The sequence below is a fragment of the Cupressus sempervirens genome, chromosome 5 (genome assembly GCF_028749045.1).
Source record: "Cupressus sempervirens isolate cs-2001-9-10 chromosome 5, ASM2874904v1, whole genome shotgun sequence".
NCBI classification, from domain to species: domain Eukaryota; kingdom Viridiplantae; phylum Streptophyta; class Pinopsida; order Cupressales; family Cupressaceae; genus Cupressus; species Cupressus sempervirens.
Window position 1 is genome coordinate 294,308,691 of NC_143122.1, and position 288,358 is coordinate 294,597,048.

A 288,358-nucleotide genomic window follows, 5' to 3' on the forward strand; every position below is an offset into this window, starting at 1 on the left:
GGTATCACAGTAGTGAGTGGTTTTTTCTCAAAAGACTGGAACCCTTCAAATGACAGAAAGAAAGAAAGACATAGACAAAGGTGAATTCCCAAATTGAATCTGCAACCGACATCTGTCCACTGGGAATTCAATCTTTTGCAACTGAAAGCCTCTTTCATTTCTTTACCCATCTTGATCTGATCTTGTTTCATCATTTTCTGTAAAAAAAACTTGCAAAATATCCCTTTCTAAATGATGAAAACTATGTGAGTTACCAAAATATCTGATTTGCCTCATGAAATGCCAGTTAAATTGGGTTTTTACTGAGTGAACCTTACTAGAATTTTACCCAAATTGTATTTTTACTACCCTTTAACCATCACCATGTTTAAAAATCAGTTCTGAACTTTGATTACCCAAATATAGTTACAATTTGAGCACCTAGTAGAAAACCTTCTATTGCTCGAACAGATAGATTCCTGTGCAGAAACTAACCCTAGAATCAGAAAATTCAGATTTTGTCGATTCCAGCAATATCTAATATCGCTATCTTTGCTTATCAAAAACCCATTAAACCTCAATTTGAAAAACAGTCCCCCGGTAGAAAGTTCAGGTCTGCAACTCTCATTTGATTTTAAATTTTGAAAAGTTTAAAATGCTTTAAAGTTAAAACTTTATAATATGCCCCCTTTTGATTTAAAACTAAATGAGAACGTGAGTCCATTTTTGAATTAAAAAACTCCTGTAGGTTGTTTGAGAAGAAATAAATAAAAAATAATTTTTTTATTATTTGTAATCTCTCTTCACCCCTCAGAATTTGGGGTCAAACTAGGTTTGATCGAGTGACACGTGTCACTCATTGATTGGCCAACTCAGCACACCTACCACATCACCATTTTCTCTGAGCTCGGTGCCACGTGTTGCTTTTTCGTAATCCCGAATTTCATAACTAGAGTGCATCTTCTTTTTGCAGGTGTGCGCCACCACCTGATCTTGGCACGTGGCAAGACCTTGTGCCTTTGCCTGAACCTACACGTCCCCACCACGTAATCCCACATTATTTATCCTCCTCGCAACTTATTTTTGCAGGAATGCAGGCGTCGTTCGATTCGCCATATTTTGTGATCGTGTTCATCTCTCGTTTTGGGCGCCACATCATCATCCTTGCGCATCCGTCCAAAATTTAACTTGTATCTCACTGACATCATCATACAACTGGCTGAGACCCGTACGCATCATGGCTTCCAAAAGCCTCTAATTCTTAAGACATCTTATTTTGTTAGTGATGTTGTATTTAAAATGTTTAAACTATCAAAGCCTGGCAAATGTGGGATAATTCATGCTTCATGGCCCTCTTGCTACGACTTTTCTTTTGACTCGTGTGAGACATTTTCTTGCCTTCTATAGATGTGAGCTTCCTTTTTTATGTGAGCTCTCTATTGATCTGCTAGAAGAGTGTCCTTTTCCTTCTACAAACCCTCTAAATCAGATTTCAAAGTATTATAGCTGAGTTTGAGGACTCAAACTGGCGATCCTTTGGTTTGAAAATATGCTCTGACTGTTTATGCCTTTTAAACTGTGACCTGCTACCCAACGAATGTAAGTTCCCTTTTAAAAGGGTGGCCTCCTTCTCCTTTAGCAAGTGTGATTGCCTTTTATGCGTTGAATCCCCCCTTTAGAGGCTGCGACTTCAACTTCATCTTAAAACACTGTCACTCTCCTCTAAGTCTGCTGTCTGTGTGGAGATTCTTGTTTTGCATGGGCGAGCTATTTGCTTTGACTCCGATGCATTATACTTGACGAAACTAGAACTTTGTACATTAATGCGTGGAGCTCCATTGCGCTGCTTATGCGATATTCTCTATCACTGCCAGCTTTGGATTTAGCATAGGGTCCTTATGCTCAGCGTGAGTTCCCTTGCTACATTGAGAGTTCCTCTTTGATAATGCATAAACTCTTCATTTTATGTGCTTGTGATTGTCTTTCCTTTGTGCGTTGATTGTTCTTGTTTAATACGTAGGCCTGGTCTTTTCTGACCACACTACCGCCTGGTGTCAGCTCATTTCCAACAGCCTTTTCACTTTAAAACTATGGCTTTTAATGGCATGAAGCTGGAGCTGGGTGTTTGCACCTTTGTCTTTAACTAGCTCCTTATCTTAGGCGTGTGGGCTTCTTTTGTTCTGCCATTGGTGTGGAGTGCTTGGTCTCTTCTTCATTCGCGTGGGACATCTTACCTGGAGTCATCTCCACATTATTTGATTGCATGGGCATCTTATCCTCTGCTTGACCACGATCCCTGATTTGTATTGTTGCTTTAAGTCAAAGATTTGATAGTTTTTCTTTTTGGAAAGGTGCTAAGGCAAGGATGAACAATTGAAAGCATACTTTTCCATTGCCATAGCTTCTTGAGCACTGAGACAATAAGCTCTTCTACCCATTCAATATCATCTTTGTTGAATTTTAGAGATACCTCGTAATATGGATTCCTCAGAGATGAAGCCTCTTCGGTTGCATATAAGTCTAGTTCATCATCCTTATCCTTAATCTTTGAAGATATAAACTCCTCTTGGGGACTCATACATAGATTTCCTATCCATATATTTCTGTTATCTGACCTAATTTCAAAGATTAAACAACTGATAGAATAGCAGGGTCATTCAATGAGCCATCAAGCTTATGTAAAACATAGTTCCATTTTTCCAACATGAAAGTCGCATGAACACATCACATTTACTACTCATTTGCAGCAACTATGGGCTTCATTACTCCACCTTTGAAGACACCTTTATTAACTTACTTCCTAGCTGAATGTAGATCTGATCATTAGCTGATGGTGGGCTTCTTTGTGTTGGTGACTATTCCTTATTTCCATGTAGTAACTTTGAATTATCCCTTGAGTATATGATCATACTAATTCCACACTTCCAAAGTTTAAATACAGAAGCCATCTTAAAAACTTACTAGCTGTCACAAACCTAATGAATTTAGCTGGGCCCCAAAGTGGGTCCGGCTAAATTTTTTTTGTTTCTGAACAACTGATATTCTAAACTGATCCATTGAAACTTTGATATTGTTCAGAATCAGAGTCGAGAACTGAAACAATCATTTAGAACTTATTTCATCACTGTTATGCAATTATCAAATTGGTACTAGAAGGTCTGTTGACTGGCCTTAAAAACTGACCACAACACCTGATCGAGCTCTGAACACTGGCACACTAACTCTTTGTTCCACATACTTTCACCCTGTCAGATCTTGTCTTATGAAAAATTTGGGGTCAAAAGATATTGACCGTCAAAGTTGACCTTTCAGAATCACCTACACTTAAACATGTTAGAAAACACTGAATTGGGTTTGGAATCGGCTTTAAAAACTGGGCAAATGGGAAAACAAAAATAGGGACATTGGTTCTCTGTCATGAGGATATTATAGATCTGTGATTTGGGCTCATGATGAATAACAAGACGTATTTGGCGAGCGGTCAAAGTAGGCTACTTGGATTTTGCAAACTGGAAACATTGACAAAAAACATTTTTTGCGAATGGAATTGGCCTAGAAAGGTGTGCAAGTGGATTCATCATGACTTGCAAACTGGCAGACTTGAAGAATTTTTAGAGGAAAATACAAGGATACAATCCATTCAACTTGACCTATCAGAGATCGAGAGATATAACATCACGAACAAGGGTCCTAATCAATCTGCACTTTAAGATGCCAGTAAAAAGATATAAATTCCATTTGGAATCTCATTTGAAAACTGATCAAACAGATTTGTCATAAGGTGAAACCTAAAACATAACAATTCTTTGACGTCTAAAATGCAACGCAAAAGGAATTTTCACATTTTGATCAACTGGGTCAAAGTTATAACACGCCAAACAGGGCTTCCCAGAATTGTGTGCAAAGTGCATCAATATGAAAACAGTAACTAACCAACTTTGAGGGATTCAAAACCTAGTCAAATGAACTCGAAACGACTCGAAATATGAAACATAGGTTCTCGGGTATGGACACTAGACACTCTCAAAGAAAAAAGTCACAACACCTTTCTGGGTGCAAGATATTCAAATGCAAACACAGCCTCCTATCGTTGTTTGACACTAAGGTGAAAATGCAAATTTGACATTAGCTCAGAACGAGACTTCACGAAATGGCTCGGAATGACATTTTAACTTCATAGAACACTTAAACAAGCTGAATGCAGGGTGTTAGAAACATAAAACACCTTAGGGGCCTCAAAGGTACAGTCGGGTACATATGCATTTATGGGGCTTTCATAGGCTTGACTTGATTCAAAATCATAAATGGATGCTCAAAATGAGAAAGCAATTTTGAGCTCCAACACACCCAATGTTAGAGTAATAAGATATTGCCTTATTAATTAAATCATTTTTATTTAATTATTAAGTCACTTATTATCTCTAGTTTACTTAAGCTAAACTTTAGACATATAATAATTAATTCTTTTATTAATTATTATCATGCAACATAGGTTTTACCTATTAGGGTTTTGATCTCCTTTTATAAGGATTGATCTCTTGGTAATTTATTCATTCACTTTTGATTATAGAAATTTCTCTTTTTTCTCATCAAGAATGTCTCATCTATGGATTTGACAATTCCAGCCTCTATAGCTTTTTGCTTCTCTTTCCATGGCAAGTGTTTGCATGTAGGTGATTCTTGGGATCTATGGGGTTGATCTTTCATCAACGTCAACATGGTGTCAAAGCTCCAGATCTTCATGCCCCTATTCTATTTATGAGAAGTTTGGCTCGGCTTTTAGATCTTTTTCTTTTTCATTCGAAGAGTTTCATTTTTCAGAGTTATTTTGTATTGAATCTAGGGGTTATTGATTTTCGGTGCACTTTGAGCCCAAACGGACATCACATTGAGCTCAAAACGCCCAAAAACCCCTATTTTCATATAAAATTTGTCAAATTTGGACACAATTGGAATTTGAGGCAAAAAAAGAATTGCTCTTAGATTGGGCATGTTTCCCGAGGTGATGATTTCTTGATTTTGTCACACAAATTGAGATTTTTTGGTTGAAAAATCAAGGATTTTGGCATGTTTCCCAACATGATTATTTTTCTATCTTTTGGCACACAAATTGATATTTTTTAAAATTGAGTTTTTTGGCATGTTTCCTGAGGTGGTGATTTTGTGATTTTTGTACAAAAATTGAGATTTTTGCATAGAAATTGAGACAGTTTTAATACATAATTGACATGCTTCCTGAGGTAATTACTATTTTCAAGGCATTTTGGCACAAATCCTAAGGTGGAAAAAATTATTTTTCCCTTCCAGTGCTTTTTTGACCTACATGTGGTTTTTCGACCATAACTTGCTCATCTGGACTCTGTTTTTCAATCCGAAAGAAGCACCAAAAAGCTGATTTTGAGCCTATCATGATGGTGTCATTTATTTATGCTTTTGATGCTATTTGGTTGCTGGTTTATGTAGTTAAAGTTGAGAGGTTATATTTTTCACTTCAGGAAACATATCTTTAGACATTCTATTTTCCAGATTATGCTCCAGGCAAATCCCATTCAATTTTTTTCTTTTTTGAATTCTGATGGATATCTTGGTTATTTCAAGTTTGGAGATTGATTTTGTTGTTTTAGATGATTTTTCATGGGTTGTACTATCTATTGTATTAGTCTTTTTTGTCTTTTTTGATCTTTGTTAACATCCTTTTTTAGTATTTTTGCAAATGCACTAAGATAAAGTGCCACTCTATTGCATTTTGGGATCTTGCACATCTTTGTGTTTTGTTGTACTCACACTACATTATAAAGTGCCTTGGGGGGTTTCATGTTGGCCATATATTTCATCTTCCTTTATCAATTGAGTGTTCCTTCCACGATATTAGCCTCATGATGTGTCGATGACATGTGCCATTATAGGGGCTTGTACTTCTTTTACACTCTCAATATTCCTAGTTCTTTCTGTAGGAGATATTGTATTCAGTTTAAGTGTTCACATCTTACTTCTCAACATTATGGGGGGGGGAGGTGTTATGTTGGTTCTATTGATTTCTTGGTTTGATGGAGTGAGCTATGTATTCAGTATTTGATCCTATGTACTAGGTGATTGCAGTAGCTTGATACTTGTGCATTTCGGTGAGATGGATCATTTACCATATAGGCATTCATTCATCACTATATTTGGAGGCCATGAAGATGCCTTCCATCTTTGATTGATCAAATCTTCATACTTAGTCTTCTCTACCTAGTCATGTTCTATACAGTGGAGGTTATTTAGATCAATAGTTTGGTAATGTTTGTAGTGCCATGCTTCAGTGGTGTTCTTCATGATCATCTTTTGTTCCTATCTTCTAGAACATTTTTTCCATCACTTTTTTGAGTAGGTTTTTTCCCATGTGGTTTTCTCTATTTCTCCTCTTTACAAAGATTTGGTCGTGCTTGGGTACCTCATCAGGTTTTGTTGTAGGGACACAATTTACTTTTTGTAGTAGTTTCTAGGTTTTTAGCTACTCCCTAAGTTTATCTTAAGGGGGAGTGTTCGAGTAATAAGATATTGCCTTATCAATTAAATCATTTTGATTTAATTATTAAGTCACTTATTATCTCTAGTTTACTTAAGCTAAACTTTAAACATATAATAATTAATTTTTTTATTAATTATTATCATGCAACCTAGATTTTACTTGTTAGGGTTTTGATCTCCTTTTATAAGGATTGACCTCTTTGTAATTTATTCATTCACTTTTGATTATAGTAATTTCTCTTTTTTCTCATCAAGAATGTCTCATCTATGGATCTGATAATTATAGCCTCCATAGCATTTTACTTCTCTTTCTGTGGCAAGTGTTTGCATGTAGGTGATTCTTAGGAGTTGTGGGGTTGATCTTTCATCAACTTCAACACCCAATACCTTGAACCTCTCCATGGTTCAAAAAGGATGTTACATGTAATTTTTTCAAAGGATAGGAGGGAGGTTTTGTTACTTTGTATGGGGTTAAAATAGAACAGAATGTGGAATTTATTTTTGAGATTTTTGGCCTGCTGAGTATTGGTATGCCTTTTTTAAAGAAAGAAACTTATTTGATGTTGTAGTGTGCAAGTTTCCTAAAACCAAGGAGGAAGATGATTATCTAGTCAAGGCACAAAATTTTTATAATATTAAGTAGATTAAACCCATCTGGAGGAAAGTTTTCTCCTGTGTTACATATTATTTCACTCTTGATAGGAAATAATCTAGGGTGCACAACTACCATTTTTCTCTACTCAATCATTTTTTATACCAAAAAAAGGTGTATTTTTATTATTTCTTATTAGTCCCTCATAAATATTATGGTTCAACATATTAGAAAACTTAAGAATCTAGTGCTTCATGAGGGCCTTATTCTTCTAATTTTAGAGTATTGTAAGCTGATGACTCGTTTGAAATACCCTAAAAGGAAGAAAATTATAGAAGGGGAGGATCTTGATAAGATAAATATGTGGGGCTAAAAAGTAGGAAAGAAATCCCCTTCTAGCTTCTAGAAGAAAATTTAAATGAATGAGGGGACGAAAACGCAAAGTGGTAGCAAATCTAATTCAAAGGATGAAGAGGGAAGCCCTGTTAGCATTCCTTTTGATGAGAAGAAAGGTATAGAATCAGGGGATGATAATGACTATTCCATAAATTCTCCTGAGAATAAGGAAAAAGAGACATATACCAATACTGAGAAGGATCCGCCTCCCACGGTTAAGTCTAGCAAAAAGGTGAGGGCTAAGGATATGGAGATGGAAGAAATTGTTAAGAAGCCCAAGGAAATGAAAGATGTGATCACCTGGGAGAAGTATCATAACAAGAAGGAGGGTCAAATCATAACAATATTTTTGACTATCCTAATTCTAGCTTGACCAAGGGTTATTTGGACCCTAATAACACTGCAGTTTCTAACGTTGAAACTCAAAATGTTTATGATGAGCTTACTAGTCAGAAGGAGATTACCACTCACTCTAGCCATGGTGTTCCTAATAGAAAGGTGGAAACTACATTAAATTTTTTAAACAAGGCCAATTGAGGGATGATAATTCTTTGGTTATGGACAATTGGTGATACAATGAATTTCACAACCTTAAGGCCAAGGTTGGTAATCTCCAAGCCTAGTTAAATTGGGAATCTCAAGCCATGATGGAGCTAGAAAAGAAAATTGGGCAAGTTCAAGAGAGTTTGACACTGCATAACAAGAACTTGAAGGACATTCTTAGATGCAATGATGAGAAGATGAAGGTGATTACTTAGTATCTCATGGATTTGTCTTCCCTAATGGACAACAATGATGGAGACCAAGGTATTGACTACATGGGTTTGGAGTAGGGCATTGATGATACTGGTCCTAGCAAACAAACTAGTGTGAACATGAGGAAGAAAGCTCAAAGTGTTGTTGCTCAAGATATCCAGGATACTACTGGTGATGTCATCATTATAGAGAATTAGGTGGCTTGTGTCCTTAGAGAGCTTGTCTAGCTTCCTTTTTGTCTCAGTGACTACTAGTTTGGTGTTGTAGGGTGTTGCTGATTTTGATTTCGTTTGCTAGCTTTTGTGTTTCCAATAGTGTTTTAATTTATTTTTTGGTTTTTGTGGGCTTTATTGAATATTTGATGTAATATCTCCTTAAAACCCATTTTTACCTTAGTCCAAAACATTTGGTTTACATTACATACCTTAATTCTTACAATTTTATTAATAAATAAATAACATGGAATATATTTATAATGTACCATTATTTACAACCTCATATGCTTTCATCCTATAACTACCAACCAACATGGTGGCTATAAACAATTTGTGATGATGAATTAATATGTAATGTGGAGTAACTATACATGAACTAGATGGATATTAGAGCTTTTTTTCATTAAACCTCTATAAATATCCAATGCATTGGTGTACTTATTGCTTCCACATTTCATTAAGAAACAATTATCACATAATACAATCACAAGGAAAGGTCAAGTGAGAGAGAACATCTTCGAGAAAATGGGTTTTTTTTTGCAACATTTGGCTAATAAGGGTCAAGTTGTGCAAGATGATTGGATATTTGTGGATAATTCCTCATATATAGATCATTGAGGGGTGACCATAAGAGTTTCACATGATAATTTGTTTTTTTCTAAACTTCTAAAATGAGTTGATCAAGTAAATGCACAATTGAGTATATATTATAATTTTATTTTTTCTATAAAGTATTTGTTATTAATCTTGCCATCATCGTGGTCAATATGTATTTAAATTTATTTTATAAATAGACATAAATGAAATAAACTTCTCAAATTCTCATGAAATTGTTGTATTATAAAATAGCTCTTAGAATATAGGTGAATAAGCACGTCAAGTGTTTTGATTATTATTCAATGATTCAATGGAACATTCTACACTAGAAAATGATAGTAAAATTCATTTATTTTTACTATCTAACATTATTTTGAAGCATAGGTAAATCCTGAAGCACATGCTTGATATCTACCTTTTAAAATTTAAAATTTAAAGTTTATATAGTACTTACTTATTCTACTAGTGACTAGGCTAATACTTATCCATTTTATTAGTCAAATTGATTAACTAGACAAACATCTAGGGGCAAAATAATGAAATGTGCTTGCATGTAAATATATTCATTTGCATCCATTAAACATATATTTCCTCTTCTCAAAATTTCTCTCATTATGATTGTTTGCTTATTTCGTGTCATTTTTGTAGTTGTGTGGTTAAGCTTACAAACATAGATTCGACCCCACCTTTTTCAAATTAAATTCAAAATTTAACTAACTCTCACCCATTTTACTAGTTGTTTTGATAGAATTAAACATAAATTCAAGAAAGTTAATGATATGTCCTTGCCTTTAAAGGTGCCCCTTTTACATATTTCATCTTCTCACATCTTCTCTTGTATGGTACTTTTTGTAGTTATGTATATACACTACAAAACATAGACTTGGCCACTACCTTTTTAAAATTCAACATAAGATTTTAGTTAAATTGTTTCCATACAAATAGTAACCATGCCCCAAATATATACACATTTGTGTTGGATGATGATGTGTGTTTATAATTATGTATAACGCCCCACCAGGGAACCCAATAGAACTAACCTAAAGTTTTCACTAAGTTTGTCAAACATTTTTTTTGAAAGATAATAACAACAAGAGATAATATAACAGAAGCAATAACTCACATGCATACAACCATCATAAATAGATTACATCTCTTAAGGGTCCCATGACATTGAATCACATATATAAATAAGTTTATTAATATTAAATGTAACACATAACCAAAATCCACATCATGGAATAATCAAAAGTAGGATTCCAATTAAATAATATACAATTACATAAGATGCCACTTGGCATAACCAGAATGCATAATCATCCATTATACAAGTCACAGGGTATGAAAAGCTCAAAGAATATACATCATCAATAAGATCTCTGATAAATCAAGTACAATACAATAGAATATAACCACCATCAGAAACACAAGATAAGAAAGAAAGGATCAACTAAACAAGCACATCCAACAACAACATCTAGCCGTTAGATCTCAATGGTATAAGAAAATGCACTACCACTTGACCTCGTGGAACCTAAATGGTCCACTACCACCATGTTGAGGAGATAGTATCAAGTCCCATAAAGATATCAATCCACAAGACATAACCAACATCTAGGTCAAGGAAACACCTAAAAGAAAACTATCTCAAAGGTACCAAGACACAAGTATCATCCAATCCCAAAGGCAATAAGACACATAGGAAATCCACCATGTAAGTGGGCGAGTGTCATTGCATGAGCCAACTCTAAGGTTACCTTGGCAACCTCTCTAGACTCCAACCCCCTAGTGTCTCTATGCGGCACCACTATCCTTTTGTATAGACAAGGCATACTTACGAAACAAGGTCACAACCAAGCATCCTCTCTACTCCCATCCTAGCATGTACTAGCACTCAAGGCACGAGTGAGGAAAAACACTAACTTTTATTAGTTTAGTTTAACCCCATTTAATGAAATGTTATCACTTATTAAAACAACTTGCAATAGGTTACCCAGGCATCCACTTAGGGCTCCACCCTCCATTGCAAGCCACTTCCCAACATACACACATATTACCTACCCTAGGCTCATAAAAAGTACAACTCATAAAATAACAATTTTCACCTTAGTCCTTTACAAGTGATTGGAAAGCACCTAAGGACAAATCATAACAATCACCTCAATCCTATGCAAGTAATTGGAAATCACCATAAGACAAATCAGAATAATCACCTCAGTCCTATACAAGCTACTAGAAAGCACCAAAAGATAACTGATCAAAAGCTCAAAGGTTACAACAAGAAAGTCATAATCACCACCTCAATTCTATACAAGCAACTAGAAAGCACTAACAAATACTGATCAAAACTCATCATAGAAAACAGGTGACACATCACCAGATCGAGTATAAAAGATCGTGACCAAAATATAGCCATAACATCATCACAGAACAAAACCCCCAAGCCTCTAGTAAACATCCTGATTGGTCAAGGAACTAAGTCAAACCCGAACCCCAACACAAAAGAAAACATACATTATAGCAGTGTAGTTTGTAATTTGTTTGGTTTTGAAAACATAAGAATTTGGTTTAACACTGAGTTCTAGTTTTCATTTATCCAAGTTCATGTTTGCTAAGGTTTTCCAATCCGCAATTATTCCAAGAGTAACATTTTCAAAATTTTAAATGAAAAGTTCTTTTAAATAACAATCTCAAAGAAAAAACTATTTAATCAAATTTATACTGATATTCCATTTAACAACTTCTTGTTATTAAATATACTGAAAATAAACTATTAACTCAAATTAAAATTTATAAAATAAATTTACAACAACCTCATAATTAATTAATATTATGAAAATTTTATTAACTAAATTATTAATACTAATAGTTATTTAATTAATAATAAAATAATATATATAATATTTTATTTAATAATTATTATTATTATCAAATTAATTAATATAATAATATAAATAAATTAATAAAAATCTTAATAATAACAACATTAACAATTAGTAATTTTATTAATATTAAAAATGTTATTAATATAAAATAATATATAATTAATAAATAAAAGCGAATGCCAAATGTGATTGCATCTCATATCCCAAATATGAGAAGCCACTTAGTGGCTTGGTTGCCAAAGGCAACCGCTACCTTGGCAACATCCTCTACTACAACAATTGTTGCTATGACAATCAAGCGGGGGGGAGTCATTGCCCCTCTCCTTTTTTAATTTTATACTTTTTTTAATATAAACATTTAAAATAGTGCCCCCTTTCCTATTAAATTCACATAGTCTGAATTTGCAATGTTAAATACAATAGCACAAAATTTAATAAATGTATATAAAATATATAATATAATTACTGTGGTAATCTTATATAATACATATATTTTATATCAATTTTCATAATAGATTTGATAGGGGAACAAAATAGAAACAACCAAATTTAATAATTCCATTTCTGGTATTCTTTCTCAAACCCCATCCTGAATCCCAACAATCAAATAACGAATCCCCAAATTCATCAAACAAGGTTTCAAATCTCAAATTTGTTTATAATCGTTTTCAAAATAAAAAATAAAAGATTCACAAGCGTTTCAGATTAAATCATAAATAATTCAATAACAGAAATCATTTTTTTTTTAAATTTAAACAAGAGTTTCAACCCAAATGAATTTTGTAATAGATCCATCAATCACGAAGAAGATAAAATAATTTCATTGAGGTGATGATTGTGACTTTCTTGTTGTAACCTTTAAGCTTTTGATCGATTATCTTCTGGTAATTTCCAGTTGCTTGTATAGGACTGAGGTGATTATTGTGATTTATCTTATGGTATTTTCTAGTTGCTTGAATAGGACTGAGGTGATTGTTATGATTTCTCCTTGGGTGCTTTACAAGTGCTTGTAAAGGACTATGGTGATTACTGTGTTTTATCTATAGGTGCTTTCCAGTTGCTTGTAAAGGACTGATGTGAAAATTGTGATTTTATGAGTTGTACTTTTTATGATCCTAGGGTGGGTAATATGTGTGTACATTGGAAAGTGGCTTGCAATGGAGGCCAAAGCCCTAAGTGGCTGCCTAGGTAACCCATTGTAAGTTTTTTTAATAAGTGATAACATTTCATTAAATGGGTTTAAAATGAACTAAGAAGAGTTAGTGTTTTTCCTCGTCCATGCCTTGAGTACTAGTACATGCTAGGATGGGAGTAGAGAGGATGCTTGGTTGTGATACTGGTGCCAAATAGGGACACTAGGGGGCCATAGTCTAGAGAGGTTGTGAGGGTAACCTTAGAGTTGGCTCATGCAATGACACTTGCCCACTTACATAGTAGTTTTGCCATGTGTCTTGTTGCCTCTGGGATTAGATGATACTCGTGTCTTGGTACCTTTGAGATAGTTTGCTTTCTGGTGTTTCTTTGACCTAGATGTTGGTTATGTCTTATGGATTGATATTCATATGGGACATGAGACTATTCCTCAGCATGGTGGGAGTGAGCTATTTAGGTTCCACGAGGTCGAGTGGTAGTGCATTTTTCTTATAGCATTGAGATCTGATAGTTGAATGTTGTTACTGGATGTGCTTATGTAGTTGATCCTTTCTTTCTTATCTTGTGTTTCTTATGGTGGTTATATTCTGTTGTACTGTACTTGATTTATTAGAGATCTTATTGATGATGTATATTCGTGAGCTTTTCATATCCTGTGACTTGTATAATAGATGATTACGCATTATGGTTATGCCAAGCGACATCTTATGTAATTGTATATTATTTAATTGGAATCGTACCTGTGATTATTCCATGATGTGGATTTCGGTTATGTGTTACATTTAATATTAATAAACTTATTTATATATGTGATTCAACATCATGGGACCATTAAGAGATGTAATCTATTTATGATGGTTGTATGTATGTGAGTTATTGCTTCTGCTATATTATCACTTGTTATTATCTTTCAAAAAAAATGTTTGACAAACTTAGTGCAAACTTTAGGTTAATTTCTTTTGGGTTCCCTGGTGGGGCGTTGCATCTGGTTTTAGAACTCGAGTTTCTACATTGGGGGCTCTAGGTATATTAGAATACCACTAGTTGTCAACTAGTTAAACTAAAATGAAATTTAAAAAGTTATACGTATCTATTACAAATTGAACACTTGAAACTTTAAACTTGATTTTTTGAAACATTGAAAAAGGTAGAAACTTGAATGACTATTGAGTTGAATTTCAGACATATCTTTGTATGTTTGTGTTTTGAGGTGGCATGCCTTTGTTGAATTTGCGGGCATTATGTTGTTCTTGCTTGGGTGTTTTTAGTGGAGTCTTATCCTCCTACAAGGGAAAATGGTCCTATGGGACCCGCATAGTGAGTGCTAGAGTTTTAATCTTTCTTTTAGGCTTCCAAGAGTAAGCCTAAGTTTGGGAGGTTGTGGGTGGGGCGGGGTGTGGATGTAATGCTCAACCCTAGTTGACTTTTCATGTTGGATTGACAAACTTTCTTAGGCCTATTTTATGATTAGCAGTACTTGATTACCAAATTGGATTAAATGTATTTCATATTCAATTTATATATTTGATGAGCTACTTGATACTTAGTTATTTCAATGTGTTCAGGATTATTTCGATGATGAGACATGTATGTTCATATAATGATTTCAGTTATTTTCATGATGATAGTTAGATGTGTAATTTATATGTAGTTCTATGGTTACTTACCCCATACTTGCATGTGTATGGTGTACTTATATGTTTTACTTTATGTACATAGTCACTTGCTTGTTGGGATCTACATGAGGCACCACTCCCAGCCATTCCTTGTTTAGTTTAGATTACATGTGTATGTAAATTCTTGAATTTTATGCAGATTGTAGATACCAGGCATCAACTTCCCTGAATTGCCAGGATGAGCGCACCTTATCGCAATATCTCAATGGTAAAAGATGGGAGATAATTCTTGAGTCCAAATCCTAACCTTAAGCCAATTGTCCTATGAAGTAGGACACGTATCTGAGTTTTATCCTTCTGAATTTGTGTAGTGATGTGAATTTATGATTTTGACCCTTGAGTTTGATCTAATAACTATTCTTTAAATTGAGTTTTCGTATTTAGTCTTCTGGGTCTATGGTGATTTTTAGTTAAAATTAAATCAAATTAAAAGATAATTTAATAATAGGCAAGAGCCTACAACACAATGGTAAATTGTGAACCTCTTAATTGGGAGGTCTTGGGTTCAAATATACTCGAGATTAATTAATAATTAAAATAATTAATCACAATAGATAATAAAAATAAACCTTGGCATTAGCCTCTTACCAAGCAAAAAAAGAAGATAATTTAATGATTTAATTTAATGAAAATTTTATAAAGAAAAAACAATATTTAATTATATTTAATTAATCAAATAAAAGAATTTAATTTAAAAGATTTAATTAAAGTTTTAATTTTGGCATGTTTATATTTATCTAGTTTCATAATATTTTATTTAGGAGTTTCATTTTAAAAAATTAACTCTAAATAATATTATTAGTTGAATTAATAAATATATTATAAAAAACGTCTCATGATTTAATAAGAGAGAGAAATGAATTGATTTAATAAAGATTATTTTTATTAAAATGCAAAAGGTTGCACATGAAAATTAAAATATAATAGAATAATAAAAGAAAAGGTTTTGTATGATTGCAAAATCGAAGCCCTAATTGGAGAAGGCTCTTTATTAGGAAATTAGAGCTCGTTTCTCCACACACAAATTTGGATGAGCCAATTTTCGAGAAGAGCGTTTTTGAAAGAAGGGGAAATTGCTTGCAAGCTCTATGTGTTCATTGTTTAGCATTAGATATAGGTAGGATCTCATGAGTTTTGCGTAGTAGTTTCCTCTATGAAATCATTATATATTCTTCGTGATTGATGGAGCTGTTTCATAATTCATTTGGGTTGAAACTCTTGTTTAAAAAAATATTAAAAATTAATTTATGTTAATGAATTGTCTGTGATTTAATCTCAAACCCTTGTTGTGAATCTATTGTTTTTCATTTTGAAAATGACTGTAAACAAATTTGAGATTGGAAACCTTGTTTGATGAATTTGGGGATTCGTAATTTGATTGTTGGAATTCGGGATGGGGAATTATTAAATTTGATTGTTTCTATTTCCTTTCCCTATCAAATCTATTATGAAAATTGATTCACACACACACACACACACACACACACACATATATAAAATATAAAATTACCACGGTTAATAAATTTACTGTGATAATTTTACATATACATATATTAAATTTCGTGCTGCTGTATTTAACATTGCGAATTCAGACTGTGTGAATTTTATAGGAAGGGGGCATTGTTTTTAATGTTTATATTAAAAATATATATAAAATAAAAAAAGAAGAGGGGTAATAGCTTCCCTCCTCCCATCGACTGCTATAATAGCAATTGTCGTAGCAGCAATTGTCGTAGCAGCAACTATCGTAGTAACACATGCTGCCAAGGCAATGAATGTTGCTAGGGCAACTGTTGCCTTTGGTAGCCAAGTCGCTAAGCGGCTTCCCATATTTGGGATATGCGATGCAATCGTATTTGGAATTTACTTTTTATTATTATTATAAACTATTTTATATTAATAGTATTAATATAATTATTAATTGTTAGTGTTGTTATTAATAAGATTATTATTATTATTTTATTGATATTATTATATTAAGTAATATGATCATTATTATTATTTATTATTAATAAAAATATTAATAATAATAAGATTAACAATTAATAATTATATTAATATTAATAATGTTATTAATATAAAATAATTTATAATAATAATAAAAAAGTGAATGTCAAATGCAATTGCATCTCATATCCCAAATATGGGAAGTTGCTTAGTAGCTTGGTTGTTGAAGGCAGCCAGGGGGGAGTGGGAAGTCATTGCACCTCACCTCATATATATATATATATATATATATATATATATATATATATATATATATATATATATATATATATATATATGAACATTAAAAACAACGCCCCCCTTTTCTATTAAATTCACATAGTCTAAATTTGCAGTTAAATACAACACCACAAAATTTAATATATGTATATATAAAATTATCACAGTAAATTTATTTAATGTGGTAATTTTATATAATATATAGATTTTTAAATCAATTTTCATAATAGATCTGATATGGCAATGAAATAGAAACAATCAAATTTAATAATTCCATTTTTGGTATTCTTTCTCAAACCTCATCCCAAATCCGAGCAATCAAATTATGAATCCCCAAATACATCGAACAAGGTTTCTAATCTCAAATTTGTTTACAATCATTTTCGAAATGAAAAACAATAGATTCACAACAAGAGCTTCAGATTAAATCATAGACAATTCAATAACGAAAATCTTTTTTTTTTTTTAAACAAGAGTTTCAACCCAAATGAACTATGAAAGAAATCCATCAATCACGAAGAAGACATAATGATTTTCACAAAGGAAACTATTGTGCAAAACTCATGAGATCCTATTAGAATATGATGCTAAACAATAAACGCATGGAGTTCGCAAGCAATTTACCCTTCTTTCGAACACCCTCTTCTTAGAAATTGGCTCCTCCAAATCTGTGTGTGGAGAAATGAGCTCTAATTTCCTAATAAAGTGCTTTCTCCAATTAGGGCTTCGATTTTACAATCACGTGAAACCTTTTCCTTTATTATTTTATTATATTTTAATTTTCACGTGCAACCTTTTGCATTTTAATAAAAATAATCTTTATTAAATCAATTCCTTTCTCTCTCTTATTAAATCACAACACGTTTTTAATAATGTATTCATTAATTCAACTAATAATATTATTTAGAGTTTTTAAAAAAATGAAACACCTAAATAAATTATTATTAAATTAAATAAATATAAATATGCCAAAATTAGAACTTTAATTAAATCTTTTAAATTTAATTATTTTATTTCTTAATTAATTAAATATAATTAAATATTAATTTTTCTTTATAAAATTTTCATTAAGTTAAATCATTAAATTATCTTTTTTTTTTCTCGATAAGAGGCTGAAGCCAAGGTTAATTATTATTATATATCGTGATTAATTATTTCAATTATTAATTAATCTCGAGTAGATTTGGACCTAAGACCTCCCAATTAAGAGGCTCACAATTTACCACTGTGTTGTAGGCTCTTGCATATCATTAAATTATATTTTAATTTGATTTAATTAAACTAGAAAATCACCACAGACCCACAAGACTACATATGAAAACTCAATTTAAAGAAAAAAGTACTAGATTGAACTCAAGGGTCAAAATCACAAATTCACATCAGTAGACAAATTCAGAAGGATAAAACTTAGATACTTGTCCTACTTTCTAAGACAATTGGATTAAGGTTAGGATTTGGACTCAAGAATTATCTCCCCTCTTTTACCATTGAGATACTGTGATAGGGTATGCTCATCCTAGCAATTCATGGAAGTTGATGCTCGGTACCTGCAATCTGCATAAAATTTGAGCATGTATATACACATAATCTAAACTAAATAGGCAATAGTGGGGAGTGGTGCACCATGTAGATCTCAACTAGCAGGTGGCTACGACTCCCTCCCTCAACCACATTAGGAATGTCAAACATAAAGTAAAACATACAAGTACACCATACACATGCAAGTATGGTGTAAGTAACCATAGAATCGCATATAAATCACACATCTAACTATCATCATGAAAATAACTAAAAACAATATATTAACATACATGTATCATCATTGAAATAATCTTGAACATATGAAATAACTAAGTATCAAGTAGCTCATCAAATATATAAACTGAATATGAAATAACATCTAATCTCATCTGGTAACCAAGTATCACTAATCATAAAACATAATCATAAAATTGGCCTAAAAGAGTTTGGCAATCCAACATGAAAAGTCAACTAGGGGTAGGCATTACATTATGCCTCATCCTATATAATAATTAAAGGTGCAATTAATAGTAAAACACCTTGACTAGGTGGATTAAACATATCAACACATTTTCTATATCTTTCAAGGATGCTTATGTATTGTCTTTGATATTTTGCATGCATCTTTGGGAGTTTTTAGGTGAATACATCCATTTTCCATATAATGTAAATTCTTCTAAACTAATTTTAAATATCACCAATATCATATATTATGAAAAAAAAGTAGATTCAACAAAGGTTGATCTAACAAGCAATATAAAAAAGATACACACAAACTAGGTACAAGGCTTCACTTAGTGAGAACCTAAGTCATATCATGTGCATTCTTGGCATATTAGAGAATACCCTTATTTTCAAAAATATTGCCTCAAACTCCTTTTTTGTCACCCCTCTCCAATGCCCACCCAATACTACACACCCATTCACTATTCTTTTTCCATTTTAAACCCTCCAATATGAATGCATGTGATATGGTATTTATCCCATTAGTGAAGCCCACATGAACTAGAATCAATTCCACATATACAGGGTAGATATGAAAACATGGACAAGACATTGACCCATACATTCAATCTAATACATAATTGAAAACACTATTAACAACTTATATATATATATATATATATATATATATATATATATATAATCATGTCACAAAATTAGATGACAATAATACTACATCTAGTAGTGAGATCTCACTAGTTGTGCCCCACACAAAACTCTAAATGAAGGTTCAATCATAAATAACAAGCAAGAATCTTGAAAGAAAGAAACAAGTGTGACATACAAATTTGATAATCTCACTTCATAAAGTATAATCATCGCCATAATTAGCTAGTGTAATACGAATAAGTAGGAATATGCATAATATCATAATATAGCTTGCTTTCTAAACACACATCACTCAATAATAATACCAAACTTTCTCACATTCACTATGTTTGAAACTTAGAGCCATGTAGTATGCAGATAACTAGATGGATATCTTGGTAGAATGATGCTATTACTTACATTTTCACATTTATGCACATCACATGGGCATTACTTAGGAATTTTTTTATGGTAGTCATGTGAGGCTACCATTTAGATATTTGTAAGTGATCACCACTTTGGAAGCACAACCTTTTAATCTATCTAAGTTTAGCTTAGGATGACTCATTTCTATCAGCAAAAGTAGGTTTTTGATGCTCATATTATATGTGGAGTTTAAATTATAGCTCTAATCCTCTGACTTAATATTGGAGAAAACATATCCAAACAATTCTTCTAGGCTTTGTGGGATCATTATACATCTCAAAACACTAATAAAATTAGAGAAAGGGGATAGCTCCTTAGAAAGTTTTCTTACATTTTCAAGCATTTGTTAAACATTATGAACACATGTCCTTCTCAAGAACACACTCCAACTAGGGTTGGTGCTTTGTAGTATTACTTAAATGTGGTTCCTTATCAAGTCACTCAATGCATTCTTTGTGAGAAACTACTCACCAAATACACTTTATGCTCAAGTTTTTTTATAATGTCTAATGATGAAGCTCTTGATTTGGATGGAATTACCTATAGATTCTACAATTTTTCTTTGGATTTAGTGGGTAGAGATCTTCACAAGGTCTATCTTGAGGTCTTTTATTTGGAATCCTTATGAACTTCAATAAATAATGAAATATGAAATTCATGTAGAAATTTGGATACCCTAAAAAAATATGCAATTGATGGCCTATCAATTTGTTATTTATCTCTTTTAAGATGATTGCCAAGGCTCATGCACTTAAGCTTAGGCTTATTCTTCAACTTTTTTGTCTTGAACAAGATAATCTCATTAATTTTAGATTTATATTGGATAATATAATTAGTGTTTGTGTAGTAATCAAATGGGATTGGTGATCTTATGACCACATTAAGTGGTATTTTATTCTAAAAATTCTTCAAGTGGTTGGGTTCAGTCCTTTCCTAAGTTAGTTTATGTAGATAATGTTTTTCATAGCCTTAGCTTGCATAACCACAATTGATAAATAGTATAAGCCATTTGAATTGTTTTTGCTTGCATGTCAAGATTTCCCTCTTAGCTCTTTATGTGTTTTTAGCATAAAGCTTTGGCTATTTATTAACTCAAGCAATCTCTCAAATGTTCGTCAAGATTATTTTTTAGGCTAAATATGTTAACCAAATAGTAAACGATCATATTTAGAATGACTCAAATATCCTCACTCTAATTGAATATGAAGATAATGTTAAAAAAAAAAATTGAATTCCTTTTTAATTTTGGCTAAGCCTTTGGCTTGAGCACCCCACATCAAAGCACCTAAAACTACACACATTATTTTCTTCATAAGCTAGCCAGTTAGATAGCTATGGATGAAAATGGATTTGATCATAGGGAAGTTATTTTTTGATTTCGTAGCTTGTTACCTTTTCTTTTCAAGCTTCTATTTTTCTTTGGCTAGTTTTTATCAAGTTTGCGTAGAAGTAAAACTACTGAATAAAAAGCCTCTATCCATGGCTGCAAAATACCAAATTGGTTGGACAAATTGTTGGGTTTCACTCATATCTAGTATTTTTTTTTTTTTTTGAGTTCTTCTATAGCCTAGATTAAAAAAAATGACAAAAAACGTTTAGACATTTTTTTGGCCTCTAATGATGATTACACTAGATTTTATTGTATTGCTTGGGCATATTGTTATCATCTCCATTGAGATAGTGGTTTGAGATTATTTTTAATTCATCAAAAAAAATCTAACCCTTTGTACCAAATAGATTCTTAGAGATATTAATGAAAATTAAGAATGAAAAAATCCTATAAGACATTATCAAACAAACTCATTTAGTAGGACTAAGGAACACTTGATAGGTTGTCATTTGGAAAGGTATAGACATGAATATCCTTCACATCATGAGGTATACCAATTCAAATTCAAGGAATTTTTTTCTTTGAAAACATTATAAAAGATTGAGGAACTATCAAGCCTTGAATTCTTTAGGAGTGAAATCATTTATGTAATGACATTTCAATGAACTAATTTTTTTTGTGGTCTCCTATTCTCTCTTATTAAGATAGTCCTTTGTGTCATGGATTCATGTATGGAATTTTTCATATGGGCATTATGATTCTTTCATCTATAATTTGTAGGGCTATCAACATATACCTCTCTTTGCCAAATATTAATAAGTTTTTATTTTATTTTAGTCAAAACCAAGATAGATCTCAAAATCTATTGATGTCATTCTTTCTCAAATTGTCTACAAAATTGGAGTCAAGAATTTAAAGACTTGGTGGAAGGACTACAAATGGTATTCTAATGCACAAATTTCCTAAATGTGAACCCATAAAGAGTACTTGTATGTCACTCCTAAGCTTCCCCATGGTTGGTAAGCCAAATCATCAATGTTATAACTCTAACCCTAGAAGATGTATTGGTTTATGGGTAGTTGACTTGTGGCTACCGAAACTCTTAATTAAGTTGTATTATCATGATTATATTCTTATTTAGCTATTTAGGCTAGCTTAGTAATTATATGTTATTTGTCTAATTTAGCTTGGCTAATATGTATGGTCTATAGAAGGTATAGGTTAGTTATTCTCATCATGTGGAGTATTGTAAATTTTATCACTCAAGAATATTGGAGATATCCCCATCAAATTGGATTGAAAGGTTCCCCCTTGAAGTGCCTTTAACATATTCCCTATCATATTCTTCTATTGTGTTAGTTGTTTCATTACAATCATGGTTGCTTTAATCATTTATCTAAACTTGACATTACAGATTCTAGGCCATCTTATTAGCTATTCTTGAGCCTAAACTAGCTCATTGTGTGACAACATTCTTTACCAAGGTCTCTCACTTGGTTCTTGTCTTATGAATTTGGGAGATCTCCAAGTATGATGTCCATTTGATGGACAATTAGAGAGTGTGAAGTATCTTTTTAGTTTTGTACCAAAGCTTAAGAAGCTTGAAATTATATTCATGACTTTTTCTTTGGCCTTTTTTACTTGCTCCTTTTTGTGTTAGACAATTTTGAAGGCAATGATTCTCTTCAATGTTTGGGAAGATAAAAAATTCAGCATTTTTTGAGAATGGGATAATTGATTCTTGTTTCTCTATCTACATTAAACCTATGATTTTCTCTAATGTGCTTATGTAGATTCAAGTGCAAGCTACCAAAGTTGCACTTGAGGTGCCTCATTTGCAGGAGGTCTTGGACCATTGGGAAAAACTATAGGATGTCCACGAAGTCATGCCCAATTTTCCAAATGAGATCATATTCCCACCACCGTAATTCTCAATCCTTGACAAAAAGAGATATTATGCTTGTACTTGGTCCCATCCCTTATGGACACCTTTTGCTTGCTCTCATGGGTATGGTGCTCATGATTGGTGTGGCTTTTCATGTGGCTTTGACAAGTTCTCTTGATTAAAGTTGGCTATTTCTTTAATCTACGCTCAACAAACTTCAAAGAACACTCTTCAAGAGGAGTGTGCACTCACTAGTTATTGATCGTATGGAGAATCCTAATGAAACTAGGATTGTTTTAACTACTTAATTTTTTATGCTATACTTGGATTGAAACAAAATGAAATGAAAGGCTTTTAATAATGTCGATGAGACTACTAGTCTAAGGGACCAAATAAGTGTTAGTTAAGCAACTTGCTATAATTTAGATTGTTCCTTTTGTTGTGAATTGCATTAGGAAGGTAGCCATTTGTGTAATCTTGTCTCCTCAAAAACATTTGGAGGCTGTCCTTGTATGGAACACAATCTTTGACAAAGTACCATTCCATTTCCACTTTTATTTATTGTAAAAGTACAAATTCTTTCCTCCTACCCTTCTTTAAGAACCTTCCATATCCCAATTTTACATCGTAATTGATGAGAATTGGTCCTCAATTGAATAATTAATATTTTAACCTTTCTCTTAATCACGAATTTGAGGGCACGACTTCCTCCCATTAAGACTTAGTCTCATTTAGACTTAGTCCCATCTTAAAGAGTTGCTTTTTACCACTTTTTATGCTACGTCTTTTTAAGCTATGGTTTTTTTCTCGACCACAAAAGAGACGTGATTTAGCATCTGGAAAAAAGGGAAACATGCGCGCGTAGTAAATATTGAAATTATATTCTTAAAAGGCCTGTCACTGCAAGTTGATGAAACACAGGCAATTCATGAAAGCGGCGGACTCTACAATCTTACCCCACATTACTACTGTCAAGGTCTTGCAAGGTTTTCGCAAGAGGTTGGTTCTACAATTTTTTAACAAGCTTATCGAGTCAAAAAGACGATGCGTGAAAAGAAATGCCCTGCATTACATAATTAAGAAATTGAATATCCAATTAATATTTAAGATTTTTAGCAAACACTGGATAATGGAGAGGAAAGATTATCTATTATAGTTCGGATGCAGTTTGTGTTAATTTATTTCCTGGGTATTTTGTATCTCAGTCCGGTCAAGATGCAGAAAGTTGTCCGCGTAATATATCTGCCAACATCATAATAGATAAGATGTTTTATGACATATGAACAGATTTCTAGAATCCCCACCTCGAATTATGATGAAAATTTGACCAGATTTACAATTATCAGAAGGAAACTAGCCTCTTTTTCATAAAGCCGGCTTTGTCGTTATGTCATAATAAATCCCGCCCAAGAAGAAAAAGATAAGAGGATAGATGGTATCTAGGATTTGTTTGTGTTTGACCTACTATTATATATAAGTGATTGTGTTGTATTTGATATGGAACTGAAAATGGCCTCTGTTTTGGTTTTGTTCTTCATAGCATTGTCTGCTGCTGCAGACTATGGCAGCGATGGCGCCTACATTCAATACAACACGACAGCAGGGCCAGTGGAAGGCAAAATCAATGTGCATTTGGTTCCTCATAGCCATGACGACGTGGGATGGCTCAAAACTATTGATCAGTACTATATTGGATCCAATAACAGTATTCAGGTCTTTAGTTCACTCCAATTTAATTTCATTATAACACTTATGCATTCACATCGAGAATCTTGTCCATGGAATTTTAAATTAACATATTATTGGAGAGTTTATTTCTTAATAACACAATGTTGAACTTACATCAAAATGAGACATCCGCAAGTTTGATTTTAGATGGAAAAACAATTGCATAACTTTTTGTTCTGATTTACTTGGGAAACTAAAAGTTGTACTGATATGTTTCTGGATTTGATTGTGTTAAGATTTTTACCATCAATGTTTCGAATCACACTACATGATCCATCTTCAGGATGAAGAGCAAGAGATGATTAAATTTTTCTTATCCCACGACCATCTCTTGCTCTTCATCCTGAAGATGGATCATGTAGTGTGATTTGAAACGTTGATGGTAAAAATCTTAACACAATCGAATTCAGAAACATATCAGTACAATACAATGAATTGTGGAAAAATCTTAACACAATCGAATTCAGAAACATATCAGTACAATACAATGAATTGTGGAAATTTGATCTCTTTAAAACTAAAAGTTTTTTTTCAATTAATTGGGATATAATGCAGAAAAAAATTGAAAATTAAAAAAGCCTGAAAATTTGATACTGCAAAGATAAAATATACTAGCTATGTTAGGAGTAATTTTCATTTATAATGTTTGCAGTGGTGTACTAATAAAAACTTTAGCACATCAATAATAGTATGTAGTGGGACAATATACAGAGGCTGTCATTGACGCGTTGAACATTTCTTTTTTAATTAGTACTCTCTCTTTATGTTAATTATCATTCCTATATCTCTGTTCTGGTTTTATGCAGGGAGCATGTGTGAAGAATGTGTTAGATAGTCTGGTTTTGGCATTGCAAGAGGATCCTAACAGAAAATTTGTTTTTGCAGAACAGGCAAGTTGGACTGGGATTCTATATATTGCCTCACTTTTGTATTCTGAAATGATTTATGTTAGTGTATTTTAATTTTTAACTCAAGATTCGACTCTGCCTTGTTGATACAGGAAAGTTTCACTTAAACTATATTGGTGCTCTTTAAAATGCATTGCATTGTCGAGTTCTATTGGTTTCCTACAAAGATATTAATTCATGTAAATATAAGTGAATCCAGTGTTGTCAGAAAAGTTGTTATATGACAAGGATATACGTTCTTGTCATCAGAATATCTAAAAGCGTTGTTAAATTGATGTTGCAGACAAGACTCTTCAAAATAATTTAGATTATGTCTACAAAGAAATTGATTATACATCCCGATGCATTTTTCATCACATCAGATACTTTTTCATTCAAAATTAGATAAAATCTAATTGCAATTGTTGTTTTCTGAGCGCCCTACTCTTGCAAGAATACTAGGAGACAGTTGCAACTTTCTTTGGGAGTTTAGACTTGAATTAATGATATATAGAACAGCTGGTCAATATTTCCATATTCTAAATGATATATTACTATTTGAAAAAAATCATACCATCTGTAAATTTTGGTTAGTATCCTACATTAAAGTAATTTGTAAAAAATTACTATTATTTGGGTAAGTATTGTCTATACACGAATCTATGTCTTTTCATCAATTGGCAAAAAGTAGCCCATAAGACTTTCTCTGGAAACTTTTGTTCTGTAATGAGCCAAGGAGATGAAATCCCAAAATTCAATTGATGAACCAAGTAGACCAAGATTCTCTTCACATTTAATGTATGGAGGTCACTGGAAAAGAAAAACTACCGTCTAATCTAGGTTTCAGTTATCTTCACATGGTTAATTATGATGGGAAATTTCATCTCTCAGCAGTGACCATGTTATGGTTAATCTTTTGAGGTAAAAGCAGTGACACTCTCAAATACTGGAAGATTTGATAAAAATTGAGCCTTCCTAACAAACCTTTGTTTACCCTATGAATAATTGCCCTTCGGATATGTATAGCTTCTTTTCCATGGGTCGATTCAATACTGTTAGTTGATTAATGCCATCCACCATCTCTTAGATGATAGTGCTTCTATTATATTTGTTACCCTACTATTGTTGATAATTTTTTTGTTTAGTTGTCATAGGCCTTTTTCCAAAGGTGGTGGAGGGAGCAAAGTGAGGAGAAGCAGACACTAGTGAAAAAGCTAGTCGATGCAGGCCAGCTTGAATTCATGTAATTTTCTTTTCTTCACAAACTATCAGAGTCTTGTACAGGGTAAAATTGACTTTATTTGTATCTGTAATAATTTACTAATATAATCTAGTATTTGTACTTCTAGAAATGGTGGTTGGTGTATGCATGATGAAGCAACAGTACATTATATAGACATGATTGATCAGACAACCCTTGGACATCGTTTTATCAAGCAACAATTTAACAAAACTCCACGAGTTGGGTGGCAGATTGATCCCTTTGGCCATTCTGCAGTCCAAGCATATTTGCTGGGTGCTGAGGTAAGAGCCTTGAGCTGTTTCCCTTTGATGTTCAAATATAGAAAAGATTCTGTGCATCAATTAGGTGCCTATTTAGTATAATGTTACATATGTTTTCTTTTTGAGCTACTATTTATATGTGGTAATGTCTGCAAATTGCTTGAGATATGGTACAGTTAGCAAACAATTTTGTACAAATTAACAAGAAATGACAAAATTAATATTTGTTTCCAGGTCTGCAAAGCATATTAAGGGAAGGACTTGTATATCTGCCTTACTGGATCACTTGCATGCATTTTCTTAGTGAAATTCTCACATTATATTGACCTTGGCCATGCTATACACTTGCTGGGGAACTAATCCATTTTGTTCTGATTTGATAGATAACGCAATATTGACCTCTTTTTCCCCTTGCAGCTCATTGTAAATTTGGGAAATGGATCTAGTGTATTATATGCTTTCCTTATTGATGGATTTGTTGTCATATTGTTCACCCCAGTCATATCTATGCATAGAAATGAGACTCGGACTCAACATGGACCTGGCAAGGCCGATCTGGTTCGCAACTTGACAAGACTTGGCAGCACTTGGCAAAATACCAGTTTCTAGTGAGTCTTGCCTCAAGCAAGCTCTTGGGGAGTCCTGGATCCCTAGGTCTCAGCTAGGGAGTTGGCTCGAGACTTGGCAGGACTTGGGGAGTCCTAGAGCTTTATATTCCCATAATAATTTTTTTCCCCGTATCTGTAAGGAATGGTAGGTCATTTGTTTCCCTATTTGCACAGGGAAAGGAAGATGACCAAATTTGTTCTAAAGACCTAATTTTACCCATCGACATTTGTGTGGGAGAATAGAGATATAAAAATGTTTAGTGACCATCATTTTCTCATGTTAATAAGCTGCTGTCCTTGTCTTATGTCATTTCCTTCCAACAATAATCTAATTATATAAGTTCAATGGGGGTTTGATTTTGTAGAGACTCAATGCCCAGTTGAGCTTGAGCTAGAGGAGAGTTGGGATGGGTGATTCCCTGAGAAGTCATCATGCTTCATCTTTGTGAGCATCATGTAGATGCAATAAGTGCTAACTATACTGTTCATGGTCATGAGAGATGGGTTCTTGTGAACCACCGGTCATGAAATAATGGTCAACGAAGATTGACTTTGAAGCTATGCAATTGAATTGAAATAAACCATTATGTAATCCAATGTGTTAGTTTAACTTTGCTATCATAAAGTAAGTGTTTGCACTTTGCAGCCTAACAAATGATACACATAAGTAATAAATGTATTTTCTGAGATCCAAGAAGGATTATTTACATTTTGAAATATTTTTAATTTTATCTTATCATGTCTTATCATGCTGAGTTGAATGTTATACTTCAATTTTACATCTTCTGCATGCTTTAAATGTGCTTCATGCTTTTCTGTTGTTTGTAGCTTGGGTTCGATTCTGTGTTTTTTGCACGCATAGATTATCAGGATAGAGCAAAGCGAAAAGACCAGAAGTCCTTAGAGGTTGTGTGGCAGGGGTCTAAGACTTTTGGTTCTTCTTCTCAGGTCAGGAGGATTTCTACTTTCACACTGTGAAGAATATTGTCTCTACTTTTTAGATTTCATTCTTCTAAGTTCTAAGTTTAACTATTCATTTTTGCTCCAGATATTTGCTGGTGCATTTCCTGTTCACTATAGTCCTCCACCTGGTTTTCATTTTGAAGTTAATGATGACAGTACTCCAATTCAGGTGCATCTTTTGATGATAGTTCAATCTCATAGGCATCATTAAAAATCATTCATTTGTTACTAAAGTAAATTCAAATGGACAAAAAAGTTCACTAAATCATCTACCTCGTACTCATGTTCACATATGATATATTGCAGGATGATGTTCTTCTATTTGATTACAATGTTGGTCAACGTGTAGATGATTTTGTGAATGCATCAATTACCCAGGTAATAAATAGGACTCTTGAGATTTAGCATTTACATACCTCTACAACCATATAGTGTAAGAACCTGGATTTATTAATAGACAATGTTTTATAGAAAACATAAACTTTCTGTTTTCTGTAGAAAATTATCTATGATTGATCCTTTAAAAAAAAGCATAAATGCATAAATGACACAAAGTAACATTCCTTCATTTGAATAGGCCAATGTTACTCGTACAAACCACATTATGTGGACAATGGGAGATGACTTTCAGTATCAATATGCAAATTCTTGGTTCACACAAATGGACAAGTTTATTCATTATGTAAATAAGGTATTATTTTCTTTGATCTTTCTTCTTATTAGTCATGGATAATTTACTAGCATTCAATATGGATTATGTAAATTCAACATTGGCTTCTTGCGGTGTGATTTATACTGGGCATATTAAGTTTCAACATTATTATAATAAAGTGTATTTTCCTCCCTGGCTACCTATGATAGTTGTGAATAACAATACTAATATTGTGGAGAAATCCATAAGCCATAAAGATAACATAACAATTTAACACATGTCAAGGTTCATATATATAAGGGATGAAATGATAATTGATTAATCTTCAGTTAGTGGAGATGAAGGCTACTTAAATAAAAAAATACAAAAATGATGTTTCAAAAAGAAGCAATCGTAAACTGAGAATTGAATAGAAATGTTCTTAGCTATCTAACTGACTAGGTACGATATGTGACCAGATACAATATGTGACTTAAATGACTATTTGAAGGTAAGTAATATACTATTATTCTAATAAGGGATGGCTAGTCAAGTGTGTATAAACCAACGATGTTAAATTATTGTCTCATTTTAAGATCTGTTTACTGCTTCCCATGGGTCTTCTTTTTTCTTGAAAATCACTATTAAGATTTAACTACATTACCCCAAGTTACATGGATATCGGAAAACTTGAAGAGTAAACTTGACAACATAGAAATGAAATGAATCAAATTGAACTCTAAAACTTTAAGAAACCTAAATTGTGTTCAGACATCTTAACATGTAATCCCCTTCCTAAGCACTATTAGCCTGGTGACTGCTAGCATATTCAGCTGGTTCCCATAGGCTAACAAGTTAGGGTTAGAGAACTCAAGGTGACCATTGAGTTCAGTTCATTAGGTGATGACAGGTGTTGCAGTGAACTCCGTTGGTTGAGTTTTGCATTATGACCTTTTCTGAGATTCGGACAATTTGTTTGTTTTTACTGTATTTGATAAGTGGTAGTTTTGGACATTGACTTGGTCAGTTGACAATGTTACTATTTTTGGTATGTTTTTGAATGCACTTGATGATGTTGTTTTGGTGATCAATGTGGTTTAGAGGATTCATATTAAATGGTGTTAAAGTATTAGTGTTATATTAAGTATTTGACAAAGTGAACATTTGAGATGGGCAATAACTTGGGGAGACATAATGTAAATTAAATATTAAATAAAAAATGTATAACCCTGAACAGGGTTTTGAGTTTTGGAGGTTTATAAAAGGCCCCTTTGAGCTCATTTTCCATTCATTTATGGATTTGATATTGAACAGAAAACTTAATTTGTTTGTCCTGTGACTTTGTGAGGACAAAAACCCGTGCACAAAAAATCTTCTTTGTTAGTGAAAGATCTAACTTTGAGGATTGACTGATGGTTTCACAAAGAGACTACATTTGAGCTTGATTGGTGTTTGATTTTTAGTTTGCTCAATTTTGAACACAAGAGGGATTAACAGATTCATTGCAGATTTTAAGCTTCCTATTGCAGAGAGAAGGGTTCTTGTGAACCACTATCCATGAAACATGGGTCAATAAGTTTGACTCAAAATCTACATTGTTGATTCCTGATAGCAATATCACAATTTTGACTTGTGGAAAATCTCCTACTATTAATTTCCTATTGCCAGTTGAACCTTTTTTGGATAGGGCGCACAACTAACTCTTGGTGTGAGGGCTTGAGAGAGCTGGATGTCCTTTTTGGAGTTTGGTTGCCCTAGACCTTATAGTAATTAGCCATTCATTTTGTAAGCAAAAAATACCATTTTGAGGTGCGGTGCCAACTTTAAAATGATTTAGATTGTTTATCTGTGAGATAAAAAGACTTGTAATCATTCAAATCAAATGGGTAAGTTTGATATATCATTCTAATATGATTTTACCAGCTGGGTATTAAAGACTTTGATGTTACAGATTGTCATCCCATTCTGACAAGAAATCTGAAAATATTGTTGGTTGTGGTTTTTCCTAAATTTTGTGATTTAAGGGCTATTTTGTTGCTGTAAATAAGATAATTGCAATATCTATTTATGCATCTCTTTTTCTATTTTTAAAAAAAACCAAAAAAAAAAACAACGGTGTATATTATAGTGGCATTAGAGTAGTGTATCTGATCTTCATAAAGGGCTCAAATTGATCAAACAATGATATGTTAGGGTTTGAGCATCAACCTTTCACACATCATTATAACACCCAATGAAATAGATCCAACTTGAGCCTAGCAACATATGGTGAATAGAAAGCAAAAAATATGGTTGATAGAGATGCAAAAGGGAATGTGCAGTAAACCCCTTGGACACTTTGGCTGAGGGACAACAGGCTGCAGAACAACGTGCACTGGTTGAAGCTCAATGTGCATAGGAAAATAATCAACATCTTACTCAGTTGTTTGAGGGGATGGCTCTTTTTTAGGTGTCAATAGCAAAAACAATAATAATGTTAACAATGGTCCAAATAATGGAGTCAATAATGGTCACAATGATCAAGGGGACAATTCAATGATCAACAGAATGCAAATCAGTGAATGAGAAGAGCAACGAACCCCTAGTGGATGATATGCAAAATTACTTTATGCATTATTGGACAAATGGGGGCAAATGTTCATTGTATATTATAGTGGCATTAGAGTAGTGTATCTTGTCATCATGAAGGGTTCAAATTGATTAAACAATGAAATGTTGGGGTTTGAGCATCAACCTTTCACACATCATTATAACATCCAACAAAATGGATCCAACTTGAGCCTAGCAACATAAGGTGAATAGAAAGCCAAAAATATGGTTGATAGAGATGCAAAAGGGAATGTGCAATAAACCCTTTGGACACTTTGGCTAAGGGACAACAGGCTGTAGAACAACATGCACTGGTTGAAGTTCAATGTGCATAGGAAAATAATCAACTTCATGCTCAGTTGTTTGAGGGGATGGCTCTTTTTTAGGTATCAATAGCAAAAACAATAATAATGTTAACAATGGTCCGAATAATGGATTCAATAATGGTCACAATGGAGGTCACAATGATCAAGGGGACAATTTAATGCTCAATAGAATGCAAATCAGTGTATGAAAAGACCAACAAACCCCTAGTGGATGATTTGCAAAATCACTTTATGCATTGTTGGACAGATGGGGGCAAATGTTCATTGTAGTATCTCTTAGACATTACATGGACCTCAGATTAAAGCATAGAACTTGTGTTGGTGGAAGAAAAAACAACATTTTTTTGTAGAAAAAGGTAGGGGAACTAAACCTTCCTTATTACGATGGATCCAGGAAGATTTCAGCAAGAGCTTGTGTTGTGGACACACATTTCTAGCTTAATCCCATGCTAGAAGATGAAGCTATCAAGTATTCCGCTATACACCATTATGTTATTTCACACGAGTGGTGGCATCATTGGTTGATCACTAACGATCATGATGAGGTTACTTCTTATGCTGAAATAATGAAGAGACTTATTGGCAAAGGATCAAGAGCTCCATGTCAAGGATTTTTCTTAGTTGAAACAATGGGGTCCAGTGGATGCTTACGTTGCTCATTTTCAAAGTTTGCTAGTGCTGGTGATAGATGTTTTATAGATGATACTTATTGTTTTATTTTTGGATAGTCTATCTGATCCTTTAAGGATCTGGATTAAGACATTCAATCCATCTATTTACTTCCTCCCCTTTGCTATGTGGGAGGAAGCTGATTCTCTCTTTTTCCTTCCTTATTTTTAATACCAAATAACTTTTCTCTCCCCTTTCTTATGTGGGGGGAAGCTAATATAAACTTCAATTATTGTTCTTTAAAATCTCACTTTGAATTTTAGACCAACAAAATTCCTTATGACATTTGTAGAATTTTCCCATTATTAATGTCAATTTTTTTTTTTTTCCTTTCGCCTTTTCTCTTGTAAGATAAAATTAAGGCATCAGTACACCTATATTAGTGTTTTCTATTAAAACGAGTAATATTAGTTTCTATTTATTTAGGATTTTGTTATTATTATCTCTTCTTTACTTTATCCTTTCTGAACTCTCATTTTTAAGAATTGAATTAAGAGTATTTAAAAAGTTTTCATTAGAATAATATTATGAATTTTATTTCTTTATTGTAATAATTTTAGTGTTATACTTAGTTACCTTAAATTTTACTTTTAATTTTAATAATTTTTAACAAATAAAATATTATTATTGACATTCACCTTTACAGTGTAGAATGTAAATCTTGGGTAATCACACTACTTACTCGCGTGCAGAATTCTAATCCATATCACCCTCAAATGGCTACATTCCTTGTTAGTGTTACTCTCCATGAGGAGAGTGGCTGGATCTATCATGCCACACTCTAAAAAATAATAATTTTAGTCTACTTTTTCCAAGCTAGATTAATCACTCAGAATCTAAATTTGAGTATATAATAAGTTATAACAACAATTTATGTATTCAAATATATAATAAAACTCATAACCACCATAACTAACTGCATTCTTCAAAATCTTTTTGGCATTTAGTTTTAAACAACCAGATAAAGCAAGTATGCAAAAATGTTAACATAGAGATTTAGGGCCAATAGTTATTCTAGTTAAATTTTCACAATTAGATGTAACTTACATAGAAGAATGACAGTAAAAATTCCAGGGCTGGGTGACAATCTCCTCCTTTTAATCTGCAACATTGAGTACATCTCCTATCAACATGAGCATAAGACTGGATAATAGGAAGCATCACATAATAGGATAAAACAACTGCAATTTTCTATCAGCAAGATTAAGGTAGTAGAATTCGTTACTGGAGTAAGTGGTTGTGTCTTCAGTCAGGGAGAAGTTTTTTAAGTTCTAGCTGATTAGTTTCTGCTATTGAGGGAGTTAGTTGTCAACAACTTGAGGGGATAATTCAGTTATATACCCATGATCAAGGGAATTATGGTCAGTTAGTGCTACCATTCACGTGATCGATTTCCTATGGGTGGGGATTACTGGAATCTAGGCTTGTAAAACAATTATTAATTCAAAGGAAAATCTTATTGTGAGATTATCCACCTGAAAAGTGCTACCTTGGTTACAGTAAGATAACATTACTACAACAGATAACTTGGTGCTTGAGGAGGAACCCCTTTGGGTGTAGACTTCATTCTCTTGGTGAAGCTCCTCAGGAATATGTGCTATAGTATATTTCAAATTTGGTCAGAGATTCAAGTATTGGCAGTAGGATCGATTGCATGACTGCATGTATGCCAAGAATGCTCTAGAGTCTAAAACTGTACGGAAGGCATTTTTCTAGTGATTAGCCTTCCTTTTGAATGCATCCCTTTCATGAAAGTAGTATACAAAATATCTGTAGCTAGTGGGTTTCTGAACGTGATTAAATTGTATGCATTGAGTTTAGGAAATTATATTGGTTAGAGATATAGCATCTTGCCAGCATGTGATGTATGGAAAGAAATTTGAGAATGGCATCAAAGAACAAAGGGTAAATTTTATTCAACATATTGAGATGGGGAATCAAAAGAACCAAGATTATTGCAGCTCTTGGACAGCATGCCTACCACGATTTCTTTGCATAATCCAGTTCAGGCTTGAACATCACAACGATAAAAGCTCAAATAAAAATAATCGAGCAATGGTTAGTTCTGTTCGAAAACCTATTGGGGTAGTCTTTTCATGGAAAGCATTAAAGGAACCTGAGATTGCTTTCACAGATGATCATAATAAACTTTTTGAAAAATATTATGGGAAGTTTCAAGAATTCAAAGCTAAAGTAACTTTTATCGACTACTTGAAGATATCTGGGAAGAAATACTCAGAGCCCATGATAGCAATCAAAAGGATGATATGAGAGATTCACATCATAAAATAAAGAATCTTCATGCTCCTACTTCCAATGGCTGTAGCAATATGAATGAGATTTCACACCAAGGAGGTTTTTTTTTATGAGAAAGACATCAATTTGGAAACTAAGACATAATCTGTTGAGGTAAACCCAAACATGAACATTACACTCTCGCAAAATCAAATTGTTTTGCTTTGTTTACATAAAAAGAGAATTGTTCCGTAGGGAGTATAAACTTCATTAAATTCTGCTCTTCTATATTCATTTTTATTGGGAGTCATAATGAAATAACTATTTGGTCTAAATTTTACATAAATATTCTAAAAAAATTTCCATGATCTTTTTCATAGGCCATGAAACAATCAAATGCTGCCATCCCCCCTTTAAGTCAACCCATTTAGAAGGATTTAGATTCAATGATTTGGCCGTAAAGTAAAATTCAGTTTGAGGGAGGAATGGATGCATTGGACCTCTTATTTACTCCATTGACCATTCTCAGAATGAAATTTAGAATAGATGATGAGCGGAAGACCTCTAGTAGGATCATTAATGCAGGACATCAAAGAGGGGATTGAAACAGAAAGGGGAAAAGAGGACAAAAATGTACGTACCAAAATTGGAAGCTTGAGGTGGAGACAGGAAATTTCTGTTACATTACAGATGTCAATTCTTAGTTTTAATATGTTGTGGTGCTACTTGCTCTACTCATAATTTCCATGCTATATTTTGTCAATGTTGTGGTTATATAATCTGCACCCTACTTTTATTTGTCTTTTGTTTGTTTTCTGATTGCTAACTGTGGGATTTGAGATAATATAATGATGCAATAATGGCTATTCATTGAAATAACGCTTACTGTAAATAAAGATTAAATAATCAATAAATTTGAAATATGCACAAGCTGGAACCTACTTTCAAATTTAATGCATAGTAAAGACAACAAAATAACAATGAAACTAATAATACTTAGTAGCCTAAATAGCTTCAAAATAATATTACGTACTAGTTGCCAATCCTAATTTTGATTCTGTTGATGTTTGGTAGCTTCAGTTGTATAAACTATGAGACTAAAGTGCAGATATGTGAGTGTGTGTGTGTAATCTTAGATACATACATATATATAAATAAAATAATGAATTATTTTCTGAGATACTATATCTATATGTGTGTGTGTGTGTGTGTGAGATATTATATAGTTAAACAATAATTGTTATTATGTTAATTACATTATAACGAACATACATGTCCCATGGAGGGACATGTCTCTTCTTGGCTCATATTTTATTTTTAATATAAATACAAGAGATTGCTGCCTTTGAAAAACACAGTGCTTAGTGCATTTGCAATGATCAGAGCCAAGCTGCAAATGTAAGAAGCATTGGGATTTATTACTATCTGCATTGAAGCTAGTATATGCTGTGCAAATAAGTCAAAGATTATTTTAATAAAACCCATACAATGACGAGAAACTACAGCATTGAGCATTTGAAGGTGTTAATGAAGTTTAATGGGTCATCATCTATAAAGGGATAGTACTCACAAAGGGACTGTTTCCCATTTGCCACCGAAACATCATAAATGAATGAAACATAAAAGTATTATAAAGGAGTCGGGCATATAAACCTGCAAGATTATCTCATATTTCAGAACGTAAAATGGAACATTTGACATACGATAGCAGAACATCTGACGTGGACAAGGTGAATTGACTTCCGAATTTTCCTGTAGGTGAGCGATTACGATAACTTAGCTAATAAACATAAGTATATTTATTATACTCTACACCATTAAAAATGAAATTGCAGCCTCAAGAACATGATTAATTGAGTATAATGATGTTTTCGTTATACAGTTTTGAAGGCTTTTAGATTAACGAAATATTTTTCCTAATAGCATGCTATTTCTAGGTAGTTTGAGCATGTCTTTGAGGCTCCATTACAAGCTAGACTCTGATTTTTATAGTCGTTAGGAGACAGTTTTAACTTATACTATGGCAATGTTATAAGAATCATAGTTCTAAGTACAGTCATAAACAATTACTTGGAATTTCCAAATTTCAAATTATCTTGAATGATGTTACCACTGTCAAGTCTATATCCTATCAAATTCTTCATTCAATTATACCATTCATGAATAGTTTTTTATATGTTGGCAAGGAATAAGTTTAAGATATCTCACCATATGGAAAATTTTATGAGTTGTGTTTTACTGTACTTTATTTTGTAAAATTCTAATTGACACTACAAAATTTGAAAAAATTCATAGGATGGACGAGTGAATGCATTTTACTCAACTCCATCAATTTACACTGATGCAAAGCATGCTTCAAATGAAGCGTGGCCTCTCAAAGTTGATGATTACTTCCCGTGAGTGGAATCATTTGTTTTCAAGAAAGCATTTGATTTACTTCTAGTGATTGCTGAGCTCTTTCAACCTCATTGGTTATACCATACGTTAATGAAAATATACAGGTATGCAGATAGCGAAAATGCTTATTGGACAGGATATTTCACAAGCAGGCCAGGTCTCAAGGGTTATGTTCGCTACTTAAGTGGTTATTATCTAGTATGTGACTCAAGAGCATTATCTGTTAGTTTATCTGAATGAATTTTTATACTACACAATGCCGGAATGTGCAAATAATTATAATCAGGGCATGGTATGTATGAACAGGCAGCACGACAGCTCGAATTCTTAGTTGGCAGGAAAATTGGGAGCTTAAATACAGATCTTTTAGGTGATGCTTTGGCAATTGCACAGCATCATGATGCAGTTTCTGGTACTGAAAAGCAACACACCGCAAATGATTATGCTCAACGTCTTGCAATTGGAGCCTCTCAGGTTTGGCCATTGGAAAGCCACTAATCATTGTATTTCATTCTACCCGATAATTTTTGTCAGGTTCCTTTAAGCATTTCAAACATTGAATCTTATATTTAAGTAAGATTCATGACAAATCGTAACATTCCAGGCAGAAGAGGTGGTGGGTCTAGCTCTTTCCTGCTTGACAAGCTCAGAAACTTCTGGTTGTCCAAATATTTCAAGGTTTGAACAGGTACAATGATCATCTACTACTATTTTTTAATTTGAATTAGCTGGTGCTGTCTAGTAGTCTACTTCTTTTGATACTATTTCTATATCATTTGTATCTTTTCTTATCAAGGGAAGCAATTGTCTACTAACATAATTTTATAGTACCTTTGTATAATTAACATTCAAGTCTATACACTTCCATGTTTTTGCAGAGCTCTTCTATTGAAAGAAAGCACCAGATTATTAGCACAATTGATAATTTTTGAGTTTCTTTGTTTTGTTGACATTCATTTTTGACATTTCAATCAGTCATGTTTCCTGTTAAATGTTTTAACGTGAAATGGCTTCTAGAATGTCGGAAATAGGTTCATATTTTTCCTATTATATAGATCCGTGTCTTTTATTTTGGAAGCTATCAGATATAGCTGGAGATGAAGATGATCATTTTCAAATTCCAAATTGGATGTCATGGTAAAAATGATTAAATCTGACAAAATGTTGGTGATCACTTAGTCCAGAATGTCTGATTTTGGAAATTACCATGTTATTAGTTTCTTACAGTATCTGAATATAAAGTAGAGCATAATTAGATAATTTTTTAACTGTATACTGGAATTTGGACAATAAAAGATACAAATACTGCATCAGTTGTTTCTCCATATTCTTGATTTCCGAATAAAGAAAAGATGATGTGTACCTGGGAACAATTCAGTTTTTAGGAACTACAAGCTACAAACTATATAACAGTCATTCAACAATTCTTATAAATATATTTATAATTTAGCATGCAAAAGAAAAGGGAATTCACTTAAGTCTCAAATCTAGTCCACAGACTACTTGTGAAGTATAATATAATGTATAAACTATTATATGTATTTTAATTACAGCCATAAAGAAGAGACTCACAGACAATGATCAACAAGTCAAACTAGTATCTTCCATTTGCCAAACTGAAAGAACAGGGAAGTGAACTAGCAATGTCAACTGATAAGGAGGAAACATTATAACCTTGATCAAATCAATTATTCATGAAGAAGAGGATATATTATCAGATATGATCTATGAGTAGCAATGCTGATTGATTGGCTGACAAGGCATATGCAATGAAAGAAATGTAACAACATTGAGGCCTTTTGATAAGTATCTGTTTGGAGATATAAAATCGCAATATGAATTATGCTAATTGACTATACGGGAAGTTACGACCTTAGGCCATAACCTGACATATAATCAATACACCATAATGACTGTGGATAGAATATTGATCACTTAGTAAGCACTGACCGTTGAGTATTAAGAGTATTGTTACTAAGCATCAATTATTAATTATTAGGAGATGTAGTATCGATTAAAGTTAAACATATCCAAGACGGTGATTACACTTTGTATCTGATATGCCCACAAGTAAGCGATGTTATCAACATTCAACAATATTAATATTATCATGGTGAAGAGATACAATATCAATGGTCAGTGATTGCAAATGAAGAGGCATGTATAAAGCAGCAAGCTACAAAGAGACTAAATTGATTATGCATCATAGGATTATGCAAACCAATTTGGATCATAATAATTAGTTATTGAAGGGATGCGATGACATGAGGTATGTCCTTTACTACATGCCTTATCACTCCAAAGCACACGATAGACATAAGAAGACAGTCTCCAATCACTCAGGGATTGTTGAATGAGGAGTTACAGATGATATGCAGTAGATCAACAAGTCCATAATTGATCAGCTGAAAAGGTGAAACAGAAAATTAATAAGCTACAATACATCAATGGATAAATATTATTGATAGAATATTATATCTAAATGCCTATTTGTATGTGCTTTATCCATTAGTTTGTTAGTTGATTTGATATGATTACTTATTTTCTGAATTTTGAAATAGCTTGTGTTGTTGCATACTGCATCATTTTGAATTTAACCTCTAAATTACAGTGTGGGAGCCTAAACATCAGTATTTGCCCATCAACACAGACAGACCTTCCACTGGGCAAGATCCTAGTAAGTTAACCCTTTATTTTTCTTTTTGCAGAAGGAAACTAATTTCCTGATTCAAGGTTACTCTTTGGGATCAAACTTGATTATTCTTGGAATATATGTTGTAGACAATAAAAGTAATATTTCTTATTGTGTGTAACATTATAAATGATTCACAATGATCTTTGTTTCAGGTCGTGGTGATATACAACCCTCTTGGTTGGAAGCGTGAACAAATCATCAAAGTGCCAGTATGTTTTTTAAACTGAAGAACTCATTTTTTTCGTATTTATGTACAATTTTCTGTTTTAGGATTTTATGAGTTAATCCTTCTTCTAACTATAACATTAATATAGGTGGTTCATTATTCTTAGTATGGAAGCTCTTTTTCACAATATTACTAGTTTTTCTACTTGTTTCATTGTGGATTGTACACATTACAGAGTCCTATATATTCAGGTGTAACTTGATTATTGATTTTATTTTCCAGATACTTTTGAGCCAAACCAATCCCAGTTACCAATATCAAGAATGATTAATGTAATTAACAAAACAAATACCCATTGCTTCTGTCGACTATTGATTGGTTGACAAATTCTCACTGTTTTTTTTCAAAGATGACATATTAACGCCAGTTGTCTAGCAGTTCTGTCAAAGAATGCAGAGGCAACTGCATTTTTATTACTGAGAAGTATATAAAGGGAACCTATTTTGTAGAATTATTAATACCCAAAAACGAGAATCATATATGTCTTGGAGATAACCTACACATCATGTTCCTTGTATTTTAATGATGCATGATTGTTAAACTCTTTCAAAGAAATATACATACAATGTGGCACGTCTTCCATTTATCTATGCTGCAAAATTACAGATAAGCACATTCAAGTTTTGTCATTAGACCATAGGCCTCAGTATTTGCAAAAAATCAATATTGGCCATATCAGGGATTCACAACACGTAATTTTAAATTTTTTACAATTACGTTACTATTAATCTAATCATTATGTATGATTACTGACGTAATTTTCTGTAATGTCAAGATTTAAACAACTAACACAAACACCAATGAACTATCTCCCTTGGGTATTTTTACAATAGTTTAATCACAATAACGATGAAAGTATGCCATAAAATTCTTGTGCAACGTAATGTCCCTTTTTCTAGGCCATTATTTCCTGATGCGCTGTTAGCCTTTTCACCATGGTCCAATGGACTAACCAGGACTTTGCAGGGATCAATGTGAGATTTGACACAGGCATCTTCAGTTCTAGACAGATTGGAGTCGAGATAGCAGGGTTTCCAGATACTCACTATTTATAGTAAGTCAACAGGGATCCATGTTTCTGGTTTTTCAGTGTTGGAATTGGAGTGCCTCGCCGAGTGCTTTCCGACGAGCTTTAACACATGTTTCTTAGAGTCCGACCGGTTATTTATTTTAATGCTTGAAGATTACATAGTTTTAATAAAGTGACTTTTAAATTAAAATGCATCTTAATAAGTCACTTTTTTATTATAAGGCTATATTATTCTCTTAAGTGAGAAAAAGGACAAATCAAAAAAAAAAAAAAGAGAATTAATAAAATGAAGAGACATGTAGGGGAATAGGAAGAGTCACCAAGTTGTGCTTAAAAGAAGGAAGGGGTGCTGATTTCAGCATGCTTGAATTTTGGTTTTGAATATCAGATTTCTTCTCTTGAAGAATTGAAAGCTCAACTTCGGCCAGCTTTGAGGACGGAAACCCTCTAGCCAGAAGACGGTGGACAAAGACACATTGTCCATGGAGATTACATATTAGTTGTCCCACTTGTGCTTAAACTTATTTCCATTCTCCAATCTGTCATTTTTGTGTTTATGATTGGAGTTGAATGTTATTTATTGAAAGGTTTTGATTGTGATATTCATCTTGGAACACATATTGTAGTTGGTATTTTTACACAGACCGCTGAAAGTGAATGGAATAGAAATTTTGAGATTGTTATTTGTTGATATGTCACTGGTTAAATCTGAAAATTTTGCTTGAATTATCTGTTTGCAATTCTGAAAACTATTTGGGAAGGAATTTGGTTAAATATCCTGTGTGGGATATTGTTTTTGCTTACTAAAAGGCCTCAGCGATATTTGTTTTATTAATTATAAAATGATCTTAACAATCTCCATTCTGTGTAGGCACCAGTAGTTAAGAATGTAGTGAAGAAAACCTCTGTCTTGCCCAAGACTAATTCAGTCTTGATACCATAAAACAGAAATGAATCGCTTTGGACTAGCGGCACAAGGATGTCATAGACCTTATTACATGTCCAGGCAGAAATGAGTTCAAAAAATAAGAAAGTTTTATAGCCTGCCCTGGACCCATGGGTGCAATAGGAGACAAATTCCCATTTACTTGTCCAGGATTAAAGAATAATCCTCAACTAAAGGGTCTAGCTGACCTTATTCTATAAAGAAAATAACTCCACCACATTAAAGAGCCAACTTTCGTACTGTCTGCTATAATGTCATTGAGCTAAGCCTGAAAACATTAAACCTATCACTTCTGCCATGACACTGGTTAGTCGACACATGATAAAAAAATCCAATCATTGTTTTAATCAATTATCAAAGTAATAATTGCATTAGACCTAATAAAACATAATCCCCTATCTCTTCCCAAACTGTCCTTTAATGTTGGATTAGAATAGGCCCATTAGTATTAATACAAACTTTAAGTTACTCGTTATGCTCCTAACTTCTGCTTCTATCCAAAACCTTCCACTCCTAATTTTGAGGACAGATATTGTCCTTGGGTTCCAAAGAATACCTAATCTTGTAGAGGTGCCCATTATTGGCTCTGCAATCAGTTGCCATATACCTAACCTTTTACTAAATTCTTTTAGATACTCTCAATCTAACTTAGTTTCCTACAACATAATAATATTTTCCTCAAATGTCTTAAAGCAATGCTTAATTAAGCGTTGTTTATTAGGGTCATTCGGACCCCTAATATTCCAGGCTATGAGCTTCATGATTCATTGGGAAGGCACTTCCCCTTCCTAGCATACATTGTGGTTATCTTGGTTTGGCTTAATGCCTACATGTCTTCCTCCCTAAGGTCAGTTAATGATTTCCATCCTCTTCTCCTACTAATCTTGGCACAATTGACCTCCTCTTTTGCCAATCCTGTCTGAGCTAGACCGAGCTTGCTACCTCCTTCTATCTCCTTTTTTGTATTCTTACCTATATCAGGGTTTAACTCATCCTCATCATTGAGTACATAGACCATTCTATAAAGCACTCCATGACTTCTATCTTGATTGCATTTTGAGATCAAATCCAATCCCAAAAACTCACCTAATTCTTCCCATCCTTCCTCTTCACAACCTAAAATATCATTTTCCTTTCATCTCCCAAGGTCCTGTCTTGGTCTGCTTGTTGCATCCTCTTCCTCTTGAGTATTCATCATGGTCTCCTTGGATCCATAGCACATTCTGTCTTAAAGTTTTTCAGTTTACTGTTTTTGTTTTCAAGTTCTTTTTTTTTTAAAACAAAGAAATATTTTATATATAGTATTCATGAATCATAATATATCTTATAAAGTTATAAATGATATTATTAATAATTTAAACAAAAAAAACTTTAAATATTCATAATACATCATATAATTGTCAATTTTTTCAGATTTCTTATATAATGTAGTCTGTCATTTTTTGAGAGAAGCCAAATTATGTTGCTATGATGAATGTGGCAATGTTATGTAGTTCTGAAATTCATGAATATATTTGATAAGTCATACATATATAATGTCGTCCCCTGCCATCTCCTGCTCTAGCCAAAAACAAATGTCCCGAAAACCCGTTCCTCCTACCTGTCCCGCAAACTTGGGGTAACATAGAATATATTGCCCCAATCTTTTTATCCTTCTTTAAAAGAAACATCTTGGCTCTCATTTGTTCATCTTGGTATTGGCAATATAGCAAAGTGCTGCTGGAGTGATTCCAGGGAGAAAACTGCTGGTTTGAGGATGCTAACCCTCATTTGGGACAGTAGTTTCTGCAGTGAAAGATCTACTCTTAGGCTAGTTATTCCAAGGAGTTCTGAGATTTGAAGCTTTTGGAGCGAGTTTGCGTTTGAGGATGAAGATTTCAGTGTTTTCTGAGATGGGTTTTCTGTAGCAATGTGGTGTGCATGGGTTTTGTTGTGTGTTGGTTTTCAATGTTGGAATGAGTCTTGTTGTTTAGGGTTTTAGATTTTAGAGTGCTGGCAATGCAACAGAGTCTTGTTGTTTAGGGTTTTAGATTTTAGAGTGCTGGCAATGCAACAGACCGTTCTGGGTTTTTGATACATGGAGTCTCAAAAATATCTCTAATCAGAATTCTCAATATGATTAGAGATTGTATTGGGGTGCTTTACCATTGATTTTCCCTTAGCTAAGTGACTCCTTCCAAGCTATTCTTTGTGGGTGTAAAATTTCCCTCTAAGTGGGCTGCATACTTCCCTCCTGGCACAAGAGATTTGGGTGAAGGTTTAGACTGCGTTTTGGGCAGATGGGTTGCTCTGAACTAGGCAGTTGTTGCTGCTGCTACAGTATTATTGCAGCTGGCACTTACTGAGCATTTCCTCAGCCAATCGACAGCCATTACCAGGTCGGAAAACATTGGAGAGAGGCCAGATTTCCATCATTTTAGGTCTGAAATATATAGACAGAACTCTTTTTTCAGTCACTAAGTCGATTGTAATGAATTGCACTGTTAAGTTTATAACCTGATAATCACCAGGTCTGTAAGTGCAGATTGCACTATCTCTTAATAAGTTCTAAGATATCTAAGAATTGCTTTGTATTTATGTTCATAAGTTTCTCCTCTAGGTGGTGACTTTCCAGATTTGTTAATGTTAACAAAGAAACTAACACAATGTGTTAGTTATTATTATTTAATGTTGATTTATCTAGCAAATCACTGGTTTCTTATGAGGAGTTACAAAGCCGACCAAGTGAAGGGATATGCCCTTTGAGGGTGACGTCCTTTGGTCTGGATATTTAGAGGATTGTGATGCAGTTTGAGGGACACACAAAAATATTATCAAGTCTGCTCCTTCAAGCATTTACATTCAGCGAATTCTAAATCAGAGCTATTCTTATTAAATCAAGATTGAATATAGAGTATTGGATCTGCATTTAAGATAAGAGTTAACATCCTCAACAATCTGAATATTCATAATATTTAGAAGACCATTCTGAGCAATTTAAGACTGAACTAAAGTCTGATCCAAAGAACAAAGAATTAGCAGAAACTTTACATGGTATTAGAGCCAAGTTATCAAATCTAGGGCTCTGCAAAATTTAGTTATCAGACTTCATATATATTTAGTAGCTTTCTCCTATCTTCAATGGCATACACAATCAGACCCGAGGACAGGTTTGATTGGAAAGAACACTTTGAAGCCTGGAAATTTAGAATCTTGATGATTCTTGAAGAGAACAATGTTAAACAATTCGTTGATGGCACATTGAAACAACCCCCAGTTGAATCTCACAAATCTATATGGAGCAAAGGAAATAGAAAAGCTATTCAAATCATCTTAGATGGAGTTAAAAATGATATTGTACCTATGTTTACAAAACATCAAACTGCCTTTGATATGATGAATGCATTACGAAATGCATATGAAGTAAACAATGCAACCAGGGTTCTTGCACTAAAAAGGCAACTAAATCACATATAGATAAAGAAAGGAGAATCGATAAATTCTTATTTCCTAAGAGTTTCCAGCATTAGAGATGAACTATCAAGCATAGGAACCATCATTAATGACACAAAATTAATGCTTATGGCTATAGATGGATTGCCAGATTCATGGGAGACATTCGCATAAGGAATAAGTGCCAGAGATCAGCTTTCGGACTTTAACAGACTCAAGAATGATTGTCTTCAAGAGGAATCCAAAAAACTAAAGAAAGGAGGGAAACCAAAAGTAGAAGATGAAGAACTTCACGTTCTTAATGCAAACTCCTATAAGGGAAAGAGGAAGCATTTCAAGAAGAAAAAGGGAAATCAAAAGAACGGAAAGCTCAAGAAAGATCTATCTAAAATAAAGTGTTTCAAATGTGAAAAATTTGGACACTATAGATCTAATTGTCTTGAAGATTCCAAACAACAGGCAAATTGTACAAATGTCATTAGAGAAGAAGATACTTATGATCTTGAGAATTGTGTTTTGTATTCCTCTCTATCAAATGAAATTTCAAATAAAGCATGGGTAATCGATAGTGGATCTTTTAGACATATAACGGGATACAAAGAAACTCTAGATTCTTTATCAGAGAAGGTTAGCGGTGAAGTTACCATTGGTGATAACTCAGCACACTATGTTGAAGGAATTGGAAATTGCACTTTGAAACTAAAATGAGAAAATACTCGTATTCTTAAAGGTGTACTCTATGTACCAGGGATTAAAAGAAACCTAATCTCAATTACAGTGCTTGAAAATGATGGACACAATGTTGCATTCGTGGATGACAAAGTATTAACTTGGGCTAAGAACTCTTCCATCAAGAAAGCAAAGTTAATTGGTCAAAGAAGGGGATATTTGTATGAACTAAATATAGAATCTAGTCGATCCATTCAAGCCCTAGTTCACGAAACTGAAGATTCAAATGAAATATGGCATAGAAGATTAGGGCATCTAAATTTTAAAACTTTATCAACTATGGAAAAGATGGTTACTGGATTACCCAAATTAAATAAAGACCACCCTAGTATTTGCAAAGGGTGTGCTTTGTGTAAAAGTAGTCCCTTTCATGATAGTACTAGGAAAACAAATAATGTACTAGATTAATTCATTCAGATTTATGTGGACCTATGTCTGTTCCTTCTCTTGGAGGATTCTAGTATTATATCTTGTTTATAGATGACTTCTCTAGGAAAATATGGATTTACTTTTTAAAATGCAAGGAATTAGAAGAAATCCTACAAAGATTTAAAGAATTCAAAGCATTAACTGAAAATTTTTCAGGACATAAAATCAAAACCCTTAGAATAGATAGCAGAGGAGAATATACCTCAGACTTGTTTAAAAGGTTTTGTCAAGAATCAGGGATTAAGACGGAGTACACCGTTCCTTATAACCTAGAACAAAACGAGGTACCAGAAAGAAAGAATAGGACAATTATAGAAGCTGCTAGGGCTATGATTTTTGACCAAAGTTTAGAATACTATCTTTGGGCAGAAGCCTCCTGTACTACTGTATATATTCAAAATAGAAGCCCTCACTCCTATCTTAAACATAAAACCCCTGAAGAAGTATTTATTAAAGTAAAACCCAATATAAGTCATCTTAGAATTTTTAGATGTCCTGTATATATCCATGTTCCAAAAGAAAAGAGAACCAAGTTAGAACCCTTTGAGAGGAAATGTAGTTTTGTAGGGTATAGTGAAACTTCTAAAGCATATAGGATTTTCATACCTGGACAGAAAACTATTGAACATAGCAGAGATGTAATCTTTGAAGAAGATCTTGCATTCAGAAGAGCCATAAGTTCTAACGAACCTTCTCCTTCTCTAGTTCTGAAAGAAATAGTGAATTTGGATCCTAGAGGGAGAACTTAGAAGAGATCGAAGATGAAATCCAAAATATGAACGTTGAAGAAAATTCAAAGAAAAGACCACTTTGGGCCATAAAAACAGTTGAAGCAGCTCAAGACTTTGCTACACCTTCAGGAACAGTTAGAGAAAGCAAAAGACCTAAAAAATTCTCTGGCTATATAACAAACATGAGTGATTTATCCAAAACAGAGCCAACCAATCCTTCTGATGCTATTAAACATTCAGCCTGGAAAGAAGCTATGACAGAAGAATACCAATCTATTATGAAAAATGATGTTTGGGAAATTGTTCCAAGACCTAAAGGAAAATTTGTTGTTTCTTCCAAGTGGATATTTAAAATAAAGCATGTGCTGACGGTAGTATTGAGAAGTATAAAGCCAGATTTGTAGCTAGAGGATTTTTTCAGAAAGAAGGGATTGATTATGAAGAAACCTTTGCTCTTGTTGCCATATATACCTCCGTAAGAGCAATCTTAGCAATTGCTGTATCAAAGGGATGGAAGGTACATCAGATGGATGTAAAACCAACATTCCTAAATAGAAAGGTTTCAAAAGAAGTATATCTGGAGCAACCTGAAGGATTTGAAACTCATGATCCGAACACTTTTGTTTGCAGGCTTAAGAAAGCTCTCTATGGGCTTAAATAGGCTCCCAAGGCTTGGTATAAAAGAGTTGATAAGTATCTCACTAGCTTAGGATTCTCTAAGAATGAAGCTGATCCAAATTTATATTATAAAAGAGATAAAGATGATATTGTAATTTTGATTCTATATGTTGATGATCTACTAATTACAGGTGATGTTCATCTCATAGATCAATGCAAGAAAGATCTAACTAGAGAATTTGAGATGAAAGACTTGGGACTCCTTCATTACTTCCTAGGACTGGAAGTACGACAGAATTCTGATAGTATCATATTAAATCAAGGGAAGTAGACATCAGATATTTTAAAGAGATTTAGAATGTGGAATTGCAAATCTGTGTCTTCTCCTATGGAGACTAATCTACATAAGCTTAAGGAAGCAGCTGTAGAATCACCATCCATAGATTCTACTCTCAACAAATAGATGATTGGGTCTCTTATGTACTTAGCAAATACAAGACCAGATATTTACTATGCAGTTAATGTCTAAGTCAATTTATGTGTGAACAGAAGGAGATTCACCTAGTCGCAGTTAAACACATTATGAGATACTTACAAGGCACTCTTAATTTTGGACTCAAATATGAGAAAGTTGCTTTAGATTTGCATGGATTCACCGATTCAGATTGGTGTGGAAGTGTTGAGGATAGGAAAAGCACTTCAGGATGCTGTTTTAGTTTAGGATCAACTATGATATCTTGGATATGCAGAAAACAGTCTTCAGTAGCTGAGAGCTCCATAAAAGCTGAATACATTGCAGCAGCAATGGCCTCTTGTGAAGCAGTTTGGTTGAGGAAGTTACTTGGAGGATTATTTGGGCAAGCCATGAATCCTACGATTATTCATTGTGATAATCAAAGTTCCATCAAGCTCTTAGTGAATCCAATTTTCCATGACAGGTCCAAGCATATTGAAATTCCTTACCATTATGTAAGAGATATGGTAGACAAAAATTTTGTAAAATTGGAATACATTTGCACTGTAGATCAGACAGCAGACATACTCACGAAACCTTTATTTGGAGTGAAGATAGAAAATTTCAAGAGGAGACTTGGTATGGTTGAGTTGTAATCCATTTGTACTCTTTTGATTATTAATAAAATAATTTTATTTTGTCAAGCTATTGACTATTATGGGCTCCACCATGTGTATTCATTATATAAGAGGTGACGATCTCTGAAATAATGAACACTTGTATAAAAGACATTATGAGAGATGACGATCTCTTAGAGAATGTACTAAACAGTAGATTTTACTGTAAGATCTAGATGAGTTTTAGATCATATTGTGATGTTGACATTGCTATGTTCATGTGTCACAAATTGGATAAAGGAAGAATCTTAGTATTCTCCAGGTTTATCTTGTATTGTGGTAGATCTTAAAACTCAGGATCTTGTTGTGATATAGAAATACCAATTTCTATGAAATCACAACTTGGATAAATGAAGAGAGTACTCTTCAGATTTATCCTGTATAATATCAATAGTAGCAGTGATTTGTCATATCACATATTGAGTAATATGACATTGTGTTATGTGTTCTATGATATCACACACTAAGAAGATTCAGACAGATATAGAGTATTAATTCTCGCTTATTCATCTGTATTGATGTTGCTAGATATGATATCTCTCTGTGTGATTATCAAGTTAAGAGGGAGTGTTAAATTTATAACCTGATAATCACCAGGTCTGTAAGTGCAGATCACACTATCTCTTAATAAGTTCTAAGATATCTAAGAATGGCTTTGTATTTATACTCATAACTTTCTCCTCTAGGGGGCAACTTTCCAGATTTGTTAATGTTAACAAAGAAACTAACACAATGTGTTAGTTATTATTATTTAATGTTGATTTATCTAGCAAATTGCCGGTTTCTTATGAGGAGTTACAAAGCCGACCAAGTGAAGGGATATGTCCTTTGAGGGTGACGTCCTTTGGTCTAGATATTTAGAGGATTGTGATGCAGTTTGAGGGACACACAAAAATATTATCAAGTCTGCTCCTTCAAGCATTTACATTCAGCAAATTCTAAATCAGAGATATTCTTATTAAATCAAGATCGAATATAGAGTATTGGACCTGCATTTAAAATAAGAGTTAATGTCCTCAACAATCTGAATATTCATAATATTTAGAAGACCATTCTGAGCAATTTAAGACTGAACTAAAGTCTGATCCAAAGAACAAAGAATTAGCAGAAACTTTACAAACACTATGAATTGATGCAATGTGTTCTTATTTTCTACATTTTAATGTTACTTTATGTATGAATATCTAATGAGTAGAATTCTAAAGTTTGGGAGATTCACTCTGTGGTTTGGCAGATACACCGAAACAGATTTATACTGTTTTTAAATGGATCTGACATTGGATTTGCTTATTCCATTGATTTTAAGAAATGCTATAATTATGTTTTTGGTCAAGCAACCCACTAAATTTGTGTGTTTTTGATTTACCTATGTCAAAGAGTTGTTTTCACATGTCAAAGGCCCCCAATACAGTAATTGATCTGTCAATCTTTATTTGAAAGCCTCCTTTGGATGATTGGATCAATGAATCTCTGAATCCCAAGGATGGAAGCTCTTATCATTTTCCATGTGACTTGTGGTGGAACAATTGTCTTTGAAAGGCTTTGGGATTCATGAAAGTTTCTTTATGTTGTCAAAGGGTCCCACTTGTTTTGAATTTACCTTCCTTCAATTGTTTATGTTTTAGGACTGTGGATACTGTGATTATCTTGATCTGTGGTTTTCTTATGTCTTTATTCTTGAGAAACGGAGATGAAATGTAACTTAAATTTTATAAGACAATAAATTAGCAGTAGGCCTTTTTTCTTGGCGATAGCTGAGAATGTATCATTGGATTTTGCATTAAGACCATTGAGATCATTGCTATATGAAACTTAAGTATTTTCTATCATTTTATTGAGAGAAACAATTCTGTCTTTCAATTCTTAATAGAGCCTGTAGATGAGTTGGTTTGGATAACTGATTTTTTATGAAATAGGGTGAGATTCATTCAGATGTGTTGGCTTAGATAAATGGCCATTTATGAAACAGTGTGAGATTCATTCTATATTATGGATTGAGATGTCTTATTTAATAAAAGGAATTCTTTTTTTGTGTGCTTTTTTTCTCTAAGGGTGTTAGTAGTGGCTGAGTAATATCCTGTATTTATTGATTTGGTGTATCATTTGTATATAATCAGCGAGGCATAAAAATTCTTCCTCACTTTTTTTGATGCAAAATGTGTCTTTTTCAGGTAAACAACGAATCACTTACTGTGAAAGATAATGATGGCAACACAGTTCAGTCACAGCTTGTACCTCTAGAAAATTCAACAGTCAATTTGAAAAGTCATTATAAGAAAGAAAACATGCGCACATCATCGGACATAAGCCCTCTTTTTTCTCTTTTTTTTGGAGTGTCTGTGCCACCTTTTGGATTTAGCATGTATATTATTTCAAAGGACAATGGTAATTCAGTTCTCTTTACTTAAAAGATTTCTCCATCACACCGAGCATCATAAATTTTAGTTTTTGAAATGACCAAGGAAGGTCTAAGAATGTATATTGTACAATGAACTATGACAGGTAGGATTACTAATTCGAATGTTCAAAATAATTTTTTAATCTCTCAGCTGCCTTTATGCACAGGGAGTAGACCTTTCTTATCAACCAAACAAGCTGTGGCAGTAAATGAAACTACATATGATGCTGGACCGGGCAACTTTACAATGACATTTTCCTCTATATCTGGTCAATTACAACAGATATCAAATTTCAGGACTGGGGTAAATAACTGGTTCTTAATTTCAACTCTTTCATCCAAAAATGCCTTTACATGCACTCGTTTAATAAATGCTTGAAAGTACAGACTTCAAGAAAATGTCAATTTGCATGTACGAGTATTCTTGAAGTCATGCTTTTACTTTCATCATTATGGTTCATTTATATTATATACAGAAATAAGCTATGTATAGACAAATGCACAAACTATTGAAAAATAAACTTGATAGTCTTGGAACGAATGTCAAATACATAATGTTTGTTCACACAAATGAACATCTGGATGGATCTCTATTTAAATTTTGGTCTAGGATTTGACTGGATATCAGCAATTGATGTGATGGAATGTGATGCTCTCCTTAGTTGTGAATAGGAGAGTGGGGTCATACTGTAAGATGTTTGAATTCCTTCCTTTACATGCTCGGTAGTCTAGGAAATAGTTATCTACTTTATGTTTATTGGCCAGCTCTCCTCTTCCCAGCTTTTCATGCTTACATTATTAAGGTTACCAGAAGATGAAATAATTTTAGATATATAGATAGAAATCAGAATAAATTCATGTAACGCATCCCAGTCAATCAAATTTGGGCTAGGCTTGTCTTAATGGTTCGATGCTGAACCTGTAAAGAAAGAATATGTCATAAAGAGGATATCATCTTTCGAGCATTTCCCTAAAACAGCCCTCCACCATATTGGATTAAACATCATGAGAGAAATGTATGCATTATAATTGTAGGATTTGCAGTTAGTTATGTTGCAGTGCACCAACTGTTTTTATAAGTAACAAGCAACAATTCTTCAATTCAAATTGCTCACAATTGCTTTACTTCTTGCAATATTGTGGCACCAAACTCGGCAGAATGTTCATAAATAAATTTCTATTTCCTTAGCGATAACCTCAACTAAAAATGTTTCAATTCAAATAAATCTGCAAATGAAAAACTAATTTGAAGTAGAAACTTGCTCATCCATTTGTCTCTTCCTTCTTTAACAATCCGAGTCCATACATCTTTGAAGGACAGTGATTCCAAAGTTTCAGTAACTGAAGAGATGAAAGATCTCAGTAAATTGACTATTGATGAGCTTTATGATAGCCTAACAGCCTATAAGATGAGAACAAACTCTACTTTTTCAGAGAAAAAGGAGGTAGCCTTCTAAGCTTCAAAGAAAGGAAAAGAAAAGGAGTGTATCAAGTGAAAGTTTGATGAAGAATCTGATTTTGAGGATGCATATTTCATGATAAAGTTGAAGAAAGGTAACAAAAAATACAAAGGAACGTTGTCTTTCATATTAAATGAAAAAAAATTATTTATGGGCATAGAAGAAGTACAGAAAGAAGATCACAGTATTTGCAGTAAGAGCACATGCATAGACATATTCACACATAGGCACAGGATTTACGTCATGCTCTGATACCAAAATGTGAGAGTGCATCAGATGTGAAATGCAATGATGACTCTTAGTCCAATAAATAGAAGTGAATAAAGACAAGGCAGAGAGCAGTTATGTAGGTGCAGAGAGTGGCTACGTATCAGTTACAAATAGACTGAACTAATCATGATTCTGCTAAAATATTTTTTATACAAAATCTTGCCCTTCTAGTTAAATGTCATTTGCATTTAGATTTTCAATAGCAATCTTATACCTTCCTTGTTGCTGAAAATAGTGTTCAATCTTATTATGTTTTTGTGTTTTGTTTACATAAATCATAGTTTTCCCTAAAGATTACAGTTTTTGTAGTGCTAATTTCAGTGAAGTACTGTTGTTAGCTGTAATAGCTTTGTGTGCAATTTATTTTATATGATATACAATTTGAAGAGAGTTTTATCCTTAGATTCTAATTTTAAGGTAGGTAATATGTAAGTGCAAAGTATCTTAGCTCTCATTTCCTTGTTTGTTGAAGTATGAATCATAAAATAATAATTGAGCCTTATTTTTTAGTCAGTGGCCAATGTTAATGTTTCAGCACAAAATTATTTTGGTTATGTTTAAAAAAATCCTTATTTTGTTCCATCATAATTTGCATTTTGAAACATGACATTCAGTACTTTATTTGTTTTTGGTAGGTAAAAGTCCCGGTGCAACAGTCTTATCTTTGGTATGGTTCTTCTGATGGTGATGAGAGTGATTCCCAGGTCTGTGACTATATTATTTTTATATCCCAGTTTTAACAAATAAAATTTGAATGTCACGCATTTTGTTATTTTGTGCATGTATTAGAAATATTTTGTCTATTTCTCTCTGTACAAAAATTGTTGGAGTATTGAATTTATACTATTGGTGAAGGCTTCTGGAGCATATATATTTCGTCCAAATGGTGCACCACCAACAGCTATTTTAGGATCGGTAACGTCATAGCCTTCTTTTTATGATACAATAAGAATGATATTGTTTATAAAAATTGCTAGGTTTCTTGCATATATTGTTAAAGGAAAAATTCTTTGCTAAAGAGAATAATGCCACAGGTCCCATTGACTATCATGAAAGGACCTTTGGTTCATGAGGTTCATCAGAAATTCAATTCGTGGATATATCAGGTTTGCATTCTTTCAAAGAAAACTACTGAAAATTGTTACATTTCGTTATGTTTACATCAATTACACATCTTTCCTTGTATGTCGTGTGCACAAGGAAGTTGAGAATAAATACAAGAGTAAAATATCAGTGGGTTTCAGCCCTCTCAGCAGAGTGGGTATGTGATGCTTATACAGTATATGTCTAAAAGGATGCTATGTAAACTTGTATCTATAGGTTGCAACTTTCCCGTGCTTTCTCATGGGCACTGTTTGTCAGCAGATATTGCCACTTTTGAATTGTTTTATTTCCAACAAGTTCTTTTTAAAAGTCAATAAAGTCTTTGTTAGCTTGCTGCTATCATAACTAGGTCTTTGCTTGCTTTTAGTGAGATCCTTATGACAATAATAGGTGATGATTTGTGACGTGATAAGAAAGCATAAACAAATTGACATGTGATAAGAAATCATAGTTTTGAAGATTGAGATTAGTTTGTTCAAGGGTTGCTCAGGGCTGACAGAATATATTGACACAATGCACAGTAAGACTTTTTTCGAACGCTTTGGATATATCTTTTGAATTATTTATATCCTTCTACCATTTACTTTTGATGAATTTTTCATTCATTTACTTTTTATACCAAGTTTGCTTACAGTGTAGTACAAAACTTTATATGTCAAATGATGTCAAATCTACACTGTTTCTTTTTCTAGAAAATATAAATTTTCACTGTTTCTATCAATCCTTAACACAAGATGCTAGTGAACATACAAAATGATTAACATTAAAGGGAGTAAAAATTGACCTGATCATACCATATTGCAAATCACACCATATTCCGTGTGCTTTGCCTATATTAGTGGTATAACACACCATAACTCAAAAAGTCAGACTAAACAAAATGGAGAGCAAGTTATTTGATCAACTTAGACTCAAAAATCTAAAATATATGTAAATTTGTAAAATAAACTTGACTAACATGCAATATAGTAAGAATGATAAAGACTGATAATGTAGATTTTTGTAATATCCCTTACTAATTTTGATACCAATTTTCTGAATTTTGATCTTGTCAAACACTTTACACAACAGGATATCTTACAGATTGCTTCTAATATGTGTAACTCAAATGGGTTAACAATAGAAGTGCTTGCAAATGTCTTCAAAATTATCTAAGCATTGTATTAGAATGAAAATGCAATTGACTGATTACAATCATTGAGTGATGGCCAAGAGTGTTGGCTTACAAGGGAATTTTCTTTAGAAGCTCTATCATACCAAGTTGACCTCCATGAAATCTGAACATAATCATACCTATGTCTCTCACCCAAACAAATGCAACCCTTCGGAGGATCTTTCACCACCTTAGTTATGCTTATCAATGGGAATAGTCATTCCCAATGACTAATGGGATAATCTTGTAGAAATGCTTGGCTCCACAAATGAACATATCAAAGAAATTGTCAGGAACTAGATGATTAGAAGTTTAACTGAGCCCCAATTTTTACTTTTCTCCAAGACAAGGTGGATCCTTAAGAAGCTTTTAGGAACATGAAGAGATGATTCTTTCAAGAAGCTTCTAAAAACATGGGGAGGTGGTGTTAGAGTAATAAAATATTTTCTTATTAATTAAATCATATTGATTTAATTATTAAGTCACTTATTACCTCTAGTTTACTTAAGCTGAACTTTGGGCATATATAATTAATTCTTTTATTAATTATTATCATGTAACCTAGGTTTACCTGTTAGGGCTTTGATCTCCTTTTATAAGGATTCATCTCTTTGTAATTCATTCATTCACTTTTGATAATAACAATCTCTCTTTTTGCTTATAAAAAATGTCTCATATATGGATCTGAGAATTCTAGCCTCATAGCTTTTGCTTCTCTCTTTCTGTGATAGGTGTTTGCATGCAGATGATTCTTGGGAGCCGTGGGGTTGATCTTTCATCAACTTCAACATGGTATCAGAGCTCTAGATCTTCATGCCCCTATTCTATTTATGAGAGGTTGGCATGGCTTTTAGATTTGTGTTTTTTCTTTCAGAGGGTTTCATTTTTTAGAGGATTTTGTTTTTCAAAGGATTTTTGTATTGGCTTTGGAGGGTCATTGATTTTTGGTGCACTTTGAGAAAAAATGGACATCATTGTCGAGCTCAAAGTGCCCAAAACCCCCTAGTTTCATATAAAATTTGTCTAATTTAGACACAGTTGAAATCTAAGGTAAAAAAAAAATTACTCCCAGATTGGGCACATTTCCCAAGGTAGTGATTTGATATTTTTAGCATCGAAATTGATAAATTTGGTGTGAAACTCAAGATTTTTCGGCACAAAAATCAAGATTTTTGGCATGCGAATCAAAATTTTTTGCATGCAAATCGAAACAGTTTTGATTTGAAATTGGCATGCTTCTGTAATGTCCCTGTTTTTGCATGTCTATGTAGTTGATGGAGTTAGCTTATCATAGTGACCCTTGTGAGCTGATAGGGTGTTTTCAGGTCCCAACTGTAGATTTTCTATTTTTAGTAGGTCTATTTTTGGCAGTTGCTAATTTTGGCAGTGCACTGTGTGGCTTCGGCAATTGGTCGTCACGTATGGTAAACTAAGTGAATAATTGCATGAGCTCTTATTTATTATTAAGTTGCATTAGTATAATAATGTTTATATTATTATAATAATGACATTGAGTAATATTTTTAAAAAGTGTGTTGGAAAGTTTCTAGTGTTGTTTTCTTTTGGGATACTTCTACAAATTTTGAAGTGGAGTTTTTTAGGAAACTTTGGGCCAATGAAAGATTATAAATAGGAGCTCATTTCATGGGGAAAAGTACGCTTGAAAATATATTTGCTTTTTGTGTCTTTGTATCTTCTTCCTGATTTCTGACTTGAGAGCCTTTGCTGAAGTATAAGTGTCTTATCTGAGAAGTTCTTGGCAATTGTGCTGAAGTATACTATTGGCCAACATTCTCCTACTGTATTCTTGTAGCTAAGGAGAATAATCTTGAATACATATTTCCTCTCTTAATTGTCTGGTGAGGGTTTCTTAAAGTTTTGAGAATTGTTCTTAAGGTTGGCATTTCGAATTGCTGCTGTTGTATAGCAATTCAGTGATTTCTCCTACTATTGTCGGCTGTGGCTAAGGAGAGGACTCAATTTAGTTGGTCATTTGCATTGATTTGGGATTCAACGAATTCTCCTAACGGCACAGACTGTGATTTCATTAGCTATCATCTCCAATCTATTAGTAAATAATCCCAGAATTGGAAACGCATCTGCATATTGGATGCTATGTGTGTAGAAAGGGGAAGGCAATCAATGTGGGAGACTTCGGTTGAACAAGGCCAGTAAAATTATTGCCGTCATTATTTTGTTTAGTGCTTATTTTGAAATTTTTTAGATTGATTTTGTGATTTGGTTATTGACATTATGGACGGTGATAGAAGATTCATTCCAGGTAGATATTATACTTGTAGAAGGCGCACTTCTTCGCCTAGGGATGCAAAATCTGAGGTAATGGGGGTAAGTGTGTGTGATGATATATCTATAACTATTGTGATAAATGAGCCATCTAGTGAGGCACTTAGCAGTAGTACCTTAGATGTTCAGGTGTGTGCTATTGATAGTACGCATCTTATTGATTTTGAGGTTGATGATCACTCACCTAAGTGGAGCTGGGTTCAATTTACACCATTTGCAGATACAATTCAATTTCCTATAGTGGCAGTTGGTGGTGTTTCTGTATTTGCTGATTTTGATGAGGATGTGGGTACAATGGAGGTGAGTGCATTTGTTGAGAACAATAGAGAACCACATACCACACCTAATTCTCCTATGGCTTCATCTTTTACAGGGGTTACTGGAGAAGATCAGGATTCTAGTGAGGTTTGTAGTGAGATATATTTTATGGGGAGTCCGTACTACTTCAAATTTGTATAGAATTCGTATGTTGTGCAGAGATTGTTTGTTCCTAAGTCCAATGAGTGGCAAAATGATTGGGTTAATGCAGAGGACATACTAGGACCTTCTATGGATCTGACTACAAGTGAAACTTTGGCACAAGTGTTCGATGTTATATTGCAAGTCATGTTATTGGTTCAGTTGATGGTATTGGCATTCTGTTGGTTTAGTGAGGACAAGGACATCACTCGCTTCTTATGGGATCCCGGTGGAGGTTTTTGTATGATGCCGAATTGCTTGAGGACAAGCAATCTTGGGGAGGGAGGACTCTAATGTCCCCATTTTTGGCAGGTCTCCACAGTTGATGGAGTTAGCTTATCATAGTGACCATTGTGAGATGATAGGATGTTTTGGGGGCCCCAACTATAGATTTACTATTTTTAGATCTATTTTTGGCAGTGCGATGGGTGGGTTCGGCAGTTGGTCGTCACTTGCAGTAAATTAAGTTAATAATTGCATGAGCTATTACTTATTATTAAGTTGCATTATTATAATAATGTTTATATATAGCCTTCTTGGAGTTTAGACACTCATTTGTTGGTGGTTTTCACATCTTGTGGGAGCCATTAATCATCTTGGAAGCTGCAACAACCATTCAGGGATATCATGGATGCAAGTAGACATCACTCATACTGCCAGGCAAGTTGCCACCTATCTCTGGCCTTGTTGGGTGGATATTTTGCAATCGACAGTTTTGAGTAAAAATCCAGTCGCAAAATAGGATGACCAGCCATAGCGTGTGAGACAAAGTCTCTCCTACCTTAAAGGGAAGGCTCCTCTTCTCACTGTTCCTTGGATCAACTCAAGGTAAGCAAGAAGTCGAGAGATTTTTATAAACTTGGTGTTACCAATATCCTTTCTTCTTATCTTTCAAGAAAGAATCCACTTACTCGTGGAGCGAGTAATGGGTAGGGTGAATCTCTAACTACACTTCTATCAGGAGTTGGAAACAGTGATACCGATAAACCTTTACTAACTCAAAGGCTAGTTAAAAATGTACCGGTTTGGCTTTAAGTCCGGTCCTATTTCTATATGAAAAGCTTTACAATTAGGGCACAAAGACTCCTAAAAGTAAGAATACTTAACTATTTTGCAAATTAAGAAGAAAATATAAATTACAGACAAAGCTTCTAGCTATACACTTTCACAATTGCTCCTGGTCAAAGTTCTGGCTTCAATTGTTTCTTAACTCTTTTCAATTCAGTTCACTAGAACAATTACCAATAACACAAGACAATATGAATCAAAGACAACTTGGATGAATCATAGACAAAGCTTAAAATTCACACAAATAACAATCTTACTTAATCAAAGTTAAGTCTTGAATGCTCCCTTGTATTCACTTTCTCTCAAAATGGTGCTTACACAAACAAAGTTCTACTGACACAATTTCTCCAAAGCTCTCTTGCACAAAGATAATGATGATTTTACAATGAGGGGGCACTCCTTTATATAGGCACAGGAGTTGAGAAAAAGATGGAGGAAAAAGTGGGATCAACCCAACCAACTTTGACCTAGTCTAACTAAGGAGAAAATATAGGATTACATGCAATTGCACGTGCAAGTAGCATTACATCCTTTTACATACATGTAATTATGCTTTTTCATGTAATGCGTTCTTCTACAACTACTAATATGAAACTAAACAACAATCGTAGAGATTGTTTCTCGGTGCCTTGAATTTGACAATGATGTCACGCACTATTGGAAGATCATCAATTTCCATAGTCTTCAAATTGACTTCAACCCTTATGGCATTTGCATATGCTGATTGCACGATTTTGGAATTTGCTGCTGTAGTATCTAACAAATGTTTTGTCAAGGATTTGTATACAACAAACTTGTTCATCGTATGTGAACCAAAATCTTCAGAATCTACATCAGAATTAATCCTATTGGTATATTCTAAATTTACTATCTTTGTTGCATTAAGATTACCAGAGCCATTAGTAACATGACATCCCATTTGTTCCAACTCACAAGTAACACTCGTTTCAACTGCTTGACAATCTCCAAAGGCCGCCTGCAACTTTGTGATCAGCTTCCTTAATGTCTCCTCCTTGTAGGCAATGAGTCCTTGAAATCTGAAGAATTCGCATGATGGAAGAATGTCACATGAGACCATAGCATTCAAATCAAATTTTACCATTTCATCCCAATCATCAAGGATTTCTTTCAGGTTATCTGCTTCTAGAGTCAAAGAAAAAATTAAGTTTTGTTCCATTTCATTCATCTCTTTGAGACACCTAAGAACTGCAAATGTCTCTGTGATGGCTCGAACTCCTTCAGAAATGATTTCTTGTATCCAAGACTTGGCAGCTTTAGTTAACTTTTTCTCTTTAGATGTTTGAGATATAACAACACTGAGAAGATTGTTTCTGGATAACCTCATTTAAACGAGAGATCTCCTGTTTTAACTGATTCTTCTTTTCCCAAAGTTCATGATTGCTTTTTGATACATTTGTCAATGTATCTTGAGCATCTTGCAAATAGCCCAAACGAGATTGCTTTCCAACTTCAACTTGAGTAAACTTGTAGTTATAATGAGTAAGTTCCTCAACAGGTTTATCTACCAAAGGCTCAGCTATCTCAACAAATTTGTTTATATCAGAATTAACTAAAATTCTAGAAGCAATCTTATCTTTCAAAGATTTGGATTTAGTCTTCTTCATAGGAAGATTGTCAACAGGAACAACTACTTTCTTTCTCTTTGTTGTTATTCTAGTCAACCATGCAGGCAGGTTGAAACTTTCATCTACAGAAGCAGGCATAGTGGAGACCATTGGCATTGGTCCAGATTGTATATTTGTAGTGATTGAGCAAGATTCAGTCTGTACTGCTCAAGGCATAGAAACATGTTGAGAAGACTCTGTCATGAAGAGTTCAAATCCTGTCAAAGATGTATCAAGTTGGGAAACTTGATCACTGGTAAGAGTCGGAAAATCTTCAAACACATTTGCTAAGTGATCATATTGTTCATGTGCAGGAACACGAGGAGCAACAGATGAAATAGGAAGAGCCATGGTGTTAACCTTCGAGACTGGAATGGAATGAGTGAAAATAGTAGAAAATGAATCTACATCATCATCAACCTCCTGCAAAAAGGGTTCTTCATGTATAGAAGACATATAGGCTTGTGCAAGTTTTGGGAGAGATGTGATCATGATTTTCCCTTCTTCATTTGAAACTTCTTTATCAGATTCTGTTTCCAAATCCTCTTCTGATTCTGCCGCTGATTCTTGAATTGACCCAGGAACTTGAGATGTTTTACTTCCTTTTTTGCCCTTCAACTTAAATTTGAGGGAACTCTTGGCATTTGAAGATGAGGCACCATCTTTCCTTGTAATCTCCAATTGTGATTTTCTACCAGGAGGATCAAAACTTCCACAATCCAGGCCCATCTTAGGATTTACTCTTTTAAAGCCTTTACTTTTCAACCATTTGTTAGTGTTTTCTAGGATGGATTAAAACCTGTCTATGATTTTGTACCTTCCTTTTGTCGCCATTGAATAGGAAAAGGGCACTTCTTATCAAAGCCGGCTTAATGAAATTACGGATCAAGGATGTTGCCATCATCTTCAACTTGAAAATCTGAAGGGATTTCCAACATATTAAGATCAATTATTTGCTACAAAGTTAATCTGCAGTAATCCATCTTCATGATGTCAAGTTCTATTCTCATATTAATCCAAATGTCCTCAATGTGATGAACATGAGTGTAGGTTCTTTTTATCTGAGAATTCATTTCTCGATAGTCAAAATCAAACCTAGCCTTGAACTTTTTCAATTTAATCAACTGCAATTCTGCTTCCATATTCTTTGCTTTAGGCACAGAAACAATTGAATAATTGCCAATAGCCAAAGGCTTAGTTGAGGTAATGCCGAATCCGGGCCTATGTGAAGCATGCTGATCACTCTGCACATCCATGAGCTGTCTAGCTAGCTCCATCAGGATGATTCGATCTGTAGCATACCTAGGTAAGGTATACGTCTCTCCCTTGAAATATCCAACTCTTAAGTATGTGAAAGTAGGAAATTGAAGAAAAATACAGCCATACTAGTTCACCTTCTCCCATGCTACATTAGATACTCTCTTGATGGACAACTGCTTATCAAACAAGCACCTAAAATGTCCAAAGAAGGTATCTCAGACTCTTCTGTAGTGGAATTTACTATTTGCCAAATTGATTTGGTCATAGTAATCCCAGATAGGAACTTGAAGACGACCTCCTTTGGTAGAAAGGCCAGAAAAAGACTCCATGGCAGCAGCAATGTGAACTAGATAAGAATTCATATAGAAAGGCACTGATGTTCTCACATTATATATCTGCTGGCAGAGTGCAATACTGATAAGTTCTCTTCAAAAGATGTGTTCTTTGTTTTCCATAATTTGAAACATAAACTTGTACATCCACGGCTCAAAATTGGAAGAATCTTTAAGGCCACAAATCCTGCTGAGAAGGATGATGAGATCCTTGTACTCTTGTTTGAAATTTGACCAATGAACAATCTTTGGCCATCGGGAAAAATTGCTTCTTTTATTATCTAACCAGTAAAGGTTGACATACTTTTGATAATTACTCTTTTGCTCATTCCAACAAGCCAATGATGATTCTTTAGTCAAATCAGCACATTCTGATTTATGCAGAACTTTGAAGATTTGCTCTATAACCTCAGGATCAAAGTTAATGACAACCTTGCCATCAGCATCTTTGATAGTCTTCGTCTTGGGAGTAGAACACTGTGCACATCCATAAATGAAGTCAGGTTCTATAGCCGCCATAAGAAATGTGGATACCAAATGAATGTTGCTTCTCCTAATGCGCTTCATTTCATGACTAGCCGAGGCTTCAATTCTTTGTAGAAAATTAGCCACATCTACATGACCAATCTTCGTGTCCAACATTTTATCCAAAACAAATGTGACTGAAGGAGCTGCATGACCCAATTCTTTATCATATTGATATTTCATTTTGCCTTTGGACTTAGATGGCAAGGACATATCTTGTGCTTGTGCTGCAACACAAAAATCCCAAAACATAAATACATCATCAGAAGGAACCTCCATACAAGTGAATTCTTGATCAGCAGTGAAGATTTGAAAATGGATTGGAGATTTCACAAACACAACAAAGTAACCTCAAAGAGAAAGCATATGCATATGCAATGGCATGGAAAGCGGAATGAAATGATATGAAGTGTGAAAATGGAAGATGAAATGAAATGGAATGGAATGAAAATGTGTGAAGGTGAAACGCATGGGAATACGTGCAAAAATGAAAATTGCTGATTTCAAAAGTGACATAGCATTTTCAAGGCTTTATTGTATGAAAAATGAGTACATGTAAATGCAACATATAACTGGAGGTGAAAGGTGAAATGAGATGGAAACGTGAGTGAAGGATAAAATTTACATGTATGTGCGAATGAAGGTCAAGATGTAAAGCATGGAATGAGGCGGAAACATGTATTTACTCATGTAAGCGCAAATGCATATGAAGAGATGGAAATGAAAAATGGGGGTGAGATAGTGAGTTTTATAGCCACTTTTTGTGAAAAGGAGAATTCAAAGTACATGGGAAGTGAAAATGACATCTTTTGACTTTCCAAAATGTGTCTTTTAATCAAAATCGGACCTTTTGGATGCAATTACATGTAAAACATTTCGTGTAATCATGTCATGTGAATGGAAGCGAAAAGTGAGATGGGTGAAAATAGAAGTGGAAAATGAGATTACATGCACGTGTGGATGGTGAACAAGATGGAAAACATGTAATCGCATTTTGTTGAGTGAGAGATGAAGTGTCGTGACATGGAAATGGAATTTGAAAGATGACGATGCTTTTGCATGAAATGTAACAAAAACAAGTTTTTGGAAAAAAACTTATCACTTCTCCAAGTGGAGAAAAAATTGCAAACAAATGCAAAACACAAAACACATTATAAACAACTTACCTTTGAAAATAAGTCAAACATGCCAAGATGCAATGCACTTCAAAGCTCAAATTCGAAATTTGGACTTGGGAAAGAATCGAAAACATGAAAATGAATAGAAACTTCATATTTAAAGGGACAATGCACTTTCCATGGCAAAATCATCACAAATGGCAACCATCTAATAATTTCATGCATAAAATCAGCAATATAAGCATGAATTAAATTGTAAGAAGGAAAAAGTCCACTTACATGAAGATTAAGTGCCAAATAAGAAGGAAAAAGATGCTCCAATGTTTGAAAAATTCGTCAAAAATGGTGAGACCTTTTCCAACCTTGCAAATTCGAATGGGAGAGGGCAGCAAACAAGGAGAAATTGTTGCAAGATGCCAAAACGTGCCCTAAAAAGTCTCCATACTCCAACGTTTTTGAAGATATGCATTCATGGGATGTTTTTGGTAAAAATGTGTTTCAGCAAGAATCTCAAACAATTTTTTTTATTGTTTAAACACCAAAATGTTGATCAATATGCAATGTAATCACCCAAAAAGAGCAAATTGATTCATCTTCATGCAAAAACGTTGATAAAAAATGAAGATTTTTGGAGTTTTCTTCAAAAACGCGCCCTAGGATTGGGCTTTCAAAAATGATTTTCAGCTTGTTAAATCCATCTTTGATGCAAGCAAACTCATCACCAAGCAAAAATGCCTTTAACGGAAAAGATTTTGTTCAAATCCATGAATTTTTTTTTGAGTTATAGCCAAAATCAGATTCTTGGGGAGCAAGTGCATATTTTCTCTCAAAATCGAACTTTTCAATGGACACAACACATTTTAAAATATGTCTTCCTCCAAAATCGGACCTTTTGAGGTCACATACATGTTTTAAAACATGCCTTAAAGTGAAATCACACTTTTTGGAGTGCATAGCATGTTTTAAAATGTGCTTATAGTTAAAATCGGACCTTTTGAGGTCACTCACACATTTTAAAATGTATCTCACCTTTTAGATGCTTAGGCATAAAAACTTGACTTTTCATGTCATAATAAAAAAGGTCCATTTATTGTAAACTTTTGATGTAATGACATGAAAAGTTTCCTCCAAAGTGAATTTTATGTGCAATGGCATGAAAAAAGTCCACTTTTCATAGTTTTTTACATGCAATTGCATATAAAAAGTCCTCTTTTGAAGCCTTTTAGTCATGTAATTTACTTAAAATTATAAAAATGTCACCAAATGGGTCAAAAACAATATTCATTTATCATATTATTAAATATAATACATGAACATCATTTTAAAGTGACATTTAAATAAGTATTTGATTTTTAAAACAAAAAATTTAAAATGAAACTATATGGTTATATAGTTACTTTAAATGAAAAATTAAGAAGTAACTCAACTTAAAATTATAACATAAAGTGCACTATAGTCACTTTAAGTAATAAATTTAAAGTAAAAGTAACTTTAAAATGTAACAAAAAGTGAGTATAATGTTATATTTTTCAAAAAGTGTATCAAATTAAATATAACATCATATTTTTAATTTGTGCTATTGCACCTAAAATGTCCACTTTTCAGGCACTAAAATGGGCATAACTCTTGACTGGCAACTCCGATTGACTTCTAGGTTAGATCGAATCAAAAGGCATGACATGAGCAAAAACAAAGGACTAAAAACAAGCAAATGCAAACTCAAAAGAAAGGAACAGATTGTGAAGGCTTCAAAAATCAAGCAAAGGCTTGACTAAAAGCAAAACGAAAAGGACTTGATGAAGGCCTTCAGTAAAACAATTTTATATATGAATTGAAATGGATCAATCGATCAACATTAAGCAATTGAATATCAAATTCAAGCTTAGAGAAGCGTAAAACTAACTTGAAAAAGTTTCGTGCTGTTACCAACATTTTTGGTGACAAAATGCAGGACAATAGGTCTACGATTTCATCAACTCATGACAACAATCATTTAGAAATCATCTTGAATTGGGTGGCGGGTAGTAGGCCAGTCTTGTGGGACAATTTTATATGGAGGCATCTTAATAAATTTGAATGGTGATGTTACTATAATTCCAACTATAATTCCAATTATATGTACGCAAGAATTCGCTACTAGGGTCTATAATATATGCTTATAATAAAATTGTTTGTGAATTCTAATTTGATTAATCTTCTATCGTTGAGTGTGCTGTTATTTCACATTGGAGTGTGGGCATTGTATCCCTTAAATTCGAAAAAATACCAAAAGACAAAAATATTCCAAAATATATTTCTCATTTTCAATCAACATTTTAGTATCCGGAAAGAAGGGGTTCTTACAGCTTCTCGAGGTAATCTTTGGTACTTGTGGGGGCACTTCCTGAGGTGGTTGTATTTTTATTTTGCTCTTCCAACTCTTTTTTGACCTACATGTGGTTTTTTGGCTGTAACTTGCTCTTCCGATCTCTGTTTTTCACAAATGAGATATCGTCGGAAAGCTAGTTCCGTGCCTATTCTAGTGGTGCAAGTTATTTTCAGTTTTGGTGCTTTTTTTATGGCTTTCAAAGTCAGGAGTTTTATTTCACACTCCGGGAGACATCTCTTGAGACATTCTATTTTCTAGATTCTGCTCTAGGCACATCCCATTCAATTTTTTGCTTTTTTGCATTATGGTGGATATCTTGGTTGTTTTAAGTCCAAAGATCGATTTTGTTGCTTCAGATAATTTTTCATGGGTTGTTCTATCTCTTGTATCAGCCCAATGTCTCTTTTGATCTTTGTTGACATCCTTTTGTAGTATTTTCGCAAACACATTGAGATAAAGTGCCGCTCTATTGCATTTTAGGATCTTTCACATCTTTGTGTTTTGTTGTATTTGCACTACATCCATCTTCTTTTGTAAAGTGAGTGTTCCTTCCATGACATTAGCCTCATGATGTGTCGATGACACATGCCATTATAGGTGTTTGTACTTCTGTTGTACTCTCGATGTTCTTGGTTTTTCTTTCTACAAAAGATATTGCATTCAACTTCAGTGTTCATGTCTTACCTCTCAACATTATAGGGGGGTTATGTTGGTTCTATTGTTTTTTTGGTTCGATGGAGTGAGCTATGTATTTAGTATTTGATCCTATCTACTAGGCATTGCCATGGCTGGATACCTATGCATTTTGGTGAGATGGATCATTTAGCATATAGACATTCTTTCATTCCTATTTTTGGAGGCCATGAAGATCAACAAACTAAGTCTTCTCTACTTGGTCATGTTCTATATAGTGGAGGTTCTTCAGATCAACAATTTGGCAGTGTTTGCAGCTTCATGCTTCAGTGATGTTCTTAATGATTATCTTTTGTTCCTATATTTTGGGACATTCCCTAGTTTGGAGGCTTTTTCAGTCCTTCATTAGATCTTTTTAGCATTATTTCCATCTTTTTTTGGAGTAGGGTTTTTCCCATGTGGTTTTCTCTATTTCTCCTTTTTTTATAAATTTGGTTGTGCTTGGGTATCATTAGACCTTGTTGTCGAGACCCATATTTACAGTTTATCTTGGGGGTGTTAGAGTAATAAATTATGTTCTTATTAATTAAATCATATTGATTTAATTATTAAGTCACTTATTATCTCTAGTTTACTTAAGTTGAACTTTGGGCATAGAATAATTACTTCTTTTATTAATTATTATCATGCAACTTAGGTTTTACCTATTAGGGTTTTGATCTCCTTTTATAACTATTGATCTTTTTGTAATTCATTCATTCACTTTTGATAATAGTAATCTCTCTTTTTGCTCATCAAGAATGTCTCATCTATGGATATGGGAATCTAGCCTCCATAGCTTTTGCTTTTCTCTTTTTGTGACAGATGTTTGCATGCAGGTGATTCTTGGGAGCTGTGGGGTTGATCTTTCATCAATTTTAATAGGTGGTTCCTTCAAGAAGCTTCTAGAAACACAAGAATTTGGTACCTCCAAGAAGCTTCTAGAAACATATATTAATTTATTTCTTTATTACATTAATTAAATATAAGGTCACCTTATAATATTCATTTAATTGAAATTCTTCAAATAATTTATTGATTTCTCCCTTGTTACTCATCTTAGCCTTTGGGAGCATAAAGGCTAAGATGATACCAAAGAGGCTCAAGGAAAGAGACATTGCAGTCCGGTCTCCTAAAATTGCTTGTCCCCAAGAAATCTCAAATTTGAATGTTGCGGAATATCCTCATTCTCCCATGTAGCATCTTCAACTACCAAGTCCTTCCATTTAATCAAATACTCTTGGATAACTAGCCTCCATAACTGTCTCTCTCTTATATCTAGGATGGCTTGGGGCACCAAATCAACCTCCACTCATTATCCAAGGGTGGTAGAGCTGCGGAAGGAACGTCACAATGTCTTAATGCCTTCTTGAGGCATGACACATAAAAAACATTATGAACCTTGTTGTTAGCCAATAACTCCAACTCATAAGCACTTTACCCACTTGCCTAATGATCTTGTAAGGTCCATAATATCGTGGCTTAAGCTTTTGTGTACCATTCTTCATAAGAGTGGATTGATGATAGGGCCGAAACATTAAATACACCATATCCCCTACCTCAGATGAACACTCGCCTCTCTTCTAATTTGCATACTACTTCTGTAATTTTGTGCCTTTTGAATATTCTCTCGAAGAACCCTTTAAATATCTTGATTCTCCCACAACACTTTTCCAGCACCAGCTCTCTCCTATCACTCATCAACATGTCAAGGAAGCTAGGTGCCTCATAACTATATAAAGCCATAAATGGAGTCATCTAAATTGTAAGATGGTAAGTTGTGTTATAGCAATATTCACAAAGATGAATCCACTTTACCCATCCCTTTTGCTTCCTGCAATGTAATTCTTGAAATATCCCTCCACCGATTTGTCAACAATTTGTGTTTGTCTATTCCTCTGCAGGTGTTAGCTGGTGCTTGAAGTGAGTTCGGTCCCACAATCTAAATAGCTCCTGCCAAAAATTGCTCAAGAACTGACTATCTTTGTGGCTCACAATGCTTCGAGGTAACTTATGCAACTTGAATATCTCATGGAAATACAATTTCTCTGTGTAGCTGAAGATATAGTTGCAATCAGAAAGAAATGAGTATACTTGGTGAGGTAATCGACAATTACATTGATATAATCTCTTATCTGGGCTTTTGGTGTGCTTGTGATGAAATTCGCTGATATGCATTCCCACTTACTATTAGCAATTCGAAGTGGCCGAAGTAAGTATGCAGGGTATGTGTGGTCATGTTTATTTTCCTAGCAAACAGCACTTTGACATATCAAAGAGCATTTGATTTCAGCCCTCTCCAATTGAGCCTCCCTCAAACTTGTTTGTATGTTTTGAAGTGCTGGAGATGTCCTTCCATAGGTGAATCACGAAAGGACCTCAACACCATGTTGTTCACCTTCGATCCAGGGGTTAAAAATAGTCTCCCTTTGTAAATGATAAGATCATTGATGCATCAATAATCCTTGAAAGCCCAAGGGTCCTTGGTATATTTTGCTACAATCACCTGCCTCCAATGCTATGAAACCTCAATTATGGAGCTCAAATGTGGATGATGAGATAAAGCATCAACAACATGTCCCTTTGACAAAGAAATGTCATCATAGGATTGCAGCTTTCTCACCCATTTCTCCCGACGACCATTAAAATCCTGCTATCCTAGGAAATGTCTCAAACTGTTATTGTGTGTTTTATTAACAAACTTGCTTCTGACTAAGTATTGCCTAAACTTGGCCAATGCATGCATTTCCTTATCATAAATGCTATAGCTCCTCTCTGGTCCTCTCAGCTTTCGACTCTCAAATGCAATGGGATGCTTTCCCTGCATAAGCAAAGCTTCAATCCCCTCTCTAGAAGCATCACATTGTAGCTCAAAAGGTTTAGTGAAATCTAGCAATGTAGGTAGTAGGCAATTAGTCATAATTTGCTTGAATATCTCAAAACATTCTTGTGCCTTAGGAGTCTAAATGAAAGCTCCCTTGTTGGTCAAATTTGTGAGTGGAGCTACATGCTGTGAATACCCATTAACAAATATGTAGTAGAAACCATGGAGTTCCAAAGACCCTCTAAGTTGTGCAAGACCCTTAGGAGTAGGTCACTCAACGATTACCCTAACCTTATTAGGATCCATACGTACTCCCTTGACATTGATGATGTGGCCTAAGTACTATGCCCAAGTCACACTTGGATTCCTTGGCATACAAACACTCCTTGCCAATAATATCTAAAATTGTATCAAGATGCGCAATATGCTCCTACCATATTTTGTTGTACACCAATATGTCATTGAAGACTAGGACAAATTGCCTCAATTGCAAATGGAACACCCTTTTCATAGTAGAATGGAATGTAGCAGCTGCATTGGTTAACCCAAATGGCATAACCACAAACTTAAAAGTGCCCATAATCACAACAAAATGTTGTCTTCTCAATATCCTACTCCCTAGCACGAATCTGATGATAACCCAACCTCAAATCAATTTTGGAGAAGGATCGGGCTCAATATATTTCATCTAACAACTCCTTGATCCTAGGGATAGGATACCTATTTTTGATAGTCCTCTTGTTCAGTAACCTGTACTCAATGCACATTCACAAGGTACCGTCCTTAATGACCAAGACTACAAATGAAGCAAACGGGGACTTACTTGGTCTGATGTATCCCATAGCAAGCAATTCCTTAATCATTTTTTCTATCTTGTCTGTAATGCCCCCCTTTTTAGAGGGGAATTAAATAATAATAAGAATGAAGTATAAGATTAAATAATTAAAGAATGTGAACATATATAATTATAATTATATTAAATAAATAATAATACAATAATTATTATTATAACAAAGGAATCTATAATAATAACATTAAAATATTATTAATAAAATAGTAGAATATATATCTTAATATTAAAAGAATATAATACATAGTTACACCACCCTAGAGGAAGACAAAATGGGGGGATAGAGGGGCCTTAATTTGGGGATGGTGGGAGGACGATGGGGGGATGGTGGCAAGGGATTGGGGGGGAGGTTGGGGGGGTTGTATGTACTACACATATGGTACTTAAAATGCTAGTTATGAAACGACATATTGCAATATAAGATATAAAGGTGTAAAAGAGTAACTACTTGAACTTTGCATTGAATTGGAACATCGAACGCTGAACATAAAAAGTTGAGTCAACAAATAGTTAACACTAGGATGTCCCCCCATCCTCAGCGAAGGTGGCAGAATTTGGTGGTGCCGTTGGGGATGGTGGAATGGAGTCCCCAAGTCCTCGGTGCGTCCTTGTCTTCGGGATGTGGGGCAAAAAGGGGGAGATGCATCCCCGTGTTACTATGATATAATATTAATATTATTTTATATAATATATTAATAAATGAATATATATGAAAATTAGTTATAACCAAAAGGTCGGAATTAATTATGACTCATCAAATGCAAATATTGGTCCTCTTTTATTTGAGAGATATAAATTGGGATCAAAACTCATTCATTGGGGAGCATTAATAAAATCAAAAGACCAAGAATACAGTTTAATCCATAGCATTTGACCCATATGCAGAAAAGGCATATACATCAAAATAAGTAACAGAGAACAGTTCATACTCAGAGGACATCAGGAGGAAAAATAATTGGAAAGATGATGAAATGCAAGAAAACTAGACTTAATCAGCAGAAGGAGGAACATGGATGTATAATCACCGAACAGACAGAATGATCTATCAATGGAAGACACATGTTTATCCATATATGACAACCACTCAGCATGATGAGACGCATAAACATCTAGTTCTTAATTCAATTCCTCCATAAGCTCCGCCATCAAATACATGGGAGAAAAATATTAGAATACATCAGATTCTAATCAGAAAATCTATTATATTTCCAATGAGCGAACATAGACTATTAGACATACAAACGCCTCGTCTTCCCATGATCAATAATGTACAGGCTTGGGAGCATAGAAACAAAGATTCCCACAAGTTTTCAGGAAAAATGACAGAAAAGAAAGGTATTTACAACTATGATGTAAGATATGTTTTAGACTCAACACCCTGTCTACATTGAAGCACACTGCCGACTACTTGACTTTCCAGTGTTGAAGTCAGAGATGTATGAACCAGGATAGAGGTTGAACAAGGGAAGAGAAGTAAGTCAGCGCAGCATAGAGAAAAGCGTCAAGCCTAGTTATATTAACAACAAATAAGGAGGATACGATCAGCATAGTAAACCAATAATTGGTTGATTTTATAGCAATTAGAATAATACATGTCTGAACCAAGGTTCACTCTAGTGCAGACTTCAAGGAAAAGATAGAAAGTGCAAAATTTAGGAAAATATAATAACTTTTTCAGCAAAGAAAATTAAAAGGTTGAAATTGTTCCTTGGAAAAATAGTAATCTTCCATGACCAAGATCTTAAAATATAGCAGTCCAGCTTGATCACAAGAGTGCAGTAGATTCATACCTATTCACTATTATCAAATGAAAAGACTTTATTTCCATAGCATCCCCAATACAAAGACATCTCATTAATCAAACTCATAAAAATCATGCGTTATATAACAAGGAATTCCATTTGTCCCATTTGAAGTTCATAAACATAATCATTAGATAGTGGAGAATTGAGATAGAAGAAATCTTGCATGGGACATTATATTGTCCTTGAGCTGCTTGGGATGTCTAAAAGGAGTAACTTTCACGGGCTTAGCACCCTCCTCCAACTTGATGATATGCTCAGTCCCTTTGTCTAGACTCTAGAGGATAACCTAGTGGCATATCATCGAACACCTTAGTGTGCTTAATCTGCAACTCCTCCATGTCTGGATGGACAACTGATTTATGTTGTGCTGGCATTGTCCCACATTCAGCTGCCCACTCAATAGCATCATGTCTAATAAGCTGCTCCATCCTTCTGAAAGATATAGTCCTCTAACTAGTGTCTTGGAGGGATTTTAGCATATGTGTCTTCCCATCCATGGAAAATCTTTTCTCCATATCTCAATGGTTGAGGGTGAACTCACCAATATCATGAAGCCATGTCATACCCAAAACCATATCCATGTCTCCCATGTTCACCACATAAAAATCTGCTTTGAAGTCAAAGTTGTTCAAGCACATAGGAAGATTTGAGATCATCTTGTCGCACTTGAGATTGTGACCATCTGCAACCTTCACTCTCATTCCTTTGAAGCCCTGAGTTCGTATACCACGTTTCTAAACAAGCCTAGCTTCAATGAAATTATGTGTGGCACCGGTATCAAACAAGGTGATGACCCTTTGCCTAACAAGGACTTAACATGTCTTGAGAGAAACCTCACATTATATGCTGAGATGTGCTTCCTTAAGATCGACTTCTGTTTCCACTTCTACGACATGCTTAGACTTCTCTACTTCAGATTCCTCACTATCTGTATGCTGCTTGGACTCTAAGTCCTCATAAAAAGCCCACATAACTCGGTTTGCCTTCCCCTTAGGCCTCAATGGACAATCGTGATTTGCATCATATGACCCTTTGTACTAGAAGCATAGTTTCTTCTTCTTCAAGCCAGTAAGTATCTCTCAGCCAAATGGAAATACTGATTTTCCCTTTGGGTATGGCTTGTCCTCTTTTTGGGAAATGTTTTATTGTCTCTGTAGGGCCGTAAGTTCCACTTTTCTAGCCTTTATAGTGTTGGGGAATCAAAAGCTTTTACCCAACCTTTTAATGCTTTGACTAGGCCTTTAATGAACAACATCACTAACTGTCTCTCTCATATGTTGGGAATCGTGACTGATAATTTCTGAAAGTAACCGATATAAATCTCCAAGCTCCCAATTTGTTTCAGTTGGGCCAAATCCCTAGAGTATGTTTCAGGATCCTTCCTATCAAAGCACTCAATTAATTGATTAACAAACTCTTGGTAACAAGTGATGAGATTATGCTGAAGTGTGACCATGATACCATTCTTTGTGTGCTACACCCTCCAAGAATAAAGTTGGTAGCTGTAACCTTTCTGCTACCATCAAACATGGGTAGCATGAACTTATTGGTGGTTTGCTTGAGGTCTTTGTTTTGGCTTCTTGGTCTTTGATCTCTTGTTGTTTTGTGATGCTCTTTCTATGACTTACAAATCTTTCAAAACTTGTGCATTCTCGAGCTTGTGGTGTCAACAATCCCCACTCATCATTTTCTAGCATAAGATCATTTGCTAATGTTGGCACACCTTCTTCACCATTTTCTTCCTTAGGTTCATTGCTTAGAAAGGTAGGGTTTGTAGGCCTATCAATTGTACAAGTGGGAGCTCCTTACATTATACTCTTGCCGTCATTTAGTACTTAGGTTATTCTTTCCCATGGGTTCTTTTGTTGTATCATCGTCGTAAGTGCTTGTAAAGAAACATCTACTGCTTCCCTATTTGCCATGTGTCTATAATACTCTTGTGCTTTAATGTCTTCATTGTTTCTTCCTCCATTTTGTGGTGGTTCTCCTCCCCTGTCACCCAAATACATGCAATCATTAGGAGAATCTTTAACCACCTCAGTTATGCTTATCAATGGGAGTGATCGTTCCCAATGACTAGTGGAATAACTTTGTTGAAACCCTTGGCTCCACAAATGAACATATCAAAGCAATTGTCAAGGAATCGATGATTAAAAGCTTAATGAGCCCCTATTTATAGTATTCTCCAAGAGGAGGTGGAGCCTTCAAGAAGCTTCTACAAACATGAGGAGGTGGATCCTTCAAGAAGCTTCTAGAAACATGAGAAGGTAGATTCTTCAAGAAGCTTCTAGAGACATGAGCGTGTGGTTCCTTCAAGAAGCTTCTAGAAACATTTTATTTTGTTGCTTTATTACATTAATTAAATATAAGATCACCTTTTAATATTCATTTAATTGACAATCTTATAAATTAATTAATTGATATCTCCCTTATTTCTCCTCTTAGCCTTTGGGAGTAGAAGGCTAAGATGATAACTGAGATGGCTACAAGGAAGGGGACATTGCAATTTTCTATTGGTTTTAGATCAGTAAAGGAGAATGAAACACATTATAATGTTGTGTAGGGTACAATGATTGATCAAATATCATCATCCTATTAAATAACAAATCTATATAGATAACTTCAAAATTTCTCTCTATCGTAAACTTCTCCAATGACAGTGTAGTTGATATAAGGGGTTTTTATTCCTTCTCATGACCAATATCATCCTCAAGCATGTCATGATTATCATCTAATAAATCCCTTCAATACGTGTTTTCTTGTGCTAGTGTATATGCTTTTTCTTTTGTTTCCATTTAGCTATTTCTCTCTAAAAATGAATGATCTCTATAGTAAATATAGCCTTTGCATCCTTAGTAATCTAATTTGATATGAAATTAAGTAATCCAAGTTAATTGCATCGTCAATATCTTCCAAATTTTTGAGGTGAAGATGTAGACTGTACAACATTGAACGTTGTCATTGAGGTGCTTTTTGGTTAGCCAGTTGCACCATTTTCAATGAATGGACTCAAATGTGGTCTAATTGTACTTACATTTAAAAGTGATACAGGTTGATAGGAAATGCTACTAGCAAAGTCTTGCAAGGGCATCTCAAGGGTCAAGCTATATTGCATCACACAAAATTCTTTTTTACTTGGTTATTTTTCTTTTGTAGGTTTGATTTGTTGTTGTAAGTGCTTTATTCCTGCCACAAATGCTTTTTTAATTGTAGTTTTTTGACTATGCATTTCGACATACAAATAGTTTCTTCCTAGGTGGTAGCAAACATTAATTAAAGATCCACCAAATTATAAGCAAAGCATTGTATGGTGACATTAAACAAGTCCATACGTCGATTGTTGACTTTAGTTTCCTTCTTGTAAGTGTGATGTGTTTTTGTGCCAATTGTTTATACCTGTTTGAGACTATGCTTGAATGCATTTGAATTGCTTGCTAATTTTAAGGTAATATAATTGAATGTTGGTCCCTAGGAATATCGAGTCATATTCATAGCGGAAGTCACAACAAGGTTAAACTTCTATATGTTTTTGCACCTATGTTTGAAGGGGTCATTTTAGTATTTTACAGACATCAAAGTATGTGCCTAATCTTTGGGAAAGGTAATTGTTAGATACTCTTTATTCATTATATTGCATTTTTCTCAGCATTGCCTCAAAAAATCAAATATTTGCTATAGGAAGGTGACATTTTTTGTATTTAATGATGTGAATTTATAGATGTAAATACTAAACCTGGCTCACAAGTCTCATAAATATAAACAAATAACAAACAATATCCTCAACAAACATAAACATATTCTAATGACGAAATATCAAACATTGCTCATGTATTGCATCATTGGTTTAAAGTTTTAATAAGAGAATTCTGAAAAGTTTTAAACTTTATGCATCCCCAAGGGCCTTGGTGATGATCTCAACACCTTATTTCAAGATTTGGATTTGCCTTGGACTCGACAAGCTGATTTTTGTCTTGGACTCAGACTTGGCATTTGAAGTCAGTAAATATATGCAAAATGCTTTAAAAAGCTTGTCATTATTTTTGGCGAGCTTTTAAAATAAGCTTGCATATATTGAGCATATGTAAAACCAAAACATGTGCACGTCTCAAGCTATTGAGGGCAATTGTGAATATGTTTGCATCAAAGTAACAAGAATCGGAATCGGATTGGAATCGGCAAGGCTGAACCAAATCGTGAATTGGCCATGAATCGGAATTGAATCGCTCACGAATCGGCAAATTAAAAAAACCCTTGAAATTTAGTGAACAACTTATTTCATAAACCCTTTATCGCTGATTCGATTCATTGATTCACAAAAAATCGTTTGGCTTGAATCGAATCGCCGAATCGCGTGAATCGCATGAATCACCGTGATTCTTGGAACTATGGTTTGCATGCGTAAATGACTTCAAAAAGTACATCTATACTAGAAGTGGCAATTCTGAGTCAAAATACATGTGTAAAGCTATTCCTAAAGCACATCTATTGTGTCCCTGGTAGGCTAATTATTGTAGATAGCGGGTCTTTTGATTCAGAGGCTTGGCCAATGGAGATTCTTGTCTTCTGCAAAATTTAATATATTTCGATTTGGTCTTCGTTTGGGTTTGATTGGACTTCGTTTGGGCTTGCTTTCATATAATTACTATTTATAATAAGCTTGAGATTGATAGAGGTGGACCCTTTTTATTTTTAGAAAGATGCCCTAGTTAGCAGAGAATGTAGTACATTACCTTCTGGCTCTAACATAATTGAGAAATGATGAATATGTTTGGAGTTATGACATTTTAATTATTAATAAAGTAATAATTTATAGATAATTATTTGAAACTACACATTATTAAATGTTATTTGACTTTATTATTAAAAGGGCTTATTTAATGATCATAAAGTCAAATTATAAGTGCATATATGGAATATTATAAAGTACCGATTTCAAAGGAGATATAAGTGATTATTAAAATACACTTAATAATATTTCATTGTGCACCAAATGGATTATTAAAACACATTAAATAATGCTTCTTATATATTCAATATTTGCTCCAATGTTAGAACTTGATAAGTGGTTGTACTTATATTGATTCCATCCCGCGATAGCTTCTCTTAAGTAGGAGATAATTAACTTGTTTAAAGTTATTTTGAAAACCTCAAGTAATAATTTTGTCATTCCTGTTTGGCTTGTTTAGGGAGTGAGAACTGGTCCTCATATGTCCATGATTATCTTCCCTAGCTGTTTATCACACCAAAAAGATTAACTTCAGCTCAATTAATAGAAATGACTCTGCTAATATCTCTTACGACAACCATAGTATTTGTATGAAATGCTTGGTCTTATATTAAGTTGCCATTACAAAGTTATATCTATTTCATTAAGCACATATGGAAATCTTAGAATGTTTGCTTGCACATCATATTACTTATCTCAGCATTAATGTTAAGATAAAACCTTCTTAAACCCATGGGTATAGACTAGAAATGGGACCCATAAGTAAATATGTCAAATAATATTATATGTGATATCAAATTGCCACTAAATCTTGAGGCTTAAATTCACGACAATAAATAAACTCATAATTTGTAATGTCCCCATTTTTGGCTAGTCTGTGCAGTTGATTGAGTTAGCTCATCATAGCAACCCTCGTGGGCTAACAGGGTGTTTTGGGGGTCTCAGTTGATTACTTACTATTTTTAGTAAGTCTATTATGGGCAATTGCTATTTTCGGTACCGCAGTGGATGGCTTGGCAGTTGGTTGTCACTTGTAGTTAATCAGGTTAATAATTGCTCGAGCTCTTATTTATTTATTATTCATTGAGTTACATTATTATAATAATGTTTATATTATTATAATAATGACATTAAGTGATATTTCTAAAAAGTGTGTTGGAAAGTTTCTAGTGTTGTGTTCATTTGGGAAACTTTCACAATTTCTGAAGTGGAGTCTTTTAGAACACTTTGGCCAACGAAAGATTATAAATGAGAGCTCATTTCATTGGAAAAAGCACGCCTGATTATATATTTGATTTTGTGCCTTTGTGGCTTTTTCCTGGGTTCTTAACTATATGCCCTTGTTGATGTATAAGGGATTGGAAATTCTTTTGCAATTTAGCTGCTAAGGTATAACTAAGTTTGCCCAACTTCTCTACTGTTTATCATTGTATCTGAGAAGTATTTTTATGCCATTGCGCTGAAGTATAGTGGATTTGTTATTTGCTTGATTCTCCTACTGTGCCCACTGTGTCTAGGGAGACGGATATTCTAAAGGTCAATTAATTGCCACTATTGGGCAATTGAAGAAGGATCGATTTGGTTATAGTGACAGCTGCGATTGAAATTCTTTAAGTACATTTGGACTGAGTCTTAGACTTGGGTGCCATTTGGGTACTGCTAGCAGCCTGGGTCAATAACCATGGCTAGTTAAAGGGCTGAGATTATATTTTGTGATATCATGGGTAACCTGCGAAATAAATCTGATTACAAACATCATTAACTCCGACTGCTGTTTGTTTGTGATCGAATCCATCTATCTGGGCATTGGGATTTGTAGGTCTGTGGTGACGTTGGATTTAGAGGTGGCAGCAGCTGAATGTGTAAGCCCCATTGGATAAATTCTGGACGTCCTTTCTCCTTGGCGGCAGCTGTGGGTGTATTCAGAAATCAGGTTCTTAAGCATTGTGATTTGGATGATAAATTTGATCAAACAATTTGTTTTTCCTTTCCAATAAATATGAAATCAAACTGGAGTTGTTTCTTGTGGTCATAGTGTTCTTTTTGGTGTTGTTATATATTCTGAAAGAATTCCAAAAGGGACATAATTTGAAAACTAAATAAGGAAACAAAGAGAGATTTTGTTTATTGTCTAACTAAGACTTGCAGAAGTAAACAAAGGATTTTTGTATCATCTTTATAAACTCCTGCGATAAAATATGGCACCTTGTGATTGATGAGCGGCTACCACAAGTAATACTAAAATTAAACAAACAAACTTTGATCATTGGCATTAATAGAGTGACCTGAATAAGTTTAATGTTTGTTTCTTATCTTTGTGGTTATTAATCTACATTCCCCGGGGACGCACCCAAAAAGGTCAAGTTTCAGAAACAGGGACGTCCCTAGGATGAAGGGACGGGAAGGGGACGTCCCTACCCCGTCCCCCTTTTCTGAAAAATTCCCTAAAATGTTTTGGAAACTTGGGGACTTTGGGAGATTGTTTTAGGGATGTCCGTACGTCCTGGAGGCGGGGGACGCCTTGGACGTCTTTGGGATGGATGGGATTCCTTGATTTTATAGACAACATAAGCACTTGTAAAATATTTTTTTTTTATAAAACGTTTCCTTTTTTAGTTTTAAAGTGGACCCCTCCTTCCAAGTTCACCCTAACATGCTTATTACTATTATGTACTTAATTCCTGCTATTTGGGACCCTCTGGTTAGTATTTGACAACATTACGTTAAGAATCATGGAATTAATATTGCTGTTATAGTCATGCTACACGCTCAGAATTATATACCAGACTGTTAGCAAGGTGCTAAGAAAGTCTGAAAAGTGCATTATAGACCTAGAACATGCATCCTTATGTCATTTTCTAGCAATACATCAATGCTTGGTTGGTCTTGGGTTGATTTGGGTCCTTTGTGGAAGATATGGTGAATATTGGATGTTACTTCAAGATAACATCTTACTGTAACAAACCTATACCATGATTAGAACTGTATAGAGGACTTTTTGGTTCTAATATCAGTCCACTTACAATGAATTGGAAGTGTTGTTTTAGAATTAAATGATAGTAGCGTGTTTCAATTTGGAAGGTGGGCTATTGGTCTTGCTGCTATTGAAAATGAATTCTAAATTATGTTCTTGGGTATATTTCACTTTTTTTTTTGTTATTATTTTAATATGACGTGCATAGTGACATTAATTCCAAATTATGATTGCATTATAGCATATTGAGCATTAAGTATTATTGAAATGTTGTATGTTAAGGTTCAGTGATGTTTAAATGGCATGGTTTATCATGTCTTCATATGAATGCAATGTATATATGCAAATTTCCCTATATATTTTATATTTTCCCTATACTGTCCTTGTTCCTCCCTGCCTCCCCCCCTGCGTCTCCAAAATCCATAAATTGTTTTGTCATCCCAAAAACTCAGGGGAGCATGGTTGTATATTTATTTATTGATTAAGTTTTGCACGGTCGGCTCCAAATTTTGTTCTCTTTTAAACATTTTCCTCATTTTACTGAATTATCTTCTCTCTTTCATGACGTCTGGAGTCTACAGAATTTTTTCCACAAAAATACTTAATGGAAAATTTTTAAATTTATTGCTGTCACTACTTCTGAGATATCAAGTAATTTCACTTGACACTTTGTAAAAGTTTTTGAAACCTTTCACAATAGGGCGAAAACAAAACCAGACTTAATACATAATTTTTTTTCAATGACTAGACACAAAAAAATGTTACCCAAATACCACTGTTCAATGTAATAGGACAAATAAAAAACTGAGACCCTGTATTTTTTCAGTGATAGTCAAATAGCATTTCTGAATAAACTTGTGCCATCAAATACATATATTAGCCTGCAAAAATAATACTCAGAAATAAAATGATTTCATTTCTGTCAACAGGACCAGTGAATTAAATATAATAGTAAGGGAGAATTGAAAAAGATAATATAGTTGCAGCCTATGGAAACATATTCTCTTTTACAGAGTAATCCAAACCATGACAATGTCTCTTTGATGTTCCTAAACAGTTATCAGACATAAAAGTTAATAATCTTAACATCAATGACAACAATCTCCCTGTCATTGATGTCAAAAATATCTGCAAATGAAGTGACTATCTGAAACAAATGCATCTTCAAGCACTTTGCAAACACAATGTCGCCAAATATGAACCAACTACGCATCTGCAACAAAAAGACATCTGATGCAAAACATCACAACTGTTAGTTATTAGAATTAAAGACTATTAGTTATTTATTATTAAGTTATTAGTATTACTGTTATTTCAATTTGAACTATCAATGGTGAAGTATCATGCTATGGAATGGTTTTTTTTTGTATATTTCTTTCATTTCTTTGCATACATAAATTATAGTGTGCGTGTATATATATATGGACGCACCCAAACGCATTAGCATCAGAACCAACATTGGTAACTTAGGGTATAAGTAATCTAAATATCACTGATTATTTTTGACAAAATGAAATTGAAGAAAACTAAATCAATTTTATTTGTAAAATTATTACTAATTGCGGAAATAAGATTGCTTTAATGATGCTATTTAAATGAAAATGTTGTTTTGATTTATTACGCGTTTAAATAGATGGTGTTGATAAAAGATTTAGAATATTTGAAATCCCCAGATTGAAATTAATTTAATTGGTGCTCCTAAGATAAACATATGAATTGTAATTTATTTTTTCGTACATGCAAATCTTCTTGTGTCTTAGCATAGAAATAATTTAATTTGTAAGAATTTCAACGATGATCCTATGGTGAGTGTTGTGACATTAGAGTTCCTTAAGATGTATGTAATGTCCCCATTTTTAGCAGGTTCTTGCAGTTGGCCAAGTCAGTTCATCATAGTGACCCTTGTGAGCTGACAGGTTGTTTTGGGGGTTTTAGTTATGGATTTACTATTTTTAGTAAGTCTGTTTTTAGTAGTTGCTATTTTTGGTAGTACAGTGGGTGGCTTGGCAGTTGGTCGTCACCTGCAGTTAATCTAGTTAAGAATTGCATGAACTCTTATTTGTTTATTATTCATTGAGTTGCATTATTATAATAATGTTTATATTATTATAATAATGACTTTAAGAGTTATTTCTAAAACGCAAGTTGGAAAGAATCTAGTGTTGAGTTCTTTTGGGAAACTTTCACAATTTCTAAAGTGGAGTTTTATGGAAAATTTTGCCAACGAAAGCTTATAAATGAGAGCTCATTTCATTGGGAAAGGCACGCTTGATTATATATTTGATTTTGTGCCTTCGTGGCTTTTTCCTGGGTTTTTAACTGTACGCCCTTGCTGATATATAAGGGTTGGAAATTCTGAGAGTTGCATTTGCAATTTAGCTACTGAGGTATAGCTAAGATTGCCTAATTTGTCGACTGTTCATTATTGTTCTGAGAAGTGTATTTATTCCACTGCTGAAGTATAGTGGATTTGTCGTATTTCTCCAACTGTGATCATTGTGGCTAAGGAGATTACTACTGAAAAGATTATTGGTTTGGAGATTCTTAAGAGGATTATTTACTGAATTGTGGAGGCTACATTTCCTTGCTGAGAATTTATATTGCCCCTTGCTGATTAATTTAATATTGGAAGGTCTGCATTTTCCTTTGAAAAAATACAGCAGCTGTGGTTGGAAACAAGTCATATTCTATCAAGGGTCTGGACGGCAGCATTTTTTAGTCCTTTTGATGACTCCCAATTCTGCCTTGAAGATGAACTTCCACTAAGGAGTCATGTATGCCAAGCTGGGAGTGTGTTCATTCTGCCTGCTCGTGTTTGGGTGTTTAGGAGCATTGTCCTCGCATCATTTGCCTAGCACGTGACTTCCATATGGCATACATCAGATTTTATAGTTGAATAAGGGGCAGTAAATTACTGGCAGCTGGGTGTGGCTATTAGGGAGCTGCTGTGAGCAGCAAGAGACTGAATTGGTGGCACGTCTTGGTGATTTAATGCATTTAAGGTGCCAAATTAACAAAGTGTATTTCTGATTTCCAAATAAATGCAAGGAACATCTATTCAGTTTTAATCCGGTTTAATTTCATGTAATGGTTGATTCATTTTTACTTGAGCAAAATACAAACAAATTAGAAAACTTTTAGAAATTGCAAAAAGAATTCTTTGTACTTCAATATTTGAATTGGGAACCGGCTAGGGGTTTTTACAAAGTACTATGATACTTTTTCTTCAGTTTCATCTTGTTTTTATAACTGAAAAATCTCAGCAGGCTTGGAACGTATTTTGCTGCAAGATTCAACATTGTTAAAACTTCAAATTTCAAACTAAAAGTAATGTTCTCAATGCTTACTGTGAGAATGTTTCAGATCATGAACTTTAATGTGCTGGGTTGAAACTGTAAGTCAACTATACAAGCAGAAAATAGCAACTTCAAAAGGGGCCTATTCTCTACACAGCCTATTCTGTTTCTTGTTTCTATCCAGTTGAGTGATATATAATGTTCTTGATTTCACTTGATCACTTTAGCAAGCCTTTGACCATGTTATATTAAATACATATTTCAGTAATTAACCTTATTATAAGAAGATGTCATTAAGTATTCACATTTGACTGATGTGCCTCAATCCTAGTTGTACACAATATATATATTATAAACTGAGGATTATATAATAATCAAATGGTTATAGTCATCTGGAAAAGTAGCTGTGAATAATCCCAGACATTGTATTCACAAAACACAGAAAGAATACTCAATAATCTTGAATACACATCCACCAACTCAAGAATAAGTTACATGCAACTGGTTTCAATCTTGTCAAACTCATATCGATCTCAATGAATTGCTTTCTAACCACTTGTTTATTCTTGTTTTTCATTGTTTTAAAAAAATTCTGTGAAGTGATGAAATTGACTATAACATTTTTTTATATTCATATGCCTTTTATAATCCATGGAAGGACTGTAGTTTTAAATTTTAGGCCATTTGCTGATTATTCTACTTTACAAGGCTGATTATTTTCTTCTAAATCATTATAGCTTTTTATGCAAAGATTTAATTTAATATGTAATGTTGACATCTAAGCTTATACACATATTGACTTGAACTTGATGTGTTGTAGGTTACTAGACTTTACAAGGACAAGGAACATGCCGAAGTGGAATTCACTGTAAGCTATAGCTTACCAATAAAGAAAGACTATATGTTGCATGGATGTTTTACGGAAGTTTATTGTTTATTAACATTCTATAGTGTTTCAATAAATTGTGCCTGCCATAACAATGATGGTTGTGGAATTTTGTCTTGGACCTATATCCCCATTTCCAAGAAACCATTGAATAACCCTATTAACATGAAGTCACCTAAAGAGAAATACAGTTATTTTCTTTTCTATGTTTCCAGAAATTTTATTGTTATATGATTGAGCAAAAGATATTTCACAATCAGATGATGAAACAATCAGATGATGAATGCATATGACATTGTTATCTATAATAATTTCTGTTTTCTAACAATTTGATATTTAATGTACTTGAAGATTGGTCCGATTCCAGTGGACGATGGTGTTGGAAAAGAAGTGATCACTCGAATGACAGCAAACATGGCTACCAACAAAGTCTTCTACACAGACTCCAATGGAAGAGATTTTATCAAGCGGGTAATTTTCTTTTTCTATAGCAATCTCTAATATACCTAGATTTTCTGGAATACTTAAAATTTATTGGAAGAGGTTTAATAAAGTAGAGAAATTTTTGTTTCTTTCACTATAATATACCTTTATTTTCTGGCAATCATTTAAATTATTTTGAGATATGTGATCTTCGTCACACATAAAAGTTTTAAAGCTATTTTAACCTTATACCATAGAGTCTATGGTATTAGAAACAGAATGCAAATATGAAAAATAAAACACTGGAGGAGTACCTCTTTTTATTCAAGGTTCAAACAACTACAAGAAATCTGGACTATATGAACTGTCTTTAATGTTAGATCAGAGAAGGCAAGATATTCATGAAAATCATGAAGGAATATGCAGTCAAAGTTACCAAAAGATTAAATCTCAAACTACTTGTAGAAAAATATCGGGGGGTTATTTTAAAATGGAATATAAATTATCAATAATAGATCTTGATTGGGCAAATTAAGCCTTGTTGAAGTTGGTAGAGCAAACAAAATATTATTTTAACTTTTACCATTATTGCAGATATAAAATGCTATATAATATATTATTTCATTGGGATACTATACCATTGATTGTATTTAGCTTTCTAAAAATCTCTTTCTATTAATAATAGAATTACCTTAAGAAACAAGAAAATAACTTCTGGATATCAAATCTAATATAATATTAGTAACAACACTTAACCCCTTCTCACACCTTTATTTTAATAATCTTATTTTTTGAATATGCTCTCAAATCCTAATTTCTTGATTTAGTTAATTCCTAATTAAATAAGTCCTAAGCCTAGCCTCAATTCCTAACCTACATCTTTCACCATCATCTCTAAACCTATATGTGTGAGAAACCCTTCCCAAGATGGCCAATCACCTCATTTAGATAACCAACTACATTCTTATAAGAATGTCTCATCTTTTTCCTTCTGGATTTGGTCACATAAGTGTAAGCAATCTTGAGTCACCTCCTCTATGCATTTTGTTTCCTCTCTTAAATGAGCCATCACTTTCAAAGGTTGCCCACACGTCTGAGAAATTCATCCCCTTTCAGCACCAATTACATTGCTTGTGCAGCATCTACGTGTCTTCCACTTAGGAGCCACCTCATTGATCCTCTTGCATCCTAGCCCTTCATCTGATTATGAATCCCAACTGTCTATTTCCCTCCAAGTCCTATAAATAGGAACCTCTCCTTGAGCATTTCATCTGTCTTTCACATGCAATTGTTATTATGCTCATTTATCTCTAGAATTCTCATATCATAGTGTTCTTATGCTATAGTTTAATCTTATATTCCTATCTCATTTGCATACTAATCTTTGTTGAATCCATCTGAGAGTACTATCTTGTATCTTTAACATCATTTAATGTGTTTTTCATACCATCCTGATTGCATATCATCATATTATATTCATTTTGATCTTGCATATCATCATCCATATTAGTTTTAGCATATACTTAGTTGCATTCTCGTAGCTTCATTTCATCCTTCGAAAACTTTGCAAGCATTTGCATAAATCATTAGTTGTTTTGGAGAGCATATCCACATTCTGTCATCAAAGAGAAAATCAATGGAACAAGGGTGCTTGCATTCAACCTTAATAAAGGTATACAACCTTAATAAAGGTATATGTTGATCTTTGTTTGCTAGATTTTTTTAATAACTTGTTTACCTAGCTTGCAATTTTCATGTTTACATTTTGGCACCCCTGGTGAGACCAACAAGATTCAACACCAACTTTAGACATATCTGATATAGATGAAGCAATGTGTGCTCTTTTTGACCTTAGAGATCTTTGAGACTATGAGCATGAAATCAAGTCAAATGATTAGGGGTATTTGGACGACCAATCAACTCTCTTAGTCACAAAAGTTAACTGTTAAACACAAGATAGCAATTAAAAAGAACACAAAACATGTCTTGGTGAAAACCTAAGGCACCTTCGGATCAAGAAAAAATCAAAATAAAGGATGCATCTTTTGGTAAAAACCTTTTTGAAACACCAAAAGAGGGAGAAGTTGACTTGCCTTTCATGTCTCTTTCATGGGGGAAATCCTCTTTGCTTATAAAAGATACAGTCGAAGTAAATCTTGGTACGCCAAAAGAACCTAAGATCACATTTATAGCAGTGTCCGTAAATGACAGAAAAAACAGACATGATTGAGTTCCTTTGCAAAGCACAAAATAATTTTTAACTATGCAAGTTGCATCCACAAATAGCCCTATTAGTGAAGGTAGAATTACAAAAAATGCGTGATGCCGAATTCTTAGGACCCATTGATTATCTTGAATGGATCTCCAACATTGTGTTAGTAGGTAAAGTTGCTGGAGGCATTCACATTTGTACAGATTTTACAGAACATGAGATGCTATTTCTTTTGGATTAATTTATTGGTTACAATCAAATCAAAATTGCAGCAGCAGTTCAACACAATACCACGTTCACTAAACCTTGAAGTACTTTCTGTTACCAAGCCATGACCGTTGGATTGAAATATGTCAGAACCATATATCAGCATGCTATGATGACTATATTCCATGACCTACTATATGATAGTATGAAAGGCTACTTTGTTGATCTTTCACGTAAATAAAAAACTAGAAAATCACACATTGCCATAGTCACAAGGATATTTGACAGGTTAGAGAAGTATAAAGTATGGCTGAATCCCAAGAAATACGTCATTGGTGTACGATCAAGAAAGTTGTTAGGTTGTCATGTCCCCTCTTTTAGCTCAGTCTAGCAGAGACGTGTGAGTCAGCTTATTATGGGGTCTTGTAGGTTGACAGGGTTGGATAGAGACCCAGTATGGTTATTTAGTGTTGGGGACTTGATGTTTTGGCAATTATTGATCAGTTGGGAGACGTTCCTTGTTTTTAGGAGGCAGTTCCTACTTTTTAGGAGGTATGATCTTGCCCAGGGTTGCGTCTCCATGAGATTACTCTTTGGGTTCAATTTCAGAGGGATAGGGCTTGTTTCCTAAATTTTAGGAGCATGCCTAGATTTTAGGGATGAGACTGCCAGTGGATCCTTGATTTCCGACTTAAGTCATAGACAGGTGACAAGATGATTTTATGGTTTGTGATGTCAGTTGGGCATTTTGTGGCTATTTGGGTTATATTTTTAATATTTCCTAAGTTAGCATTTATTAATTAAATAAGGCTAAGTTATTAGCCATTTTGGAGTAATAAGGGGTTTTTGGCACCATTTTGGAGTAATAAGGGGTTTTTGGCCTCATCTGGATGCGCATCCTATGGTGTGATAGCTCGTTGGAAAGGTCTCGAAATTTTCTAAATCTTTCTCTTTGGTCTTAGGGTAATTCAGTGAATAGATTTCTGTCTATGAGGAAAAAGGTCATTTTCTAGTAACATGACCACTTTAAAATAAGAAATTATAACACTTTCACTACCCAACGCCACTTGGAGACACTTAGGGTTCGATTTGCAATTGAGAGGGGTTATAAGGAGATAAAAGCTTCATTCTAAGATCATTTTTTGCATATTTGACAACTTGTTTATGAATTTTCTCTGAATGGGCAATTTCTAGTCTGGGACACAAACCCCAGGTTAGTGATTGGCTGGGATGTAGCCCTTAGCAATCTTTGGCACCGAATCTCTTAGGGATTGTGCGTGGTGATTAAGGAAAAAGGCATCAAGTCTCATTGGGGTTTTAGCATGCCATATCATCTTTCTAGTTGGGACGTGGTTCATTGCAGCTTGTGGGACGCCATTTGCAGCAGATACACCACGTGGTGTATAGAGTATTGCTTGTATTCACCTCCAAATGTATGTTGGATTCGAGAACAATCTTCACCTTCTAGTTTGACATCAAATTTGTATGTGAGCTTTGGGAAATGCATTGAATTTATTGCTTGGCTCTATAATTCAGACAAATCTGCCTCGTACGGTTTGCAATAATTTTGATTTTTACTGAATACCTTATTTATTTCAGTCTTGTTTCATGGTTTCTGTTCCCTATTCCTTTCTATGTTATAAAACCATAAAAAACAAACTAACCTTTTTGCAATTCTGTCTAGTTCTGCAAGAAAACATAAATAAACAGGAAAACAAATTTAAAAATATAAAATTATAGCAAATCAGCAGAAGAGATCCATCAGGGATCTTTCATAGGTTAAATCATGCGTGTAGAGGAATTGAGGTGGATCTAAAGAAAGTAAAAGATAATTTATTGCCTCCCAAAAGACTAAAACAGCTTTGCAGCTTACAAGGAAGACTTCTGTCCATCCATATATTTTTCTCTCAATTTGCAGATAATGTTCACCCTTTTTTGTCACCTCCTTCGGAAGGATATCAAGTTCCTATGCGATTGTCTATGCCAGAAGTTTTTTGAACAACTTAATTAGTATTTAGCTACACCACGAGCATTGGTCCTGCTTGTCCCAAGCTGACCTTTGATCCTAAACATCTTTGTTGCTACTGTTGTACTAGAAGACCTCTTAGCACACCTAGATGATAGTGTAAAAGAACAAACAGTCCGTTACTTGAGCAGAACACTTGTTGGACATGAGTTGAGCTACATAGCTATAAGACAAGCATGTTTGATCCATGTCTTTTGTACCCAAAAAATTCGTCATTACATGCTTAATTACAAAACCCAACTCATTGCGAAGATTGATCCACTCAAGTACCTAATGTCTACAGTAGCACTTGTTGGCTGTACAACAAAATGGGTTAAGGGTTGTGTTTGTGAGTGAGTTTGATATTTTTATACATGGATCAGAAGGCTATAAAAGGATAATGGATCGCGGACCAATTAGTAGAAGCTCCTATTCCAAGAGACCCCCCTCATTGTAGATTTCCTCGGTGCATCTACCATGACTGTTACCTTGAGTATACAATGGAAGCTCTATTTTGACTGATCATTCATGCAGAAAGGATTACAGGCAGGATTATTGTTTGTGACAACATTGGGAGACTATATCCCAAAATCCTATAAGTCGACATATGTGTGTACAAACAACATTGCAAAATACTAGGCCTTGGTCAAAGGGCTTTGTCTAGATGTCCAATGGAAAATCACTAGCCTACTTGCCTTTGATGACTCTTGCCTATCAAACAAGTTAATGATGAATGTCAAACCAAGGATGATAAGTTGCTTCTCTACCATAGGATGGTCATAGATCTGAAACAATACTTCACAGAATTCCAATTATAACTTCCCACAAATTCCTATAACCCAAAACAAGTCTTCTGACGCAATGGCTACCATCGGATCCCTAATCTCTATGCCTAAAAATACTCATAAGTGTAAGTTTCTTGTCGAGAAACTTAAGGTTCATGTTTATGACACACTGAAATCTGAAATGGTGTATGATTTTGTTGGTCCTGACTCTTCCTAGTACCAATCCTCACCCCTAACCAATGAAAGACATCCATTTGCCGAACTTGCCAATAGACGATCCTAGGTGATACCCTCTTTTGCAAACACTTTGATGAAACTCACCTTAGATATGTTGGATCAGGAAAAGCTAAAACAATGGTTAACGAGGTTCATTAAGGAATTTGTGGGGCACACTTCAATGGTATGACTCTTGCATACATGATTCTAATGACTGACAATGGAACAAGACACTTATGATTGTGTGAAGAGATGTGTGCCTTGTTAATAGCATGACGATTTGATACACACACCTTCCCAATGCCTACAACTCACTATCATACCTTGGCCCTTTTCCTGTTGGGGACTTGATCTTGTTGGACATATATGCCCTAATACCTCTAATGACCATAAGTACATTATTGTTGCCACTAAGTATTTCACTAAATGTATTGAAGCCCTTCCTCTTACACCACGAGAAAGTAGATCTCAAAGTTCATTCTGCATTACCTTATATGCTTTTATATTATTCTAGAGGACATTATAATTGATAATGGGCCCCCTTCAAGAATAAGGATGTCACAGAGTTGTGTAAGAAGTTTGGCACTAAGAAACTCTTTTTCTCCAATGACTACTCAAAAGAAAATAGTCAAGTTGAGGCTACAAATAAAACCATCATTTAAATCCTCAAAAGTTAATGAAGTTGGGTGTGGTTGACATCTGCATTTATTTATCACCTTCTAGGCTTGCTGCACTTCCATCTGCACAGCCATGTGAGCCAGTCCATATTTCATCATTTACGGTACTGAAGTCATCTTCCCATTGAGATTGGGATCCCTTCTCTCAGAATCTCCTTGAAGAATTTGTTACCATTTGCAAGAGCTTCAACTTCATGACGAGAGGCATTTTGATGCCCTAAACCACCTCTGCATGTATCAAAAGTACTTATGGTAACAGTATAACAAGAAGATCAAATCTCATGAGCTAGAAGTTGCAAACCATTTCCTAAGGTAGAATCAGAAGAAACTCTAGAGCCATGAAAAGAAAGGAAAATTTGAGCCTAATTGGTTTGGCCAATATATCGTCAAAACTAAGTATATATCTGGAGCTTATCAACTAGAAACATCAGAAGGAGATCCTTTCCCTAATTCTGTCAACATCATGCATTTGAAACACTTCTATGCATAGTTTTTCAAGGAGTCCCATCTTGTAAAAGAAATACAAGAAGTAAAGAGAAACAGTCGTGGCATGGTTCCTTTGTGTGGAGTAGACTGTCAAACAAACAAGGTAGATTTAGGAACATGTATGGTTCCTTGTGTTTGAGAGCCTACTCCACATGACTAAATCCCCAATCCCCCTTGCATTTAATTGTTGCATTTTGCATTTTGAATTTGAATTTTGAGGCTCCTATTTATTTCCATAAACCAGCTGAGTCCCCCTCCCAAACATTTTGATACACACAAAGACATTGGATTTAGTGGTCTGAGTTACATTAATTGCATTTCATATTAGGGTCATCGTAATTGCATCTTATCATGAATGCTTCTTTGCATATTATCTACATATCATTAAGGATCATTAAGTTGCATTTAAATCACATCTTGCATTAGGTACATTTAGTCTTAATTAGAGTCATTGCATATCATTTTAAAGATCACTCGAGTTGATAATCATTAGGGTCTTTAAATTCATTGTGCATTTAGTTGATTTCATTAACATCATTGCATTAATTCTGCAATATATTCATGTAGTTACATTCCTATCATATTATTGGCATTACATAAGTCATCTCATTTATTTCATTATATTGCATACATATAGTTATTTTAAGTTTCATTATGTTCATTTACATCATTTGATCATTTACATATTAAGTCCATTTGCATTCCATCAACAACCTATCATATAATGCACTGCATGAGCCGCATATATCTGCATCATCATACACCCGTGCATAACATCCATAATCTATCGCATGTGCATAATCATAAAGGTCCATGTATTCTTGCATCACACATGTTTGTACCACAATCATACATGCATCATCATATCATATAGCTGCATCCTATACGTACACACCTTGCATCACGACATGTCAATTTCATATAAGCATTACATATTCATCATAGATATAATGTCATATAGATATCCATACATATTATGTAGACAACAAATAGGAATCAATTGCATCATACTATAAGCATCATCATCATTATAAATATCCATCAACATAGTTCATAAATGTGATAAAAATGTCCATCAAAGTGTCTCATAAAACATCATATAGAAATCATTGTAAGTCCATCAAATAGATACATGCATAACTAATCACTATTGTATAGGTGTCATCTCGAAAATCAAAACTGTTTCTAGAGTGATTGGTAGGAGATGTTGTCACTACTTAGGTTGAGAAGGTTCCTCTTCCTCATCCCTTCTTGTTGGTTTTGATGCCCTCAGTCCAACTGACCCCCTATGGACAAGCTACCTATGTTTGCAAGCTATCCCTTGCACCGCTGACAATACGTTTCTCCAGATCTAGGCTAGTAGCAACATGTCTTGCTCAACTCTCTCTCTCTCTCTCTCTCTCTCTTTCTTGACTAATTAATGCCAGTGTATCTTGAAGGTTATCATAATCTTTCCAAAGCTTTATGTTTCTTGAAACCTATGGACCCTTTGGTATCTATTTTATCCTTAATCATGTACCTGAGGAGCCTATGCTCTCCCAATTGGTCCTTGTCCTTCCTAGCCTGTGTTTGTCATGCTCTTTTCCTTTGTACTTGAACCTCTTCTCTCGCTCTTCACCCCCTCTCCCTTCGTCATCTCCATCTCCATCTCCATCTCCATCTCCATCTCCATCATCTCATCCCCCTCCTTGCTCATCGATATCCATATCTCCTGGCTGTTTTTATGTGGCTACGTGACCTGGATTTGTTAGGTCCACTGGTAAGTGTGTCACCCACCATGCTGCATATGCCATTTTAAACGTCGCATCCTGACCCTCCAATTTCCTCACCCATTGCACTAGAGTCTAATCTCACCAGCTAGATCATACAGACATTGCATATGCATACCTCCACACTTGCCTCCCCGGTAACATGTGGATGAACTAAAAGATCCTTGATGGATGCCCTTGCTGATTTGCTGTAGTTTTTAAATTAATAAACTATATTTTCCTGTGATTTCTTTGATGGTCTTTGAGAATAGACAGAAGTTGCAGAAGGTTTTGTTTTTGTTTTGTGTTTTTTGATAGTTTTCACATAGTAATGAATAATGAACAATAAACATGAAAGGAGACTGAAAATAAATAAGAGCATAGAGCCAAATCAGAATTGCTATAAATCGTACCAGGCAGATTTCTGATTTATAAAGCCAAATAATAAATCCAATGCGATTCCAAGGGGCTTACATCCAACAATGATGCCAAAATGGATGGTCAATAATGAACATGAATCAAGGATACATCTGAGGCTGAATACAAGCATTCCTTATATTCCACATGGGGTGTACTTGCTGCAAATGGCGGCCCTAAGACTGCAAGAATCACGTCCCAGCTGAAATAATCAATCTGCAATGCTGAAACCATAAATTTGCAACCTGAATCCACAATAAAGAATGGCGTACTCTATCCTTGATAGCAACGCACACTGTCTGAAGAATCCAATGCCAATAACTGTTGAGGGCTACGTCCCAGCCAATCCAAAACTTGGGGTTTGCGTCCTAGATGAAGAATTGCTCTCTCAGAGCCAATTCACAAAAACAAGTTTTTCAATATGCAAAAGATAATAAGAAATTAGGTTTCCATCTCCTTATATCCCCATCCAATTGTAAATCGAATCCTAAAGGGAAATTACACTTTGCCCTTTAAATAAAATATAATAAAATAACATTTTCCCAATTAAAGTCGTCCATGCTATAGGAAAAACATTACCTTACTAAAATTCCATAGCTGAAGGCACTAAAAAGTCTATAGATAGTAAAAATCATGTATAATAATTCGAGACCTTTCCAACAAGCTATAACACATAGGTGTACTTGATCAACTGAAGTCAGAATCCCCTTATTACTTCAAAATGGTTATATTATTAACCTTATTTTAATTTATTTAATCACAAACTTAGGAAATATTTAAATATATTAAAATATTTTCCAAATGGTCCCAAAAGGCCCAAAATGACCAATCAAACATGAATCTGACCTTGTCACCTGTCTGTGACTGATGTTGGACAAGATGGGTCAACTGGCAGTCCATCCCTAAAATCTAGGGATGCTCCTAAAAAGTAGGAGACAGCCCCAATCAACCTAAATTGAGTCCCAATGACTCTCCTCTACTGTGTGCACCTCTGAGAGAATTGTCACTGAACTGGGAGTTCCTCCTAAAAAATAGGAATGCCTCCTAAAAAATAGGAGATGCGCTCTAAGTCTCCAAAACGTTCGCCGAGGTCTCCAAATGCCTCCTAGACCGCTCCTATTCAATCCCTACAAATTAGGAATCCCTCCTAAATTGTAGGAAACTGTTGTCTACTACTCCAAACTACTTGGGAAGCTCATGCAGGACTCTCAAAGCCCCTGGGTTGGTTCCCTCTACGCTCTGCTGGCCTATGGGAACCAGAGAATAGACCAACCCTGCTAGAAATGTTGTCACTAAGGAAGGGCAGAAATTGGGGACATGACACGAACTAGCCCCCTATTGTTGATATTCTAGATAATCCCAAATAGTTGTATAACTCATGTTGGCTGTTATCCCTTGATCTGATGTATCCTGCAACCCATTAGCTAGTAGTCTAGTTTTACAAAGGTGAGGTAGTACTCATCCTTGCTTTCGTCCTCCTACCTAGTAGCCTCATCCAACACTCCCCAAGCCTCACAATCCCTATAAGGTGTCCACGAGAACACGTGAAGGTCATCTAGACCTCCTTTAGTAATTTGTAGCTCTCATGGATGAATATCAATTTGATGTTTTGTATGTACAGATGTATGACTTTGTTATGTCAATGGTATAGTTTGAGTGTTCCCATTACAACGATGTGCACCCAGGCACATACCAACACCAATGTAACTATTTTGTCTAGGTTATTGTACCCAAAAGATGCGCACGTGTAGATTGAGGTACAATTAACCTATTATGGTATAACCCCAACAATATATGGTGCTAGATTCTAGCATTTGAACGAAAATTGGATCCAACTGCAAACCCCTGTCCTAATATGTGAGGTAGCATATGACCCTCGATCAGTCTAATGAAATACAATGCTAGCTGCAATAGTCTCCTACCGACTATTGCTCTACGTGGCATCTATGTGTGATCCTTGGGAACCCTTTGTGTTAGACGCTTGAAGAACAATTCCATTTAGTAGTTGACATTGTCTAACTTGTACTCCAGATTGACCCCTCTGATGAGGACTTGTTATATCCTCCACAAGTCTAGTAGAGGGATGGTCAACTCTCACGTGTGTGAAAAGTGGACCTATCAGTATGTCACTTCTCTATGCGTGTCATGATCATCCCATTGTGTGCTTGCATCTTAGACTAGTGATGATAATCCCACCACTATCACTAATCCTCGCTCTCTAGCTGTCATCTTCTCCCGCAACTGCATAGTTGTTGGCCAATGCTTGTGTGACCCAAGTGGTGGAAACAAAGCCTATAATCCATCCAACTCTATTTTAGTTAACCTTTTTGCCTTGAACCTTTTTACCTCCATTTCAATTCTGATTGGGGCATCATGTCACTCACTTTCTTGAACCATCCTAAATCCCCTGGAGTGTTTTTCAACACTCCTTCCTTTTCACTCAACGCCCTTTCCATCTTTGGCATAGGGATCGGTTCTTAGGCGTATGAATCAGTTCATGCAATCACCCATCCATGATTGCTCCCTTGACTAGCTTGTAAATTCCAATTTATGGATCGACATTTATGCACCATCCTCTTCCTTGCTTTGTTGTTTGTAGAGGCATTGATCGTACAATTGACATTTGTGTGAATGTCAATCATGCGATTGGCATTTTTTCCCTAACAACTTCCTTCATCATTAAATATTTGTATGACATCTACCTACTAAGAAATAAATGCACTGAAAGGAAAGTACAAGGAAGTGCCTAGGCACTCACCGAATGTTCATAGTCCATCAGTTATTGGTGGACCTGTATACGCCTACCAAGATGGTCCTTCTCCCTCTGTTTAGCCATCTCTTTTACCATAAGCTCTGGTATTTGACTAGTCAATGTTGAAAATGATCTCTCCTAGGGCCTTCTAGATCTACTTACAGCCCCCTAGTTTCTTCGTGGACCCTATTATTCCTACCATTCTTGCCCACACCTTGCCAGCCATGCAAAATCCTTTTTTCTTTTGTTTCTCCCCCCGTTTCCTCTTTTTTTTATGTTTTTGAGGAAATTCCTTGAAATTAATTTTTTGAGTTATTTTCTCAAGAAGCCACATACTTTTAACATCATCACTTTGGCATGATTTCCCGGCCTTCATTTCCCTCTGGGGCATCTTATTTTCTTTTCTTTAATGTGACGCCAGTCTGGATATCGCATCAAAGGGGAAAATATAGACATCTAAAAATGTCCCTTCCAATTCTATGTTATTCCCCTTTTAGTTTGTTGAATCTTGTTTAGTTAATTGAATTCAACTATTAATTAATTTTAATTAATTAGTTATATTTTCCCCCTTCCATATAGTTAATTAAAGTTATTTAATTAATCGTGTTCATATTGCTTCCATAGTCCCCCATGGATTTAATTTTAATTAAATACATGAACCCCATCTCACACCTTTATTTGAATAATCTTATATTTTAAATATCCCCTTAAATTCTATAGGATTTGTTCAGATATGTGTGAACAAACTTGAGCTACCTCTTCTATGCATTTTGTCTGCACTGCTAAATGGGCCATCATTTTCAAAAGTTGCTCACACGTGTGAGCAACTCATCTCCTTTGTATGGCCAGTTACCTTTCTTGTTGTTAATGTTATAGCTTCCATTGGATGATAATTCAATATGATTGATTTAATCAAATAAATATATAGCTTATTATGCTGTATATATTATTTGTATCATATATATTATTTATTTATATTTATAATATTTATTATATACATTATACCTATAATAAATATTTGTTAATACATATTAAACTATATATAGTTCTAACATTATTCTCTATGACATAAGACACAGAAAATAATGCTCTTTATACCTATATTCCAAATATTTCAATAAATATTAGTACTGCCACTAGGTGGCGTGACATAGGTACATACTTACCTTGCTTGGCTTGGCGTGGGCCTTGATATTGTTATCTTGCTCATTGTGTAAGGAGTCTTTTCCGCTTATGTGGCGGATGCCTATTTTCCTCCTTGCTTGTGCCTTAGTTAATAACTTAATACACAGCTCAAGGTGGAGTATAATGCGTTCTTTGCTGTTGACCACCAATCATTCCCTTCTTCTTTTTGAGTGCCAAGGGTGGTGTAAACTCTGTAACAACAACAATATGGCGGGTCCCTCCCTTATTGCTAGGATACCTCACGTCAGCTTTGACTGATGTATAGCTCTCATCTATGAGTATCATGTTAGAGGCAATGTAAGGTCTGCATCGGGATTATTAATATTGGCATCTGCATTTTAAACATGTGTTGACCACATGCATGCTATCATATCCACCTCTCAAGTGATGTTATACACGTCAACTCCAATCACATGTTCGGGCTCGATTATTAAAGGAAGTTTCATTAAACAGTCTCGAACTTATGTTTATCTTCTAAGTGGGTTGTGCGAATAGTCAAGCAGTGTCTATTGAGTCACGTCCCTATATTTAATAGGATATACAATAAGAGGTTCTATTCTTCTTTGGAGAAAAAAACAATAACACATCAAGTGCCATTACAAGGAGTTATAAACTTAGATAATATATATCATAGAAAATTTCGAACATCAAAATAATTCATAAATCTGATCAAATTTTAGCACTTGTGTGGCATCTATGTGGCTTCCACTTAGGATCCACCTTATTGATCCTTTTGCATCCTAGCCCTTCATCCCATGTTGACTCCGAACCATCCATTTCTCTCTATCTATCTCTTTACAACTTAGATAGATAGATTTGGACAACAACTTCTCATGGACTTATTATTATTGAATGGACATGGACCCTCTTTTCAACTAATAAGGCTAACATCTTAATAGTTCCATTTCCTCAAGAATAGCGCAACTTTGCAGTCATGCACTTACAGTGCTTGGATAAACTTGGATTCATAAATTGAAAAGCATTGCTCTTTCCTAATATTTCTTAATTTGCAGAATTATATATGATTTACACTTTGGAACTAGATAAGAATTGAACTAATCTTTTTTGTGTGAGACAGGTGAGGGATTACAGAACTGATTGGGATCTACAAGTACACCAACCTGTGGCAGGAAATTATTATCCAGTAAGTTTTGAAAATTCAATTGTAATATATGATCTGTAAACTGCTATGTGATTTGGTGTTTCAGAAGTTGTTGACATGAATCCTAGGATCAACATTAAATGAAATATGAGCAACTTTATTTAAATTATCTCAGTAATTCATAAAGTAATCATGTGGAAGGATTTTCAAACTTTTTTTAGTGTTCGATTTCTTGTGGCAAAGATTTTGATAAGTTTCAATCTTTTAGTAATAAAATCTTAGTTCTGAGATACCAACTATTGATAAAAATTAAATATGCGTTCAGACTTTCATAAATATGTATGCTACATTTTCAAGATTAATCAAACTCTTATGGGATTCATGGGTTTATATGGACATAAAGTTATGTTAATTCTCTAAAGAAAAATAAATCCTTCAAGGTAGCTTCAGGAAAATGTTATGCGTCTGAGAAAGGTACAATATAAAGAATTTATGAGAACTTTAAATGTAGCCTAAAAGTTAGAATGAAATGATAGTTGAGAAACAATTCAAACTAGTATGCATTTGATTGCAATTGCAACTACTTTTTATTGTTATACTGCCTCATGTTCATGAGACATAAAATCCCTTGGAATTGTTTAAATTCCAAGAAAAAGGAAGTTTTGTAGTCATACGATTTCAAAAGAGGGCATAGACTAACAATCCTAAATATGAGCTGCAAAATCTTTCCCAAGTTTTCGTCCCCAATAAATATCATAATAGGTTGAGTGTTAAGAGGATTGATGACCTATGAAGTGTTCTTTCTCCTTTGAATATATGGCTACAAACCATATATGATCATCTTATGCTTCTCAAAAGTTCGTTGGATATGGACTTAAGGTATATACGCATTATTATTGCATGCTATCCATGTGCCATCCCCCATTTATACCTCATCTACAAGTCAGCTATGCATATACTATTATATATTCATTATTTAGAGACACTAAGCAGAATAGAGAGTGAGAAAGATAATATCAATAACATATGTAGGCTATTTATTATGTTAGTGTCAAAAAATACAACCTCTTTCTATCTCAAAAGTTGTGTGAAGTGTCCAATGGGCAATGACAATTTCCATTATGTGTGGGAAGATTTTCATCAACGATGTGATTTCTTGTTCTATTGAAATGGGCAGCTCACCTGTGTTAAAAAGATATAAAAAACTAAGATTGACATTGTTTTCCTCCATTTTGTGATGACAAAATGGAGGTATTGACATTGCTGTCCTCCATTCATCACAAAATGGAGTTATTGACATTGTTGTCCTCCATTTTGTGATGACAAAATGGAGGTAACCGTACAAAACTTTTCCAACTAAGTTTCACATCTCTCTGAGATAATTCACTATTTAATTGGCCAACATTGATCAACCAATTGTTCCCAATTTGCATAGTGAATCCTCTTACCGAAGACTTTTGTCAAGTCCTTTTTGTTTTTTCATTTTATTAGCCTATGTTTGATTTTTGAGGCCTTCAACGTCCCTTTTGTGTTTCTGAGTACTTGTTTAATTGATTTTAGTTTTTTGTTTCCTTCAATCTCTTGCTTTTGGTTTTCCTTCAATCTATTATACCTTAGGGGTGAATTGGATTTGTTAGTCAAAGATATAACCATTTAAGTGCCTGAAAAGTGGACTCTCCAAGCTCAACAACATAATTAAAAACATTAATGTTATATTTTAATGTTGAGTTGCACTTTTTGAAAAATATAACTTAAATTCACTTTATCTTATGTTTTCAAGTTACTTTATGACTTAAGTTTATCACAAGTCATTTTGTGCATTTTATGTTATATTTTGATGTTGAGATTTGCTTTAATGTTTTATTTTAAAATATTTAAGTGAAATGTTACTTTTTGAATATATTTGCACTTTATATGTAAAATATAGTGTAAATATGATGTTTGACCCCTTTAAGTGATATTTTCTTAATAGTCAACTAGACATGTGCTAAATAGGAAACTTAAGTGATTCAACTCAACATGTCTTTTCTTATAACATGTTGCATGCAAATGCAAATAACCAAAATATGAAAATGCTCGCCAAGATTGTGATTTACCTTGGATGCCCAAATGCAAAGATATTTAAAATCATGTTTCTAAAAACACACAATCACACTCCAAGAGTGCGATTTGCATGTAAAGGCAAAAATAAAACATGCAATCACCTTTGGTTTGTGCAATTTACTGATGGGGTGGAAATGTTTGACTTGTGCAAACCAAAAGCACATTTCCAAAACATGTGATGGCCCTTGGAGAGTGTGATTTGCCTTGAGGACATGTTTCCAAATGAAGCGCAAATATGCAAATGCCCTCCAAGAGTGCAATTTGCACTAAGAGACTATTTCCTTGCTTTTTATAACATGTAATGAGGCTCCAAGAGTGTGATTTTCTTCTTTCTTGCCAATACTTGCATGTAAAAGCATTTGTAGGGCATATTTTCCCAAATACATGCTAGGTGTTACATGAAATGGCAGTCCAAGAGTGTGATTTGCACTAAAAACCAAAAATACATGCATATTTAAAACTTGCATTTGCATCTCAAGTGTGCGATTTTGGCTTTGTGCACATGCAAATGCCTTTGGAGACCCTGATTTTACTTGCAATATGACTTGCACCCATGTTGCATATTGAAAACATGCGTTTGGATGTGGAGACCCCAATTTTGGCCATAAACTCAAAATCAGCCAAATGCATATGTTTTCCTTGCATATTCTAAACATGCAAATGCACTTGGAGAGTGCGATTTGCTTCTTGCACCCAAAAACACAACAAGCTATTGCATCTCAAAACCCTGATATTGTCCTTCGGGTGAAAACATTTGGGTTTATTGCATTTTTAAAACATGCATTTGCCCTATAAGAACCCAATTTTGGCTTAAACGCACTTGTTTTCCCCATTAAAAACATGTGTTTGGGCATTATAAACCCAATTTTGGGCATTCTAAGGTAAAACACACACACAATAGGGCATTCTAACCTCGATTTTGCATAAAACATTGGAAGGAAAGGGATTTTTAAAAGCTTTTGTAGTCAATACATGCACATGTAATGCGAGTTGGAGAACCCAATTTTGCCTTGAAGATATGTTTTGAAACATGAAAATATTTGGAGAAATGCAAGCTGCACTTTGTGTTAGGCGGATATTTTGCAACCAACAGTTCTAGGTAAAATCCAGTCGCAAAATAGGATGATCAGCCACAACGTGTGAGATAGAGTCTTTCCTACCTTAAAGTGAGGGCTCCTCCTCCTCACCATTTCTTGGATCAACTCAAGGTAAACAAGAAGTTGAGAGATTTTTGTAAAAGGATGTTATCAATATTCTTTCTTCTTAACTTTCAAGAAAGAATCCACTTACCCGTGGAGCGAGTAATGGGTAGGATGGAATCTCTAACTACACTTCTATCTAATAGTTGAAAACAGTGATACCGATAAATCAACACTAACTCAAAGGCTAGCTGAAAGTGTACCAATTTGGCTCTAAGTCCGGTCATATTTTTATATGAATGAACTTTACTAAGCTACTGACAAAGCTTCTATTTTATATATCTCTACAATTGTTCCTAGTCAAAGCTTCGACTCCAATTGCTTTTTTATTTGTTTTATACTTAATTATCAAGAACACAAGCTTACATGAACCAAAGATAACATATGAAAATCATAGACAAAACTTTCAATTCGCACAAGTAACAATTGCACTCAATCAAAATTCAATTTCAATTGCTCCTTTGTATTCACTTTTCTATCAAAATAGTGCTACACAATCAAAGTTATGCTGGCACAGTTTCTCCAGAGCTCTCTTGCATACAATAAAAGAAGATTTTACAATAAGAAGGCACTACTTTATATAGGCAAAGGAGTTGAGAAAAAGATGGAGGAAAAAGTGGGAGCAACTCAACCAACTTTGATTGAATCTAACTAAAAGAGAAATTATTGGGTTACATGCAACTGCACATGCAACTCGCATTACATGTAATTACATCTTTTCATGCATTGCATCCTCTTTGATCATCAAACAGAAATAAAAACAAAATAACAATCTTAAAGATTGTTATTTAGTGCCTTGAATTTGATGATAACATCATGCACTATAGGAAGATCAGAAATCTTTGTTGTCTTTGATATTGCCTCTATCCTTACTGCATCTGCATATGCTGATTGCAGAACCTTGAAATTTGCCACCAGAGAATCTTGCAAGTGTTTTGCCAAAGATTTATGTTGTTCATTGTGTAAGAACCAAAATCTTCAGAATCTAAATCAGCATTGACCCTGATTGTAAATTATGAAGTCATTCTTTCAACTGCAATCAGATTACCATGTTCATCAAGAATCTGACATCCCATTTGCTCTACATCACATGTGATCCCTGTTTCTATTGCTTGGCAATCTCCAAGGGTTGCCTACAACTTTCTTATCTATTTTCTCAATGTTTCTTCTTTGTAGCCCATAAGTCCTTGATATCTAAAGAATGTTTCACACGACGAAAGAATGTCACATGAAACCATAGCGTTTAGATCAAACTTAGCAATCTCGTCCTAGTCATTAAGAATCCCTTTCAAATCATCAACTTCTTGAGTCAAGGAGGAAATCAAATCTTGTCCCATTTCATCCACGTCTTTGATACGTCTAAGGACTTCAAGCGTATCTGTAATAGCTTGGACTCCTTCAGAAATGACTTCTCCTACCCAAGACTTGGTAGCTTCAACTATCCTTTTCTCCCTAGATGTTACAGACACAACAACAACATTTTGAGAAGATTGGTGCCAAATAACTTCATTTAAGCAAGCAACCTCATGCTTGAACTGATTTTTCTTCTTCCATAATTTATGGTTGCTCTTTGATAAATTGGCAAGCGCATCTTGAGCATCCTGTAAGCAACTAAGTCATGACTGCTTTCCAATCTCTACCTTGGTGAACTTTAAATTAGAACGGGTAACCTCTTCAACAGGTCTGTCCACCAGTGACTCAACAACCTCTACAAACTTAGTTTTCTTTGAATCAACTAAGATCCTTGAAACAATCTCATCTTTCAAAGATTTGGACTTAGTTTTCTCTATAGGAAGGTTATCTGGGGGTACGACCACTTTCCTTCTCTTCATTGTGATCCTACTTAACCATGCAGGCAAGCTGAAACTTTCATCTGTGGAAGCAGGTATAGTGGAGACTATTGGCATTGATCCTGATTGTATCTCCATTGTAACTCAGTAAGATTCAGTTTGCACATCTGAATTCATAGGTGCATGATGAGAGGATTCTCTCATGAATAACTCAAAACCTATCAGAGATGTATCAAGTTGAGAAACTTGACCTTCTGTGAGAGTTGGAAAATCTTCGAACACACTTCCCAAATGTTCATATTGTTCATTTGTTAAAATGGGAGGAGTTGCTGAAGATATAGGTAGAGCCAATATATTGACTTCTGAAGTCGGGATGGAAGGTGTGACATCCCAAAATTTTGACCTAATTGAAATTATTATAGCCGTTGAGTTGATTGGATTTTTCTTTCCTGTTCATGTGAAAAGGGTAATTATATGTAACCGTTGTTTCATATGAAATTGTTTGTTATCAATAATTATGTATAACCTTTTAATGATGATAGTCGTTAACCATTACTTGTCATGTGTTGATGATGGTAGTTAGCAGTTGCTTGGTTTCGGAATTATGGTTATTAACTAATTTCTTTACTATTATCTATGTTATATATTGATATGGATTTACCATGGGAACTTGTTATTATTGTGGAAAATATTGCACGGGTGGTTGTAGGAGTAGACTAAGTGGAGAGCATTGCTTAACGGGATCTACGGAATGGGGTACTACCTTAGTCCATTTGTTTGATCGATAGATATGACCTCTAACTATCTTGGTAATGACCTAGCAACTTGCATAACAGGGTACATTCATTGGACATGCATGAGCTATTGGACAATCATTAAAACATTGAACATTTTAACTTAATCAAAGTACAAACCTTTAATGGTTTATGTCGACATTGTCATCATCTTGAATAATACATATATATGTATGTGCACATAAGTATAAAAATATGGTGCCACCATAATATTAAATTATACAAGCTCATATCTATTAATATATGTATACATAAATATGTGTATACCCAGAGAAGATGAAGATAAAATAATCTTCCAAGTATACATGTATTTAAATATACGTATCTAAATAAATATAACCTTGGACAAAATAATAATAATATGATGTCACCATTCAAAGTAACATATATATGTGTGTGTGTGTGTGTGTGCATGCACGCGTGCATATATATATATATATATATATATATATATATATATATATATATATATATATATATATATATATATATATATATATATATATATATATATATATATATATATATATATATATATATATATATATATATATATATATATATGTATGTATGTATGTATAATTTTATAAGTTATCCTTTTTGATTAGGTAACCTTCAATTTCTTCTTCATATTTATTAGTCTCTGTAAGAGACGAAAATGTACACTTGGCACTTCTTTTAATTGGTGAATCGAGAAACCAGTTTTCTTTCTAATAACTGCTCCAAGAGCCGTGGCTCCTTCCAAGCGTTTATATTTTTCCATATGTCTTCTTGTGGGATGCAAGTCTGAGAATCAAAACCGAGTTACGCACTTTAGCTCTGTTCTCTTTCTTTCTTCTTTTCATTATTTCTGCGATTGGATTTGAAGACAAATCTAAGTCATTGTTTTCATTGAAAGATCTCCGATTTAACCTTTGCATTTTGGAACATGCACTTCAAGAGCCGGTTGTACGGAGTCAAGCCCAAAGCTCCATATCTTTCTTGATTAGGTTAAGTGATCAGCTTTCCCATATCGTATCTGATATATGCTATGCATTCAATAGTACAGATGCAAGGATTGTGTCAATGATTTCTATGTATCAATGTTTGATTGTAATATCAAATAGTACATTCAATGAGTCCACCTCACCATATTAAGTCTAAACCAACTATATGTGTCATGCTAAGACACCTCTTTGTTTCAGTTGGATTCCAAATTCAAGTTATTTCTTTGTAGTTCCGTAAGAGAAATTTTTGGGTCTTAAGAACTATATTATGACAACATTGAATCTATATTATTCTTTCCACCCGCTAAGTTAAGCAAAAGAGATGAATTAATCTAAGATTTGACACCTAGGACTCATCCGGCTGAATGACCAAGAAAGAGGGTGAAGAGGTGAGAGAAAGATCTGCAACAACAAAAAAACAGAATCAAAAGTGATACAATGAATTTATTACTTTTAAAGAATCATTAAATAGCTGATGCATGTCCACTTAATTCACCTATTGTCAAGTGGTGATCGAGTATTAGAAACCCATCCAAAAACTTTGGCCAAGGTCGTTAAAGACATGCTTGCTTTCTAAAGATCACATGATGTCGGTAGCGCGAACTATTTAGACATGTCCGTCTATAATTGAGCGGACATTCTAAACACTGGTATTACTTGGATGGCTGGACTAGTAGTGCCCCAAGCCTAGCCCCCGGGTAGGGAGGGTCTTTCTTTTCAAAAGATCGTGTGGGGATTGATATGGTTTGCGGTTGGGAGGTTAAGCCTAAGCTAATGCTTCTCCTCTTATTTGAAAGTTGGGGCTTGCACAACCAGTTCAAGACTCTCCAATTAGCTTTTGTATGTTCTTTCTCTATCCTTAGCTATGCATTTACTTTGTTTTGTGAATATCAAATATCATAGTATGAATGGTAATATTCTAATTTGCTTCTGTAGAGATGATATAAAACAGTTATTTTAGTTGAATGTTAATTTAGTTATTATCCCATGAAAAGGAATTAGAGATGTTATATTTCGATTGTTTAGTTGAAGTATTACTTTCATATTTATTTGAAATCAGATTTGAGCCCTAATCTTTTAGTTAAGCAAATTCGTTTGTTATAGAAGGTGTGAAAATAGTGGAAAACAAATCCACATCATCATCTATCTCATCCGGAAAAGGTGCTTCCTGCATGGATGGTTCATGAGTTTGTGCAGGTTGTGGGGGAGTTATGATCATAACTTCCCCTTCTTCCTCATCTTTTTCATCTAATTCTTCTTCTGATTGTTCCTCTGATTTCTCCTCTGACTCATGAATTGGTTCAGAGATTTGAGATGATTTAAGTCCCTATCCATGCTTGAGATTCAATTTAAGAGACTTCTTCACATCAGAAGAAGAAGCTCTATCTTTACTTGTAATTTCCAGTTGTGATTTCCTTCTAGGAGGACCAAAACTTCTACAATCCAAACCCAATTCGGATTAACCCTTTTTAGGCCTTTAATTTTTGCCACTTGTTGGTGTTTGGTAAAATGGATTGAAATCTATCAAGGATCGATGTACCTTCCTTTTGTTGCCATTGAATGGGAAAATGACATCTTTCATCAAAACCGGCCTGATAATATTCTGGATCAAGAATACTGCCATCATCTTCGATTTGAAAATCTGACGGGATCTCAAGCATGTTAAGATCAATGATTTCCTGCAAAGTTAATCTACAACGATCCATCTTTAATGATCCATCTTCATTATATCCAATTCTATTCGTATGCCAATCCAAACATCCTCGATACGATGAACATGTGTAAAGCTCCTCGTGATTTGAGAATTCATTTCTCTGTAATCAAAGTGAAACTTGGTTTCGAATCTCTTCAAAGTGATCAGCTGCAGTTCTGCTTCCATATTTTTTTCTTTATGTACAGAATTGATCATATAATTACCTTTTACCAAGGGTTTGGTAGAAGAAATACCAAAACTTGGCCTATGCAAAGCATGTTGATTAGATTGACTTCCATGAGTTGCCTGGCTAATTCCATCAAAATGATCATGTCAATAACATACCTAGGTAAGGTATATGGCTCACCTTTAAAGTATCCAACCCTCAAGTAAGTAAAGGTTAGAAATTGGATAAAGATACAACTATAATGATTTACCTTCTCCCAAGCTTCATGAGATACCCTTTTGATTGATAATTGTCTATCAAATAGACACCAGAAATGCCCAAAGAAAGCATCTTGAACTCTTCTATAATAGAACTTACTATTAGCTAGAGTAATCTGATCATAGTAATCCCAAACTGGAATTTGAAGACGATCTCCTTTGGTTGAGAGTTTAGAGAAAAATTCCATGGCAGCAACAATATAAACAAGGTAGGAATTTGTGTAGAAAGGCACTAAAGTCCCTACATTGAGAAACAGTTGATAGAGTACAGTGCTGATCAATTCTTCCCAAATGATATACTCCTTATTTTCCATGATCTAGAAAATAAACTTATATATCCATGGTTCAAAATCACTGGAATCTTTGAGACCACAGGTCCTACTGAAAAGATTAATAAGATCTTTGTACTCTTGCTTGAAATTAGATCTATGAATGATCTTTGGCCATCTCGAGAAATTGTTTCTCTTGGTATCCAACTAATATAGATTCACATACTTCTGATAATCTCCCTTTTTCTCATTCCATATTTCTAAAGATGAATCTTTGGTCAGATCTACACACTCTGCATTATGCGGTACTTTGAAAATTTGGTCAGTAACCTCCAGATCAAGGCTTATAATAATGTTGCCATCAGCATCCTTGATCGTCTTTGACTTTGGGCTGAACCGCTTTGCACATCCAAGAAAAAACTCTGGTTCCATGGCAGCCATGGAAAAGGTAGACAGCAAGTGAATATGACACCTCTTGATACGTTTTATTTCATGACCAATAGGAGTTTCTACTCTTCATAGGAAATTAGTCATGTCTAGATGTCCGATCTTTGTATCTAATACATTGTTAAGAATGGTAATGACATGAGGTTGAGTTGCATGAGCAACACTTTATCAAACTAGTATTTCATTTTGCCCTTAGATTTTGATGGTTTTTGTCTTGCATTTTGTCACCACAAAATGTTGGTAACAAAATGAAACTTTTTCAAGTTAGTTTCGCGTATCTCTGAGTTGAATTTGGTATTCAATTGCTCAATGTTGATCAATCAATTGACTTCAATTAGTATATCAAATCATTTTACTGAAGGCTTTCGTCAAGTCCTTTTCATTTTGCTTTCTCTTGAGCCTTTGCTTGATTTTTGAGGCCTTCATCGTCTTTTCCTTTGCTTTTGAGTATGCGTTTGTTGGTTTTTAGTCCTTTGGTTTTGCTCATGTCCTAGCTTTCGGTTTCCCCTTCAATTTGGTCTAACCTAGAGCATAATCAGAGTTATAGTCATTTTAGTGCCTCAAAAGTGGGCCTTTTTGATGCAACAACACGAAAAAATAAATATCATGTTATATTTTTAATTTGACATTCACTTTTTGAAAAATATAACTTAAATTCACTTTATGTTATGTTTTTAAGTTATTTTATCATTTAAATTTTCACTTAAAGTAACTATAGTGCACTTTATGTTATAATTTTAAGTTGAGTTACTTTTTTGATTTTTCACTTAAAGTGACTATATAAACTATATAGTTTTAGTTTAATTTTTGATATTTTAAATCAAATGCTCATTTAAATGTTAGTTTTTAAATGATATTTATGTGTTATATATTTAATATGATATATAAATATTGTTTATCTCATTAAAGTAACATTTTAATGAAATTAAATTGATATATGTTTATTAAATGACTTTAAATTATCAAAAGTGGACATTTTACATGTCATTGCATATAAAGTTCAACTTAAAAACATAAGACTATCAAAAGTGGACCTTTTTGGTTTCATTATACCAAAAATGTGAGCTTTCGTTTGAAATGTGTCATTGCATCAAAAACATGAGCTTTAACTTAAAATATGCAATCCTCCCCAAAAGGTCTGATTTTAACCAAGTGCATATTTTAAAATGTGTCATGCCTCCCAAAAGGTGTGATTCGCATTATGGGGAGTTTTTAAAATATGCATTCCATCTTAAAAGGTCTGATTTGCATCTTGTGCATATTTTAAAACATATCATACCTCTTAAAAAGTCTAATTTTGGAAGAACACATGTAATGGGCCTCCAAGAACTTGATTTTGGAGATTGTAAGAGATTTACTTGATGGTTTTGCATGAGATCTTCTCCAATAGGGTCATTTTCGCTTGGCAATGGGTTTTGTAATTTTTGTAGGCTCTATCCTAGGGCACGTTTTTGGTGAAAACTCCAAATAAATCCATTTTTGGCCCATGTTTTTTCTCAAGAAGGAATTGATTTGGCATATTTTGGAGATTGAATTGCATTTTGGTACATGTTTTGGTGTTTAATGATCAAAACATTTTGATCATGTGCCTTGGAGAAAAACGTTTTTTTATCAAAAATGTCCTATATGCATGGAACCCAAAAATGTTGGTTATTGGAGCAATGATAGGGCATGTTTTGGCATCTTCCACCTAAAACGCCTTGTTTTCTGTCTTCTCCCATTCAAATTTGCCATGTTTGAAAGATTCAAAGCATTTTGAAGAATTTTTCAACTTTGGAGCATCTTTTTCCACCATTTTTGGCACTTAATCTTCATGTAAGTGGACTTATTCTTTCTTGCGATTTAATTTGTGCTTATCTTGCTGATTTTATGCACATTATTGTTTGATGATTGCCACTTGTTGAAATCAATACCATGGAAAGTGCATTTTTTCTTTAAAATTAAAGAAATTGTTCATTTTCATGTTTTTGGTTTTTCCCCAAACTCCAAATTCAAATTTGTGTTGAAGTGCTTTGCATATCGACATGTTTGAGTCACTTTCCAAAGGTACATTTTTCTTTTGACTTTTTGTGTTGTGTGCTTGCTTTCTAGTTTTCTCCACTTTGGAGAAGTTACAAGTTCTTGGAATTTTTGTTTCATTTCATGTGAAAGCATCATCACGTTCCACTTCCATCTTCCATGTCACAACACTTTCCATCTCATCTGACAAATGTGATTACATGTTTTCCATCTCATTCACCATCCACAAATACATGTAATCTCAATTTTCGCTTCCGTTTTCAATCATCTCACTTTCCACATTCACTTACAGGACATGATTAAAAAAACCTTGTGTGTAATTGCATCTCAAAACCCCGATTTTGACTTAAAGTCACTTTTTGAAAAGTCAAAAGGATGTCATTTTCATCTTCCATGTACTTTGACTTCCTCTTTTCACCAAAGATGACTATAAAGTTCATTTTCCATTTCCATCTCTCCATATGCATTCGTGCCTTCATGAGAAAATACATGTTTCCGCATTTTCTCATGCTTTGCACCTCATCCGTCATTCACACTTACATGTAAAAGCTCATCTTCCATCCGCCTTTGCAACACATCTCAACCTTCATCCCTTGTTACATGTTACATTTACGTGTACTCATTTTTCATGCAATAATGCCTTGGAAACCTTAAGTCATGTTTGAAATCAACAATCTTCATTCGCAAACATTCCCATGCATTCCATCTTCACACATTTTCATTTTGTTTCATTCCATCTTCCATTTTCCACCTTCATAACACTTCATTTTGCATTTCGTTCACTTTTCATCTTCATTCACTGTATATGCATATGATTTCTTTTTAAGGTCATTTCATTAGATTTACAAAGTCTCCAATCCGTTTTCGAACCTTTGTTGCTGATCGCAAATCAACTTGTATGATGATTCCTCCTAATGATGTGTTTATGTTTTGGGATTATTGTGTTGCAGCGCAAACGCAATAGATGCCCTTATCATCAAAATCCAAAGAAAAGATGAAATATCAATACGATAAAGAGTTGGCTCATGCAACTCCATCATCAGTTGCATCTGTTCTTGATAATGTGATGGATACAATGATTGGTCATATGGACATGGCTGATTTTCTGCGGAGAGTTGAAAATCCTATTGGCCAAGTGATGAAGCGCATCAAAAGAGGTCACATTCACTTGGTGTATGCATTTCCTATGGCAGCCATGGAACCTAATTTTGTTCTTGGATGTGCAAGACGCTTTAGTCCAAAATCAAAGGCTACCAATGATGCTGACGGCAACTTTGGCATTAGCCTTGATCTATAGGTCATTGAACAGATTTTCAAAGAAACACATAAAGTAGAATGTAAATATCTAGCCAGGGAATCATCTTTGGCATGTTGGAATGAGAAGAAAGTTGATTATCAGAAATATGTTAACCAATACTGGTTAGACAATAAAAGAAACAAATTCTTAAGATGGCCAAAGGCCGTTCATCGGTCTAGCTTCAAACAAGAATACAAAGATCTCATCCTCCTCCTCAACAGAGTTTGTGGCCTCAAAGATTCTACTTATTTCAAGCCATGGATGTACAAATTCATCTTCTAAATCATAGAAAACAAAGAACACATCTTTTGGGGAGAGTTGATTAGTACTGCACTTTGCCAACAATTGCTCAATGTGGTAACTTCAATGCCCTTCTATATGAACTCCTACCTTGTCTACGTTGCTACTGCCATGGGATCTTTCTTTGGTGTCTCAACCAAAAGAGATCGTCTTCAGATTCCAGTTTGGGATTACTATAACCAGATCACTCTAGCTAATAGTAAATTCCATTATAGAAGGGTCCAAGATGCCTTTGTTAGGCATTTCTAGTGCTTTTTCGATAGATAGTTATTTGTCAAGAGGGTATCTGATGTAGCATGGGAAAAGGTGAATCAATATGGCTATATTTTCATTCAATTTCCAACTTTTACATACTTGAGAGTTGGGTATTTCTTTAGCCAAACCCTTTGTGATTGGTAACTATTCAATCAATTCTGCTCCCAAAGCAAGGAACATGGAAGCAGAGTTGCAATTGATCACCATGAAGAAATTCAAAGCTAGATTTGACTTTGATTATCGAGAAATGAATTCTCAAATGAAAAGAGCTTACACACATGTTGATCGCAGCGAGGACATCTGGATTGATATGAGAACATAGCTTGACATAATAAAAATGGACTATTGCAGATTAACCCTGCAGCAAATAATCGATCTTAACATGTCGAGGATTTCTTCAGAATTCCAAGTTGAAGATGATCACAACATCCTTGATTCAAAGTTTCATCAAGCTTGCTTTGATAAAAAGTGCCCTTCTCCTATTCATTGGCAACATAAAGAAGGTACATCTATCATGGATAGATTTCAATCCATCTTGGTAAACACCAACAAATGGCTGAAAAATAAAGGATTTAAAAGAGTCAATCCTAAGATGGACTTGGATTGTGGAAGCTTTGGCCCTCCTGGCAAGAAGTCACAGCTAGAGATTATAGGAAAAGATGTTGCCTCATTTTCTGATGCTAAAGGTTCCGTCAATTCAAATTGAAGGGTGGAAAAGGATCTAAGTCATCTCAGATTTATGAACTAGTTCAAGAATCAGAGGAAGAATTAAAAGAGGAACTGGAGAAAATCAGATAAAGAAGATACAGATGAAGAAATTTCAAAACATTTCATGCAGAAATCTAATAAGAGAAATCACCAAAAAACGGGTTCTTGGAGGCCAATGCCATGCAATTCTTCAAAAATGGGTTTTGGAAGGGCAAATGCATGAAGTTGAATGCGAAACAGACCTTTTGGAAGTGATTGCATTCTTAAATATGCACAATAGACCCAAATGCACCTTTTAGAGGCCATTATATGTTTTAAAAACATGCAATAGGCTTTCCCAAGGCCAAAACACACCTTTTGGGTGCATTTGCATGTTTTAAAAATATGTTTTTTGCCCAAAAACGGGTTTAGCAGATGCACTTGCATGTCTTTGGCCAAACACACCTTTTGGGTGCAATTACATGTATTTAAAACTTGCATATGCAACCCAAAGGCCAAAATGCATCTTTTGGATGCATATGCATGTTATAAAATATACCTTCAAGCCTTAAATGCACCTTTTGGTTGCAAATGCATAAGACATAAACATTTCAACTTTTTGATGTCTTTGCATATTTAAGTTGGGATTACATGCATTCTCATAAAATACACACCTTTTAGGTGCAATTGCATATTTTTGCATGTAAACATGTTGCACAAAACTTAAGTGGTTAAAAACAACACATGCCAATTTAATTTTAATGAAATATCACTTAAGTGGGACATAAATAATATTTACATTATCATATTAAGAATATAATGTGCGACTATCATTTAATAAGCAATATTTACTAGAGTATTTGATTTAAATATCAAAAAACAAATTGAACTATATAGTGAATATAGTCACTTAAGTGAAAAATTTAAAAGCAAACTCAACTTAAAAATATAACATAAAGTGCACTATAGTTACTTTAAATGAAAATTAAAAGATAAAGTAACTTAAAAACATAACCAAAAGTGAATTGAAGTTATGTTTTTCAAAAAATGAATGTCAAATTAAAAATATAACATGATATTGTTAATTCGTGCAGTCGCATAAAGAAGGTCCATTTTTTGGGCACTAATTGGTCATATTTTTTGATTGCCAACTCCTTTTAACTTCCTCATATAAAGTCTTAATGAAATTTGCAAATTCTCCAGCTTCAACACTTCTCTTTGTCTAAAGGTTCAGATTTCTCAATTCAGTAGTTCCTTTAGGTTTCATTCTAATGACAATCTCAAAAGGTGTCTTGGTAGTGCTCCTATTCACAAAATTATTGTATGCAAACTCTGTTTGTGCCAAAATCAAGTCCCAATTAGTAGGCTTATCTCTAATGAAACATTTCAACAGGTTACCCAAACTTCTGTTCACAACTTTAGTTTGTCTATCTGTTTGTGGATGAAATGTAGAACTAAATTTCAATTCTGTTTTTAGCTTCTTCCAAAGTGTCCTTCAGAAATAACTAGTGAATTTGGTATCTTTGTTTGAAACAATAGTTTTAGGCAATCCATTCAATCTCATCACTTCCTTAAAGAATAATTCAGCTTCATGTACAACATCAAATGTCTTCTTACAAGGTATGAAATGAGTCATCTTTGAAAATTTGTCAACTACCATCAAACTAGAATCATTTCCTCTCTGGATTCTATGCAAACAAAGAACAAAATCCATATTGATATTTTCCCAAGGCTAATTAGGTATAGGTAATGGTGAATATAGTACCAAATTTTGGCTAGTTCCTTTTGTTTGACAAATTCTGCAACTTCTTACCATTTTCTGCACATCCTTATATATTTGCAGGCAAAAGTACTTGTCTGAAATCAACTTCATTGATTTATCAATCCTAAAGTGTCCAACAAGTCCACTACTGTGTTTTCTTTTATGATGTTCTCTCATAGATCTTTTAGGTATGCACAACTGAATTCCCCTAAACAACATGTCTTCCTGAATAAAATAATCAGTTCACCTGCCCCTTCCAATCTATTCCATACAAGCTTTCCAAGGTTCTGCACAATCAGGATCAGTTTCATACAAATACTTCAAATCATTAAAATCAAGTACCTCAATTTTCATTTCTATCAGGAAATTCCTTCTTCGACTGAAAGCATTCAACAACCTTGTTTGATTGTCCACTCTTTTGTTTCAAAGAAAAGGAGAAGTTCTACAAAAACTCAACCCAGTTCATATGCCTTTTACTCAACTTGTTTTGACTTCCCAAATACTGCAAAGCATTATGGTCAGTATAAAACATAAAATCTTTAGACATTAAATATTGTCTCGATTGCTTTAGAGCTTGAACAATAGCATAGAATTCTTGATCATAAACTGAATATTTTCTTAGTATCATTCAATTTCTCACTAAAGAAAGCTACAGGCTTTCCTTCTTGACTCAAAACAGCTCCAATAGCACTTCCACTAGCATCACATTGAACTTGAAAAACTTCATTGAAATCAGGCAAAGCAAGTGTAGGCAATTTTGCAATCTTTTGTTTCAATGTTTCAAAACTCTTTTGTGCTCCACGTGTCCACTTGAAATCTTTTTTATCTCCTCTCATAGTCTCAATCATAGCATTACAAATAGAACTGAAAATTATGATGATTTTTCTATTAAAACTTGCCAATCTATGAAATAATTTGATTCTTACCTCTCCAACATTTTCAAGTGTAAGCCAATCAAGAATAACTTTCACCTTTTTAGGACCCATCTTCAAACCATCATTTGAAATGACAAACCCAAGATACACAATCTCTTCCTTCACAAATGAACATTTCTTTAGGTAAATCAGCAATTTCTTCTCTTTTAGTCTCTGCAATACTTGTCTAACATGCTCAAGATGCTCTTCCTTAGTCTTATTGAATATCAACATGTCATCCAAATATACAATCACAAATTTACGTAAGAATCTTTTCAAAACCTCATTTTTCAACCTCATAAAAGTACTAGGTGCATTAGTTAAACCAAAGGGCATAACCAACCACTCCTACAAACCTTCATTAGTCTTAAAAGCATTTTCCACTCATCCCATTCTATAATTCTGATCCGATGATAGCCACTTTTAAAATCAATCTTGGTAAAATATTTCACTACACTCAAACTATCCATTATGTCATCCATCCTACGTAAAGGAAATCTATATTTCACTGTTATCTTGTTTATGGCTCTAGAATCAATCCACATTCACCATTCCTCATTCTTCTTAAGTGCTAACACAACAAGTACTACACAAGGACTCAACCTTTCTCTAATTAGACACTTCTCAAGTAATTCTTGCACTTGTCTATTCAATTTAGCCTTTTCATCAAGTGTCAATTTGTGTGGTGCTTTGTTTGGCAAACTAGCTCCAGGCATTAATCCATACAATGACTTATACTTCTCACATGTGGTAAACCATTAGGTAAATTATCAGAAATTATGTCTTGGAACTTTGCTAACAAAGACTCAATCTCAGATTCATGCTCTGACTCATCTTGTTTCTCAGTCTTTCTAGGAATCAGAACAAAACAAACATTATGTTCTTTCACATCTCTACCAAATTGATTACCTTCAACCAAACTACTTTGATTGTGGTACAATGATTCTCATCAGGTTTCTCTACCAAGGGTAACAATATTTGTTTCTTTCCATCTATCCAAATAGTATACTGATTCAATCTTTCATCATGCAAAGCTTATCTATCATACTGCCAAGGTCTACCCAAAAGAATATGACAACAATCCATAGACATAATATCACATAAGACGTCATCATGATAATTCCCAATTTTGAATTTAGCAAGGTATTGTTCACTTATAAGAAATTTATGCTCCTTATGGATCCAAGCAACATAATAAGGTTTAGGATGTTTGAGTCTTTGAAACTGTAATTTGTTAACCAGCTCCTTAGATGCCAAATTATCACAACTTCCACAATTATCCACACAAGATTATATATCACAGAGAATATTTTTACCAGAATCATAGAAAGAGCTGAATCATAATTAAAAAAGGAAAAAAGGAAAGGAGCAAATAGCCTACCATATATAATCAATTGAGTACAAAGCCTTACTTTATCCATTAATTTATGTAAACAATAAAATCTCACAAAAGATTGCAACACAAGGTTAAATAATGAATATTAAGTCGAACAAGATAAAACTTATATCATTTTTAGATATAGTTATAGGGGTTCTAGAGGAGCCCTATACTTCAAAATAATGCTATAATTCAAGATTCCACTAAATACTGCTATAGAAATTCCTTAAAACTGCCATATAGGCTGCAATTAATGAAGTGCTATGTCACATTAGCTATCAAGAACCCAAATCCAAACTAGAATAAACTTCCACCCATTAATCTTCTATTTGGCTTGGTCTTCCCTAGTGATGGCTTGCCAGGGCTAGGAATCCATGCCAAAAATTCTCTACAATGGCAAGATGTGTAGAAAGTCAAAACACATAAAACAAAAATATTAAAATCACATCTCATCTTAAGGCATTCATGGTCATGGACATCTAGACTTACAAGTATTTCTAGTACATTGTTGCAAAATGCCCAAGGACAAGAGTTGAGGTGTAGCCTTCACTCTCAATCCCTAACACTACTAGTTTTTAAGCAGGTTCAATTGCCATCCTAATGTTTTCTAGAGCCATATGAACAAAGAACGAATTGTAATGGGTTCACATCTTATTACTACCCTGGAGAATCTCCTTGCCACCAAAACAACTTCTATTAATATGCTCTTGAAAAACCCTAAAGTTGTAGGTTGTTGCAAGCGAAATACTTACCAATTGTCAATGAAAAGTAATTATACCATATCTTATCTAGTTAGAACCTAACTAAAAATATCCATTACCCCCTAACATGTAGGAAACAATGCATAAAGTCTATAACTATTTTATCAAGGGGACTTGTAGGATAGCATCAAGCTCAACATTTTAAGGTTTTTTCAATATCACTGTTGTTGCACCCATTCTGGTCCCTCCGTATTTTGCACATTGTAGCATGTTTAATCTGAGTCCAACGTGCCCAAGTTCGAGTCATGGAATGTAAAGTCTAAGTCTAAATTAGAAAATGGGCAAGTCGCTTCTCATTGGAATTTCGCGTTTCCCTTCTGCCCTTGCACTTGCAGTCCCAATCATGTTGTGTGGGTCTAGTTGAAAATCAGTGCACACAAGTCACTCCGAGTAGTTCATGAGTCTAGGTGGGTGGTATAAGTTCTTAGAATCACCCCCAATGAGAAGCAAAGTTAAGTTAAAGCATATCATTACATATTCAAGATTTCAGATTTTTCTAGTCCGGGATGCTATTTTGATCAGGGAAGTAGTGAAGCAGCTTCACCCCTATGGGCAAGAATACTTACACTGGGCGCAAAAAAGTAAACTAGTGCGCAAGAATATTTCTTTGGTGCACCCCGTAGTTCGGAGAAATAGCTAGTGAAGTGTGACTTCGCATATTAAAGCTTAAGTGGAGCCCTCAGGTAGTTAAAAGGAAAATAGACCCTAGAGGCTCAAGAGTGGGTTTTCAAGATTTTAGTGCTCCCACTTCTTCCTCGCTTGCTGTGCATGTAAAATGCTTGAGTCAAGCAGTGTTTAGAATTCCCCCCCTCTTGCTTCTTTTTTTGTCGAAAGAGAAGCAATTTCAATGCAACTCCGCAAAACTACAAAGTGACCCCATGGTGAGAAATATACTCGAAGCTCAAGGAATATCCTTTCGGAAATTCTGTCAAGACATGTCTTTGAGGAGAACCTCTTTTCAATGATTCACGCAATGGAGGAAAATGTGTAAAGGTCGTGGTTTTGTGAGAAAGGTCCCTTCTTCAATACTCTTGACAGAATAGCCATGTGCGGAGTCGGATTTTTGAACCTAGCAGAGGCCACCACTTGCACTAACAATAAATTGTAGCTGGAAAATAAAAGGGGCCATGAGCTTCACTTAAAATGGTAAAGCTCGGAAAGGAAGCACTCCCCATACCTATCCGTGGAAAGGAGAGAACTATAAAACAAAAGGGTCTTAGAGAAGCACTAAGATGTCTACTTCAGGCTTAAGGGTGGCTCAAGGAGCATTTCAAGGCATGTACATGAGCTTTACCTTACTTATGGGGTTACAACTCAGCATTCTAAAGATTAAAGTCGGGAATCAGTGAAAGCTTAGAAGGCAAATTTGGAAAGTGCCAAAAAGACTAATGCTGGCCAAAACATTTCTGTTTCTTGATTTCTCTCTCTCTTTGCTGAATGTAGTGTGGCACGTCATGTGGCAAGTGCCACTTTTGTGTCCCCCCATCTTCTCAAATGTTTAGTTTCTGTAACGGCCAAGAGATGGGGCCTATATGTAACATTTTGAAATCTAATAGAAGGATTAGCAAATATTGGTAGGAATTCTCCCCCTATTGCTGAGACAACTGAGTGAGTTTCAAGGTTTTTTATCAGATTTTGTTGTTCATTAGGTTTAGCTGTTATTTGTTTTGCATGTGATGATTGTAATGTTAATTGAATTGAACAGTTGTTGGACTTTGGTAAATTAGAGGCTTTTCTGAAATTTGATAATCAATAAGTAATTTGAGAGTTACTACAATTCTGTTAACTTTGCTTTCATTGCTCTGTTGCATTCTTTAAAGTGGAGTAGTCATGTTGTGTGAATCATTCATGTCGAAGTGTTGTTAGTTGCATGTAGAGGTAGGATGAAAGAGAAGCTGAAGTTCAGCTTATTGATGGTTGTGGGCGGGTTAAAATTCAGTTGTAGACCAATTTTATGCCTGAGTCTTTTATGGATATGGAAGGCTCGATCATTACCTCCCCCGCTCTCGGGTTAAGAGCATACCCCTGTTAGATAGGAAACCAAACAAATTCATTGCAGATTATCCATTGTAAGGGAGTTGTACCTAACAATTCAGACAGAAGTTACAAACGGTGTAAGCCGACTTCCCAACTGTTGGGAACATTTGTTTTCTGTGATTTGGGCACAAAGAGAAAAAATAAAGGAAGTATTTGAGGAAGACAATTGGTTCACCAACAACTGTAAATGACCGTTATCAGCTCTTTCTTACCTTTAGTAGCTAAACAACTTGTCACCTTGCTAATATTCCTTTCATAATGTTAAAAGGAGATCTCTTCAAATTTTCCTTTAGGCTGAGAACTCCAATATATCTAGTAAGTTTCCAGGTTATAGTCTTACGCTCTTGCCTTTATTTATTGCATTTATCACACCCATTGAATCATATTTTACTATGAGTTTTGTTGGCTAAATATATTGCACGTAACTTGGATATGATTGGTCAGGTACAATATGACCATAGTTGTTCCTTTGAAAGACACTTCTTGGAAAGGCCTATGGCCTAGAGATCTGTTGAATGGTACCTTTCTAATGAAAGTCTCAAGCTCTAATGTATTTAAGGCTATTTGGAAGGGGTGGAGAGTATCAAACACCCAACATCTAGTACTAGAGTTTTTAACAATATTAGACAGCCCTTTTCTTATTTTCATTGCAGTGTTTTGATGATTATCCATACTCCATTCTAGATAATTTAAAAAGGTGTAAATGATGATGTTTTTTATGTGTTTTATGCTATGCACAAAAATCATATATCTTATGTGTTTATGTGGGTCTTAATAATAAAAGACCCTCTTAGTAAGAAAATAATGATTTCCTCTATCTTGTTTTCTGCATCCATAGTCCAATGTAAGTAATTTTAACTAAAACATCAAAATTAACCAATTCTTTTTTATCTCCATTTGACTCTTCATTCATCAAGCCCTTTCATTTCATGGAGTATCTTTTATCTGGACGTGCTTCACTTTTTAAACTAAAAATATTTATTTAATTTCATAAACTGTTTTGCAGATTAATCTTGGGATGTATATGGTAGATAACAAAAATGAATTTTCAGTTTTGATTGACCGTGCTGTTGGAGGTTCAAGCATCCAAGATGGGCAACTTGAAATAATGTTTCACAGGTATAGCTATACACAAGTCAATCAATTGAATTCTAAGATATATTTATAATGCAATAATATAACATTTGAGACAATATTATGAGTGATTTTAATTAGCATTGAGATACACTGGAAGTATTTTGAAAGCTAAAACATTGTTATGGACTTTATTAGGCGGCTGCTCAAAGATGATGACCGAGGAGTTGGTGAAGCTCTTGATGAAACTGTTTGTGAAGTAGAGTGTGAAGGATTAATGGTATGCAATTTAATATTTGCATTTTCATGCAATACTTTTGATAGTATTCTAATTGAAATCTCTTTTTAATCGTTCCAACTGCCAGATACTGGTTTATGGAGCAGAAGTCGTCCTACCACTAGAAGTTGAAATTCCCTCATTAAGATTATCTTTGTAAGGAATAGTAACTGATGGAAATTATAGGTTTGCAAGAATGGAACAACTTAAAATCCTACATGAACCCCAAAGTCAAGCCTACGAACATCTCAAGGTTTATCAAAATAGAATGTCAAGAAACTCCAACAAAATAATAAAACCAAGAGATTTCCAAGTTAATGACTTAGTCCTTAGGGCCAATTGTGATGGGTATGAACTAGATGAACCCCTTAATAGAATCTTTAAAGAGGTTTTACAACTAATCTAAGAAAAGAATAGATGAAAGAGTGTCAGACAAAGCGTATCATATGAAGGAGCATCAATCTTTGTACAACATATATTGATTTTGAAAAAATCCAAAAATACCAAAAAGGAAAAAAAATCCAAAACATTGATATATTGATCATGAGAAAATCCAAAAAAATGAGAAACTTGAGTGTGAAGAAATCCAAAAATAACTGAAAAGAATTTCTGAAGAAAGTATCAAAAATGATGGAAAAAATGATTGTAAAGAAAGAAATCAAATGTCTATACCTCTGCAAAATGTAAGCACATTCAAAGTGTCAATTCTATTATCATTGTAGATAGGAAGATCCTAGAAGATCCTAGACAATAGCATCATGTTGGTGGTTTAAGCTACAGAGTAGGAATAACTTTGGAGTACAACTATTTTAAACTTTCCATGTAATCACATCTGAAATTAGGAAATGCTTGTTGGTTTTGTCAATAAATGTCTTGCAACTAAATTGTCTCTCCAAAGATAGCTTGTGATGGTTGGGAGAACCTGCCAATTAAAAACTTAGAAAACAAATATTCTTTACTAGTAAAGAAAACTTGTAAACAAACCAAGTACCTTGTCAATAACTAAATTAAAATTGTACAGATAACAGGAATTGAAATTCTATCATCAATCCACATTTCAAGATAGATAATATCTCACAATTTTTGCCATAATGTCTCACTAATTTGGTTTTCACTACGTTCATCTTTTTGTCTAGCTTAAAACAGATTTAAGATAATACAGATAAATCCAGTTCATTACTAAATTTCAATATACATCTTAGATTATCGTGGACACAGATATCTATTGTGGAAAGCTAAGTCAATCCAAAAATTCAATACTTATATACACCAAAGATCCATCTAGAGGAAATGGTATACACAAAAGTTAAGGCCATATTTGAGATGAGGAATACACCCAAGTATATCTATTCCCAGTCAGAAAATGGCACAAGGAAGAACTAGAATTGTTAGATATGCTACATTTTGAACAGGAAGTATATCTATTCCCAGTCAGAAAATGGCACAAGGAAGAACTAGAATTGTGTCTCCTTTCAAGTCTAACAATATATTAAAGTTGAAAAGTATTATGATATTAAGTTACATATTTATCATATACATTATCTTTATTGTTATGAGGAGAATATAAGACTTGAAGGGTGCAACAATCTTCTAATTGATCTGTAGCATTTGCTCTTACCTTACACATTATTCATTATTATATTTACAAATTTTAAGAGCTCTTTTGAAATTATAATATTTAGTATAATTATATCAAAATTACTTATGTTGACTAATTGAGATCTCTAGATTTTAAGGAAGTTATGGAATCTATTCTTTTTGGGGAAGCTGTTTCCACCTTAGTTCACTAGTTAGTTTCTTCAAATGGAAAAATCTTAGGAGGTCAAGAAATTTGTCTACTCTTTAGCTACTTTTCTTTGAGTTTTCGAACTTCAAAGATGATTGTAACTATTTAATAATATCCTAAAAGAAAGTTTCTCTTTATGCCAAACTCTCCTATGAATGGTTATGGAACTGGATAGAGTAATAGGTTAACACCTTAAGTTATTTTGAGGTTTTGTTTGTGCATATTATTTTCATTATTAACCTTTATATTTATCAACCTTTCAATCCAAACACATAATATCCTATTGAGATATTCAAAGCCATTCACAACCTGATGAATGACATGGGTATGATCTCTATTAGTATACAATTTTTCATAATGTTCCTAGCACAGTTTTGTTGGTGTAGATTAATACTATAATACTCTCATATTTGAAAGACAACCTTTCTACAAAAAAGATGATATTAAGATAGACTTTTGAGCTGTCAATTCATTTACATGCATATAAGAATAGTATGAACTTGAAGTGATTATATTCTTATACACATTTTTCTTATCTTCTAGATAAGAGGTACTTATTATGTGAGCATTAATGCTATTGGAAATGGTGCACAATGGCGTCGCACTACTGGACAAGAAATATATTCTCCATTATTATTAGCTTTCTCACAGGAGGTAACAGATTCATAGACATTGAGACAATTCTTTAATTAAAGAGTGAATCAGTAGCAAAGTATTTCTATAATATAACTAGTGCTTTTTGTCTAACAGGAGGCCCAAAATTGGGATGCTTCTCATTCAAGATTTACGGCAATGGATCAAAATTATTCTTTACCAAACAATGTTGCAATGACGACCCTTCAGGTTACTGTTTTTGGCATTGTTTGATCATGTTTATTATATGCAATATGTTTTTATTTTTTCGAAACAAATATAAGAAAATAGGTTAGTAGTTTTGAATAGTTAATGTAAAATATAGATATAGTGATTACTCATGTCACTACAATGTAGAGAAAAGTATAAGATTGCATTAGTTTCTAGTAATTGGAATGTTTTTGTTAATGATCTCTTTTAACAGGAGCTTGAAGATGGAAGTGTGCTTTTACGACTAGCTCATTTGTATGAGGTATTGCTCAAGCTAAATGTTATGTTATTCCATTTTCTACTTAGAATAATTTACACTTGATGAAAGTAGAACTTGATATTATTGAACTTTCAAGGTAGAAGTAACTATAAGGAAAAAATACCAAACTACTTGGAAGAAAACAAATTTTGTCACAGCCAAGTCCTTAACCACATGAAATAAGTAAACATAAGAACATAATAATAAATTTGCAAGACAGATGGAATAAGTATTTTGGTACAAGTAGTGATACACTAAGTGTAGAATAGGCCTATGTAGCCAAGGACAAGGGCGAAAGTCAGTGGATTTAGAAGAATGGCCAAGGGTCTATTGAAGATACATTGAAGAATCTAAAAAATATCCCATCACTATTGTGGAAAACAAAGTTATATAGAGAAGCACTGCAGAAAGAGGTTGGTTATTAGAAATCAAATAAAGGAGGACATACACAAAAGGATCATCTCACAAAGCATTCTGAGTAGGATTCAACCTTCTATGCCTTATGGCAAAATGATGAGAAGATCAATCATAGTCTTCTTCATTGTAAAATTTTGGAGCATCTCAACTCACTTTGAAAGATTAGCAATAAGAAAAAATGAATTTGCTCAAATTCAATGATCTTTAGTGTTGGTGAGTACACAATTGCTAGGTAAGTAAATGTGCAGATATCTTGAGGAAAAAATCTCCTATTTCCTAATGTGTACCATGTTCCAGGAATGGAACTCAATCTACTCTTAATGAGTTAGGCTATGCACCATTTTCCCAATTTGGATATCATATTTAGCAAATATAAATGCTATATTGTTGACAAGGAATCCAAGAACACCATTTTCTTGGTATAAAAGATCACAATTTATATCGGCTTCTTGGTAATGGAAAGCTACAAGAGTACGCATCAGCAATTAGGAGCACAAATTGGTATAGGCATGTAATATCCCTAATGGATATTATACCCATATTTTAATGCAGAAATTCAACAATAATAAAAATCGAATTGTAGTTGCAAAAGTTTACAAGAAGACTGGAAACCAGAAATATGAACTTGAAGTACTAAGTGATGTCAGCCGACTAGATGGTCCTGGCGGTGTTTCTGTAGCCGACGGAATGATTGTTGTCGGTGTTTTGTATTTTGTAGCCGAAGGGTAATAGTTTGTAGCAGACATAATGTTTGTGGCTGACGGACTCCTTCGGGGAGGTTCGGCGGATAGTATTTATATCCCGTCTGGGATCATTGTAAAGCATTTGCTATCTTCTATCATTGATCTTATCAAGCATAATGTAATGTTCTGGCATATGCGAATATAATTTTGCTATTTTGTTCCATTGTCTGTATGCATTGATTTCTTTACCAGTATGGTAAACATTTGGTGCTGTTGCCTGATGGACCTGGTACGCAGGCAGGCGGATGGAAATTAAATGCTGAATCTGTTGAATAAAAATAAGAACACGGTGAAGGATAAAGATGAGATTCGTGTAGCTCAAGCTAATTTAATTTTGGCACAGCAGGCAGAGTGCTGGAGGAGATTCTAGAAGATTGCCGATGGAAACCGAAGCGCGGAGGAATTGCTGGAGGAGACTTGACAGCGGGTGGAGTTGGTGGAAGAAGCATAGGAGGCGTTCTTGAATTTGTGTTCGCCGAGGGAAGAGAATTCAGACGGAAGAGCATCGACTTGCATGGCTCGGAGTGCCAAGGGAGTACGAGTGTGGAGTGACCTCTTCGTCCGGGATACACTTCCGCGAGAGACAACTTCAGAAGATCCTTCTTCTTCACCAAGGTTCGCAGCTGTTGAGACCTCCGGTGTGGGAGTTCAGACTGCCGGTATGAGAGTGCAGACCTCCAGTGGGGGAGTTTAGACCGCTGGTGTGGGAGTGCAGATCGTCGGTGTGGGAGTATAGACCGCCGGTGCTAGAGTGAACAGTGCCAGTGTTGCAAGATCAAACAACGCTCGTGCACAGAATCTAGGAGTGATGGCAGGACCCAAAGAAAAGTTGCCGAAGTTTGATGGCGATGGTACAGCCGACCCCATTCGACATTGTAAGATATGTGAGACGATCTGGCGAGCAAATGGAATTATAGATGCCAACAAATGGGTGAGGCAATTTTTGGCAACCCTACGAGGGGTAGCGATTGATTGGTTTTGCGGATACGGATCCACAAAAGCTAAATAGCTGGGATAACATTAAAAAGGAATTCCTAGCGGAATTTAAACTGTTGCGGGATGATAATGAAATCGTAGCAGAGATTTTCAATACCAAGCAGGGGAGGAATGAGACTGTCCGCATCTACGCTAGGAGATTAAAAGACTTAATAAACAAAATGGAAAGAAAGCCGGCGAACGGACTTCAGAAAAGATGGTTCGTGGAAGGCCTCTGCTCCAAGTTGCGGAGGAAAATGAAAATTGTGCCACCGTCGTCATATGCAGATGCTTATAACAGAGCACTGGACCTTGAAAGTGAGCAGAAGACAAAAAAGAAAAAGACTAGCTCATCTGATTTTGATGATGACGAGCCTGCCAGAGATGATAGTAGCGATGATGAAGGTAGCAGCAAGAAGGTTCGTGCCCTACAGAAGGATATGATTTGCATGATGGAGTTAAAAAATATACAGAAGGACCCAAAAGCCAATGAGCTGTGGTGCATGGATTGTAAGACTGACGGTCATACTAAAGGATTGTGTCCGAAGAACCAATTTTGTGACATTTGTCAGATCATAGGCCATTCCACAAAAGAGTGCCCCTTTAACATGAAGACAAGAGGATCTCCGCAGGTGTTTCTTACACAGGAGGCTTCCCCGTCGGGTAGTAGCGGAAATACGAATAGTACAGGTGCCACATCCGGCGGATACAGGAATAATAGCAGAGGGCAAAATACCAACAATGTGAACAATAATAATGGGAGCCGAAGTCGAACCCAGTATGATGCAAACGGACGGCCGATTGTTCAATGCCGAGCATGTAATTTGTGGGGTCATTTTGCGCGGGATTGTACAGCGGCAAACACACCGAAATTATTATGCAGATGGTGTGGACCCGGTGACCATGAGGATGCCAAGTGCTCAAAGTCTGGAGTAAACTTGATCACTGTCGGCACGGATGTAGAGGAGGTTTTGGCAATTACACGGAGGCAAGCAGAGGAAAAGAGAAAATTGGGGGAAGCGCAGGCGGAAATTGTAAAGGCATCGTCGGCAGAGACATCTCAGTTGAAGGACATCACTGGCACCTTGGCAAGGAACTTCGTAGAACAAAACATTGTACGACAAATCTTACAAACGGAGGTACGAATCAAGATAAGTGACCTCCTCACAATGCCCCAGTTACGGACGGCCATTCTGAATCATACACCATTTTTGAAAGCAACGGAGGACACAGGAAGGGACAACAGTCCAATGACGACAACAGACCCAATGCTTCTAGCGCTCACGACGGGAAGGCATCCGGTGGTCGTCGAGATGGGGATTTTGGGACATGTTCTAACAGACACAATTGTCGACGGAGGATCCGGTGTGAATGTGTTACCGGAGGAGACCTGGAAGAAGTTGGGAAAATCGACATTGTGGCCACCAACATTCCAATTGGTCACGGCAGACCAACACGGAATCAAACCGTTGGGAATCTTGAAGGCGCAACCGGTAACTATTGGAACACAACCATTTTTATTGGATTTTGTCGTTATTCCATTGAAAAGAAAAGGATATGATGCTATTCTGGGATGGGATTGGTTGGTGCAAGCAAAAGTAAAACATGATTGGAAACAAAATACCCTATCAATAGAGGGCGGAGGCAAAAGATTCACAATTGACCTGCACACGCAAATGGTCGGTGAGGAGGCAGCATCGTCAGATTCTGAAAGTGAAGGCGAAAGTGATGACGAAGGAAAGAGGAGAATGGAACCAGATGAAGGAGGAGTATTGAGACTTGACCGAGGATCGAATGATGACGACCTAGACTCGGTGAATGGCCTTTACCACTAGCAGATAGAAGACTACGAATTGTTTCCGAGTTGTAATATGCTAAGAGTTGACAAAGGTGAGAAAAAAAAGGAAAATGAGTGTCTGAAGGAATACAGAGCAGCGGAAGAAGGAAAGGTGGTTACGCCTGAAGCTGAGGGGAAGAACATACAGTCCAAACCTAGAAAAAAGAAAGATCCCACCGTCCGGTACACGGTGAAGGGACCGCACAGGAAGAAAAGAATGCATCGTACCATAAAATTACTTGAAGGGTACCGACGGCAAGGAAATAAGCTAGATGCGCGATGACCACAGGCACAGTGGCCGACGGAGGTGACATAGAACAGGCATAAGGCGTGGCATGACAAACTCAACAGGTTTCAACCGGGGCAGTTGGTACTCAAGTATGACGATCGGAATGAAAGCAAACAGGAAAGGTTTAAGGCAAGATGGGTTGGATCATATCAGATCTGGGAGGTCAGCGACAATCGAGTGGTAAAGTTGGGGACGTTGGACGGGCAAGAGGTACCTCACACAGTCAACGGATCCTACCGTGCCAGGAAGATGCTGTTGTCGTCACCATCACAGAATGATCAGATGATTCCCTTGCCGTCGTTGCAGAATGGCGACGCGTGGAGGCAAAATTGAGGTGTTGTTTTTTTAATTTTATTTTTGTCACAAAAAAAAAAAAAAAATTGATAAAAAAATAAAGTGAAAAAAAAAAAAAAATTTGAAAAAAATTTGAAAAAAAAGGGAGCCCCGCAGGCAAAGTTTGTCCGCGGGTGGAAAAAGTCCCACGGACAGAGTTTGTCCGCGGGTGAAAGAAGCCCCGCGAGCAGTCTGTTCGCGGGTAAAAAGAAGCCCTGCGGGCAGTCTATCTGCAGGTGAAAAAGAGAGTTCCACAGGCAGAAAACAAAATAAATCCCGCGCACTTCAACCTCCAATTCATCAGCTACGGAGTTCAGTTTTATTCCCTTCCTTTTGCAAGCGGTCGCGGATTTCAATCTTGCTAAAAGCAGTAGATTGTCGTAAGAACAGTGGGTTGCCGTGGGAGGATGGAGGATCAAGCAGAAAGGTCGCCGCTGGAGACAGAGTATTCGGAACAGAGTGCATCCTGGGGAAGAAATCACTGCTAGAGTTCTTTTAACAAAGAAATTTGGGTAGAAGGTGGGAAATCGGGTTCTGTGGTTTTGAGCATGGTCGTCGAAAATACTCTTGGTGGCGAACAGACCCTCAAAAGCATCGATCTTGTACAGAAGGGATCATAATGAAGAGATCAGCCTATGTATGCCTCGGCGGCTTTGTCCGCTTGTGAGGAGGAAAGCCATCAATTTAATTGCATAAGAGGTCTCAAACAGATCGAGGGTTCAAGGAGAAGGAATCTGCTCATAAGGTAGTTATAGCCGCCAGAAAAAAGATGAGTTGCCCAAACCACCACTATGGGGGTTGGATGAGTTAGTGTTGTCCTCCCTTTGCCTGCGCTCGAGTTTCTTTCAATTATCGCAGCCTATCCGGAGGTCCTCTTCCCGCTGGGTATTCACGCGCCTTGCGAGGATCTCTTTCCAGTCTGCGGATGGGTGAATGTTCACAGTTTCAGTTTTTGTAAGTTTCCATGGGAGAAAAAGAAATATTAAGCCAGAGGTATTGTCGGGGTTCCACACAGAACATGGCCGTAGAAAACAAAAGCGTTGGAAGGAGGAACTTGTAGAGAGTCGAAACAACAATAGACAAACAGAAGCAGGAGGGTTTGCAAAAAAAAAAAAAAAGGACGATAGATTGAAGCAATTCAGAATGAGTAACAGAGAATGCCAACGGGAAGGGGAAGTATCAGGGGTTGCTAGAAAGAGTGTAGAATTGGCAAAAAATGGCAGAAACAGTGTGTTCCATGCAGTTTTGTGTGGGTTCCGGAGCGCACTTGGGGTGTTGCCCCTCGACCCCGCTGCCTGGACCCGCAGTCGTTGTAGATATTAGTCGTGGGAGTCTGACCAGTTGAGAAGAGTTGAAGTTGCTGCAGGCATAGACTGTTTGTGTACCAGAGGCACTGGGAGTAGGTGTTGGCCGGGAGGCTGTCTTGGTGGATGTGTAGAGAGCTCGGGAGGAGCTGATCATCCAATTGGAGGCAGTGCAGCGACACTTGGGTCAGGGTACCGAGGAGTTGAAAACAGAGTAAGCAGCACAGGTGGCTATCAAGGTCAGCTTCATTAAGGAGGCAATGTTGTGTTAGCAGAGGCTACAAGCACGAGACGAAGGTGACAGTGATGTGTCAGAAGCAGATTTTTATTGTTGTAGTCACTCTGTTAATGTATTTTGTTTGTTAATTTGTCTCAGATATTTTGTTAGTCGTCAAGAGACGACTTTTCTTTTTGGGGGGGATGGTGTCAGCCGACTAGATGGTCCCGGCGGTGTTTCTGTAGCCGACGGAATGATTGTCATCGGTGTTTTGTATTTTGTAGCTGATGGGTAATAGTTTGTAGCGGACATAATGTTTGTGGCCGACGGACTCCTTCGGGAAGGTTCGACAGATAGTATTTATATCCCGTCTGGGATCATTGTAAAGCATCTGCTATCTTCTATCATTGATCTTATCAAGCATAATGTAATGTTTTGGCATATGCGAATATAATTATGCTATTTTGTTCCATTGTCTGTATGTGTTGATTTTTTTACCAGTACGGTAAACAAGTGAGACACCTATGTGATATCTCTAATTGACATTCGGTTTCCATCCACTGCCTCCAACCTCAAGGGTTTCTATCTTTAAACCATCTGAAAGATGAAGCTTCTGAAGTCTTCAAGAAAATCAATAGTCAAATCATAAACCAAGCATATGCAAATGAGCTTCTCTTTTTCTTTTAAGGAACAATGGTGTGACCCTTCATTTTCCAACTCCTGTCTTTTCATCTTCATTCTCTTTTGTCCCTTTTCAAACCTTTTTTTAATATTACAATGACTTCTATCAATTTACATTAAACTGCCATAAAGCTATTTTTAATATTTTCTCAAGTTGGCGTATAATTTCTTAATTTCCCCCAAAGGGGACATTACAAGGCACCTCAACCTAACCTACCTGTCTTAGCTGGCATGGGAGAATTTGGAATAGAGTTTACTTGATTACAAAAAAATATAAGATGTTTGCGGAGTTTTCCATGCAAAGAAGCAACACATAACTTCTTTTTCAGGTGCAAAGGCTTGAGGAGCCTCAAGAATCCTACAAGTTCATAAAAATGTTTGTAGGCCAATAAATATGGCACCAATGGCTAGTGTTAGGTATTTTCTTCTGTTTATTAACTCTAGTAGGAAAATATGGTTGTTTTCTTGAATTCAAAATCAGTTGTCTTTAAGGAAGTTTAGTATTTCAAATTATTAATAGAAAAAAGAAAAACTGTGAGAATATCTGAATATTTCCTCTGAATGTCCACAAAAGCTGAGCAATTCATGTTGTAATTTTAATTTGTTTGTACTGAGTGAGACATAAGAAGACAAACCTTGACGACCCATTCGTCTTTGGATGTTTTCTATCTTCATGTTTCACACCTAAGATGGTGTGCGCTAGTTCTTAATTGAGCTATTAGAATTTTTTCTTTCTATTTTATATATATCTCCCTATTGTGCTTTTGTCGAGGTTCACATGTGGGATTGAAATGCTTGTCATAGTATTTCCTTATTCTCACAAGTTTTTTTAACCATAATGCCACCTTGACTTTCTCTCACATGCTTCTTGATTTTAGCATTCATGTTTCGACATTTGTGCAAACTGATTCGCCATCTTCTCAACCACTTGATGTTTTGTTTCATCCAAGTGTTTTTATTCTTATCTTTTCCTCTGCCACAATTTGTTTACTGTACAGGATAAATGGTTTATTGCATACAGACAATAGACAAGAACATGTAATACAACAACACTCCTTTTATTATTTGCATATGCTAAAGAGATTACATAATGCTTCCGATCGTCATTACAATGATCCCGGAGGGTGTATAAATATTTTCCTAAGAACCTTCCCGAAGGGCCGTTGGCTACATAACAAGAACCTTCCTGGAGGCCGCGTCGGCTACATAGTATTTATTGACGACATACATCTTGTCGGCTACACAATATTTACCGACGACATCATCCCCGCCAAAAGAAAAAGTCGTCTCCGGACGACAATTACAAAATATCTGAGAGAGATTAACAAAACGAAATACATTAACTGACGAACTACAAGATAAATCTATTTCTGTCACACCACTTTCACATCCGTCCCATGCCTGCACCAAATTGGTCTTCAAACCACGTTGCATCTGTAGCCTCTGCTAACACAATACTATCTCCTTAACTGACCTTGATAGCCACCTGTGCCGCTTTCTCTGCTTCCAACTTCTGGGTACACTGAGCCAAGTGTTGTTGTACTGCTTTCAATTGGATGATTAGCTCCTCTCAAGCTCTCTATGCATCCACCATGACAGCTTTACATCCAACACCTACTCCAAGTGCTTCAAAGCATATCGCCCTTGTGAAAGGCATGCTCTGTTGATCTTTCCACCTCTGGCACACTATGCTTGCGGCAGCTCCAAGTCTCATTAATTGGTCACACTTCCCCTGACTGATATTTGCATCGACTGGGGGTCTAGGGGGCATCACCCCCAACGGGGTCGAGAGGCAGTGCCCCCGCGGGGTCCTGGGGTAGTGCCCCAAGCGTGCTCCCTGTTGCGATACAGGGTGGGGTTGAGGGGCAGTGCCCCTGCCACCAAGATCAAATCAGCACCCTCAAACTCACACAAAACTCCATGAAACACACTGTTTTTGTGATTTTCTTCTGATTCCACACTCTTTCAGCCAACCACTTGCGTTTTCTACCTGTTTATGTCTTTCCCTTCCCTTCGGCATCATATGTTACCCATTCTTAATTGTTCCGATCTGTTTTTTTTTTTAAATTATTTTTAATTTTTAAAATTTTTTTTGCTCTTCCACTTTCGCTTTCCTGTAGACTTTATTTATTCCTTTGTTGGGTTAGACCAGTTGTTCCTCGACTCACAGAAATTCTTCTCCTTCCCTGTACGGATCCGTACGGCTTTCCCTAAGCTTTGTGAACCGGCTATAGCAATTCCTCTTCCTTACTGTATCGGCTCCTCTTGATGGTACAGCTTGGCTTCCTCTCGGATTGGCCATACAGATTTTTTTTCTTCTCTACTTATCTCAACAATATGACCCTTTTCTCTTTCTTATAACCTAGGACCATACGGAATTTGCTTCCCTGACTCCACTGTATGGACTTCAAGCACTTCTTTCAAGCAATCCCATACTCTGTACGGGCTTTCAAGCAATCATTAGTCGTTGTCCTGCCAAACAATTTGTCTTCATTGTACCCCGTACGGCTTTGAATGGCTTGTACGTCGTACGCAACCAGCGTTGTCTCTTTGTTGTAATTGCCATACAGTTTTCACTTTTTATTCATCTTCCTTGACACCATACAGCTGCCTTCTAATATGCTTCCAGCCATATGGCTTTTTATTCCTCTTCCTTGACGTCGTATGGCTGTCTTCTAATATGCTCTAGTCGTACGGCCTTTGTATGCGTCCCAACTCCTATTTTGTGTCACCGTATGGTCCCTTTAGCCGTACGGTCACTGTTTACCTTCCTAGCTTCTGTCTTTGAATACCGTACGGTGCCCAGACTTAAATATTTTCCTTTCTTTTCTTCCGTATGGAAGCTTTAATATACCTACATAGCTTTCTTGAGGTCGTACGACCATTAGCTCGCCTTATATTTGATCTCTATTCCCTCCTACAAGGCCGTACGGTCATTAACTTCTTTCAATAAATGTTTTAAATAATGTTTTTATATTATGTCCCTTAAGGTCGGACGGCGGGCCGTGCTACCTATTACTTTTTAATGTCTATAATTCCAGTCATTCCAAATTTGCTTCCTATTCCTTCACACTTTAAAACTATAGTTTATTACTTGGCACTTTCAACTTCTATATTTTATTTACATATATACATTATTTACAGTTGTTTTTCCTTTCTCAGTTGTTTGTCGGTGGGGGACCATTTCTTTCATGGTATATTTTTAACTTCGATCCATTCACTGCATCTAGTATTTCTTTTATGTTCAGTGTCCATAACTTAATTGCCCCATTATAGCCAACTTCCCGTATCTTGTACGGTCCGACCCATTTAACTTTGAACTTGCCTGGTTTGATTTTGTTTCGTCTGTCATACTTTAATACCAATTGGCCCGGTTGAAATTTATTCAATTTAAAACGCTTCTAATGCCATATCTTTCGCCTGTTTTGTGTCACCTTCGTGGCCCATTGTGCCTGCAATCGCTTCTCCTCGAGTTTGTTCAGATTATACAACCTTTCCCTTAGGCTTTCCATGTCACGTACCATGAATTCCGTTGGCTGCCATTCCTTGCCATCAATAGCTGTATTCTTGATTTTAGAACCTTCACTCTGTACTGCTGAAGTTTTTATTAAACCCTTCCTCTTTGTTTCTTGTGCAAACCGTATGATGTGTTTTCCGTGCTGCTAGGACATTTCTACTATATCTGTGGTTCGATGTAACATTTTCTTTTTGCGCAGTCCATTTATTGTGTACCATACAGTGGAATCTTTTCTTTTTTTGGGTTCGTATGGTATGTTCTTCCCTTCAGCTTTTGTCGTAACTACCTTTCCTTCTTCCGCTTCTCTGTATTTCTTCGGACATTCATTTTCCGCTCCTTTCTCACCTTCATTGACCCTTAACATATTACATCTTGGAGAGAGCTCGTAATCCTCCATCTGCCAATGGAAAAGGCCGTTCACCGAATCCAAATCATCATCCATTGATTTGCCTTCCAACCATAGGACTCCTTCCTCAGTGGATTCCAATCGCTGCTTTCCTTCATCCTCTTTGTTAGAATCAGATGATACGGCTTCTTCACCCACCATTTCTGTGTGTAAATCAATAGTGAATCATCGTCCCCTGCTTTCCATGGATAGTGTATTCCTCTTCCAGTCATGTTTAACTTTTTCTTGTACGAGCCATCCCCCACCTAAAATGGCGTCATAGCCTCTACTTTTCAGCGGGATGACAACGAAGTCAAGTAGGAATGGTTGTGTTCCAATCATCACTGGTTGTGCCATCAAGACGCTGAGAGGTTTAATGCCGTGTTGGTCCGCTGTTAGCAATTGAAATGTAGGTGGCCACAACGTTGGCTGTCCCAACCTCTTCCAAGTATCCTCCGGTAACGCATTCATGCCGGACTCTTCGTCTACAATTGTGTCTGTCAAGACAGTTCCCAAAATTCCCATCTCAACGACAGTCGGATGCCGTCTGGATGTAAGGGCTAGCAACATTTGGTCCTCTAGATGTGCTCTACTTTTCCTCTCCTTTCCTTGTTTGGCTGGTAATTTAGCAGTGGGAGCGATGTTTGTGAGTGCCGATCGGAGTTGAGGCATTGTGAGCAATAGATCATTTATCTTGACTGGCACTTCGGTTTGTAATATCTGTCGTACGATGTTCTGTTCTACGCAGTTTCTTGCTGAGGTACCAGTAGTGTCTTTCAAGTGTGCTTTGTCTGCCTATGCTGCCTTTTCAATTTCTGCTTGTGCTTCCTCTAATCTCTTATTTTCCTCCATCGAGTCGGGGTATAGTTTTGCTTGCTTCCGTGTGATTGCCAGAGCCTCCTCTTTGTCCGTCCCAATGGTGATCAGACTCACTCCTGATTTCAGGCACTTGGCATCTTCATGTTCTCTAGGACTGCACCATCTACATAACAACTTCAGTGTGTTTTCCATTGTACAGTCTTAGGCAAAGTGGCCCACAAATTGCATGCACGACATTGTACCATTGGGCGGCCGTTTGCATCGTATTGAATTCGATTGCGGCTCCCATTATTATTGTTGGCATTGTTGTTGTTTTGCCCTCGTCTATTATTTCTGTACCCTCTCGAGGTGGCACCCTCCGTACTGGTGTTTCCGCTCCCTCCTGACGCGGAAGCCTCCTGTGTCAGGAACACTTGTTGAGGTCCTCTTGTTTTCATATTGAAGGGGCATTCTTTTGTGGAATGTCCCATGATTTGGTAGATCTTGCAGAATTGGTTCTTTGGATAGGATCCCTTCGTATGGCCTTCTTTCTTGCAGTTTGTGCACCATAGCTCATTTCCCTTGGTCTCCTTCTGCATGTTCTTAAATTCTTTCATCATTCAGATCATATCCTTTTGGAGGGCTTAGACTTTTTTGATGCCTTTTTCGTCATCGCTGCTCTCTTCTTCAGAGGACGCATCGTCATTTGACTTGGATGAGCTACTCTTCTTCTGTTTTCTTTTCTGCTCACTTTCCAAGTTCATCGCTCGATTGTCTGCTTCAGTGTATGACGATGGCAGCACAATCCTCATCTTCTTCCGTAACTTCGGGCGTAGTCCTTCAATGAACCATCTCTTTTGCAGCCCATCCGCCAGCTTACTTTCCATCTTGTTTATTAAGTCTTTTAATTTTCTAGCATGTACTCGAATTGTTTCATTTTTGCCTTGCTTCGTGTTGTATATCTCTGCTACGATCTCATTGTTGTTGCGCAACAGTTGAAATTCAGTGGTAAACTCCTTAATGTTGTCCCAATTGGTTAATTTTTGAGGATCCGTATCGGCGAACCAATCAATTGCTACGCCCCTTAGTGTTGCCAAAAATTGTCAAACCCATTCATTTGTATTCGTTATGCCATTCGCCCGCCAAATTGTTTCGCAGGTTTTACAGTGTCAGATTGGATCGACTATTCCATCACCATCAAACTTTGACAACTTCTCCTTTGGTCCAGCCATTACTGTTAGAGGTTGAGGGATTTGTTGTGTACCTGCGTTGTTCTGCACACCCGCGCTGCTCTGCACACCTACGCTGTTCTATACACCCGCACTGTTCTGCATACCTGTGCTATTTTGAATACCCACGTTGCTTTGAACACTCGCGCTGTTTCTGATAGTCATGCTATTTGGTGAAGAAGGGTTTTCGTCAGCTGAAGTTTTCTGTTTTGAAAGTGTATCTCGGATGAAGAGTTCGCTCCACGCTCATGTTCCCTTGGCACTCCGAGCTGTGCAAGTTAATCCCCTTCCGCCTAGATTCTCTTCCCTTGGTGTATGCAGGTTCAGAAACTCCTCCCTTGCTTCTTCCACCAAATCCAGCCACTGTCGAGTCTCTTCCAACAATTCTTCAGCGCTTCGGTGTCCGTCGGCAATTTGCTAAAACCTTCTTCTGCGTTCGGCCTGTTGTACCAAAATTAAATTCCCTTGTGCTGTGTGTATTTCATCTTTTTCCTTTAGCTTGTTCTTATTTTTGTTCAACTGATTCAGCATTAGTCTTCATTCCAGGTCCATCGGGCAATGGCGCCAAATGTTTACCATACAGGGTAAATGATTTATTGCATATAGACAATAGACAAGAACATGTAATACAATAGTACTCCTTTTATTATTTGCACATGCCAAAGAGATTACATAATCCTTCCGATGATCATTACAATGATCTCGGAGGGTGTATAAATACTTTCCTAAGAACCTTCCCAAAGGGCCATCGACTACATAACAAGAACCTTCCCGAAGGCCCCGTTGGCTACATAGTATTTACCACTGACATACATCGTGTCGGCTACACAATATTTATTGACGACACAATTTTGGGTCGATTGTGATCTTCCATTATCTTTGTTCTCTTCAAGCAACCTAACAATCTGATCATTGCAGCTGTGTCAACGAGGGAGGCAGTGGCTTTTACTAAGATGATTTAGTAAGGCATTGTAGTTTTATATTTTTAGTTGCTCATGATAAGATATTTCTTTGCCTTTCTATTTGCCTCCATCATGATATTGATGTGCTGCTGCTCAAAACCTCACAACTATACAGAACCACCTATGTAACAAGCAGCTCATATAATGTTTTCTTAGATTTCCAAGCCCATAACTCTGGCTGATTTACAGTTGTTTTGAAGCATGTATAACACTTTCCATATGCCCTTGTATCCTTTTTTCTCTATAGGCCTCCCAAGTATGGTTGCTATTAAAGTCTCTGATTCTATTGTGCAAATCTCCTTTTTTTAAATAAGCGGCTAAAACCTTCAATATAAATCAATTGACACCTTATTGATCATGTAGTACATTGGTACCACTATAGAAAGTTTATAATTAGAGCTATACCAAGGGATGGATGAATAGTTAGTTTACATTTAACATTCATACAATTAGGGGTTATTAATGTTGAAAATTGTTTAAGAGCAAGAGACCTTGAGAAGGAATTTATCAACAAAAAGAAAGGGAGACCTTGAAAAGGAAGTTTTGTTCTTTGTTTGGTTGTCATTGATTTTGGAGAAGGCCAACTTTGTTTTTCAACTAGATTAGGTGGCATTAGGGAAGCAAACATCTTCTAAGTGGGCTACTATGTCTTCATAGTTGTGATTGTTTGTTTTCCACAAAGCCATAGTGATATTTTTGGACTAAAAGAGGGGTAAAAATTTAATCAACACAGTGTGAGTTACAAAGCAGGAACCACCCACACAACAGAGATAAGAGCACTACACAACCCTATCTTTTTGATCCAACATGTGAGACAATTCAAAAACTACCCTATCCACAATATTCTCACCCTACATTTGATTAGATGTCCATTTGGTCAAACAATCTACTACTCCATTCCACTCCCTAGGAATGTGAATAAAAATAACAAATTTCAAAGAGTTGCACAACCTTAGAATCTATTCAATGGCCACAGCTAAGTGCCAAATGATATCATCTAGTCACTTCCAATTCAGTAGAGTCACCACCACCTAAGAATTAGATTCATAAATAATCCTTTTCCATCCTAGAATACAACTTGCTACACAAGGTACAAAATGGGGAGAGAATCGGTGTAACTATTTGTGTGAAGAACCTTATAAAGTGAAAAATTGTACCTTCAAAGCTATCACACTCTATGCCAATACCAACATGACCAAGACCCCCCTGAGAAGAACCATCAGTGCTAATTTTTAAAACTCGAGTAGAATGAATCAAAAAACCCTCTTAATTTATCTTTTGCAAAGGATGTCTCCATCATGACTTGTCCACCACTCAACCCAAGAGAAGGATCAACTCCCTAAAGAGGAAAATTGAACCAGTTGTAGATAATATCTCCAAGATCAACACCTCTAGCAAAGTCACACTTTGTTGAGATAGGCTCTCAAAGACAAGAATAATTTTCCACCATTATGTGTTGAATAACCATCCTAGTATCATGAAAGGGCCTATTATTCCTTTCTATCAAAATATGTCAGATAATGAAAGTGGGCCGAAAAGCCTAGGCAACTTAAAGAAAAGAAGTTTTAACTGGAGACTTACTCTTGGGGACCCAACACTCAATTAAAGAGGAGACATGCCAACAAACCTAATTCCAAACTATCCACCAAAAGTGCCAAATCTCTTTGGAGAAAGAGCATTGAAAGAAAAGATGAGAAACACACACTTCACTATTACAACACAAAACACACATAGAGGGACCATGGAAGCTCTACTTACACAAACTATTCTGAGTAAGACATTGGTGTTGATTCTTTTGAACTTTTAGCCACATGAAAAGTTGCAATTGGGCCAAGAAAAAAAAAATGTTCCACACCTTTTTCCAGCCAGGCGCCCCTATTTCTCCAAATCGTTGTCTATCAACCTCCATGCACCCTACAACAACATAGTACTTACCAAATGAATCACAACCTTGGGCCATAAATCTTGCCCAAAACACAATAAGCAAGAATCTAAACCAACTCATTCAAGCCTCCTCTAACCCACCTTGCAACCATTTACAAGAATCCTTCCATCTATAATCAACTAGCCCTTAATTTTTGAGCGATCTTATAATTATCTATCTTATTCGAACTAGCTACAGTATAAATATCTCAAAGGGGTTTTAGGTGTCGATGCATGGAAAGAAAAGGAGGATTGCCATCCCACGTGTCAAGCTAAAAAAGAGATTTGGGGCCATTAGTTGTAGATACAAAAAAGCCCACTTTTAGTGAGTTGGGTCTCAGTTTCTAGAGTGTGCCAAATCATAGAGCCCATTCCCTCCAAAAAACAACAAGGAACATCCGAAATGGTAACTCCTTTTAATTACTTACGTGTGAGAATTTGAGTCCAAACCTTATCCTAACCAGTACAACATCGCCAATATAACTAGGTTGCAAGAACCTGCCCATTCAAGATTGCAGAATGAACACGAAGGTCCCCCTCTTTCTTTGGCCTACACACAAACTCCTACTTGACTAAGCTCCACTTAGAAGCATGCAAATTACCACTCCAAAGGAATCGGTGCAAAAGAGCATTAGATTCTTTGCAGAAATACAAAGGAGACCTGAAAAAAAAATTTGTAAATAGGAAGAACCTGGATAACAGTTTGAATTTAATTCACTCTAGCAGCAGTGGATAGCCACCAGTGAGTCTAGTGATTAACCTTTTGACTCAGCTTATCTAGCAAGTCCGGTTAGCATGACCCTAAGTTGCCTTCCCACAGCTTACAGGGATGCCCCAAAAGTGGTATTCGGTGGACAATAAACTCATAGTTTTTTTTCTCTTGGAGTTTGTTGGGGCTGCAATCTTAGATTATTTGGGTTATGTGGACGGGTGGTTGTCACCATTCTAAGGCAAACCAATTCATTTCCCTTTGAGGCAAGGAAGAATGATAAAGGGCGATAAAATACCCATTGTAAAGATTAGTTGGCTAAAAATAATACTGTTATAATTGTCAAATGAAGAAGATAGATAGTGGATTATAGGATTCTTGTGGATTGCAGGGGCAGACTGGAGACAAGTAAATTTCTACTATTGTTTGTGCAAACTTGTAAGATCATTTTAATGACAAAGTTCCCATGCGATAGAATTAAATAGTAAGTAAGATGCACACTCTTCCTAAAGACTTTAACCATTTTGTGTTTTCTCTAGATGAATTTTTGTGTATGTGACAATGCCCCGTGTGTTGCCCTATTTTTACTGGTGAGTTTATTCCTTTCATAGTTTTGTTATCAATAAAAGTTTCAAAGTTGCAGTATTTGAAAGCTCAAAAAAGCCATTAGGAACTCTAATGTGCACTTTATGTTAGAAATCAATAGTTTTTGGCAGCAAGAGTACACAGTGAAGCAATAACACAAAAGGAAGAACAAAATGACAGAATTATATTGATTACTTAAGATTCAGTGACAGATTTCTTGCAATATGCCGGGCAACAAGGCATACCTGGTTGCGGCCTTACAACAGATACAAATTCCATGTGCAAGTTAAAAAAAAATGTGTCAAATTCCCTAGGCATATGACATTAGGGTTTCTAGGCAAAATAGATTAAAAAACAAAAACTCAGAAATGTTTGTCAAAAACTTCAACGTGTGTTTTAGGGTAGAAATAATTATTTTCAAAGTCAAAAAATGTGTCAGAAACCCCAGGCACATAAATGTCAATGCGAGATAAACCTTTGAAGACAAAATGCATTCACATGGTCAAGTGCACCCTTCCAAGATGAAACAAAGTTCCAAACAAAGGCTTGCAAATGTAGTGTATGTTGTGCAGCATCTTGGAGGAACATAAGTCTCTTGAAATCATAAAACTTGCAAATGAATGATTGAGCACGCACCAGAACAAAAAGGGGAATAAGATTTTCACTTTAAGTGTTTCTGAGTGCCATAATATGCTTGTGCGCTATAATGGAGTAACATGTTTTGGAATTAATACATTCCCAGACCTAGTATTATGGCATGCAACACAAAAAGGCCAGCTAGGAATAGTAGGCTATATATTGTAGTGCATTTAATGTGATAGCTGACTATGGTTTTGCGGAAAATCAAAGTGAATGACAGTTGAAAGGGCAGAAAAACAAAATGTACAGCTATATAGAGGGGTGCTCAGGATACTAAAGAAGATATTTTAAATATTGGCATTAAAGGCTGCAAATAGCAGTTGGTGTGATTAACTCTTCTTTTTCATCTGTCATTTGCTGTTTAGTAGAACAAATCAGTAAGTACCATCTCAGCTCAAGATTTTTATTATATCTGTTTCTTTCAGCTGGATAGTAGCATTTCAGCATATAATTTACATTTTAAAATTTTAATTGGTTTAAATTTGTTTAAGTTTTAGATGATCATCCTCCAACATCATTAAACAAGAGAAAATTGCATGTCATCCAAAAACATGTCTCCACATCGCTACGTTCTTGTCCATAAACTTGAAGAAAGTACCTATCAAATTATAAAAAACCATATATTTTTAATTAACTTGTCTGTTATCAAGGCTGATTTTAGCTTCCTTATGTTTCCTTTCGTCAATTTTTTCTGCATGAATTTGGGTGCTAGCATCTAGAGGGTGGAAATATCCATTTCACAAGTTTTCTCTTATCTATTCAGTGTTGATTGGTAAAATCAAATTTCACAATTCATAAATACTTAAAGAAAATATAACATCGTATTGATGACACATGTTTTATGTAAACTTCTAAGATGAAGATCTTTGAATACTTCTGCTAAAAGTAACAGATTATTGGATTAGTTTTACTAACTATTTAGTAACTATGGATAAGCAGGCAGGGGAAGACTCATTATATTCACAAGTTGCAAAAGTTGAGCTCAAAAAGATTTTCTCAACCAAAACGGTAAAAATGCAAAATTTATTAATAATCTTCTGTTTTTTTTTTCAATTCAATCTTTGATTTAATGAGTGATCAATTACTGCAGGTATTGAAAATTAAGGAGACGAGCTTGTCGGCTAATCAAGAGAAGTCAGAAATGAAGAAATTAAATTGGACAGTAATAGGTGCTAACACCACAGAAGTTGGGAGCATAAGAGGTGGTCCTGTAGATGGTACAGACATGATTGTAGAGTTGGGCCCAATGGAAATCCGCACTTTTATCTTGCAATTCTAATAACTGGTCAACTTATTGTCGTTTTTGAATTACATTTATCTGTGATCTTCATCATCCTAACTACTAACTACTTTCCTGCAAGAGGATGATTATGAAATAAGATTTTTGGATGAGAAACCAGTGTTTCCCTTACCATTGATCGTATCTTGGGGTTAATCTACTTCAATTGGTGGGCCCTCAAATGAGAGATTTCATATTTCTCCTTAAAGGGATTTAAATGTAACATCCTAAATACTCAAACTATGCCAGCTTGTGGATACACCATTCCCCCATACTTTAATAATAATAATAATCCTCATGTATATGTAATACAGCTTTAGATAATTGAATTAGTTATTTCAAAAAACATTCAATTGTGGGAAATATAATGAGCATTTGAAATGCTTGAATCAAAACCAGTGGCTAGTCCTTGTCATGGTTTGGTAGAAAAGTCTCTTAGATATTTAACTTAATTATAGATGGGCAGGTGAAATTTATTCAATATATATTTGAATATATTTTAGACATTTACCATTGAGGATTTTATGTCCATTGTACTCTAAATGGATACTAATAAGTTGTCATTGTTACCTTGTGAAAAATGCACTATTGGCTAATAATACCTAAATCGTTTTTTATTTGGGTTGTGTGGCTTTCTTGATATCCATTATTTTGTTCTCTAGAATACAATTTGATCTATTGATCTTCACCATTTTGAGAAATTAGGAAAATGGCGTTTGTAGAGCCTCACTGATCTAGTCAATTTTGACAAACAAGATTTAGCTGATTTTGAACAATGGAGAAATTGAAATTGTCAATTTTGAACTGAATAAGGCGAAAGGGATTTGTAATTGCCTGAAGATTGAGTCATGGGTCTTCTGGTCAGAATAGCTAAATGGGCCCTAAGTTTTCGGCACAATAATTTCTGCCCTTTGTAGCAACTCAGATCAAAATCCATTCATCTTCTCTGCTAAAAATTCTATTTAAAGTGTGAATCTATTAAGAAAAGAAACAATGTCTTCTGCTTGGGGGCCAGTTATAGTTGGGGTTCTATTGTTCTTACTATTGTCCTCGAGGCTTTTCTTTTAGATTTTTAGGGTTATGTGGTTTTCGTGATATCCATTATTTTGTTCTCTAGAATACGATTCGATCTATTGATCTATTGATATTCACCATTTTGAGAAATTAGGAAAATGGTATCCATCGCCATTGCAGAGCCTCACCGATTTAGTCAATTTTGACAGACAAGTTTTAGGTGATTTTGAACAATGGAGAAATTGAAATTGTTGATTTTGAAGTGAATAAGGTGAAAGGGTTATGCAATTGCCTGAAGATTGAGTCACAAGATTTTTGCTTTGAGTAGCTAAATGGGCCCTAACTTTTTGGTATAGTAAATTTTGCCCTTTGTAGCAGCTCAAATCATGATCTGTTGATCTTCTCTACTAAAAGTTCTATTTAAAGTGTGAAGGTATTAAGAGAAGAAATGATGTCTTCTTCTTGGGGGCCAGTCATAGTTGGGGTTCTATTGTTCTTACTGTTGCTCTTGGGGCTTTTGTTTCAACTTCTAGGAAATAAAGGTACCATAGATTTATGTGGTTTCAGAACCAATGGCAGATCGATTCTGGTCCATTCCATCATATATTTTTGCCTTATAGCCTTGTTTGTCATTGTTATACAAATACATGTTTTACACTAGTTGATCATCACAATCCTTTGCAGCTTCTTGAAGATCAATGATTTGTTTTATGATATGGGTTTTTGTGACTTTTGGTTATTTGTTGATGTTTTGAAGATGATTATAATGGAGAGCACTAATTTTGATTTACAATATGTTGTTTAAGATTTTGTAATCTACAAGTTTGCAAATACTTGGTGATGGGCTTACATTGATCTGAGCAATGTAGAGTTCAAATTTCAATTTCAATTTTGTATAACCAAGCACAAAGAAAACATATTCTCCATCAAATTATCGGTGAACCAAATGGGTCCAATTATTTTCCCAAAATGCAAATTCAGAATTACAAATCCATAATTTGACAAATTTTGGATATGAGGCCAATGCCAGAATTACAAATCCCAATAGCCAAACATGCCCTTAAAGCTTAAACCAAGGAATTTATGTATAATTGGAGTTGTAAGTCCTAGATAACATCAATCTATTAAAACTAAGGATTTAAATAATTTAGGCTTACTAATTTTCTTTTGAGGTTATTGAATATTAGATACCTAAATAAACTATTATCACAACAATAAATTGAGATGTGATCCTTTCAAGAAAAAATGAAAATAAATAAAAATAACATAGAGAACAAGAATCCAAAAGGTTATAACCACAATAACTTGTCATCACACTTTATCAAGAGGGTGTTTGTTTGTCAAGGACAAATTTCAAATATAGTTTTTCCTCTCTAGATGTGATGGGTGCAAGCGATTCTAGGGAATTCTAGCCTAAAATATAAAATCCAATATATAATAAGGGGTTTCTCATGACCACCTCCCACATGGAGCTTGTATTCTAATTATGGTAGCTAGCCAAATCAAGGAGTACCATTAGAGTATTATCTACATCATCTCATTTTGCACTTTTTGAACATACTAATCTTAGGATACCTTATACTGGGAGTTGTCAATATTGCATAATGAAATTGATGAATATCAAGCATGTTTAGTAGCTTTACAACTAAACTACCTTTGGGTCCTAAATAGAAAACCATGTTATTCAAGAGCATAGAACTCATGAGCACCATATTTATTGGATAATGATAATGAAATATATTGATAGCGCTGACTTATAGGTGAAATGCAAAGTGCCTTCTATAATATAGTGTTTTTGGTACAAGTATATAGTGCCTTATATGATATACTATTTTTGAGTACAAGTATATAATAGTTCGTGCATAAAAGGGATTTGTGATCTCAATAAGTTCTTGTTGAGAAAAGATTGATACAAGTATGAGGATGCATTTCAATCATTGTTTTGTCATTGATGTCAAACTTGCTACTTGATGGTGAGACATCTACTTAATTGATTTGAGTACTGTCATCTGTTTGATTGATGAAGAGGATTTGATCAAATAAGATAACAAAAGCACTTAGAGGAAAGGTTGAGTTATGGTATGAAAAAAGAGTACAAAGATCAGTTAAGATAGTGATGATATAGTGTATTGTTTATCTACTTAAGATTGCAAATGTTGGATACATTGATTAAGTCTAGAAGAACAAGTAAGAAGAATTGTGTCTGTCAAACTTGATTGAGTGCATAGTAGGTGCCGAGCAAAGTTAGTGCAAGCCGAGCATAAAATTAGTTGGAACCAAGCATAGTGAAGATTCAATTTATGCCGAGTCAACATAGTTTATGCCAAAAGTTTAGTTGGTGTTGAGCATCTCTAAACTAGTGTTGACTGAGTGGAAGAATAGTATGGAAGTCGAGTGACAACATATTGATGCCGAGTGCTAGTATTCATGTTAAATCGTAGATTTGATGAATCTGAGCCAAAATTTTTGTTTTCTTGAATTGTGTGAAGTGTGTGGAAGATAACTATGATGAGCTGGTGGCACAAAATTCAAGGTAAACTATTTTGTGGCGAACTCAAGGAAGATTGAGGAAGAAGTTTCTAGAGGAACCAAATGGAAAAGTGGGTAGATTCATTATATCCTACCTAATCATACCTAGCCCTGAAATGGATGATTGTGGTTAAGCGACAAAAGATCTTAAATCTCTATTTATAGAGAGCTTGTCAAAAGCAAAGGTTGTAATGTGCGAGAACCTAAGGAAGAGAAGGAGTCTAGGGTATTACTTCATTTAGTGGCCGAATAGAAGAGACTGCAATTGGCATGCAAAGCAAGAAGGCTTAAGAGTATGCATGCTTGAAGGGTGAACAAGCTATCAACGCTGAAGTGTGTGAAAGCAAGTAGAATGGAGAACTAAAATAGAGATATGTAATTTGCAAGCGAGTTGTAATTTGTTATCATATCAAGTCTTACTGTTACTTTCTAATCATTGTATAAGTCTAGGGTAAATCCTTTGGATTAAGGTTTACCTAATAATCATTTGTAAATCCTTTAACGAGGTGACATTCCATGTGAATGTTCTAAAGTCCTTTGACTAGACTCACTCCTAACAAGGTAATTAAAATCTTCTAACCAGGCCATCTTTAATAGTGTGTACTGTAACCTTTAACACGGTTGGCCTTTTATAGTCACTTAAGAAGAGTGAGAATTAGTAGCATGTTACTAGTGTTTTTTTCCCAAATTAGGTTTCCATGTAAAATCCTTGTGTCAAATGTGTTATGTGTTATGTTTCATGTTTACATTTATGCAAAGTTGTTTAGACCTAAGATAGTAACCTACAAAGTTTAAGTGTTGTATGATCTAATGGATGTATGCATAATAATTTTTTGTAGATATGGGTTTACTAAGCATTGAAAAGTTTTATTTGTACATCTGGACCTTGGATAACTGATTCACCCCCCCTCTCAGTTATTCTAAAGAATTCCAACAATTGGTATCAAAGTGCCATAGTGCTTAAGAGGACTAGTTTGAAAGTACTAGAAGCAAAGGATGAAGATGTCAAAAAGAGAGGTACCCAAGCCTAATAAGGAGAACTTCCCTTTATGACAAATTCCGATGAAGCTACACCTAGGAGGTCTTGGCGACCATTCACAATCTACCATCTTCACTAAGAATGTCGATCCTACTGGAGCCCTAACTGCTGATGATCTAAAAAGGAAGAAAGAACACAATCATGCAATGTTGGAGATTGTCTCTGCCTAAGTTATGTTGAGTTCAATGACATCAAGGATTGTGATTCTGCAAAGAAGATATGGGATGCTCTTCACACCATTTATATAGGTGATACAAATGTTTAAGAGCCAAATCTGAAAGTCATAGAGGTAAGTTCAATGATATGAGGATTCAAGAAGGTAAGAATGTTGCTCAATATTGCTCTAAAATAAAAGATCTTAATGTTATAAGAGGAGCTACTGGTAAGATAGATGATGATACTGTATTAAGTAAAGTATTGAGAACAATGCTACCCATATATGCTATTAGAGTTTTTGCCATATAGGAATTAAGATGTATAACATGTTCTAATATGACTCTTGAAGGTTTGGTAGGTAGGCTCACTGCCTTTTAGCTCTCTAATTTTGATAACTTCAAATGTGGCAATTTTGAATTTGCTTTCAAAGCTAAATTGTCAGTAAATGAACCTAAAGGGAAGAAGAAAAAAGGTCAAATATGTTTCTACTAATAGTGATATAGATAAGGAAGATGTAGAACAACTTGAAGCACTGTTAGCAAGGAGATTTCACAAACGCAAAGACAAATTCAAAGGTAAGTTACCTATCATGTGTTTTAATTTTAAAGAGGTTGGTCATATTGTTGCTAGATGTCCAAAGAAGAAGAACAATAGAAGTGGAAACAAATACAAAAGTAAAAGAGATGAGAACAACAAAGATTACAGAGACAAAGGCAAGAAGTCTTGTTACATTGCAGAAGAAAAAATCAGAGATGAATTTGATTACCATGATTATAAAGTGGTGTATGTTGTAATGAAGGATGATTCTGATGAGGATGAGACAATTGCACTAGTGTCTTGTGTGAACAAGAATGACAGATGGATCATTGATAGTGGGTGTTCACATCACATGACTAGAGATAAAAGTAAGTTCATTATCCTAAATTAATATGATGGAAATAGTGTAAGGTATTGTAATGATGCACCCTATCTGATAAAAGGAAAATGATCTATCAAACTCATAGAAAAAAATTTGTGTGACAATGCTTATTATGTTGAAGGACTTAACTATAATTTGTTGAGTGTGTCACAACTGAATAGTTTAGGTTGCAAATTTGAATTTGAGAACAAGATAGCTAAGGTATATGATATAGATGAGAAATTAATTGGAAAAGGTGATCAAACTAAAGGTAATCTATTTTATCTTGATATGAATGATGCTACTTGTCTTGTTGTAGAATTTGATGTTGTGTGGTTATGGCACAGGCTATGTCATGTTAACTTTAATAACTTAGTGATTATCAGTAACATGAGAAAAGTCAATGGATTGCCTAAATTGAAGAAAGCTAACAATATAATTTGCAAACAATGTCAGTTAGGCAAGATGATAAAATCTAGTTTTAAGAGTAAGACTCACACCTCAAAAGAAATTTTTGAGATTGTTCATACTTACTTGCGTGGACCAATTAATGTGCAAAGCTACAAGGGTGACAAGTACATTATCCTATTTGTTGATGATTATTCTAGGATGATGATAGTTATGTTTCTAAAATGGAAATTTGATGCTTTCCAAATGTTATAGTGGTACTTGGCAAGAGTTGGTCAAGAAAAAGTCTTAAATGTTCGAGATCTAATAGAGGTGGATAATTTACATCAAATGAGTTTAAGATGTTCTGTAGTGATAGAGGAATCAAAAGATAGACATTTGCACCTAGGACCCCTACACAAAAGGGAATTTCTGAAAGGAGTAACATGTTTGTAATGGAATGTGGTAGGACACTCATGATAGAGAAGAATGTTGCTTTGAAATATTGGAGAGAGGTTGTAAGTATAGTTGTCTATACCTTGAACTATGTGCAAGTCAAGATAGGTACTCATTCAACATCATTTGAATTATGATATGGATACTCACCCAATGTAAAATATTTTAGGGTATTTGGAAGCAAGGGCTACATTTTTAAGGATTTCAAGAATGGTAAATTAGATGCTAAAAGTGAAGAAGGTATATTCCTTGGCTATTCCACAAGAAGTAAAGCTTATAAGTGTTTAAATACTAACACTAACAAAGTTGTGGAAAATACAAATGTAAAGTTTGATGAATATACAGTGGTACATAAAGCTAAACCTATGAACGAACTAGAGGAATAAATATATTTTGTATTCTTTTATGAAGGTATGCTTGTTGATGAAGATGCTGAAAATCAAGTTGCAAATCAACAAATTTCAATGATTGCCAAGTCACATACAATGAATGTTGAGTTGCATTCAGGAACCGAGTTGCAGATAGAAGTTGAGACACATTCTGATTCTGAGATAAATGTACATGAAAGAGATGTTGAAATACCTAATAGGGTAGTACATAGTGATTTAAAAGTTAACAGACCTAGTGAGAAAGGTAGAGAAAAACCAAGATTGTTAAAGTATGTCAAAAGACATCACCCTGCTAAACAAATTATTGAAGACAAAGATGATAAACCAATGACAGGGAATATGTTGAGAAGTGATACATTTTTGCTAAGCATGCATAAACTTAAGATAGTGAAAGATGCCTTAAAAAATGAGGACTAGAGTAAACCCATGAAAGAAGAGATTGAACAGATTGAGAAGAACAAGACATGGGCTCTAGTTCTTAGACCAGAGGATAAGAATGTGATTGGAACCAAGTGGGTGTACAGAAACAAGTTAGATGAAAATGGCAAAGTCACAAGAAATAAGACAAGATTAGTTTGCAAGGGGTATGCACAAGAAGAATGAATAGATTATGGAGAAACATTTTCCCCTTGCAATACTAGAAGGAGTAAGATTTTTTTTTTCTTACTCTGCATACAAAGGTTTCAAAGTTTATCAGATGGATGTGAAGTCAACATTTCAGAATGGTATATTAGAATGACCAGAAGGATTTTTTGATGCTAACAACAAGAACATGGTATGCATACTACACAAAGCTTTATATGGTTTAAAGCAAGCCCCAAGAGCATGGTATGAGAGATTTCATACTTATCTTTTGAAGATTGAATTTCAGAGGACTAATGATAACAACAATTTGTACTTGAAGATACAAGGAGGTAAAGGTGTTTTACTAGCTGAAATTTTTGCATATGATATCATATTTGGAGGTCAAGATGGATTATATAAGGCATTTGTAAATAAAATGAAACAAGAATTTGAGATATCTATGTTTGGAGAGATCAATTCCTTTGTTGGTTTGCAAGTATATTAGATGGATAATATAAGGCATTTGCAAATGAAATGAAACAAGAATTTGAGATGTCTATGTTTGGAGAGATCAATTTCTTTGTTGGTTTGCAAGTATATATACATCACTTAGTTTAAGTATGTGAAGAAAATATTCAAAACTTTTGGATGAGAAGATTCAAAACAAATTAGCACACGTATGGTAGCAGGACACAAGTTGTCAAACAATGGTGATTCAACTAATGTGAATTAAACATTGTACAAGTCTATGATTGAAAATTTACAATATGTAGTACATAGCAAACTTGACATTGCATTCTTTTTTGGGATTGTTGCAAGATTCTCTACTAATCCTAAGGAGAATCATTTGATGTTTGTTAAGAGAATTATGAGAGATCTTAAAGGAACAAAAGGCTATGGTCTATACTACAAGGAAAATGAAAAAATTGAGTTGAGAGCCTACACTGATGCTGATTGGGTTGGAAACATTGATGATAGAAAGAGCACTAGTGAAGGAGCATTTTTCTTAGGAAAGAGGTTGGTCACCTAGACTAGTAAGATAAGAAACTGCATATCTCAATCTACTGCTAAAGCTGAATATGTGGCTACTATAGTAAATTGTACAAACATTGTATGGATCAAACAACTACTTAAAGGTATGAAGGAGGAAATCATTGAACCGGTGGTACTTTATTATGATAATACAAGTGCTATAGATATATCAAAGAACCCTGTGATGCACACAAAGACTAAGCACATTGCAATCAAGTATCATTACTTAAGAGAGTTAGTTCAAGACAACGAAGTGGGGATAGAATATGTGAATACCAAAGAGCAGATAGTTGATATCTTCACAAAAGCTTTACCTAAGGATGGTCATGAGTATCTAAGAGGTAAACCAGGGGTGATACCCCTATCCAAAGTTGCTTAAGAAGAATTATAAGTGCCCTACATCAACTGTAATGAATGACATATGTTACACATTGATGCAATGGATATTACTTTAGAAGTTGCTTAAAGTAATCAAAGAGTTGGAATAGAAGATCAGTTGCAAGTTAGGTGACAAAGGGAGAAACTAAAATTGTTAACATCTACATGTTGCAATGACAAGTCTTTGGTATTGTTGTCAAAGAGGGAGATAGTGTACCTAATGTTTACTAAAGAGGGAGATATATATTCCTGAAGGAGAAATAAGTACAGACAAAGAGATAGATACTTGAATATCAGAAAGAGGGAGTGATCAGAGAAAGTCAGAAGAGGAAGCCAAGCAAGATGACAAATGGAGTCATAAGGAAGAGTTGATTGTTTGTTGATCATAACAAAATTTTGTAGCCTAAACAGAAGATGAAAGCTATTGATAGAGGGAGAGATTTCAATACAAAGAATTATTTTCTTTTTGGTATTGGTTTGTCATCAATACCAAAGAGGGAGATTGTTGAGAAAAGATTGATATAAGTATGAGGATGTGTTTCAATCATTGCTTTTTCACTAATGTTAAACTTGTTGCTTGCTAGTAAGATAGATGCTTAGTTGATTTGAGTACTATCATTTGTTTGATTGATGAAGATGATTTGATCAAATGAAATAACGAAAACACCTAGAGGAAAGGTTTAGTTATGGTATGAAAAAGGAGTACAAAGATTAGTTAAGATGGTGATGATATAGTGTATTGTTTATCTACTTAAAGTTGCAAAGGTTGGATACACTGATTAAGTCTAGAAGAACAAGTAAGAAGAATTGTGTCTACTAAGATTGATCGAGTGCACAGTAGGCGTCAAGTAAAGTTAGTGCAAGCCAAGCAAAAAATCAATTGAAGCCGAGCAAAGTGAAGATTCAGTGTATGCCGAGTGAACATAGTATATGCCGAGTACATTTTAGTTGGTGTTCAGGATCAATAAATGAGTGTTGACCAAGTGGAAGAATAATATGGAAGCCAAGTGACAACATATTGATGTCAAGTGCTAGTATTCATGTTAAATCGTAGATTTGAGGAATCCGAGTTGACTTTTTTATTTTCTTGAATTGTGTGAAGTGTGTGGAAGATAACTATGATAAGCTTGTGGTACAAAATTCAAGGTAAACCATTTTGTGGCAAATTCAAGGAAGATTGAGGAAGAAGTTTTTAGAGGAACCAAATGGAAAAGTGGGTAGATTCATTGTATCCTACCTAATCATACCTAACTCTAAAATGGACGATTGTGGTTAAGTGATAAAAGATCTTAAATCTCTATTTATAGAGATCTGGTCAAAAGCAAATGTTGTCATATGTGAGAACCTAAGAAAGATAAGGAGTCTAGGGTTTTGCTTCATTCAATGGTTGAATAGAAGAGACTACAATTGGTATGCAAAGAAAGAAGGCATAAGAGTATAAATTCTTGAAGGGTGAACAAGCTATCAGAGCTGAAGTATGTGAAATCCAAGCAAAATGGAGGATTGAAACATAGATCTATAATCTGTAAGTAAGTTGCAATTTGTTATCAGATCAAGCCTTATTGTTACTTTTTAATCATTGTATTAGTCTAGGGTAAATCCTTTGGATTAAGGTTGGCCTAATAGTCCTTTGTAAATCCTTTACCCAGGTGACATTCCAAGTGAATTCTCTAAAGTCCTCTAACAAGCGTCACTCCTAATAGGGTGATTGAAATTCTCTAACCAAGTCACATTTAACAATGTGTATTGTAACCTTTAACATGGTTGGCCTTTCACATGGAATCACTTCAGGAGAGTGAGAATTAGTATCATGTTACTGGTGGTTTTTTCCCAAATTGGGTTTCCATGTAAAATCTTTGTGTCAAATGTGTTATGTTTCATGTTTACATTTCTACAAAGTTATTTAGACCTTAGATGTTGACCTACAAAGTTTAAGTGTTGTAAGATCTAATGGATGCATGCATAATAAAGTTTTATGGATATGGGTCTATTAAGCATTGAAAAGTTTTATTTGTACATCTAGACCTTGGATAACCGATTCACACCCCCCCAGTTATTCTAAAGAATTCCAATAGTTCTACATAGTAAGATAATGATTGGGAAACAAAAATTAATTGAGCTTGTTAGTAACTAATTTGGGAGAAGCATTCCCTCCAATACATAACTAATATGGCATTATATCTATATCTATATTTATACATGCACACACACACACACACACACACACATATTCAAAAAATTTAAAATGTTTACCAATTATTGTGTGATTAGTCCAAGCTTGATATTTCATCTTTTCTAGTGCATTTGGGTCCACAATGAAATGCACTAAATTATGGAAGACAATCGATGGGAAGTGACCCAAGGGAAAACACTCAATGGAAATGTACTTGAGGGGAAATAATTGACAAAAATGTACTTGACAACAATGCACCCAATGGAAAACACTTGATGGCAATGCACTTGAGGGCAAATACTCGATGATAATGTAACTAAGGGAAAATCCCTTGGACACCTTCAACACTCAACTGTTAGTTCCCTTTGGCATTGGGCACCCTTCGACTCCCATTAGCACTTAAAATTTTGCATCTTTTGACATTCAACAGTTGAAATTAAGATTATCTATGTTCAAACCTTTGTAATCTACACATATTTTTCTTCTCTGATACACCACATATGAATATTGTAGACATATAGAATGAATCCATACTCAAAATTGATGATGAAATATAAGGTAAAATATTTGAAATAATATCTCCAAAAATAGACTAGGGTGAGGAATGATTCTCATAAAAACTACAAATACAAAATAGGGAGGGTCTTACACCTCTGAAAATGAAAAGAAAGACTCAATTCCATCTAGAATTGCAAGTAAAACAAGAAATATAAAGTATACCACAATTTCCTACAATGCAAATCACCTCCTTATAAAGATCTTTAAGAAGCATTTGGAAGGCTACAATAGACCAACACTATTTTATATATTATTTTACTATTTTGACTCTTTTATGTATTAATTAATTAAATAATTACTTATGATATTATTTAAATTTTAGGATCACTTAATTATTTGACTTAATCAAGATACTTATTAAAAATTGGGGACATTACACGCAATTACCATGCCCTCAATACTTTCTTTTTTATTAAGCATTCAATAGTTGTTATGAAAACCTCCAGTGGAGAAATGACAAATGTGTTTATGGTTAGTGTTAGAGTTTTAGGTGAATGTACAACACCCTAGGGACAAGTGAAAGATCGTGATAACCTCTATAAGAGAATGAAAAGGCAATTGCATTAAGATGCAAGAATGATATTTACAATAATGAATATTAATTAGAAATATTTAAAATCCACATAATGTGTCTCCTTATGTATGAAAGACAATAAGAGATAATGAGTAGGAGCTAATAAGCTATGTCCTGCACAAGGTGGAATCACATGCTCACCAAAGGTGGATTATCTTCTATTATGCAATAAGTATGTGTCATGATGAGGATGATAATATGATATGTACACTAAAGGTGGATGACACATAGAAAGTTCAATGAGATGCATCTATCACCACCATTGTGGGACTCTCCTACACCACGTGCTTAATTGAGGTGAAAATTCCCACGCATCTCAATGACACACTACTAATGCAATGTATTATCCTAAGTAGGCTTAAGTAAAGTGTAATTAGGGAATATTTAATTATACTAAAAAATAGTGTTATCATATGCAAAATTATTTATTGGAGTACTATTTCTATTATTGATTCCTATTCTACATTAACAAGTTTGTAAGAATTTTGTTCACACTCTTTTTGTTGATCAATCTTTGGATGATAGGTTGATTTATAGTTCAGTTTTGTGTAAATTTTTCTAAAACCTTCACATTATCTAGGTTTCTCAAATATGATCTTACCAAGTACCTTTTATTAAATATGATATTCATTGGTACTTTGTGAACTTAAAAATCTCCTATATAAACCACCATTTGGACACCAACAAAGTACTTGAGGTTCATCAGAATACTTTCGTAGACTTAAGGCACAATTAACTATATAGACCTTACATATAGTTTGCATATACAACACTCTTGGGAGGCATATATGTATTCCTTAATATAATTTGAGATTCACCTATATTAGTGGTGGATGAGGGAGATTTAACACTAGCGTAGTTTTTACATTTAACTTTGGCACAAAAGGTATATTCCCAATTTAAGTTGCTAAAAAAGAAAATGGATCATATTGTCACAAAGGATGAGAGGAACTTTGACTAAAAAATGGAGTTACTACAACATTTGGGGTCAAATTGTGGTGGAAATTTGCAACAATGGTGTAATTTGTGGTGATTTTCATTCTTTTTGCAATTGTCCCTGACGCCACTACAATACTGACATTGGCATCATAATAGTAATGTCCTCGTGAGCATAAACAAAAAAGAAAAAAGAAAACATGACATAAATCATTTCCCATTTGTTTTTATTATGAAGAGTTGTGCTCGAAAGAGGGTGGAGAGCTTTGAATGCTATCCTGACCTTGTGATCGGTATATTTTGTTGCTGTGATCTCTGCATTTTGGTATCGTGCCCTTGCTTAGTGATTTCATTGTTGCGATCTCTTCATTTCGTGGCCATGCCCTTGCCTTGCAATTTTGTTTTCATGCCCTTGTGATCTCTACGTGCCCTTTCTCTTTGATTTTGTTTCCATTTCGTGCCGTTGCTCTGTGATTTTGTTGCCATGCCGTGCCCTTGATTTGTGATTTTATTCAAGGGCTATGTAAATATTTGTTTATTTTTCTTCTAAACATGTATCTCTTTATATTTCCTTCTAAACATGTATATCTTAGAGATCTTTTTTAAGGTGCTTATTACATCTTAGTACAACAAAAAAATTGATCTAGTTGCATATATATTCCAGAATCCAAATAGTAAAACAATAAAAATCACTCAACTTGTGCTAAGTGACTTACCTCAAGGTCCCGCACAAAAATAATGTAGACTAGGAAAAATGGGCAAAGTTCACAAGAAATTTTACAAAAACATATAATAGTAGATATTTTTAGAAAGGAACTAGCCATAACCTAGTTAAATGGGTCTAGTTGTTGATTAGTTGGGTTGATTACAATTCCTATAGAACTATAATTAGATTAGGTACCATAAAATGAACAATCAATTGTTCCTAGCTAGTAGGATCAAATACACTTTTCCAAGGTGATCAAATTGCATATGCAAGGAATTGAAGAATAACTTCAATGAAGTGTTGAGTGTAAGGAGTTGAAGAAGCAAGTTTTTCTTCGATGTAAATGCCATAAAGACAAGGCTTATTCTCTTGCAGAAGCCTCTACCACAATGACATTACCTATAAACCATGCAAAGGATGTTGAAGTGGTTCCCAAACTTGAAACACTCTTATAAGCATTTGATACTTGGGATCATTGTAGGGAGACTATTTCAATGTCATTGTACCTACCACACATACACTTTCTTGGATTCTATCTAGTGGCTCCCATAATATCCTCTATGTTGTCTAGCTATTGTTTCTACCATACAGTCTCTTTCTAAAGTCGCTCCTCCTCCTTCTCTTTCTAAAGCCACTCCTTCTCCTTTTCTCGCGTGCCTTCAATTTTGATTATCAAACTTCTAAATATTTGCCTCTACCATATCTAAATCAGCTTCATATTGTGTTGTAACTCTAGCATAGGTGTTTAATCTTTGATAGCTTTCATTTCAACATGCAAGTTTTCAAGATTGGTCAACACCCTCACTTGCAGACTTCTCATGTCAAGCACTTTCTGTATTGTTTCAACATCATGTTCTTGCTTTTGAGCTAACAATTCTTTAGGTGCATTTTCTTGTAAAACATTAAATTTCTTGAATAGTTGTAAACTTTTAGAAAGTGCATTGTTATTTTTATGTATGTATGTATGTATGTATATATATGTATATCTATATATATGTGCATACACACACACACACATATCTGTGTATGTATGTATGTATGTATGTATATATATATATATATATATATATATATATATATATATATATATATATAGAGAGAGAGAGAGAGAGAGAGAGAGAGAGAGAGAGAGAGAGAGAGAGAGAGAGAGATCCTATGGATTGTGGATTATGGATGATAAACAAAAAAGAAAAAGAAAACATGGCATTAATCATTCCCCATTTGTTTTGATTGATTCTGGAGAGCTGCACATGAAAGAGGGTGGAGAGCTATGAACAACGGTGGAGAGATCTGAACATTGGTGGAGATCAATGGAGATCTAGGATTTTTTTGTCATTCCCTTGTGATCATTGCATTACATTGCTATGTCATGCCCTTGTGATCTCTGTGCCTTTGCTCAACGATTTTCTTTAAGGGGAGAAGAGCTACCTATGTAAATGTCTTTTTTCCCTTCTAAACATGTATCTCTTGTTCATATATAATATCTTTGGTCAAATGCAAGGATAACTAATTATGATGATTGTATGCATATGTGAATGTATGTATGTATATCAGTTCACTATGTTAACTTCTTTACATGCATACATACACACTTGCATAGTACTTATGCTAAATTAAATTAATCATTCATGTCTTGAATTAAAACAAAAAAATATTCTTGTATTTAATCGAAACTATTCATACCAAACTAAGTATGTAGAAATTTGTACTTACAGATTATATTATCTCTTGGTGACTGAGTAAAGATCTCATGCATAATATCGTCTAGGTAATGATTAGATGCATTCACATTGAGTCATAATAGAATTGAGTAGATGATCCATTTATGTTACTTCATACTTTTTTTATTGAACACTTTGTTTAACATAATCAGTAATACTAAAATTATACAGCTACAACTAGTACTCTTGTATATTTTATTTAATCATATACATTTAAGACTATTATTTTTCTTAAAGTTAGATTGCATATTATTTTATTTAATCACGCCATTAGCTTTCTGTACTAGTGTAATTTATTATTTGGATGAAACTTTGGAACTGCTATGCAGTTTGATAAAATGATGATGATGGATAGAGTGTGGTGATTGAAAGTGTTGGTATAAATACGTACTTACTATTTGCACTTACTTAAGTTTACTTAGGTTAATGCATTATTTTATTATTTTTATTTGTGAGACACTTAGGAGTTTGCACACCTTTTTGAGTTGTCATGTAGACAACACAAGAGTACGTAACTCTATTTTAGCACATTGTGTCTACAACATTGATTTACATGTCACACCCTTGTAGGCTTATTCTCTCATCACCTCACTTACTTCTGTGCTTAATGGAGGATAACCCATATCTGGTGGACATGTGCCTAGTTGTATGACATATCATGATGCTTATTATGAGGCATTCTAGATGTATCTTAGAGGCCTTTATATACAAGCACTCCTAGTGTACTCTCAACATGGCATATTAAATATATCATCATTCTGATCATACTTTCTCTTTTTTGGTCTATAGTTGTGCTAGTGTTTGAGTTCTTAGTTCCTGGGTGAATTTTTTCCTTAGGAAAATTCTTACATGGTATAGGAGCTTGGAGATTTTCTCATCAAATAGCTGTTTGAGACCATGCTTGCTTCATCACCTCAGCTTGAATTTGGAGTATTGTAGAAATTGGGAGTGTCTAGAGCTAGATCTGACCTTGCCATTGCATCTGGAATGCTGAATCAATGAAAATCGACTATAAACTCAGCTATCTTCAGCCAAAGTCAATTGTGAGGCAAATTTTTTTTGCAAATCAGAACCCAGAGGCCCTAATATGCATTTCGGGTATGGTCTTTTTTAGCTCTGTAATTTAATTATTCAGATTTGCAATATTTATTTTTCCTTTATTGTTTCAGAATTTTTTTTCTTGTAGAGAAATTTTTTTTAGCAGAACTATGCTGTCAGATCCTGGGTCTGCAATTTTGTGGCATATTTTATTGTGTCGCAGAAGGGTTTATTTATCGCAGAAGGTGTAAAATAATATCGGCGGATTCAAATAACATTCTGGCTATTTCCTCCTGGCGACCAAATCCACACCCACTGGAAGCTCTTCGATATCTGTTGCGGACTGGTTTCTTTTATATTGGTCGAAGTTTTAAACTTTGATCAATGTGGGACTAAATGAGCTAGTTCCCACTGTATAAAGTTTTTTGGCCTCACTGTATAAATTTTTTTTCCCTCACACTATTTTCTCAATGTTCAGCTCTTCTATTTTCGACAAGGCGAGTGGTTATTAATTTTGGCATCAACATTTTCAGTTCTGGGCATTGCTTCATGTTTTTTCGACAATAGCAATGTTAGAAATTCGACGGCGAATAAAAACTCTGACACATGAACCCAGTAGCATCTAGTTGTATATTCCAGATGCCCTTGGCCATCATTGCAATTTTTGGTGACTGTTTATTTTAAAACTCCCCGCCCGCCTGCCTTTACGACAACTGTTTTAAGTTTCTTGGAGGTGATTGCACTGTATTTTGACACGCCTTTTTTTTTCTGACGACCTACGCTCAAACATTGCCACCCACAAGTTTTTTTCCATGCATTTTCTGCAAACCCCAGTACCACGCAGGACGCGTGAGTGTACCAGGAGTCACCATGTGGCTGTTGTTAATTGGTTTTGCCAAACCAATCATGGTTGCCACGTTGTGACATGCATGCATTTTTTAGCCAAACAAATTTTTCCACATGGACAAACATATGTACACTAGAACTACCACATTTCCATATGGAATCTAGACATGTCATCCGCCAAGAGTACGTTGACACGTTAGCAACTTGACATGTTAGTCCAACCATGCAGTACGATCAACCACCTCATTTGACATGTCAGCAGGGGCCCATATTTTTTGCTGACATCATCAAATCAAAAGGTTAAATTTGATGCCCATTTTACCATCAAATTTAGACTGGCATTTTTTTCTCCAGACCCCTTTCCAGATTGCTTTTCAGTTTGGCAGCCCGACTTTATGAGCTCATAACTCAGACATCCAAACTTTGATTCAGGTGCAATTTTTTTTGACATTGGGTAAAATTTCCCAAATTTTCCATTGGTAGTGTTTTTTTTTGGTTTTGATGTATAGATTTTGCAAAAATTGTATTTTTTGGTGACTGTACTTGCATACTCCTACTTTTTGCAACTTCAAACGCTCCGTATAGGCACATCTGGTCACTCTTTCAGTTTTTTTTTGAAAGTGTGTATTTTTTTTGTCTACTTTACAGATTTGTAGTTAGATTCTAGGGTTGTGTGCACCAAAATCCTATTTTCAGAATTAGACCTTTTTCGACATTGTAAAGCTTTGATTCTTTTTAAGAATTGCTATAAATCTGAGCTACAGTGCTTAAGTGATAGATTTGAGCCTCATAAGGTAGTTGTAAAAGAAAATCAGAAAGTCCACTTTGTTCATTTTGACAAGTGGCCCATTGTAAACACACTAACACACTACTTATAAAGTGCCAAAAGCATCTTTTTTGGGGGTGTCTTTTGATTGAGTGAAAAGGGGGTTGTGTACTATATTCTTGTGTCTCTGTATTGTGTTCTTTTCATTTTTGCATCATGGGTTTTAAATTTCCTCCTCTAACTTCACACAACTATTCTACATGGAAAGATATTGCATGGAGTAGATTAATGGAAAAAGGATATAGTCTTTATGTTGAAGGTAAAATTCCTAAACCTATTGATGCCAAAGAACTCATTAATTGGAAAACTCAAGACCAACAGGCTTTAGTAGCTATTAGGAGTCGTGTACAAGGGGATCTTCTCTTTTACATTACCAATTGTTCAGAATCTAAAGAAGCTTGGGACAAACTTAAATCATTGTATGGTAAGGTAGATGAACAAAAGGGATTTTAGATTGAAGATGATCTACTTCTCTTGGATCTAAAGAATGTTGATACAATTTAGGATTACATCATCAAAGCCAATGAGTATAGGGCACTTCTTAAAGATTGTGGAAATCCCATGAAGGATGACAGGTTGATTCATCACATCCTAAAGAGGCTACCTTCTAAGTATGCTAACTTTGTTTTGAGTTTTAATACTTATAGGTTGACCATGGGATATGCTTACCAAAAGCCTTCATTTCATTCATTTAAAGAGATGTTGATTGCCAAACAATCTCACTTGATGGATTTAGGGCTTCTCAAGTCATCAAAGACCAAAGCCTTGGTGGCTAGTGATGAGCACAAATCAAGTCAAGGAGGGTAAAGTAACAACAAGAAGAAGTAGGAAACATACTCTAAGACACAACAATCCTCCTCACAACAAGGTGGTTCTTCTTCAAAAAAGAAGGAAAGTAATGAAAAAAAGGACAAACTCTTTTGTGCATACTACAAAAAGCCAAATCATGATGAGCATCATTGAAAAACAAAAAGAATCAATGAGTTAGAAAATCTACATAGGAAGAACAAGATTCAAGTGCTAGGTACTTCCAAGGATTCAACTCCAACCTCTTCAAAGGGTAAAGGGCAAGCACTTATGGAAAACACAAGTTCTTCTTCATAATAGATACTTGACTCTGGTGCCTCTTACCATAGGGGTTCTTCAAAGGGAGACTTTTCTTCATTGAAGCAGTCAAAGGTACCACACATCTTTGTGGGAGATGATACTAAAATGGAAGTTGAAGGGAAAGGACACATGGAAATGGAGAATGGGGAATTCAAGGATGTTCTCTATGTTCCAAACCTTAGCTCCAATCTCCTATCAGTCTACCAAATCACTCACCTTGGAGATGGTCATAAAGTTGAGTTCCTTCCAGATTCAGTGATGGTGCGAAGTCTTAGAGATGATTCATTAGTTGTAGTAAGGAAAGTCAATGATGACAAGAGGCTTTATTCCTTCTCCCACTTTGTGCTTAAGAGTCCTTCTCAAGCCTTGTTGACTCACTCACATTCTCACATCGACCTATGGCATGAGCAGTTTAGTCACCTTGACTTCCACTCTCTTCAGAAACTTTGCTCAAAACATATGATTAAAGGTCTACCTAATATCAACTTTTCTAAGGGAGAATGTTTATCATGTCCAGTGGATATGAATCTCAAGGAGAAGTATGATAAAGGGAAGTCTTCTAGAGCTCCAGTTGTTCTTTAGCTAGTTCACATGGTGTTAGTAGGGCCCTTTGCAGTGACTTCAATCAGCTAAGGCCACTACAAGCTCACATTTATTGATGACTTTTCAAGGTTCACTTGGGTCTACTTCCTTCATCATAAGAATGAAGTGGTTCATAAGCTTCAAGACTTTAAGACTCATGTTGAGCACAAGTCAAGGAAAGCCATCAAGATACTATGGGTGGACAATGAGAATAGATATGTAAACAAAAGACTTAGATAATTTTGTAGAATTGAGGGGATTGATCTTCAAAACTCACCAGCATTCAGTTTGCATAAGATAGATGTTGCAACTATCAAGATTAGGACTCTCAAGACCATGGCAAGTTGCATGATCCAAGCCAAGTCTCTTGATCCTACATTAGAAGTTGAAGCCATTAGCAGTGCTACTCAAATAATTATTAGATCTCCTCATAATGCCTTAGATGGGAAGACTCCTTTTGATGCATAGTGCGGCAAAAAACCAGTTGTGGGTCACTTCAGAGTCTTTGACTATCCAACATGGGAAAACTTATCTTCTAGGAGTTGCAAGGCACTAGCACCTAGGCCTTGTACTTTAATTGGGTAAGAAGACAATGCAAAGGCTTATAAACTAATGGATCTCGAGACACATGAGATTTTTGTGGAGAAGGATGTTCATTTTGAGGAAAATTCTCCTAGCTTATCCTCTAATCCTCTCCACACATCATACACAGTGGAAACTGATAGTGATACAAGCAATAGTGCTTCAACAGGTTCATACACATGGGGTTCTATTGATAGTTGCAGTGAGAGGTCACATCAGTCCAATCCACATGCTCACATTACCACAGTGAAAGGTCAAGAACAACATGGTACATCTTGTTTTCCAGCTCTAGCTTCACTTGACTTGGGAGATATACTTGAGGACTTACATGTTCTCATTGATGAAGATTGTGATTGTGGATCTTTATGAACAACAATTAGTGGAGGTCTCTTTTTCAGTTGAGGAGACAGATTGTTTAGTGGAATAGGTTCAATAGATATCCTTGCCAGATCTACATTTGCTCTTTTTAGCACAGATGGAAGGGGCGAGCATCAGCATCAACACAGGTATACTTGAGCAGGTTTTAGGGCCAGTACACATCTTTAGGATTGTACCTTTGGCATTGTTTCTTCCTAAGGGGAGGAACACCATTCTGCATTCATGGACCAACTTCTTCATTGGAGCAGCTTTCACTTGTCAGTATTCTTTTTTTTTTGGGGGGGGAGGGGGGAGCTTATTATGTATCTCTTCCTTCTCTCATCATTCTCTTATGCATATACTGGATGTATGTCATAATGGGGGGGTCTTGATTACTCCATCCATCCATGCATCCCTACTTATCTCTCTTTTTGAGAGAGGGTTTTTCCCATGAGGTTTTCCCTCTTTCTCCACTTTATGAGAGATTGCATTTTCATTATGTACATAGGTACCTAACATGGCATAGTAGTCAGGACCCATTATGCATCTTCATTCTAGTTTTGGTAAGCTTAAGGGCATTCCCCTAAGTTGCACTTAAGGGGGGGTGTTGGTGTAAATATGTACTTACTATTTACCCTTACTTAAGTTTACTTAGGTTAATGCATTATTTTATTATTTTTATTTGTGAGACACTTAGGAGTTTGTGCACCTTTTTGAGTTGTCATGTAGACAACACAAGAGTATGCAACTTTGTTTAGCACATGGTGTCTACAACACTGATTTGCATGTCACGCCCTTGTAGGCTTATCCTCTCATCACCGCACTTACTTTCATGCTTAATGGAGGATAACCCATATCTGGTGGACATTTGCCTAGTTGTATGACATATTATGATGCTAATTATGAGGCATTTTAAATGTATCTTAGAGGCCTTTATATATAGGCATTCCTAGTGTACTTTCAACATGGCATATTGAATATATTGTCATTCTAATCATACTCTCTCTCTTTTGGTCTACAATTGTGCTAGTGTTTGAGTTCTTAGTTCCTAGGTGAATTTTGCCCTTAGGAAAATTCTTACAGAAAGATTAGATTTGGATTACTCAATCACTCAATTTATTGAGTTCATCTTTGACATAATTTTGATTATGTACAAGAGGATTATATGTTTCTTCATTCTTTCCAATATCTATGTTCATTCTAAATATGTAATCTTGATTATTTTTAGCACATTCTTTGACAACTATTTACCTTTTGATTGTTGTTAGGGCCTAAGCTTTGGAATTAATGTAAGTTAATTTGTATGGTAGTATAATTTCTTAAATTATCAACACAATGCTAAGTGAAATCTGAAAAAATTGCATTTCAATTCTCCATTGGCAACATAATCATATTTTATTCTTTAATTTTGGATGCAGTAATGAGGGTTTTAGCTTAGGCCACGGGAGAGCATTTGAGTTGTGAACATAAAATTGGAAACATTTGAGCTAGAAACAACATCTAATCTTCTATAAGTCTCTCTCCTCTAAAGACCCTATACACGAAGCCATTATGATCATGAGTAGACCCACTCTCCTCAAAAGAATTCAATTGAAACTATTCATACCAAACTAAGTATGCAGAAATTTGTACTTACAAATTATATTATCTCTTGGTGATTGATAAAGATCAAATACAATTTTTCAAGGTGATAAAATTGCATATGCAGATGTATGTATGTATGTGTGTATATATGTATGTATGTATTTCTGTATCTTTGCGTCTCTATATATGTATCTATGTATGTATACACACACACACATATATATACATATATGTATATATAAATATATATATATATACATATATATACATACATATATATGTGTATATATATATACATATACATATACATATATATACATATACATATACATACATACATACATATATATATATATATATATATATATATATATATATATATATATATATATATATATATATATATATATATATATATATATATATATATATATATATATATATATATGCATAGACACACACACACACACATACATACATAGACACATACATATGTGTGTGTACACACACACACACACACACACACAAACAAAAGCTTCTCTAATAACCTACTAGGGGAAATATAAAGAGATACATGTTTAGAATGAAAAGAAAAGAAAATTTACATAGGTACCTCTTCTCCCCTTGAAGAAAATCACATATCAAGGGTACATAGATCACAAGGGCATGACACAACAAAAAAATCATAGAGAAAGGGCACAACAACAAAATGCAGAGATCACAAGGGTACGACAATGAAATGCAACAATCACAAGGGTAGGGAAATGAAATCCTAGATCTCCACTAATCTCCACCAAGGGCACGAAAATGAAATGAAGCGATCACAATGGCACAATAATGAAATCTCCACCAATGTTTAGAGCTCAAAGCTCTCCACCCTCATTCGGAGTTCCCCACCCTCTTTTGCAAATAGCTCTTCACAATCAAAACAAATGGGGAATGATTTATGTCATGTTCTTTTCTGTTTATCTAAAATCAACTTCATATTGTGTTGTAACTCTGAAATAGGTATTTGATCCTTGATAGCTTACATTTTAGCATTTTAACATTCAATTTTACAAGTTTCCTCTTCATTATATGTTTGGTTTATCAATTATTTCCTCTAGTTCAATTATAGTGCATCTTAACTAGCTACTCGAATGATGCAATCACATATCTATTTCTAGATTATGAAAGGACTTATTGTTCTATAGAATCTAGATAGATACTCAAAGTTCCAAAGACATAAACCTAAAGACCATCAAGTGTGCATCCCACTTTAGGGAAAAATTGGATATCATGTTCTTGTGCATATATTTCAATCACTTCCTTCAAACTCAACTGAGATGCACCCATGGAATTATTTGGCTAAATCACATTGCCCATGGAAGCTGAGGCTTGTTGTTGAGCATATGTTTTTGTTGCTTAAGTGCCTCAAATTAGTGTTTCTCTGTCACCCTAAGATAGATTACATTCTCTTTAGCCCCAAGTTGTTCCATAGTCATACCCTCTACAACTTGATTTATCATTTCAAGGGTTACATTTAGCTAACTACTTATCCTCTCATTAGCAAGAATCTCAAGGCAACACAGTCTGATGGGGAGCTTCTTCACTCTAGAGCTTTCTTTCTCTACCAAGGCTACTCCTAGCCTACTTAGGGTTACTAATCCTAACCCCAACTGAGAGGACCCCTTCTCAATCCCCTTTCACTTAGAAACTGTCCCAACAATTCAAGTTTCAATCCTCTACCTTCAATAAACCAACTATGCACTTTTTGACCTAGTGAGGCAAAAGTTCACCAAATGTGTCTAAAGGGCCAAAAGAAATTTTAGAACATCTTTGCATAGTTCTTATCATAATTCATGTCATTCTGCATTGTTTTGGTAAGTCTACCATACCCACAACTCCAAATTGTTTTTGTAAGGCCCACTCTAATACCCTATTATGGATATGATAAAAGGAGTGTGAATAGGAGTCAACTAGGTTATGTATGAAATTCTATTACTAATAAATATTATGAGATCCTATTAGAGACTAATGTAGATTTGGGTTATTATAAGAGTAATATTGACCAATAATACTAGATCACATGAAAATAAGACTCAACATGTTCAAGCTAAGAACCTAGTCATGAGATTTAAGGTTTGATTTACTAGACAATTAGGGGAGATGAATTAACATTCACTCTCATAAGGAATAGCAATGAATATAGATCATATGATAACAAACATAATGATTTCACTCAAATATTGGTTTTAAAATATGATGAGCTAGTTTGGAAACATTCAATGGCATGAGAAATCAACCCTAGGGACACACACACACCTCATAACGAGATAAAAGGACAATGTTAGAAATATTACTTGGTCAGTTGATTTGAAAAGATACTAGTGAACAAGTCTGCACAATAGTGATTTTCACTTATGACATATATACTAAGATCTATTTTACATGTTTTTATAATTCAGACTTCCGTGTTTCATTGTTATGATAGACAAAGATTGTGATGGTATTTAGAATGGTAGTTTTATTATGATTAGAAAGAGTAGTGTTATATATATCTTGACATTTTAATGTTTTGTAATATTTTATGGAAATGATTAGATGGAAATTAATTGAATATGTTAATACAATTATGCGATGTTGGATCATTCTGCACTTATTGGTATGTATTTCTATAATATTTCATTGGACTACTGATGGTTAAGTTGAGTGTGTAGGAAATTCAAACCATGGAAATTATTGGGGGAAACAAGTTCCAAACCTTGTGAACATAGTTTAACCAAGGCAAATCTTTGAAAGATTCAAAAGCCTCATTGTGAAAGTATTTTTCTTTGTAATGGTATAGTTGCTCGCTTGTGCATATGTTTAATCATAATGTAGATGCATTAAAGGCATGTCAAGGGAAGTGTAATATATTTTTATGTGTCACTTGACACCTGTATTTGTCTATGTGTTGATGACATGTTACTTTGAGTGTTGGTCACAAGGTCACTTAATCTTGGTCCTTTTCCTTCCTTTCAATTAATGCTTTAGTACACCCATTTGGGAGAGAGTGTTAGGATGGGTCACCATCATGTTGAATTTCGAATTCAAACTTGATAGGGAGTTTAGGGGGCTTAAATGAGATCCTAAAGTGTTATTTTATTGTTAAAAAGTCACCCAAATGGTAGTATAGCATGTTAGGGGCCTAAATACAATTATTTTAATGATTTCCTAGCTTAGGGAACCCCTTAAACAAAGCCATCTTGAACAAATTCGAAATTTTAAGTTTTCCCAAGAAAGTACCCTCACCATCCCACTTGGTCAACCTTCTTATTTTGGAGGAGCAACAATGTAAGATAGGGAGGCTTGATGTCCTTACCTAAAAAGGGTAATAGAGAGTCTTTTTAGTGGGAGGGGTGACAAGTTAATGGATTGTTCACCCACTCTCTAATCTTAGAGACAACTAAGTTTTGGAGGGAGATTAAGGGAGCTCTACTACAACTATCCTTACCCTAGCTTGGACCAAGGTTGGTGACTCAAACATGTTCTTTTATTTCTTTTCTTTAGTATGGATAAGAAAATCTACAAGTGTGAAGAGTTATCGATGGAGTATGCATTGCATTGTGAATTTTGTGTTATGAGCTTTGTCATTGTGTTGTGGAGACATAAATGTGTCTTGTGTTCATGGAGATTTTTCCTTGGTTTTGCTTACTTGTTTCTTCATTTGTTTTGTTGTTGTTTCTTGTTGAATGTAAGTGTTGATTGTGATTATGGGTGTGAAGGCTTCACTCACCCTTGGGAGGGAAGATAAGCCTTGGGTGAAGGGCATAAGTTGGCCTTGACATTTAAGTTGAAAAAATTACCTCATGATGAGGGTTTGTTAATATCATGGAGTATGGGCTCCATTAAGGCCATGATTCCTTTTGTTTTGGGAGGGTCAAGGAGTTTTTTGTTGTTTAGGGAGGTACAAGGAGGTTTTGGTGAATGAGGAGGAGATGATTTGTTATGATGGCCCTGAGAGGCAAATGCAATGTCAATATGTTGTTTATGATGGCCTTGAGAGGCAAATGAAATAGAAAAATGTTGTTTATGATGGCCTTGAGAGGCAAAATGCATTGGCATTATATTATTTATGATGTTATAATATCTCCTCTTTGAAGAGCCCACATTCACCCAATATTTTATGATTCCAATGGAGAATCATTTTGCAAGCCATGGGAGGGTGTTGATTGTGTTTTGTGTTGTGTTTTCATGCAAAGTTTGGTGAAGTATGTGTGTAACTTTTTTGGTTCTTGTTTCCCCTGCTCGGTGGTTGGCTTCATAGAAGCCTAGGTTTGGAGGTTAGCCTCCATGGTTCATCATTTTATCTCTCATTTGTAGGTTTGGGTTGGATGGTCTTGTAAAATTGAATCTCTTATTGTCTTTCATGTGCATAGGAGAAGGAGACATTAGGGTGTTTGAGTTGAGATAGAACACAAGCCACATCTTGATATGTGAATCTAAATGTGTTGTATGAGTAATGTCATTGTTTCATTCAATTGTCAATTGGAAGGATTAGGAGTATCTATGTATTGTGGAGGGTATTCCGTTGTGTATATTTGGGATATTTTATTTCCACCACCTTTGTGTGTCATGAGATTATCATGAAAGAGAAATTTATTGTAATGATAAGACTATTTGTATGTCTTGAATATGAGTGTATTGATGTGAAGCATTAAGCATCCTAGTGGAATTCGCATTCTGAGATAATGGAATTATATTTGGCCTTTAGTCATGTTATGAATGACAATTAGGAATTTACAATACTTGAAGATTCTTAAGTTGTATACATAAGTTTCTCCAAGATAAATTTGATATCATAAAAGGGTTGTAATGATTGGGAGATTATCTCATTTGCATTATCTTACTATTCAACTCCATCGTATAATAGTTATGCACAAATATTCAAATTGATCCTCTCAAGAGATAATATTGATAGCAATGATTATCCTTGTTGAATGTTATTATCATTTTAGTTCTATTGCATAATAGTTGTGAATGTACATTCAAATTTAAATCTGTATGAGAATATAATGTTAATCCTTATTCTTGAGAAAATGGTTTCTAAACTTCATTATGCATAGATAGGAACAATTCAGCTAGTTTCATATAAAACCTTGTCATGAAATGCATATTTATTGCATTGAGTTTAATGTTTAAAAGTTAAATGAAAATTACCAACTTAAACTATACAAGTATGAAGAGTTCCTCAAATTTGCATAGTAATAATCTATAAAAAAAAAATTATGGACTTAGAGGTAGGAAATCAATTGAGAACAAGGAAGCATATTGTGTGAAGAAAATAAACATAAACTGTAGATGCACAAAACTCTCTGGAAATTGTATGGAGAAAGTGAAATAATGCCTCTTGCCATTACAGAACAATAAAATAATAGCCCTGAATAATATAAGAATATCTTGAAATTTTATAAGATAGAAATCAATAATTTAAAAACCACCCCATTAATTAGGTGATAGTCTTGAGTTTGATGTCCTAGATCATGACAAGACCTTGTGTGTAATTTTTAAAAAAAAAAACAACATGCATGTATACATAATAAATTATGTCAATATCAAAGACAAACCTAGAAAAAAGAAAACACCAAATTATAAAGTGCAATGTGATATAAAAATTAATTATGCCCATTCAAACACATGCCTTGACTTGAGTGCAAATATGGAAAATAATAATAATAATAATATGGGGTGGAGGAAAACATGACATGATGGCAGCCCCCCAACTTTCAAATCACATACACCTTGTGCTAATAAAGGACCTTGCTTGTCTTAGGCGCTAAATGTGAGGAAGAGAAAATTAGAATTGTGGAATTTGACACAAAGTAAAGAGATCCCATACACATAAAAAAATGTGAACCCATGTGCTTGGGAGAAGGGGAGAAGCTAGTAAATGAGGGTGTGCTTTCCAAGGCAAGTTATGATAAGACCTTGTTGCTACATTATATATATAGTTTGAAAAAGTGCAAAATGCAATTTGTCAACATCCTTGGGGAGAGGGTTAAGTAAACTTGTGACCCATGCCTATGCATTTAAAATTGATTGAAGAGGGGCTATGATATTTGTAGAAAGATGGGAGTAGGTGTCTAGGAGTAGTTAGGAAATGATGGGTGTTTATATTATTATTTTTATTTTGAAGGGAGAGGAGTTTGGTAAGATATTATGTAGGAAGTATAGAGTAGTATATTAGTAATATTAAATATTGAGATATATAGATTGTAAATTTCTATAGAATAATAAACTTGAGTTAGTAAAAATGAAAATAAAATAAAATAAACTAGGCATTAAATTAAGCCAAAAATATGAATGTTGCTCTTGTGTATCACCTAAAGTTGATGGGTTAAGAAAATTAAGTATGGGTTAGAGATTGGCTAGGTAGTATTAGAAGTGTAGTTGGCATTAGCATAATTAAACGTAGCTGATTATTAAAATATAAATTTTTTATTTAATTGTTTCTCTTTATAAATCTTTGTAATAAACTCAAGATTAAGAAGGGTTGGTGTTAAACAAATTGGGAGATATCTTGTTAAAAATAGGTTATTTGTATTAAAAAGATTTTTTTTTTAAATTTAAAAAATGTATAATTCATGCATCTAATATATACACATAAAACCCCTATATAATTAAATTCTTCTCTTATAGGGTGTATTGGAAGTTCATAACCAACACAAAGAATGAGTGATCATTGAATGTGTGATATTTATGCGATGGAAGATACATCACTATCAATCATAACTATGAACATAAATCTTATGGTTAAGTAGTATGATATTAGTCCCCACCCGATGCACATACTGGGTACAACATATCATATCATATCATAGCATGACAACAAACTCCACTAGGTGTGTCGAACTTCTTTAATGCAACCATTCTATATTCAGTGTAAAGACCATTCAGATAGGATTTTTCATATTAATGTTGATTTCTAAGTATTTAAAAATAAAATAAAATAATTGGTTGTGTTTTGCCCTGTAAGTTTGGGCATGACAGTTTTGTTTGCCCTCTTAGCCCTTAGAGCCCCTATTAGCCCTCCTAAAAATAAGGAACTAGCTATAACTCCAAAAAAAACTTAACAAGGCTACTTGGTGTCTTTAGTACTTTGATTCCTAATGACCTAATCTTGAAGATTTTTTAGGTCTTAGTCTCCTATTATGACCATACAATATGGCTCTAGGAAAACCCTTGTTTTAAGGATTTCAAAGGCAATGGCAATGAATCTTTCCCCAATGGTTTCCAACTCTACTTCCAACCTCCTCCTCTAAGTTATGAACCCTTGGTATCCTACTTATTCATTTCCCATGCAATGTTGGCATGTGTTAGTCCTCTGTCTTCTCCAAAACTCCATTACAAGCTTTCATTGCACCTTTCTAGGCTTTTCTTGCTTGCCTAAGGCTTTCTTGTAAAACTAGTTACTTGACTTCCACACACTCCAAAAAAATTATTTACATAGTATACAGAGACCATCACTTGATTTCCCAAAGGCCATAGAGTTTCAACAATGGGAATTCAAGCTTTGGTCATTTTCATGGAACCCTGTCAAAATTGGACAATAGGAATAAATAATCTAACTAATCTTGAAAACCTAGTTAAATGGTAATTAACAATAATAAAAAGTGTACATAGAAACTCTACATAAATCCAAGAAGCTATTCCATTTAGAACTGATAGTTATTCAATTGAAATTCTTCACTCAATCCTAAAAACTCTATTTTCTATTAATCAAACTCCTCACACATCATGTGTTATCTGTACAATGGTGTGTCCAACCCCTGAAAATGAGTTGCAGAATGTTTAAATAGGCTCCCTCTTCTACCTTGGAATTTGGATTGAGCCATAAGTACCCATGTAGTTTGTTCTTCAAGACTGTGCAAAAATTTTCTATGAAATTTTGCAAAAATTGCTAAGTTGTCAATGAGCAACTTTTTGACAATTTTTGCAATTTTGCAAGTTGAGCCTTCAAACCTGACTAGTTTGTTTCTGAACCTTAGGAAATGAGATAAAAACACCTAAGGATCACTGTTGAACACATCTTTCCCCTTTTTAGTCATTTTTCATGTTTTTCCTCATTGATCAATTTCTAAGCAATTTTTGTCTATCAGGAATTAATTGACAAAATTTGACTCACATTCCAAATCTTACCTAAATTACCTTGGGAATTTATTCCTAGTCCTTATTTCCTTAATGGTTGGTTAGACCATTTACAAACCAAAAATGAATTAGGTTTCACCTTTACCCCTAGGTGCTCTTGCACCGTTCTCCCCCTACAAGAAGAAGACTAAGGTACTGATGGAGAGAGGAATTCCTTGTTGATTCCATGCTTCTTAAAATAACTCTTAGAAATCCAATTGGCCTCATCTTCAAGTGTATCCAACCATTTCACAAGATGTTCTTGATAGACCTTGTTTCTTGTACTCTTCTTCAACCTAGAATTCGATATCCTCTCCACCTATGGTTGCTTCCTTTTAGGTTTGAGATATCCTTGCTTAGCTCTTCTTGATACTCTACTTCATCTACCTTAGGACCCTTATATGTTATTAGGTATTTGACATTAAAGATGGGAGAGATAGCCATGTCCTTAAGTATACTTTGTAGGCATTGGGTCAATACTTCTCAAGCACCTTGCATGACCCAATCCTCTTCATTTGTAACTAACTTGGGACCATTTTATAACCTAGCTTTGTTCAAATAAACCATCACCAAGTCTCCCACTTGAAATTGCAACTCTCTTCTCCCCTCATCCTTCTTCTCTTTCAATTTCTAATTTGCCTCCATCAAGGTCTACTTAACCTGATCATGTACTTCTTTCATGGATTGGAAAAAATCATCAACATGCCCATTGATGTTGGCATGTGTTGGTAGGTCTCTTAACTCCATTATGCCCCTTGGATGAGTCCCATACACTATTTAGAAAGGGCTTAACCTTGTTGTTCTATCCTTACTGTCATTGTAGGAAAATCTTGCCTGAGGGATTACTTGCTCCCAACTTTGCCCATACTCCTTGGTAAGACACCTTAGTAGGTTTCTTAGGACCCTACTAATGACCTCTGTCTGCCCATCTATTTGGGGATGGTAGGTAGAACCATGACCTATATTTTTTCCCAACCTTTTCCATAGGGTCCTCCAAAAGTGCCAAATAAATTTTACATCTCTGTCATTAACTATGCTCCTTGGTAACCGAGGTATTCTAACCACCTTATTGAAGAATAGATTGGAAACATTGCTTGCATCATGTGTTGTCTAACATGGGATGGAATGACTCATCTTTTCGAACCTATCTACCACCATAAACACACTATCTAACCTTTTCTTAGTCCTTGGCAATCCCACTATGAAGTCCATGCTAATGCATTCCCAAGGCCTATTAGGAATGGACAGATGTTGGTAGAGTCTTGCATTTGATGAAGTCCCCTTTGTCTTTTGACATATTCCACATTGATTCACATACCTCCTTACATCCCTTTGCATCTTGGGCTAGTAATATAATCTCTCCAAAAGGTCTAAAGTCCTATTAAGACCAAAGTGCCCACTCATGCTCCCATTGTGTTTCTCTTGTATGCAATTTTTCCTCATAGATTCCCTTGGCATACACAACTTTTGACACTTGAACAATAACCCATTTTGGAAGGTGTATCCAACAAAGTCACTATGAAATGATTTGTAAAGTTAGTACATACCTTGTAGGCCTCTGAAAAGTTAGTGTCCTCCTCATATAGGTCCTTTAATCCATCCAATCATATACTCTACAACTTGACCTCTTGTATTGTCAATAGCCTCTTGCTTAAAGCATCTGGCACCTTGTTGTTTGTTCCTTTTTTGTGCTTGATGGTAAGTGTAGGATTGCAAGAACTCCATCCATTTGATGTGCCTCAAACTTAGCTTCTCCTATAAGTTCATAAATCTTAGGGCTTTGTTATCTATGAAGACAACAAACTCCTTAGGCAATAGGTAATGCCTCCACTTCTTGAGGGCTTGGACAAGTGCATAGAGCTCTAGATCATATGTTGAATACCTTGTCTTGGCTTCATTAAACGTCTCACTAAAAAATGCTACTAATCTACCCTCTTGGCTTAAAATTTCCCCATCTAATATGTTACTAGAATCAAATTCCACCACAAATGTTTTCTCAAAAATAGGTAAAACCAATATTGGTTGTGTTGCCACTTCTTCCTTCAACCTCTCAAAACTTTCATCTGTCACCTTAGTCCATGTGAAATTGGTCTTCATGCCTCCTTTAATGGTTTCATTCATGGGTGCACAAGTCTCAATAAATCTCCTTACAATAATCCTATAGAACTATGTTAGGCCATAGAAACTTTTGACCTTAGTAGTAGATCTAGGAGTAGGCCAACTTCCACCTTTTCCTTGTCCATCTTTAGATTCCCTTAGGATACTACAAACCCAAATACACTAGCTCCTCCTTCATGAACTCACATTTCTCATGGTTCACTATCAACTTTTCCTCTTAGAGTTTCCTCAACACCATTTATAGGTGCTTGATATGCTCCTCCTTTTTTTTTCTAAAGATGAGGATGTCATCGAGGTATACAACAACAAATACTCCTATGTAGTCTTTCAAAACTTCATTCATGACTCTCATGAAGGTATTTGGTGCATTGTTAAGACCAAATGGCATTACCAACCACTCATAGAGACCCTTAGTAGTCTTAAATACAAACTTTCATTCATCACCCTTCTTCATCCTAATTTGATAATAGCCACTCTTAAGTTCAATTTTGGAAAAATACCTAGCTCCACCTAGATAGTACATTAAATCCTCTATCCTAGGAATAGGAAATTTGTACCTAATTGTGATTCTATTAATTTCCCTAGAATCAGTGCACATTCTCCACTTACTTCCCTTTTTAGGTACTAGGACAATTTGTTGGGTGATGCGACGCGCTCCCCTGCCCACAGGTGGTTAATTATGTGGTGTTCCATGTTCACTAACAGTCATGGCTTTTGGTGTGACGACAAATGGGCCTTACACAATTGATACTACACATGGATTTATGTTCTTCTTAATTAGCCCTTGATCAAGTGAATCTTAGACTTTTCTTGCAATTTCCTTTTCCTTCTCTAGAGTCATCTTATATGCAACCTTGTTTGGTAGTGATTCTCCTAGTATGAAGTCAATTTGATGTCTTATGGCTCTCTTTGGAAGTAATGTTGGTGGTGCTCCATCACAAATTATATCCTTGAACTAATCCAATAGGTTTTGTACCTCTGCAGATATAGGTGTTTGTGAAGATGGCTTCTCCTCCTTGGATTTCACCATAATGGCATACCCTACTCCTTCACCTTCCTTCAAGTCCTTGAGGAACTCTCCCCCACTCATAAAAAATGTCTTGGTAGTAGCATCCTCCACCTTATCTTCTTACACTATGGATTGTATCCTATAAGTGACCCCTTCCTTCTTGAAAGAATACTTGTTTTCCTTCCCATGATGCACTGCCTCCCTGTCATATTGCCAAGGCCTTCCTAACAGTAGATGGAAAGCATCCATGGGAAGAACATCACATAGGATCTTTTCTTGGTACATACCAATAGTGATGTATGCCCATACTTTTTCATTCACTAGGATATTTTGCCCCTTGTTCAACCAACTCACCCTATAAGGATACACATGGGAAGTCTTTGTCAAACCAAGCTTTTGTATTGCTTCCTCTAACAAGACATTATTTGTAGACCCTGAATCTATGATTACCTTTCTTACTTTACATAGTATTTTTCAAGTAGTTTCGAAGAGGGCTCTCCTCTACTTGGGTTCCTCCTATACTGGCTCCTTAACCAAGACTCTCCTCAACATTAGGTTCTCACCCTTCTCTATGTCAAGGTCTACTTCTCCTACTTTTTGATTATCTTCCTCTCGGATATAGGTGATCTCCTTCTCCTCATAGGATGATGATTCCTTCTTTGGACATCTGTAGGCAAGATGTCCTAACTTGCCGCAGTCGCAACACTTCATATTGTTGAATTGTGAGCCTTTGTTGTTGTTCCCATATTTTCCTTTTCTCCATTGTTGGATCCTCTTCCTTTTCTATAATCTCCTTTTTGATTGGTCTCACTGGCCTACTCAATCCATTTGGAATCCCCATAGCATCTCTACTCATTGGTCCTTCTACTCGACCCTCCTCTTGAGTACATCTAAAGTCTTTGCCTCTACCTCTATTTTTGGAACTTGAGTCCCCTTTCTTCCTCAACTTATCTTCCACTTTTATAGCCATTTGAAAATAGCTTTGCAATGTGGTGAGACTAAACAACCTCAACTCATCCTAAATAGACCATTTAAGTCCATTTAAGTACCTTTCTACCTTGATTCTCTTTGCCTCCTATACCCTTGACCTTAGAGCCAAATTTTGAAACTCCTTAGTATAGGTAGCCACATCAAGATCCTTCTATTTGAGATTTTGCCTATGCTTGCATATCTAAATCTCATAGTCTTTTGGCAAATAGGTCTCCCTTATCTTTTCTACCATAGTGTTTCAATTGGATATTGATTTCTTCCCTTCACTCTCTCTTTCCTCTTGCACAAACTTCCACCATGTCAATACTTGACCTTTCAATCTAGATTTTGCAAATTTCACCTTTGGGCCTCTGTTGTCCCCACCCACTCAAAGTAGTCTTCAATACTTTCAATCCATTGTAGGACCACCTCTACATCCATCTTGCCATGGAATAGTGAGATGTTTTCTATAGTCTTTCCTCCAAAGGCCTTGAGGGCCTTGAGGAATAGTTCTTGTTCATCAAGTGGAGTATCTAGTTCAAGTATTTCATCCTCCAAACTCGCCTTCTGTTTACCCTCGCTGAAGTCCTCATCTTCCTTATCTTGGGTTGCATCTTCCATCACCTTTAACTTATCTTTCATCTCCTCCATGGCCTCATCAAGAAGCCTAGTATTCTCTTCCATGAGATTTTTCTTCTCATCTACCTCCTTTACCAACTCTACATGGGTAACCATCCTTGAATATCCACTTGACTCAGTGGAATACATCATACCAACACAAGCCACAATCTTATGGCTCTAATACCAGTTTAATGGGGAGCTTCTTCACTCTAGAGCTTTCTTGCTCTACCAAGGCTACTCCTAGCCTAATTAGGGTTACTACTCCTAGCCCCAACCTAGAGGACCCCTTAATCCCCTTTCACCAAGAAACTCTCCCAACAATTCAAGTTTCAGTCCTCTACTGCCAATTCATCAAGTGAGGAAAAACTTCACCAAATGTGCCTAAAGGGATAAAATAAAGTTCATACCATCTTTCCATGGTTCTTGTCACATTCCATGTCATTCTGCATTATTTTGGTAAGTCTATCATACCCACAACTCCAAATTGTTCTGTTTGCCCATGTACACCTAAGAGCCCCTATTAGCCCTCCTAAAAATAAGGAACTAGCTATAAATCCCAAAAATATTGAACAAGGCCACTTGGTGTCTTTAGGAATTTTATTCCTAATTACCTAAGCTTGAATATTTTTTAGGTCTTAGGCTCCTAGGATGACTGTACAGTATGGTGCCAAGAAAACCCTTATTTTAAGGGTTTCAAAGGCAATTCAATGAATCTTTCCCCAATGGTTTCAAAATCCACTTCCAACCTCCTCCTTTGAGTTATGAACTCTTAGTATCCTACTCCTTCATTTCCCATACAATATTTGCACATGTCAATCCATTGTCTTCTCCAAAACTCCATTACAAGCTTTTATTCCACCTTGCCAAGCTTTTCTTGCTTGCCTAGGGCTTTCTTGTAAAACAAGTTAGTTAACTTCCACACAATCCAAAAAATTATTTACATAGTATATATAGATATCACTTGATTCCCAAAGGTCATAGAGTTTCAACAATGGGAACCCTGTCAAAACTGGATAACAAGAATGAAGAATCTAACTAATTTTGAAAACCTTGTTAAATGGTAACTAACAATTAAAAAAAGTGTGCATAGAGACTCTAACCAACCAAAGAAGCTATTCCATTTAGGAAAAATAGTTATTAAATCGAAATCCTTCACTCAATCCTAAAAACTCCATTTTCTTTCAATCAAACTCCTCCTCACACATGTGTTGTCCATACAATGGTGTGTTTGACCCCTAGAAATGAGTTGGAGAATGCTTAAATAGAATCCCTCTTCAATCTCGGCCTTTGGTTCAAGACATAAGTACCCTTGTAGTTCATTCTTCAAAACTATACAAAAAGTTTGTATGTAATTTTACAAAAATTGCAAAGTTGTCAATGAGCAACTTTTTGACAACTTTTGCAATTTCGCAAGTTGAGCCTTCAAACCTGACCAGTTTGTTTCCAAACCTTAGGTAATGAACTCAAAATAGCTAAGGGAAATTTTTGAACACATTTGCACCATTGTAGGCATTTTTCCATGTTTTTCCTCATTGAGCAATTTCTAAGCAATTTTTGCCTACAGGACCTAATTGACAAAATTTGACTTACATTCCAAATCCTACCTAGCCAAACCTCCTAAATTTACCTTGGGACTTTATTCCTACTCCTTATTTCCTCAATAGTTCGTTAGACCATTTAAAAACCAAAAATGAATTAAGGTTTCACCTTTACCCCTAGGTGCTCCTGTACCATAGTCCTTTCCACCCTAAAACCCACCTTTTTACTTCATTAAAATTAGGACTTGAACAAAGCCAATGATACAAAACCTACTTCCACTTTGGAAAAAATGTTGTCTCCAACATTGCAACCATATGATAAATGGGAATAGCACATGCCTGAACCATAACCTAGTTAAATTGGTCTAGTTTTTGGTTAGCTAGGTTGATTACAAGTTCACAAAGAACTGTCATTAGATTTGATACAATAAAACAAACAATAAACTATTCTCAGCTAGTAGGATCAAGAATAGTTTTCCAAGGTGATAAAATTGCATATGTAGATGCATCACTTGCATGCCAGGCATGGAGTGAATTCCCCAATTTATAAAGAATGGTTGGATATAAAGGCTCCATACATTAGCCCAACAATGGAAGACAAGGATGTAACCATGCATGTATTGGCATATTGTCCTTGTGAGGATCCCAAGTATCTACTGCTATTATTAATTTGAGCATCACTATATGATCTAGAATGTTATGAAGTACTGAAGCCAGTAGTAACTTCTCCTATGTCTGTAGAAAATATAGCATAGGTTTAGGGTCCCTTGACTCCCAAGAAATTGTAGCATAGGTTTATGGTAGTAACCCCTTACACTCAACTCTTCAATAAAGTTATTCTCACTACCACAATGACATTACCTCTAAACCATGCAAAGGATGTTGAAGTAGTTCCCAACTTTGAAACAGTCTTATAAGCAATGCAAGATAAAATGCAAATGCAATACATATATTACTATTACTTATGTATATGTATGTATGTATATACATATATAGACATATATATACATATATATATTTATATATATGTATGTATATATATAAATAAACACACATATGTGTGTGTGCTTATGTGTGTATATATACAGAGAGATCTTGGCACAACAAAAAAATTGATCCAACTACATACATTTTCTAGAATCCAAATAATAAAACAATAAAACTTAGTCAACCCATGCTAAGTGACTTACCTCATGATCCTGTAAAAAAATAATGCAGGCTAGGAAAAATGGGTAGAGCTCGCAAGAAATTTTACAAAAACATATCATAGCAGGAACAATCAATTGTTCCTAGCTATCAAGATCAAATACAATTTTCCAAGGTGATAAAATTGCATATGCAGATGTATGTATGCATGTATGTATGGTTATATGTATATATGTATATATGCGTGTTTATATATTTATGTATTCATATGTGTATCTATGTATGTATATATACAAAGAGATCTTGTGGATTGTGGAGATTAGTGGAGACCTAGGATTTCATTGTCATGCCCTTGTGATCTTTGTATATGTATGTATGTACATATATATACATATATGTGTGTGTGTGTACATACATATACACACATATGTGTGTGTCCATGTATGTTTGTATCTATATAAACAAAGAGATCTTGACACAACAGAAAACCAATAAAACTCACTCACCATGTAGCATGGCCATAGATGCGATGGTAACACCTATTGGTAAGTAGATTCCTATTTTTCTCTCTCATTTTTTTCATGTATTAATTTCACTTGAATGATTATTTCTTGGTGGGTATTTTTTAATATTGGATTCATTTTATGCAGGATGCGATGAGGACATTCCTGGATGCACCCGTGTTAGATGTATAAGAATCAGTAAAGAATTGTGATGAATTTCTCATGAGCAATGAAGATGGACTTTTTTGGAGAGTAGTAGGAGGCGATCAAGAAATTCCATGTACTTTAAAGATTGATCCTTTCTTAAATATTTTAGATGTTAATAGGGGATCTAGATGTTGGGGGGGGGGGGGTGGGGCCAAATGATCTTCCACCTTCATGTAGTTGTCCTTGATTAGTAAAAAATATTAAACTATTCTCAAAACCAAGTGAAGCTCAACATTAACCTATGATTGCATGACAACTAACTGTGTGAATCTCTTGGTTTCAAACAATGTGGAAGGACACCATAATTTAATATGCAATCTCAATTTATATGCATATGACATCAGGTGAAGCTGAAAAAACCTAATAAGTTTGCATTTTTGTTAGAGGTTTGCATAGACCTATTAAATAAATGTAAACATGGTGGGTTTTTTCAGCTCCCCCTATTGTCCATGCATAATGAACGCAATTACATGTGCATTCTCGATTTAGAGTGACATTCACAAGTTTATCAAATCAATGTTATGATGTTAATGGGGAATTTATTAATGGAATGAATATATTTTAGATTTTAATGGGGAATTCAAGTGTTAGGGGCGGGGGGGGGGGGAATGAGCTTCCACCTTTACGTGGTTGGCCCTGATTAGTAGAGAATATTGAACTATTCTTTAAACCAAGTGAAGCTCAACACTAACCTATGATTGCATGACAACTAACTGTGTGAATCTATTGTTATTACTTAGACTCATATTGCTTCCTAAATTATGAAAGTAAACATAAGAAATATTTTAGATCTCATTATAACTGGAGAAGTTGGGTGCCTTATCCATGATTATTAAAGCCATGAAAAGAAGGATTGATTTCACCTGCTTAGGAGGAATATCATGAGACCAAAGGTAGAACCATGTCATGACTAATAAATCCATACTAGAAGGCATTGACTTCACCTATTCTTTGTGATGTCCTTGTGGGAAATTTGGGAATACTTATTCCATGTTTGTCAACAATATTTTTTTTAATAATTTAGTAAGCCATCACAATTGTGATGACTTGTTCTGATGGATAGCTATCACTCCCACAACACCGTTGTTGCATACCTATTACTCTTCTGATGGCCTGTTCCAATGGATAGTCATCATATTAATGATTGTCTACTATCACAAATGTGACATCTTGAAGATGAACCCTTTCCCTTCTCATCTACCAAGTTACAATAGATTTTTCTGTTGTAATGATGACAATCACACTTGCTATCACAATTTGCAATAGAAAATGTCTAACACCTATCTGATGGGAGCCAATTCATGGTACTATTGCTTGGGTGGTGGTGTGTCATCACAATTTGGGCCCAATTGTAGTAGTCAGTAGTGTACTTGAAAATGTAAGCCATAAGGGACTTTAGATCGAGTATACTTTTGTGGGTACATTTCCCATTTGAGTATATATTGTTTGAGCCCATACAAAAATGGTGACTGCATTTGATATTGTTGGAAGGTGATTTCCAAGTTGGAAGGATATTTTTCATGATACCATGATTTTTGTATTTCTTATTTTTTTTAAACCATTGATTTTTCTTATTTTGTTTCCAATATGTTGAAGGCTTAAGAAGAAAGTTTAATTATAGTTTATTTAATAGCTAAATACTACAAAATATTTGCAGTGTGTTAATATTGTATTATTCTCTTTTGATGTCAATACATACTATTATCTTTCTCCATTGGAGCATTTTATGAAATAACATCTCTACATAAATATTGTTGTGTGTGATTGTTACTAAATTTTTACTTTTATCCAAATTTAGTCCTAATGAATTGCAAAGGTTTCATACAATTGCATAAGCATAAGCATTTTACATCTTTGTTTAGTTCATGCATATTGAGATCATGTTCATTATGTGCCAAAAGAATAAACAATGTCCTTGTATTATTTATCATAACAACACAATTGATATTTACAATCATTGAATAATGAAATGAAAAAAAAAGCTGAAAGTAAAATGTCTCTCACACAATTTACCATGGGAGTAGCCCTTAGACTATTGCTACATGTTCCTACTCTTTAAAAATTTAATGTCCCCATTTTTGCCAGTATCAAAGTTTAAGAGATTAGCCTATTTTTGTGATCCTTGTAGGCTAATTATTGTGGATAGAGGGTGTTCTAAGCGAGTGGCTTGGCTTGGGAGGGTCTTATCTTCTCCACAATTTAGTGAGTTACAAGTTGGTCTTCATTTCGCTCAGATCAGACTTCATTTGGGCTTTGTTTTGTGTACTTACTAATTTTGGTAAGTTGGGTGTTGATTACATGGACCCTTTCTATTTTTGAAAAGTGGATTTGGTCACATGGAGAAATAATAGGTGTACTCCTATTTCAAATAGTATATTTAAATAATGAGTATTTTGGGAGTCATAATATTCTCAGTGGCCAAATTATTATTAATTCTTTAAATGATTTATTATAAAGTTATAATTAAATTTATAATATCATAGAAGTTGAGGGTTGAGCCATCATTGGAGGGGCCATTTATTTCATTAATATTATGCCTAAGCCAAGTATCAAATGTTGCCAAAAGAGTTAAGTTGGAAAGTTTCAAGAGTTGAGTTCTTTTGGGAAACTTTCACAATTTCAGAAGTTGAGTTCTTTTGGAAACTTTTGTCAACAAAGGCATTATGAATATGAGCTCATTTCATTGGGAAAAGCATGCTTGATTATTTATTTAATTTTATTTCCTTTGTGGCTTTTTCTGAGATCTAATTTTTATGCCCTTGTTAAAGTATAAGGGTTTGAATTCTGGGTTGTTTCATTGGATCTACAACTGAATTATTGTAGACTTGAAACTAAGATTTAATTCTAGAATCACTTTGCAAATAGTTGCTAAGGTAAAACTATTTGCTAGTTTCTCCTACTGTTCTAACTATGTCTAAGGGGATTTGCATTGCTGAAGGTTATTGTTTGCATTTGTGAGAAGATCCATTAGAGTCTTCTACACTAGCTTGCATTTTCATATTGGAGGGTCAATCTAGGCATATTATAGATTGTCATTTTTCATCTAGAGGCCATGTTTGGGTATTGATAACATCTACAACCATTGCCAAAGCTGAGATATGAATCTTGGAGGAGGGACATTATATCTCTAGTGCTTGAGATTTATATTCCAGAAGTTGTGAATTATTAAGGGTTGGAAATACACATCATAAGGCTTGTGTTCCATATTTGTTGGTATTGTGAACTATTATGATAGGTCTACATTTTTAGTTTGAGGGCCTTGGTCTACATTATAAGCTTGCGATCTAATGTTTTGGAGCCAACAGTTTGCCAAAGGCTACCATTACCATAGAATTCAGAACAATCAGTGAAAGAGAAGAGTGCACATGCTATAAAAATTAGGTGCCATTAGTTGCATTTGTAAATTTTAGTTGTTGGGTGATGTGATGCACTCCCCTGCCCACAGGTGGTTAATTATGTGGTGTTCCATGTTCACTAACAGTCATGGCTTTTTCGTGCAATGACAAATGGGCCCTACAATTGGTATCAAAGCCTAGGTTTGGCTTGGTCATGGGTTCAAATCTCCCCAGTGCCTTCCTAACCCGCGTAAGCACTTGCTATGCGCATCGAGATGGAGATTGTTGGGTGATGCAACGCACTCCTCTGCCCACAGGTGGTTAATTATGTGGTGTTCCATGTCCACTAATAGTCATGGCTTTGAAGATTATTGCTCCACTAATGGTATTCATAGATAGAAAACTGTTCCAAGGACTCCACAGGAAAATGGAGTGGCTGAATGCATGAACAAGACTATAATAGAGCACGCAAGGAGCATGAGGTTGCATGCTGGGTTGCCCTTACACATGTGGGCAGAGGCTGTCAATACTACAATATATTTGATTAATAGAGGTCCCTCTACTCCTTTGGGCTATGGTATTCTAGAGGAAGCATGGATTGGTAAGAAGGTGAGTTATTGTTTTCTCAAGACCTTCGGTTGTGAAGCTTTTGCTCATATAGACTCTGAAAATAGAACCAAGCTAGAAGCTAAATCAAAGAAATGTGTCTTTGTTGGATATGGCATTAATGAATTTGGCTATAGGCTTTGGGATTTTGAAAATCTTAAAATTGTTAGAAGTCAGGATGTCATATTCAATGAGAAAGTGTTGTACAAAGATCTGTTGTAGCAACATGAGAAGAAAGAAGATGATTATGTACTGTTGGATGATACTCCAAAATCTAATGTTCCAACCATTCCTCATGATGTGCAACAACTGCAACAACAGATACCACACACACCAGTGAATGTTAGATAGTCAACAAGCAAATTAGACCTCCACAAAGGTTTTCTCCCTCTTTGTATTCTATTTTACTTACTGATGCTGATGAACCTAAAAGTTATGATGAAGCTATGCAGGTGGATAATAAGATTCAGTGGGAGTCTGCAATGAAAGATGAAATGGACTCTTTGCTGAAAAATAAGACATGAGATTTGTGCAAGTTGCCTGCAGGTAAAAAGGCTTTATAGAATAAGTGGGTTTACAGGTGGAAAGAAGAGGAAGGAGGTAAGAAAATATTTAAGGCCAAGTTAGTTGTAAAAGGATTTGCACAGAAAAAGGGAATTGATTTTGATGAGATATTTTCTCTTGTTGTTAAAATGACTTCTATTCGTACTATTTTAAGTCTTGTGGCTACTGAAGATTTGCATTTAGAGTAGATGGATGTTAAAATAGCCTTTCTTCATGGTGATTTGGATGAAGAAATATATATGGCTCAGCCACAGGGTTTTGAGGTCAAAGTTAAGGAGAACTTAGTGTGCCAATTGAAGAAAAGTTTATATGGCTTGAAGCAAGGACCTCGGCAATGGTATCTAAAATTTGACAGTTTTATGCATGAGCATGGATATAATAGGTGTCATTTAGATTACTGTGTTTATTTTAAGAGGTTGGATGATGATAGCTACATTATTTTATGTTTATATGTTGATGATATGCTTGTAGCTGGGTCTAACATGGATCATATTAAGGGACTGAAATGCCAGTTAGAACATGCATTTTCTATAAAGGATTTGGGGGCAGCAAAACAAATCCTTGGTATGAATATTTGTGGAGATAGGAAGAACAGAACATTGACGCTATCTCAAGCTGATTATGTTGAGAAGGTGTTGCAACGTTTCTCTATGGAGAATGCTAAAGCTATCAACACACCTTTAACTAGTCATTTGAAATTGACTAAGGAAATGTGTCCCAAGACACAAGAAGAGGAGGATAAGATGTCCAAGGTACCCTATTCTTCAGCTGTAGGAAGCTTGATGTATGCTATGGTATGCACTAGGCCAGATATTGCACATGCAGTGGGAGTCATTAGTAGGTATATGAGTCATCCAGGATTTGAGCATTGGAATGTTGTCAAGTGGATTCTTAGATATTTGAGAGGAACATCCAATAAGTATTTACACTTTGGGGGCTCTACTACTAATTTATAGGGCTATGTTGACTCAAATTTGGCTGGGGATATTGATACCAGGTGAAGTACTATAGGTTATGTCTTTACTGTTGGTGGGGCAATTGTGAGCTGGGTTTCTAGGTTATAGAAGATTAATGCTCTATCCTCTACAGAGGCAGAGTATGTTGCTACTACCGATGCAGCCAAGGAGATGATATGGCTTTAGTTCTTCTTGAAATAATTGGGACATCCTCAGAAGGATAATTATTTGTTCACAGATAGTCAGAGTGCCATTCATCTTGCTAAGAATTTAGCTCTGCATTCTAAGACCAAAGACATACAATTGCGATACCATTTCATTCGGTTAGTTTTGGAGGATGGACAGTTAAAGCTAGAGAAGATACATACCAATGACAATCCAGCAAATATGTTGACAAAGGTTGTAACAAGGGAGAAGCTGAACTCCTCTTCAGCTTCGGTTGGTCTTTTAGACTGACCATGAATAAAAGAACAACAGAGTCTAGAGTGGTTTGATCCAGTGGGAGCCCCATGTGGTAGTGGTATTGGTACAGGATCAGTCTCCAAGTAGGAGATTGTTGTTTAGTGTGGAGCCTGATCAGTCCCCAAGTGGGAGATTGTTAGATTATGGTGACTAATTAGGAAAGTACTGTACATGGTAGCCGACATATTATGGACAACATATGGCCGACATGTTATAACCCTAAAGCGGTTTAATACTTGTATAAAAGGGTTTACGGTTAGGTATTTTCATTATGTTGTGATGCGAAATTGGTTCTTGCGGCAGTATTGAGCTGTAAGGGATTACAGATTGTAATTAGGTTGTAATCACTGGATTGTAATAAGATCAGACTTGTTGTTTGGTGGACGTAGCCCAGGGATTGGGTGAACCATGTTAAATCTTGGTGCCTTGTGTTCAATATAATTTCATGTTGGAATTTTAGTATCAATTCTCCAATTTGATATTTCCTTCAATTGTATTTTCACATTTTATCAAATAAATGTGAAATTCAGTATTTCTTTGGTGCATCATATATATTTTCAAAATAACTATCTTTGCAAGGAATTGGTGTTAAATGGTATATTCAAAGTACTAGCAACAAGAATGCATGGGACACATATAAAATTAGAAATTCATAACATAGACAAGGAATTAGTAGAAACAAAGATAAGATTTCATGCATATTGCTAGTTTGATAGTTGAGTTAGGTGAGGGACATTACAGTGCTATTAGAGAAATTTTCTAAAATCCTATGGGGTAGGAAATTTATTTTATTTTCAAATTTTTTGTTTCATATGGAGTGACCAACACTCTAGTTTTTTTCAGCTATGGAAAAATATAGGAGGCCTAGTAGTTCCAGGAGCCAGTGGAGTAGTGAGGAAGATAAAAGGAAATTAAATGCCTTGAGGGAGAGTACGGAGAAAGTTAAGCTTGGTCAGCAGAGGTTGGAAGAGAGATTTTCAAATCCTAAGATGGTTGAGAGAGCCACAAGGTGCATGCTTTCTACCTTTAGAAGGTTACCAAGAAGGAGGCTTGAGTTTTCCTTGACAAGTGTCCATGATGCAAATGGACCTATATTTAATATGAAACTTGCTAGTCGTATCCACAGTGTTGATGATGGACTTATTTCATTGGGAAATGTGGTTGTGTTAGTAGTATAGGATAACAACACTGAGCTTCAATAGGTTGAGGCTCTAAGAGTTGTTGCTGTAGTTATCATAGAGATAGTTGATGCAATTGTTACTACTGATACTTCACACTCTCTCAAGGATGAGATTATTATTAGAGATTTGTATGTGAGCTATCATTGTGTTGCTACAGTGTAGGAGGTAGCTAATTCCTTAGGTGGGACCAAGGCACATACAGATTCACCTAGCTATGATGTTGGTGATTTGGACATTATAGCAAAGTCAGTAGATGGTGGTTCATGCTCCAGCATTATTGATGTACAACCTAACATTGAGTCATGTGTGTAGAGTTAGGTGTCAATAGTTGAGGCTTTATTAGGAGATGTGGATGAAAATATTATGGACACATTTGATGATGCTATGAGTTGCATCGGATATGATATCATTTTCTAAGTATTAACTAATGAATTTGAGCAGGTTTTGGATTGGTCCCAGGATCAGTGTTTATAGGATCTATCTTTTGAGGTGGAAGTTGAGACATGCAAGGATATTGATATTGTGAGAGCTTCCATTTCTTTAGATGAGGATATGATTGAGGTACATAGTAGTTGTATCTCAGATGTAGAGTTGTGCGAGGTTAATAGCACACATGTAGCGAGTGATCTTTTGGTAGGTAGTTTTGATTCGATTTCCTATCATAGTGCAGTTAGTGAGACAAAGAGCTTACATAAGAGGTAGCGGTTACAAAGGCATCATGTGACCACTCAGTTGAAGATAAACTAAAGTGACATCTCTTTAGCTTTCAAGAATTATGATGTGATCTATTAGATGTTGGCTACATCTGGTTGAGGTGCTCCTAAGTTTGATGAGTGCAGTGATATTACTCTTTCTCTAGTAGAGGTTCATGTGCTTTGAGAGGCTATCAAGATCTTGAAGCATAACTATTCATAGCTAGTTGTTGATAGGGATTACCTTCTAGAGTGGGGTAACACCTATTATGAGACATTGTTAGAGAAAGAGGAGGAGATGGTTGAGCTCACCCAAGAGCTTGAGGTGATTGTGGACTCTCTTTAGTGTACTTAGTTGGTTCTTCAAGAGTCACAGTCAAGATTGGATGAGGTGACCACGGAGTTGGAGCATGTTCAAACCACACTAGCTCCAAATCCAGTTCAGTTGCATATTGTGGTTGGTGGTGAGTTTGCTTCTATAGTTGGGGATGATAGACGTGATAGTGTGGTTGACACATTCATCCAACATATGGGTGTAGTAAGTACAGAGGAGGTGAGAGCATTAGTGGAGATAAGCTCTCATGGTGATTTACTTCCTTCGACCAAAAGAAAACCTATTTCTTCAATTCATACAGCTGGTACCATTAGATTTTTGGTAGGCCACATTTGTAGAGGAATCATTTGTGGGTTACAAGGGAGCAGGTTTAAGCTTCCACATATAATTTTTACTAGTACAGAGTCTTTCATGGATTATCTTTTGGGGAGTTTGGATGTGTAGGATTCATACATAGTGTCTGAGGTTACTCTCATTTGAGGATTTCATGCTATTTAGAGGTTGGTGGGAAAGATTGTAGAGACTTTGTCTACTATGCTTTCCCATAGGAATTTTGAGGTCGGGCTTGCTGAGAGCATTGCCTAGGATCCTACCTGACTGATAGTTTAGAGTCAAAGATTGGAGCCATCTTCTAATTCCTTTTTTGATGATGATGATCCCTTGATAGAGATTGGGATATTTTATTAGAATTACATTGTGATCAGTGCTCATCAATTTTATTTTGTCCCATAGGTAGAGGACATGCTTTCATGTTAGTGTGGGTTGGCTCTAGTTTTGTATCATCCGCTATGAGATGGCTTAGCACCATCTTTTACAGATGGGATTGATAACTATAAATTAGATCCCTTGCAGTATCTACATACCTAGGACAATTTGGTAGAGGTTGGAGTTTTTGGTAGTGTTTCAAAGTACCTATGGTTGTTACCATCTACATAGTGTAGTTGGGTGTGAGTGTCAATTTGATGGGGACTCAGGTGTAGCTAGAGTTGGTATTTCAATTGCAGGGTTGAGTTCTGATGTGTTTTTCCTTCCTTAGCACCTACAGTGAGTTTTTAGATGATTCTGATGTTGATGTCAATTATTTGAGTAGTGGTGCTATAGGAGTTGCTTGTACATAGTAGGGATAGTACATAGTTCTACCCTTGGGATCCAGGTGATCTGAGATGTTCATTTTGATCTAGTATTGCTTAGGAACAAGTAATCTTAGGGAGGGAGGACTATAATGTGCCCATTTTTTTCAGTATCAGAGTTTGAGAGATTATCCTATTATTGTGATCCTCGTAGGCTAATTATTGTAGATATAGGATCTTCTAAGGGAGTGTCTTGGCTTGAGAGGGTTTGATCTTCTACATAATTCAGTACGTTACAAGTTGGTCTTCATGGCTCAGATCAAATTTCATTTGGTCTTTGTTTTGTATACTTACTAATTATGGTAAATTGGGTGTTGATTGAGATGGATCCTTTCTATTTTTTGAAAGTGCATTTGGAAGGTGTACTCCTATTTCAGCCAACATATTTAAATGATGAGTATTTTAGGAGTTATAATATTCTTAGTGGCCAAATTATTATTAATTCATTAAATAATTTATTATAAAGTTATAATTTAATTTTATAATATCATGGAAGTTGAGGGTTGAGTCGTCATTGGAAGGGGCTATTTATTTCATTAATATTATGCCTAAGCCAAGTATTAAATACTTCTAAAAGAGCTAAGTCGGAAAGTTTCAAGAATTGAGTTCTTTTCAGAATCTTTCACAATTTCAGAAGTTGAGTTCTTTTGGAAACTTTTGTCAAAAAAGGCATTATGAATATGAGTTCATTTCATTAGGAAAATTATGCTTGATTATTTATTTACTTTTGTTTCCTTTGTGGCTTGTTCTAAGTTCTAATTTTCATGCCCTTGCTAAAGTATAAGGGTATGAACTTTGGGTTGTTTCATTGGATCTATAGCCAAAGTATTGTAGACTCAAAACTAAGATTTAATTCTTGGATTGCTTTGCAAATAGTTGCTAAGGTAAAACTATTTGCTAATTTCTCCTACTATTCTAACTATGTCTAAGGAGATCTGCATTGTTGAAGCTTATTGTTTGCATTTGTGAGAAGATCTATTAGAGTCTTCTACACCAGCTTGCATCTGCATATTGGAGGGTCAATCTGGGTATATTTCAAATTGCCATTTTTCATCTAGAGGCTGTGTTTGGGTATTTCTAACATCTACAACCATTGCCAAAGTTGAGATATCAATCATGGAGGAGGGACATTATTTCTCTAGTGCTTGTGATTCATATTTAGGAGGTTGTGAATTATTAAGGGCTGGAAATACAAAGCACAAGGCCCACGTTCCATATTTCTTGGCATTGCAAATTGCTATGATAGGTCTACATTTTTAGTTTAAGGGTCTTGGTCTACATTATAAGCTTGTGATCTAATGTTTTGGAACTAGCAGTTTGCCAAAGGCTGCCATTACCATAGAATTGAGGAGAGACCAGTGAAAGAGAAGAGCACATATGCTATAAAAATCAGATGCCATTAGTTGCATTTGTAAATTTCAGTTTTTCTAGAAGTTCAATATGATTGCATGCTGGCATTTTAGTATCAATTGTCCAATTTGATATTTCCTTCAATTGTATTTTCACATTTCATCAAATAAATGTGAAATTTAGTATTTCTTTGGTGCATCATATATATTTTCAAAATAACTATCTTTACAAGAAATTGGTTTTAAATGGTATATTCAAGTTACTAGCAAAAAGAACATAAGGGGCACATATAGATATGAATATTCATAACATAGACAAGGAAGTAGCAAAAACAAAGATAAGATTTCATGCATATTGCTAGTTTGATAGTTGAGTCAAGTGAGGGACATTACAAAAAATGAATAACATGATAGAATTAAAAGAGTAAGGAAAGGGTCATGGGCACTAGTCATTGCCTGTAATGACTAGATGAGTACCTACTTGATTATTGTTCCACATCATGTTCCCTCTAACCATCCAAATCCTACATGATAAGAAGAAAAATGTTAGATCCAATGGATCTAAGCAATGCTAGTATCTATCACTTTCATATTCCTAAGATGCTACTCATTTTCATAAAATAGGAAGGTATACTAGTATTAAAGAGGCATGAAATCATATCAAAACTCTTTTATTTCCAACATTTCTACTTATTGTGCAACATCCTATATCTAATAAGTACATGAATACAACCATAGACTCCCATAAGGGTTATTGAGCCCGACATACTTATTAGAAATAAGACTTGTGAGGTTGATCTTAACAAATACAATACAGTAGTAGAGGAGAAACAACTAGAGGGACATAAACTTCAATTCTTGTATGAAAAATATTGATTCAAGTTTTTGAGTAGAGAGAAATTAAGCAGCAGACAAGTGAATATGCATTCAAGAGCGGGGAAATGTAGCTTACAATCAGAATGAAACAATTTTTCAAAATAGTAATCACACCTACAAACTAAACATAAAATATGCATTATAACAGAGGATAAAGGATTGTGCATGCTTATCCATTTTTGAGTTCAAGAGTGTTTTACAAAGACGAGTTTCATTTCATCAAACTTAATGGAATAGATTAGTACTTTTCAAGTATCAACAATTCTCAAATTGTTAGGGTTGATAGGGATTAAAGGTTTTAGAAGTGAAACATTTCAAAGAGAAATGCTATGAGCCAGTAATGGACAAGTTTTACTACATTTTGCACCAATTTTCTATAGGAAAAGAAGATTAAATGCTTACTGATAACAAGCAAGGTAAAGGAAGCAAATACTTCAATCTTAAATTAGTAACATTATGCTGAAACTTTTACAACTATTTGAAAGTATTGGAAAGGAATGTAACAATCAGCAAGGATGCAACTTCAGTAAAGCCAACAACAAAGGGAGTAATAGCCAAAAGCTTAAATGTATAGCTTGTGTAGCATTTCAACAACTAAAATCAACAAACAAGGCACAACTTCAAAATAGATGCATTAGGCAATATTATAAGATCACTACAAGATGGCTGACATGTATAAGAAAATGTATCAGAAATGATAAGATCTTCAACATGAAACCCCATTTATAGTAGCCAAAGAAGCTTACTATTAGCATTATGAAAGAAACATAGTATGAAGTTGTATTGGTAGTTTTGAATTGTATTTGTGTCAAAAAGAGCTAGTAATCTCCCAAATTTAGTGAGATTTACATTAATATTGGCCCAACAAAGGACCCAGTCACAAAAGTCTCCATTTTAAAAGAAGAAAATATTCATGAGAGGAATGCAACATAAAAGGAATAAAGGGTTTGATGTCAAATGCCCAGATCACAACACAACTTTAGAATGGTGTTTGAATTTCAAATACCCAACTACGACAGCAAAGAAATGGGCTCCAGAAATATGCACTAGTAAATTTGGACCTATTTTTTGATGCTTGGTGGTCAAAATTTTGATGCTTCCACATCAAAAATGTCACTAGAATTGTATCAAAAGTTTGACACATCCATGGATGTTGATTTATCAATGAGATACTTTGTCAAAAATTAGCCCTATCTATGCAACATGGCAAGATCAAACTACTAGTTTGAAATGTCAAAATATCGATGGCATCCAAAGATGACTTGATGGGTTTGTCTTACCACTGACGGTGGGCCACATTGAAATATCAACTTGCACCAAAGAATATTCAATGGGTTTTTCATAACATCGATGGCAGACTGCGTTGAAATATCGATGACAGTCATAGTTTTTAAATAAAAATCAAATGGAGCTTGAAGGTCTACCCATGCTTGAAGTACTAAATTCTTATTTTACCACTTAGTGGAGAGAAGTATACAGTCAAGGGATAATGATTTTTAGATCTTGTCACACACATAGTTAAGGGGTTGAACTTTGAGTCTTGTAGTCTGAAAGAGGCCTCTATAAAGTTGTTTGCATCTGTATTGGTTTTGAGAACATTTGGGTTTTGAGTTACCATATCAAGGGGTATGAACCTAGTTTCCTATTTAAGCATGTTTAAGGGCCCATTACTCAAGTGCACATAATGCAGTCTATTTAAATCCTCATCACTATGAATAGGAGGACATCATTTTGAAATGAGCTATAGAAGAATATATATAGGGTTAGGATAGGCTATCTTTAGGCATGATGTGGCTATATAGCTTGAGATAGAGCTATGGATTAAAATTCTACCATGAACCAAGTATGAATCCGGCCACATCGGTAAAACTACCAAATAGACATTCAGTGAGGTTTTTTATAAGACTATTGATAGATCCATTCAAAAGGAATCCATGGTCACAAATCTTTAAAACATAGGGCACAAAATATTAACATAGCCTTACTAGATATAAATATTTAAAAAGCTTTATTGGGAAAAAAAACATAAATATAATCAAATTCGTATTGTTGTGTAAGAAAAAATGTTTTCTCATATAGTGCATATGTCCAAATTAAAACAAAAATTCATGTAATTAGATTATACCAACAATGAAGGGAAGAGAAGACAATCAACCTCTTCTATATCGATTATAATTTGACCCAAATTTTGAGCAACCTTAATGATGAGATCTCTCCATAATTTAAACCTACCTTCCCAATATAACCTTTTCCTACTGAAAAACCTTGCACTTGTTATCACATCATCATCCCAATCTTCTACTTGACTTTTTATAAAATCACACACTGCAGTCCCTATTAATGCCAGTAAGGCTAAAAGAATTCAATCTTTGTTTTGTTGACAGTTTCATACCCAATAACTAAAATTCAATCCGAAGCCCTTTCTTCTTAAGCTAAAGTAGATTGAGAGATGAATATATCAATCAAAGCACAAGTTAATTAGAAAGATTATGAACACTTGTCTTTGTAATTTTGTTTCTTATCCTTCTCCATTGGCTTTGCAACTATTACCTGATTGAGAAAATCAACGAAGTAGTAAGTATCTCTCTAACAACGGTTGAAAAACCACATAAATATATCAATGAATAAAGCTAATGTGAATTCTAATGGACTTTATAATCTATATTTTGATATCAGGTTAACACTACAAACATAGGAGCTTTAAAATAGAAACAAAACTATCATGTACAAAAAATAAAAGTGATATTCAATAGAAGGGTGCACAAGAACAAAATTATTTGAATGGAAATTTTAAAAATAACCTATATCTTGAAATTAGGATCTTTATTAGGACCATCAATAGTTTTTCCATCAAGTTCTTTGATTGCTTTATCAAGGTCTTGTTACAAAATAGATGATACCCATTCAACGACAAACCATTTAGAAGAAAAGGCTTGGAAAAATATGGGAGATTTGTTGAGCTTCATTACCTTTGCTAGAAGGACTTGAGTTCTTGCATATTTATCATCCCAACTGAATATATATACATTTTCCTCAACACTCAACATATGGCCATTTACTTGAATGTAGTTAAGGTAAGATTCATTTGCAGTGGGTCTTTGCAACCATGTTGCTCCCCAAAGTAATCCATCTTGCATAAATTTAATGAATATATATTAGGCATATTCAATTTATTTTGCTATTCATTAATTTAGAAGGTTTATGGTAGGATATACTTACATGATATTTAGAATAAGAACAGTAAAATGGGAAAACATCAAACTTTAATGAATCACTATATGCATCTTTGTATTTATCAACAAACTCGAAAACCTAGCCACCCACACAAACCATCCCATTGTCATAGTAAGAAGTAAGAGAATCATTCAATATTGAGATGGTTTCTTTAGAAATCAACTGTATACAATTTATTATAGGACATTTTCACACGAATAAGTATTCTATATAATGGCTATTGAAACAAAATATTAAAAAACCTATATAAAAAAATACTAGAGTATAAAGAAAAGTCACCTTAATAATCATATCTATCACTATACACAAATTCTTCTTAATAAAAATGATACTAGTATTATGGGTGTTTCCTATCACACTCAATATAATCATTAGAAAGTGGCCAACATGAAAAATATTGATTGAAAGACATGAAACATGTCATTGATTTAAAAGTTAATCTCTTGAATAACAACACAAAAGATTATGAAGAATAACTAGTTGGACTTCATCATCACACACGTACATTGTATGAATATATGTTGAAAGCATACAATCTATAGATAACAATGTATACAGTTAGGATTTTTTTATTTATGTTTATGGGTAAGATTGTGTGTGATTTTTAACATTTTTGGTCATACTCAATGACCCATCATTAGAATGAGAGAGTTAAAAATATGAAGAGTTATAATTTCTCTACCCAAATTGAGGTTTGGAGGAGGAGATAAGAATAATGGTGGTCTATCGACTTGAAAACCATGGAGGCTGTGGTGAGAGGCAAAACATTTTCAGAAGCAACATCAGAGCCCAGATTATGAGCATCCACTTTTACACACTGTGAGGGGTGTCCATGTCCTCCGATCTCTCCCAACATTTGTGATCCATGTAATGCCTACCCCTACTTGACTTTTTTGATTGTATTGTCAGATTCTTTTAGGCTAGTTTTGTGATTATGTTTTATGATTACCAGTACCCAGTTACCAGATTTGATTATATGTTATTTCATACTTAGCTGATTATATGATGAGTTACTTAGTTATTCCATGTGTTTATGTTTATTCGTTGGATGATGATAGATGTAGGTTCATTCAATGATTTTAGTTATCTCATGATGATTAGTAGATGAATAATTTTTATGTAGTTCTATGGTTACTTACCCCATACTTGCCTTATACTTTATGTATGACATTCCTGATATGGTTGAGGGAGGGAGTCATAGTCACCTACTATTCAGAATCTAGATGGTGTACCACTTCTCATCATTGTCTTTTCACATTAGAATATATATGTATGTACATGCATAGATTTTATGCAAATTGCAAGTACCGGGCATTGACTTCCCTGAATTGCCAGGATGAGCATACCCTATCATAGTAACTCAATGGTATAAGTGTGGAGATAACTTTTGAGTCCAAATCCTTACCTAAGCCAATTGTCCTAGAAAATAGGACAAGTATCTAAGTTAGTTTCACCTTTCCGAATTTTTTGGTTTGACCCTGGAGTTTGTATGTGTGCTTTGTCATTTAGTTGAGTTGTTGTATTGGATTTGTGGGTTAGTTGTGATTTTCAATTATAATTAAATCCAATTAAAATATAATTTAATGGAATTTTTATAAAGAAAAATCAATATTTAAATTTTTTTAATTAATTAAGAAATTAATTAAATAAAAGAATTATATTTAATAGATTTTATTAAAGGCTAGTTTAGTTGTATCTATATTTATTTAATTTAATAATTATTATTTAAAAGTTTTATTTTTAATAATAAATTCTAAATAATATTATTAGTTGAATTAATAAATATATTATTAAAACATGTTGAGAATTAATTAAAGAGAGAAAGAAAATAATTCAATAAATTTCATTTTAATTAAATTGCATAAAGTTTGTGCATGAAATTTAAAATATAATTAAATAATAAAAGATAATGATCAAGGAGTCTTCACATGTGATTGCACAATCAAAGCCCTAAATTTAGGGGAGAATCTTTATCAAGAAATTAGAGTTCATTTCTCCATACACAGGTTTGGAGGAGGTAACTTCCAGGAAGAGGGTTTTCGAAGGGAAGGAAAATTCTTGCGTGTTTTGAGCATTCATTATTTTAGCATTAGATCCAGGTAGGATCTTGTGGGTTTGTGCAGTAGTTGCTCATTCTTGATTTCTCTATCTTCTCCATGTTTGTGAATTTGTTTTCAGAATTAATTTGAATTTGAAACCCTTGTATGTGATTTTATCATTCTTCATTTGAAAAACCTTTGTATATGAATTAAATCTAAAACCCTTGTTCGTGATATTATTGTTTTTTATTTTGAGATTATCTATATATAAATTGGAAATATGAAACTCTTGTTTGTGTCTTTATTGTTCTTCATTTTCAAAAGCATCTGTAATGAATTGAGGGATTGAAACTCTTGTTAATTTGAGGTTTTGTATATAGATTTGTTAAAATTGGGATGTTGATTTTGAAAAGAAAACCAATTTTATTTTATAGATATTGACTATTTGATCTAGAGTTCTATATGAGGTTTTGTTGGAAAATTTATCAATATATAATAAAAATAATAATAATGTAATTACACAGTAATTTGTAATTACTTTGTAATTAAATCATTAAACATTAAAAGATAAATATGGGGGGGCTTTTTTTTATTTTATTTAAAATGTATCTAAAATTGTAAATGCATTTCCACAAATCCATAGTACTAATCTTGTGCTTCTAGATTTTGATTGTGTGTGTCTTATTTGAGCCAAAATTAAACATTTTGGGTCACACTTGTTAGAAATGCTTTAGAATAATTGAGAGGGGGGGGGGGGGGGGGTGTGAATCAGTTATACAAGATTTAAATGTCATATTCAAAATTTTTCACTAAGTGTAGTGAGCCCATTCAACCATTCATTCGTCCAAGCATTAATTTTTCTAATCAGCAAGTTACTATAAATCAACATACAAGCATAACACATAAAAGATCAAAACATAACATAGTTATTTATGTGGAAAACCAATTTGGAAAAAACCATCAGTAACATGCTACTCAATTCTCACTCTTCTAAAGTGATGACCTATGAAAAGCCTACCCAATTAAAGGCTTACAACACACTGTTAAATGTGACCTTGTTAGAGGATTTAACCACCCTATTAGAAGTGGGCCTTGTTAGAGGACTTAAGAACATTCACTTGGAATGCCACCCTGTTAAAGGATTTACAAATGGTTGTTAGGCCAACCTAAGTCCATAGGATTTTCCTTCTATCCTAATTGATACAATTGGTAAAGAGTAACAATTAGGGATTTTGACCTAATTATAGCATACAACTCAACTTGCAGATCTCAGATCACTTCTTAGCTCATACCATTGCCTGGCCTTCAATCTTTGCAACTCTAATAGCTTTCTCTCCTTTCAAGCTTAGTCTCCTTGAGTCTCCATGCTCAATGTACTAGTGCAATCATCTCTTCTTGACCACTTGTAGAAGTAGAGCCTCTATGCTCTTCCTTCTCCTAGATGCCTTCTTCTTGACACCTTTCTAACCACTTTGCAATTTGGATCTTTAGCAACAACAACATCAACAACATTTGCTTCTTGGTCTATGATTCCTTAAATATAAGTCTTGGAGCTCCTTTTCCCACTCAATTCTTCCATTCTTTAATTTCAATTCATATGGATTAGGTAGGATTCATTGTATCTAACCCATATGTTATTTCCTCTAGAAACTTCTTGAATAATCCTTTTTGAATTCACCCAAAAATGGTTTACATAGAATTTTGTGCCAACAACTCATCATCCTTATCCTCCAAATGGTTCACAAAATTCAAGGTAACCACTAAGTCGGCTCAAATTTGGTGAATCTTTGTCATTTAAAATAATGTAGCAACTCAACACTATTGAAATACTGGTGCTCGAAACATATTGTTTTACTCGACATCAACTGTATTTTTACTAATGCTCGACACCTAAAGTTCACTCGGCACCAACTAAGATTTTATGATGCTCAGAACCTAAACTTCACTCGGCACATGAAGATCACTTGGCACACACTAGAATTTCCTATTACTCGGCTCCAACTAAGAATTTGCTTAGCCTCAACTAGCTTGCTAGGCACCCACTAATGACCTTAGTTTAAGCTTTGTAGCCAACCTTGTTACAACTTCTTCCTTCAATGTTTCTAAGTGTGACCAACCTTTGTATCTTTGAATATGTTATCAATACATCATTTAACCATTGTCTTAACTAATCCTCACACTTCATTACAACATCATAACTCAACCTTTCCCTTAGGTACTATTATTACATCTTATTGATCAAATCCTCTTCATCAATCAACTAAGTGATAGTACTTGAATCTTATAAGCAAATGCCATTCCTACAAATAGCATGTTTGACATCAATGACAAAACAATGATTAAAAAAATTCTATTAACAACAATCTTCCTCTTTGATCTTCAACATTGAGCTTTTCAATCTGATTTCCAACAATCTCCCTCTTTGGCATTGATGGCAAACCAAACTGATCAACCATCAAACTAAACTATTCAACCACAAGCTAACTAGGTTAAAACAGTAAGTCAAATGCCAAAAATTAATTGTGTTACTATCAGTTTTCACATCTCTCTCTATTATTCTAACTGCTTCATTTTTGTTTCTCCCTCTTAGCTATAGTATCCTTTCTTTTCTTCTCTCCCTCTATATGTATTCCTTATTTTCTACTATACTCTGTTCTGATCAGCTTCTTCATCTTCTGTCTACTTCTCCTTCTATCTTCATTTGATTAGTTTCTCACAAATTCTCCCTCTTTGACAACAATGCCAAAGATGTATTAGCATCTTAATATGAAAGTGTAGCTTTTGCAAGTTCATTCAATTTCTCCCTTTGTCACCTTGCTTGTGAATGATTTGGAACTTCAACACTTTAATTACTTTAGGCATGAATCCTAAAGTAAACATCCTCTGCATCAATGTGTAAAATCTCTAACAATCAATTCATTTGATGTAGGGTAGTCTTGCTTATTCTTAAGTAGCCTTGGTTAGGGGTATCACCCCTAACTTACCTCTAAGATACTCAAAAAGAATCTTTAGGTAGTGCTTTTGTGAAGATGTCAGCAATCTATTCCTTTGAGCTAACATACTCCATCTTCACTTGTTTATCTTCCACCAATTCTCTTACATAGTGATACTTGATTGCAATGTGCTTGGTTTTAGCATGCATTATAGGGTTCTTTGATATGTTGATAGCACTTGTATTATCACAATAAAGTATCACAAGCTCATTTACTTCTTCCTTCATACATTGCAACAAATGTTTGATCTATACAATATTGGTGCAATTTATAACAACTGCAACATATTCAGCTTCAATAGTGGACTGTAAGGTACAACTTTACTTTTTGCTGATCGATGTAATCAATCTTTTTCCCAAGAAAAGTGCTCCTCCACTGGTTCTTTTTCTGTCATCAATGTTACCTCCCCAATCTGCATCATTGTAGGCTCTTAGCTCAAACTTTTCACTCCTCTTGTAGTACAAACCATAGTCATCAGTTCCTTTTAGATATCTCAATATTCTCTTTACTACCATTAAATAATTTTCTCTTGGATTTGTAAAAATATTTTCACTATTCTAATAGCTAATGCAATGTCTGGCCTACTATGTACAACATATTGCAGCTTTCCAATCATTGATCTATACAATGTCTGGTTCACTTCAGTAGACTCATCTTTCTTGGATAACTTATGTCCTATTGCCATTGGTGTGCTGACTGGTTTTGAATCTTCTAATCCAAATGTTTTGAGTATCTCCTTAATGTATTTGGATTGGGTCACAAATATGCCATGCTTCAATTGATGTACTTGTAATCCAACAAAGAATTTGATTTCTCCAAACATTGACATGTCTAACTCATGCTTCATTTGATTAAAAAAATCTTTGCATAGAGCATCTTTTCCTCCAAATATTATATCATCAACAAAGATTTCTAATATCAAAATGTCTTTACCTTTTTCAACTTTGAAGTACAAGTCATTGTTGTCATCTGTTCTCTCAAATCCTATCTTCACAAGATATTTTTGTAGTCTCTCATGCCACACTCTAGGTGCTTACTTTAATCCATAAAGTGCTTTCTATAGTTTGTAGACCATGTCCTTATTCTTGTCATTAACAAATCCCTCTAGTTATTCTATGTAGACTTCCTCTTCTAGTATACCATTCAAAAAAGTAAACTTGACATCCATTTGGTAGACTTCACAACTTTTGTATGCAACATATGCAAGCAGTGTTCTTACTCCTATTCTTGCAACATGGGAAAATGTTTCCCCATAATCTAGTCCTTCTTCTTATGCATAGCCTTTGCAAACTAATTTGGCTTTGTTTCTTGTTAGCTCACCATTCTCATCAAGTTTTTTTCTAAACACCCATTTGGTACCAATCACATTCTTATTAGTTGGTCTAGGAACTAGGGTCTAGGTTTTGTTCTTCTCAATCTGATCTATCTCCTCTTCCATAGCTTTATACTAGTCATCATCTTGTAGTGCATCCTTCACTATTTTGGGTTCAACCTTGGTCAACAGAAATGATTCATTCCTAAGTCTGTTCTTTGTCATTGGTTTCGCGTCCTTGTCACCAATGATTTGATTTGTAGGGTGATGTCTTCTTACATACTTGGCTAATATTGGTTCTGTCATTATTTCCATGTTTGATCCTTTAGCTTTAGAGTCATTTAGCTCTTCTTCATCTAGTATTTCATCATCTCTTTCATGTATACTATCTTCAGAATTAGAATGTGTATTTTTTACATTCTACATCTTGGCTTCTGAAAGTAGCTCGACATTCCCTAGCTATGACTTGATTGATACTGAAATTTTTTGTTGATTCCCATTTGATTTGCAACATTGTCTTCAATAGTCATTCCTTCATAGAAGTATACAAAGGATATATAATCCTCTAATTGCTTGGACTTATCAACTTGAACTTCTCCATGCTCATCAAAATTTACATTTGCACTCTCCACAATCTTTTTAGTGTTAGTGTTCAAACACTTATATGCTTTGCTTCTAGTGGAGTATCCAAAGAATATGCCTTCATCACTCTTTGCATCAAACTTGCCATTTCTAGTAGCTTTAAGAATATAGAATTTACAACCAAAAAATTTGAAATATTTTACATTAGGTGAGTGACCATACCATAGTTCAAAAGGTATTGCATTTGTACCTTTCTTAACTTGAACTCTATTTAGTGTGTACATTGCATTGCTTATAGCTTCTCTCTAGTGCTTTAGTGCAACATTTTTCTCCATCATCAAGGTTTTAGCATAGTCAATCATTGATCTATGTTTTCTTTCAGCAATACCATTTTGTGCTGGAGTTCTTGGTGCTGATATTTTCCTTTTGATGCCTTTTTCATTGCAAAATATCTCAAATTCTTTTAATGTAAACTCATCTCGTCTGTCTAACCTTAGGCATTTTAGATTTTTCCCTATTTCCTTCTCAACTCTGACCAAATACCACTTCAACATTTAGAATGCATCATTTTTTCTTTAAAAACATAGCAGTCATCATCCTTGAATAGTCATCTACAAATAGCATTATGTATCTATCTCCTAGGTAGCTTTGCACCTCTATTGGACCACATAAGTTTGTATGGACTAGCTCTAGTACTTCTTTGGAAGTGCATGTTTTACTTTTGAAACTAGACTTAGTCATCTTCCCTAGTTGACATTGTTTACACATTGTGTTTTTAGGTTTCTTCAATTTGGGCAACCTTGTGACCTTCTTTTTTTTGCTGATACTAATTAGATTATCAAAATTAACATGACACAGTCTTTTATGCCACAACCACACATCATCAAGTTTAACAACAAGACAAGTTGCATCTTCCATATTTAGGTAAACTAGATTACTCCTAGTTTTCTCACCTTTTCCTATTATATTTCCATCAATGTCATAGATCTTTGCAGTTTTGTTTCCAAATTCAACTTTGCAACCTACATTGCCTAACTAGGATACACTCAATAAATTGTAGTTCAATCCTTCAACATAGTATGCATTATCAAATGAAATTTTCTCTATGAGTTTAATAGAGTCTTTTCTTTTGATTTGACATGGAGCATTATTACCAAATCTAACACTATTTCCATCATATTGAGTAAAGGTAATGAACTTATTTTTGTCTCCTATCATATGATGTGAGCATCCACTGTCTATGATCCACTTGTCATTCTTGTTCACATAGGTAACCGATGTTATTGCTTCATCTTCATCTTTATCTAATTCATCCTTCATGGCTACATAGACTAGATCATCATTCTCATTAGAGTCTTCTTCAACAATGTAGCATCTTTTGCCTTTTTACTTGTAATCTTTGTTATCATCTTCTCTCTTGTTCTTGTACTTGTTTCCTTCTTTTTAGTTCTTCTTTTGTGTACATCTTGTAGCAATATGACCTACTTCATTGCAATTGAAACATATGATAGGGATCTTACCTTTGAATTTACCTTTGCTTCTATGGAATCTCCTAGTCAGTAGTGCTAACTGTTCCACATCTTCCTCATCTATGCTACTATCACTGGATGCATATTTTCCTTTTCTTCTCTTGTTGCTTGATGTCTCCTCTTCAGTGTCTTTTATTGTCATCTTGGCCTTGAAAGTAGATTCAAGGTTCTCAAGTTTGTAGTTATCAAAATTAGATAGCTCAAATGTAGTAAGTCTTCCCACAATTCCTTCAAAGGTTAGTGTGTTTCCTTGTACACACCTTAGCTCTTGGATGGCTGAAACTCTAATAGCATAGATAGGAAGTCGAGTTCTTAAGTATTTTTTGATTATAGTTTCTTCTTTCAATTGACCACCTAGACTTCTTATTGCACTTACCACTTCTTTTATTCAAGTAGCATATTGACCAACATTTTCTCCTTACTCCATTTTCATGTTATCAAACTTTACTCTTAGACTTTCTCTCTTTGGTCTCTAGATTTTTTGATATCCTCCATAGATATCTGATAGGGCTTTCCACATCTTGAATGCAGTGTCACAATATTTGATGTCATCATATTTTTCATAGCTAAGTGTAGAGGCAATCTCTAGCATTGCTTGATTGTGCTCCTTTCTTTTTCTCAAATCATCTGTAGTAAGAGGTACAGCTAGATTTACATGTTTTGTTCCAACTAAGGTTTGTGCATAGTCACCTATTGATCCAAGGTGTAATTTCATTAGACTTTTCCATGAAGCAAAGTTGTCTTTGTTGAGCTTGGGAACTTCTCTCTTGGACATCTTGATCTTCCTACTTCTAGTACCTTGAAGCTAAATCAAAAGATGTCTCTAATACCAATTATTAGAAATACTTCTAGAATAACTTTGGGGGGGGGGGGCGCTGAATCAATTATTCAAGGTCCAAATGTCCTATTCAAAATTTTTCATGAAGTGTAGTGAGCCCATTCAACCATTCATTCATCCAAGCATTAACTTTTCTAATCAACAAGTTACTATAAATCAACATACAAACATAACACATAAAAGATCAACACATAACAGAGTGATTTACTTGAAAACCCAATTTAGGGAAAAACCATCAGTAACATGCTACTCAATTCTTACTCTTCTGAAGTGATGCCTTGTGAAAGGCCTACACTATTAAAGACTTACAACACACTGTTAAATGTGACCTTGTTAGAGGATTTAACCACCCTATTAGAAGTGGTCCTTGTTAGAGGACTTAAGAACATTCACTTGGAATGCCACCCTGTTAAAAGATTTACAAATGGCTGTTAGGCCAACCTAAGTCAATAGGATTTTCCTTCTATCTTAATTGATGTGATTTCTAGAGAGTAACAATTAAGGATTTTGACCTGATTATAGCATACAACTCAACTTTCAAATCTCAGATCACTTCTCAGCTCATACCATTGCCTAGCCTTTAATCTCTACAATTCTAACAGATTGCCCTCCTTTCAAGCTTAGTCTCCTTGAGTCTCCATGCTAAATGTACCACTGCAATCATCTCTTCTTGACCACTTGTAGAAGCATAGCCTCTATGCTCTTCCTTCTCCTAGATGCCTTCTTCTTGACACCTTTCTAACCACTTCGCAATTTGGCTCTTTAGTAGTAGTAGTATTAGCAACATTTTCTTCTTGGTCTATGACTCCTACTCATCATCCTTATCCTCCAAATGGTTCACAAAATTCAAGGTAACTACTAAGTCAGCTCAAATTTGGAAAATCTTCATCATTTAAAATAATGCAACAGCTCGACACTATTGAAATACTGTTACTCAGAACATATTGTGTTACTCGGCATCAACTGTGTTTTTACTGATGCTCGACACCTGAAGTTCACTCGGTACCAGCTAAGATTTTTTGATGCTTGATACCTGAACTTCACTTGGCACTTGAAGATCACTTGACAAACTAGAATTTCTTGTTACTTAGCTCTAATTGAGAATTTGCTTGACCTCAACTAGCTTGCTTGACATCCACTAATGAACTTAGTTTAAGCTTTGTAGTCAACCTTGTTACAATTTTTTTCTTCAATGTTTCTAAGTGTGACCAACCTCTGTATCTTTGAATATGTTATCAATACATCATTTAACCATTTTCTTAACTAATCCTTGCACTTCATTACAACATCATAACTCAACCTTTCCCTTAGGTACTCTTGTTACATCTTGTTGATCAAATCCTCTTTATCAATCAACTAAGTGATAGCACTTGTATCTTATAAGAAAATGTCATTGCTACAAATAGCAGGTTTGACATCAATGACAAAATAATGATTGAAAACATTCTATTAACAACAATCTCCCTCTTTGATCTTCAACAATGAGCTTTTCAATTATATTTCCAACAACACTCTGTGAACCATCATCAGGGCATAAGAGCAATAAGGAGTTGAGAAGTGTGTAGGTTGTAGAGATGGAGGAGACTTAAAAAGAACAAAGAGAAGGAGGGAGAGAGGGAGAGGTATAGGGCAGAAATTGAGGAGAGGAAAAAGGTTGAGAAAGTTGAAAGAAAGGCTAGGAAGGACACGAAACACAGAAAGAGAGAGGAACAACATAATCATTAATAAAGAAATAACAATAATAGGAATGATAATAATAATAATAATATATATTCCTAACACCAAACCAAAAAACACAACCATAATAATAATAATAATAACACTATACACACACACACACACACACACAACCAAACCCCAAGAATATAAATATAAGAAATAAATAAATTGAAACTAGAAAATGTAGAAGAGAGAGAAGAAAACAAGCTAGCCAAAAAAAAAGAGAAATAAGAGTGAGAAAAAATAAATATAAAAGTAACCAAACAAAGAGAAAGAGAGAAGGGGTTATATATATATATATAAGTAAATTAATTAATTAAAAAAAATAAAAAATAAAATGAAAATATTAGAAAATAATTTTTAAATAATAATATATACATACAAATAAAGAAAGAAAGACATAAATAAAATGAATTGCATAAATTAGAAATATATATATATATATATATATATATATATATACACACACACACACACACACACACACACACATAATATATATAAGAGTAAAATAAAAGTAAAAATAAATTATACACACACACACACATGTATATGTATATGTATATGTATATGTATATGTATATGTATATGTATATATATATATATATATATATATATATATATATATATATATATATATATATATATATATATATAAGACACACACAATCAAAATCCACAAGCATAGGATTATGTATATATATGTTTTGAGGGGTGGGGGGCCATCAACCCCCCACCAACCTTTCCTCCTCCCTAACTCTTCATACGACAGTCTTTTTAGGTCCACGCACGGTAGACCTACTACAGTAGCAGAAGGGATTGCTGGCATAGACTTGCTGCTATGCTAGCAGGGTTACTGTGGCATCCCTCAAGCCTACAGGCTATAAAAAGTATCACTATAAGTTTTTTTTTCATTTTTATTTTTATTAAATATCTTTAAAATATGCGATTTAAATTAATATAGTTACTTTTATAATATTTAATATTAATAATTATTAAATATATAAATATTATTATATTATTAATAATTACTTTATTAATAAATTAATAATGGTTTATTACTAATTTAATATGAATTATTTTTAAATAAATAATTATTATCATTAATTTACTATTTTAATATGTTTGTGAAGTAAATGGATAATTGTAAATTGGGAAATTGATTGTTTGGTAAACTCAAATTTTACTGACAGTTTAATTTAGATATGAAAATGATTAATGAGTATTAAAACAAATTTGAAAAGCAAATTGATAATTGAAATTTAGGAAATAATTATTTTAAATTAAACTCGAATTTTTTGTGGAAATGATTTCTATTATTTTGGGAGATTGAGTATATCTTTTGATTATTCAAAAACCTTAACAAGTATAATACTTTGAAAAGATGAGAACTGAAAACCTAATTGTATATTGAATCTTGTGTTTTCTTTAGAAAATGAAAACTTGAAACGTTGGTAATTAACATACTTTAAAAAGAGAAATTTTTTTATGTGTATGTTTACTGAACTCCTATGTTTTGATAACAAATTGAACAATGAAACAATGTTTAAACTACTTTTTATGATTTGTTGAATGTTGAGACTCATGTCGACTTGGAAACATTAGCAAATTGACACTAGGGGAATTTTATGATTTAGAAACCTTCGTAATTATAATGCTTTGAGAAAATAAAAATGTGAACCCTGATTGAGATTGAAAACCCTATAAAAAGTAATACTTGGAAAAGAAAACTGAAACCCTGGTTGTTATCGAATCTTTGTGTTTTGAAAATGGAAATGAAAACTTGAAAACTTATAGTGAAAATTGAACTTTTGTGTTCTCAAAGCCTGATGATTTATGAAATTCACTTTTCTATGTATCTTATGTGATGTGTGGTTTACTAGTGTTGGAGTTTTGAGGTTGACTTAGCTTTGATGAGTCAAGTTGTTTACTAGAGGCTTGGGAGTTTTTTCAATGATGTCATGATGATGTTTTGATTACTGTCTTTTATACTTGACCATGGTTATGTGTCATGTGTGTCCTATGATGAGTTTGATAAGATATTTTGATGTGCTTTCTAGTTCTTTTGTAGAACTGAGGTGGATGATGTGTCTTTCTTGATATAACCTTTGAGTCTTCAATTAGTTATCTTTGGATTGCTTTCTAGTTGCTTGTATAGGACTAAGGTGATTATGTGAATTATTCTTGGTGATGTCATGTTATGATGTGGATTTAGTTTATGTGTGCTTGATTTTGGATTAGTCCTATTAGGATGATCATATTGGTGGAATCTGTGATTATGATCAGTAATATTTTAGTACTTTCCAAATGCTTGTTTAAGAACTGATGTGTGGTTTATAGTCATTTGAGATCTTTTTCCTTTGCTTAGCTTAGGATAGGTTATTTGTATGCCATGTTGGGAAGTGGCTTGCAATGGAGGTCGAGGCCCTAAAGAGGTTGGTGGGTAACCCATTGTATTTTAATTTAAAAAGTGATAACATTTTATTAAATGGATTTAAAATGAATTAAAAAGATATTGGTACCATAGAAAATCACTAGGGGGTCCAGAGTATTAAAAGACTACCAGGATAGCCTTAGAGTTGACTTGTTAGTATGTTTTGTCTATACAAAAGGATATTGATGTTGCATAGAGACTCTAGGGGGTTTGAAGTCCATATTGGCTGCCAGGGTAACCTTAGAGTTGGCTCATGGAATAGTACTTGCTCACTTGCATAGTATATTTCCTACGTGTCTATGTTGCCTCTAGGATTAGTTGACACTTGTGTCTTGGTACCCTTTGAGATAATTATATTTCAGGTGATTCCTTGAACCTAGATTTTGGTTATGAACTTGTATTTTTTTATCCTATTTGGAACTTGAGTTTATTTCCTTAGCGTGGTGGGAGTGGATCATTTAGGTTCCATGAGGTTGGGTGGTAGCACGCATTATACCATTGAGATTCAACCGTTCGATACCGTTGTCAGATGTGTTTGTGCAGATGTTCCTTTCTATCTGATCTTGTATTTCTATGATGGATAGTTATATTCTAAGTGTATTGTATTTGATTTCATAGATCTTATGAGATGATGTAATCTATTTTATGATGTATATTCTTTCAGCCTCTCATACCCTGTGACTTGTACAGTGGATGATTGTGCATTCTATTTATTGCCAAGTGAGATCCTATAATTGTATATTATTTAAATAGATTCATACTTGTAGCTATTCCATGATGTGAAATTATTATGTGTTAGATTTAATATTAATTAAACTTAAATGTGATTCAACATCATAGAACCCCAAGAGATGTAATTTGTTTATGATGGTTGTTATGCATGTGAGTTAATGCTTCCACTATTATTTTATCTCTTGTAGTTATTGCTTCTACTATATTAACTACTGATATATTTATCTTTTAAAAACAATTGTTTGGAAAACTTTGTGAAAATTTAGGTTAATTTCTTTTGGGTTCCCTAGTGGGGTGTTACAATCCAAGTTTGGATCCCCAAACTAAAACCCATTATAAGTAAGTAACAACATTATTATTGAAATCCAAGTAAAATAAATATTCAAAACATAAAACTTAACACTAGAAAACCTATACATAAATAGTCTCTAGGTGAGTAGTAGCATTGAGCAATAAATTAGCTACCTAATGAATGGCATTCCTTGCATGTGGGAAATCATCGTCTATTCATCCTTTAAACTCCAAAACACTCCACAAAAACATTCTGGTGGTGAACACCATTGGCATCCCAAATTTCACATTGTCTCCTATGTCGTAATATCCTCCTGTCAAATCCACCTGTTACAACAACAATGAGGATGAGCTATATAAAAACATCAAAACTACTTTATTTTAATAGAATAGAACACCTTAAGCTAAAGAGATAAGGTATTGGACATAGTATTAGACTACTATCACTTAAAAGGCTTACCCACTTCATTATTATTGAAAGGCCCATTAGAAAGGCTAGAATCTCGTTGCCATCTCATTCTCTGATTAGTGGGAAGTTTCTTGGAATGTTGGCCTTTGAAGAAAAGAAGAGATTTAGTGAAATAATCTTTATAGTTATGAAACAAAGAAGAGCCTTGTCTAGCATATACATAGCACATATTATTGTAATAGTTGGCTATTTCTTTGATAGAAAAAACCAAGAATATTATGACCACAATGCAATTCCCACTTTCCATTACAATCCCCATTTTTTTTTAACACAATAGATTGGAGGTGCAATCCATGAGTTACAATGTGGTGGTTTATAGAAAAATTATTGAAAATAAAAGTTAACACAAAGAAAAAAGTGTCTAGTTCACTTTCATCCCAATCCACTATAGGATGCCACTTGCCTCCAAGTTGAAAGTCTTGTTTGTTCCCAAATTGATATGTTTAGTTTGAGCTTCACTTGGTTTTGATAATCCTTTCATATTATCTACTTAGCAAGGCAAACCACGTGAAGGTGGAAGCTCATTTGGTCCCTACCCCCCTCCCCCCCCCCTCCTATAATCACTCTAAATTTTCCATTAACATCTAAATAAATATCTAATTCATTCATTTTAGAATTATACCATTAAATCATTATAATCACATAACATTCATTAACATGACATACAATTAACTAATATGTATAAACATTCATCAATAATTTGTGAACATATCAATCATTATATTTACATAACATTCATTAACATGACGTATAATTCATTAATACCTATAAATATTCATCAATAATTCATGAACACTTCAATCATTATAATCATATTACAACATTCAATAACATGACATAAAATTCATTAATAAGAAACATTAATTAACATGACATACAATTAATGGTTATGGCAAGCGGTAGTGGTGGGAAGGGATCAGGTGGGAAAGGAATTTTGAAATTTGTGGGATTTGCGCCAAGTCTAGGATTAGTGTCACCAGTAGGAAGTAATTTTGTAGGCTTAGGGGATGCTAAGGATGGAGGTACGTTGGAGGATCCAAGAGAAGGTGGGATTTTGGAGGACTTGGGTGGAGGGGCCAAACTGATTAAAAAATGATCGAGCCTATTCAAAGTATGACCTACAGGAAAATATTGCTTTCCATTAGTTAAAGATATGACAGAAAAAGATAAAGGTAAGTTTTCTATTGAAATCCCTAACCAGATCATTGATAAAAACATTTTGAGCATGGATACTACTTTGGTTGGGAGGTTTATTAGGGCTAGGCCTAAAATTGATGATGTAAGGAGTTTTGTGTGTAAGAAATGGAGTCTAAAAGGTTAGGTTGATGTCTATGCAATGGCTAAAGGGTGTCTCTCTTTTTTCTTTTCCTATGATGAGGACAAATGAGATATTCTTTATAGCAACCCTTGGGTGATGGGGAGGCATACCTTGGTTCTCCAGAAATGGTATCCTAATCTTTATGCTATGGATGACTTTGCTATCCAAGCCCTTGTATGGGTTCATTTACCTAGCCTCCCCCTCAAGTTTTGGGTGGAAGATGGGTATAGCCAACACTTCTGGTGAGCTTCTTTCATTAGATCTAGTGACGGTATCTTGGAAAAGGATGAACTATGCTAGATTTTGAGTTGGAGTTACTCAAGAAGTGGATATGCCTAAATCTATCTCATTAAAATCCAAGGTGGGCATATGGGATCAATGCATTAAGTTTGATTCATTCCCTTTTGTTTGTTTCCATCATAAAAAAGTAGGGCATTGGCCTAAAAAATGCCCTTCTCTAAGAGAGAAGTCCAAAAAGGGTAAAAAAGTATGGTAGTGAAAGGTTGTGGATAGGGATGCTAAATCTTTGTTGAGAGGAGGGGTTATTCCAGATGGGAACACTACCTCTAAGGATTAGATCAAGGATGCAGGGACTGCTAAGACTATTGGTGAATCATAAGTGGTTACTAGTGTCTTGGAGGCTAGTTATTTTGATAAGGACTCCTTTGTGGTAATGAAGAAATGTGTTGAGATTCATGCTCAGATTGGGACACTAAGTCCTAATTTAGATGTTTTGAAGATTACTCCTACTAATAAGAAGGCTAGTCTTAAGGATGGGGAGAATAGTCATACTAGGTAGGCTCCTGTGGAGGCCATGGAGAATGACCTGGAGTGCATTTCTTAGGAATGGCTAGATGAACATAATAGAGATAGTCTGAAGATGACCCTAGTTGGTCAAGATGTTATCCCTAAGGATGGTAAGGATCATGCTAAAGAGGGTGCCCATCTAGTTTCAGCTCTTCCTATAGATCCCCCTATGATGGATTTGTCTAAGAAAGGAAATTTTTCAATGGAGAAGTTGAGGACTTGCTCTTTGTGTCACATGAAGAGGATAATCAGTGGGAGGAGGATGCCTCTATTGTTGAATGGTCCACAGTTTGGGGAAAAAAAAACACAAAGGCAAAAACAAGAATAGGAAGAATGAAGGGAAGAAGGCTGAGTAGGCACCTCTTAAGAACATGAAGAGAGGCCCCAAGCCAAAAGGGGACGTCTTTCAGAATAGACTAGAAGGTAAGCCTCTTGGGGTATCTCATAAGAATGGGGATGTTTAATCTTCCCTTTCTCCGGTTGGTAGACCTTCTAACCAATAGAAGAGAACAGTTGAGACCATCAGAAGCATTGTAGATGGTAGTTAGAGAACTATCTTGGAAGCAAAAAAGTTTCATAAATTATGAAGATTATCTCATGGAATATTCAAGGGTTAAATAACCCCCACAAAAAAGATATTTTGAAGAATATGATTAGAGATAATAGGCCAGATATTTTGGTTATTGAAGAAACTAAGATGCTAAAAGACAAGGTGGAAAGTCTCCCAATTTTTTAAGAGTGGAAAGATATTGGGAATGATTCGGTGGAAGCTTAAGGAGATTTGGCTATTTTTTGGTCTAATAGATGGATTCAAGGAGAGATCATTTTTCAAAACTCTAATTTTATGAATGTTAGATTTAATAATTCCAAAGATAATATTTACTTGATCCTCACCAATGTTAATGCTCCCAATACTAAATGGGGAAGGAAGGCATTATGGACTAAAATTTCTAATCAGAGGAAGTCTTTTGAGGATGACAATTGGATTGTTATTGGGGATTTTAATACTTCGCTTAAAGAAAATGAAAAATGGGGTGGGAGCTAGACCCAGCTGGATAACAGGATTGATTTAATGGAGTTTATTGATCAACACATTCTTCATCATATTGATTTACATGGTATTGAGTATACCTAAATGAATAGGAGGTCTGGTAATGATCTTATTTAGGTCATGTTGGATCGTGCTCTCATTAGTAATGACTAGCTTCTAACGTATAAATGTAACCTTAGTGCTCTAGTAAGGGTGGGTTCTAATCATTTCCCTATTTTTTTGGTTGCTGATAAGATTAATTACCATAAGAACTTCCCTTTTAGGTTTGAAAAAATGTGGACTCATCATCCGAGTTTGGAGACCCTTATCAAGGAGTGGTGGGACATTCAAGTTGAATGTACAACAATGTTTAAAGTTGCTGCAAAACTAAAGAATGTTAAGAGAAAGATTAAACTTTGGAATGAAAATACTTTTGGTAATATCTTTGAAAACAAAAATAAGATTATGGAGGAACTTAAAGATATTGAAGATAAGATTCAAATGGAGGGTTTTGAGACCTTTTCTAGGGAAGAGGAAAGTGGTAAATTGGTTGAATTGCATGATATTATAGCTAAAGAGGAAACGTTTTGGAGGCAGCGCACTAGAAAGGTCTTCCTTAAAGAAGGTGATCATAATACTAAGTTCTTCCATGTGACTACTCTCAAGCACATGATGGAAAACATAATTTGTAGACTTAAAATGGATGAGGGATCAATGGACAATGAAGAGATCATTAAAAGGGAGACAGTGGGCTTCTTCAAATCTCTGTTACAAGAATCTAATCTAGGTCTAGATAAATAGGAGTCTTTTCTTGAGTGCATCCCTTCTTGTGTCTCTGAGGACTAGAATATGTTTCTCACTTCTATTCCCTTGAATGTTGAGATTTCTTAGGATTTTTTTTTCTTTTGAAGGAGACAAAGCCCTTGGTCCTGATGGATTCCTGCTCTTTTTCTTTCATAAGTACTAGCATATTATTGGAATGGACATCTGCAATGGGGTGAAGGAATTTTTTGGGTTTAGGAATATCCTTAAAGAGTTGAATGGCACATTCCTTGCTCTTATTCCTAAAAAGCTAGGAGCCGATAGTATGGACTTGTTCAGACTCATTAGTCTATGTAACTCTTTTTATAAGATTATTTCCAAGGTTCTTACATTGAGGATTATGACTCTTTTGCCTCACATTATATCTAGTTAGAAAAATGGGTTTGTTCTTGGCAGGTAGATAGTGGACTCCATTATTACGGTGTACGAAAATATCCACTTCCTTTTGGTGTCTAAGAAGGAAGGTTTTTTGCTCAAGCTAGATCTTTCTAAAGCCTATGACAGAGTGGATTGGCACTTTCTCCTCTAGTTTTTGGAAGCTTTTGGCTTTAGTAAGAGATTTTGGGATCTCATTTTTATGCTAGTGTCATCGACTTCTATCTCAGTGCTCGTGAATGGTTCCCCTTCCTCCTTCTTCAAGGCTTCTAGGGGTCTAAGACAAGGTGACCCTATTTCCCCTATTCTTTTTATCATTTTAGCTGAATGTTTGGGAAGATTTGTTGATGGTTTGGTTCTTAAAGGAGACTTTATGAGCCTTAATCCTTCTTCTTTGGCTTTAGTCTGCTCCCATCAAAAATTTATTGATGATTCTATTATTATGGGAGAAGGCTTAGTGAAGAATGCTAGGATTTTAAAGAAGGGTTTGGTGGATTATGGTTTTGCTACTGGTCAACTTATTAACTAGAATAAGAGTCTGATTTACTTCATGAATGTTAATATTGAAAGGAAATTGAAGATCAAAAAGATTATTGGTTGTGAGATTGGTTCCTTACTTGGATCTTATTTGGGTTTACCTATGGGTTTATCTCCTCCCAATAGTTTTTGGAACTCTTTGATTGAAAAAATTCACTCCAAACTTGAGGGCTAGAAGGGATCTTTACTAAGCCAGGCAGGTAAGGTTGTTGTTCTCAAATCTATTTTGCGAAGTATCTCATTGTATGCTTTAAGTTTTTTTAAAATTCCTAGAAAATATGCCCTCGCTATTGAAAAGATCTAGAAAAATTTCTTATGGATGGGCATGGAGAACAAAAAAAGACTCCCTCTCATTGCTTGGGAAAATGTTTGTATGCCTTATAAGAAGGGAGGTCTTGGGTTATGAAGGGTTTCTTCTATGAATGATTTTTTAATGGCAAAACTGTTATGGTGATGGCATAAAGAGAATGGGGAATGGAAGAATATTTGGAATGATAAATACAACTTTGAGAACCTTGACTTTTACCATTTCCTTAATAGTAATGTGGAACAAGGGGGGTCAATGATTTGGAAAAATTCTTAGTAGCTTAAAAATATTATCAGAAAAGGGATAAAATGGAAGGTTGGCAATGGAAGTAGAGTTATTTTTTGGGAAGATGTTTGGATTTTGGACCACCCCTGTGTGTTGACCCAAGATGGAACAAGTATATGGAGTTGTGTAAGACCCAGATTGGTTCTCTTGTGGTGGACTATTGGATAGAAAATGAATGGGTAGATCCATTTAGACTGGATCCCAATTTGGTAGATCCAAGGAAGAGCGTAAATTTTTTTTTCCTAAACCAAAAGGAGGATGAGATCATATGGGGAAATGAACCTAATGGTGTTTTTTTTTTCGCCTTTGCCTATGCTGATTCTTTTGATAACCATGATGAACCGTGTTGGGAAAAGGCATGGATGAAGGGTATGACACCCAAGGTCAACATTTTCTTTCGGATCCTGTTGCAAAATAAACTTCTTACTTTGGATAACCTTAAAAAGCATGGATTTATTATTATCAATAGATGTGGACTTTGCAAGAATGATGGGGAATCTGTTGATCATATTACCTTACACTACCCTTTTTCTATGAAGATTTGGGATTATATTTTTAACTTATTGAAGGTTGAATGGGTTTTCCCTTCCAATCTTCAGCTGTTCTTTATTAGTTGGAAGGCTCCTTCAAAGAACTCTTTGATTGGTAAATTGTGGGATTTTATTCTACTGTATGTTGGATGGGGTATCTGGAAGGATCATAATGATAGAATCTTCAGAGATGTTGAATCCACCCCGGTGTAGGTTTTCCATAAAATAAAGACTCTTTTGATTGAGAACGTCAAAAATATAGCACCAAAAAAAAAAATCCTATAATGATTGGGATACTAATGTTCTCCTCAATTGGAATTTAAAGAGTGAGACTAGGGGTCATCAGAGACTCAATCCTAGGGAACATGTTAGATGGGATTGCCCTCCTGACAATTGGTACAAAATTAACTTTGACATAGCTTTGAGAGGTAACCCCAAAAAAGAAAGTTGTGGTATTGTGATTAGAAATTCCAATAGGGATAATGTGGGAAGCTTGGATATTCCAATTGGTTTTCAAACTAATCATGTTGCTAAAGCCTCAGCTACTCTCCATGGTCTTCTTTATGCAAAAAAGCTGAACTTGAATAAGATCTAGTTAGAAGGGGATTCACTCAATATTATTAATTGTCTTAATAAAAAAAACTAGACCTTCATAGACAATTAGTAATATAATTAATGAGTCTATTCAAATAATTAATTCTTTTGAAAAAATGTGTTATTTCCCATAACTTCAGAGAGGCCAATGGGATGGCTGACTAGGCAATGAATGTGGCATTCAAAAATGATCAAACTATCATTTGGGATACTCATGACCCCTTACCACTAGAGGCTCAACTTCTTTTCCATAATGATAAATGGAGCTCATCACAAAAGGCTTTTTAATTATGACTATGTTAGTATAGGGGTATGATGTAGAGTTATGTGATTGCGAGTTTTGTGTTTTAATTCCCATTGAGAAGGGTTATGACTCTAAAACCCAGGATGAGGCTGAAGGAGGTGAGGTTAATGTGGTTAAGGGATCTGGGAATAATTCTAAGAAGAAAAGAAGAGTTGCAGGTCACTCTGATTCTAAGAAGGAGAGTGGTTTTGTGGAGGATTTGGCAAGGAATTATAAGAAGAAATTTGATATTAAAGAAAAGAGGGTTAATGAAAGTTTGGGGATGAGGGCTTCTTCCCCTTTAGATGATGATGACATCCTAGCTCGATGACTGGAGAAGAAATGATACCTATCTAGACGCCTTGAAAAGGATTTAGGAGATAAAGGGGAGTCAGGAGATGAGGACTCCCAGGAATAAGGGATACATGCAGATTGGGAGGACATGTATGTAGGTACCTCTAGATCTATGAAAGGGATGTATGGTAACCTAGGAGCTATACTGAAAGAAATTGGGGTCATGAAGAGCCAAATGCAAACACTTGGCAGAGACATGCAAAACCTTAGGAAGGTTGTCGTGCATGTTAGTAAAATTTCATGTGGTGAGTGCACCCTCAGCCAACATATTGATAGGCTTATGGAGGTGGTTGGGAGCATTGAAGATGTTAAAAATCTTATGCAGAAGATTCTGCAATTGGAGGCCAAGAATAGGGCTATTGACATAGACTTCAATGTGAACCAGGGCAAGGTCACTATGATGGAAGCCAAGATTTGTAACCTTGAGAAGCTGATAAAACAAATGGCTGATAATGTGTCTACTCTGCTGAAGAAATTGGATACAGACAAAGGCTAGGATTCTTCTCAGGTGGTTGATAGCCAAGGTCCCAGAAAATGCACTAGGGCCCATTCTAAGAAGATTGATGACATGGGCAAGAAGGACGAGGTGAAGGCTATGGCATAAAACATGCAAATTCTAGCTAATTAGGGCCTGGACCTGATTAAGGCCACATAGCTGGTTCTTTACTATCTTTTATGCTATCTTTTTATAGTCTTAATGCTATCTCTTTGTTGTTGTTTTTTAGCAGTTATGTCTGTGACCTCTTTTGTATTCTTTTTGGAGGTCTATTTTGTTTATGCTTCTAACTGCTCTATCTATTTCTAGATTTTCCTTTTTAAAAAAGGTTTTGGGTCCTTAAAACCTTCTTTTACTTAATCAAAACATGACATACAATTAATGAATACGTATAAAAATTCATCAATAATTTGTGAACACATCAATCATTATATTCATATAACATCCATTAACATGACATATAATTCATTAATACCTATAAACATTCATCAATAATTTGTGAACACATCAATCATTATAATCACATAAGAATATTCAATAACCTAACATTAAATTCATTAATAAGTAACATTCATAATAATCCATCAACACATTCATCATCAAACAAGGTTTTTAACATTCATTTATTCTTTAGTTTTTTCTCTTATTGACAATAAAGGCTAATAGGCACATTTGACTATCTTCAACATTCTCCTGTCTTGGGGTTTTGATCTTATGACATGAGGCTTCCTCTCTTTTTTCGAGGACAAGGCTGATGCACCCCTATAATAAGAAATGAATGGGTTTAATTCTAAACATTTTTTTTAATGTTATAAATATTTCATTAATTTAAAGAACATAACAAGGATTTTTCTTTACCTAATAGTGCCACATCATCTACTCTCACATTTTGTTCAGCCCTGACCTCAACATGCTCAACACTAAAATCATGCTCTACATACTAAAAAATTATCACATAAAGGTTACACCAATTACAATTTAAGATGTTAAATTTTATTAATAATTATATGATTAATTTTCAATATAAATTGAATATGTACCTATATCATTGTGATGCACATAAAGGTCTTTGTCATGTGTAAGATTTGTGCCTTCATTATCATGAGTAAGATCTATACCGGGAGTAGTAGGCTGCATTAAAATTCCATGGGCACATTTTCATCATTATTCAAATTAAATCAAATAGATTATTTCTCATGAAGTTCTCAATTACTATTATTATTCATTAGACCTATTTACCTGTGTGTGAACCAGTGCACTAGAATCGTCTACATCTGTTTGGCCACTGAAATCTATGCAGTGGTGGGTAACCATTGCTTTATAGCCTTTCTTGAAGCCAATTTGTTTGTCCTCTTTTGTGGGCACTATATTAAATTCAACGTCTTTGCATTTTTTGCATAATATCGTCAATATTAAATGTATTGCTTATTTGTAATTTTATACAAAAAATTTGATATGAAATTTCATTTACTTCTACTTACAAGGCATGATTGAATTTTTATATATCCACTAGAGCCAAGATAGTGTTGACCAACCTTCTCTTCTTAGCTTGTGTCACCTTTGATGTGTCTTGTAGCCTATATATGTAAAATTTGAAATATGTTAGAAGTATATTAGATTCAATCAGATTCAAATGGATAAAATTTAATTTGAAAGATATGTATAATAGATACCATATGCATTTACCCATAAGAAAATAGTAGTAATTTTATTGATATTGCAAAACATCACAGAGAAGAACAACCGTACAACTACTTGATGGACCTAAACATTTAGATGAAGTAGAACCAATACACTGATCCCAAAAACAAGGGAAGGTAATCTGTGCAAACAAAGCCAGAGAATTGTAACAAAGAATCCTAGATATTTGGATGTGCTCTCTAGTTTTAAAATCTTAAAGTGGTCTTTTATTATAAGATATTTAATCAATACATTACTTAGATCTATCCAAAGCATACAAGGAAATTTGTAAGAAAATTGGAATTAATGCTAAAGTAGAAAATGCATTAGCCTCCTACATCTACATTGATAAATTTACCATGCTTTCTGAGATCAAAATCAACAAAATCAATAGATAAGCTTTGACGAGAAGAAAGCAGAGATCGAGATCTATACTTGATTTTGTTTGTTTGCATTGATACTGAATTCTATTGTGTTTGTTAACCTCTTCAACTAATCAAATAATATACAAAGTATTGATTTAAATACAAAAGAATCTTTTGAATAAAGAAAGTGATGCTTGTTCAGAGAAAACGTGAAGCTATTCATAAATTGATGTATCCATAGAGTTGTAAGAGGGCTTCAAAATTTTGCCAGGATGAATTTCAATAACAACAAAAAAAAATATGGTATCAAATCTCAAAATGATTAAACATGCACAAAACAAATAATGTAATAATTGATTCATACTCGAACATTCATCACTACCAGACTACCCATCCCATGAGAAAAACACACCCCAAAAATTGGATAGACATGTTTACACACTTCCTTATGCAATTATGTCAGAATGAAAAAGTGAACATTACTAGATCTAGGATATAAAAGAGCCAAGAACACTTGAAAGCTTAAATAGGAAGAAAAACACAAGAATTCCATATATCCCTTGACCATGGAACCCTCAGGACATGCTCTCTATCAAACCAAGCCCTTTAAAATTTGAATTGCCTCTCAATCATCCAAATTGACCTAGTTGGTACAAGTCCACACAATTCGATCTCCTCAACTAGATGTATGAGGTATTGTTCTTGTGCATTGAAAACAGTTGAAGGTAGACACTTTTGCAACTCACACAAAAGTTGAGGAATTTTACTCTTCCATTGCTTTATGTCTTTTTTATGAATTTCTTTAGATGACAACCACCTAGAAGATATTCATCATGCAAAAATATATTAACAAGACTAATAACACTTCTATACAAAAAATCTAACAAATAATACTTCTAACCTCATGTTATTTCCCAAGATCATATATAATGTGTTTGACACTCATGTTGTCAAATTTGTGTGGGAGAGATAGAGGTAGAATGTATTGTAGTAATAATAAAATGATCTTTTCAAAACTTTATAAAATAAAACAATCAAAAGTACATGATGTTTTACAAAATTATTGTAAATAAAGAAGAACATGACTTACCTTGATGAAGATATGTCAATCATGCATTCTCAACCTTGACCCAGAATCACCTTTCTTTGATATGTGATTGCTTATATTTGTAGAAAATCCTATGGGAAATTTAGTTTTTTTTTTATGGCTTCATATATGACATCAGTTTATTGTTGCATTAATAACCAAGGAATGGCACTCATATTAATTCGGTTTCAATTGCTATTTGATTCAAGGAAAAAATTCAATGCATGATTGGATTCATCAATGTCATTGCAAATTTTGACCAATTTTTCTTTGTCACACCTTCCATCTAATATTTTCCATAGTGTTTGTGCTATATTATTCCCAATATGCATAACATCAAGAAAATGTATGATTGGAAGGTGCTCATAGTATGAAAACATACTAAATTGTCTAGGATAATTTATCTAGGATAGTTTTTAAAGTCATTTTAGAAATTGTTCATCAATGCCTTGACAACCGTCATGAACATCAATTATGTCATTAGTAAAAAAAAGATAGTATCCAAATTTAAATTTCATATGAAAACCTACATTAGATGGAATGACATTACCTCAATGATTCATTCTATTGCATTCCAACTTCCATATGTGAGGTGTGATTCTTTGTGGCTTTCATTTTGTCTCTTCTTTTCCATTGAAAAGATTTTTTTTGTCAATTCAATACTTATTCTTTTTTTGGAGAAAGTGTTCGTGGTCATCGAACGCCTATTTTCCTAAACTTTTTGAATGACAAGATTTCATCTTTGGACCACAAATTGGACAGGAAAATTTTTCCTTTTGTCTAAAGACCTACAAGATTGTGTATAATTGGATGACATGTACACTATAAGATTCATATTTACAATTATTACACGCAACTTAAACATTAAAAAAAAATGCATTAGCACTATTACATACCAAAAAGATGTGTTATTAGTTTTACATACCACAAAAATGTGTTAGTCTAGGGGCATCATGTATTGTCCATACAAGCATTGCACGAAACTGAAATTGTCTTTCACCAATTGGTCTAGAGATTTCATACATAGTGACCCCATTTCATAACTCCAACAACTCATCAATTAAGGTCTCAATATATACATTCATATCTTTCACTCGGTACTTACCTAGTTGAATAAACATAAAAAAAACATAATTACTATGGTCATTTTGATACTGTGTTTATAAATTAATTTAGATGACTATTAAATGGAAAATTTGTCTTTCACCAATTGGTCTAGAGATGTCATACATAGTGACCCCATTTCATAACTCCAACAACTCATCAATTAAGGTCTCAATATATACATTCATATCTTTCACTCGGTACTTACCTAGTTGAATAAACATAAACAAAACATAATTACTATGGTCATTTTGATACTGTGTTTATAAATTAATTTAGATGACTATTAAATGGAAAAATAACTAGTACAATCATTTCCAACATTATGTGCCCCCTCTTTGTGGAAATCCAAGGAGGAATGTTATTGTTAATAATAAAAACAAGACAGAACAAGTAAATAGATTCCATCTCTCTAGATGGACTGACACCATCTACTGCCAATGAAAGCTTCAAATTATGAGGTTCTTCTTTAAATACTGGCCACCTATCTTCTATGTCCTTAAATGCATAACCATCCATATACATTCATAAAATATTATCTTGACTTCTATTATGTGCATGGTAATCCATAAATTGTGCCAAGCTAGTACACTTAAATAATTGTTGTAGATGTGGAATAATGAGAATATATCAAAGAACCTTACAAGGCACCTTTTTTGTTATTTGATCTTATCGATATTTATTAGTGTGACAATTAGGGAATTCTATTGCAAATTTTTTTTTTTTTATGATATATAATATGATCATTGGGACATGCATGTATTGTTTGATACTCCATTCCAATATCTTTCATAATGGTCGATAATTCTCTATAAGAGTGAGGTAGAATGTTTGATGGTGGTAAAAAAACACTCACCTATTAACCTATAGAAAACCATTGTTAATATAAATAAAATTAATGGTATGCTAACATAGAAGATGAAAAACAATGACACTATACCTTAGCATACATGAGATTGCTACATTGGATATACCATTCCTAACCTTGAAGTTTACCAGCAACAATACAATGGAGAGAAGTGTTTTTTGGGAGCCTTGGTATAGGGGCTCATATGCCTTTTCAATTATAGGTATATCAAGGTTTTCTTTAACATCATCATTAGATGCACAACTATCATCATCTTCATCAGTTGTTCCAGTAACATCTTCTTCAATCTTGTTTGTTGGCACATTATTAGCTGTACCAATACCAACATCTTCAATTGTGTTCTTTGCCTTAGGATCATGTTCTTCCATGGGAGCATTACCTTTTGCTTTGATATTCACACCTCCATGTTCCACCAGTTCAAAATCCACATTCACCAAAGGACGAAAATCCTTTCCCCCTTCAATGTGATCATGTTGCCTACAATGTCTCTGAGTTATTGTGATTAGAATTCTTTGGTTCTTTAAGCTCTTTCATTTTTTACAAGGACAATAACATTTTCCATCATCATTTCTTTTGAATTGAGACCACAATCTAGCAATTATCCCCTTATTTTGTTCTGGGTTCATATTGTTAGATGTGGACTTTCTTCACAAGTAAATATTCGGGCTATAAAATTACATAAAATATAAACATAAATCATTACTAGTATTTTGTATATAATCGATAATAATTAAATAATTAAATATTTCTATCTCTTCATTAAAGATGACACCTAAACAAATCAAATGCATTATACAATATAAATATTGGCATTGATTTTGAATAATATTATATAATGGCATTGATTTTGAACAAAAATTATTCATTTATGTATGTTGCCACTCAAAATGTGTTGATACAAAAAATGTGCATGATTGAAACCCTCCAAACACCATGCAAATTATACACAAGCCTTTTTCACCTTTCTTGAGTGTTGTTCCCTTGTATTCTTCATGCAACAGTAGGTATCTTATAGATTCTCGACCAACTCCATTATAAGGAGCAGGGGCATGGTGTCAACCTACGAGATAGAAATCTAAAACAACAAAAACCCTTTAAATCTTGCCTAACTCCATACAATGAGAACATGTAGCCACTGTGATACTTCACCCCAAAAATACATATAGTTTACTATCCAACTACTCGGTAAAGAGAACTTAAACAAATAACCAATGAAGTTAGGCACACATGTAGCATTAGCATTGATTCTAGACTTCATTCAACTTGGTAGAAAGCTTTTAATAATTAGTCTATCAAGTGATGGCAATGTTAAGTAGAGAATAGTTACATCCATACATACATACATACATACATAAATGGTTAAGTGCTACCTAACTATGTCCAAGGCATCTACACATTAGAGGCATACTTCGCCTACCAAGCTACCTACATACCCATATACACGAGATCAAGACCCTTGAACTACTCATTCTAATGAATATGTAGTTCTAGTTTCTAATTGTTTTGATGTAGATGTATTCCTATAACCACTGGTGAGATTTACTCACCTAATAAATCTCTTCGCCATTATACACCCACTTGAGCAAATCAGACAATTTTCTATGATTACAATCCTATAATACCCTAGTGCAAGCTTTGTGTTGTAGTTTATAGTTAATGTAATATTAACATATATATGTCATAACTCACTCCTCATATTGTTATGTTTAAATCTTGTGACAAGAATCAATGGGTCTACATAGACCAATCAACTTTTCAAAGGTTTATGCTAATAAACAAAATGATGTCAAGCGGCGAAAAATCTTACTCTCGGGTAGCATTGCAAGATATGCCAACAAAAATCAGTTGAAAGATAGTGCCATTCATTGTTCTAATGTGGGAATAATGTTGGAGGAGGATCTCTCACCATTTGTAGTGGAATTGGATTCTTTTCTTGATGGAGAAAACATTGCAAATAATATTTTTTCTAATCCCATGTTATAGGACGGTGATGTACCATCTTTTGCTTTGCTTGGTGAAGACAATGTTCCTGATAATGTTATTTACAATCATGATGTGAAAAAATTGAATGGAACATTGGACAAAACCATTAGCGAACCACCATACAAGTAAGATGGAGTTGTGTGCTTGTTGTGACTAACCATTAAACAATTGTGGTCAATTAGCAACAATTAGCAACATTATATAATTAGTTAAAAATTCTTTTGGCACACCACATTTTTTTTGGCATGCCACATTATATAATTAACAACAATTTCTTTCAGGGAAAGATCCTTAATTTTCCCCATCTTCATATTTGAGGCCAGAATATGTTTTCGAATCCTACAAAATTATGCTATTTTCGTAATAGCTAAAATTACATGATTAAAATGTGAAAAACATTAAAAAACTATGAGGAGATTGATGAAATTCACTAAGACACAAAAATTGCTCCAAAAATAAATAAATAATAATAATAAACTATATATTCATTTAAAAGATCTAGAACAATTTTTTGTTTACAAGATAAAAGATCATCTATAACCTCGTTATATAAATATTTTGCACAAATTTAACATAGCTCTGGAAATTACAAGAAGAATGCTAAAAATAATAGTAAACATATGTGTTTTGTTTAAAATGCCTAATTCTTATAGTTTATTGATTAATATTGTATAATTGTAGTTTGTTCTATTCATGAGGAATAAATTATGATGCAAATTAAATTTACCTACATAAGAAGGTCCACTTAAAAACCATTTCTTTAGTTATCTATGGGGAGACAAAATGCAACCCTCGTATACTATATTTCCACTCTCAACATCAATGAATGTAAATGCAACAGATTGAAGATAACTTTAGATTCATTAATTTTAACTTTAGATTTAAAGAAAATGGGGGCCTATGACTTTAGATTCATTGAGGGTTTGTTAAGCCCATTAAATGTCTATCTAGCTCTATGAAAAAATCTAGTGGAGAATGAATACCCACATAATCACTTGCTTGTCCAAAATACTTGCTGAGAAAATCAGAGAGGTTTTTTTTTTTGGTATGGGTTGAGGCAAGGCTAAGAAAGCCTGTGTAGCAACAAACAAATCATAGTGGAGACGCAAATCATAGAGCTTTGGGTAAAAATCAGAGGAGCCTAATGTTTGCAATGTAGATTGGTCCAGGTTTTGTAAAAAAGACAACAGAGCAGGGGAATTTGCCACTATGCCATTTTTAGTCGGGCAACTACCCTTTCCTCCTATCAGACTAAAAGCAAGTGCCAAAACAATGATTATGGTAATGTATCTAATGGAAATGAAATCTAATCCATGAACGCTTATCTTGAAAGAAAGTTCTAAAAAAAAGAGGATGAGAATGAAAGTTAATCCATGAACCCTTACCTTCAAAGCAAGTTCCAAACAGAAGAGGATGAGAATGAAAAGTAATCCATCAACCTTACCTTGATGTCGCTGAAAAGATCTTGGTCACGCCTAAAGCCTTTGACCCACACTTAGCCACATGAATAAATGAAGTTTCACTTTTCTTTTCTTTTTTAATATCCCCAACAATGTCAAAATTTTGATGTTATCGAGATCATATTTTAAAAAAAAAAAAGAATTTGAAAGCCAAATTGTCCTGTCATCGAAAATGATGCCCAAATGTACTAGTGATGGTTTACATCATGTAATAGGGTTTTAAAACCCTATAAAAAATTTGACAATAATGAGTATCTTTGTAATGTAATAAAAGAAAGAATGACATTGGCCCGAAAATATCATTATATACAGTAACAATAAAAGTAACAATTGTAAGGAGTTAAAAGGTTTCATGAATACTTGATCAAATGCAAATATAAAACAAACTCTGGCCATGGTGTTGAGTTCACAAAATCAATGTGCAGCATCAAAGAGGAAACATTCCAATACAACAAGCCATGTTGACCCATCAAACAACATTAAGGAGTCATGATAATGTACAATGAAAACTCCATAACAACTCTTTAAAAAGAGGAAGATCATTATGATAGCATATGCCACATTTTTTGATAGCAAATTCAGTAAAAGAAAGAAAAACATATGTCTCTTTCCAAAGACTTTCTATGGTAGAAAATCAAAATCCATAAAGTTTAGGGATGAGGTTTTGAGTTTCTAAAAGAAGAAAGAAACAACAGATTCTTCATGAATAGTGACATACCTACTGATCACAAGAATAATGAAGGTGGCCTAAACTATAAAGGAGAAGACAATAGCATAGTAAGAGTCAAAGATCAGATATCAAAAACTTGCAAGCTTCATAAATCATGAATTCTATGGCGTGTTTTTTCAAGGTAATACTTGAATACCTTCTATGATCAATGCTATAGCAAAAAATCAAAGTCCACAAACTAATCTAGCAAAAAATGCAAAAAGTATCCCATGGCAGCTAGAGTTCCTTCAAACCCTTTCTTCTCCTCATTTCCAATCAACAAAATGATAAATGAAAGGAGATGTTTCTTGTTTTAGGTTTTCATTCCAAAAGAAACTAGGAGGATGTTATGCCACGTTGCACCTTACGAACCAAGTCTGAAATCAAAACCTTCTCATATTCCTTTGCAATTATGATAAGTCATTTTAATATATTGAATTCTTTGGATTGGGTCAGGACTCTTAGGGATTCAATAGGAAATGTATATTATTTGATCCATTTTAGTTCTTATTTATATTATAAAAAATGTGTCCATTCAATGTAATTAGTGTTAATTAATTGATGCATTATAAATCTTTTTATTAGCACTAAAATAATAAATGCATTGTTGATTAAAATTTTGAAAATGTAAAAGGTATAAAAGAATTGAAGGAGTCATAGTCAAAGAGGAGGTGAGGTGCAATCACGTTGGATCAAGAATGGGTATTTGCGTTGGTTAAGTCTTGTAAAAGGAGTGATAGTTCATCATTCATGCCATGTGTCGTAACTATCCCCTAGGCTTTCATTAGTTATTAAAGACAATTAGGAGTCTTTAGGAGATTTTTGAGTTAAGTTCAGAGAGTCTTATGGAATTTCTTGACTTGACATCATGTGTAAAATATGAAGAGTCAATTTGACACTAATAACACATGCTTTGGAGCTTTCTGAAGACCTTTTCTAGGGGGAGCTTGTTTATGCTCGACCCAAGGTGGTTCCTCATCTTTAGGCATCATTTATTGGGTAGTGAGGGGGGATTTTATTATATTCTATCAATTGTACTTGAAAAAACATTCAGTATTGAGGAGAGACCTTTGGTTTCTATCATTGTGTTTTTAGTATTGTTTCAGAGTGGAGATGTATTTTCAGAACCTTGGAGAAATATATTGAGCATTTGAGATCTATCTTTGGGGTCATGTTTTTGTATGTAGATTGATGATTGATTTTCCTTATAGTGTTTTCTTTCAAAAAAATTTAAGATTCATCGCATTAAGCATCTTTTAGTGATTGTAATTATTTTATACAGGTCAAAAGTTGTCCTAGTTTTTTGCAAGTGTTAAATGTGATTGAGTTCCTTTTAATACCTTCACATATTGGGTCTTCTTTTAAAATATTTATGTGCAAATCAATGTGTCAAAGATTGTATCAGTCCATAAATTGCTAAAGGTTCAACTTGTGTTTGAGGAAATACTATTTTCATTTCAAAATCCTTATCTAGTGTATCACCATTTTTGTCTATGCATTTCTTAATTATTAGTTATTCTTACAAGTTTCTTCACAAGTTTCGTTGATCTTTCCATTTTAAAAATGATTCATCATTTAAAACTTATAGGAACCCGCCTAGAACCCGGAGGTTTGGTCTTGTTATAGGTCACCCACACCTTTGACTGATCCCATGTTCTCTAGAAATCTCAAGTGTTTAGGTGGTTGAGATAGGGTGCAATTTCTGAAGTTAATAGTGATATCTCTACATTGAACTAATTATAAATAACCCACTATCTATACAACATTGTCTATGGTGTGACTAGAATGTACCACCATTATTAATAAATAGAATTTATATAAAATATTAAAAAACATTAGGACCATATGCATTTTGGTTGTCCCATCGTCACTAGCCTAGTCTTACTAGTAACCCTTTTTTGCATGTGATTAAAACCCATATTTGCATCACTTTAAAAAAATCATATGGAATGTTTCTGTATTGTTTATTGCAACATTTGATATCAAAGCCAGTTTTTGTAACTTCTAGGGAGGTGTCTTTCTAAAAACATTATTATTTTTAGTTATAAAATGAACCATTTTTAGGCTCATTAATGGGCTTTTGAGGGTTAAACGTCAAGGTGGGTTGGTAAAGAATATATTGTGGCATCAACCTGAACAAGGGTGGCTAAAGATTAATTTTGATGGGCCATCCAAAGATAATCCTGGCACTTCTAGTGTTGGATATGAGGTGAGAGCTGAATCGGAGAACTCCCTCACTCTTGGGGTAAAGAAGTTGTCAAAGGGAACAGATAATGAAGCCGAATGCTTGGCAATGATCAATGCAATACTGATGGCTAACCAAGAGGGGATTGACAGATTACATCTTGAAGGGAATTCATGATTGCATTTGAATATTTCAGGGTTACTCGTGTTGTTTGAGAGGCAAATGACATGGTAGACAAACTTTCTAATGTTGGTGCCCGAGGGCCAGACCATGAAAATTTTGAACTATTTGAAGACTTCAGAAATTTGGATTTTAGTACTTAGAAGGGGATGAAGAGTCGATATTAAATTTAGCTTTGCAATGGGGAGATGGGGGGATCCTCTTCATATCACTTGGCATGAGTTAGGACAAGGGCTTTGATGTGGATCTGATGTTGTGCACAAGGCTTAACTGGTCATGATGAGGTGCTACCATGTCGATGAGATGGATTTTATTATCCAGATGAAAGTATGAACGATGTGGGCTATCACTTTCCAGAGACTTCCATTGTCTTTAAAGTCATTTGTTTGGGATTCAACTGTAGGTTGTTCAAAAGCTTTTTGTGTTTATGTTCAATGTTTTCTTCATCGTATTTGTTGTGTGGGTGTGGATGTGGGTGTTAGTATGAAAAAATTTCACTGGATTCTCTCAATCAGCTTCCTACCTTTTGGGGAGTGATCTTAGTGAAGAGATTGAGGCGCATATTTAAGTTTGACGATCTACATTTCTGGGATTGCTTGTGTAAAATCTTCGCTGATGAATATGTATAATCTAGATATTTGTTCCCACTTCCATTCACTCCCAATCTCTCGAAAGATGAAATGCGGTGCTTGTTTCAATAATGTGGTTTTTTATTCTAGAACTTTTTGTATGTAGTTCGATGGTCTGGCTCAATTTTGTAATGTATGGCCATATATATTTTGTAGCTCAGTTATAATGGTTGAAGGATGTCTGGTTTGTGTAGCTATGAGGTGCAGAGTTTAATGAAACATTTTTTTGGGATTTTTCAAAAAGAATTTGAAATTATCATCGACCAATTTAATGGCTGAATGCACTTATTTTTATAACTATTATTGATTCAAAATATGAACTATTTTTCTTATTTTACATATTTATGATCAATTGTAACCCAAGGCCTCTACTCATTTAGATATTGATAATTTTTATTGTACCAGGTATGAGATATAGAAGCCAGACATGAAAAATCATTTGGAAGAAAGGTATGAATGAATGTGGGTTGCATTCAAAATTAGAATAGAGTAGGCAAAAAAATTAAATGATGAGCCATTCCTTTTATAAGATTATATTGTCTTATTTCTTCAAGGAGATCATTGTATACAAACATTGGAAGGGGAAATTTGATCACTTTCAAACTGAAAAAGTATAAGCAATACATTCTATATTAAAAGATGGTTACATTCTTTAAAGATGAAAGATGAAAAAGTATAAGCAATACATTCTATATTAAAAGATGGTTACATTCTTTTAAGATGAAAGATGATCAGCACATAGTTCAGACGTAACTTTCCTTTGATTGTATTTTGTAGATATAAGTATAGAATAATATCAATTATAGATATTGTTTCTTTGTTGTTAATTCAAATCTTAGTAAAATCTAATTGTTACTAAATGGTAGTGGTGTAGAGTCAAACATGAAAAATCTTATTGATAATTTTCTTTTAAAGGAGATAAGAAAATTCACATATCATGACTATAAGGGTGCATTATATGTTTTAGGAAGGCCCAAGAATAAATGTAAGGGTGCATTATATGTTTTAGGAAGGCCCAAGAATAAATGTAGATTAAAGGCAGGTAGGAAGAAAAATAGATCCAAATTAGGAAGAAGGTGAAAGAATAGTGCAAAATGTTGGATTGATAAGAAGAAAGGTTATGAGAAAGAATGACACAAAAAATAAAAATAATTTTTTTTGATTGCTTCACAAATGAACCTTTTTCATTAAGATGATAATTATGAACTATTTATTTCTACTACTATTACTAGTGATGATATGTGACTCTATTTGACACAAACTACTCCTCAAATATGGCTCTCCATAAGAAACATGTTTCGTCATACATTATGTGTGATTAATACGAAGTTTTCATTGGTGGAAACAATACTCTAGATTCATTAATTGTATCTCTATGCAATTTCTTTCTCATCAATGCTTTTCTTACCATGTACAAAATATTGTGCGTGGTCTCATTATTCCATTTCAATTTGACTAAAATTTTGGATTCCTCCTACTATTCTGAATCCCAAATCCTAATTAGGACTTGCATAGGGGACACTAGGTCAGCTTGGGAAACCTACTTCCACGAATCAATCCCCAAAATCAAATTGTGCAATTGTTCGCTTGCAAAAGTGAGAATTCTAGGACAATGTTGACTTGATCCAAAATTAATACGCCAAAATGCTAGAGAAAGGTATAAAATCAAGTTAACCTCTTTGAACCCTTCATTTTATCATCTATCAATCAAGGAAGTACTCCATGAATTCAATCAAATACTCTATCATTCAAGCATCAAGAAAGAAAGGACCTCTTCTTCAAATATAGTGTTATGAAAAGCTTCAATAACCTCCATGTAAGCATGTGTTCATGATTTCTTTCTATGTCTTATGGAGTCGTGTTATTACATCAACATTTGTGCTTACATTCAAAGATTGTCTAATATTGAACAACGTATAAGATACTTCAATTATCATATCATGCATCTACTGTACATCAACACTCTTTAATCCCCGTTTCAATTGCAAGGTTATTCTCTAAAGTTGTGCTTGACATAGGCAATCCCATTTCAATCCAACATTGGCTCTTTTTTCTTGTGTAGCTAATTATTGGTGAATATATATAGGTAGGTGATTAAGCATGAGGAGAGCTATAGAAAAATTTTCATCGTATTAAAAACATATGACCTATTCACACTTCTTGACTATGTCCCCAGGGTAATTTTCTCTACTTGGCAGAGCACCCTAATTCTACCTTGAATTTGGATCACGAACCAATTGTTCTTTGTACTTTCCAAATTTTCTATTAGAATCTACATTTTCATTTTCTATTCTTTTTTGCATGCTACAAGTCTTCATTTCATCATATTTTTGTCCCTAATTTTTTCCTTCATCTTCTACACATGTACATAATCATTTTCAATTTGTAATATCCCCAATTTGGGATATTAGAGAAAATTAAGCTAAATGTGTAGAATATTTAAAAGTGACTTTAATAAAACTCAAGGAAAAATATTTTAATATTAAAAATAAATATCAAAACATGATAAAAGGGGAAGAAGGTGAAAGATAGGATGGGGAATGTGAAGAGTCAAAAGGTTGAACTTAAAGAAGGGAGAGGAGCTCATTTGTAGCTATGCTTGGATATTGACATTAAAACATTTGGGGTCAAATTACAATGACAATTTGTGATAGGAGCCTAATTTGTGGGTGATTTTTTTGTTTTTTTGGTAATTATTCCTGACGTCATCACAATACCAACATTGGTGTCACAATTGCGAACATCTGTGTGATTATATTTTAAAAAAAGACATAAATCATTATGCGTTTGATTAATTGCAATATTGGAGAGCTGCAAAGACTCCAGTGGGTGGATTAATACCAATTTTTCCATGTGTGTGCCCTTGAAGATCTTGATGTTGCATTGTGATCTATGTCGTGCCCTTTCTCTACCAAAACCTCATTGTGCCCATGCCCTTGCCATGCTACATTAGGTATTTTTGTGTTTCTTTCCATGCCTTACCATTTATTTCATTTTATTCTTAATGTTTAATTTAACATGATTTTTACTCCATGTAGTTTATTCATCCTCCTTCAATGTGCAATAATAAGTTTTCAGCAGTGTCTGCAATTTAAGGTCTCAAATTTAGAGGTGAGTTTCATACCTTCATCTATGTCTTTCTATTTTCTTTCTACTCACATGCCCATTTTAATTCATATGATCATCTAAATATAGTGTATGATAAGCTGGATAGTAAGGTTTCTAGTGTAATAAAATTCTTCATATATTTATGTATAAAAATAATCTACGTTGTGGATGAGATTGGAAAGATGTAGCATTTTTCGATATCGTTCGGTTCTTCAAACTAAGATGGCTTAATTGGCTTTATGGCTATAACTTGGGCAAAGATGAAGGTAGGACTAAAAGAAGTGGGTCTTCTAAAATCATGTCATGTAAAGATGGGAATACATCGCATTATCACATTATTTCAATATAGAATCAACATGATCTCAACAAAAATAGGAATACCAAGATACAACAAGGCCAAGGGGTCTTTCCTCTCTACATTTCATTTATTTGTGTGCCATTAGAATAAATAAACCCACTTCCAGTATGAATAATCTATTTATATTCTTCATGCAAAATTAAACATTTATTGGACAACCATTGTGTCTATATTTTCTTGTACCAATGTGTGTACTAATAAATTTTTAAGTTAGAATGTATATAATAATAAAATGTAATACTCTTAGTTAAGTTTTCACTATGGTTAGTAGCGACTTGGTCAATCTTGTGTAGGTATATTCTAATTCTATATCAAAATGGGAAATTGATTATAATATTCTCTCATTCTTTGTGTGTCCATTGCTCTAGAAATTTATATGTGGTCATCTATATATAATTCCTCTTTGCTACTCTAAAATTTAATGTGTGGCCATAACATTTTTAACTTTGATTTTCTATTTCTAACCATGACTTGATGAGCATAAACTTATTACTCTCTACATGCATGATTGACATTTCTCCCTTTGAGAAATTCAATAGCATGGGCTACAATATGAAAGGGTGCAACTAAAGAATCAAAAGGGTGTGACTAAAAGTGAAAGCATCCGACCCAAGTTACAATATGTTGCAACCAAAGAAACAATTGGCTACAACCCAAGATGCAATGAGGCATGAAAAATGAAAGATGACAACATTAAAAAATTATTGAAATCATTAAAAAAAGGAAAAATAATGACTCTTACATCTGATTTTTCAATGAAGGAAGATGGAGTTATTTGGTGGAATATGCAACAACAAAAAACATCAAATATTTTCATTGTGTTTGTAGTAATTAATGTAGACATAATTTTAGTTTGCAATGTAATGTCAAGGTTTGATATGAGTGAGTAGTGTAGAAATGTGTACAGGCTAAATACTCTACATAAATCATTTGTTTTCTTATGTGATTTCATTCTATAGTGAGGAAACTATAGTGGTTTTTAGGAAGAGGAGATAAGTGCACTTCAATTATAGTCTATTTTTAAAGGTTGGTAGATTTTTTTTTTTGAACTATTATTTGTTGTTTCCACATGTAATTCAAAATACATCTCCCCTTAACAACACATACATTGTACAACTCAAGCATTTGACAAATCATTATCCCAAAGAGTTGGAAGAAATACATTGGCCCACTACCCCTTTCCATTAGAGTCCTAAAAGTTCGAAGTAACTTCAAAGTTTTTGTTTGAAAGGGTTCTAAGAAATTTAGAAGATTTACATTTTGTTATATAGAACCTAAGATTTTTTTTTAGATGAAAATAAATTGAAGCATAAGGTCTTTCAAGAACTTGTTACTTTGAGAAATTATATTTATAAATGGATTTTGATGAAATTAAAAATTAAACATGTTATATTGCATGAAAATATCGTAGAAGAGAGAAAACATACAAAATAAGTGTATTCAAACATGAACATGAAAACCATATAAATGACATTAATATGCATGAAGATAGGATGAAATAAAATAAGTTACAAACTTAAACTACTCAACAAGTACATGCAAACCTCAAATGATAAATGTTGAAGACGTTTGTGAGGGAGGAATGTTAAAATGCTTCTATATTAGATTTAGATCCTCACCATTTCCCACATTGACTTTGTCCTTGAGTTTTGATGTTCTTGATCTTCTCTGATTGTGGTCATTGAAAGAAAGAACGAAGATTTTGCCATTAAAATAAAAGTATGAAATTGTTGAGAACTAGAGCACATTTGTGCTAAGCTAGCACTCTTACCATGTTAGTGATGTTCATTGCAACAAGTGATTTAAATTTTTTATGATATTTAGTATTGGGAATTCTATGAGAGAATCTTGGTTGTCATGGCCGTTCTATCAAACAAACTTAATCAATCAATGTAAAATTTACAATATATTTGTTTTCTACCACTAGGAATAGTGAACTTTTATTTTTCTATTGAAAAGTTTACCTCTGCTAGAAGCTTCTTTTAGTTGCTTTTCTTCGTCAACTTCAAAATTTTCTCCATTATGGTATAAAATCAAAATTTTATTGCCATTTCATATATATTTTCCCCTTTTCTAGATAATTTAGGGATTGTTATAGAGAGAATGGTTGATGAAGGATTAATTAGTGGGTACAATTTAGAAAAAGGTGGAGGGTTTAGCTCTAGGTTAATTAATTAGTATTAATAAAACTCTAGGGAAATGGGATGAGATATGCTCAACTACCAAGAATAGTTAAACAAAGAGATTATAGATGATTGTTAGGGAACTCATTTAAATTATTGAGCATCTATTTTAGTTCTTGAATCTCCATGGATAGTCACATAGGAAGTAGATTGCAGATGAGTTTTAACTCTAATCCTATGAGTGTCTAGAACTAAAAGCAATGCTTGGTGAAATAGATTCATGAATATTAGAATACCAATGATTATATCTACCTCCATCCAAATGTGTGTGGAAAAGGAAATGAATGATATAATGAGATAGACATAGATGCCAATGGACAAATAAAATATGTGAAACTAAATATAGATATTGGATTTTGATATTGATTATCCAAGAAGGTGGAAAGCTAAATGTGAAACCTCATAGAAATTCAAATATTTACAACTCAATAGAAGAGATCAAATTTTGGAAATATAAAGAGAATATGTTACAATCACTAATATTACATGAAAATATAAAAATAACAAGTAGTAATGAAGCTTAAAATGAATAATAATATCAACTCATTATGAAACTATCAAATGAAAAGAGAATATCACATAATATGTGAAAAGAAGTTGTCATTCTCAAGAAGACATCTCCCAAAAACTCTAGCAAATGTAGATGTAGAAAAAACTTTAAAGAAAATTTCAAAATCATTTGCAATAAGTAGAATAAAATGTAATTAATTCTTATTAAAAAAGCTCAAAGTAATTTTGATATATTCAAATTTCCATAAAAACTCTTTTGTAGTGGACAAATCTTATTAATAGAGAGATTGTTGAAGAGATAGGTCAACTTTAAATAAAAATCCTATATCATTCAATCTGATACTTTTAGTAAGGGGGTTCTACAATATTGTTGTAAATGTGACAGAAGTTGGAGAAATAATGTTATATAACAAAAGGAAATTAGAATGAAATTATCTTAATTATATTGTTCCAATATATAATTGTCATTTATCTAAATATCTAAGTTATAAAACATCATAAAATATAATCACAACAAACATAAAAATATTAAAAGCTCATGAAAATCACTATTCCCAATCCACTTCATCACATGTGGGCCCACACAGGATGTTTCCCTTGCCTATCTTCATCAGCAAGCAATGTGTTAGAAACCATAATGGTGCATCTTAATTAGTTGCTCCAATGATGCAATAACACATCTATCTCCAAATTGTGCAAGAACTTGTTGTTTTACAAAAAATAGATAGATGTTGAGAGTTCCAAAGCCATTAACCTGAAGACCATCATGTGTGCATCCATCTTTAGGGAAAAATTGGATGTCATGTTCTTGTGCATATGTTTCAATCACTTCCTTCAAACTCAACTGAGGTGCACCCATAGAATTTCTCAAGTGAATCTCACTGCCCATGAAAGTTGAGGCTTATTGTTGAGCATATGTTGTTGTTGTTGACATGCCTCAAATTGGTGTTTCTTTGTTACCCTAAGATAGCTTATATTTGAGCTCTAGCCCTAGGTTGTTCCATAATTCCATAATCATACTCTCTATAGCTTGATTCATCATTTCAAGGGCTACATTTAGTTGACTTCTTATCCTCTAATTAACAAGAAGCTCAGAGAAAAATAGTCCTTTCCACCCTAAAAACTACTGTGTTACTTCATTAAAATTAGGATTTGAGCAAAGCCAATGATACAAAACCTGCGGCCACTTTGAAAAAAAAATGTTGCCTCCAACATTGCAACCATATGATAAATGGGAATACCAGATGCCCAATTCACAACCTAGTTAAATTGGTCTAGTTTGGGTTGATTATAAATTCTTGTAGAACTATCATTAGATTAGGTATAATAAAATGAACAATCAGTTGTTCCCAGCTAGCAAGATCAAATACAATTTTCCAACGTGATAAAATTGCACTTGCAAATGCATCACTTGCATGCTAGGCATGAAACACATTCCCCAACTTATAATGAATGGTTGGATATAAAGGCTTCATATGTTTGCCCAATGTAACCATGCATGTATTGGCACAGTCTCCCTATAAGGATCCCAAGTATCTATTGTTGTTGTTAATTTGGGCATCACTATATGATCCAGAATGTTATGAAGTATTGAAGCTAGTAGTAACTTCTCCCATGTCTCTTAAAAATGTAGTATAGGTTTAGGGTCCCTTGGTTCCTAGGGATTTGTAGCATATGTTCTCACTACTACACAAATAACTTCAATGAAGAGTTGAGTGTAAGGAGTTGAAGAAGCAAGTTTTGTTTCTGTGTAAATGCCATAATCACGAGGCTCATTCCCTTGTAGAAGCCTCTTCCATAATCACTTTACCTCTAAACCATGCAAAGGATGTTAAAGTAGTTCCCAACCTTGAAACACTCTTATAAGAAATAGAAAAGAAAATATAGATGCAATATATGAAAAATTACACAACTTATAGTCCTGATATTTGGACTATAAATTCTCAAAGACACTTGGAAGTGATTCCAATGTCATAGTACCTATTGTGACACTTTCCTGGATTCTATCCAGTGCTCCCATAATATCATCTATGTTGTCTAGTTATTGTTTTAACCATATAGTCTCTTTCTAAAGTCGCTCCTTCTCCTTCTAGTATATTGCCACAGAGCCTCTCTCATGCCTTATATTATGATCAAGCTTTTGAATATATAAAATCAACTTCACATTATGTAGTAACTCTAGCACAGGTGTTTGATCCTTGATAACTAACAGTTCTTCAGGTGCATTTTCTTATAAAACATTAATTTTTCTTGTGAACTCTTAGAAAGTGTATTGTTATTCTCTATTAGGATTGATGGGCTTCCCTTGAACAAAATCAAAATGAAGAGGCATAAATGAAACACAAATTATGAAATTTCCTTCATTGCACCCATATCTTCCCTTTATGTCCCTAAGCTAGACAATAATGTCGATTGGTTCTCATCACCAACTAAGATAATTAGTTCTCTACCACTACCAAAACTTATCAATGGGAGAAAGATAGTCCAAATAAGTAATCAATATGAAATGAGAGTTGTGTTGATGTGGTAGATGGAGATATAAATGGAGCATATCTATAGGGATGAGATGGGTCGATCATTGGGTGACAAATGTGGATGCATGGCAAAGGTGGGATGTTGAAAAGGAATAATGGTGAATTTGAGTGAGGTGAGGTAAAATGCATTTTCCCATAATTGTTTTGTGTTTTCCAACCACTTATGAGTTTAATTGAACACCATATTTAAATCTACCACTTATGAGTTTTGAGTAGGTTCTAAAAGACTAACTTGTTCAATAATTCTACCATATTCAAAACCATATGTGCAGATATAAACATTAAGTACAACATGTCTAATATTTTTGCAGATATAAACATTAATTACACCAAAATTTTCTTTCAAAACCATATGTGCAGATGTAAACATTAAGTACACCATGTCTAATATTTTTGTAGATATACACATTAATTACACCAAATTTTTCTTTCAAAACCATATGTGCAAATATAATTTACATTAAGTACAATATGTCCAATTCTCTTGCATATATACACGTTAAGCACACCAAAAATTTCTTTCAAAACCATACATACAAATGTAAACATTAAGAACACCATGTTCAATTTTTTTCAAGGTTTTCTCTCTAATGTCAATGTGTATGTTGAAATGATTGTCAATGATAGATCTAGCATGTACAACCAATTCAATAAGGGTACAAGAGTAAGTTATTCTCGTAAAGAAGGATCATGTCAGATAATACAAGGGAATTTGATCAAAATAGAGAGACAATTGCTAGATTGTTGTCTAACTTTCAAAGAGAAGGCAATGCCAAATGTTATTGTTCTTGCAAGAATTGTAACAACTTAAAGACAAGAAGAATCAAAATCAAAACAACTAAGAGACATTGTAGGGAGAATGATCACATTGAAGTGGGTTTTGATTATCATCCATCGGTAAGTTGTTTGTTATATTATTTTCACAATTAATATACATATGAACCATAGAACGGGGGTTTGATTATCACATTGAAAGGGAGTTTGATTATCATCAATTTTATATAGGCTGATCTCACCAGCGTAGTACATGATATGGACCACTACATCTTAGAGAAGCATGGAGGTGTAAATATGGAGGAACATGGAGGTGTGAGTATTGAAGGAGAAGATCATGATCTCATGGAAGATGATGATCATGCATTAGAAAATACATTTGAAGATGATGGCACAAATGTATTGATCCATGACACATTTGGTACTAGTGATGTTGTTGCTGATGATGATGATGATTATTATGATGGGGATGACATTGAGGTCATCCATGATATATGTCTACTTGAGAAGGTAAACATGACCCTTTAGAAAGGATCCTAATCAACTCTTCTCTATATTGTATTATTATTGGTGAATTTGAAGTTTATGAATGGTTTATCCAATATAACAATATCACGTATGCTAAGGTTTGCCATATATGTTGTTATAGCCTATAAAAGGTAAAAAATGTACCATTGAGATTGTTTATAGTAACAAATTATATTATTTGTTGTAGATTGATAGGTGACTTTTTGTTACCACCATCAAATGCTCTCCCTCGCTCGTACTAAGAAATATGTGCTACTATGAAACATATTGGAATGGAGTATCAAGCAAAAGATGTGTGTCATGAAGATCATGTTATTTATCATAAAGAACACGAAAATGCAACAGAATGCCATATAAGTAGATATCAAGATGTTCAAGTGACACAAAAGGTGCATCACAAGGTTCTTCATTACATTCCCATTATTCCATGTCTTAAATTATTGTTTAGGTATAGTATCTTGGCACAATTTATGGATTGTCATGCATGAAAAAGAAGTTGACATGAAATCATTTGAATGCCTATGGATGCTTCAAAATTTATGGACATAGAGGAAAATTTTCCACACTTTAAAGAAGAACCTTGAAATCTTAGCCTTTCTCTAGCAACCGATGATGAAAATCCATTTGGAGAGATGAGATCTATTTAATCAGTGTGGTCTATTTTTTTATCAACAATAACCTTCCTCCATTGATGTCAATAAAGAGGGAGCACACGTAATTAAAAGTCTTGGAGTGAAATGACCACAATAACTATATGATGTTGTTCATTCAACTAGGTAAGTATGAACTGAAAGATATGAATGTATATATTGGCCTCTTATCAACGAGTTGTTGGTGTTATAGAATGGTTTCACTATGTATGATATCTCTAGACCAATTGGAAAAAGAAAAAAATTGAAGTCCATGCAATGCTTGTGTGGACAATTCATGATGTCATAGGGTTGACATATTTTTGTGGTGGGTGAATCCACAATACTGGGTACCACTTTTGGGGGATGAACAAAATTGTGAAATGATGAAAAATTCTCACATTTCATTTTACATTTGTTCGCATGAACGTTCTAATTATGTTTGCGCAAACATAAAATAATTACTTGTTCACACGAACAAATTGAGTTTACATAAGGTATGTTCATGCGAACATACCTTACAAATATGTTTGTGCGAACATATTTAAATGGCGATTTTACGATTAAAATTTTGTTTTCCCATTTAAGAACATGATAAATTTGGCCTTTTTTTGTGTTCGCACGACCACGTTAACTTAAATTTCCATTCACTAGATTATTTTTATCGTATGTTCACATGAACACCATGTTTGCATGAACATATTGGACATGTTCGTGTGAACATGGTGTTCGTGCAAACATGTCAATTTACAAATTTTTGGTGTTATTTTTTGAAAAAAAATGAAATTGGCTCTTTTGATCCCAAAAATTGAGATTGAATGATCTCCTACTATAAAATTAAAAATGTCAAAATGTGCTGCTCGGAGCAAGCTTTCCAACAGCTATAATTGTAATACATATTTTAGTCATTAAGAAATCATAAGTATCAAAGTGTCAAAAAATATCTTTTCAGTGGCAAAGAAGACACTAGACATCGAAGCCATGAAGAATGACATCTCACCTATGGCAATTGGAATATAATAGAATTTGAGGTAGTATCACTCCACCTAATGGTTTATGTTTTGAAGTTTTATATTTTGATTGTGTTTTGTTGGCTAATTATGTAATTGATGATTGTGAAGGTTGTCAAGGTATCATTGACCACCTTCCAAAGGGACTAAAGTGTTATCCCAAAGAATTTAGCAAGCTACTCTACTATGAGAAACTACAAATTGTGGATTTGTTTGATACTATGCATATTGGAAAGAATGTAATAGAGACACTATAGAAAATATTGGATAGAAGTTGTGACAAAGAAAAACTTACCAAAATTTGTAGTGACATTCACAATTCCAATCATGCAACAAAAAAAAAAAGAATGAAATAGGAATAGAGACTGAATTAATGCAAGTGCCCTTCCTTGGTTATTAACAGAGCACCAAAGTGATGCCATTAAAGAAGTCATACGAAAAAAAAATTCCTATAGGATTTTTTTGCAAGTATAAGAAATCTCATATCAAAGAAAAGTGAATTTGGGCTAGGGCTGAAAATGCATGATTGGCATACCCTCACCAAGGTAAGTCACGATCTTTTGTATTTACAATATATTTGTGAAATTGTATTCAATTTTCATTGTATTACGTTAGAAAAGAATGAAATGATTAGTTGAGAATTCTTGTAGTATGTGCTGCCCCTATTACTCCCATACAACATCAACAACAATATCAAACAAGTGTTATATGGTCTTGGAAAATACACAAGGTAAGTAGTGATATTTGTTCAATATATCAAACAAGTAGTATATTGTAAAGTCTCATATTTATATGTTTTTGTGTCTTGAATCCCTTGTAGGTGGTTGTCATATAAAGAAATTCATAAAGAAGATATAAAATATTGGAAGAAAAGAATTTTTTGAGTAATGTGTGAAACAAAAAAGTGTTTACCTTCAATTTTTTCAATCCACAAGAACATTTCCTCATACACTAAGTTGAGGATATTGAATTGTGTGAACCTATATAGCCTAGGTCAATGTGGATGATTGAGAGACACTTGAAATTTTTGAAGGGTTTGGTTTGACAAAGAGCACGTCCTAAGGGTTCTATGGTTGAGGGATATATGATATACTAGATGATTGTGTATGTTACTCAATATCTTCCTAATCTTGCAACAAAGACCCATATAGATTGCATTTGGGATCTCGACTCTATTAAAAAATTTGAAGGGGAGTACTTAGTGGGGCATGGTAAATTTAGGGAAGTGAAAGGTAATAAATAATGAGATGTTATTGTAGTTAATTAATTCATAATCTTCAAAGTAAATCTATTGTAAGTCATCTATTTACTTTTATACAGTTGCTAAAGAGTGGGATACAATACATTTGTTATTGCAAACAATCAAGATTGGATGACGGTATGGATTGAGAGATGTCAACATTCTAGTCATAGATTAAAATGGAAATACATGTCTTCACTAGTTATACAATCTCATTGTAATGGAGATCTCAATGTTACACAAAAGAAAATAGATTTAGCATATGGTTTAAGAGATCTCCAGGTACTTATAAGTTTGTTAATCAACCGTATGTTTTTGACCTTGTGATGCAATAATTTATACATGTTTGAAATTATTGTAGGTGAAACACCACGAGGATATGTTATGCAATTGTTATAAATTTTGTGTCAAAAAGTCCGATAACACGAAGAGAACTTGTGATTCTGGGATAAGTTTAGTCTTCCAGGTGACCAATATTTCATCTTGAAATGACTTACATCCTTGAGAATCTCAAAATTGATACTATGACATTTTGGTTGATATACTTGATTATGACTTGTATTCCTTCATATTAGTTCTCTTCATCATCAAATGGTACACACTACAAATCAATCAAAATGATCCTGATAGAATTGTTATTGAGCATGAGAATGGATTTCCAATGATTAATACAAGGTTTTTAAAGCCAGTTGGGGATGAGACCTATGTTCTTTCAAGCTAATATGAGTAGGTATTTTACTCAGAGGTTCCACATAAATTGGGTTGGTCATTTGTTGTTAGACATGAACCAAGAAGAAGAAGATATCGAGGAAGAGGAAGAAGTGGATCATGATCGAGAGTTAAACGATGACGGTCTTGATGCAAATGATGCTTCTACTAATCATGATGATGATTAGGAGGAGGAGGGTGATGATGACAATGATGTTGTTGCTAATGATGATGATGATGATGATGACCATAATAGTGATGCCGACGATGATCTTGATGATGAGATAGATGAAAAATAACATCAATGATGGGTCGGGGTTGATTAGCTAACATTGAAGGGGGTTTAATTATCAATGACAAGAATGAAATGTACATTTATGTGATCAATGCCTATATTACTCAATATTGAGTTCTTGGTAGATCAATGATTAATTTGATTAACTTTTCATCTACCTTTTAATGTTTATGATTCATATGTGATGCTAATATTCAATGTAATTTTGAGTATATGTATTATGAATTTTTTAGCTAACATAAGACAATTGATTTACATATGTAGAAACCAGAAGCACTTTCACAAGCATCCCATACAGTCTCATGGATCATTAGATATATGTCAGTACACCCCATAAAGATTAATGTCTTTAACCATTTGTAAAATATCTCACCAATTGCTACCTATCTCTCTTATTTTGCAGAGTTCAAATACCAGGGAATAGGTATTTGTTAGATTTATCTTCCTTGAGTGAGGAAAATGTAAGAATGGAAGAAGAAAGTGAGACATTTAGTATATCTAAATCAAGGAGATAGACTCGAGGTTAAAATATCAAAAAGAAATTCAATAAGCATAGGAAATTTTTCCTTTCTCAAGGGGGGTCAAGTTCTTATGATGATGAGAGTGAAGGTGACTCTAATGTGCCATTTAGGTATAAACATCTATAGAAAAAATGGTTCCCCGATGAACTTCCTTTAATAAACACTAATTTTTGCATTAGAGAGAGGATATATTGCATAACACCATCCTTATTACATGGTTTGGGCCTATTTTCCATGGATTGAAAAAAGGTCTCTTCCAACAAGGTTGTTGAATTGATGGAGTATGTCAGACCTTGCTATGATTACAGTAGTTGGATGCAGATTGTTAGATATATAAAAATTATGTATAAATATGCACTTGAAAAAAATTATATACAAAAAAAAGTTAGTGAACAAAGTAAAACAATAGCTATATACATTGATGGAAAGCTAAAAGCATCAGGAAATATCGTAGGTTAGTACATGACCTACATCAACTAAGAAGTGACCCAATTTAATATTTGAGGTGTGTGAGGGAAATTGTGTATTTGTATGTGTGATAAAATCAATATGTGGAGGTGAAGAGCTTCTTATTGATTACAATTTGAATTGCATAGATACAAAAAATGACACTATCATGGGTGAGGTGGTACATACTATGCACATTCAAAATCAACTCCAATCAACTAATCCAACACACCATTAAATAGATTTTTTTTTCTAACTTAGAATATAACACGTGTTTTGACATGTCTCAATGATTTTTTTTGAAATACAAGGCTATAGTATGAATCAACAACCACATGATACACATGACGATGATGGTTCTCATGGGATTTCTTCTTCTCGACAAGTAAAACTTGTTGTTGTTGTACAAATTAGATACAAATATGTTAAGGCATATTTTTATTATATTTTATTCTTCACTAATATTTTGGATTGATTTAAAATACAGTGCTAAAAATACTATTCTCACAAATGAGTGTTTATTAGGAAAAGGGAAAGGAAAAAGTAGTCCATGAGGAACCCTACAATGAGCAGGATCAATTCATTATTGATTTTGCATCAGCCATTGATCCTATGGCTGCACTACAAAAGGTCCTCTATGCATTATCAAGAGCATTAACACAATTGCTATCAATTAGAGGTCAGACTCCTCAAATACAATAGAGAGAGAGAGAGAGAGAGAGAGAGAGAGAGAGAGAGAGAGAGAGAGAGAGAGAGAGAGAGTTGATGCACCTAGTTCAGACTTATACAGTAAGCATTAATGTAGTTTTTAATGATAACAAAAGTTCAATAACTATTTTTATAGTATACTCTTTTATTTATGTCATTAAATAAAATGTATTTGTTATTTTTATAGAGAATGTTGATTAGGTTAAAGGGGCATGGCCTAGATGTTAATACTTTAGGTGGTTCAAGTACATCACATGTTCTATCCTACACATGTTTTTCTTGAACAATATTTTTTTTTTAATAACTCTAACCATCTTGTTTTTTTGTGCTCTAACAATCTTATTTTTCAGCTCCTAGCATTGATCCTATGTTCATTAAGTTTCTTGATAGAAGGAACTAAATAAAAAAGGTAATGCCAATGTAAAGTCAGAAACACATAGAATGGCCACATATGTGATGGCAACGCCTATTGGTAAGTAGATTCCTCTTTTTCTATCTTAGTTTTTATCTGTTCATTTCACTTGAACTATTAATTATTAGGGAAAATTTTGTAATATTGGATTCATTTTATGGAGGAGGTGATGAGGACATTCTTGGATGTACCCATGTTAGATGTACAGGAACACTAAAAAATTGTGATCAATTGCTCATAAGCAATGAAGATGGACTTCCTCTGAGAGTAGCTCAACTTCCAGGTACTTTAGCCCAACTCATAGCAAACCTAGACACATCATCAATTGGTTTTGAAATCCTATTCCATCTCTTAGGCTTAATAGACCCCCAAAAAACCATGGTTCTAACTTCTAGTGCATGAAACAATGATATCTAGTTGATTCCATTTAGACTCAAAAGGGAAGCTAGGAAAAAAAAAAAAAAATCAAGGCGAAAAAGATGGTAAAAAACCCTAGAATAAATAGACAACCAGAGCCGCAAAAGGATCTAGAACAAAAACAAGGGAAGGGTAGAACACGTCACCCAAAAGGTAATCATGACTAGATGAGCTAATCAACCTAACAAGTTATTATTATAGCTGTACTGGTTAAATAATGATATAATGCTCAGATTTAGGAAACTCCTAAACTTGAGCACTCGATTCAATAATGTAAGGAAATAAACTAAAAAGAAAAGGTGAAAAAGAACCTGAAAGCGAGGAAAAGGAGAAAAGAAATAAACACCCCAACTAGACTAAATCTTATGTTGAGCCTTGGAAGATAAAATCCTCACCTTCAACTCCTTTATTTGCTAAAATGTCTACTTCAGTATTACCTTCTCAATATATGTGTGGAAACCTAGTTTCTTCAAATTGATCTATTAAGCTAAGTACGTTTTCAAGTTTTGAGTTCATCACCCAATTCAAAGTTTTACATTTTCTAATGGAATCAATAATGATTTGCGAGTCTCCTTCTATAATTATTCTTTTTATAGTCTTTTTTTAAACTTAGATCTAATCCTTCCTTAAGTGCTTCTAATTTTGCTATATTATTTAAGCAAATGCCTAAAGTTTTTTCTATTTTAATGATCCATTCTCCAGTATCTGATCTTATAATGCAGTCTAATCTTGCATTCCTAGGTTACCTATTGATGCTTCATCAAAGTTTAGTTTAATCCAACCTTTTGGTGGTACTTTCCCATTTACATTCTTTCCTTTATTTTTGGTCTTTTTTCTCATAGACTAATGGTGGATTGATTAGGAAGGCCCAATTCTTTTTTATAATCTTGTCCCATTTTGAGAATGACCCTTGAATTTTGATAATTTTTCTTAAGTAATTTTTCATAACTTCTGTAATACTAGCTTCTACTTTGTTAGGAAGAGAGTTCATATTCAATTCTATGTTGCTAAAGATGTGCCTATTCCTTTCTTTGCATATTTACCACATTAGTATAGCTGGAGATATATTCCATAATTTTCCATAAATGTCAGAGTTTTTTTATGTTTTTCATCCCAGTAGATGACTATGGAGATCCTCAAGAAAATGAGAGGTCCAACCTAGTTTCTAGCAAAGCCAGAACCAACTTTCTTTAGTGAAGTGGTAGTTGTAAAGGAGATGTTTCACTATCTTAGAACTTTCCTTACAAAGGAAGCATCTTGAAATGCCTTCAAAATACTATCTTTGTGAATCTATTTGTTGTTAGGAATATTTTTCGTGTTGTAGCCCATAGAAATAATCTTGATTTGGTAGGTATGATGGGTCCTAACATAACTTAAGGGGAATGTTAATGTTTTCCCATCTTTGTGAGTTAATGATAAGATTATATCTTAACTTGACATTGTAAGATCCATCTTTGGAAGCCACCCAAATAATTCTATCTTTCTTCTCTTTATGATTCACCTGCCACTGCTTTAGAATGTTTTCATAATTCTCTTTTTCTATAGGTTTAATATCTATGTCCTCTAGAGTTTTCCATGCCCAAATATCTTCCCCATTTTCCTTTCTGATATATTTGTAGTCTGAAACCTTTGAACCCCATTAATTAGCATGCATATTTTTTACCATATCAGGGATATTAGAATTAAAAGGGGGGGGTTTTCCATCCCAAGAATCTTCCCAGAATAGAGCTTCATCTCCTCTTCCTAAGTCCCATGCAGTAAAATTTCTAATCATTGGTCAAAATTTTACCATGAAGTTCCATGCTTCTAATATTGAGGGTGGATTCCTAATTTTGAATATGTCATGCCCAAACTACGAGGCAAAAACACACAATTTTTTTTTTCTAAGTATACATTTTCAAGCCACTATACTTTTTTGACAAAGGGGTATTTTATTGAATGGATTTAAAACATGGATTTAATAGTTTGTGTCATAATAATACAAGATTTATTTGATCTCCTATAAGTACAAACTTGAATTGAAATATCAACCATATCCATTTTTCTTTCCTTAACATAATTGAACTCAAACTTTGCATAATTGAATGTCATCCCTTTTATCTCATTTTTTTGATGTGCATCCATATAACTGAAAATTACGATTAAATCTCATGAGAAGCAATATTACTCAATCATCATTTTATTGGCAAACCTGATTCAAAGGCTCGACCGAGAAAGAACCAAGAAGAAAACTCGGCATCGTTGCCATTACAACAAGGTTTTGAAATACAAATTACATAGGATTCCAATTCCAAAATTACAACAATTTAATTGAATTTCCTTCATGACTCTCATCAAGGGTTTCATATCAATTTTTGCAACACATTTCTAGGAACCGTGGAGAGAACAGGATCTAATCAAGTGTCAACAAGCATGACCAAAAGACAAATCAAACATGCATATTCATACTAGGTTTTCACAACTAGATTCAGAATGAACAAAACTAGGGAAAGGTGGATTTTTCCAACAGGAGATGTCAGACACAACACCAAACCAGGTGTCTAATTGGGGCTATAAATCAAGAACTTCCATTCTTTCATTCTTACATGCCAAAACTCATATGTGGTTTGTGCTAATAGGTAGGGGCCCATAACACCCTACCCTCTCTCCCTCTTCTCATCCTGAGAAGAGACTATACATTGTTGGAGTCCAACTAAAAGGACCTTTCCTGAAATTGGTCACTTCTTTCCTCTCCAAGGGTGAGTAATACCAAAACATCCATACAAGAAAACTTCAAAATTCAAACATAAACATGAAAGAAAAGCATTCAAGAAACATGGTTGCAATCCTTCCCAACATACCCAACATACATACAAGCATCCAAATAACAACACCATAGCATTTAAGCATGAAACAAGCATAAAAATCTGAACAAGGGAGATGAAGAACTCCTACCTTCACAAAGAGGTAATGGTAAATGAACAATTTGAGTAGAGTTTTTCCCTTCCTTACTCAATCTTCCAAGACTCCTCTCTAAAAGTAGAGATTGGGTAAAAACTAAAACTACTCCAAGAAGGACCTCTAAATAAGTCTCAACTCAACCACCAAAAAGGGCAATAACTTCCCCCACCCACCTACAAATCTAGAAGTTTCTAACTCAACCCATACTAAGGTTAACCACTAAGTGGAGTTGATGTGATGCAACTCATGGTAACCACTTGCAATTTTCGCACTAAGTAAAAAATAGAGTTTTTGAGTGACCTCAAAAGTCAATAAAAGGGTATTAGGGGTTGGAAAATGCCCCCAACCCATACCCATACCCTTTGGGTATAAATATTTCATGTTTTAAAACCTTAGGAATAGATTTAGAACCAAACAAAAGCTAGGAAATATTTAGGACCATCTAACAACTCTAAAAATGCAGATTAGCAAAAAGAGACACTATCTAAATTTGACTTAGGTCCAAAGGTTACACAGTTAACCCTAACTAGCATGCCGAAATGCATATGCAAATTCACGAGTGTCAAGCGACACTATAAGAACACAACTAAGAACATTAATAATTATTGATCACAGAAAGATACATACATACATCTCACAATTAATTTAGTTACAAACAACAAGGTTTCCACAATTATCACATAGGGATCAGTTATGTTCCTCCGTCAGGTTTCTCGTCTAAATATCCTGCACACTCATTGCACACATTAGTAGTCCCATAAAATCACATGCACATATGTATATATACATATCAGAAATCACATAAATTGAAACATACATATTAAAATCAATCAGGGTTTCTTTCATGCTACTTATATCCTTAATCATAAAAATTACATAATCAATGTGTTAATCCTGCATTTACTTATTTCATCAACATACATATACATAAAACATGAAATGACGAACATCAAATATCTAGAAGTAAACATCACAAAACATGAAATAATATAATATGATATGTTTAGTGTATCCGATAGTGTCTCGACGTATCGAGTCATAAGTATCAAAATAATAATGTAACAACTAAGGCTACAAAGGGTCAAGGTGAGGCCTCATAGAATAATGATGTTGGATCTTCTGCATTTAAGTATTTATTGTATAAGATTTTATCCCATTTTCTCTCTTTCTTGGTACATTCACCAAACTAGCTTTGCTCCCAATGCCTCATTTTTTCATTTGAAGTTCTTAACACCTGATCCCCCTTGGTCCTTAGGTCGACATATCTTATCCCATTTTATTAAGGTTGATTTCTTTTTTTCTTCTCTTCCACTACAAAAAAATTCTGAGCTTGCCTTCTAATTTTTTATTTATAAACTTAGGTAAAGGGAGGCATGACAATTGGTAAGTAGGAATAGTTGAGAGTATGGATTTAATTTTAACTACTCTGTTAGCTTTTGGTAGCCACTTTACTTTCCATGTTTCTACCTGTTTATCAATTCTATCTAAAACATTATTCCATTTTTTTTTTCCATATTCCTTTTTCTAAATGGATCCCAAGATATTTACATGGGAAAGTGTCTTTCTTATATTCTGTCTGATTACATATGAAATATTCCATTTCTCTTGTTTTATTAAGAAATTTTTTTATAGGTTTTCAACATTTACTTTCCACCTTGAGGCTTCTAAATATTCTAGGATGTTTTTTTTAAAATTTTGTGCTTCTTCGTTAGTGCTAACTCCAAGGAGTATAGTGTCATCAACGAATTGTTGATGAGTTATTTTAGGGATATTTTTCATCACTATGATTCCTCTAATTTTGCCAATTTCTTGTGCCTTCTTAACTAATCTCCCAAAGGCTTCAGCCATGATTATAATTAAAAAGGGCAAAATTGTATCTCCTTGACAAAAGCCTCTCGATATACTAAAAATCCTTCTGGGGTTCCATTGATTAGTAGATAAATCTTTGGTGTTGAGATGTAATTAAATATTATGTTGATCCATTGTCATGAGAACCCAAAAGCTCCTAAAGTCTTACTTAAAAATATCCAATCCACTATATCATATTCTTTTTTAAAATATAGTTTCATAAGCATACATGCTTCCTTATTGTGGACTATTGAGTGAATAGTTTCCTAAACTATTGCTATCCTATCCAAAATGGATCTTCCTGGAAAAAAACTAGTTTTCTCTTCTGAGACAATTTTAGGGAGAATAGAATTTATTCAATTTGCTAATGATTTTGAATAGATTTTGTATATAGTATTACATAGAGCAATAGATCTAATGTAATGCCCCACCAAGGGATCCAAAAGAATTAGCCTAAAGTTTTACTAATTTTTTCCAAATATTTTTTTTTAAAGTAAGAAAGTTAAATCATTCACATTAAACACATAGTAGCAGAAGCAATAACATACAATCAACTATAAGCATACATAACAGGTTACATTTCTTAATGATCCCAGGACGTTGAGTCACATTTAAATTTAATTACTACTAAGTCTAACAACTACCACATCCATGTGAAAGAATAATTTAAAAGTCCAAAGTCCATAATATACATTTATTCTGAATGCCTCTTGGCAAATGAAATCCAGAATGCTCAATCATCCACTGTACATGTCATAAGATATGAAAGGCTTAAAAGAACATACATGTGTAGAAATAGAAATACATCATCCTCTACGGATCCATGACACAAAGTATAATAAAGTAAATGAAACTAATAACATACACGATACATCCATCCACCATAAAACACAACTAAGTGCGGGTTCCTCCCAACTATCAATAGCATCATTAGACCATCATGGGCCCTAGCCATCCCCTGCACATAACATCCCAAGCCACCGATAAGATCATCGGTACTATAGTAATAGGGACATCACTACTAAAACATGCTACAACATAAGCATAAGAAAATCTAACATACAAGAATACAACATAGGATGATCCTACAAGCAAATAACATCACCTATCACATGCCAATCATCAATATGAGGAAATACATCAACAAATAATATCACCTAATCATGATAAACAAGCATCCCAAGAAGCTCCAGCCACGGTGATTATGAACGAATCTCAATGGTAAGAGTAAAAAAAGCACTACCACCCAACCTCATGGAACCTAAATGGCCCACTCTCACTGCATTGAGGAGATAGTCTCAAGTCCCAAATAAGATATCAAACATAAAATATTCCTAGGTAAGGAATCCCTAATAGCCAAAATTACCTCAAAGGTAACACATGCTACTCAAAAAGATACGATAATCTAAAAAGAAAGAACACTCAAACCAATACCAACAACACATAACCAAACATCATACATGAACCAAGTATAAATTGAATACCAAGATCATAAGATAAAGTCAACGAAAGATATTCACCTCAAGTCAAGAACCACATGTCAAAAGTACATCATCCATGAATCACCAATCATCATCAAGGAAAGTAAATAACCACAATAAACATATCAATAGGTACACCACCAAAGGTACAAAAAATCTATAAAGGAGACTCAAGCTACATACTAGGGAGTGTCATCACATGGTCAAACTACTTGAGTTACCCTGGACTGGTCTCTCAATGGACCCTCGGACCCTTAAGTGTTGAGTTACCCTGAAATGGTTACTCTGAACCCTAGACCCTCAATATGACACATGCGGAACTAGAAGCCCCTCTCAAGAAGATGAGGCAACCAGTTATACTATCATCCCATTCCCATCCTTAGTCTATACAAGTACTCAAGGCATGGGTAGGGAAAATATCTCTAACTTATCTTTTTAGTGTATTTTCCCCCCAAAATATTAATTACTAGATTATCACTTATTACCTAAATTACAATAGGTTAACCTGGCACTGACCACTTTAGGTCTCGGACTCCTACTGCAAGCCACTTGCAAAGACATGTACCTAGACAACCTCTCCTAAGCAAACATAGTTGTGTCCCATACCACAACACCTATAATGATCAAACTCGGTTCCTTAACAAGCAACCTAAAAATAAACTGGTTCTCTCACCCAAGTACACATAAATGCTCCACAAAGTAAACCTCATAAATATAATTTTCAATTTGAATCACAAGACACATCATGGCATCCATCCATTTAAATGGTATAAAAGAAATCCCACAAAGCCTCTGGTGTACAACCTAAACTGGTCAACGTCTAATCAACCCCAAAGCCCTCAAAGCATAGATAGTACATAGACAAGAAGATAATCTCTTAGTTGGGTTTGATTGACAAAATATTGTTGAGTTGATGAAAGGTTCCAGTTTACAGTAAGATTTCAATTTCATTTTAGTACAAGTTTTTGAGTAGATAAGAATTTCAATTTTACCCTTGCAATTAAACTCATTCTTGTTCATATAATTAGAAAATCATATCATGACTTGGAAGTGATAATAATTATTTGATTATATAATAATAATAATAATAATTGATTATTAAATAAAAATCATCTCAAACCCATTAATAATCAAATTTATAAATGATAAAAAGAATTAACATTATTAAAAGATATTTATCATTAATTCAAATTAATTCCAATATTAATTTACATTACCAAATTATTAATTAATAATCAACAACTATTAACAAAATTATTTTATAATTAAAATATATATAACTATAAATATAAATCATTAATTAATTAATAATTAATAAATTATTGATAGATTAAATTAAAATTTAATTAAATTTAAAATAAATCAATTTTAAAAAAAACACTTTATAAATGAAATGCAATCTGAAATCGTAGTCATGTCTCACAAGTCATGCGGCCTCCTACTAATGCAGGGCCTATGGTAGAATTGTTGATGCAGTCCCTACACCAGTAGAGACTATCGGTGATATTAAAAGAGGGGAAGGTGTGGGGTTTCCCCCACCTGACCCACCCATATATATATATATATATATATATATATATATATATATGTATGTACATATATATATATATATATATATGTATGTACATATATATATATATATATATATATGTATGTACATATATATATATATATATATATATATGTATGTACATATATATATATATATATATATATATATATATATGTATGTACATATATATATATATATATATACATACATGTATGTACATATATGTACATACATGTATATATATATATATATATACATGTATGTGTGTGTGTGTGTGTGTGTGTGTTTAAAAAAAAAATAATTTCTTTTAAAATTTGTTTTATTTTCCATAATTTTAATTTATAAAAGATTTTATATATATATATATATATATATATATATTTTTTTTTTTTTTTTTTTAAATGTTTTTTTTTTTTAAATAACATTTACAATAGTAGTCTAATAGGAAAAATAAGTTGAATCATTCAAATTTCTAATTAAATTTTTTTCTTTAATTTCAAAGCCCTTTCCTGGATTAATTTTGATACTCCAAAATCTACAGAATGAGGTTTCCTTGACTATATTTTGAATCTCCACGAACACACAGGGATATTAACATACATTTAGTAACCTACATTATTGAAACATTCACAAGTTCACCATAGAGGAATTCAGATCTACAATCCACAGTCACGAAGAAGACAAATTTTTTTTTAAATAATGTAATTAATTTTGCAATTTAAAACATAAGAATCTACCTAAATTCTGATGCTAAAATCGCAATGCCCAGAAGATTTGCGAGAGAATTCACTTCTATCCAAGAACTTCTCTCTAACAATTTTCCCAAAATTTCCTTTCCACAATTCGCTTCCATGTTTCGCATCCAAATTTCCTATCTCCAAAATTCACAGTCCCTTGAAAATGAACCCCCAATGTTGTGATAAAGAGTTCTCTCCTTAAATTGGGGTTGTGTGTTTACCTAGCAGAACTCCATGCTCACCAGACTCGAACTCCAAATTAACTTTCATTTATCTTTTCATAAACTTTTCCATACACATTTAATAAATAATTAAATAACTTTATTTAATTTCCACTTAACTTCGCTTTTAATTAATTAATTACTTTTAACCTCATGCTCACACTTTATGCAATTAAAATATCTTTATTAAATTCACTTGTTTTATTAATTTCTTATATTTCAATCTCATGCATGCACCATGTGAACATTAAACTTTTTTGATAAATTAATATCTTTTACTTTTTAATTTATTTTAGAAACTTAATCGATAAAATATTTATTAACTTAAATAATAATAATATTTAGCATTTATTTAAAAATGAACTCTAAATATATTATTATTAAATTAAATAAATATTATCACATTCTAAATTTAAACTTATAACTTTTATCTCCAAATTCAATTCTTTTTATTTAATTAATTTTCAATTAATTAAATATAATTAAATATTAAAATATCATAATAATTTTCTATTAAATTAAAACTTAATTTAATCTTTTAATTAGACTTAATTAATAGAAAATTCACCAAAGACTCATAAAGCAACATACAAAAACCCACCATACAAAATCAAACTAAAGGGTTATAATCATGAATTAATGTCATTCGATGCATTCGGAGGGTACTCAACTCATATATTTATCCTAATTATTAATTAGGACAAATGGCTTAAGGGTTTAGGATTTGGACTTGAGAATTTATCTCCCCTCTCTTACCATTGAGATAATACGATAGGGTACGCTCATCTTGGTAATTCAAGGAAGTCGATACTCGGTACCTACAACCTGCATAAAATCCACGCATGTACAAACACAATATATACTAAGCTAAACAAACAATGGCAGGAAGTAGTGCATTGTGTAGATCCTAACTAGCAAGTGACTACGACTTCCTTCCTTAACCATATTAGAAACACCATACATAAAGAAAACAAACAACAAACATGCACACCATGCACATGCAGTATGGGGTAAGTATCTATAAGAAAAAACATATGATAATCCATCTACCTAAACATCATCAATCACTGAAAAAATTGTATAATCATCATGCATACATGAAATGTAGAGTACGAAGTAATCTCATCATATAATCAACTAAATTTGAAACAATATCTAAAAATTTGAAAGTAATGCTACTAAACATCAAGCATAAAACTGGCCTAAAAGAGTTTGGCAATGAAAGCAAAATGCGAACTAGGGGCAAACACTACATCTAAAGTCACTTGGAGACTCTGAGGCTAACTTTTTTGGGATTAAAGCAAGTAAGGTGTGACTAATTTCAATTAATATTGATCCTCCATTCTAGATGCCTCAATTACCTTCCAAAGTTCTTCCCCTAAGATATCCCAACATTTTTGGAAGAAAAAGGCTTGAAACCCATCTGGTCCAAATAATTTGTCTAAGTTAAGATTAAAAAGGACTAACTTAATTTCCTCTAAGAAGAAAGATTTATTAAGTGTTGTATTATATGCTAGTGTGACCACTTTAGGAATTATCCTAAGCAACTTTTCTTGTACATTTTGATTAGAGAAATCAAAGTTGAGAATGTTTTTATAATAATTTACGGATATTTCTGCTATTTTAAAGGGGTTGTCTTCCATATTTCCATCCCTATCTATAATTTTATATATTTTGTTAATTGTTCTATTCTATATAGTGATGTTATAAAAATATTTAGTATTTCTATCTCCTTTTGCTAGCCATTTTTTCCTTGATTTTTGCCTCCAAAATATCTCCTCTTTTTCTAATATTTCTTTCTATTTAGTTAGCAATTCTTTCTCTTTAAGGAATTTTCCATTATTACCTCTTTGTCTAAATTTTTAAGTTCTTCTCCAGTCTCAATTTTTTCTTTGAATATGTTATTAAAATTATTTTTATTCCATTTTAGTATTTTTTCTTTGATCATTTTCAGTTTTGACACAAAACAATACATGTTTTGTACTATAAATTTACCTTCTTGCCACCATTGTTTGATGGATTCCATGAATTTATTATCTAGGAACCACATTTTTCCACATAGGAGTTCCTAGATGATTTTTTAGGTTCTATAAATTTTATTCTAACCAGATAGTGATTCGAACTACCTATCAGTTGAATAGTTGCTAGTTAGATCCATCTTTGTTAAATCTCCTTTAAATAAGAACATATCCAATTTCTCCACTATGTAAGTGAAGTATTTCCTTCTATTGTTCTACGTGAATATAAAATTGTTGTTTGGGATTTCTAGTAACTTAATATCCCCTGCCCATTTTATGAATTCCATAGTTGCTCTTGTGACAACTTGAGTTCCTCCATATTTTTCAGGATTGTATTAAAATCTCCTCCAATGAAATTTTTTTTAATAGGGTAATTATTCATAAATGTGTTGATTTCATCGCATAAAATTTTCTTATTTTTTGTCTATTTAGGTCCATATATGTTGATTAGAATTAACTAAAGGTTATGTTTGTAGCTGGAAACTTTGCTTCACATCTAGTTGTTATTGGATTATATGGTGTTAATGTCTATTTTTCACAGGTTCCAAATGACTTCCAATCCTCTTGAAGCCCCATTTGAATATCTGAATTTTATTTTCCATCTTCTTAATTTCTATCCTAATTTATCCCCTTCTTCTCTATTCAATTTGGTTTCTTGTATAAGTATTATTTCTGATTCAAATAAAGTGAGATTACACTTTAACAAAAATTTCTTACTAGGAGCATTTAGGCCCTTAGAATTCCAATTTGTAATCCTCATTGATCATTGGGAAAGCTCTTCCCCTTCCCTTCATTTAGAACTTAAAATTATTATTTTTCTCCTTTGCTTTTCCATCTACCTCTCTTAGCACTTTTAATGATTTTCTTCCTCTCTTCATTTTTTGTTTGCCACATTTTGGTGTTCTAAATCCCTCTTGATTTATATAGATGCCCAGGTTGTTCATTGAATACTAGCCATTTCCTAGATTTATTTCTTCTTCCTTGTATTCTCCCTCTTCTATTAATTCTTTAAATATCTAATCTTCTAATTACTTTTCTTCTCTACTTTTCCCTTTGTACTCTTTGACTTCTTGCTCCAATTCCTTGACTTCCTCTATCTCCCTTACTTTATGTATGTCATCTAGAACTCCAAACTCTTCCCATTATGTTCCAATTCTATCCTTTGCTCCTTGTATGTCATTATTTCCTTAGGTTCTACTGCTTCTATGTGTGTTGCTACTTTGATTGGAATTAACAATCATTCAAATCCATTTTGTTCTTTTCTTACTTCTTCTGCAAAGATGTATTTTCCATTCATCGATGTTTGCCAAAATTTGTATATCTTTTTCTTTAAATTTTTTTTGAATAATTATGCTGCTCCATTGAGATAATGAAGTTGTTGGGATTGAGATTTTTTCATCTTGATTATCCCTAATCTCTTCTATTTTGATGTTGTCTTGATTCCTTATTTTTTTCTTCCTGTTTTTCTCATATATCTGATCTTGATTGATACCTTCTATATTTTGTTTTAATAAGGCCTCTCTTTCTAAATTTGGGTCCTCTTTATTGAGTATCCCCTGGTTCTAATCCTCTTTTGTTCTAATTTCTACAATTGCTCCTACTTTAGAGTTATCCCCTATTTTTCTCCCCTCTATTCAATACTAACCGATTCTTTCCTTTTTACTTCCTTCTCAAATTGTTGTTCTATGTTCCCATGATCTTTATGATTTTTCACTCCTATTACTATTTGATCTTCAATATCATTTTGTAATAGTAATATATCATGGGTCATCTTATTTAAATCCTATAATCTTGATGAAGGATGCTCCCCTTAATACCATAAACTCATAATAGAAACAAAGAAACAATAGCTAAATGTGAGAACAAAATATGAACTTTTTATTTGCACCACAAATGTGGTATTATAGAATTCACAAGTACAATATGCTAACCCACATGGGTGCCTTTATTACAATAATTTGCAAGATAAGCTATGAACTATCGCCTAGAGCTATCCTAGACAATGTTCAAGCCTTTCTTAACTAGGTAATTTTATGCTGCTTAAGAAGGTTCTAGATGCTCAAACTTAATACCTAGGGCCAACAAACCCTAATAGTATATATAGAGTCAGCCAAATACATCTTTGACTTTTATTTTAGGAATTTTAGGTAGCCCAACTTCAAAAGGTCATAACTCTCGAACCATCACTTCGATTGGCTATTATAACCATTTTTCAAAAATGCCAGCTCCTAATCTATAGACTAAAAATTGTATAAGTGCCCTTCTATTGAGTTTTCGGATATCATTTGGGCACTCTAAGACCTCCAACGGTGAGCCTGAAGATTTTTCTGCAAATTTTTCACTAAAAATCCACAATAACTTTTCTAATACTTAAGCTAGAGCAATGAGATTTTTATGGTTGGCATATAATTCCAAAATGAACCTTCCTATGGAAAATGAGAACATTTTGAGCTCGTATAAAAAAACTTGCTAAAAATAGCAAGTTTCAACAAATAATAACCACCCTGTCTACTAGTCTTTATTAAAATAGAAAACACTGAAAATAAATTTATTTATTTTTTAGGGGTAATGCAATATCATTCTCACACCTAGGATGCATGCTCCTAGATCAAACACCTGGGGTAATTTGACAAGTGACTCCATCACATCTCAGATGTTTAGAGGAAAACCAAGATGGTTAACCTCCTCCCTTGCCAACCATGATGAATCCTCTACTAGCCTCCCTTTCCATTTGACCAGGTATTCCTCATAAGTTATGTTCCTTTTACTTTTTCCAATATGACTATCTAGTATCTCCTTAATCTCCTTTGTAGCCAAACTAGCTACTAGAATACTCCACTACACTTTTCCAACTTCATCTTCAACAACTCCTTCATAATACTCTATCAAATTTGAAATGTTAAAAACTAGTGAAATATTCAATTTAGCAAGCAACTCCACTTCATACGCATTTCTAGAATCATGCCTTTTCACTATCTTGCATGGTCCAAACTTCTTCATCTTCATCTTATTATATGTACCTACTGGAAAACGCTCCTTTCTCAAATGAACCATGACTTCATCTCCAATCTGGAACTATTTATATGTCCTTTTTACATCTATCTTAGCCTTATACTATGTATTCATCTTTATGATGTGCTTCCTCACCTCCTAATGGATGTTCGTCAAATGTTCAACAAAATCTTCTGCTTTAGCACTACTTATCTCACCTTTATTTAATTTTCATAATTCAGAAGCATTTCAAGGACTACTCCCATATACAATTTGGAATGGTGATTTACCAATACTCTAATTGAAAAAATTATTATATAAAAATTCTGCCTATGGTAAATTCATATCTCATCCTTTTGGTTTATCTCCAACCAAGCATCTTAGCAAGTTTCCCAAACTATGATTCACGTCTTTTGTTTGTCCATCAATTGGTGGATGATGTGATGAACTAAACTTCAAATTTGTCTTCAACTTCTTCCATAATGTATGCCAAAAATAAACAACAAATTTGGTATCTCATTCTGAAACTATACTCTTTGGTAGACCATGTAGTCTCACCACTTCTCTAAAAAATAACTCTGCCACATGAATAACATCACTAGTCATCTTGCAAGGAATAAAATGTGCCATCTTTGAAAACTTGTCAACCACCACAAAAATAGAACCATGCCCACACTGAGTCCTTGATAATCCAAGAACAAAATCCATGCTGACATACTCCCATGGCTTCTTTGGTATATATAATGGCTAATATAACCGTATATTTTACTTTTCTCCTTTCGCCATCTGACATACTCTAAAACTCTATACAAACTTCTTCACATCTTTCTACAATTGTGGCTAGTAATAATTCTTAGAAACTAAAGCTATGATTTTATCTCTCCCAAAATGTCTAGCCAACCCTCCACTATGCTTCTCTTTAATGAGATTCTCTCTCATTGAACTTCTAGGAATGCACAACTGGCTTCCTTTGAACAACACACTATCCTTGATCATAAAATCTAACCACTTTGTCATGGCAAGTGTAAAAATTTTTGTACAAGCCTTCCATGCTTCACCAAAATCAAGATCATTTGGATACAAAGTACTGAGTTCCTTGAACCCATCCACCTCTATCTGTATTTTTGTTAGAAAAAGTTGTCTTCTACTAAGAGTATCTACAAATCTATTAGACTTCCCACTCCTATGTTTCAAAAAAATGTATAACTCTACAAAAACTCAACCCACTTCAAATGTCTTTGGTTTAGTTTTCCTTGACTATTCAGATATTGCAAAGCTTGACGATTAGTATACAAAACAAACTCCTTAGGAAGAATATAGTGTCTCCACTTCTTCAATGCTTGAACTATAGCATAACATTCATGATCATAAACATAATATTTTCTTTTTACACCATTCAATTTCTCATTAAAATAAGCAACATTTCTACCTTCTTGGCTCAAAATAGATGCTATTGTAGTACCACTAGCATCGCAGTCTACTTGAAACACCTTGTTAAAATCTAGAAGTGCTAAAATAGGTTGTTCAATAACTTTTTGTTTCAACAAATTAAAACTCTTATCTACTCCTACAATCCACTTAAACTCTTTCCTATCCCCTCTCATTGTTCGGTCAAGGGGCCACAAATACTACTAAAACCTCTTATGAACTTTCTATAAAAAACTAGCCAGTCCATGAAAAGATCTTACCTCAGTCGCACTCCTTGGAGTAGGCTATTCAAGGATAGCCTTTACTTTATCTAGGTCCATTTTCAAACCTTCTACTGAGACTACAAATCTTAGGTACACCAACTCCTTCTTTACAAAATTGCACTTCTTCAAGTTTATCAACAACTATTCTTCCCTCAACTTATCAAAAACCTTGCAAATATGGATCAAATGCTCCTCTATTGTCTTATTAAAGATCAAAATACCATCTAGGTAAACAATGACAAACTTGCCCAAAAATTCCTTCAGTAACTCATTCATAAGTCTCATGAAAAATGTGCTTAGTACATTGGTTAGCCCAAAAGGCATGTGTAACCACTCATATAGTCCTTCCCTTGTCTTGAAAGTAGTCTTCCACTCATCACCTTCTCTGATACAAATCTGATGGTACCCACTCTTCATATCTATCTTTGTGAAATACTCAGCTCCACTCATATAGTCCATAATATCATCCATCCTTGGCAAAGGAAATCTATACTTGATTGTGATCTTGTTGATAGCACGAGAATATATGCACATCCTCCATTCTCCATTCTTCTTTGGTTCTAATATAGATGGTACTACAAATGGACTCGGACTCTCTCAAATCAACCCCTTCTACAATAACTCATGAACTTGCCTATTCAACTCTTCACTTTCTGTAGGTGCCATTTTGTGTGCTACCTTGTTTAGAAAACTGGCTCCTAGAACCAAATCTATTTGGTGATTGATCTTCCTCATTGGGGGCAATCCATCAGGTACATTATCTAATACAATATCAAAAAATTCTCCCAACATATTTGCAACTTCTGTAGGTAACTCCTCTATTTATTCTTTACTATCTTTTGGACTTATAGGAAAACACATATGCTCACATTTCATACCTTTGAGAAACTCTTTTCCATCAAAAAAAACATATTATGGTAGCACTACATACATTTTCTTCTTTCTTCTACAGTGGCTTCAACTTATGTATCACTCTATTCTTGGTTAGAGTGTAGGTATTTTATTGTGCATCATGTATAGTATGTATGTCAAATTTCCTTGGCCTACCTAGAAACACATGACATATGTCCATAGATATAATATCCCATAGTAACCCATCCTATCAACTTCCGATCTTGAACTTCACTAACCACTGTTCATTCACCATGACCTTGTGGTCATTGTGCACCCAAGAAATATGGTATGGATGTGGATGTTTATGTCTCTTTAGATCCAACTTGGTGACCATCATTTCTGGCACCAGATTGTTAGTACTTCCACCATCAATGATCACATCACAACATTTATCTTCAAATCTACACCTTGTGCAAACAAGATCCTTCTTTGATCAGGTTCATTCTCACCACTTAGTAGGACTCTTCTATTAACTAGGACTTCTCCTATTTTAGCATCTTCAAAATGTGAGGATCTAGCATCTTCATCAACATGTGCAACTTTTTCTTGGCCTTCTATTCTTTGATTTGTCCTTCCTTGGTGCTAGGAACATCAAATGTTCTATGCCCTTCTTCTCCATAGTAAAAAAAATTTCCACAAAAAGCTCCTCTTCTAGATCCTTGTCCTCTACCTCTTCCTTTCTGATCTCTATTGTTGTAATCATGAAAACAAATGGAATTATTTCCCCTCTAGTTTTGACTACTACTTCTAACCTCATATTTATTCCTTTGAACATCATTATGAGAACTATAAGATCATCCACCAGATCTTCCACTGCGACCTCTTCCACTATTCTTGTTGTCAAACTTCTTACTCAATTTCTCTTCAACTTTTAGGAAAAATTGGTATGCTTCCTCAATGCTATTCATTTGAACTAGACTCAACTTGTCATGAATGCGTAGCCTTAACCCATTAAGATAACAGGCCACTTTCGCCTTATCAGCTTCTGCATTTGTTCTTCCAATGCTTGCATTTGCCTTTGGAGGGCTCATAAACTCTCAGGTGTAACACCTACAACTCTTCCTCCATGCTCTCTTCATGGAGGCATTTTTGTGCTTCCACTGAAATCCTACTACAAACTACCTCACAATCAGTGATCTGTCTACACGCTCAACCCAAACCACAGTCCTAGTGCGAACTGCCTCACAGTCAGTGATATGTCCACATATCAAGAACTCTAGCTCTGATACCACTTGATGAAGGGTGCTTTCGGGTAAAAGTACAAAGTTGTGTCACCTTTCAGGCTAACTTATTAGAATAATGGAATTTGAGTATTTATATCTAAAAATTAATTTTGTTTGAACATATGATCTAGATAAATTCATTCTAGCTAAGTTATATATGGTCTCATACATTTCCAATTGGAAATGTCTATTAAATACATGTTTTATACTAGTTTTTATCCAGTTACTTAAAAAATAAAATTATTTCAGAAAAGTGGCATTTCAATAACTCTTACTACTTTTTATGATAATTTTTTAATAACATATAAACAACATTTTGTAGAGCTCAGATTCAAGAACATTCTCGTATAGATTTTATAGTGCTTTAATTAGATATCGTATATTGTAATAAAAAAAATTTACAAGCACTTATTTTAACACTCAAAAAGATGTCAATTTTGACAAAGAAAAAATATTAAATCATATCAAAAAAAATAAAAAATTATATGACATTCTAGAGTAGAGAGTCCTCTTCTAGAATATATAATTTTTTTCCTAGTTAGAATAGATTTATTTTGAAAAATGTGGTGGGAGATGAAAACTGTCAATTTTAGGTGAGGTTAAATTTGAATCATTATAAAAGAGAAAATATAGGTCTAAAGCCAATTCGTATTCTTGAATGTTCTACCTATGTATGTTATCTATAACATAGTCTGAGATCAAAGTTAAATAAATTAATTTCCATATAATTTTGTGGTTGGAACTAGACCCCTAATTTTTAGCATTTTGCAGTAGCTAAAAAATCATGTATAAGAATTAGGAAAATATATCAATTCTTATTCCAAATAATTATTAAAAATTATAATCATAAACTTCATCCATTTCTACATATTTTATTAGTTTACTTCATTTTCAAATTCAAAATAATAATACCAATTTTATGTCATTGAAGGTGAATAGTTAAACTTTTGTTAGCCTTTTCCTTTACAAAAGATAGGTTTGTGCTTATACCCTTGTCTCAATACCATAAACTCATAATAGAAACAAAGAAACAACAGCCAAATGTGACAACAAAATATGAACTTCTTATTTGCATTGCAAATGTGGTATTACAAAAGTCACAAGTATAATATGCTAACCCACATGGCCACTTTCATTACAATAATCTTCAAGACAAGCTGTAAACTATCACCCAAAGCTATACTAGACAATGTTCGAGCCTTTCTTAAATAGAAAATTTTATGTCACCCGAGAAGGTTTTAGATGCTCAAACTTAATAACTAGGGCTGACAGACCCTAAAAATACATATAGAGTTGGCCAAATACATATTTGACATTTAGTTTAGGAATTTTGTGTATTCCAACTTTGGAAGGCCATAACTCTCATACCATTGCTTTGATTGGCTATTATAACCATTTTTTAAAAATGCTAGCTCTTGATCTACAGGCTCAGAACCACGCAAGTGCCCTTCCATCAAGTTTTCAAACCTCATCTAGGCACTCTAAGACCTCCAACGGTGAACCTAAAGATTTTTCAGTAAATTTTTCCACCGAAAATTCGTAATAACGTTTCCAATACTTAAGCTGGAGAAATGAAATTTTTATGGTAGGCTTATAATTCCAAAATGAACCTTCCTATAGAAAATGAGAACATTTCAAGCTCGTATGACAAACTTACCTAAAAATAGCAAGCTTCCACATATAGTAACCACCTTGTCTACTAGTCCTTATTAAAATAGAAAAATACTAAAAAGAAAATTATTATTATTTTGGGTGATGCAAGATTGCTCTTACACCTAGAATGCTCCTACATCAAATCTCATATCAATTTCTTCTAGTGTCCTATTCTCTTTGACACACCTTGCATTCTCTAAGTTTTTTCAATTTTAACTGGCTCTCATTAGAATCCTCTACTTTCTTGTTTATTTCCTCTAGTGTTACTATTTCTCTTTGTACTATTATTTTCTCTATTGGTACTCTTTCTTTTGTATGTTTACTCTAAGACATAATCCTCCCTACTAGTATTTTTTCTTTCTATTATTTTTTATATTTACTTTTCTCTAATATGTCTTTCTTTTTCTTTATTATTATCTATGTTCTTTCCTTCCTTTCGTTATTGTTGATACTATTGAGTGCATCTTTTTTAATCATTTTTTTGTACTCTATGCTCAAATTAGGTTTGATAATTCCTTTGATTTATCCTTCAAAATTTGTAAAATCTAATTCATATATGGATATATTTATTATTATTATTTTTGGTTAAGTTCCTTCTAACCTAACTATGTTTCTATTAAAATATTTATATTACTAGATTGGTTAAATTCTAATTCAATTCCTATTAAATTTCCTAGAGATTTACCAATTTTGATTAGGTTTATAGATGATTAAGTTCCAGTGGAAAGGATTTACATTCAAACCAATTTGGAGCTTTATTTTTCTCAATATTTTCATCGCTCCAATTTGATTCCCAAGCTATAAATTTGACAGAGTATCCTTTATAAAAGTGTAATAAAATTGAAACTAATTTATTCCTAAGATCTCTTTTTTTGCAATGCATATATAAAGAATTATTAGAAAAGGTATTGATACTTACTTGTTTCTTTGAGATCTTTTCTAATCTTCATACTAGGTTTGAGTGAAACTTACTTGGTCTACTCCAGTGTACAAATATGCCTAGCTCGAAAAATTCCATCTATTTTTCCTCTATGTGTTTATTACTTATGATTAGTCTATCAGAATAAATTTTATGAGTATCTAGGGTTCCTATAGATGGAGGCGTTGAACTTTTAATTATGCCCTTACTTCCATCTATTCTTTTATGAGGGGGAATGTAGACTTTCAGATTCAGAGATTTTATGGGAACCCTAAGATCAGATACAGGTATTATGATTTGTTATCTAGGGCCTAAAGGGATACTATTTACTACTGATATTTTTTCAAGTCTTTGTTTCCTTACAACCATAACATCCTCAGGATTCTTTTTGGGTATTTTTTGTTCCTTAAACCTCGATGTCTTCTTTGCATATAATGTTTTACTAAATAATACCTCTTGTCTTTTGGCAATCAAATCTTCCTCTAAGCCAATTGAGGTTGCTTCTATATTCTATTGGGACACTTCTCCCCTCCTATTCTTCTTTTTTGTCACTTGTTGCCACCCATTTTCCACTTTATTTTTTTTTTCCTTGCATTTTGAGTATTTCATTATTCCTAGCTTCATGTAATTTGACTACAGTATTGAATGCCTCTCCCCTCTGACCTATTCCTTCTTTCATTTCAATTGACAAGACATCAAATCTATTATTGGTAGGAAGGCAAGGACACTTTGACTAGTCATTTCTCCTTGGATATTGATGAGTTGGGGAATATGTTTAAGTGGTTTTTCCCTTTTAGGGAAGAACCTTTCAATTGATAACTGTGCTCGGTCTTTTTCGAATAATCATAATTGTTGACTGTTGTTTTTTTTCTTACTATTTTTTTTACTATTATTGTCATTTTTTGCTAAGTAATACAATAATCATCCTAATTAAAATAAAATAATAGTGAAATAATTAATATGGACAAAATTTGAATTATTTTTGCAGAAGCATTTCAACAATATCAATTATTCACATTAAAAAATTCTTTAGTTTTGCATCTACCTTTTAAAAATTTTGTTCTAATAACCCTTCTCTCTATTGTATTGTTGTTGGTGAATTTGAAGGTTATGAATGGTTTATCCAATATACCAATGTCATGTATGCTAAGGTTTGTCATATATGTCATTATAGTTTATAAAAAGTGAAACATGTACCATTAAGATTGTTTATAGTAATGACTTATATTTTTTGTTGTAGATTGATAGGTGACTTTTTGTTACTACCATCAAATAAATGTGTGTCCTAAAGATCATGTTATTTAACATAAAGAATATAAAAATGTAAAAGAATGCCATACAAGAATATATCAAGATGATCAAGTGACACAAAAGGTTCCTCGCAAGGTTCTTTGTTACATCTCCATTATTCCACATCTTAAACGATTATTCAGATGTAGTAGCTTGGCACAATTTATGGATTTCCATGCACAAAACAAAAGTTGAGATGTGTTGGAAAATGAAGATGGAGTAACTGAGAGGGGAGGGGTGAATCAGTTACCACAAAAATATTTTCAAAAGTCCCAAAGATGCCTTAAACTTAGTTGCTGCTGCTACAAAAATCACTGCTTAAAACTTGATAGGTGTTTAGTTAATTTATGAAACATTTACTGAAATAAGCGACTATGCAAAAGAAAGTAATCATTAACACAGTAGACACCAGATTTACGTGGAAACCCAATATGGGAAAAACCACCAGCAACTAGTCACCAATTTTCACTCTTCTGAAGTGAGCCCTGTTAGGAGCCAACCCTGTTAAAGGTTACAAAACACACTGTTAGGTGTGACCCTGTTAGAGGATTTAATCACCTTGTTAGGAGTGGCCTTGTAAGAGGTCTTTTGAACAATTCAACTGAATTGCCACCCTGTTAAAGGATTTATGAAATGGCTGTTAAACCAACTCTGTTAGGAGATTTTGGAATCACTGTTACAATGGTTAGAGAGCAACAATGAATGATCTGAAAATACATGCAACTTATCTTGCTGATTACAGATCTCAGTTTAGCTCCACGAGATCCTTACTGATCAAATATATTTCTGCAGCTCCAAGATTTTCCTCTGCTCAATTCTGCTTAGGCGCACGCAAGTCTCTTCCTTGCACTTCCTTGCACTTTTTATATATTCATTCTCTCTTCTTCTTCTTTTTCCCTTTTTTTATCTTGAGCACCTCTTTATATATTATTCATAATACCAGTTCGGCCCAACCAATCTTGTTAAAACAATTTCAAAGTCGGCTTGCCTCAACCAACTTGACTAAACATATTCTAAAGTCGGCTTGAACAAAAAAAAACTTTCACTGGCCGACGCTGCTCAGTCAATACAGAACAAAAACTTCCTTCCTGTGTTAACCGGCAGAACTCGGTAAGAACTACAATTATCGAGAAATTTGGTAATCCTGCCACTTCCTTTGGAAACTGACTAGACTCGGTAAAAGCTGTCTTCGACTACCGAGTAAGCTCGGTGAAAACTCAGCTTTCCTTAGCTTACCGTGCGAACTCGGTTAATACTTAACCGTTCGTTACAAAATCCTTTGATACCCGAGTGATCTCGGTAAGAACTAAACTTTCTTTAGCTTACCGAGTGAACTCGGTTAACACTAACTCACCGTGTGACATACCGAAATGCTCGGTATACACTGCAAAAGGCTTTTACTGACCAACTGAGCTCGGTAGACTCTGTAAACTATTTTTTTGGTTGATAGAACTCGGTAGACTCTGTCTGATAACTGATATGACATTTGTGTAACATCAAAGACAATACACAATTACTTAATTGTATCCAACAATCTCCCTCTTTGGCATTGATGGCAACACAACATGTCATAGCAGAAATAAAATTTGAAAGCAAGTCTACTGCAACACAACACAATTAACAATTCTCTTTCTAAGATAGAGAACTCTCCCTCTTACAGTAATCTCCCTCTGTGAAGAAATTACTTAATCAAATTTTGGATTTCGGAAAAGATATGACAGTAAAACTCTCCCTCTTTGACAGCACATGCCAAAGACCATCTAATTTCAAATGAATTTCATTGTACCTTTAGTACTGATTCATATGCAATATTTCCTTGATTTGCTGCATCAACTGATGATTGTTCAATTTTGTAAGAGCTGATGCATCACTAAAACTTATTTTAGTGAACTTCAGATAGGGGAATAACCCCTAACTTACCTTTGAGATACAAAAATGCATCCTTAGGTAAAGGCTTTGTGAATATGTCAGCAATCTGTTCCTTTGTATGTACATATTCCAATCTGATTTCCTTGTCCTGCACCAATTCTCTGACAAAGTGTTACTTGATTGCAATGTGCTTAGTCTTAGAATGCATTACTGGATTTTTAGATATATTGATTGCACTTGTGTTATCACAAAACATGACGACTGGTTCCTTGATTTCCATCTTCATGCCTTGTAGCAATTGCTTGAACCAAACAATATTAGAACAGTTTACTGCTGCAGCAACATACTCTGCCTCTGCTGTTGATTGAGCTGTACAGTTTTGCTTTTTGCTTATCCAAGAAACCAACCTCTTTCCAAGAAAGAATACACCTCCACTTGTGCTTTTTCTGTCGTCAAGGTTTCCTGCCCAATCAGCATCAGTAAACACTTTTAAGTCTAGGTTTCCTCCAAGTTTATACCATAATCCATAATCTTCAGTTCCTTTCAGATATCTCATTATTCTCTTGATTGCCATCATGTGATTTTCTCTTGGTTTGGCTGAAAATCTTGCCACAATTCCAACTGCAAGAGCAATATCTGGCCTAGTATGAACTACATATTGCAACTTTCCAATTATAGATCTGTACAATGTCTGATCTATTTCCTTTGAATCATCTTCTTTGGTAAGTTTTAGTCCAGTACACATGGGAGTTCCAACTGGTTTACAGTCTTCCATACCAAACTTTTTCAATATCTCTTTGATATATTTTGCTTGAGTGATGTAGATGCCATTCTTGTTCTGCTGAATTTGAAGTCCCACAAAGAATTTGATTTCACTGAACATTGACATTTCAAATTCTTTGCTCATTTGTTCTGAAAATTCTTTGCAAAGATCATCATTCCCTGTAAAAATAGTATCATCTGCAAATATTTCTGCCAGGACAATCTTATTTTCTGGTCCTTCCTTGATATACAAACTACTGTTATCATTATTTCTTTGAAATCCAATTTGAATAAGATAGCTATGCAATCTTTTATACCATGCTCTAGGGGCTTGTTTCAGACCATACAATGCCTTGTGCAATTTGCAAACCATGTTCTTTTTATCTGGATCAATAAAACCTTCAGGTTGTTCAATGTAGACCTCTTCATCCAGTATACCGTTTAGAAATGCTGACTTGACATCCATCTGATAAACTTTAAATCCTTTGTAGGCAGCATATGCTAGCAAGGTTCTAACACCTTCCAATCTAGCAACGGAAGTGAAAGTTTCTCCATAATCTATGCCTTCTTCTTGAGAATATCCTTTGCACACTAATCTAGCTTTGTTTCTTGATACTTTACCATTTTCATCCAACTTATTTCTGAAAACCCACTTTGTACTGATTACATTTTTGTCTTTAGGCCTGGGTATAAGAGTCCATGTTTTGTTTTTCTCTATCTGCTCTATTTCTTCATTCATTGCTTCAATCCAATTATCATTTTCTAATGCATCTTTGACAGTTCTAGGTTCAAAATCAGCAAGTAAACAAGTACCCTTCAACTTACTTCTTGTGATGGTTCCATCAGATTTATTTCCAATGATCTGATTTGCTGAATGATGTCTCCTGACATATTTGGCTAGAATAGGTTCTTTTTCTTTTGGATGATTTTTGTCGTTATCTTCTTGCATTTCTTCTCTTTGCTCGGTTTGGTCTGGCTCGGCATCAACTGGCACGGTATGTACTTGCTCGGTTACCTCAAGCTCGGTAATCTCTAACTCGGTATTTTCTGACTCGGTAGACGTTGGCTCGGTAGATGTTGGCTCGGTAGATGTTTCCTGCAACTCGGTTAGTGATGACTCGGTAGAAGAGGATTTCTGATTCTCAGATGCAGTTGATATTATATCCGAATCACTGAAGACGAATCTTTTGTAATCTTCTGGTTCTTTTCTGCTTTCTTCTTTAGTCTTTTCTGCAAATTCATCAACTTTCACATGTATACTTTCTATGACTTTGTGAGTAGATAATTTTAAGCATCTATATGCTTTACTCTTACATGAGTATCCAAGAAATATACCTTCATCACCTTTTACATCAAATTTTCCTTTTCTAGATTCTTTCAAGATATAACATTTGCTTCCAAATACTTTCAGATAACTTACATTGGGTTTATAGCCATACCATATTTCGTAGGGAGTTTTGAATGAGTCCTTTTTTAACTGTACTTGGTTTAAGGTATGAACTGTTGTACTGATAGCCTCCTTCCAGTATTTGATAGCAACATTCTTTTCTATCATCAAGGTTCTTGCACAATCCATGATGGATCTGTTCCTTCTTTCAGCTATGACATTTTGTTCAGGTGTACCTAGTGCTGAAACCTATCTTTTGATTCCTCTTTCAATACAAAAGTTATTAAATTCATGTGAAATAAATTCACCACCTCTATCTGACCTTAGGCATTTCAATCTTTTCCCTGTTTCTTTTTCTACTCTTGCCAAATACCATTTGAACTTTTCAAATGCTTCTAATTTGTTCCTTAGGTACATGATGGTCATCATTCTTGAATAATCATCAACAAAAAGAATGAAATATTTTTCACCAGTATAGCTTTCAGTTTCAATAGGTCCACATAAGTCAGTATGCACAATTTCTAATAAATCTTCAGACTGATAATTTTTACTTTTGAAACTAGACTTACCCATCTTTCCAATTTGACAATTCTTGCATAAACCGACCTCTGGTTTCTTTAAATCAGGAATGCCTCTCACTTTCTTGAATTTTCTTATCTTTACCAGATTCTCAAAATTCACATGACATAATCTTTTATGCCATAACCAACTCTCTTCTATTTGAACAATAAAACATGAATGTTCATCAAGTTCAAGATAGAACAAGTTACCTTTAGTTTGAATACCAGATCCAATCAGCTTTCCTTTACCGTTCAGCAGTCTTGCTTTGCCTTGGATGAATTCTACTTTGAGTCCATTGTTGAGTAACTGTGCCACACTCAATAAATTGTGCTTTAGTCCTTCTACCCAATAAGAATTATCACATACAAGTTCCTGGGTTAGAGTGATTCTTCCTTTTCCTTTGATGCAACAAGGTTCATTGTTTCCAAATCTTACACTGCCACCATCATACTCTTCAAATTGATCAAACTTTGTTTTATCTCCAGTCATATGATGTGAGCAGCCACTATCAATGATCCATGTATCATTCTTACTTATGTGAGAGATGAGTGTCATTTCTTCATTGTCAGATTCATCTTTTACAGCAATGTAAACAATCTCATCTTCTTCTTCATCATTAGAATCATTAGAATCTTTAGCCATAAAACATGATTTCTTACTTTTATCTTTAAATGATTTGAAATCTTTCTTACTGTTCCATTTATTAGCTTTCTTTTCATCTTTATCTTTCTTGTTTGGACACCTTGCAGCAATATGATCGACTTCTTCACATGAAAAGCAGATTAGGGGTACTTTACCTCTGTATTTACCTCTTCCTCTTGAATATTTTTTTGCAAGTAGGGCTTCAATTACTTCAAGGTCGCTGTCAGAGCTCTGATCTGATTGATCTTCACTTTCTGACTGAGATTCCTTCTTCTTTTTTCCTTTGTCCTTGAGTGAGAGCTTGGCTTCAAATGCAGACTCAATGTTCTTTGCAGCTGGAACATAATTATCAAAATTATCTAATTCAAATGCTGTCAATCTTCCAACTATGGCCTCTAGATTTATCTTGTGATTGGCCTCACACCTTCTTTCTTGAATGGCTGATACCCTGATGGCATAAATTGGAAGTAGAGTTCTAAGAACTTTACTTATGACTGTCTCTTCACTGATACTTCCTCCAGAAGCTTTGATAGCACTGACACATGCTTTAATTCTTTCAACATATTTGGCAATATTTTCATCTTCTTTCATTTTCATCTGATCGAACTGTCCTCTCAGACTTTCAGCTTTGGCTCTTCTGACATTTTCATCTCCACCATAGATCTCTTTCAGTCTTTCCCACATTTCATAGGCAGTAGTGCAGTCCTTGACATCATCAAACTCTTCATAACTCAAGGCAGATGCAATATCAATCATCATAATGTTATGAGTCTTCTTTATAGCAATGTCGTTGACTGATAATGTACCTGATGGTTCTACATATTTCTCATCAAGATATTTCAGACCAGTGTCACCAATAAAAGCTAGATGAAGTCTCATTAATCCCTGCCATGCTGAGAAGTTGTTTCGGTTAAGCCTTGGGATTTCCCTCTTATAAGACATCTTGATCTTTGGCTTAGATCTTTGAAATCTTCTTCTGCAAGCACCAAGAGCTCTGATACCAATTGTTGGAAAATAAAGATGGAGTAACTGAGAGGGGAGGGGTGAATCAGTTACCACAAAAACATTTTCAAAAGTCCCAAAGATGCCTTAAACTTAGTTGTTGCTGCTACAAAAATCACTGCTTAAAACTTGATAGGTGTTTAGTTAATTTATGAAACATTTACTGAAATAAGCGACTATGCAAAAGAAAGTAATCATTAACACAGTAGACACCAGATTTACGTGGAAACCCAATATGGGAAAAACCACCAGCAACTAGTCACCAATTTTCACTCTTCTGAAGTGAGCCCTGTTAGGAGCCAACCCTGTTAAAGGTTACAAAACACACTGTTAGGTGTGACCCTGTTAGAGGATTTAATCACCCTGTTAGGAGTGGTCTTGTAAGAGGTCTTTTGAACAATTCAACTGAATTGCCACCCTATTAAAGGATTTATGAAATGGCTGTTAAACCAACTCTGTTAGGAGATTTTGGAATCACTGTTACAATGGTTAGAGAGCAACAATGAATGATCTGAAAATACATGCAACTTATCTTGCTGAGTACAGATCTCAGTTTAGCTCCACGAGATCCTTACTGATCAAATATATTTCTGCAGCTCCAAGATTTCCCTCTGCTCAATTCTTCTTAGGCACACGCAAGTCTCTTCCTTGCACTTCCTTGCACTTTTTATATATTCATTCTCTCTTCTTCTTCTTTTTCCCTTTTTTTATCTTGAGCACCTCTTTATATATTATTCATAATACCAGGTCGGCCCAACCAATCTTGTTAAAACAATTCCAAAGTCGGCTTGCCTCAACCAACTTGACTAAACATATTCTAAAGTCGGCTTGAACAAAAAAAAACTTTCACTGGCCGACGCTGCTCGGTCAATACAGAACAAAAACTTCCTTCCTGTGTTAACCGGTAGAACTCGGTAAGAACTACAATTATCGGTAAATTTGGTAATCCTGCCACTTCCTTTGGAAACCGACTGGACTCAGTAAAAGCTGTCTTCGACTACCGAGTAAGCTCGGTGAAAACTCAACTTTCCTTAGCTTACCGTGCGAACTCGATTAATACTTAACCGTTTGTTACAAAATCCTTTGATACCCGAGTGATCTCGGTAAGAACTAAACTTTTCTTAGCTTACCGAGTGAACTCGGTTAACACTAACTCACCGTGTGACATACCGGAATGCTCGGTATACACTGCAAAAGGCTTTTATTGACCAACTGAGCTCGGTAGACTCTATAAACTGTTTTCCAGGTTGATAGAACTCGGTAGACTCTGTCTGATAACTGATATGACATTTGTGGAACATCAAAGACAATACAAAATTACTTAATTGTATCCAACAGAGATGACATTATTTGAATTCTTGTAGATGGTTCAACATTTATGGACATAGAGGAAAAGTGGCCACACTTTAAAGAACCTCAAAATCTTAAGTTTTCTTTGGCAATTGACGATGTCAATCCATTTGGAGAGATGAGATATGTTTACTCAGTGTGGCCTATTTTTGTTATCAAAAATAACCTTCCTCCATGGATGTCAATAAAGAGGGATCAACACATTATGTTGGAAATGATTGTTCTAGGTATTTTATTGTTTTATTGTAGTATACATGTAATTATAAGTCTTGGAGTGAAATGACCACAATAATTATCTAATGTTGTTCATTCAACTAGGTAAGTACGAAGTGAAAGATATGAATGTATTTATTACACCACTTATTGATGAGTTGCTAGTGTTATAGAATGGTTTCACCATGTATGATGTCTCTAGACCAATTGGATAAAAATAATTTCAATTCCATGCAATGCTTTTTTGGATAGTTCATGATACCCCAGGGTTGACACATTTTTGTGGTATGTTATGTTGAAATATAGTTGTATGCGATAATACTAATTCCAAAAATTAACATATTTAATCTAATTGTATTTTTATCTTGTAGGTCTTCAAACAAAGAGAAAATTTTCATGTCCAATGTGTGGTCCAAAGATGAAATCTTGTCATTCCAAAAGTTTAAGAAAGTAGGTGTTTGATGAGTATAGGAAATTCCTTCATAGAAATAATAAGTATCAAAGTGTCAAAAAACATCATTTCAATGGGAGAGAAGAGACTACATCAAAGCCACGAAGAATGACCTCTCACCTATGATAGTTGGAATATAATAGAATTTGAGGTAGTATCACTCCACCTAATGGTTTATGTTTGGAAGTTATACATTTTGATTGTGTTTTTTTGGCTAATTATGTAATTAATGATCATGAAGGTTGTCAAGGCATCACTATCCACCTTCCAAAGGGACTAAAATGTTATCCCAAAGAATTTAGTGAGCTTCCCTACTACAAGAAGCTACAAATTGTGCATTTGTTTGATACTATGCATATTGGAAAGAATGTAATAGAGACACTGTGGAAAATATTGGATGAAAGGTGCGACAAAATAAAACTTACCAAAATTTGTAATGACATTCACAATTCCAATCATGCAATGAAAAATAATTGAATCAAATAATAATAGAGAGTTGATTAATGCAAGTTCCCTTCCTTGGTTATTAATAGAATAAAAAAGTAATGCCATAAAAGAAGTCATACGACATATTTGTTTTCCTACAAGACTTTCGGCAAATATAAGCAATCTCATATCAAATAAAAGTGAATTTGGGCAATAGCTAAAAACACATGATTTGCATACCTTTATCAAGGTAAGTCACAATCTTTTGTATTTACAATATATTTGTGAAACTGCATTCAATTTTCATCAAGTATTATGTTAGAAAATAATGAAATGATCAGTTGAGAATTGTTGTAGTCTATGCTACCCCTATCACTCTCAAACAACTTCAACAATAATATCAAACAAGTGATATAGAATCTTGGAAATACATTAGGTAAGCAATGATATCTGTTCAATATGACAAACAAGTAATATATTGTTAAGTCTCATATTTATATGTTTTTTTGTATTGAATCCCTTGTATGTGGTTTTCATATAAATAGATCCATAAAGAAGATATAAAATATTTGAAGAAAGAAATTCGTCAACTAATGTGTGAAATGCAAAAGTGTTAACCTTCAACTTTTTTCAATGCATAAGAACACTACCTCATTCACCAAGTTGAGGAGATTGAATTGTGTGGATCTGTATAACCTAGGTCAATGTGAATGGTTGAGAGACACTTGAAATTTTTGAAGGGTTTGGTTTGAAAAAGAGATTGTCTTGAGGGTTCTATAGTTGAGGGATATATGGTATACTAGATGATGGTGTACTTTAATAGCTTCCTAATCTTGCAGCAAAGACCCATATATATTGCATTTTGGATCTTGACTCCATTAAACAATTCAAAGGGGAGTACTTAGTGGGTAATGGTAAATTTAGGAAAGTGAAAGGTAATAAATTATGAGATGTTATTGTAGTTAATTAATTCTTAATCTTCCAAATAAATCTTTTGTAAGTCATTTATTTGCTTTTATACAGTTGCTAAAGAGTGGGATGCAATACATTTGTTTATTGTAAACAATCAAGATTGGATGATGGTATGGATTGAATGATGTCAACATTCTGGTCATAGATTAAAATGAGAATCTATATCTTCATTGGTTATACAAGCTCATTCTAATGGAGATCCCAATGTTACACAAAAGAAAATAGATTTAGCATATGGTTTAAGATATCTCTAGGTACTTATAAGTTTGTTAATCAACCATATGTTTGTGAACTTGTGATGCAATAATTTGTACATGTTTGGAATCATTGTAGGTGAAACATCACAAGGCTATTATGTAATGGTTATAATTTAACATCAAAAAATTTGATGACACGAAGAGAACTTGTGATTTTGGGGTAAGTGAAGTCTTCTAGGTGACCAATATTTCATCTAGAAATGACTTACATCATCAAGAATCTCAAAATCAATACTATGGAATTTTGGTTGATAAACTTGATTGTGACTTGAATTCCTTCAAATTAGTTCTCTTCATTGTCAAATGGTACAAACTATGACTCAATAAAATGATCATGATAGAACTATTATTGAGCATGAGAATTGATTTCCAATGATTAATACAAGGTTTTTTGAGCCATTTGGGATGAGCCCTATGTTATTTCAAGCCAATATGAGTAGGTATTTTACTCAAGGGTTCCACATAAACTAGGTTGGTCATTTATTGTTAGAAATGATCCAAAAGGAAGGTTGATAAAGTATAATGTGATGGAAGAAGAAGATAATGAGGAAGAGGAAGAAGTGTATCATGACCCATAGTTAGTTGATGATTCTCCTGATGCAATTGATGCTTCTAATAATCATGATTATGATGAGGACAACGACGATGATGATGATGGTGATGGTGATGATGATGATGATGATGATGATAATGATGATGACCATGAAAGTGATGGCAACAATGATATTGATGATGAGATGGATGGAGAATAATGTCAATGATAGGGGGGTTGATTAGGTAACATTGAAGTGGGGTTTGATTATCAATGACAAGAATGAAATATGTAGTTATGTGATCAATGCCTATACTATTCAATATTGAGTTCTTGATAGATCAATGATTAATTAAATTAACTTTTCATGTACCTTTTAAGGTTTATAATTTATATGTAATGCTAATATTTGATGTAATTTTGAGTATATGTATAATGAATTTTTTAGCTTACATAAGACATTTGATTTTCATATGCAAAAACTTGAAGCCTTTTCGTGGGCATCCCATATGGTCTTATGGGTCACAAGGTATAAGTCACTACACCCCATAGAGATTAATGTCTTTTACCACTTGTAAAACATCTCTCATTGCCACCTATCTCTCCTTTTTCATGGAGTGAAGGTACCAGTGAATAGTTATTTGTAGATTTATCTTCCTCAAGCAAGGAAAATGTAGGAATGGAAGAAGAAAGTGAGACATTTAGTATATCTAAATCAAGGACATTGACTTGAGATTAAAATATCAGAAAGAAATTCAATAAGCATAAGAAATTTTTCCTTTCTCAAGGGGGTCATGTTCTTATGATGATGAGAGTTAAAGTGACTTTGATGTGCCCTTTAGGTACAAATATCAATAGAAACAATGGGTCTACGATGAACTTCCTCCAATAAACAATAATTATTGTGTTGGAGAGAGGATATATCACATAACATCATCCTCAGTACATGGTTTGGGCCTATTTTCCATGCATGGAAAAAAAGGTCTCTTACAACAAGGTTGTTGAATTGATAGAGTATGTCAGACCTTGCTATGATTACAATAGTTGAATACAGATTGTTAGATATATAAAAAGTATGTATAGGTATGTACTCACGACAAAATATATACAACCAAAATTTAGTGAACAAAGTAAATAGTAGTTATATACATTAACGAAAGGCCAAAAGCATCAAGGGATATATTGTAGGTTTTATAAATAGTACATGACCTGAATCAATTAAGAAGTGACCCAATTACATATTTTAGGTGTATGAGGGAAATTACATATTTTTATGTGCAATAAAATCAATGCATGGAAGTGAAGAGCTTCTTATTGATTAAAATTTGAATTGCATATGTACAAACAAATCCACTAACATGGGTGAGGTGGTATGTACTACGCACATTTAAAATCAACTCCAATCAATGAATCCAACACACCATTAATTTTTTTTTTGCTAACTTATAATAATAACACATGTGTTTTAACATGTCTCAATTATTTTTTTGAAACACAAGGCTATTGTATGGATCAACAATCATACAGTACGCATAGCAACGATGGTTCTCAAGAGACTTTTTATTCTTGATAGGTAAAACTCATTATTATTGTACAAATTAGATATAAGAAATATGTTAATGCATTTTATTATTATGCTTTATTCTTCACTATTATTTTAGATTGATTTTAAATATAGTGCTAATAATATTGTTGTTGCAAATGAGTATTGATTAAGAAAAGGAAAAGGAAAAAGTAGTCCATGAGGAGCCACATGATGAGCATGATCAATTCATTATTTGTTTTTTATCATCCATTAATCCTATGGTTGAACTAAAAAAGGTCCTTCATGTACTATCAAGAGTGTTAACACAATTAGCATCAATTAGACCTCAAACTCCTCAAATACAACAAAGAGAGGATGAGTTGATGCTCCTAGTTCATACTTATACAGTAAGTTTTAATGAAGTTTTTATAACAAAAGTTCAATAATGGTTTTTATAGTGTACTCTTTTATTTATGTCATTAAATAAAATGCATGTGTTATTTTTACAAAGGATACTGAAAAAATTAAAGGGCCATGTCCCATATGATGATACTTCAGGTGGTTCAAGTACATTAGGTGGTCGAACAATATTTTTTTAATAGCTCTAAAAATCTTGTTTTTTTTGTGCTCTAACAATCTAATTTTTGAGCTCCTAGCATTGATCTTATGTTCACTATGTCACCTAGTAAAAGGAACGGAACCGAAGAGGTAATGTCGCCTGCAATATTGGTGACACGTAGCATGGCCACAGATGCAATGGAGATGCCTATTGGTAAGTAGATTCCTCTTTTTGTCTATTAGTTTTCATTGTTTAGTTTACTTGAACTATTATTTCTTAGGGGGAATTTTGTAATATTGGATTCATTTTATGAAGGAGGCAATGAAGACATTCCTAGATGTACCCATGTTAGATGTATAGGAACACTAAATAATTGTGATCAATTTCTCGTGAGCAATGAAGATGGAATTCCCCTAAGAGTAGCCCAACTTCTAGGTACTTTAAAGATTGGCCCTTTCTTTTACTATACAATCTTATACTCATAATCAAATGCACTAACCTCCCATGTAGTCCCTTGCAATAACTACTAATACCATTATTATTTTGCAAGGAATAATCTATTTTATGAAGAAAAAAAAATGATGAATGTTTGCACATATTTGGGCTGACCATATGCACATGGTATCATATTTTGATTTCATTGCTAGATCAGGTTTCCTTTGATCAATTTCTTCAAGTAAATTAAAAGGTATCTTCAACTCATTCATGAATCTAACAGTTTTCTTCTTTTCTTAAAAGGTGGAATTTACAAACTAAAGAGTTAAAGGACAAACTCATTGATGCCATGACAATATTTTTTGGACCCAATGTCTTTCAAAAACTTAGGCTCCTTGAGAAAGCGAATCAAACTTTGAATTCTATTAGGTACAACTACATGACCCAAATGAAAAAAAACCCTTATTATTAGTGGCCCCCTATATTCCTATTTTTGAGTGGGAGAATCTTAAAAGGATGCCACTGAGAAAAGTGCAAGACATGGTAGAGAAATAGAACCACCTGAGGAAAGAAAGTATGTCATAATATTAAGAATGAAATTCTACTAATTACTCTCAATACTTATGTAATCTAACATATTTCAAACTTCACATAGGTTTCCTAACACACCAAAGGCAACTAAAGCAAGAAAACGTAAGCATGAGTAGTAAAAGTTCGTCTTGAGTGGATATACAAAACTTGTTGCATGAATTATAAGTATACATAAACGATAAATTATATGCCAATATTTATAAATTGTAAACAATTTGGTTTTGATGAAATTAATTACAAAAAAAAATCATGATACCAAGAAAAAAATGTAGGTCATGGAGTTAAAAAGGACAACTTCTAAAGAGGACAAGAAATTATCCTATAGACAAGGCTATACAATTGTGGCTAAATGACTCCAAGCAATGAATGCACAAGGGTTCTTCTGCTAGATCTATCAATGAGGTAAATAAGTCAATTGAATTTTATTTCAAATTGAATACTTCAACAATTACTATATTTGATATTAAGTTCCAAAAATATAAGTTGTTATATTTTTTATAATTTTTATAAGTAAAGAAACAATGATTATATATTTGTTTAAAAATTTAAAGTAAATATATTTATATTACGAATGATTAACATTTCTCAGTATTTGTCTTATATATATATATATACATATATATATATATATATATATACATATATATATATATATATATATATATATATATATATACATATACATATATACATATATATATATATACATATGTATATGTACATATGTATATGTACATATGTATATATATACATATGTACATGTACATATGTACATATATATATGTATATATATATATATGTGTGTATATATATATATATATATATATATATATATATATATATATATATATATATATATATATATATATATATATATATATATATATATATATATATATATATTAGATTGTAGCTTGCCAATCCTAATACACCAGTCGAGCACCATGGAGGCATCAATTCAAATGTGCATTGTAATATTGAAGGTGTAGACACCTAAAAACCTTTAGAAAATAAAGTATTTTTATTTTTTAAAAAAGTTCTGATGACATCATCATTTATTAATTAATTAATTAATTAATTTTTATGCCATTAAATTCCTTTATCTTAATTAAAAATATTTAATTAAGGAATCCCTCCCAAAAATGTTTAAATCTTATTTAAACATTATTTCCTTATTTATTAATTATTTAATTAATAAATTGACCAAAAAACCCAAAATAAATAAAAAATTTATTTTTTGCCCAAAACTTGGCCAATTTCCTTAAGACCACTAACCTCTTCCAAAATCTTCTAATCCTTCTTTAATTTTAATTAAAGGCTAATCCCATCATTTCCTACCCCTAATCCCAACTCAAAATATTTAATTAAGATTAAATATTAATCCTCATGTTTATTAAAAAAGTTTTAATAAATATCTCCTCAACCCAAACCCTTGAAATAAATAAAACTTTATTTATTTCCTAAAAATCTAATCTATCCTCATCCTAAGAAGTTCTAGACTCTTCTAGAAAGTCTTCATCCTCATCCTAGGAAATTCTAAACTATTCTAGAAAGTCTTCATCCTCATCTTAGGAAATTCTAGACTCTTCTAGAAAGTCTTTATCCTCATCCAAAGTCTAAACTCTTCTAGAAGATGTCTTTAAACCTAATCCTAATCCCCTCCTAACTTTGTCACATTCCCTAAACATGGGTTAAAACTTACTAACCCAAGCCAAAGTTAACAAATATCTCCTCCTTCACCCACCCTCATTAAATGCCATCCACTTGCCTATCCCTAAGCTAATCCTAAACCATCCTAATCCATCCTCTAATCATTTGCACAAGCCTAAACAAGCTTAAAACCTTCCTAATCAAGTCCAAGTTGAAATTGCTCTCATCACCTTCAAAATATCTCAACCATAAAACTTTATGAAGTCCACTAGGTCATAAATGACTCTTACAAGCCCTTTTATTGCTCTTACAAGTCATTATGAGGGTCTTTATGTAGATTTTATCCCTTGAGCCCCCTTTATTGACTCATCCTTCCCCTTTCCTCCATCCTCTCACCATGTGACATGTGTCACTCCTTGATTGGTTGTAAGGAAGCACAATCCATGTGCTCTCCTCTCATGCAATCTAAGCCCTCCATGAGCTTTTTTCCATCCTTGCATCTTAGCCCTCAATCCCTCAAGCCTCTTGCCTATAAATTGGATCCTTCCCCTTTGCAAAATAACACAATCCATGAAGTAAAGTTATAATGCTATTTTGAGAGCCAAATCCATACTAAAGCCATCTATCCACACCAAAAATCCACAATCATCCATTGAAGCCTTTGGAAGCATATTGAGCATACATCCTATCCATTTAGATAAAGCTACTCAACAAGAGAGCTTCTTATTGAGAGAGTCCATTAATGGCTCATATTCTCAATTGAGAGCTCATCTTAGTCTATCTTGAAGTTTATGAATTTTGTTTAGTTTGTAGAAGCTTTATTTAAATTTGGTTTCTATTAGCATACTAACATTGCTCATATACAGAAGGTATATATTTTCTATTCAATTTTTTATTTTTTGAATTATAAATACAAGTAAACATTTTAAATTAAATTTGGTATAGTAATACAAATTTAACTATAATATGTGTTCAAATTAAGAAAACATTTTGTATTGCAGTTGCAGGGGATGTAGAGGTTGTTTCTGATGAGCATGTTGAGCTTCAAGTTATCAAGAAAGATGATGTGGTTGGACAAGATAAATAGCACTACAATGTTCTTTAAAGTCTCAATTTTTTTAATTTAACCATTTTATTTGTTATTGTAGATGACCCACCTTTGAAAAGAACGACAAGATCACATTCACGGGTGAGAAGAAATGTTGATAACGACATGGATATGCCTTTGTAACAAGATAGGGAAGGACTAAAAAAGAAATGATTCTCATTTATGTAACTTATTTGATAATGACTAATGTTTATGTCTAGATGTTTTAATTATGTTCTATTGAATGTTCTAATGAATCTTATGTTTTAATGTTAATGTGAATGTTCTAATGAAACTTATGTGTTGATGAATGCTATCATCTAATAATTCATGAATGTTACATTTTATTAATAGAATGAATGAATTTTAGATGTTAACAAGGAATTTAGATGGGGGAGGATGGGGCTATATAAGTTTCCAACTTCACATGTTTGGCCTTGATTAGTAAATAATACTAAACTATTCTTGAAACCAACTGAAGCTCAACTTTAACTTATGATTGCATGACAACTAACTGTGTGAATTTCTTGGTTTTAGGCCATACAGAATGGGGCCATAGTTCAATATGTAATCTCAATTCATATGCATACAACATCATCTGGAGCCAAAAAAATGCAACAGATTTGCATTTTTGTTGGAGGTCTTTAATTAGAAATTTTAAGCTATAGCCCATCATGAACATTGTAACTTTGACTCTTATAGGCAAGTTTATTGTCCTCAACATGCAAGTAAATCAAGACTTTTTATGTGTTGGATTGTTGAGGACATTCTCTTGACCATAGTAGCTAGAGTTCTAATGTTCATGATGGTATTAATTTTTTTAAACTTAATAGACCTATTAAATAAATGTAAACATGGTACATTTTTTCACCTCCACCTATTGTCTATGCATATAAAACGCAAGTTGCATATGCATTCTTGATTCAAAGTGGCAAAATCTTATTTTGGATGTGACAAAAAAATGACATACACCAGAAGATAGGAAAATGATGTCACTTTTGCAGGCCTGGAACCTTTCTTTGTTATATTTTGTCACACATATCATTTAAGAACATTGTTTTATTCATATTTTAGGTTGAAATAGGTGTACTTTCTCCATTGATAATCTTGCAGCCCCTAGATATCTAAGATATTCCACTTCACCAAAGGACATGTATTACAAGGTACAAGTTCTAGAGTATTTTTCTTCATGAATGATGTAGGAATTCTTAGAGATGTATGCTCTAGAAGAACCATCAATGTTGTATAATTTAATTTATTTTTTCATGTATAATTTCATCATTTAATGTGATATGGGAAAGACAAACAATCTCTAGATACACGGCTTCCATGGCTTTCCTATTGGCGAGTCCAAAAATTATCTCCATTATTTTTTTAGCTTGTCCATTTAATTTACTGCCTACAAATAAGTTACACTTTCAATGAGCTTCACTTTATTAAAAATACTTTTCCAAATCAATAAAAAATATCAATTGTCATAAAAGAACAAAAATAAAAAGATTGTGGATTAATAACTCTAAGTGAAAAGCCAATCTCGCATAAACCAACCTCTAAAGAATGGTGCAAGTCAACAACCCATAGGAATGGTAGAGAATACAAAAGAAATTAAATAAGAAAAATCAGAATAAGGGCAAGAGTCAATGTATCAAGCTTACGGTCAATAAAGTTTTGGTTCTTGCATAAATTATTTTTTTGTCTAGTATAACTCATTGTTGTAGGCCAGATTTGAATGTAAGGAATAATTTGGGTACATATTTTGTCTTTAGGATTTAATGAAGGTCTACATGTACCTATTTTGGTTTTTGTTTCATTTAACTTCATATAGTTGTTAAGGAAGGCATTCAAGTTTTGTTTAAATTGTCAAGCCCTCCTTTAGGTAATTAGTAATCTCATAAATAGTAGAATCCTTCTTTTTTTGTGTAAAATCCCCATGATTGGTCAAAAGATGGGAAAATGTTTATATTATACCTTCACATTATGTGTAGAAAACCATGTAAAGGAAATAACATGTTCTTGATAAACGAAAGGTCTTCTAAACCATCTCATACTAAGACATCTAGGTCATAGGCATGAATATGATTGTAAGATTAATTGGAGGAAGTAGTCTATAGTTTATAATGGAAGTTTTAAAGTGTTAAGGGATTCTAATAGTGTCCATATGTTTTTTAGGCAAAAGGGCACTGTGGTTGAGTTTAAGTTGTGACTATCTCAGCAAACAAAGTTATGAGTGTTACAATGCATAGTAGGTTGATTTGGTGCATTGCTAAAGGTGTAATGTGGAA

The 288,358-nt window shown here is 34.1% G+C and overlaps 1 protein-coding gene across 4 annotated transcripts; it reads left to right on the forward strand.

Moving 5' to 3' along the window:
- The first annotated feature begins 23,963 nt into the window (after positions 1-23,963).
- On the forward strand, positions 23,964-144,024 carry LOC149555734 (alpha-mannosidase-like). 4 transcript variants are annotated; one of them, XM_089829877.1, is made up of 30 exons: positions 23,964-24,237; positions 24,797-24,951; positions 25,773-25,856; positions 27,008-27,096; positions 27,203-27,377; positions 28,793-28,912; positions 29,013-29,096; positions 29,234-29,305; positions 29,505-29,618; positions 37,673-37,773; positions 37,879-37,972; positions 38,081-38,248; positions 38,379-38,462; positions 40,386-40,451; positions 40,622-40,678; positions 51,913-52,126; positions 52,307-52,443; positions 54,505-54,573; positions 54,725-54,784; positions 54,904-54,975; positions 85,153-85,200; positions 85,570-85,689; positions 99,410-99,475; positions 121,575-121,687; positions 121,841-121,922; positions 124,249-124,359; positions 124,456-124,548; positions 124,763-124,810; positions 143,290-143,358; positions 143,441-144,024. In XM_089829877.1, exons 5-30 carry the CDS (start codon positions 27,219-27,221, stop codon positions 143,627-143,629), a joined length of 2,610 nt encoding a protein of 869 aa, XP_089686003.1. In that variant the 5' UTR covers positions 23,964-24,237; positions 24,797-24,951; positions 25,773-25,856; positions 27,008-27,096; positions 27,203-27,218; the 3' UTR covers positions 143,630-144,024. The 4 variants fall into 4 exon arrangements, with proteins under 4 accessions (XP_089686003.1, XP_089686000.1, XP_089686002.1 ...); XM_089829874.1 differs by having other exon boundaries at positions 24,081-24,237; positions 24,807-24,951; XM_089829876.1 differs by having other exon boundaries at positions 24,086-24,237; positions 24,779-24,951.
- Positions 144,025-288,358: the final 144,334 nt, after the last annotated feature.

Coding starts and splice junctions, on each gene's coding strand:
- LOC149555734 (XM_089829874.1), top strand. CDS start 24,149: ATGAAACACAGGCAATTCATGAAAGCGGCGGACTCTACAATCTTACCC. Junction 24,952..25,772: donor GATCCAATAACAGTATTCAG/GTCTTTAGTTCA, acceptor GGTTTTATGCAG/GGAGCATGTGTGAAGAATGT. Junction 52,444..54,504: donor TATCAAATTTCAGGACTGGG/GTAAATAACTGG, acceptor TGTTTTTGGTAG/GTAAAAGTCCCGGTGCAACA.